At 39.5% G+C, this 219,209-nt stretch overlaps 4 protein-coding genes, 1 long non-coding RNA gene and 1 other non-coding gene across 11 annotated transcripts; 2 read left to right on the top strand and 4 right to left on the bottom strand.

Moving 5' to 3' along the window:
• Nucleotides 1–1,021: 1,021 nt before the first annotated feature.
• On the top strand, nt 1,022–43,174 carry COPS4 (COP9 signalosome subunit 4). Of its 2 annotated transcripts, XM_019465712.2 has the most exons (10): nt 1,028–1,306; nt 16,182–16,261; nt 18,099–18,250; nt 19,208–19,311; nt 23,689–23,842; nt 24,008–24,158; nt 27,815–27,985; nt 34,347–34,462; nt 36,566–36,650; nt 42,654–43,174. In XM_019465712.2, exons 1-10 carry the CDS (start codon nt 1,233–1,235, stop codon nt 42,785–42,787), a joined length of 1,221 nt encoding a protein of 406 aa, XP_019321257.1. In that variant the 5' UTR covers nt 1,028–1,232; the 3' UTR covers nt 42,788–43,174. The 2 variants fall into 2 exon arrangements, with proteins under 2 accessions (XP_019321265.1, XP_019321257.1); XM_019465720.2 differs by lacking the exon at nt 36,566–36,650 and having other exon boundaries at nt 1,022–1,306.
• Nucleotides 43,175–48,140: 4,966 nt separating this feature from the next.
• On the bottom strand, nt 48,141–73,543 carry LOC109276617 (placenta-specific gene 8 protein). The gene is made up of 5 exons (XM_053901425.1): nt 73,411–73,543; nt 62,025–62,166; nt 59,559–59,683; nt 52,983–53,104; nt 48,141–48,421 (listed from the first exon to the last, which is right to left on the bottom strand). The coding sequence occupies exons 2-4, from the start codon at nt 62,134–62,136 to the stop codon at nt 53,000–53,002; spliced, it is 342 nt and encodes a 113-aa protein (XP_053757400.1). The 5' UTR covers nt 62,137–62,166; nt 73,411–73,543; the 3' UTR covers nt 48,141–48,421; nt 52,983–52,999.
• LOC109276615 (uncharacterized) lies at nt 68,687–129,953 on the top strand. The gene is made up of 6 exons (XR_008421742.1): nt 68,687–68,895; nt 69,597–69,637; nt 70,616–70,661; nt 126,020–126,084; nt 129,334–129,365; nt 129,691–129,953. It is a non-coding gene; the product is annotated as an uncharacterized LOC109276615 (long non-coding RNA).
• LOC109276599 (placenta-specific gene 8 protein-like) lies at nt 113,043–137,645 on the bottom strand. 3 transcript variants are annotated; one of them, XM_019465667.2, is made up of 5 exons: nt 137,477–137,645; nt 121,566–121,694; nt 119,649–119,773; nt 114,941–115,062; nt 113,043–113,251 (listed from the first exon to the last, which is right to left on the bottom strand). In XM_019465667.2, exons 1-4 carry the CDS (start codon nt 137,628–137,630, stop codon nt 114,958–114,960), a joined length of 513 nt encoding a protein of 170 aa, XP_019321212.1. In that variant the 5' UTR covers nt 137,631–137,645; the 3' UTR covers nt 113,043–113,251; nt 114,941–114,957. The 3 variants fall into 3 exon arrangements, with proteins under 3 accessions (XP_019321212.1, XP_053757399.1, XP_019321219.1); XM_053901424.1 differs by lacking the exon at nt 137,477–137,645 and adding an exon at nt 136,352–136,459 and having other exon boundaries at nt 121,566–121,690; XM_019465674.2 differs by lacking the exon at nt 137,477–137,645 and adding an exon at nt 136,352–136,431.
• On the bottom strand, nt 126,958–127,090 carry LOC128776830 (small nucleolar RNA SNORA18). Its single transcript, XR_008421990.1, has one exon. It is a non-coding gene; the product is annotated as a small nucleolar RNA SNORA18 (small nucleolar RNA).
• Nucleotides 137,646–189,450: 51,805 nt separating the features above from the next.
• Nucleotides 189,451–210,729, bottom strand: COQ2 (coenzyme Q2, polyprenyltransferase). 3 transcript variants are annotated; one of them, XM_019465655.2, is made up of 7 exons: nt 210,447–210,729; nt 205,522–205,688; nt 198,149–198,270; nt 196,796–196,881; nt 195,014–195,147; nt 192,866–193,054; nt 189,451–189,840 (listed from the first exon to the last, which is right to left on the bottom strand). In XM_019465655.2, the coding sequence occupies exons 1-7, from the start codon at nt 210,691–210,693 to the stop codon at nt 189,808–189,810; spliced, it is 978 nt and encodes a 325-aa protein (XP_019321200.2). In that variant the 5' UTR covers nt 210,694–210,729; the 3' UTR covers nt 189,451–189,807. The 3 variants fall into 3 exon arrangements, with proteins under 3 accessions (XP_019321200.2, XP_019321191.2, XP_019321194.2); XM_019465646.2 differs by lacking the exon at nt 189,451–189,840 and adding an exon at nt 190,055–190,728; XM_019465649.2 differs by lacking the exon at nt 189,451–189,840 and adding an exon at nt 190,055–190,728 and having other exon boundaries at nt 198,149–198,192.
• Nucleotides 210,730–219,209: the final 8,480 nt, after the last annotated feature.

Raw genomic sequence — 219,209 nt, 5'->3', positions numbered from 1 at the left:
CCAACTAGAAATCAGATTTCCAGCCTCACTGTTGCCAAGCATGGTTATATGACTAAATTCTTGCCAACGGCCTGAGATCTGAATTGAGGTGGGCAATATCCACTTTCCTTAAATTTTTGCCAACAGCCTGAGATCTGAATTGAGGTGGGCAATATCTACTTTACTTTCTTAAAGGATTTCCATGTTCTGGTCTTCTTTTCTTTCCCATACTGAATAGAGGGAACATGCTATTTATCACATACCATGATGGCAAAAATTCAAAAGTTTGACATCCTTTGTAGGCAAGGCTGTAGAAAATTGCATTCCCACACATTGTTGGTAGGAAGTTACCGCAGCACTGGCTGATTGATTAAAAACAACTTAAGTGTCTAGCAATAAAAATTAAACTATGACATCCCCTCATTATATGTAATACTCTCCGGTTCAAAAAAATAATGAGGAAGCTCTCTGGACATACATGGTAACATCTCCAAAAAAAGTGAAATAAATTAAGAGGAATAATGATATGGTGTGTTATCTTTAGGGAAAGCAGGAAAGGATAAACACATATTTATTTGCAGAAAGAAATTCTATAAGGATACATGAGTAATTAATACAATTACATATGAAGATAGGTGACCATATGATTTGACATCCAAATGGAACAGTTTCTACAGTGAAAGGGCGTGTTATTAATAATCACTCCAGGACAAGAGATGAAAAATGGCACCATCCTGGACAAACGGGGATGCATGATCAACCTATATAAAGGGTACAAAATAGGACAAGAAATATATACGTTTTTATTGTATTTTACAACAGTACCACTCCGTGGTGAATTAGAAATAATTCGGTTTTTAGCACAAGTTTAGGACTGTCGTGAAGAACGAAGAACAACAGTAAACCACAAATGAGACGCGGAACTCGATGACAACGCGGTAATTTTGGCTACCCGGCACTTACTGGAGTTGCACAGGCAACACACGCCTTTGAACTTCATCCGCCAATCCTAAGTGGGAGCGTGCGAGCCTGAGCCCGTGGGAGAATCCTGGGCGGGCCTCAGTCTTGAGTGGATCCTCGCGTCATTCAACTCTGGGGACGGACCTCGAGCCGGCTCTCCTAGCGGACGCTCTGGCCCACACAGTCGCTACTCTGTGGCACCTCAGGTTCCCTCTAGCAGCACTCCGGAGGACTACGCTCGTTTTCTTTTTGGGGGTGAGAGGCCCGGTAGCCTCTGCTGAGCTGGAAGAAAGATGGCGGCAGCCGTGCGGCAGGATTTGGCCCAGCTCATGAATTCGAGCGGCTCTCATAAAGATCTGGCGGGCAAGTGAGTATTTCCCAGGGGCCTGGGAGGTGGAGAGGGAACCCACAGACCTATTCTCCTTGGGTTGATGGCGGCTTAGGGATGTGAGGCCAGGAGCCGGCCTGACGACCAAGGGGGCGGGCCTGAGGTCGTCTGCGGACGCAGATATTAGGAGCAGCAGAAAGCTGGTGCAGGGAACCCTTGGGGCAACAGAACTGGGGTGACTGTCAACATATTCTATCTTTGATAGCTTCCTTACCGGTTTCTTAAGAAGCACGGTATGAGAGACGACTGCTCTCACGGCCTTCTTAGCCTTCCCTGGTGCCTCTTTCCATTGCTGCTGGCCTATCACACCAAATTCTGGTCTCTCTTTGGATCCCCACCCCCTTTTTTTTTCTTTTTTGATTGAGAGAAAATTATATTCTGGGATTTTGATGAAGAGTTTTCTAGGAGATAGCTTCTTGAGGCTGACGGGAGCTGAGGAGGTATGGCCGCTATCATGATCAGAACCACTTGGACCATCTTCTGTGAGTCCTTGTGTTTTGGGTTCTCTGCACCACCAACTCTGAACAGGGGCACATAGGAAAGCCCTCACTACGTCGGTCAGGATGTCTAGATTCGTGATGTTTGCAGAAATCTGAATTATTTAGGAATTTCTTGGACTTTATGTTGAAGGTTTAGGTCCACTCCACGTTAAAATTTGTGACATGTGCCTGTCATGAAGCAGTTATTCAGTAGTGTTAATCTTAGGTAGATAGGTAGATATTGCCCTTTTTCTCTTTAGATAGATAGATAGATAGATAGATAGATAGATAGATAGATAGATATTGCCCCTTTTCTCTTTGTAGATTATGTAGCACCGTTCTTTTGTAATGAACTTGCATTCTGTTTAAAGTTTGAGTCTCAAGTTAATGGTAATATTTACATTCTGACAGCTGAGATCACATTGATCTGTATTAACGGGATACACCTGCTCTAACCTGGCCGTTGAAACCTTGACTGTGCTTTATGTAGGCTCTGCTGTCTTTTCTCTGGTGGTATATGTAATCCAGTTTTATCAATGGAAAATTTAGCTATGGATCTTGGGTTTAACTACTATGTACTGCAGTTTCCTCCTTATGAAAATAAGGATAATATGACTTATTCTTGTCTGAGGACAGAATGAGTATGTATATGTATATACACTTATATCACACATACACTTAGAGCAGTATCTGATGCCTAGTGCCACAAGATTGTCATTGGTACTATTATAAAGCAGTTAGTCAATACATACATTGACTTATTCCATGAGTTGTAAATAAGTTGAATGTGTCTTCCTGGCTTAATCCTTTTTCACTTGCAGTTTTCACATATTTGAGTGAAAGTCAAATAAGCATATATTTTTCACCATGCTCAGCTTATATTTCCCCCCATGCTTGCTTTCTTTTTTGTTATGTTGAAGAACACGAAGTACATTATTTATCGGAAGACATACCGTTTTTCAAGTATTCGCAGGATTCTGAAACTTAACCTAAGAATCTACTTCCTCAGCTCTGAATTGGGGATAAACAGTAGTACCTATCTTATAGGGTACTTTAGTTGTTTATTACTATGTAACGAACCAAAAACTTAGTGGTGTGAAACAGTTCTTATTTTTCAGGATTCTTTGGGTTGACTGGATTGTTTTGCTGGTCCAGATCTAGGCTTACTCATGCAGGTGCAGAGTCAGCTGGCAGCTCAGTTGGGGCTGGTGGAATTAAAATGGACTCATATATATCAGGCTGTTGGCTGACTGTGTTTCTCCGTGTGGTCTCTCATTCAGTGGTTCCTTACAGAGCCAAGGGAGTGTTCCAGAAGGATGAGAGTGGTAGTTGCTAGACTTCTTAAGGCGAGCCTTGGAAATCTCATAATGTCAGTTCTCTAAAACAGGTCAAAGTAAGTCACATGACCCTCCCAGATTCAAGGGAAGGAGAGATGGAGTCTACCTCTTTATGGGAGGAGTAGCCAAGTTAACATTGCAAAGGGGCATGGGCAGATGGGAGTATGATTCATTAGAGGCCATTACTCTAACCATCTACCAGATGAGGTTATTGTGAAGATAAATAATGTGCTTGATAACTCATAGCCAGTGCTTTCTGAGGAAAGTCTTGGCCTTGCCTGCAGGTATATCTGGTCCTTTATGGACAAGAACATGTCAGGATAATTATTTTCATAACAAAACAGTTCTGCCAGCTACATGTCTATGAGGAAAACACTCTTGAAATCTGTCAGTAGTTTTAGGATTTATGTTAGGAATTGAATGACAAAGGAATCCGTGTTAAGGAATGACAGAGTACATTTGCTTCTAAAATACTGATACTGTGTATTTCCAGCAATTAGCAGAGTATCTGTAACAGAGTAGTCCTTTAACAAGTATTGGGTTGAATCATTGAATAGCTAGAAAGGTGTAGAGCTTATATTTAAACCCAGGTTTGTCTACTCTAAAAAGCTTATTTTTAACCTACTTGCCTATACGTCTTTTCTTGTCCAATCTTCAGTAAGAAATGCCTTCTCAAGGGACGCCTGGGTGGCTCAGTCGGTTGAGCGTCCAGCTTCGGCTCAGGTCATGATCTCAGGGGTTCTGTGTCTCCCTCTGTCTCTGCCCCTCCTCTACTCATGCCTGTCTGTCTGTCTGTCTCTCGGTCTCTCAAAAGTAAATAAACAACAACAAAAAAAATGCTTTCTCATAACCATGAATTAACAGAACATTCTAAAGTCGATGCAAGAAATTGGCCGTACGAGATTCATTTTTGCAGATTTTATAAACTGCTTCTCTATGTATTATACATTGTGTTCATTATCCTCATACAAAGCTTTAGAAGAGGAGAACTTTGAAGAGGGAGCATTTGAATAGGTAGCTGTTGTGATAGCCTGTCTTATTTACTTGGCTAAAACCTACTAATTCTTTTTTTTTTTTTTTTTAATTTTTTTTTTTTCTTTTTTTCAACGTTTTTTTTTTATTTATTTTTGGGACAGAGAGAGACAGAGCATGAACGGGGGAGGGGCAGAGAGAGAGGGAGACACAGAATCGGAAACAGGCTCCAGGCTCCGAGTCATCAGCCCAGAGCCTGACGCGGGGCTCGAACTCACGGACCGCGAGATCGTGACCTGGCTGAAGTCGGACGCTTAACCGACTGCGCCACCCAGGCGCCCCTAAAACCTACTAATTCTTTGAAACTCAGTTGCAATGTTATTTCTTCCAAAAAGCCTTCTCTAAACAGCCACCATCACACATTCATAACTACCCTCAAGTACCTGGTTAGTTGCTGTTAACCCAGTGGCAGGCAATTACTTCTACCATAGCACTTAATTGTTTGTTTACTTGTCTGCTTTTTCAGTTGGAATGTGATCTCTTTGAGGACAAGTATGATCTTATAGATTATAGGTCTTTGTTCTGTTAATTCTGTAGAATAGGGCCTTTTTTTTCCTTCTCAGTTCTCTATAAGGAAGGTACCCAGAAGAGGATAGCAAGCCTTTGGAGTCTAAACATTTCATTTTACAAGAAGCTGTTAGCCTAGAGAAAAGAGAGTAACGGGAGACCTTTTAGCTTTCTTTGACTATTAGAAAGGCTATTTTGCAGAAAAGAAAATAGACTCCTCTATCTTACAGAGGTAGACTTTGGATTAGAACTTTCTAATAATAGAGTGGAATAGAAATGTCAAAAAATGGGGCACCTGGGTGGCTCAGTCAGTTAAGCGTCTTAACTTCGGCTCAGGTCATGATCTCGCCTTTCATGAGTTCCAGCCAGCATCGGGCTCTCTGCTGACAGTGCAGAGCCCGCGTCAGATCCTGTCTGTCCCCCTCTCTGCCCCTGTCCCTTTCGTCCTCTCACTCTCTCTCAAAAAATAAATAGACATTAAAAAAAAATGTGAAAAAATGGAGGATACACACACATATTAGAGGATAGACTGTATAATCTCCAGGGCCCCTTGTAACTCAGATTCTCTGGTTCTTTGTTATTCCCACATACAAGTTTTAGTGGTTCCCATCTCAAGAGTGAAGTTCCTTATCATATAGTGTTATGTTTGTTTACATCTTTGCTTACATATTTTAATCCTTAACAAGTAATATTTACATTACATATGAGAAAACTGAAGTACAGAGGTGAAATATGCTCGAGGCCACATAGCTAGTGGCAAGGCCATGATATATCCTATCTGTTTGGTTCATAGCCCTAAACTCTAAACACATGTACCTTTTGGACTTATATTATTTTCCCCAAACTGGACTACATTTTAGGTAGTGATTTTTTTGGGGGGGGGGGGCTAGAATACCTGTCTACCTCTACTCTTTCCCACTTGACACTATGTTGAAATATTTAGAATGCTTAAAGATCAACCTCATTTAGGAAATTATTCCTTCTAAGTATATTAGCACTTACCTGTTTTTGAGATTTTGTGTTTAATTTTCTGAAACATCTTTATGATATATCTGTGTGGATTTGTTTTATTTTATTTTTTATTTATTTAAGAAAAATTTTAATGTTTATTTTTGAGAGAGAGAGAGACAGAGAGACAGAGCACGAGCAGGGGAGGGGCAGAGAGAGAGGGAGACATAGAATCTGAAGCAGGCTCCAGGCTCTGAACTGTCAGCACAGAGCCTGATGTGGGGTTCGAACTCACGAGCTGTGAGATCATGCATGACCTGAGCTGGAGTTGGCCACTCAACCGACTGAGCCACCCAGGCACCCCATGTGTGGATTTGTTTTAATATTTATCTGTCATTTGGCTTTTGCTGTGAAATAAACCACTCTAAAACTTAGTGGATTAAAACAACAGTCATTTGGGGCGCCTGGGTGGCGCAGTCGGTTAAGCGTCTGACTTCAGCCAGGTCACGATCTCGCGGTCCGTGAGTTCGAGCCCCGCGTTGGGCTCTGGGCTGATGGCTCGGAGCCTGGAGCCTGTTTCCGATTCTGTGTCTCCCTCTCTCTCTGCCCCTCCCCCGTTCATGCTCTGTCTCTCTCTGTCCCAAAAATAAATAAAAAACATTGAAAAAAAAAAATTAAAAAAAAAACAACAGTCATTTACTTTCCTTATAATTAATTTGGTTGGCAGTTTGGGCTGGGCCCAGCTGGATGGTTCTCTGTTCCACATGGTCTGGGTTCCACATGAGCTCCTACATGTGTCTGTAGTCAGCTGCAGGGCAGGTAGGCAGTGCTGCTTCGGTCTGTTGGCTGGGGCAGTGGAGGTGACTGGGCTACATATTTCATTATCCAGTAAGTTAGCCTGAGCTTGTTCATGTGGCCACAGCAGTGTTCCAAGAGAAAAGGATACATACAAGACCTCTTGAGGTCTGTCTAGGTTCAGAACAAGCATTTCACTTCTATCAAATTCTATTAATCAAAACAAGCCAAGATCAAAGGGTGGGGAAAAAAACTCTACCTCTTGATGTGAAGAGCTACAAACTCACATTCCAAGAGGGCATAGATACGAGAGGTGAAAGGATTGTGTTTTGGGCTCCTGGGTGGCTCAGTTGGTTAAGCATCCTACCAGCTCAGGTCATGATCTTGCCGTTCGTGAGTTCGAGCCCTGTGTCAGGTTCTGTGCTGACAGCTCAGCCCTCGAAGCCTGCTTCAGATTCTGTGTCTCCCTGTCTCTCTGCCCCTCCCCCGCTCACACTTTCTCTTGCTCTCTCTCAAAAATAAATAAAAATTAAAAAAATTTTTTTAAAGAATTGTGGTGTTTTGTTTTGTTTTTGTTTGTAAATATTGCATTATCCTGGCTGTGCTTCATTGCAGTTGTTGAATTGGATAGATTAGATTCTTTCATGGTCCTGAGATGTTTCAGCTATATATCTTCAAATGTTGCCTGTGTCCCATTCTGTTTACTTCTCTAGGACTTCAGTGAAATCCCCATTAGTTAGGCCCTCTTACTAGGACCTTTATGTCTGTTACTCTGTCTTCTGTACTTACCATTTCAGTGCTTTATTCTGGGTAGAATTTTTATTTTTTTATTTTCTTTTATTTTTTAAATTTTTTTAAATGTTTTTTTTTTCCAATATATGAAATTTATTGTCAAATTGGTTTCCATACAACACCCAGTGCTCATCCCAAAAGGTGCCCTCCTCAATACCCATCACCCCTCCCTCCCACTCCCCATCAATCCTCAGTTTAAATGTTTATTTTTTGAAGGAGAGAGAGACAGAACATGTGGGTGGGGCAGAGACAGAGGGAGACACAGAATCTGAAGCAGGCTCCAGGCTCTGAGCTGTCAGCACAGAGCCCGACGTGGGACTTGAACCCACAGACTGTGAGATCATGACCTGAGCCAAAGTTGGATGCTTAACCGACTGAGCCACCCAGGTGCCCCTAATTCTGGGTAGATTTTTCTGACCTGCTCCTAGTTTATCATTTCTTCAAAAGTGTCATCTGCTCTTCAGAACGTCATTGAATATTGAAGCTTGGTTATAGTATTTTTTAATTCTATAGTTTTTGGTGGTTCCTTTTTCTTTTAAATATATTTTTAAAATTTTTAATGTTTATTTATTTTTGAGAGAGAGAAAGAAAGAGTGCAAGTGGAGGGGCAGACAGAGAGAGGGAAATAGGATCTGAAGCCAGCCCTGCACTCACAGCAGAGAACCCAGTGCAGGGCTCGAACTCACAAACCGCAAGATTGTGACCTGAGCCAAAGTCGGACACTTAACCGACTGAGCCACCCAGGCGCCCAGTTTTTAAAAGTTTTTGTTCTAAGTAGGCCCCACGCCCAACACAGGGCTTGAATTTACCACCCTGAGATTGAGAGTCTGAGCCAGCCAGGCATCCCAGTGGTTCTGTTTTCAAATGACACTTTTTATGGTTTTCAGTTTCTTGCTGAAACTTTTTTTTTTTTAATAGTTTATTGTCAAGTTAGCTAACATACAGTGTATACAATGTGTTCTTGGCTCAGGAATAGATTCCTGTGATTCATAACTTACAACACCCGGCGCTCATCCCAACAAGTGCCCTTCTTAATGCCCATCACCCATTTTCCCCACCGCACCCACTCCCCATCAACCCTTAGTTTGTTCTATGTATTTAAGAGTCTCTTATGGTTTGCCTCCCTCTCTGTAATTATTTTTTTTCTTTCCCTTCCTCTATGGTCTTCTGTTGAGTTTCTCAACTTCCACACTTGCTGAAACTTTAAAGCTTGAGTCTACCTTTGTAAACATATAATTGTACTATAGTCTTTCTGATAGCTCCAGTACCTGGAGTCCCTGCTTGTTGCTATTGTCTATTGCTTTTGTTGATTCTAGTTCATATTGTCATGTGCCTTGTAATCTTTGTTGGGCAAGTTATTTAAAAATATACTTTTAGAAACATTTGGAGGCTTAGAATGTAATCTTTCAGAGAGGATTTTCATTTCCTTATGCCAGTCGCCTGTGGGTTACCTAGCTGTCTATGACAAAGGCTTCAGAATTTTTTGGTTTCCTTAGATGATCCTTAGTAATCTTATTTCCAAAGTGCTAGTGTTTCCTCTTTTGACAAGCATGGGATTCTCTCCCTCTTCCTCTGCCCCTCTGCAACACACATACTCTCTTTCTCTCAAAATAAATAAAACTTAAAAAATATAAAAATAGGGGCGCCTGGGTGGCTCAGTCGGTTAAGCGTCTGACTTCGGCTCAGGTCATGATCTCACGGTTCGTGGGTTCGAGCTCCACATTGGGCTCTGTGCTTATGGAGCCTGCTTCGGATTCTGTGTCTCCCCCTGTCTCTGCCCCTCCCCTGCTCACGCTTTGTCTCTCTCTCTCTCTCTCTCAAAAATAAATAAACATTAAAATTTTTTTAAAATAAATAAAAAAATATATATATGCGTGTATACAGATACCTATATATTTTAAAGTACATTGCATTAAGTACATTACTCTTAACAGTAGAGACCAATATGTTTTCTCACATACATACATATATAACAACTTAATCCAGAACAAGCTGGGGAATATTTGCAGCATGCCCAGTGGTTCCCTCATGTCCCTTCCCAGTCACTACCCAGTCACTAGGAATAGATGAGATTAGTTCTTCTATATCCCTACCAACACTCAGGTTTGTTAGTGTTGTTAATATTACTCATTCTAGTGGAAGTGTAACGGTATTTCCTGTGCTTATAATATGCATTAACCTAATGAGTATTGAGGTTGAGTACCTTTTAGTATGCTTATTGGGCATTTGCATATTATCTCTAGTGAAGTGCCTATTTAAACGTTTGGTCTGTTTTTTAATTGGGTTGTTTTTTACTGATTTACAGGCATTTTAAATAAATTCTGGATAGGAGGGTTTTAGTTTTTTTGTTTTTTTGCCAAATAACACGGATTACAAATCCATGGATTACAAATATCTTTACTGGCTTTCATGTTTTACTTTTTTTTTTTTTTTTTTTAAGAGTTCAGCTTTTTATTGAACAGATTACAGAAGAGGCATAGTGAAAGAGACCAAAGCCCATGTCATCAGACTCCTCTGATTCTCCTTTCTTGGCTTCCACTTCCTTCACAGCGAGGGACTGCAGTAGTGGAAAAAGCGGGAACTCCTGTGGTGTAGCACTAGCTGCTGGGGCGGGTCCTCTAGCCCCTACCTTGCTGATGAGGCTCCTGATGCTGACATTGGCCAGGGCCTTTGCAAGCAAGCCGTGCCAGAAAGGTTCAACATTCACACTTGCTGCTTAACGAGGGCATTGATCTTTATCCATCACCATCACCTCATTGTTCTGCAGGATGAGGGCGGAGTTGCTCCTGGCCAGCTCCCAAGACGGAGGCCATGGAGCGGGCAAGTGCTAAGCAAGTTCTGAGCAAAAGAGTCATGAGCCAGTGCTGAGCGCTGAGCACTGACCACTGAGCACTGAGCGAGCTGGTGCTGGGGCTCCCGGTGTGCTAGTGCTAGTCTCAGGATGAGATGAGGGCCTCACCCCAGCGCGGCATTAGATTCCTCAGAAGGACTGAGCATCTTAGCAGGAACGGAGGAAACAATGCGTCACTTTTCTAATGGAATTTAATGGCTATTGATAGATATTCTTAATTTCAAAGAAACATCTGTTTTTTATTCTTACAAAATTTCATTTCTTGTGGTAAGAACTTTTAAGAATTACTCTTTTAGCACCTTTCAAATATGCAATACACGGTATTATTATCACCAGGATGTACATTATATCCCCATGACTTATTTATATTGTAATTGGAAGTTTGTACATTTTGACCTCTTTCACCCATTTTGCCCATTCCCCTTTCCATGCCTCTGGCAACTACCAATCTGATCCCTGTATCTGTGAGCTTGGTTTTGTTTTGTTTTAGATTCCACTGTAAGAGAGATCATTTGGTATTTGTCTTTCTCTGACTTATTTCCCTTAGCATAATGCCGTCAAGATCCATCCATCTTGTTGCAAACAGCAAGATTTCCTTTTTTATGGCTGAATAATATTCCATTGTGTTTACATACCACATTTTCTTTATCCATGCATTGATTGATGGACACTTAAGTTGTTTCCATATCTAGGCTATTATAAATAATGCTGCAGTGAACATAGTAATTTACACATCTTTTCAAACTAATATTTTCATTTTCTTTGGATAAATACCCAGAAGTAGAATTGCTGGATCACAGGGTGGACTTTTTATTTTTTATTTTTTTATTTTTTAAGAGAGAGAGAGAGAGAGAGAGAGAACAAGTGGGAGAGGGGCAGAGGGAGAGAGAGAATCTCAAGCAGGCCTCACACTCAGAGAGGAGCCCGTCATGGGGCTTGATCCCGTGATCCTGGGATCATGACCTGAGCTGAAATCAAGGAGTCATACACTTAACCAACTAAGGTACCCAGGGACACCTATTTTTTTTTTTTTTTTTTTTTTTTTTAAGGAAACTTCATATTGTGGGTTTGTTTGTTTTTTTGAGGAACCTTCATACTGTTTTCTATAGTGGCTGTACTAATTTACATTCCCACCAACAGTGCATGAAAGTTCCCTTTTCTGCACCTCTTCACCAACACTTGTTAGTTCTTCTCTTTTTAATAAAAGCCATTCTAACAGGTATGAGGTGATATGTTATTGTGGATTCGATTTGCACTTCTCTGATTATTAGTGATGTTGAACATTTTTTTTCATGTGCCTTTTGGCCTGTATATCTTCTTTGGAAAAATGTCTATTCAGTCTCTCAGTCCCTCTGCCCATTTTTTAATCACATTTTTTTTTTTTTTGCTATTGATTTGTATGAGTTTTTAAAATATATTTTGAATATAAACCCCTTCTCAGATACATGATTTACAAGTATTTTTATCCTATTCTGTAGGTTGCCTTTTTATTTTGTAGGTGGTTTCCTCCACTTGAAGCTTTTTAGCTTGATGTAACTCCATTTATTTATTTTTGCTTTTGTTGTCACTGCTTTTGGAGTCAGGTTGGAAAAGATATTAATAAAACCAGTGTCAGGAGCTTACCACCTGTGTTTTATTGTAGGAGTTTTATGGTTTCAGGTCTGACATTGAAGTCTTTAATCCATTTTGAGTTTATTTTTGTGTGTGGGGTAATATAGTGGTCCTGGTTCATTTTTTTGCATGTGGTTGTCAAATTTTCCCAGCACCATTTATTGAAGATACTGTCCTTTCCCCATTGTATATTCTTGCCTCTTTTGTTGTAAATTAATTGACCATATGTGTGTGGGTTTATTTCTGGACTCTCTATTCTGTTCCGTTGATCTATATGTCTGTTTTTATGCTGATACCATACCATTTGATTAGTGTAGCTTTGTAATAACTTGAAATCAGGACTGTGATGCCTCCAACTTTGCTTTTTTTCCCTCAGGATTGCTTGGTTATTTGGGGTCTTTTATGGTTCCATACAGATCTTAGGATTATGTATTCTATTTCTGTGAAAAATGCCTTTGGAATTTTTTTTAATGTTTGTTTATTTTTGAGAGAGAGAACGCGTGAGTGCTCACGAGTGCACATGTGAGCTGGAGAGGGGCAGACAGAGAGGAAGACAGACAATACTGAGCCGGCTGTCTCTGCTGTCAGGCTGACACAGGCTCAGATCTCACAAACCATGAGATCATGACCTAAGCTGAAACAAGAGTTGGGTACTTAACCAACTGAGCCACTTAGGCGCCCAGGAACTTTGATAGGGATTTCATTAAATCTGTAGATTGCTTTGGGTAATATGGGCATTTTAACAATAGTAATACTTTCAATCCGTGACTATGGAATATTTTTCCTTTTATTTATATCTTCAGTTTCTTTAATCAGGGTCTTATAGTTTTCAGTGTACAAATCCTTCATCTTGATTAAATTTATTCCTGGTTATTTTATTCTTTTTGATGCACTTGTAAAGAGGATGTTTTTTCTTTCTGATAATTTGTTATTAGCATATAGAAACACAGCAGATTTTTGAGTATGATTTTGTACCCTGCAACTTTACTGAATTCATTTAACAGTTATATTTCTTATATTGTTTAGTTTTATTGCAACGTTTGTTTTGTTTTATTATAATTTAATGTGTGATAATATTATTTGAATTGTAAATTTTTATTGCCTAACTGTATTATAATATCTTCAAAGACTAAGTTTACTTAAAATTCCTTTAGTGTCATACACAGAATCTTATATAGCATTTTAAAAACCCTAGGTGCTCAATTTTGGATGATTTTATATGGCAATATTAAATAATTATTTAAATCCTTGATTTAAATTAGGTTTGTTAGTCATTCCATATTATTGTGAAAAAGTAATTTCTTATTCTTAGATACTAGAATTTAAAAAAGTTATTTTTAATGTTTATTTATTTTTGAGAGAGACAGAGTGCGAGCAGGGGAGGGGCAGAGAGAGAGGGAGACACAGAATCCAAAGCAGGCTCCAGGCTCCAAGCTGTCAGCCCAGAGCCTGATGCAGGGCTTGAACTCATGAACTACGTGATCATGACCTGAGCCAAAGTTGGATGCTCAACTGACTGAGCCACCCAGACGCCCCTTAGATACTAGAATTTATATATTAGAGAAGGAGCAAGTTAACATCTAGCCTTAACTCTGCACCTCACTTTCTTAGTCCATAGAAGTTGAGAGTTTGAGTAGGCAGTTTGTAATTCTCTGGCAAGTTGTATGATGTGGTTAATATAAAACTTTTGTCACTTTTTAGGGTTTTTTTGGGGGGGGGATGGTGTTTTTCTATATAGATTAGTTGATAATTATGAAGTAATGATTTAAAACTTAGGTTAATCAGAAAACTTCTGTGAGGGGCGCCTGGGTGGCTCAGTCGGTTGTGTGTCTGACTTCAGCTCAGGTCACGATCTCACCATCCGTGAGTTCGAGCCCTGCGTCAGGCTCTGGGCTGATGGCTCAGAGCCTGGAGCCTGCTTCCAATTCTGTGTCTCCCTCTCTCTCTGCCCCTCCCCCGTTCATGCTCTCTCTCTGTCTCAAAAATAAATAAACGTTAAAAAAAAATTTTTTTAAAAAGAAAATATCTGTGAGACATTGTCATCTTTGAATGTAATGTTAGTATAAAATAATTTATGGGGATCTAAAATTAAGAGGGCTTAGCCATGAATGTGAAGAATATGAATATGAAGAATAATCAAAAAAGAATAAACCATTGAATATATTAAATAAAAGCATACCCAGAGCAATAAAGTAGATATATAAATATAGATATGGGAAATAATATATGTGCACATCTGTGTATGTTTATGTATAGAGAAAATGAGATATTCCGTAATGAATTTTCAGATGGCTGAATATTCTTCCTCAAATTTTAAAAACAATTTAAAAAATAATTTTTATTTTAAATCTTAATAATATTTCCTTGCTTTATTAGAGTAGTTTCTCTCTTCTTTTGGAGTTCACTGTCTTTTCTTTCTGTATACCTTTCTTACAAAGTCAGTTTGATTCATTGTGTTTTTGAGAAATCATATAACCAAGGTTGTGAGAATATTGTATGGGTTGAGAATCAGTAAATGTTGAATGGTAGCTTGAAGGTGTGCTTTAAAAATACAAATCATAAATTTGAATGAGTTTGGGCTCTATTCGTGTACATATTTTTTCCTATTTGTATATTTTTTTCTTGAGTATATTCTGGATGATTTTCTGAATAGTTGCAGTGCTATTAGGTTGGTAAAATGCATTAGCCAATGCTTTTTTAATTTTTTTTTAACGTTTATTTATTATTATTGAGAGACAGAGAGAGAGCATGAGCATGGGAGGGGCAGAGAGAGGAGGAGACACAGAATCCGAAGCAGGCTCCAGGCTCTGAGCTGTCAGCACAGAGCCCAAGGCGGGGTTCAAACTCACAAACCAAGAGATCATGACCTGAGCCAAAGTCAGACGCTTAACTGACTGAGCCACCCAGGTGTCCCAGCCAATGCTTTTTAAAAAATTTTTAATGTTTATTTTTGAGAGAGAAGGAGAGCATGTGCGAGTGCATGTGCAAGTGCACAAACGTGAGTGCATGTGTGAGCGGGGGGAGGGGCATAGAGAGAGGGAGACAGAATCCTAAACAGGCTCCGTGCTGTCGGCGCAAAGTCCAGCATGGGGCTAGAACCCATGAGCCGTGACATCATGACCTGGCCTGAAGTCAGATGATCAACCAACTGAACCACTCAGGTGCCCCTGACTAATACTTTTAATAAATGTTACTATAAAGACAAAAGGGATAAAATATAGTGTAATACTTGTGTACCCACCACTCAGTTTAAGAAATAAAATACTGTTTTTTTAAATTTACTAAAATGTTGAATATTTGAGTGCTTGTGATATGCTGCTCTAGGCATTGTGTATATAGCAGTCAACAAAACAAACAAAAATCCTTGTCCTCGTTGAGTTTACATTTTAGGAAGGAATTTGCCATTGCCTGATAATTGTCATTGTTCCTATTTTTAGCATTTCCCCCATCCTTTTTAGAGTGCTGATTTGACTCTTATGTGCTAATGAATATTAGAATAGTTATTAGAAATGATTGCAAATAAAGAATATATAGGCACCATCTGACAACATAAAGGGTGTTCTATCAGTACATTTGGCTTGGTGAAGTTTATTTGGTACATACGAAGACATTTAATCTCTAATATTTGGTTTCACTGCCTAGTCAACACTATCCTATTGTTGGTGACACTAGTTTCATTAGGTCCACAAGAGGAAAGCATTCTGGGTCACCTCATATAACATTCTTGTGTGTCTGTGTAATACACAGTTGAAGGAAGTATAGTTTATCTTTTAAGGCATTTGAAAGAAAGTTGACTTTTTAGTTTAAATTCCAAACTAAAACTTTTTCCAAAGAAAATGGCACCTTAGATCCGGTAACTGAGAGTTACAGATTCACTCTTTCTTGTGATGGGCTTGAAAACTTTTTTTTTTTTTTTTAAAGTAAGCTGTATCCCCAATGTGGGGCTTGAACTCACAATCCCTGAGGTCAGGAGTTGCATGCCTAACCAACTGAGCTAGCCAGGTACCCCGGGGTTTGAAAACTTTTAAAAAATTGTGGTATACTGTAGAGGAAATTAGAAGTGGCACCTTAGAATTTATAGACTGGGAACCTACAACAACAACAACAAAAATCTGTGGTGTACTATAAATAAAAGCACAAACTAGGGCATTATGAAAGAAACCAGCAGAAATAGAAATGAATAAACATCAGAGTTAGCATTAGAATATATAGTGTCCTCAGGGTGCCTGGGTGGCTCAGTCGGTTGAGCGTCCAACTTCGGCGACTTCGGCTCAGGTCATGATCTCGCGGTCCGTGAGTTTGAGCCCCGCGTCAGGCTCTGTGCTGACTGCTCAGAGCCTGGAGCCTGTTTCGGATTCTGTGTCTCCCTCTCTCTCTGACCCTCCCCCGTTCATGCTCAGTCTCTCTCTGTCTCAAAAATAAATAAACGTTAAAAAAAAAAAAATTAAAAAAAAGAATATATAGTGTCCTCTAAAGATTCTTTTTATTTGGTATTTTTTCAGGTATCGTCAGATCCTGGAAAAAGCCGTTCAGTTATCTGGGGCAGAACAACTAGAAGCTTTGAAAGCTTTTGTGGAAGCAAGTAAGTAGAACGAAAATTCCACATCTGCCTTGTATTATTGAGTTAGGACTTCAAAGCTTGCTCAAGCTTGTTTTATATCAAATTATCAATATAATTTTCATTGAGATTAAATTAAATATGCATTGAAATTGATTGATTTTAGAATTTAAACTATTTACAACTTGATTATTTTTCAGTAAGTTGTCTTCAGAGTTACATTACCAATTAAGGTTTTGTATAGTTATTCATACAGTAACTGATGGAAGGCAATATAGCATAACGATAAAGAGAATAGTCTAAATTCAACCTGGTCTGCTGCTTTATCGAGTAAGTTAGTTCCTTTGTGCCTCCTTTTCCTTGTCTCTAAAATGAGGGATTTGATAGCAACCCTGTAGAAGTGTTGGGAGTTTAAATGAGTTAATATACATAGTAAAGTGCTTAGAATAGTACCTGGCATTTAATAAGTGCCATGTAATTGTTAACTGTTATTAACGTTAAGAACATTCCTTTTGAATGGGAACTAGAAATTTCCATTCTTCAAGACACTCTCTCCCACTTCCTGACTTTAAACATATCCAGTTATCTTGAAAATGACTCAAAATTCAGGCTTGAATTTATGCTCAGTTAACAGTATTAATGATACTTGAGAGTACTTTCATGCACATTATCATGAGAAGTGCTAGTGTGTGTGGTAATTTCTTTCTAACAGCTGAAAGTGCCTAATGGCACTTATAATGAAACTGTTTGCTCAGCTGCATTCAGTATTATCCAATAATGAACTCTAATTAATACATCATAAACTGATGAGCTTTGTTACAGGTTACTGTAAGTTACTGCCTCAAAAATTGTGGCCTGCAATGTGTGATGAACTGACAGTGCTGTTAGGAATGGTTTTATTGAGAACATTGCAATATGATAGCGAAAGAATAATGATTTTTATAAACTTTGATCTTTATATAAACTTTGAATCCACTGAACCACCAAGAAAAGCAGTCTACTGTTAAAATCCTTTGTATCGACTGAACAGTTTTTTCCCCAGTAACTGCTGATTTGAGACTTAATTTATCTGAGTAGTGGTCACAAGCATGATGTATTTTTTAAACTATAATAATAATGATCATAATAGTGAACATTTGTTGAGTGCTTTGTGCCACATGTTGTTCATAGTGCTCTCTATATATTGCATTTGAGCTTCACAGCATCCTTATCCACATTTTACAGATGAGGAAACAGAAGCACAGAGAGGTTAAGTTTCTTGTGTGAGGGCATCTAATCATGCGTGGCCTCAGAGCTTTCTTCCTTAATCACATACAGTAATAAAATGTTTATAAATAGTGTCATTAAGTATGTCTGTACATCTGGTGCTGACCTCAGTTATTATTTGTTGTTTTTATTAGGAAAGTACAAGTGTCAGTAACTGTCACTACTTGCTTTATTTAAATTTCATGAAAATTATTTCACTGTGTCTTCTTTAACTCCTTTTTATAACGAGGTGTAGGATAAAAGTATAGGTGTTTCTGTACCTTCCCTTTGTAGAAGAATAAAGGAAGAGAAAGGAAGATATAAAATTCTTAAATGTAAAACAAAACTTTTCCCAGCCACTTGTTTCTTAGAAAACTTAAGGGACTTTTACTGCTGTAGTATTTAATGGTGTAGTCATTATATAATCAAATAATTCTGCATAAGGAAAACCGATTCTGTTATATAAGATGATACGGGTTTGGAAATCCCCGAATAATGCATTGAGGGTTGTACTAATATATATTGTTTTTAATAATAGTTTTAGGTAAAAATTGATGCTTATTGAAAATTTGTAAGTTATTCATATTTTTTTATCTCTTTCTTTTTTTTTGACAAGTGGTGAATGAGAATGTCAGTCTCGTGATCTCTCGACAGTTGCTGACTGATTTCTGTACGCATCTCCCTAACCTGCCTGATAGCACAGCCAAAGAAATCTATCATTTCACCTTGGAAAAGATCCAGCCTAGAGTCATTTCATTTGAGGAGCAGGTAAAAATCTATAACAGTGAGTTTTGAACATTAGATAGCAGTAATTATTTTGAGAGATATTATTACATTTTTAAAGGAGGTGATCATCCAATTTTATTTTTGACAAAACAGTGTGCCAAACAGCATGTTACAGTGTAAAAACTCCAGGATGTTGTAACTCCAGCTGACATTTGCTCAGATATTACAATTTGATTTATGAATCAAATATTATTCTTTAGACAATTTTTAAAAATCAGTAAAATTGCAGCCACTGAGTGGCAGAGCCAGGATTCAGTTCTAGATCTTTGGTCTTTGGAACTTTAGGCTTAGTCACTAACTGCCTTCCAAGTTTAGAAATGAGCATATTAATTTCCACAGTGAGGAGACTAGCTTGCACAGCATGCAGGTTCTTTGTTTTTAAAGAGGAGGGATAGGGTGGTGAGTAGTCTGTAGTGGCCAGGCCAAGTCTGAACAGCTTAACTATATTCTTCGGTGAATAGGGTCTCAGGGGTCAATGGCCTTAAACAGATTAAAAACCCTGGGACCACAGTTCAGAGAAGAGTAAGTTATTCTATCCTCATTTCTGTTGGGAATAAAAACAGATTGTAAAAGTAAAAACTAATACAAGTTAAAAAAAGAAAAAGAGTCAGTAAAATTGTTAATAAGGCTGAAAACTTAGGAAAACACCAGTGTTATATATGCAGTTAGCATAAACATAAAACTTAGTATTTAAATTAAATTGTTGCCATAATCCACATTGCAGAAATGTGTTAATTTCAGTTCAGTATTTTGATATTCCATGAATTCAGAATTCATTAAAAAAAATTTTGGGTGGTCTAAATAAATTTGCGCTGTTTACTTGCTATCTTAGAATGTTGAATGAAAACATTATCACAATAGATAAACTTACCATCCATTTATTTTAATTAGTTACTAATGTCAGTTGAAATAATTTAAAATGTCTACCTACTATTTCAGGTTGCTTCCATAAGACAGCATCTTGCATCCATATATGAAAAAGAAGAAGATTGGAGAAATGCAGCCCAAGTGTTGGTGGGAATTCCTTTGGAAACAGGACAAAAGTATAGTAAATAGTGGATATTGGATGGAGATGTATATAGGATATGTATCGTTGTTCATTTGTGGGTTTTTGGGTTTTTTTTTTACATTCTAGTGCAAGAAACATCATAAACAAGTTAATAAGTAAATAAATTCTGTAGTATGTTAGGTGTTAAGTGCCAGGGAGAAAAGTAAAGGGAAAGTAGGGAGCAGGTTGTATCATTAAACAGGATGACTGGAGTAGTAGAGTGGTCCAGATATACCTTCTCAGACACTTGAAGGAAGTAGTCATGAGTTTAGGGAAGATTATAAGTAGATCCTCTTAGAGAGAAAGGCTAGTGTAAAGGCCCTAAGATGGGAGCATACCTGGAGTGTTTTCAGAAGATCAAGGAGACCAGTATGGGTGGAATGGAGTAAACCAAGAGAAGGTGGGGGGCTGAGATCAGAGAGTACTGGGGACCAGATTATATAGGTTCTTGTAAGTCATTGTAAGGCCTTTGTCTTTTCTGTAAGTGAAATGAAGGGAAACCATTGGAGGATTTTGTGTGGAAGAGTGACACGATCTGACTTCTATTTTTAAAAATCATTCTGGGGGCACCTGGGTGGTTCAGTTGGTTAAGCGTCTGACTCTTGATCTCAGCTCAGTCTTAATCTCAGGGCTCAAGCCCCGCATTGGGCTCTGTGCTGGGCATGAAGCCTACTTTAAAAAAAATCATTCTGAGTACTTGGTTGAGAATAGCTGTAGGCAAGTAATGATAGAAGTAAGGACATGAGTGAAGAGGCTTATGTACTACTGCAGATAAGATGGAGATTGTGAGAAATGTTGGATCCTGGATATGTTTTTAAGGTAGAGCTAAGGATTTTCTGGTAGCTTACATATGGAGTATGAGAAAAGGAGCCATGATAAATCCTGGTTTTGGTCTGAACAACTAGAAAGATGGAGTTGTCGTCTCCTGCATAGTAAAGAATAGGTTTTGAGGGAGGAGCAGGAATTCCATTTTGGACATGTGATAACTAAGTGGAAATATCTAGTAGGGAGTTGAATACACTAAAAGAGAGATATGGGCTAGAGATACACATTTGGAAGTCACTGATATATATAGAGAGATGGAATTTAAAGGCATTAGATTGGATGAGATCCCCAAGGGAGGGAATATAGATAGAGGAGAGGACTGAGTACTGAGGCCTGGAACACTCCAACACTAAGAGGTGAGGGGCAGGAAGAAGATAAATCAAATGAGGATTGAGAAGAAAACCAGAAGAATGTGGAATGTGGCAGCCTAGAGGCCAAATGAGGAGAATGTATCAAGAAGGAGCAAGTGATCTGCTATGGTGTTGATAGGTCAATTAAGCTGAGGAATGAGGGTTAACCATTGGAGTTAGTAAAGTGGAGGTCACTGGGGCCCTTGACAAAAGCTGTTTTGGTGAAATGGTAAGAATGAAGAAGCCTGACTGGAATGGTTTAAGAGAGAATGGGAAGAGAAGAGTTGGAAATGGTATGTATGGGCAGCTCTTTGCAGAAGTTTTCACAAAAAGAAAGAAATCTGGTAGAAGCAGCAGAGGTTAGGTTAAGAGATTATTTTTACTTTAATGATTTTTCCTTTAATTTTTTGGAAAGCAAAAATATAATATGGGAGGGTAGAGAAGAGGATTCTTGCAGGAGTGGACAGGAGGGGAAGGAATCTAGTGGAGAGATAGTTTTTAGATAGGGGCATAGATAGTTGATCTATGGCTGAGTTTCTCAGCCCAGGCACTGTTGGCATTTAGATGGAATAATTCTTTGTCATGGGTTGCAAGATGCTCAACAGCATCCCAGACCTCTGCTCACTAGATGCCAGTAGCATCACCGCCCCTAGTTGTGGTAGTCAAAATGTCTGTAGACATTGAGACATGTTCCCTGATGGGCAGAACAGTGCCCAGTGATCTACAGTAACAGCTAGGAATACAGAGTATGTGGTATTGATATTAGCAATGTGGTGGTGGCATTTGTGCAGGTATTCTTTGATTGCTCTGGTATTCTTAATGAAGTCAGAATCAGTCATCAGGGGGAAGTGTAGACCGGGTTGGGAGTGTCGAAGTTGAGGGAAGGCAGGAATATGAGAAAAAATTTTCTGGGAGAGTGAGACAGAGAATGGAGTAGGAATATATAATATACTTGGTAGCATAAAGGGCTCATCTGAAGGTTGTAGTGATTGAAATGAGGTCATTCAGATTGGTTAGGTGTTTTTCTCCATCAGAGTTCAGCTATATGGGTGCAGGAAAGGAGTAGGCAAACTTAGGTTTAACCAGAGTTAGGATTTTGGCCAAGTGTGACAGCAAAAGTGGAACAAGGGAGATGAATGCACATTCAAATCAATAATTACAATGATTGACCATAGGGCTTAAGCTAGTTAGGAGTTAAGTGAGGCCATCAAGGGGAAAAAGAGGTAACAATGTAATAAGATCAGTGGTTTGGAGGTCACAGTGAGTTCAGTGGGTTGTTGGGTTTGAGATGCTAGAAGAAGTGAGATGGAGAAACAATTAGAAAAAATTAAGATGATAGGTTATAACTTTTATTCAGTTAATCTTAACTTTTTGTTAAGTATTTTTAAAAACATCTATAGTGCTTTATGAAACATTCCTCCCAAGTATATTGTACAAGGAAGAAGACAGATGTGAGATTCTTGGTTACACTTTTTAAACACACTTCCCCTCTCAGTACCAACTGTGAATGACTTAAAAATGTTTCATCTGCTTCTCTACTTTTTTTACCAGGGAAATGAGGGATTCTTTTTTGGTCTTCATTAATATTTATGAAGGATGATAAGGCAGACACTACTTAAGGCATCTTGGCTTTTCTGCATTACTTACGAAATTATTAGGCAGTGATGCTCCTTGAAAAAGCAACCAGTTTATGAAAATGGTTTTGCTATGTAGATACTGAATTTTGCTTTCCAAAGCCTCTTGTTAATTTGGGTTTTTTTCTTTGATAGTTTGAAAAGGCTGGGCTTATTGGCTTTGGTCTTACTCTGTCTGGAGCATTTTCTTCCTAGTACAGGGCAATTGATTTATTTTCACTGGTAGTTGAAATAAATATAAAATTAGATACTGTTCTTTGCAGTGATGGGATTTATCATTTTGGTAGTCCTATAGCATTATCTTTGTGAGGATATCAGAGAACTGAAAATTTAGCCCTTGTTTTTTTTTAATTTAGAAGTTTCCTAAACAAATTAACCTAAAAGTGATTAAAAGTAAAATCTGGATAAATGGTTGAGAACTCGTTTCTTTAAACTATGATTCATTCTGATAATTAAAGTAATACATTTAATAGATACACTTGGTGTAAAATTGGAAAACTGAGAAAAGTATAGTGCTATGTATAGCAGTTCGTGTAAATTCGAGTTGTGAAAGGAAACACTGTAGTGCCAAATGTCGGTAATATATGACTTGTGGAGAAAATTCGAATTTGTATAAAAAAATTTAAAAAGTAAAGAATTAATTTCAGAGTTGGGCCATGTAAATTGTAAACTCAGTTCTTGCCACATGGTGGCATCACTTTGCTGGCAATAAAAAAGATTCATTTTTCTCTAAGGCTTAATCATGAATTATGTGAGTTTTGAATTAGGTGAGGTGTTCAGTTGTGCATTTCTTGCATAAAACGTGGCTACTGGGATAAAGAAGAAAATGAAAACCACCTGGAATCTCAGTGCCTAGAAATAATTGCTATTACCATCTTCATACACATGTATAGAAATACTTTCTAATGGTGTCTTCCATGCTGTCTTATCCTATTTTTTGACTTAGCAAAAACACATGATGACTATTTTCACGTAGTAATGATTATAATAACTATATATTATTATACCATCTTTATGTACCACAATTTAATTGATTATTAAAAATATCATAATAGGTGATTTCTAATTTTTTTCTTACATGTATTTATGAGTAGCTTTACAAATGAATATTCCTTGTACATATGTGTGCACATCCCTTATTATTTTCTTGCGATTTGTTTTCTAGAGATAAAATATAGTAGCTAAGGAATATATGCATTTTAAAAGATTCGAAGAATGATTGGAGAATATATTGCCAAATTGTTTTCCAGAATGGTTGTACTAATAGCCCCAGCACCAGTATACAGTATACCCCTAAACTGGGCATTTTTTCTTTTAAGTTCTTTGACTGTGAGATTATTTGAGGACTAAAGGAAACTAAAATACAATGGAGCAATCATGATGATAAAATAAAAATTCAATAACATTTATTTTGGAAGTATTTTTTTAGATTTTTCTCTAATGCCGTAAAAATTTGATATGCTTATATTAACAGCATGTATGGAGGAAAAATACATTTTTTACCACCTCTAAAAATTTTCTTGATAAAATATTTAGTCATTATATTTTTGTGTTATATCCTAGGCAGTACAATGTAGATTATAAGTTGGAGACTTACCTGAAGATTGCTAGGCTATATCTGGAGGATGATGACCCAGTCCAGGCAGAGGCTTACATAAATCGAGCATCATTGCTTCAGAATGAATCAACCAATGAACAGTTACAGATACATTATAAGGTAACAGATGAGTTGATTTGGAATTAATTTTGTATTGGAGAGTCCTACTATACTGAGATATTCCAGATATCTGATAAATGGTGTTATGTATTAGAAATTCTCTCTTTTATTTTTTGCTTTGATTTTTAATTTTTCCCCCTAATTGAAACATTTTCCCCTCTGTAGGTATGCTATGCACGTGTTCTTGATTATAGAAGAAAATTCATTGAAGCTGCACAAAGGTACAATGAGCTCTCCTACAAGACAATAGTGCACGAAAGTGAAAGACTAGAGGCCTTAAAACACGCTTTGCACTGTACCATCTTAGCATCGGCAGGTAAACATGTAATTTGTGCTTTCATAAACAGTTATCTTTGCTTAATAATTTCAGGTTTGTTATTATTGGAGGATTTAGTAAGGAATTATTTATTCTTCAAGGGGAGGTCTTATTACTACCATTATGGTAAATTTAGTTGAAACACTTTAAACAGTTAAAAACAGCAATAAAATAGATTGTTAACTTCAAAATTTTTTAAATATGCATGTATCAGTCTATCACCTACATGTGTTAGGAGTAATTACGAGAGAGAATATGGAGTTTAGTTCGCCTAATAGATAACTTAAAAATGAATAACAAAATTATGTGAGAATTACATAAAGAGAAGTTAAAATTAAAATCTAGAGATTGGTGATAATACACTGCTTTTGAGATCTTTTTTAACCTTCAAGCTTTAGTTTCAGATCTCACATTTATCCTTTTCTTTGGTAAATGTGAAAAATATTCTTTGTTCTCTTTTACTAAATTACAGCATGTACATCACTCAACTTATAAAGCAGAAAGAGCATTGAGGAGAAATGCTGGTAATTCTAAACTGGCTTTTCTAAATCATTTTTAGAATGTCTATTCTTGATCTGTGTTTGGTTGAGAGCCTAATGACGTGTTCATAGTACGCATTTCATTCTTTATGAAGCAGTGATCTTATTTATTACATTTTTGTTACTGAAAAGGCAATACATAACGTGGTACTGCTTCCGGTTCTAATGAGCTTTTATCAATTACTTGTATTTCCTTCAATGTAAAAGTGTCTGTGTCCCCCCCACCTTTTTTTTATATAAATGGTAGCATGATATACACACTTTGGCCACCTGTTTTTTTCCTGTACCTATATATCAGTGATCTTTAAATGTCAATACATATCGCTCATTCTTTTTGATTTTCTGTTGCTTGGCTTTATCATAATTTATTTAGTCAGTTACAAACAGTGCTATAGTGATTATGCACATATATGAATACATGTATAGGTTAAATTCTTGAGTCCCAGGGTATATACCTTTAAACTTTGTATAGAAATTATATACCGCCCTTTAGTGTTACCTTCCAGGCAACAGTGTCCATGCAGACCTGATTTCTCACACCTGTATTACCAAACGTTTTCATCTTTGCTAATGGATGAAAAGGTAGTATTTCACTCCAGTTTTAATTTGCATTTCATTTACTAGGAATGCTCTTGAGCATCTTTTCATATGTTAAGAAAAATCATTATTGAAAAACCTGTATTTTTTTGAATGAATTATCTGTTTATGTTTATTAGCCAGGCTTTGAGTTTTTATCTTGGTGATTTATGAAAGCGCCTCATGTATATAAGAAATTTAACAATTTTTTTCCCAATTTGTTGTCTCATTTTTGGTTTTGTCTATGAAATTTTTGCCATGCAGAAACTCTTTATTTTTATACGGTTAAATATATTAATCTCTTTTTTTTATGGACTTTGGGTTTTGTTTACTTGCTTAGAAAGGTCTTTCCTATTCTGAAATTAGGTATTTTAAATTCCCACGTGTTTTCTTTCAGTACCCTAGTTTCCCACATCCTCAGATTCTGGTCTCAGAACCCCTTTACACTGAAAAATTGAGAACCCTTTCCTTTGCTTATGTAGGTTATATCTATTGATACTATATTAGCAATTGAGATAATAAATTTAAAAAATAATTCATTTAAAAGTAGCAATCATAAGTCCATTACATATAAATAAAAAGTGATATTTTTATCAAATAACTATATTTTCTAAAGTAAAAAAAGTTAAGAGAATGAAGTTGTTTTTACATCTTTTCAAATCCTATCAGTGTCTATCTTAACAGACAAAAACTGAATTTTTTTTTAAGCTGAATTCTTAAAAGTACTTCTGTATTCAGTCTGCTTTGATATGTTGTTTCAAAGGAAGTTTATGAAGAAAATCCAGCTCACAGTGTGTAATTGGAAAAAGGAGGCATATTGATGACTTTTTCAGATAATTGTGATATTCTTTCATGCTCCACTTAACTTGACCAGTGGTATGGTTTCTTATAGGTTAGTCGCAGTGTGGCATCTGAAACCGTATCAATGAACTTTTTGCACCTTGTTAATGTTAAAGTCTTGGTCTGTCTTGTGCTTGAATGGATCCTTTACTCCATTTTGTATCATTATGTTTGGTTGTTTGGATACTATTGGTTCACTGAGTTATGCAATCCAAATATTGACATACTTTATTATGCAACATATAAAAATTACATTTGAATATATTACACCTGATCTTATCAAAAGAACCTTTAACTATTGGAAAGCTGTCAAGCTCATGGTGGCAGATAGAAGTTCTCTAAAATTCTGATTGTTTCTTAAAAATTCTAATTTTATCAGCGACAACAAATACTGTTGGTTGGACTTGATAGGCTTGCTTTGTTCATTTTTTAAAAAATATCTACCAAATACCCAAGTCTGAAAACCCACCATTTTGTCTGTTAGTCATTGTCTTACGTAAATGGTGTTCAGCTTGCAGGGTTTCCTTGGGACAACCATTGTTCTTCGGTTTGCAGCAGAAGTGCTTTACGTGCATTTCCCATTTTGTTGCACAGAATATTAAAAAGATGTGTTCTCATGTCGGTACTTAATAAAAATAACTCCTTTCTGCTGCAAGCTGTCTTTTGTTTTGACTGTTGAGTGTGTGGCACAATACAGTTCGTTGCCAGTGCCACAGCCTTGATTTGTGCGGTGGTGCCAGCTGTTTTAGCCACCATTGCTTTTGCACCAGCAGTGTAAGTGCCAACACAGTGAAAAACGTAAAGGATGTTTTTATACTATTATAAAATAGCATTGGCTCACCGACTGATCCCTTGAAGGGTCTTGGAGACCCCCTTTGAGAATTGCCGCTTTAGGCTTTCATATTTTACTTTGATGCTTCCTTCTAGACACTATCTCCAACTGCCACCCCCCCAACCCCTGCCCCAGATTAATCACTAATTTAGATTAATGTTGCCTATTTCTCACTTCAATTTACCTGCAAGTCTTAATCCGTTTGGATTTATTTTGGTGTAGGGAATGAGATAGGGAATTACCCTTTTTTTTTTTGTCTAAATGGCTATTTGACCTAGTATCTTTTATTAAGTAATCTTTTTTCCCCTATTGATTTAGCACATTACAGATTTCTAAATCTAGTATTCTGTTCCATTAATTAGCCTATTTATGGATATACTAGTACTATGCTACTGGCATTATCATAGTATTATTGATTTTATTTTATTGATTATTGTTTTATTATCTGGCAGGGCTACTCCCCCTTCATTACTTTTTTTTCCTAAATTTTCTTAGCTGTTTGTTATATTTGCTTTCTTTCGTTGTAGGCCATCATGACACTCCCTCCTTATGTATCATCATGAACAATGATGAATTGACAATATATATTAAATATAACCGACAATATATATTAAAGTACCTTTAACAGAGTAACATAAAGCAAGGTTACATATTGATCAGTTGACAAAAACACTGTGTCCAGAGGCTCATAGGAGCCTAATCCTGTATTTCCCCTAGAAGTAGGAATTGGCAACAACTTTGTAGAACATAACTGCCACAAATCCCGAGAATTGGCTGTATATTTTAGTAGGCAAGAATGAAGTCATAACATAGTTTTTTATTGGGGAAATAGATTGTGAGAATATTTGATGCTCATTTGTTTCCCTTAGGACAGCAGCGTTCTCGGATGCTAGCTACCCTTTTTAAGGATGAAAGATGCCAGCAACTTGCTGCTTATGGGATCCTAGAGAAAATGTACCTAGATAGGATCATCAGAGGAAATCAGCTTCAAGAATTTGCTGCCATGCTGATGCCTCACCAAAAAGCAACTACAGCTGATGGTAATGATCATGTCTTATAAATATGTGGGAGCAAATATTTAGGTACACTCTAGTGAAAAGTGTGTTAAATTTGAAGCATCTTGATATCTTTCTATAATATTTTTATCCAACATTTGATGACCAAAAAAGAAATATTACATTGACTGAAGATGAGTGTAATACACAAATATGGCTTTGAATTATAAAAGTAGTCCTATTGGAAAACATATTGTAGAATAATGCATTTTTGGAAACTGTAAGGGCAGAATTACAGACCTGGTGTTTTAAAAACTCAAACCCTTCAATAAGTACCTTAATTAATCTTAAGCATCAGTTTGTAACAGAGTATAATTATCCAGTCCTATTTTAGATAGAGCAAAATTTGGCACAGTAACTTGCCTAAGGTTAATCAGGGTGAACGTTTTGCCTGTAAGAATAGAACTTGGTGTCGTGTTTCCTAGTTCAAGGATGTATTTGCTTAAGTCAGGCTACCTTTTCCAGAAAAGAAGTTTTTAATAAGTTGTCTGCTTATAACATCAGTTACTTTGTGTACATTTGTCTACAGAGGTTTTAAAGAAGCTTATAACAGTAACATACATAATAATAAAAGTAACACATAGACCATCAGAAACATGAAAAAGGTCAAGATAAACAAACATACAGATCTGTTAGACTCTCTTCCTTGGATTCAGTGTCATCCTATACCAAAGAGAATTTATCTATAAAGAGTCATTTATGCAGGGGTTTGCTGAAAGGTATTCACTTCACTCAGTCTTACTGGCTGGAGTTAAACCAGACCGCTGAAGGGATTATAGTGACTTCCTGTGGAATTTCTTTCATTTAATTTGTACTTTAAGAAGCAAACTAATTGAGGGGGTCCTGGGTGGCTCAGTTGGTTAAGCATCTGACTCATAGTTTTAGCTCAGGTCATGATCACACAGTTTGTGAGGTCAAGCCCCACATCAGGCTCTGTGCGACAGTGTGGAGCCTGCCTGGGATCCTCTGTCTCCCTCTCTCTGCCCCTTCCCCACTCACTCTCTGTCCTTCTCTCTCTCAAAAGTAAATAAACATGAAAAAAATAAAAAATCAAGAAGCAAACTAGTTGATCCTTATCTTTCTTTCTAAAGGAGGTGTTTTTTTTTTTTTTCTATAGGATATTTGTTATGCAGATCCTCAGGAAAAATTCCTTCACAATCTTAGAGTTAGTTGTGATTCTCCTGAACAGTTAATTTTTATCTTATTAAACAAACTATAAACTTTTTTTTTGATCTTGGCTGCTAGGAAACTTATTAAATTTGTAACCCAACTGTAAATAGTGTGTGTGTATGTGTGTTGATTGTTGCTACTTTTAAATTCTCTTATCTTCTGTATATTCTTCTGAGCAGCTTTAAATTCTTTTTGCAAGAAGGTGTCTGACAAACTAGATAAAAGATAGATAAAAAGAAAAAGTTTCCAGAATTGATATAGTCAAGCCTCAGATTTGACTTTGAGTTTCTGTCATGAAAAAAAAAATGTGAAAAGAATGTAATCACATAATTCTTTCCTAAAAAGAGAGAGACTCACTAGGACCTCTGAGGATGCAATGATTCTCAGATTTCTCATGTGGGACTATATAGAGAGGACAGGTGTTTTGTCATCTTCTTCCATTTTAGACCTTATTGCTTTCCTTATTTTAGACCTTATTGCTTTCCTTATTTTAGACCTTATTGCTTTCCTTATTTATTTCTTTTGGGCATTTTTGTTTAATATTTTTGTTTAATGTTTATTTTTGAGAGAGAGAGAGACAGTGTATGAGTGGGGGAGGGGCAGAGAGAGAGAGAGAGGGAGACACAGAATATGAAGCAGGCTCCAGGCTCCAGGCTGTCAGCACAGAGCCCGATGTGGGGCTTGAACTCCCAAACTGTGAAATCATGACCTGAGCTGAAGTCGGACACTTAATTGACTGAGCCACCCAAGCACCCATGGACATTTTTGTCTACTGGCATTACAACCATACATTAGCAATCTTGAGACGTATTTTTTTTTTTCATTACAATTAATTGTTTTTTGGTATATTCCTGGAGTTGTATAACATTACTACTAATCTCCTTTCTGCCCAATAGATTTGCCTGTGTTGGGCATTTTATGTAAATGGAATCACACAATATGTAGCCTTTTGTGATTGACTTTTCACTTGGCAAAATGTTTATCCATGTTGTAGCATTTATCAGTACTTTATTCCTTTTTATTGCCAAATAGTATTCTGTTATATGGATATACCACATTTTATTTCTTCATTACTTGCTGGAAATTTAGGTTATTTTTACTTTGGGGCTATTAATAATGGTGCTATGAACATTCATGTACAAGTTTTTGTCTGGACACAGGTTTTTAATTCTTCTGGTTATACACCTAGGAGTGGAATGACTGGGTCGTATGATAACTCTGTGTTTAGTCTTTTGAAAAGTTGCCAGACTGCTTTCTTTTTTTTTTTTTAATTTTTTTTTTTTTAACGTTTATTTATTTTTGAGACAGAGAGAGACAGAGCAGAATGGGGGAGGGTCAGAGAGAGGGAGACACAGAATCTGAAACAGGCTCCAGGCTCTGAGCTGTCAGCACAGAACCCGATGCAGGGCTCGAACTCACGGACCGCGAGATCATGACCTGAGCCGAAGTCGACCGCTTAACCGACTGAGCCACCCAGGCGCCCCAGACTGCTTTCAAAATAGCTGTTCCTTTTTATATTCCTGCCAGCTGTGTGTGAGGGTTCTTATTTCTCCTTATTTTGGCCCACATTTATTATCTGTCTTTTTGATTTAGGCATCCTAGTGTGTATGAAGTGGTATCTTGTCATTTTGATTTGCATTTCCCTTAGGTTTAATGATGTTGAAGAGTTCTTTTGTGTACTTATTGGCTATTTTTATATCTTTAGAGAAAAGTCTACTCAGATCCTTTTCAGTTTTTAAATTGAGTTATTTGTCCTTTTATTACTGAATTGTAGGAATTCTTTATATATTCTAGACCTGATCATTATCAGATGATTTGCCAATATTTTCTTCCATTCTGTGTGTTGTTTCTTCACTTTTTTGGTGGTGTCCTTTGAAACATTAAAGTTTTTAATTTTGATGAAGTTCAGTTTATCTGGGTTTTTTTTGTTTGTTTTTGCTGTGCTTTCAGTATCCTATCTAGGAAACCATTGCCTAATCCAAGGTCGTGAAGATTTGCCGTGTTTTTTTCTGTAAGTTTTATAGTTGTAGCTCTTACATTCATTTGAGTTCATTTTTACATATGGTGTTAGATAGGGGTCCAATTTTTACTCTTTCCATGTAGGTATCCAGTTGTCCCAGCACCATTTGTTGAAAAGACTAGAAGTTTCCCATTGAATTATTTTGGCATCCTTGTTGGCAATCAGTTGACCATAAATGTGAGAGTTTATTTTTGGAATTTCAGTTCTTTTCCTTTATTCTATATGCCTATCTTTATGCCAGTACCACACTATCTTGGTTGCTCTTTTTTTTTTTTTTTTTAATTCATTTATTTTGAGAGAGGAGGAAAGAGCAGGAGTGGGGGAAAGGCAAAGAAAGGGAGAGAGAGAATCCCAAGCTGGCTCTGTACCATCAGCATAGAGCCTGACACAGGGCTCAAAGCCACGAACCATCAGATCATGCATGACCTGAGCCAGAATCAAGAGTCAGATGCTCAATCAACTGAGCCACCCATGTGCCCTTTGGTTGCTCTGTAGTAAGTTTTGAAATCAGGATGTGCAAGTTTTTTTGTTTTTTTTTTTTTTGTTTTTTGGTTTCTTTTTTTCCGATGTTGTTTTGGCTTCTCTTTGAATTCTAAAATCAGTTTAGAATTCTCTTTGAATTCTAAAATCAGTTGTCAGGACACCTGGGTGGCTCAGTTGGTTAAGTGCCTGACTCTTGATCTCAGCTCAGGTCTTGATTTCAAGGTCTTGAGTTCAAGCCCCATGTTGGGCTCCATGCTGAGCATGGAGCCTACTTAACAAAATTTGTTGGGGGGGTGCGCCTGGTTGGCTTAGGTGGTTCAGCGTCTAACTCTTGATTTTGGTTCAGGTCATAAGCTCACAAACTGTGATGATCTCACAAACTGATCTCACAAGCCCCACATCAGCACAGAGCCTGCTTGGGATTGTCTTTCTCCGTCTCTCTCTGTCCCTCCCCGATTTTCAAAATAAATAAATAAACTTAAAAAAAAGTTTTTTTAAATTAAAATCAGTTTGTCAGTTTCTGCAAAGAAGCCAGCTGGAATTTTGATAGGGATTGCACTGACTCCATAGACAAACCTGGGGACTGTTGCCATCTTAACAGTATTAGGTCTTTCTATTTTCCCATTTATTTAGGTCTTTATATTTGAAAGTTGCTAAGAGAGTAGATCTTAAAAGTTCTCACCACAAGAAAAAAATTGTTTGAGGTGATGGATGCTATATGAACTTATGGTGATAATCATTTCACAGTGTGTATATATATCAAGTCATTATGTTGTATACCTTAAACTAATACAAGTCACATCTGATAAAGGGTTAGTATCCAAAATATATAAAGAACTTAACAAAATTCAATACCCAAAAAACAAATAATTCAGTAAAAAAATGGGCAGGAGACATGAAGAGACATTTTTCCAAAGAAGACATACAGAAAACTAATAGGCACATGAAAAGATGCTCAACATTATTCATCATCAGGGGAATACAAATTAAAACCACAATGAGATATCACCTCATATCTGTCAGAATGACTAAAATTAACAACACAAGAACAACAGATGTTGATGAGAATGCAGAGAAAGGGGAACCCTCTTGCACTGCTGGTAAGAATGCAAACTGGTGCAGCTGCTCTGGAAAACAGTATGGAAGTTCCTCAGAAAGTTAAAAATAGCACTACCCTACAACCCAGCAATTGCACTACTCGGTATTTACCCAAAGAATATAAAACTACTGGGGCACCTGGGTGGCTCAGTCGGTTAAGCATCTGACTTCGGCTCAGGTCATTATCTCGCGGTCTGTGAGTTCGAGCCCCACGTCGGGCTCTCTGCTGACAGCTCAGAGCCTGGAGCCTGTTTCGGATTCTGTGTCTCCCTCTCTCTCTGACCCTCCCCCGTTCATGCTGTCTCTCTCTGTCTCAAAAATAAGTAAACGTTAAAAAAAAATTAAAAAAAAAAAAAGAATATAAAACTACTGATTCAAAAGGAATATGTGTCCACTGATGTTTATGGCAACACTGTCAACAATAGCCAAAGTATGGAAAGAGCCCAAATGTTCATCGACTGACGAATGGATAAAGATGTTGTGTGTGTGTGTGTGTGTATTACTCATACACCGGAGTGAAATCTTGCCATTTGCCATGACGTGGATGGAGTTAGAGAATATTATCCTAAGTAAAATAAGTCAGAGAAAGACAAATGCCATATGACTTCATTCATCTGGAATTTGAGAAACAAAACAGATGAACATGGGGTGAGGATGGGGGGAGAGAGGCAAACTAGAAAAACAGACTCTTAACTATAGAGAACAAACTGAGGGTTACTGCAGGGGAAGTGGGCGGGGTGGGGGATTGGTTAAATGGTGGTGGGGATTAAGGAGTGCACTTGTTGTGATGCACACAGGGTGGTGTATGGAAATGAGGAATCACTGGATTGTACACCTGAAACTAATGTTACGCTGTATGTTAACTAACTGGAATTTTTAAAAAATTTGAAAAAAATCCTTGTAATTAAAAAAACAACAATATTCTATGTCAATTATATCTCCATAAAACTGGAAAGGAAAAAAAAGAATTGGGTGAGCCTAGCAAGTCAGGCACCTTCAGAATGGGGCCTTGTGTCCAGTACTTCATCAGGCCTTATATTACTTCACTTAAGGGAGGATGCTATGGCTGATCTCTCATGGTTAGCTGGCCCTACCTTCCAGACATTTCTCATCTTTGCATCATGGTAAGGTACTTACGGAGTGCCCAAAAGAAAACAGGTATTTCTACTGAGCTGTACATGCACTGACTTTATCAAGCTTGTGGAACATGTTGCATGGGGGTTTTGCCACTTCTTGCTAACAAAAGTTTGTGCTCCTACCAAGAAAAGTAAAGTTAATCAATCTGACAGCTACCATAAGGAAGTAAAACTTCAAACCTTAAGGCTTAAATCCATTCAGCCGGTTAGTAACTATTTGCTAGTCACTCATTTTCTAAATATGTTATTTGTATTTAATTGTATACTATTCAAACTCTACTAAATAAGGCATTTTCCTTACTTTTAAAATTTCGTAAGAGGAATAAAGACAATGATTATGGGTTGTTATGTGCCTAGAAGTTTTTAGAAAAAAAGAATGAGTATTTTAAAAGTGTAAGACAAGTCTCACTTAAAACTGTCTAATTTATATTTATTTAAGGTTCTAGCATCTTGGACAGAGCTGTTATTGAACACAATTTGTTGTCTGCAAGCAAATTATATAATAATATTACCTTTGAAGAACTTGGAGCTCTTTTAGAGATTCCTGCAGCTAAGGTATTTTCTTGTTTCTAATATATAAAAAAAGAAGTTAAGAGACTAAACTATTGATGTAGTAAGAAAATATGTAATTGATAAATACTGGCAACTGCAATAAAAATACACATAAAAACTTCAGGAAAATGGAAATAAATTATTTGAATGTTACAATAGTACTGTAATGGAATTGTCTTTGTTTTTTGCTTCTTTTAAACTGTATTTTATGATAAAAGGAACCAGAATGAAAATCTTAAAGGGGTTTTGGGTTGTGATACCCATTTCGAGTGGTGTCTGTTTAAATCCAGTTCATTGTAGTTTCTGATTTCTGACAAACTTAAGATTTTGATACATGCCTTACTTTTTTCTGCACTGGATTGACTTACAGGTTAAATATTTCATCTCTTTGAAAGAATGACTGTGGTAATTCTCCAGGCTATTCTCTTGTAACTTTTCTGCTTGATTTATCTTAATTTGACTGAGTTACTAGGAAATTAATTTCATTTTTAGTCACGATAAGAGTTTGATTGGCTGTGTACAAATACCAACAAAGTACCAATAGTATGTAGAGGGTATTTCAGGTATCATTTACAAAACATTCTCTTAATTTTAAATAAGAGTAAAAACAAGCAATCAACCTTACATTTACCTAGCTTGCATACCTTACAGTCATGTAGTAATGATTACATCCCCTTTTATCTGTTGAGAAATTTTAATTTAGAATTCCTAACATGGTTCCTTTACTTGTGCATATTTAATACACAGTACAAGAAGTGAAACAATTTGGGAACCAAAGCTTAAGTTACCATTAAAAGATACTTTTTCTTAGGGGCGCCTGGGTGGCTCAGTCTGTTGAGCGGCCGACTTCAGCCCAGGTCGTGATCTCGCGGTCCGTGAGTTTGAGCCCCACGTCGGGCTCTATGCTGACAGTTCAGAGCCTGGAGCCTGTTTCAGATTCTATGTCTCCCTCTCTCTGACCCTCCCCCGTTCGTGCTTTGTTTCTCTCTGTCTCAAAAATAAATAAATGCTAAAAAAAATAAAAAAATAAAAAAAAATAAAAGATACTTTTTCTTAGGCTGACATTTAGGGAAGTGAATATATATTTAACAATAAATGCTAGTCACAGTCGGTTTAGGATTAATCATGAAGATGGTCAGAATTACTAAAATGACTAAATCATAAGCCAGTTTTCTTACATATAATAAACATGAAACGTGTCTTTAGGAACTAGGTAGAAGACCTTTTGGTTCCCTTTAATTGTCTTTTAAATCCTCTTTTAATTCCTATTTATTTATAATTTTTTAATGAATGATTGCTTTTATTTTTTTAAGTAATTGCTCTACACCCAATGTGGGGCTTGAACTCTTAACTACAAGATCAAGAGTCACATGCTCTACCTACTGAGCCAGCCGGGCGCCCCTTAATCTCAAATCTCAGATTTGAAGATCATTCCTCCTTATAATTTTTTCTTCAAAAATACTACTTTCTTAAAGAATTTATTATTATTATTATTTTTTAAATGTTTGTTTATTTTTGAGAGAGAGACAGAGTGTGAGTGGGGGAGTGGCAGAGACAGAGGGAGACCCAGAATCCGAAGCAAGCTCCAGACTCTGAGGTGTCAGCACAGAGCCCGATGCGGGGCTTGAACTCACAAACTGAGATCATGACCTGAGCCGAAGTTGGACACTTAACCGACTGAGTCACCCAGGCACCCCACTTTGTTAAAGAATTTTTTAGGTGATAAACACTGTGAAAATTTAGATGAAGTAAAAGGAAAAACTACTTTGGGTGTTCCTGTGTATGCATGTCAGTAAGAAGAAAAATTGTTAGTTTGATTTTAAGCAGAGGAAAAAGTTGTTAAGATCACTAGATTCTCGTCCAAAATCTGACAACAAGAAAAACATCCCAGTTAACTTAAAATAACCGATTATACCCAGGGAGAATTGGGGAATAAAATAGGCAGCTTTACTAGATTCACTGTTGTAGTGGACAGCAGATGAACGCATACGAAAAGCGTGTGGGTAGCTAAACCAAGAGATTTCACTTCTTTTATACGTGAGTAACTAACTGTTGGATATGATAATTAAAGTTTGTGAGAATTTTTTTTTTTATTTTCTTTTACAGGCAGAAAAGATAGCATCACAAATGATAACAGAAGGACGTATGAATGGATTTATTGATCAGATTGATGGAATAGTTCATTTTGAAAGTAAGTTTTGCTTATTTCTGTCATAATGAAATGGCAGTAAACTGTTGTATATTTGTGATTAAGACACGTTGAACAATTTCCTTTAACCCAGCATATTACTACTAGAATGAGCTCATTTTCCAAAGAAATCATTTAGAATAATTTTTATGAGCTTATATTTAAGAATCTATTTAATATAGCATTTTTTTATGCTGAAGAAAAATTGGAAGATGGAATCGTCTTACCAGTTTTTTCATTTACCCATCAAACATAGATTAACCACATACCATGTATCAGGCATGTGAAAATGCCAGTTGATTTCCTCTTCAGCAGCTCATTAAACTAGTAGAGGCAGACAGATAAGTTGATCTCTTGACTCTCTTATTGTGTATTACCTCCTCAGCCCCTATTCCTACCTCTTTACACCCTGGACCTTCCTATACCTGGAACTGTTCTACCTGTAAAGTTTCAATTTGAAATGCCCCATTCTCACAACGTTTTTCCTGTCTTTCTAGCAGTCTGTGTCAGTTACTTCCACTTTAGCTCTTCCTTGACTACCTTCGAGCCTCCAGTCCATTAACTTTTACTTTTTTCCAGTCAGCTCAGCCCTTTTTTGTCTTTACTACTCTTTCCCATCCATGGATTCCATGATTCATTATTCCAATTACTGTTTCACAAATGCCCTAGATCACTTGCCTGTTAACTTTTTGTTCTGGCTGTCCAGCAAAACTTCAGCTGTGATGAACCCATTCTCCATCTTTTTCATTCCAGTACGTGAGTAGCTAACTAACATTGCTGGAGATTGATACCACTGCAAAGTCAAGGTCTTGGGTTCTCAGCAGTACCTGGGATTCTTGATACATTTCTTTAGGCTACTCTTCTTTTCTACTCTGCAAGGGGTTATTTCAGATTTCATTTTTCTTAAATCTCTGACTTTTCTCCTTCATTCTCAGCAGCAAACCTTGTTTCATATTTCACAGAAAAAAAAATCTGTCAGGGTGAAATTAAATTAACTTCTTTATCTGATTTATAAAACTTCCGAATTTTACAGGAACCTGGGTGGGTCAGTCGGTCAAGTGTCTGACTTCAGGTCAGGTCACAATCTTCGGGTGTGTGAGTTTGAGCCCTGCGACAAGCTCCATGCTTACAGCTCAGAGCCTGGAGCCTGCTTCGGATTCTGTGTGTCCCTCTCTCTCTCTGCCCCTCCCCTGTTTACACTCTGTCTCTCTCTCTCAAAAATTAGTAGACATCAAAAAAAAAAAACAAAAACAAAAAAACCCTTCTGAATTTTAAATATCATCTAGTTCTACCTTTTCCTCCTTTGTGTTTTGCTGGAAATGTTTTCTGTCTTCCTTTCCAGTTCTTCTCCTTGTGCTTTGGCTCCCTTCTTTGACTGTTGCCCCTATCCCTCAAAAACAGGTTTTTAGGAACCTAAAATTAGCCATTGTTTTGTCAGTTTTCACCCTTGCTTGCTCTGTTGGCTTCTTTCCATCAGTATTTAAACATACTTGGCTGTGCACCTGGTAGCTCAGTCAGTTCTAAGTATCTGACTCTGATCGAACCTCAGGTCATGATCTTGCAGTTCATTAGTTCAAGCCCCACGTTGGGCTCTGCGCTGGTGATGCAGAAGCTGCTTGGGATTCTGTCTCTCCTCTCTGCCCCGCCCCTGTGTGTGTCTCTCTCTCTCTCTCTCAAAACCTAAATAACTTAAAAAAATTTTTTTTAATATTTAAACTTACTTGGGTCTCTCCCATTTTAACAAAAAGACTTTTATCTTTCAGACCTCATTTTAATTTTTTAGCATTATCGAATAGCATTGATCCTTTACTCCTTTTTGAACTGTCCCCACCACCCTGTGCCATCATGGCTTTTGTCGTCTCCTTCACCCCCTTCTCCTGCTTTCCCTCCTCCTCCAGGTATTCTTCCAGTCCTCTTCGTAGATTCTGTAGTGCCTTTAAATATTGGAGTTGCTTAGGGCTTATTCCCAAGGCCTTTTCCTCCTCACTCTATTAAATTTCCTTGGTAATCTCATCTGTTCCCATTGATTCAGTTGCTATCTTTGTGCAGACAATGCTCAGATTTGCCTTTCTAGTGTAAATTTCTCTTCTGAGTCCTAGACCTAGTGGTGCTAATTGCGTGCTAGGTATTTTCCACCTGACTGATTGTTGGACATCTCAGAATGGACATATCCAAAACTGAATTCACCATGTCTCCTTCCTGCCTCCATCCCACAACCTGCCAGCCAACCAACCAGCCAGCCAAAAGCTACATTATTTACTTTCTCCAGCATTTCTTATCCTTGACCCCTCTTCTTCACTGCCCAGAATCCTTTCAGTTTTACCTCCTGCATGTATCTGGAATCCACATACTTGTCTTCATTTCTTACTGTCACTAGCCTATTGTGAACCCTCTCCCACCTTCTGGGCTTTTTCCCTCACATCTACAATTGCTCCTTTCTAGTCCAGTTGCTGTAGTATAGCCAGAATGATTGTGATCTTTATTTTTTTTAAATGTAAACAAACAAAACAAATATAAAAAACAAATTGTTAGGTCATGTTACTCTCTTCTTTGACACTGTAATGAATGGCTTCCCCATGGCTTATAGAACAAAGTTCTATGAAGTCAACAGGTGCTGCCTGATCTTTATAACTTTCTCTTTCTAATCCAACCACATAGGTCTTTTTGTTTCTTTCTAGCACTGTAAATTCCTTCGCACATCAGACATTCTGAAATACCCACTTCTCTCCACCAGCATCCTCTCTCTCAGCTATTTTTGTTCCCGTGTCTTAGTTTGAGCAACGTAAATTGGTAATGATTTTCCTGACTCTCCAGGTTAGGTATGGCTTATAGTTCTATATTCTTTGGTCACTCTGAATTTCTTCCTAGCATTAATCAGTTATTTTCATTTCTGTAACCATTTGTCTAAATGTCTGTTTTTGCTTCCCAGCTAAGGTTCCTGCTGGTAGATATTAAGTCTCTTTTGTTCTCATCGTATATGGAGCATGTGTTCCAGTGCCCCACACATTCTTAGTGGGAAGTAAATAAGTATTGGAAAAACAAATAGTACATAATGAATAGTATAGCAGACATGTCACCAAGTGAAAGGACAGCTTGATAGAGTAATATTCTTTCCAGTTTTCTTAGATTTAAAGAATTGCCATGAAAAATATGCTCATAATAACAAGTATTGCGACTATAAATAAAGATAAGAGTTCATCATATCTTTCCTCCCCCTCGCATAACTAGTACTAATCTAAAGCTTCTATATGCTTATATAGATATGTGAAAAACATAGTTTTTTTAACTTAAAAATAATTTTAAGCACACAGTGTTCTACAGACTTTTTGAAATAATCATGCACATATTTTCAAGTCAGTAGACATAAATCTAATTTATTTGTTTTAAAAGCTATGTAGAATTTCATGGGGTTCAACTGTTCACCTATTGATGAACATTCAAGTGGTTTCCTTGTGCATATCTTTATATATGGTACACTTACTTCTATAGAACAAGGTCTCAAAAGTGATAACATTCCATCAAAGGACATATGTATTTCGATCCTTAATGGATACTGCCAGTTTGCTTTCCAGAAAGGTGTAGCCATTTGCACTTTCACCAATATGAGGAAATGAATGTTCAACAGCTATATATTGTTCCTCTTTTTATCTTTTGCTAATTGTGGGGGGAAATACTACATTATTGTTTTAATGTGCATTTCCTTGGTACTGGGGAAGTTTAATATCTTTCCATGTATTACTGGCCATTAGCATTTCCTCTTCCGTGGAGTTGATATTAGTTCTGGTCTGTTTCTTTCCTGGCCCCACACCTCTCCTTCAGATCTCTCAGCATCAATTTGCTATAGCTTTTGGTTTAATGATAATTTAAACTCTTTTTTGTTAATGTGTACAAATATTTTTTACCATTCTGTCAGTTGTGTTTTTGAAGTAAGGCAATGCATACCATAAACACAGTTTAAAATTCTTATGCAGCCAGGGGCGCCTGGGTGGCTCAGTCGGTTAGGCGTCCGACTTCAGCTCAGGTCATGATCTCACAGCCCGTGGGTTCAAGCCCCGCGTCAGGCTCTGTGCTGACAGCTCAGAGCCTGGAGTCTGCTTCGGATTCTGTGTCTCCCTCTCTCTCTTCCCCTCCCCTGCTCATGCTCTGTCTCTCTCTGTCTCAAAAATAAATAAAAATATTAAAAAAAATTTTTTAATAAAAAAATAAAATTCTTATGCAGCCAAAAATGTCACTTTTTAATTTTATGGCTTTTTAGTTTCCTGTATTAATTTAAAAGGTCTCACTTACCTTGGGGTAAAACTAATATTTTTCTAAAATTTCTTCTAATATTTTTATTTACTGTTTTATATTTAGAAATTTAATCTGTCTATAGTTCATTTTTGTATATAATTTTAAGGTATGGGCTAGTTTGTCTTTTTTTAAAGATGTACTGTTAATTTGCAAGTGCTATTTATTAGGTAAAACTTACTTTCTGATATTTGACATATATTAGCTTCCACATGTATGTTTGGGTCTCTTTCTGTTATCAGTTTCTTTCCACTGATCTGTAACAATATGGTAATAAACAAATTTAGACTAAATCTTACTGTTGGAAAAGCATCTCCTACCCCCTCTACTAATGTATTTTTGTTGAATTGAAGTTCACATAACATTAACCATTTTAAAGTGAACAATTCAGTAGCACTTAGTATGTTCACAGTGTTTTGCAACCACCCACTCTACCTAGTTCCAAAACATTTTCATCTTCCCAAAAGGAAATCTTGTGCCCAGTAAGCAGTTACTCCTCATTTCTCCTCCCAGCCCCTGGCAGCCACAAGTCTGAATTTTATCTCTATGGATTTACCTATTCTGGATACTTCGTGTAAATGCAGTCATACACTAAGTGAGCTTTTGACTTCTCTCACTTAACATATTGCTTTTTTCCTTTTTAAGGCTGAATAACATTCCACTGTAGAGATATCCTACAGTGTTGCCACTGTTTTTAATTTGCAAAATTCTCTTGACTGTTCTCAAACATCATTTCTTCTGTAGTTAATAACTTTATCCTATGTAGAAAGCAAAACAGAGATCAGGGTGATTATCTTTGTAAGTTTTTAAAATGTATATATTGATAGGGAAGGACTGTTATTTTTATGATACTGCATCTTTCCATCTGGGACCATGGTTTGTGTCTAAAGTTATTTTATGTCCTTTATTAAAATTTTTTTATTTTAGTTTTTTTCATTAATTCTGTGCTTATTTTGGAAAATTTGGGTGCTATTTTGAATTGATGTTCCCCAAGTTTATCATTTCTTTCTTTCTTTCTTTATTTATTTTTTGAGAGAGAGACAGAGTACGAGCAGGGAAGGGGCACAGAGAGAGGGACAGAATCTGAAGCAGGCTCCCGGTTCTGTCAGCGCAGAGCCTCACGCGGGGCTGGAACTCACGAACTGTGAGATCGTGACCTGAGCTGAAGTCGGATGCTTAACCAACTGAGCTACCCAGGCACCCCTGAGTTCATCATTTCTAACTGTATATTGCTGGTATAGAGGAAAACCTTGTGTTTTCATGATGAATTTTTCTGGTTTTTGTTTAATCATTAAAATATGTGTCCTTCACAAGAGTCAAGTAGAGACAGTTTTGACTATAGAAATAGATTTGCTTTCTCCAGTAGGTGGCAGTGTCTTGTGAATCAAGAAAAACTGGTGATGAGATGGCTCAGTGAGGCTTTTATTGTGGTGGTTTTTGTGACTGAGGTGCTTTGATTGGTTGGTTTTATTTTGTTTTCCTGAATAATAATAATATGTATCTACGTGCATGTGTTTTGGTTTTGTTTTATACCATGTGCCAGTAATTTGGGTATTTTCCTTAATTATTGCTTAATTAGCTTTAACTTTATTAGCCAAGATTTTCAGAAGAAACTTTTAAAATTAATACTACTATAAATTATCTTTTAACTCACATTCCATATGAATATATGGAGTAATGTATGGAGTAAACTCTGTACGTTGTTCTTTTTTTGTTTAGCACGAGAAGCCCTGCCAACGTGGGACAAACAGATCCAGTCACTTTGTTTCCAAGTGAATAACCTTTTGGAGAAAATTAGCCAGACAGCACCAGAATGGACAGCACAAGCCATGGAAGCCCAGATGGCTCAGTGAATCCTTACAAAACTTCTGTGCACACTACATCTTTTTCAATGTTGTACAGATTAATTTCACTGTCTCTCCAAAGCATTTGCATCATGACCTTACGTATTTCAATCCCTTTTATGCTGGATTCCATTTAAAGAAGACATTAGAACAGAAAGTGCAAGCATTTAAAAATATGTAGTTACCATATATTCAGGGTCTCTATGTATCAAGCTAACTCAAATGTTTTGAAAGCTTTTTCTTTAAACAGAGTAAGTGAAATATCTGTGGCTAAAAAGTTTGGGATTTGTGATAACTTTGTAGTCATGTAAAACTTAAGTGCTTTGTGCCTCTCCAAATGTGGTAATTCTAATAAATGGAGAAGTGAGCCAAATAAAAGTAGTACTTTGTTTCTAATTAGTGAATGGTGTTTTGTTCATTTTTCCTTTCAATTCAACAGACATCGATTTATACCATATGCTAGAAATGCAAAGACAGACCGTAATGCCTGTTCTCCAGGCATTCAGAGTCACAGAGCCGATAGATGGTATGTGTAATACTTGCAGTTGCACCAAGTACTAGATCACATGGGGAGGAGCTTTTTGGGTAGCAGAGAGATCAGGGAAGGCCTCTCAGGATTATTGCAGGCTAGCTTTATAGGGAAAATGGGGAAAGGACTTCTTAAAAAAATTTGTGGGCAGGTTACAGTTTCAGCTCCAACATGTGAAGAGCTTGGAGGGCCTGACTCCATTTTCACAGTAAGAAAAAGGCTGAACCGGCTGAAAATCAATGGCTTCTCTTATTTCCACCGGAGAAAAGACAGGCAGGTAGAATCGCAGTTGAGAGAACTTATTGGGAGCAGAAGCTTCTGGAGCAGTAACTGATATGAACCGTGAAACGGTAACTGACAAGTTACTGGAGGCTGAGTGTAAACTAGCTGGAATGTTAAAGCCCCCTGCAGGCCCACTCTTAGGAGAACCCCTACACTTTCTAGGATTCATCCCCAGGAACCCCATCAGAGTCTCAGGAGTATGATTGGGATCCCCTTGTTTTTCAGGCAGGGCAGGGGAGGGGAAAGTAACTATTTTGAAATACACCTGGATGATTTTCCATGACAAAGACCTGCCCTAAGGAAAAATACCATTACCAGAGCCTTGTCTGACATGGGGCAAGTGCAGTTATACAGTTCTAGCCGTCTTGAGTCTTGTGTCATGTAAGAGAAGGTGGCGGGAGGTTTCTGAAGGTCACAGCCCAGGGACTCAGATAAGTAAAAAACAGAGATCGAATCAAACATTATAGATTGCTTCCCAAATCTGTTCCATCAAACGGGGCTCCAGTGTAATAATAGTGGAATTCATGAGCTGCAGGACACACTCCTTAAGAAAGAAGTCTTAGGTAAACAATACAACAGGGAAGAATACAAACGAAAATAGAGGAAACAGAAGTCTCTGACACAGGTATAGCAAACATTAAATGCAACCCAGCTCCTACTCAGATTAATATAAAACCTTATACTAAAAGGCTAATTGCCTCAGTTCCTATTACCTGATACATTATGTCTGCCTTTCAACCAAAAAACTGCAAGGGGCATAATGAAAAAGCAAACAAACAAAAACAAAAACACAATTTGAAGACACAAGTCCAGCATCAGAATCAGACAGGTGTGGCAGGGATGTTTGAATTAATTAGACCAAGAATTTAAAATAGCTATGATTAATTTGCTAAGGATTTTTAATGGGAAAAGTAGGCAACAGGCAATGTAAGTAGAGAGATGGGTGATGTAAGTAGAGAGGTGAAAACTGTAAGAATTAAAAGGAAATGTTAGAAATAAAAAACAGAAATGGAGATGCCTTTGATGGATTAATCATCAGACTGAACACACCCTGGAGAAAGACCAGTGAGCTTAAAGATATGTAGGTAAAAACTTCCCAAACTGAAATGCAAATAGGAAAAAAAAAAAAAAAAAAAAAAAAAAAGGAAACAATATCCAACAACTATGGGACAATTATATAAATGGTAACATAGGTATAATGGGGATACCAGGGAGAAAGGAACAGAAGAAATATTTGAAACAATACTGGCTAACAATTTTCCAAAATTAATGATGGGGACACCAAACCACGGACCCAGGAAGCTTAGAGAACAGCAAGCATGATAAATACCAAAAAAATCTACACCTAAGCATATCATATTTAAACTGCAAAAAAACAAAGACAAGAAAATCTTGAAAGATGCTGGGGGGAGAAAACCTTTTTTGTAAAGGAACATGAATAAGAATTATACTGGATTTCTTGTCAGAAACCATGCAAGCAAGAAAACTGTAGATATTTAAGATGGTGAAAGAAAAAACTTACCAATGTAGGATATTAATCCAGCATAATTATCCTTTAAAAGTGAAAGAAAAATAAAGACTCTCTGAGGAAAAACTAAAGAAATTTGTTGCCAGGACACCTGCGTTTAGAAACGCTAAAAGTTCTTCAGAGCAAAGGAAATGATACTTGGACAAAGGAAGAGCATCAGGGGACAAATAGATGAAGGTAAAATAAAATCTTTAAAAAAAAATTTTTACTTGGTCTAATAGATAACTTTGTTCAAACTAACAATGGTAACCATTTTGGATGTTTATACTGTATGGTAAGTAAAATAATTGACAACAATGATGGGAGGCAGGAATTGGGAATATTCTAAGATTCCTGCACTACCCATGAAACAGTACAGCGTTATTTAAACATGAACTTAGATTACTTGAAATGTATATTGCAAACTGGAAGGCAACTACTGTCAAGTGTTTATATATATATATATATATATATATATATATATATATATTTGATATTCTAAGAGAATCTACAAGCTAAAGAAAAATCATATGATTGTATCAACAGGCACAAAAAAAAAAACAAGCATCTGACAAAATCCAACACCTATTCATGATAAAAACTCTCAGGCAACTAGGGATAGAGAACTTCCTCAACTTGATAACATTTACAGAAAAACCTATTACTGACATCATATTAATGATGAGAAACTGGGCACCTGGGTGGCTCAGTAGGTTAAGCATCTGACTCTTAGTTTTGGCTCAGGTGCTCAGGTCATGATCTCACAGTTCATGAGTTTGAGCCCCAGGTCGGGCTCTGAGCTGTCAGCTCAGAGCCTAGAGCCTGCTTTGAATTCTGTATCTCCCTCTCTCTGCCCCTCTCCCACTCATGCTCTGTGTCTCTCTGTCTCTCTGTCTCTCTCTCAAAAATAAACATTTTTTAGTATATGTGCTGCCGAAGCGAGAACAAATAAACATTTTTTAAAATGGTGAGAAAATAGATTGCTAGATTATTTATTCCTAAGATTGAGAATCTACAAAAAATCCTGTGGCTAACATCATATTTAATAGAAAATAGATTACCAGCATCTTTCCCCCTAAGATCAGGAATAAGGCAAGGATGTCTACTTTCATTCCTACTCAACATCATACTGAAAGTCCTAAGAATGCAGTAAGACCAAAAAAAGAAATTAAACTTATACAGATTGGGAAGGAGGAAAAAACGGTCTTTGTTCACAGTTGACATGATTGTTTACACAGAAAATCCCAAGGAATCAGAAAAAAAAAAAAAAAAATCCTGGAACTAAAAAACAATTATAGTAAAGTTGTAGAATACAAAGTTAATATACAAAAGTCCATGGCTTTCCTATATATGTCAATGAACAGTGGAATTTGAAATTTGGAAATGTATGTGTGTTGAACGTAGCGAAAATAGGGAATTATATGAGTGAAGAAGTGGCAGGAGGATAGGCTAAAGAGGTAAACTGAGGCTATATTATGAAGGACCAGGGAAAATCTGGGGTCTTTTTTCAGAATGTTCATAGTTTAACTTGTGGCAGGCAGTTTATATGATGGAGTGGAAAGATGGTAATGGGAGCAGCAGTTACTAGAGGCAGGTAGACTAGTTCAGGAGCTATGTGCCTGATTTTCCAAAGAGATAATTAGGGTTTGAACTACATTCGTGGCAGTGAAGATAAAGAGAAGAGGTCAGATTGATTCATTCAATAAATGATTTGAGTGGGTATCTAGCAGGTGTCAGGCATTGTTCTAGGCACTAGGGATATTGCAACAAACAAAATAGGTCATCCATTGGGGGTGTCAAGTGGAATTTAAGGGACAGAAGCCAGTGTCTGATTAGATGTGAGGATAAGGGAGAAGGGTGTGATCAGACAACTCAGGAATCATCGATGTTTGGATTTCTCATCTTGAACATTTGAGTAAGTGGTGGTATCGTTTGACATGCTGGGTAGAGAGAAGGCCTAGGGGACATCCAGATGGACTTGGTTAGTAGGCAGCTGAAGAGTCATTTAGAACACCAATAGTAAGGTGGGGAGATTGGACATACAGTCCTCCTTGACTTATAGGAGGCAGCTGAAGCCTTAGGAGTAGATGACACTAGGAAGAACGTGAGCTATAAAAGGAGCGGATCCCTGATACAACCTTGCAAAGCACCACAATCTATGAGGTGAATAAAAGAAGGGGCAGAGCACTCCAGTTTGCTGAGCTTAAGGTCCAGGTGCCTTTACATTTTTTTAATTTTTAAAAAATATTTATTTATTTTTGAGAGAGAGAGAGAACATGAGCAGGGCTGGGGCAGAAAGAGAGAAGGGGGCAGAGGATCTGAAGCAGGCTCTGTGCTGACAGCCCAATGCAGGGCTCGAACTCACAAACCATGAGATCATGACCTGAGCCAAGGTGGACGCTTAACCGACTGAGCCACACAGGTGCGCTGTAGGTGCCTTTACATTTTATCTCTCTGAAATTTCACAATAAACCTGTACGGTAGTTTTGCCTCCCCTTCCCCTACCCCAACAAATGAAATGGATTCAAGGGTAGGAGGAAAACCAAAGGAACTGGGAAAGTGAGATTTTCGTCAGGGCAAAATGTTGCATGTGGAACATAGAGAGTAATAAATGTGAAAAAAATTCTTGCTTCACACATTTATCATCAATATTTAATCAAAATAGTCATACTGAATTTGATCACTGAATTTTTGTTACTTGTCCTGATACTTCATTTTCAAAAGAGAAAGAAAATCAACACAACGAACCCATCAGGTGTATGCAGCTGGGAAGCAGGACATAGAGTGTTGTTACTTTGTCAGCATTAATAATACTTATTGGGTAACATGATAAGGAGAAAAAGTATTAGTTAAATGTATTGTAAGTGTCTTATAATAGCTATCCATAGTCTTTCATTCTATCTCAAAGTTCTTAGATGAAAGAGAACCGAGTTACTGTGGACCAAACTCTCCTGTGAAGAAACCAAACTACCAGAACAAAAGATGATGTGGACCCTTAAAATGAACTAATGACCTAAAGACATTGACAGCAAGGAAGCATATAGTATCTTGTTAGTAAAATCTTTTATTTTGTTTATATAAGAAATGTAACACAAAATTCATAAGCCAGAAAATTTAATAATATGAAAGCAAGGAGAAACTAAGCCAAACCATTTAGCAAAACTAAGCAAAAACATTCATTTAAAATAAATCAAAATTCCATTCTTTTATCCCATTGATTGTGATTAAGCATATCTGTCATATTTCATTTGCAAAAGCAGAGAAGGATTCAAACTGAAGAGGTGTATGCCTGCTGGTTTTAGTTGCTTCAGTGAGAGCTTTTCACCTATAAGGGATACACAAAGAATAGGTTTGAGCTTCCTCAATCTACTTTTTAATTTTCAATAAACTTTAAATTTTAGAATTAAATTTTTTTTAACGTTTATTTACTTGAGAGACAGAGCACGAACAGGGGAGGGTCAGAGAGAGAGGGAGACACAGAATCGGAAGCAGGCTCCAGGCTCTGAGCCATCAGCCCAGAGCCGGTCGCGGGACTCGAACTCACGGACCGCGAGATCGTGACCTGAGCCGAAGTCGGCCGCCCAACCGACTGAGCCACTCAGGCGCCCTAGAATTATTTTAGATTTACAGAAAAGTTGCAAAGATAGTACAGGGGGCTCTTACATCCCCTGCCCCTGTTTCCCTACCAGTTAACATCTTACTATGGTAGATTTGTTACAACTAATGAACCAATGTTGATACATAATATTATTAATAAAAGCATATACCTTAGCTAGATTTCTCAATTTCTACCTAATGTCTTTTTTCTGTTCCAGGATCCCATCTAGGACAGCACGTTACATTCAGTTGTCACGTTTCCACAGGCTTCTCCAAACTGTGATTGTTTCTTGACTTTCTTTGTTTGCGATGGCCTTGACAATTTAGACGAGATCTGGTCAGGTATTTTGCAGAATACCTATGCATCAGTTTGGATTTGGCCCATGTGTTTCTGCTGGTTAGACTGGAGTTACGGGGTTTTGAGAGAAGACCGAGAAGGTAGAGTGCCATTCTCATCACATCATTTCAAGGGGACATGCTACCAACATGACTTATCACTGATGAGGTTCACTTTGGTCACTTGGCTGAAGTAGTTCTGTCAGGTTTCTCCACTATAAGGCTACTCTTTTTTCCTCCTTTTCATATATACTCTTTGAAAGGAAGTTACTCTGCAAACCCATTCTTACGAGGTAGGAGTTACACTCCATTGCCTTGAGGGAGGAACACATACATACATTGTTTGGAATTCTTCCGTACTTCTGGAAAATTCGTCTGTTCTCCCCCATTTATTTGTTTGTGTAATCATGTATTTATAGAAGTATGACTCATAGATATTTTATTTTGGCTATAATCTTTCCATTTATAATCTAATGCTACTTTACTTTGTTGCCTCAATTGTTCCAGTGTTCACAATTGGGAGCTTTTTCAGTTGTTTTTATGTCCCCTTGGTTTACCTACTTTTTTAAGTGTTTCTTTATTTATTTTGAGGGTGGAGGGGCAGAGAGAGAATCCCAAGCAGGCTCTGCGTTGTCAGTGCAGAGCCCCACCTGGGGCTCGATCTCATGAATCGTGAGATCATGACCTGAGCCAAAATCAAGAGTCAGCAGGACGCTTAATCAACTGAGCCACCCATGTACCCCTTTTCAACCTATTCTTAACATAAATCATGTTCTTCTTTGATCTTTGTCTCTTGATTCTCCCATTTCAGGTGTTTGTATATCTAAAGTTTCACTGTTGATGAATAATGTAGGGTCAAAGGTGATACACCAGAGTCAAGACCACCAAGGTATTTTACCTCAAACCCACTGATTCAGTAAGATAATTTCTCTGGGGTTAAAAGAAATAGGTCAGATGTTAGGATTCATTATGTATGTGTGGGTATATATTTCATCCAACCTGTCTCATGTGCTTATTTAAATAAACAGTGTTAAACTGGTCTAATTCCACATGTTTGCTTCTGACCTCATCCTGTCCAGTTTGTGCTATATACCATTATCAGATTAATTCTTCTAAAGTATAGCTCTATTGATGTTACCCCCTTACATAAAGCCTACAGTAACTCCCCACTGCTTACCAAATCAAAGGCCAAATCATCAGCCCAGTTTTCAGTACATTAAATGCCATGGCCCAACTCACTTATAAGTCTTTCATTTCTCATTGTTTTCCTACTTATATGTTCCTACCAAGTTGAGTGGACCTACACTCACAAAGATGTTTTCCCTTTTTTGCTTCTACAGTTTCACGAATGCTGCTGCTGATTAGAAGCAACATCCAGGGGTACCTGGGTGGCTCAGTGGGTTAAGCATCTGACTCTTGATTTCAGCTCAGGTCATGATCTCACAGTTCATGAGTTTGAGCCCCATGTGGGGCTCTGTGCTGTCAGCTTGGAGCCTGCTTGGGATTCTCTCTCTCTGACCGCCCCCCCACCCCTTTCTCAAAATAAATAAATTAAAAAAAAAATGCAACTGAGTGAAAATGCTGAAGAAAAAACAGAAAGAAGCCACATCCATTTTTATTAATTAAAGCCACATCTTGTGTCAGAAATCTTAATGTTTGTCCCATCTGATCCATTTTCATCCTTGTCTTCCCTGCTCTATGTTCTGGGAGGCTGACCTGTATATTACAGCACCAGTTTCCTGCCCTCTGCCTTCCTGTGGGTTCAGCCAGTGGGAAGCCTAGAGAGGACATCAGAAAGTGAGATCAGGGTATTTTTTCTCTTGACTACTTCCTTCCTATGAGGGTGCCCCAGGCTACTCCTGTCTTTCTAGTGAGAGGTTACTGTTCCTCTCAGGGCCGCCTTCTCCTTCTCATAGCTCACTCCTTTGGGTTTCAAGTAACTTCTCCTTCCTTGCCTCTCTGAGGCCTAGGGGTGGTATAGTTTAAAATTCTTTAATGTTTTTATTTATTTTTGAGAGAGAGAGACAGAGCACAAGCTGGGGAAGGGCAGAGAGAGAAGAAGACATAGAATCCAAAGCAGGCTCTAAGCTGTCAGCAAAGAGCCTGAGGCGGGCCTCAAACCGGGGAACCACATGACCTGAGCTGAAGTTGGATGCTTAACCAACTGAGCCATCCAGGTGCCCCTAAGGGGTGATATAGTTTAACTGCCTCTAGCCTAGATTCCAGCACCATCCCTGGTCATTTCCCTCTACCTCCCACCCACACCTTTATTGTAAGTAGTTTTCATTAAATCCTTGTACTATTACAATTTCAGTGCCATCTCTTTCCTATTGTGACCTTGATATTCACATTCACTTTAGAATAAAAAACCACTTCTTTCAAGAAACTCGCTCGCTCTTTCTTTTCTTTCTTTCTTTCTTTCTTTCGAGAGAGAGGGAGAGAGAATCCCATACAGGCCCCGTTCTGTCAGCATGGAGCCCAACGCAGGGGCTCGAACTGATGAACATGACATCATCACCTGAGCTGAAACCAAGAGTCAACTGCTCAACCAACTGAGACATTCAGATGCCCCCAAGAAACTTTCATTTACACATGTCAGTAGAATATGATCTTTCCCTCCTCTGAACTTAAAATAGCACTTGGTCTAAAGTCATTAGTCAAACCTGTCATTTTATTTAAAGGCTATCTAATCCTTTCTTTTAGAGTATAAAGTCTTTAAAGACAAGGAGACCAGCTTATTTATTTTTGTTCTCCACAGGACCTAGCAGTGTCCTGCATAGTACTAGGTACTTGATACATTATCTGCTAAATAAATGATATTTTAAAATATATTCTCCATGAGTTATATTTGTTAACCTATACAGAGTTCGCATTCCCTTGAAAAAGAAAGTGATGTATTACTAAGAGTGGGAAAATTAATGTTTTTTTCCCCATACTCAAGATAAATTCTATAGAGGACTGACAAAATCATGTTTATTTCTACTTTACTACATCTTCAATAGCTAATTCTGAGCATCCTGGAAAAATTAGTTGGAAATGAGTTGATTGACTGTCAAAAGTTCAGATTCTATATAGCATTTTCAAATATTCTATATTCAATAACCACCACTTTCAGGATTCACTTTTTCCAATAGGATTTTCCAGCTTAAACTCACCTCATTATTGATAGATGCTTTATGCTGCAATCAATTCAAATATTACAAAGCATGTAATTTTTATTTGTTCTACTACTTTGTAGTTATTTACCAAGTTCTTTTGTCAGTTTGTCTAAGTAGGGGGCTTATTTTCTACTTTTTTTGTATCTCACCACACTCTGTTATTTTACAAGTGGTAAGTTCTTCATTAATGGATCAAGAGAATTCTGAGAAGTCTAGAAAAGTCACCATCCCTTTACTTACTAAAATATGATTTCAAAACATAAAGCTATTGCTATAGACTGAATGTTTGTGCCCCCAGCAAAACTCATTTGTTGAAACCCTAACCCCCAGTGTGATAGTATTAAGAGGCAGACCCTCCGGGAGATAATTAGATTTAAATAAGGTCGTGAAGGTGAAGCCCCCACAATGGGATTACTGTCTTCATAAGAAAAGGGACCAGAGCTTGATCTCTTTCCACCATTTGAAGATACAGTGAGAATGTGGCCACCTGTAAGCTAGGAAGAGAGCCCCCACAGGAACTCAATTGGCCCACACCTTGATCTTGGACTTCCCAGCCTTCAGAACTGTGAGAAATAAATTCTTGTGTAAACGACCCACCCTGTGCTATATTGTTATGGTGGCCCAAGTAACCTAATACAGCTATTTTCTTCATAAGAGGAAACCAAGATCAATCTTTATATGAAGACAACATTTGAAAGATGTAAAGAATTGTTATTATTGAATCATTACTCAAAATAATGCTAATTTACAAATCCCTTAATTATATATATTTTTAAAAAACACAGTTTCTGGAACCTACCATTAGGTTTTTTTTAGAAAGTACGCATGGCTCTCCTTCTATTGATGTCTCTCTTGATTTGGCAAAGAGAACATTGAGGACAGCAATGGGTCACCACATAGTCATCACAAATGGATCCCTGGTTGAAAAGATAAAAGAAATAGAAATTAAAATCCACCTATTAGGAAGTTGGAACTTGTGGATTTTCAAGACACTTTGAAGAGAAGCAGAAGGAACCGATCCTTGGAATTCAGAGTTTGGATGGATACATTTAGGAAAATGTTAATTGATTTTTCCGTATAACTCCTCTTTTTATGACATCGAATGTTTTCCTATATTTTGTAATATTGAAAATAGAAGATATCAATCAACCAAACTGTCAGTAAGAGGAAAAAACAAAGAGTTTCAGAAAGTAAAATCTCAAAATTCTTGCTTCCCACACCTCATCCCTGTCTCAGGAAGCTATGTGAGGATACCTCCATCACAATGAGGGAGGAGACCTGGAAAGAGGAAGACGTGGGATATAAGAAACAGGAGCCTAACCCAGGAAAGAAGCTAATGAAATCTCCAGGCTCATGGTGAAGGAGAACCCAGGGTGAGATCTAAGCCTCAGAAATGAAGAGCAACTAGTTCAAAGGGTAGTTTAAGTCAGGGAGTGATTTCATCAAGAAGATAAAAATGATAGAATGTCCAATGTGTTGAATGTGTTGAAAAGAAATTTAGAAAACTGGGAAAGAGTAGTTTTGGAGGTAAAGTCAGTGGAAAACTACTCGTGGCTAAGTGGAGAGTTACTAATGAAAATGCCAAGAATTGTTAAGACCAGGAAAAACAAAGTTTAATAGGAAAGGCAATCATAGTTCACTACATGATGCAACTCTGAAGAGCTAACAGAAGTCTCATAATGTAAGTACCAAACATGGATTTAACCCAAATTACATATAACAATATTGGAAGGACTGGGGTAGGGAGAGGGTGGAGAAGGAGAAGAAAGGGAAATAAATTCTCATCTTTCAGAGTGGGAGGTCTATAGACAATGCCCCAAACTTAAAACTCAAAAAGTAGCAATACAGTCTATGATTTGGAGATACGGAGGGAAACACTCACAGAGTTCTGGGACTGAGGCAGTAGGGGAGAGAAGTTTGTGGACTACTGTTTTTCTTAACAAAAAGTAGATAATCTGGGGCAGCTGCTTGGCTCAATCGTTAAACATCCGATCTTGATTTCAGCTCACGTCATGATCCTGTTCGTGAAATTGAGCCCTGAGTTGGGCTCTGCACTGAGGGCATGGAGCCTGTTTGGGATTCTCTCTCTCCCTCTCTCTCTACCCCTCCCCCTCAAAATAAATAAATAAACTTAAAAAAAAATAGATAATCTAGAAAACTATGTGCTTGCAGAGCTTTGGTAAATAAATTAAAGCTGTACTAGAAAACAGGAGTGGGGTTATTTAGTGGGCCAGAAATTTTGAGTACTTTTTTGGAAATAGGAAGCAGATAGGATTACACTGATGGAGAAAGTAAAACAGAGGTAGGGAACCTGAAACCTAACAGGGTCACGGGCAGAGCATTTGATAAATAGCGAACTCAAAAACCTGGAAACTCAGGAGAAAGAACAGGCTGGGGAGCAGAAGACTCGAAGTTAACTGAAGCCTGCCTGCACATTGGGGCCAGTCCAGAGCCACCTGTTGTGGCTTTGCCCCAGGAGACAGCATGCAGATAACCTTAACAGAGGACTCTGATGTGGGCTTTGGGCCCTAGGAGAGGAGAGGGGGAAGTACTGGGGCAGTTCTTCACTTATCTTCCAAGAGATCAGATTCCCTAAGACACACTTAAAGGGTAAACAAAAGGCAAAGATATGTTAGCACAGCAGAAAAATCTAAATTTCTCTCACTCATGGGATAGCCAATTATTTTATGTTTGGTATTCACTGAATTTTTTTTTCTTTTTTTTAGTTCTTTTCTTCCTTTTGCTGCAGAGGTCTTTCCTGATTCCTTTTGTTCCCTTTAGATGTCCCACTAATTTTTATCTGATTAGTGATTTCCTTTCATTTTTTACCCACAACTTAAAATTATATTTATCTTGAGATTCATCCAGGTTTTTGTGTGTATCAACAATTCCTCTTTATTGCTGAGTAGTATTCCATTATATGGATATATCACACTTTGTTTATCCATTCACCTGCAGGGGGATATTTGGATTGTTTTTAGTTTGGGGCTGTTACAAGCAAAACTGCTCTGAACATTTGATAGAAGTCTTGGTATGGATATAAATTTCCTTGAGTAAATATCCAGGAGTAAAATGGCTGGCTCAAATGGTAGGTGTGTTTAACTTTTTAAGAAAATGCCTTTACATTCCTACCAGCAGTGCATGTGAGTTTCAGTTCCTCCATATTTGGCAATGCTGTGGTTTGGTCTGATTAATTTTGGTGATTCCCTTAGTTGTGTAGTGGTATCTCATTGTGGTTTTCATTTATGTTTCTCTAATGACTAATGATATTGAGCATCTTTTTATTTGCTTATTTCCCATCCAAGTATTTTCTTTTTCCACTAATTTTATTTTCATTGTGTTAAGAACACTTACCATGAGATCTATCCTCTTAACAAATTTTAAGAGTACATAACACAACTTGGATGGATCTCAATCATACTGAGTAAAAGAAGCTAGATAAAAGAGTATAGACTGTATAGTTCTATTATATAAAGCTGCAGAAAATGCAAACTATAGTGACAGAAAACATTGGCAGTTAGTTGGGGAAGAGGAGAGGGGAAAGAGGAAAGAATTACAAATGGGTATGAGTAAACTTTTGGAGGTGATGAATATGTTCACTGCCTTGATTGTGAGGATGGTTTCATGGGTCTGTATCATGGGTATATAAACTTATCAAATCATACACTTTACATATACGCAGCTTATTATAAGTCAATTATACATCGATAAAGTTGTTTTTTTAAAAATGGAAAATAATTATGCATAGCTATCAATGTCATACAAAATAAAGTCTTTAGAATGCCTTATTCTTCCTCTTTCTTCCAATCTTCCAAATTTTTGTTAAAACGAAATACGTTTTACTTTCAGACTGTTATTTTTTTTAATGTTTATTTGTTTTTGAGAGAGAGAGGGACAGACAGAGTGTGAGCAGGCAAAGGGTAGAGAGAGGGAGACACAGCATCTGAAGCAGGCTCCAAGCTCTGAGCTGTTAGCACAGAGCCCGACATGGGGCTCAAATCCACGAACAGTGAGATCATGACCTGAGCTCAAGTTGGACGCTTAACTGACTGAGCTACCCAGGCACCCCACTTTCAGACTGTTATTAATTTTTCAGACTCCTAAAGAGCATTAAGAAAATTTGATTATGCAAACTTAATACCCAAAAAACAAATAAATTAATGAAGAAATGGGCAAAAGACATGGATAGACGTTTTTCCAAAGAAGACATCCAGATGGCTAACAGACACATGAAAAAATGCTCAACATCACTCATCATCAAATCAAATATTTATGTATTTATCTAGAGAAATACAAATCAAAACCACAATGAGATACCACCTCACACCAGTCAGAATGACTAAAATTAACAACTCAGGCAATGACAGATGTTGGAGAGGATGCGGAAAAAGAGGAACCCTTTTGCACTGAGAGTGGGAATGCAAACTGGTGCAGCCACTCTGGAAAACAGTATGGAGCTTCCTCAAAAAATTAAAACTAGAACTACTCTATGACCCAGCAATTGCACTACTAGGTATTTATCCAAGGGATACAGGTGTGCTGTTTCAAAGGGGCACGTGCACCCCAATGTTTATAGCAGCACTATCAATAATAGCCGAAGTATAGGAAGAGCTCAAATGTCCATCGACAGATGAATGGATAAAGAATATGTGGTATATATATAATGGAGTATCACTCAGCAATCAAAAAGCGTGAACTCCTGCCATTTACAACAATGTGGATAGAATTAGAGTGTATTATGCTCAGCGAAATTAGAGAAAGACAAATATCACATGACTTCACTCATATGTGGAATTTAAGATATAAAACAGATGAATATAGGGGAAGGGAAGCAAAAATAATATTAAAAAAAGGAGGGGGAGGGGCGCCTGGGTGGCTCGGTCGGTTGAGCATCCGACTTCGGCTCAGGTCATGTTCTTGCGGTTTGTGAGTTTGAGCCCCGCGTCGGGCTCTGTGCTGTCAGCTGGAGCCTGGAGCCTGCTTCGGATCCTGTGTCTCCTTCTCTCTCTACCCCTCCCCTGCTCTCACTCTGTCTCTCTCTCTCTCAAAAATAAATAAACATTAAAAAATTAAAAACAAAAAGGAGGGGGACAAAACATAAGAGACTCTTGAATATGGAGAACAAACGGAGGGTTGGTGAAAGGGGTGTGGGTGGGGGGATGGCTAAAAGGGCAAGGGGCATTGAGGAAGACACTTGTTGGAATGAGCACTGGGTGTTATATGTAGGGGATGAATCATTAGATTCTACTCCTGAAATCATTCTTGCACTATATGCTAACTAACTTGGATGTAAACTAAAAAAAAAAGGGAAAAAAAAGAAAGTTTGATTATGGACTAAACCTTTAAATTTTTTTAATGTTTGTTTATTTTTGATAGAGACAGAATGCGAGCAGGAGAGGGGCAGAGAGAGAGAGGGAGATGCAGAATCCGAAGCAAGTTCCAGGCTTTGAGCTGTCAGCACAGAGCCGGACGTGGGGCTCGAACTCACAGAACACGAGATCATGACCTGAGTCAAGTCAGACACTGAGCCATCCAGAAACTGCTGATTATGGACTAAGCCTTTAAAAAACTAGATAAACTTCATGTTAAACAATATAGCATAATTAAATAAAGCAATGTACAAAGGATATGTACACATAATTTATAGAAGAAATGCAAAAAGACGAAGAAGTTTAAAAAATTTGCTTGATCTTAACTAATAAAACTTAAACAACAATGAAATATCATTTTGCCTCTCTGATGGGAAAAAGGAAAAAAAAATCCAATATTGGCCACACATAGAATGTTAATGGATTATAAATTGATATAATATTTTTGGAGGGGTATTTGACAGTTTCACATTTTGAATGTACAGATACTGAGGTCTATCAATCTAATCTCAGACACTATTCCACAAAAATACCAGTGCCTATACAGAAGCATATGTGTTAACAACTATTTAATCTGTAATATTACTTAACTCTTCATCAGTAGGGAAGTGATTAAATAAATTATCTATATGGTGGAATACTATTCACACATTAAAAAGGCTCTGTATTACAGACATAAAGGGGGTCTACCAAATATTAAGTGGGAAAAAAACCAAGCTACAGTATGATATGACACCATTTTAAAAGATAAAAACAAATTATAATAAAAGAGTCCCTCACCCCCCAAACTCCATATGTCCACATCATACTAGAGCTATATCTAATCTATATTTGTATGCCTTGCAGGCATAGGAAAAAAACCTAAAAGAGAGTGCACACCAAATTATTAATAGAGTTTATCACTGAGTGGTGGAATTGTGTGTAAAGGGGTTAGATTTTCACGTTTTACTTCACACAGTTCAGTGTTTGAATTTGTCATAAAATTATGTATATAGCATATATTATTTTTGTGATAAAAAACTAACAAATATTTTTAAATGAACAAATAAAATAATTTCAATGGAATAAAATAAGTTACTAAAGTATTCTAGTCATTTGTTCCCTGTGATGTTAATTTAATGTAGCAACTTGGCTAGGTCATGGTGCCCATATATTCTAGATGTTTCTGTGAAGATTTTTTAGACAAGAGTCACATTTAAATCAGTAGATTTTGAGTAAAGCACATTATCCTCTGTAATGTGGATAGGCATCATCCAATCAGTTGAAGGCCTTAATAGAAAAAGATTGACCGCCCCAGAGCAAGAAGAAATTCTGCCAGCAAGTTGCCTTCAGACTTGAACTGCAACTCTTCCCAGCCTGCCAGCTTCCTCTGCTTTTTGGACTTGCCAACCCTCAAAATTCTATGAATCAATTCCTTAAAATCTCTCTCTTTATTTTCATCTAGATTTCTCTATGTCTATATCATCTATATCTCCTTTTGGTTGTGTTTCTCTGGAAAGCCCTGACCAACACATTCTCCTATTACATAAAGTATAGCTTGTGGTAGAGTGGAATGTGTATGCATGGCAAGTTACAGTTGAATATTGACTACTTCTGCTGCTGGTGCGTATCTTTGGGCAAGTTACTCCACCTCTTAAAACTTGAAAGCCCTCATCTATAAAATGTGGACCTACTCACTTTACAGGGGTGGTGTAAGCATTCAGTGAGGTAACTATATGTAACGTACCTGGGGCTTGGTAAACTCTGAATAATCCCCTTCCATTGTATGATATGCATACAAATGAGAGCTGCCTATGTTCTAGGGTCTTTAACAGAAACCTAGAAGGAGGTCACATACCCAAAGGATCTGTTGCCACAGCAATTGAATACAAGGTTGCACATGATGTGAAGCACCTACCAATCAAATTCAGGTGATGGACACCATCAAATGGCTTCCAGGTTTAGAGCGATTATTTTGAGGGTGGGAGCATATGTGAATGACACAGTGTTGTAAGAGACTCACAGAGATGCCGTATCGGGTCCGGTAGAGAGTCCTCATTGCGACACTTGTTCCACACAGACAGCATTCATTCATGTCAGCTGCAACTTGACAAGCAAGGCACATGAAACAAAATGTGCCACAGAGACCTGGACACATGGAACCAGAGGCACAAGTTACTCCACTCTGTTCCCACCGCGTTTGAAATTAGTTTGCTTTGACGAATGGCAGCCCTAATCGTGGCTGGTGTTCATTCAGTATGGCTGGATGGGATGGGGATAAAGCTGGAGGACGAGGCAGGTCGGGGACTGGATGATGAAATGTGAGTGCTCGGAGTTGGTTATGAAAGTCATGAGGGACCACTGAAATATTTTAAGAAGGAAGAATGATTTGGTCAGGGTTGTAATTAAGAAATCCTGCCATGAAGCAATTAGGCTTATATTTAGAACTTGTAATTCATTTATTTGAGTCACAATACTAGGGGCTGGAAGATTTAAATATTCATCTCTAGAGTGTTTTAGGAATGTAGTCTTACTATTACTATGATTTGCAGATGTTGAACTAAAGTCTCAAGATGTGTAAGTCATCACCCCAGGTCATTCAGTAAGACAATGAGAGACAATGAACAAGACCACTGTTCCATTTTCTAGGTAAGTTTTTCTCTCTGTGTTTTTTTTTTTTTTTAAGGTTTATTCATTTTTCAGAGACAGAGCATGAGTGGGGGAGGGGCAGAGAGAGAGGGAGACATAGAATCTGAAACAGGCTCCAGGCTCTGAGCTGTCAGCACAGAGCCCAACGTGGGTCCCAAACTCACAGAGGGCGAGATCGTGACCTGAGCTGAAGTTGGACGCCTAACCAACTGAGCCACCCAGGTGCCCCTCTCTCTGCGCTTTTTAATGTACAGTTGACCCTTGGACAATGCAGGGGTTTGGGGCCCCAACCCCCTGCACAATCAAAAATCTGCATGTAACTTAAAAACATTTTTTTAACGTTTATTTATTTTTGAGAGGGAGAGAGAGACAGACAGAGCATGAGAACGGGAGGGAGGGGCAGAGAAGGAGGGAGACACAGAATCCAAAACAGGCTGCAGGCTCTGAGCTGTCAGCCCAGAGCCTGACGTGGGGCTTGAACTCAGGAACGGTGAGATCAGGACCTGAGCCAAAGTCAGACACTTAACCAACTGAGCTACCCAAGCACCCCTGTGTGTAGCTTTTGAATTCCCCCAAACTTAATTACTAATAGCCTACTATTGCCTTACTTATAACATAAACAGTTGATTAATACATAATTTATATGTTATATGTATTATATACTATATTCTTACAATAAAATAAGCTAGAGAAAAGAAAATGTTAAGAAAAGCATAGGAAGAGAAAACACTGTTATAGTACTATCCGGTAAAAAAAAACTGCATATACGTGAACCACACAGTTCAAACCTAGGTTGTTCAGGGGTCAACTTGATTCCAAATTTCAATTTCACTGGTAAGTTAAAGGTTAATGTATTTTCTTTCCTTGTCTCAGAACACTATGTAGACTTGAGGCAGGCAAATAAACCCCAGAGAAAATTTTTTTTGTAGGCAGGTTTGTTTGTTTCTTTGTTGGTGTTGAGAACTAAGTTCTTTGACATCTAACATCCCCCACCCCCGCCAAACCTACTTTCCCCCAACTTTACTTAGATCTCACAAAAAGAAAACAAAGCAGAGTCAGAGATTCTTTCTAAAGGCAGAAGCTGGCTGCCTTTAGAATTCTGTATTCTCAGGTATATAAAAAACCTAAATATAGAAATTAAAATAATTCTTTTCTGAGCTCATGTTGAAATTATGGATGAGTAGTACCCCTTGTGTACTGGGTACAATGTAGCTATAAAGTAATGAGTTTATATATAACCAAAACAGTCCCTTTTCTTTTCTTTTCTTTTTTAAATCAAGTTAAACTGGAAATGTGTCTTTTAAATTAATGTCTGGTCCACTTATAATCATTAGACCATATCCACTCATTGTGAGAATCATCAGCTTTGTTACTGTTATCTTAACCCCAGAACTTATTTTAGAAGTAAGACTGGGGCGCCTGGGTGGCTCAGTAGTTTGGGCGTCTGACTTCAGCTCAGGTCATGATCTCACGGTTTGTGAGTTCGAGCCCTGAGTCGGGCTCTGTGCTGACAGCTCAGAGCCTGGAGCCTGCTTCGGATTCTGTGTCTCCCTCTCGCTCTGCCTCTCCCCCCACTTGTGCTCTGTCTCTCTTTCTCTCAAAAATAAATAAAATGTAAAAAACAAATAAGAAGTAAGACTATTGTTTCATGTGCTGGAGAAAAATTAACTTATAATCAGCACAAGCCTTTTTTCTTAACTTACCATTCATTGCCTGACATGCCAGGTGCTCTGTAATAAGCCAGGAACCTTTACTACACAGTAAGGGAGGGATGAGGGAAGGCTTTGGCCTTTGATCATTCACCCCCATGGCAATTACAGGGGAGTTTCTTAGCACTTACAGACTCCACAGTCGCTGAAGCAATCACACAGGCCTGTCTGCCAATTGGGGTTCTGGGGTACAGGACCATATCCAGGCTGAGTCACAATGACCATTGGTGACTGAGCTTGCATTTTTGATGCAGGGTCTGAAATAGCAGTGGTCTGAAAAGGAAAAAGTTGGTGTAAGTGGTCAAGTTCGCTCATGGAAATCTGTTTTGGTGCATTCTACTTCAAAGGTGGGCGTGACAATTTAGATTAAGTTGCTTGCTGACATTTTTGATTGATTGAGAGGTTTTTTTTTTAATGTTTTATTTTTACTTGAGAGAAAGAGAGAGAGAGAGAGAGAGGGAGACAGGATCTGAAGGCGGCTCTGTGCTGACAGCAGAGAGCCTGATGTGAGGCTTGAACTCATGAACTGTGAGACCATGCCCTGAGCTGAAGTCGGACGCTTAACCAACTCAGCCACCCAGGCACATAATAAAGTTTTTATTTAAATTCTCTTTAGTGAACATACAGGGTAATATTGGTTTCCGGTATAGAATTTAATGATTTATTGCTTACATATAACACCCAGTGCTCATCACAACAAACCCATCACCCATCACCCACTTAATGCATCCCCTGCCCACCTCCCTCCATCCTGGCTGATCTTTGAAGAAGATGATTTCTATCTCTGCCCCCCAGAGGATGGAGGCCCCTGGGGGAAGGAATTCCCTGAACTGGACAAAGGAACAATTGCTTCTCTTGGAGTAAGGGAGCAAAACAGGGTTATTGGTACTGTTTTTAGACAGGTACCTGGTATCTACCCAAGACGGGAACAAATGACCAACTTATAATCATTGTCAGAAGTAGTGAATTGCAGAACACAGTAGGCTTCTCTAAAATTGTACCACCAGCCTAAGCTTTTGTGTACACACACATCCTTCCCCTCTTGTTTCTTTTATATGTTCCCTTTTGTTTTGAATTTATTTCTGATTAGCAGCTGTAAAGGAAAACCTCCCCTGTTTTCTGTCTACCCACAGAATAGTCCACTTCTACTCACCAAACGTGTGGTATTTTTTCCCACACCAAGCAATTCTGCAATACCAGCTCAAATGTCCTACAGTTCAACTCAATTCTGACATCGTTTACAGGAGATAGCCTCAGATCCCACAAGGTAAGGGCTCATTTAACAAGTCACTTACCAAAAAAAAAAAAAAAAAAAAAAAAAAAAAGAATGAAGATAATCTCTATAAATTCATAGAGAATGATTTCCGGGATATACTGTTAAATGAAAAAAGCAATGTACAAAAGAGTATCTGTCGTTTGACATCCTTTATGTAAGAAATAAAGGAATATACTGGGGCGCCTGGGTGGCTCAGTCAGTTAAGCATCCGACTTAGGCTCAGGTCATGATCTTGCAGTTTGTGGGTTCGAGCCCCGCGTCAGGCTCTGTGCTGACAGCTGGGAGCCTGGAGCCTGCTTCAGATTCTGTGTCTCCCTCTCTCTTTGCCCCTCCCATGCTCATGCTCTCTCTCTCTCTGGTTTTCAATAATAAATAAACATTAAAATTTAAAAAAATTGAAATAAAGGAATATATAGAAAACATACATATACAATAAGAATTACAGAAGGAATAAACCAGAAATGAATAAATGTGTTATGCTCAGAGTAAATGGGGTGAAAAGAATGGGAGAATGGAAATGGAATGGTAGGGATGGGGTGACATCAATCATCATGAGGAACTTACCAACTAACTAAGTTGAGCCTACTGGAAGACAAAGGGGAGTCAAAACAGGAGAGGTACGGCTAGAGTCCACCACCATGGGAAGAGTCCATTCTGGTTTTTTTTTTTTTTTTATGTTTATTTATTTATTTTTGAGAGAGAGAGAGAGGGAGAGGAAGACAGAATGCCAAGCAAGCCTCCGTGCTGTCAGCACAGAGCTTGACACGGGGATTGAACTCAAGAATCATGAGACTGTGACCTGAGCCCAAGCCAGATGCTTAATCGACTGAGCCACCCAGATGCCCCTGTATTATAATTAATGTTAGAACCACACTGAAAGGAGTGGGGAAGAAAAAGGTAACCATAACATCTTCAGAAATCAGTGTTTTGACTATGTAATGTAAGACTAAATGTAAAAAGAACAAATATTTATACCCTAGTTAGTAAAGTTGTTTTTCATAAGAGTATGGGTTAGCGATTCTGAAATTTCTTTATATATATATATATATATATCCATGATGGGCTTGAATAAATAAATATATTTGTGGATAATGAGGTTGAGGTTTTTTACTATCAGAGAAAGAAATTATAAATAAGGAAAGGAGGAGGGCTACTATGAATCCTGTGTGGTTGGATAGGAACCAGGGGTACAAACTCATGATTATTTACACACACACACACACACACACACACACACACACACACACACACAGATAGATATAGATACCTAATATCACTTATTATATCTCTCACACCCAAATCTTCGTTTCAAAATGCCATTTTCCAACAAAAAGGAGCGAGAGTTCATTGGAGAAATGGCTGATTCCAGGGCTAGGGCAGGGAAAGTACAACAGAAAACTGGAACATCTTGTTGCAGGACCAAAAGGCAAAAAAGGGTTCAAGAATGTATTAGAGACAGGACCTCAGAGCCCATCTGATGGCTCTTGCAGTGGCCAAATCTGGGACAATTTGAGCGATGTTAATAAACCAAAATAACTATCCCATAATTCCACTCTGATATAAATAAAAGGATACATTTTAAAATGAGGGGGAATGTGTAGTGCTTTTTTTATGGTAGAATTCCCATTAATGAATGTAGAAGGAATAATGGAGATACAAGATCACCATCTGGCAAACACCACAGTGGTAAGTTGTTGAAGGCAAGACTCATAGATGGATGCTAACACTAGTACGCATTGAAAGTATGATGAGAAATAAGATATTTACATGGTCTCAAAGTATATCCCCAAAAGCTACTTACTAATTATAAAGAAGAAAATAGCATCCTTATTGTGGAGAAATTTGGCAGACACTTAGCCAAGTAATCAAAATTAATATTATCAGTAATGGGACATATTGACATCATGTATTTGTTTATTATCATGCACTGAAGGACACAGCATCATTTCTGTGTTATTTTACCAAAAATACATACTCAGAATCCACTCATGATGAAGTATCAAGACAAACACAAAGGGAGGGATATTCTACCATATATCTGGCCAGTCCTCTTTAAAAGTGTCAAGATCATGAAAAACAGGTGGAAGGGGACTAAGGAGACATGGTGACCAGATGCATTTTGGGACCCCGAAATGAATCCTGGAACAGAAAAGGACTGCCGATGCTCTCCAACCGGAGATCATGAAGAACACAACTCTAGCTGGACAAGTTGAGTTTATTCCTTATAGCAGGGGAGAATGCACCCCACGGGGACTGTAGGGTGTCTGAGTAACAGGGCATTAGAAAACACTTCAGTTGGGTAGTTTTGGAAAAGGATCAAGGAAATGGAGGTGATCCAGAAAGTGTAATACAATTCTATGAGTGGGCATATTAATAAATCTTATCTACAGGCAGCACTGACTAGTGCAAGGCTACCCCCTGCAATTGGTAAAGCAGCAGCAATCATTCTTATTAGCCAGGAAAGGAAGACATTTGGTATGCTGAGGCTTGGATAATGTTTAAAGTTCAAATATGTGTTCAAATATGATTATGGAATGCTAGTGTTTTTATCTTGATCTGTTACGATTACAGACTAGCCTTACCTGACATGAATACTCTGTGAAATTGTTGACATGTGAGAGGAAAACATGAAGACCTAGTGTGAGTGACAGCAGGGATGGACCTTGAGGGTATTATGCTAAGTGAGATAAGTCAGACAGAGAAACACAAATATTGTATGATCTCCCTTATATGTGGAATCTAAAATCAACCAACCAGGCGCACCTGGGTGGCTCAGCATGGAGCCTGCTTGTGATTCTCTCTTTCTGCCCCTCCTGCCATCTCTCTTTCTATTTCTCTTTCTCTCTCCCTCTCTCTCAAAAATAAATAAACATTTAAAACCAACCAACCAAACCAACTTCACAGATGCACAGAACAGATTGGTGGTTGCAGAGGGGAGGAATGGGGAGTGGAAGAAATGGGGGAAGGTGGTAAAAATGTACAAACTTCAGTTGTAAAGTAAGTCCTGGGGATGTATTGTATAGCATGGGGATTACAGTTAATAATACCACATTGTATATTTGGAAGTTGTTAAGAGAATAAATCTTTAAAGTTCTCATTAAAACAGGGGGCACCTGGATAGCTCAGTTGGTTAAGCGTCCGATTTTGGCTCAGGTCATGATCTCATGGTTCATGAGTTTGAGCCCTGCGTGGGGCTCTGTGCTGACAGCTTGGAGCCTGGAGCCTGCTTTGGATTCTGTGTGTCCCTTTCTCTCTGCCCCTCTCCCATTCACGCTCTCTCTCTCTCTCTCTCTCTCTCTCTCTCTTTCTCTCTCTCTCAAAAACAAACATGAAAACAAATTTTTAAAGTTCTCATTAAAAAAGATTTGTAACTACGTGTGGTCATATGTTAACTAGACCTATTGTGGTGAACATTTCACAATATATACAAATATTGAATCATCATGTTGTAGACCTGAAACTAATATAGTGTGAAGGCCAGGTCAGCTTGCAGCAATACCAAACCCTGGCTGACAGCACCAGGCACCTGGGGCCACCTGGGTGACAAGGATTGCTTTTCTCTCCCCTGGGACATTAGTAGGATGACTAGTAAAATCAGGATAAGATCTGTAGATTAATTAGTTAATAGCAGTTTATCAACATCAATTTTCTAGTTTCAATATTTATGCTAGGCTATGAGGAACCAGGAAAACTGGGTAAAGGGTATACAGGGGTTAAATGTGTGTTTTAAAAAAAAAAAAAGCTTCATTGAGATATATTTTATGTACCATAAAATTCACTCATTTAAAATGTATAGTTCAGCAATTTTGATATATCCATAGTTTCACAGCCATTACTATAATCTAATTTTAGAATATTTTTATCACACACCTCTTAAAATCTACCCATATCCATTAGCAGTCACCCCCCACTTCCCTTCACTTCACTCAGCTCCAAACAATCTCTAACCTGTCTCTATTGGTTTGCTTATTCTAGACGTTTCATGTAAATGGAACCATAGACTATAGTAGTCCTCCTTATCTGTGATTTTAGGAACCCATGGTCAACCAAAGTCTGGCAGCAGAGCATCCTCCTTCTGAACTATGGTCAAGTCAATGACAGTCAAATGCCTAAGTCATTCACCTCACTTTATCTCATCACGTAAGTTTTTTTTTTTTATCATCTGAAGAAGAGTGAGTACAGTATAAGAACATTTTGAGAGACGATGTTCACATAACTTTTATTATTGTATATTGTCATAATTATTCTATTTCCTTATTATTGTTTTTAATGTCTTACTGTCCCTAATTTATAAGTTAAACTTTATCATAGGTATGTATGCATAAGAAAAAAACATAGCATATATAAGGTTTGGTACTATCTGCAATTTCAGGCATCCACTGGGGGTCTTAAAACATATCCCTGGAGATACAGAAGACTGTGTATGTCTTTTGTGACTAACTTCCTTTGATTAGCATAATGTTTTCAAGGTTCGTCTCGGTTCTAGTATGTATCAGTACTTCTTTATTGCTTAATAATATTCTATTATGTAGATATACCATTTTGTGTTTATCCATTCATTAGTTGATGGGCATTTAGGATGTTTCTACTCTTTGATTATCAATGAATAATGCTGTTAGATTACTATTTGTGTATGGGTTTTTGTGTGGACATTTGTTTTTCATTTCTATTGGGTATATACTTAGAATTTGAACTTCTGGATCAAAATGGTAACTCCATGTTTAGCATTTTGGAAGGCAGCTATGTTCACCACTGTGCTGCTGACCTAGGTATAGCATTTTGAAGACTTGCTTCAAACTGTTTTCCCAAATGGCTGTATTTTGTGCAAGGGTTACAATTATTGCACATCCTGGTCAAAGTTTGTTATTGTCTGTCTTTCTGTGGGCTATTTTTGCAACATTTCTCATAAATCTAAAATTATCAAAAAATAGCAAAACAAAACATAAAAAAGAATCTGGGAAGAGGGGAGCCCCATAGGATTTACAGTGAAAATATAAAAACAATCTGTTACAAATGCTGTAAAAATATATTCCTAAATTCAAGTAATGCATAATGTAAATACAGCCATTATAAAATTGTTGAATTTCCCTCCCTTATTCTTAGGAACTATTCTAAACAATTTCCCTTTTTTGTATCAAATACCATAAACTGCATCCAGAATAGTTGAAACTTGTTTTAAATTTCCCTTAATAAAGATACATTAAAGATACATTAAAGTGGTTTTTGGTTTTGATTTTTGCTTTATTAAAAAAAAATACCATAATGGCCTTTTACTGCTGTTTGGCAATAAAGGAGAGGCTAACGATTGTGGATGTCAAAGAAAACAACGTGAAGGAATGTTGTAGTAAGTAAACACAAACCCCTGGGGGCTGATCATGGGGGGGGGTGTTATTTGCGGGTGTCCACGTGGGGAGGAGCCGTCTATCTTGAAGTGATGGAATTTAGTGAACCATCTGGCTGTGGTCGCCTCCCTTCAAGGGAGGAGGTCAAGGAGGCGGAGAGCAGGTCGGTGTCAGGCTGAACCAAGCTGTCAAACCCTCCCTGCCCGTCAGCAGTCCCGGTTTTTTCTTTAGAGCAAACAGCCCATCTGGCCCCAGTTGCGATCCACGGGCGAGGTGGCCTCCCCGGATGCGGGGGCAGGTTGGCTTCAGCTCTGCCGTGCGGAGTGTGGGGTGGGCTTCTCATCTGGTCTGCCCCCCACCCCCCCAACCCCGCCACCAAGGATGGTGAGTGCGAGCTGCAGTGTTCCTGCCAGAGAGGAAGGTGTTTTCCAACCCACATTCAGCCTTCTGCTATCTTTGGTTAGGTACCGGGCTCTCTCCCCTGCCTGTGCCTCCAAATTCTCCAGGGCAACCCGCCACCGTCCCACGGGGCAGGGTTGGCCGCCGTGAGGGGCCGACCGCTCCAGGCATCTGCCCCTCGGGGCCGTGGGGAGGGTCCGTGAGGCTGGGACCCGCTGGTTTCTCCAGCTGGACGCGGCGAGACGCACTGGACAGAGGGAGCGCGGCGGTCAGGACGCTCCTGGAGGAGACAGCGGCTGGGCATTCGCGGAGCCGCAGAACCAGCGGTCCAGCACAAGGGCGGGAGGGGGGGGGGCGCTGGGACAGGTGCTCCAGCGGCCCCCTTTACCGGCAGCCAGCCGGCCGCCCCGCGTGCCCCAATCACCCAGTCTCACTAGGCATTTACATAAATTTAGGAACGTTTTCATTAGCTGGTGTGGGTTGATCAGCTTCCTTCTGATCAGGAAGGAAGACAGAAAGAAAGTAACACGCCTCGCTGATTTTAACGCCTATTAGGTGGGCCCCAGATTCTACTACCGGTGCACTTGCCCAGTTTTTGCCTTAATGGGCAGCAACCGCAGCTCTCTGAACAATTTCCTTCTGGCAATCTCATGAAAAAGCAAGTAATTTCAATTCTTTCCTTTCAGGAGCTCACCCTTTCACAATAATTAGCTTGACTTTGGGAAAGGTAAGCCTCCAGTGTGGAATGGAAGCTATACAAGGGCAGGGAATTCTGTGGTCTGTTTTCGCTGATGTACTTCAAAAGTTTAGTATGGGGCCTGGCACACAGTAGGTGCCGTCTAACATTCCCGCTACTATGTTCTCTTAATCCCCATCTTGCTGAGGCAATGCGTGATGCCAGTTGGAGATGGTGGGCATCAGACACTGGCTAATGCCCGCTGAAGCAATGGCCCTTCTTCGCAGGACCCTTTAGATTGCCAGAGTATGAGGACTCAGTTTTTCCCTATATCCCAAACTCCAGTACTAAAATGATAGAAGCCAAATTTGGGCATGATAGCTTCCTACATTTGGGGAAGAAGAGGCATTGCAGGGAATATTTTAAAAAATGCATATGTGTATATAGATGATATAGATATAGATATAGATATATGGTATTTCAGTAATCAAATATCAGAAAAATATAAGAGGCTATACCACGAAGTATGTGTTGTTATCTCTGGGTACTTGACTGATAGATTTTTTTTTTTTTTACTTTTATCTTTATAAATTCGTGTATTGCCTAAATAATTACAATGAACACTTATTTCTATTTATTTCTATTCATTCATTCATTCATTAAAAGAGAAGTCCTGGGGAACTTTTTAAAGAAATGTTTATTTATTTATTTATTTATTTAGAGAGAGATTGAGATAGAGCGTGAGCAGGTGGCAGGGGACACAGAGAGAGAAGAAGACAAGAGAATCCCAAGCAGGCTGCAGAGCCTGATGTGGGGCTCAAACCCACAAACCATGAAATCATGACCGAGTTGAAATCAAGATTTGGAAGCTTAACTGACCGAGCCACCCAGGTGCCCCCATTTACTTCTTTTATAACTAACACAGGAAATACCCAGTTTGGAAACAAAAAACAAACACTGTGATTTTAAAAAATTGTAAAGGTGTCATGCCGATTATCCTAGAGCCGTTTGTATGTTTTTTTTCCTTAGCCCCCAGCCAATGCCTGGCACACAACTGGCATTCAATAAATACCAGGTGAGTGAGTGAATATTTCCACAATCTCTCTCAAAGGAAAAACATGTTCATGTAACCCGCTTATCTTTTAAGAAGTCTGCATTGTGATTTTAACATAGTAACAGTAATCTGAAAATTGCAGAGTAAAAATTTGTCTGCAATTATAGAATTGTCCTTCCCTTCACCTGTCTTCACTCAGTGTATACTATACGTGTTTATGAATTCCAATTGGCTGCTATTAGCCCTTTTAGCAGCATAAGATCTGAACATTCTCGGAGTACCTTTGAAGTCCAACCAGTGTATTCATTATGTAGCAAACAGCTTCATCCAAAATATCCCTATGCTGACTGCCTCTTAATTTGTACAAAAATTTACTTTCTCAGTTTAGTGGTGGAAACAGTCTTCAGCACACCCAAGTTTTAGGTTTGTTGCTTTCACTACTTTTGACTTCCTCTTTTAAATATGGGAAATTGTGGGGAGACAGGTGCTTCCGTGGACTTTAGCGCCCATAACTGAGCCTCAAGAGATTTCTCCTGTTATTCAAAGAAGTTCGTTTCTGCTGAAGGTTACCTACAGGAGTGAGGAAGGCTGCTCTATCCAGCCCAGCCCAGAAGAGTAGTGCTAGAAGGAACCGGTGTCCCAGACATTCATCTGATCTATTTAGCTAACTTTCAAAAAGGTTTTGTAAACTCTCATATGACATTTCTTACTCAAGGAAATACCCTCCTTGATAGTTATAAAACTGAGAGGAGAAAGCAAACACACTCTTACACAGCTCTGTGGTTCAAAGATCATTTCAAAAGTCTAGAGAACTTTAAGTTGCAATAAAATGTAAAACGGTAACAAATGCAAAGCCTCCCCAGGGGCTACAAATCTCTTTGCTTCAGCCTTAAGTATCTAATAGTTTTTAACCCTAGCCATTCAAGATCAGAAATCAACAGTATTTGGGGTGGGGGAGGTGGTGGTGATAACAAAAGACAACTTTCTTGAAATCTCTCTAGTGCCAGTAACCTTGCTAAGAATTTCTGGAACCTTATCTACAACAAGCCTGTCTCCCCAGTTCAGTGGTCCTCAATGCTTACTGGGCGTAAAAACCACTTGGAGAGCTTGATTACCAGGTAGAATGCTGGGCATTAGCCTCAAAAATTGTTATTCGGGTAGGATGGGCTGGGATGGAGGAATCGTACTGAGCACCCTCAGGGTTGCTGCCCCTGTGCCAAAAGGTGGCCCTTTTGGGTAGACACAGCTAGGTGAGAATTAGGAAAATACTACCCATTTCTCCAGGCAGATACAGCCTATGCCAGGGCCTCCAGCTTGCCCGAGGCTCCCTCGTAGCCCCACTCCCTCCTCTGCTGTCTGCCTGTGCAGAACCCTGGCATCATGGGAGATTACAGTGCTAGTGGCTTTGCAGAGCACACTTTGCAAGGCGTGGCCCTGGGCTTTTTCATTTCTCTTCTGTTACAAATCCAGTCTAATTCGGCAAGCATTTATCGGGCACCCAATGTATGTAAAGCGTTGTGTTAGGTTTGGTGGGGACCGAGGAGATGTCTGTAGTTCTTCTCCACGGCCAGCGGCTCTGCCCGTCACTGAGTAACCACAGAGCTGTTTTGTTTTGTGCCATCTTTGATCCCACAGGATCAGAGAGGGAAGGAAAATGCCACTCAGGAAAAAGAAAAAACGGGGGCAGGAGGAATTGAAAAGGGAATCTTGGTGCACAAGTTTTGAAGAGACTACAAGTCCTTTCTTTAGAATGACCTCAATGCCAGGAAACCTTGCAGAGTTTGGCTCACGTTTTAAACATCCTAATTTCACCAATTAGTCTTAGTTACAACTAACCATATACCTGTCTCCTCCGCCTTGGAACACCTCGCTTTTGAGAAGACAGCCTATCACCTTATTAATATTAGCCAATAGCGTTAATATATTACATTAATCCCATTAATATTAGTCAATCCAGGGACTAAGTACGTTGCCTAGATTTTCCTCTTCTTCCTAGTGTTTACTGGTGTTAAATTTTGATTTTTTCACCTTTTTTTAAGCTTTTATTTTTAAGTAATCTCTACCCCTAACGTCGGGCTTACACTCACAACCCTGAGATCAAGAGTTGCATACTCCACTGACTGAGCCAGCCAGGCACCCCGATTTTTTTCACTTCAACTGAAACATTTTCATTTCATAATCTCTCACCTCATTAGCTGTCAAATGTAAGATGAGAAAGGTAACATTTCTAAACATATAAATGAAGCACCAGAATTTAATTTTGAAGCATTCTAGTCTGTTTTCTTACTTTCATGCTAAAAATTCAAGGATTCTCATGATTCGTTAGCTAAATTCAAAAAATTCCGTTTCCGATTTCTAGTATTTTAAATGGACAGATCAAGTAAAATATTTGCAAAGCACAAAGAGATTAGACCAGCACAAGTAAACATGCATATGTATTAACACAAAGAATGAAATGAACGATCAGGTTAGTAAGCACAATATCCAGGATGTGTTTAATGTTGATGAAGATACAAGGCTAACTTAACACTACTCTGAAAAGCATGGCATGTAACACATGCTTGGCACATACTTGTTGAATTTGACTAAGTTTTAACCAAGTAGATAAGAAAACATTGGTCTTTCAGCTGAATCTCAAATTACAACATGCTAGAAATAAAATACTTTTAAATCGAATACTTTTAAAAAACCTGCCCTACTCCCCCCCCTCCCCCCGCCCCCGAGTGCTAAGATAAACGTTTAAAGAATTGCTTAATTTTAGAGTACTTACAGTTAAGAAATAGGTTCTGAGCAGGAAGTGTCTTGTGGCTTGGGAGCGAATCTCACTAGAAGAGAAAGATCTGTGGAGACAGAGAAGTAAGTGTGTTTCTATTGCAGCACATAGTACAAAGAACTGATTCAGAGGTTTTTATTGGCCAGTGTAATTCTGGCAGCAAGGTGTATTCCTATTCACTTGAAAGTGAAAATACTTCTTGCCCCAAAAGGTGTGTTCCTTCTCCTGGGTTGTGTTAAGTACAATCACGTATCTTTTTAGGGGGGAAAAGGATTTGATTCATTGTATAATTTGATTGGTTTTACATGCCTGGAAGAGCTTACCAATTTTTAAAATTTACTTTCTTCCTTTAACACAACAAGTAATATGCTATGTGGTCTAGCGTATATCTATTGCCATATTTATATTGGGAAGCTTATTGACACCATTTGGGAGAAAACAGGCTATCTGGAATTCCATACCTAATCAGACACTTCTTTCTCTCTTTTTTCTCTGCGTTCTTTTTTTTTGTTTTCTGGACTTCTTTTTTTTTGTTTTCTCTAATGTTGATGAAATGCTTACTATGTGTTAGGCACTGTTCTAAATGCTTTGCATGTTTTAATTTATTGAATTCTGCTCACCATTCTGTAAGGTAGGAATGGCTACCTCCATTTAACTGACAGGGCAACTGAGTCACAGCGATGTTAAATGGCTAGTAGATGGCAGCTAGGATTTGGCTGAAATGGACTTTAATCTGTGTACTCTGGTGTTTTCACAACAAACTCTCTCACATTCTCACCATATAGTCTGACATTAGCCCTGTTCTTGTGGGAAATATTTGCCATTTCAAACACCTCACAGTGGGTGAGAAGGAGGCTGATCTCTCTCAGTTCTGAAAGGCTTCAGTTACGAATCAGAAACCAAAGACTATGAACAAGTATTTCTGAAGGAAGAAGCACATGTGTACAAAAATGACATAAAGAACTTGAACTTGATGTAGTAAGAAGAGCCATAGTTTATAGCTGAGCTGACATGGGATAAAATCCTAGTCATGCCATTTGTTAGCTATGTGGCCTCTGGAAGTCACCTCACAAACATGAGCTTCGGTTTCCTTAGCTCTAAAATTAGAGAAGTCAGGCTTACCTACCAGTCATTAAAGAGTCATTGATAATGTGTGGCCTATTTTAGTGTTCAATACATGTAAGCTGATACCACTGAAAGATGCTTGAGGTACCAACTACAATCGGACACAGTGCTTTTTTTCCTCACAGTGATGACATGTAGTCTTGACAAAGTTCTGCAAAATGGATAGACTTGGTTGATTTTGGTGGCATTATAAATTGGTACTCTCCTTTTTGGAAAACAGTCTTGGCTATACAGTATATATACTATATAGTATTAATATATATTATATATCAGAATTAGAAGATATCCTTTAGCCCTGCAATTTCACTAAGAATGAGTGTCTTCTTTTGTTTTTTTACATTTATTTTTATTTATTTTTGAGACAGACAGTGCGAGTGGGGGAGGAGGGCAGAGAGAGAGAAGGCTCAGGGCCTGACGTGGGGCTCAATCTCATGACCGTGAGACCATGACCTGAGCTGAAATCAAGAGCTGGATGCTTAGCTGACTGAGGCATCCAGGTGCCCCAAGAGTGTCTTAAATTTTGCACCCATGTGCCCTTTGTTTGCCTCAATCTGATCCCAGCCCTGAATATTTATTTATGAATAAATATTCATACATGAAGGAAAGGGTCAAGTCATGTCAAGCCTGTGTTGAGAATTAAGAGTGGGGATTAAGAGTTTAACCACCCAGCCCAGCTCTTTGAAGTATGCTGGTGGTAACTGGAGAAGAATGTGATATGACATATTTGCAGACAGAAAAAATGTGGGCAGAATACTATGTAATAGGGATTAACTATTGGTGAGGTTCACTGTGGGTTGGGAAAGTAAATTAATTCTATGGAAAGTAAATCTTGAAGGATAGGACTTGAATTGGTGCCGATGCACAGGCCGATGCAGAGGTGGAATAGAGCCAAGAAAAAGAGAAAGGAACTATGAAGAAAGCTGAGTGACTACTTTTCTGACCCAAAAGCTTTGACTTAAATGGGGACAATGGGATGCATTTGAAATAGGGTTGCTGCCAGAAAAACTGTTCACTCTACATGTCTCTTGAATGTCTGATAGGCATCTCAAGCTTAACATGACTTGCCTGAAACTTCGGATTCCCATCATCAAAAGATGCTTCTATCAGGGGCACCTGCATGGCTCAGTTGGTTAAGCGACCCACTCTTAATTTCAGCTCAGGTTATGATCTCATAGTTCATGAGTTCAAGCCCTGCATTAGGCTCTGCCCTGGCAGCGTGGAGCCTGCTTGGGATTCTCTCTCTTCCTCTCTCTCTGCCCCTCCCTCGTGCTCTCTCTCTCTCTCTCTTTCTCTCTCTCTCCTCTCTCAAAATAAATAAATAAACGTTTTAAAAAAAGATGCTTCTATCACTCAGGACATTACCATAGTTTTAGAAGCTCTGTACCAGGAGCTGGGGACAAAGACAAAATATGCATATATATGTTATTATGTCACAGTGCCCCAGCCTGGGAAGACTGTGGACATTGGATGGCCACCCTACTGAACTCTGTCTGTGGTTCATAGACTGTGATGGAGGGAAAGTTTCACATGGTTCTGCTTGGCTTTTGCAAATTGTTAAAATCATTGTATTTATTTAAACCAAAATAAGTTGAGATTATTGTATGGACCCATCATCCATCTTCAATAATAATCCACTCATGACCAATATTGTTTTATTTATATCCATATCCAATTACAACTTCTTTCTTCCTCTGGATAATTTTGAAGCAAATTCCAGACATCATATCATTTCCTCAGTAAGAATTTTAGTATGTATCTCTAAAAGAAAAAGATCAGTAAATATTCTAGTATTATCTCTAAAAGAAACTCTTAAAAAAATTATAAACTGAAAAAGTTACACCTCACCCCCAATTTCTTAATATCATCAAATATTCAATCCATGTTCAAGTTTTCTGATTATCTCATAAATTTGCTTTTCCTAAAGTTAGTTTGTATCAAGATCCAAATAAGGTATACACAGTGCCATTGGTTGATACATCTTTTAAGTTGTTTTAAATCTGTAGATGTCCTTTCTTCTCTCTATTCCCTAGTCTCCTTGCCCTCCTCCCCACATATGCTTTTGTAGGAAATAAACCTGGTTGTTTGTCTGGAGTGTTTCCTATAATCAATATTTGGTAGGTTATATCCCCATGATCTCATTTAACATATTTCTCTGTCCCCTATATTTCCTGTAAAGTGGTTGTAGATCTAGAAGCTTGATCAGATTCACGTCAAACTTTTTTGGTAAAATTTTTTTGCCGGATACTTTCTTAACAAGGCTCATAATGTTTAGCCGTCTTTCTTTGTCTGGTGTTGGTTGATGATCATTGCCTAGGTCTATTCTTCCATTAGAGGGTGCAAAATGATGACATTCTAACTTTATGGTTTTGTGGCAGTCTCGGGAATATGCCTAGGAGACTTTCTGTGTCTACACGGAGCATCTTTAACTGGCGTCCAACTGCTGCACTTTGAAATCTAGTGCTGTCTTGGCACTGAGGCCCTGCCTCCACAAGCAGCTTCTCCAGTGACTGAGTGCAGTGACTAAGGCAGACATGGACTCCTTTGCAGTTGACTCTGGCCAACCTTCCTTAGACTGCATGGCCATTGAGAATGCTTTCAACCAGCTTTCTCTCCCTCTCCTTGCCGCCCAGGGGGATTTGCATCACAGTCCAGATGCAGCCGATTTCCCAGCCCTTTCCTGCTCCTTCTCTACTTCCTTTCACACAATCATTTCACCCAAGAAACCCCTTGCTCTTCTCAAGGGGTGTCTGCTTTACAGGGGGCTCACACACATCCCTTCCTTATTTATTACCTGTAATGCTTCTAAATAGAGAAAATTCTCCTCATCAACTATTTGTTTACCTTCCGGTATAATTCCTATAAAATGGCCAATAAATTATTTGCTCCCTTTATTTACCAGTTTTCACTGTTTTAAGTTTATTTATTTATTTTGAGAGAGAGAGCAACTGGGGGAGGGGCAGAGAGAGAGGAAGAGAGAGAGAATCCCAAGCAGGCTCCACACTGTGAGCATGGAGCTCTATGTGGGGCTTGATCCCACAAACCATGAGGTCATGACCTGAGCCGAAATCAAGAGTTGGATGCTTAACTGACTGAGCTACCCAGGTGCCCCTATTTACCGGTTTTCAAAATGATGAGTTGTTCCCTAGAATTTTTACAAGTATCCAATGAGTTAAAAAATGTTGAATCATTGTGAACTCATGCATTTAAACATATTTGGTGTGTTTCAATCCATTGCAAATATTTTATTTTTTTTAAAAAGATTTTACTTTTAAGTAATCTCTACACCCAACGTGGGGCTCAAACTCACAACCCCGAGATCAAGAGTTGCATGATCCACTCACTGAGCCAACTAAGTGCCCCTGTTGCAGATATTATTCTTATTGTTGCTAAAATTGGTTTTTGATAGATTCCTTGCTTTCTTTATGGCAAAAAGTTCCCAGATTATTTTACGTATTTTGTCAGAGATACGTATCTCAGGCCTGAAACTAATTATTTCTCCAAGGAGTCCTGACCTGTGAAGGTTTATTGGCGGGATAACATCTGTGACAAGAAAAGAGGAAGAAGAATTGGGCAGAGGAACCATCAAGCCACCATGAGACAAAATCTATGTATCAGCTAACCACATTCTTCACAGCTGGGCAGCCAGTACTTTCTTGAAGGGAACCTAGGTGGGACATCGCAATGCCAGCAACTGCAAGTGACCCAGATTTGGCCAAAGAACTCTATACTTTGGAAACGATTGGACAAAAGATTGAGTACATGACATAAATAGAACCAATTAAGATTCTCTCTGAAGATTGCTATAAGGAAGCTAGAAAGAAAAAGCTCTGCCTTTTCTGCTGGAATTGTTCAACTGGAATGAGAGCCTGGCATTGCCAGTGGCCATCTTCCTTGGCTACCCGAAGGAAGTCTGGCAGGAAAGAATGATTCTAGTGTGCAGGCTCGGATGACAGAGGATGGGAGAGAGTTGGGGGAGCACTGAGGTTCCATTCCTCACTGTAGGCCCTGACTTCTGGTAGCACTCCCTTAGATTAATTCCATCCCAATTAATTCTGCCCCAATACACCTCCCAACTAGTGAGCCAACAAATACCCACCTTTCCCCTTTTTAATTTGCTTAAAGAAGCTTAAGTTGAATTTAATTTCTGTCACTTTACAGCTAAAAAAACTCTTGAGTAATAATTTATTTAAAATTATACTGTCTTAGCGGTGGACAATTAATTTTTGAGAAATCAACAAAGAATGGTTCTTGTCTAGTTTGCACTCCCATGTAAACAACAAAACCGTCTTTGAGGAAAGATTGTTTTTGGCATTCTACTTTGAAGGTTTTAGAAGGTTAGAAGCCAGTGGTTACTAGCTACCAACTAAGTATGTTGGAGAAATAAGAATTTTTGTTCCTCTAGGGGCATCTGGGTGGCTCAGTCGGCTGGGTGTCCAACTTCGGCTCAGGTCATGATCTCACAGTTTGTGAGTTCGAGCCCCACATTGGGCTCTGGGCTGACAGTCTGGAGCCTGCTTTGGTTTCTGTGTCTTCCTCTCTCTCTGCCCCTCCCTCGCTAGCACTGGCTCTTTCTCTCTTTCATAAAAAAAATAAACAAACATTAAAAAAAATTTTTTAAATAATAATAATAAAAAAGAGAATTTTTGTTCCTCTAAATCCCTAATTATTTTTTAAGTTTTGAAATACTTTCTTAAAATTCCAATCCTAGTATAGTTAACATACAGTATTATATTAGTTCAGGTGTACAATATCATGATTCAGCAGTTCTGTACATTACTCAGTGCCCATCAGGGTAAGTGTACTCTTTAATCCCATTTACTATTTCCCCCATACCCCCATTCAACTCCCCTTTGGCAACCACTAGTTTGTTCTCTATAGTTAAGAGACTGTTTCTTCGTTTGTCTCTTCCTTTTTAATATACTCATTGTTTTGTTTCTTAAATTCCGTATATATGTGAAATCATATGGTATTTGTTTTTCTGTCTTATTTCATTTAGCATTATACTCTCTAGATCTATGCATATTGTTGCAAATGGCAAGATTTCATTCTTTTTATGGCAGAGTAATATTCCATTGAATATATATACCACAGTTTCTTTATCCATTCTTCTATTGATGGACATTTGGGCTGCTTCCATAATTTGGCTATTGTAAATAATGCTTCAATAAACATAGGGGTGCATATATATTTTCAAATTAGTATTTTTGTGTTTTTTTTGTGTGTAAATATCCTAAAGTGAAATTACTGGATCATATGGTAGTTCTGTTTTTAATTTTTTGAGAAATTTCCATTCAGTTTTTCACAATGGCTGCACCAGTTTGCATTCCCACCAACAGTGCAAGGGGGTTCTTTTTTTCTCCACATCCTTGCTGACACTTGTTGTTTCTTAGAGTTTTTATTTTAGCCATTTTAACAAGTGTGAGGTGATATCTCATTGTTATTTTGATTTGCATTTCCCTGATGGTGAGTGATGTTGAGCATTTCTTCATGTGTCTGTTGGCTATCTGGATGTCTTTGTGGAAATGTATGTTCATGTCCTCTGTCCATTTTTTTAAATGTTTATTTTTGAGAGAGAGAGAGACAGTGTGTTGGGGGAGGGGGAGAGAGGGAGAGAGAGAGAGAGAGGGAGACAGAATCCAAAGCAAGCTCCAGGCTCTGAGATATCAGCACAGAGCCTGACATGGGGCTCAAACTCATGAACCGTGAGATCATGACCTGAGCTGAAGTCAGCGCTTAACCGACTGAGCCACCCAGGTGCCCCTCTTCTGTCCCTTCATTAATTGGGTTATTTTGGGGGGTTTTGGTGTTGAGTTATAGACGTTCTTTATATATTTTGGACACTAATCTTATATCGTCATTTGCAAATATCTTCTCCCATTTAGTATTGTTGATTGTTTCCTTTGCTGTACAGATTTTTATTTTGATGTAGTCCCAATAGTTTCTTATTTTTGGTTCTCTTTCCCTTGCCTCAGGCAACATATTTAGGAAAACATTGCTATGACCAATGTCAGAGAAATTACTGCCTGTGTGTTTTTCAAGGATTTTTTATAGTTTCAAGTCTCATATTTAGGTCTTTAATCCATTTTGAGTTTATCTTTGTGTATGGTGTAAGAAAGTGGCCCAGATTCATTCTTTTGCATGTAGTTGTATAGTTTTCCCAACACCATTTGTTGAAGAGACTTTTTCCCATTGTATATTCTTTCCTCCTTTGACATAGATTAAGTGATCATATAAGTGTGGGTTCATTTCTGGGTTTCCTATTCTGTTCCATTGATCTTTATATCTATTTTTATGCCAGTACCATATTGTTTTGATTACTACATCTTTGTTATATACCTTGAAGTCTGGAGTTGTGATACCTCCAGTTTTGTTTTTCTTTTTCAAGGTTGCTTTGGCTACTTGGGGTCTTTTACGGTTCCACACAAATTTTAAGGTTGTTCTCATTCTGTGAAAAATGCTGTTGGTATTTTGATAGGGATTGCATTAAGTCTGTGGATTGCTTTAGGTAGTATGGATATTTTAACAGTTTTTGTTTTTTCAATCCATGAGTATGGAATATCTTTCCATTTCTTTGTGTCATCTTCAATTTCTTTCATCAATGTTTTATAGTTTTCAGAGTGCAGGTCTTTCAGCTCCTTGGTTAAGCTTAATTCCTAGGTATTTTATTATTTTTGGTGCAATTGTAAATGGGACTGTTTTCTTAATTTCTCTTTCACACTTCATTATTAGTGCACAGAAACAGATTTCTCTGTATGTAACCTGTGGCCTTACTGAATTCATCTATCAGTTTGAGTCATTTTTTGGGGGGAGTGTTTAGGGTTCTCTCTCTATAGTATTGTATTATCTGCAAATAGTGAAAGTTTGACTCCTGCCTTACCAATTTGAATGCCTTTTATTTCTTTTTCTTGTGTAATTGCTGTGGCTAGAACTTCTAGTACTATGTTGAAATATGTTAAAAGTGGTGAGAGTAGACATCCTTATCATGTTCTGGATCTTAGGGGAAAGCTCTTAGGTTTTCACCATTGAGTAAGATGTTAGCTGTAGGCTTTTCACATAGGGCCTTTATTATGTTGAAGTATATTTCCTCTAAACCTACTTTGATGAGTTGTTTTTTTAAATCATGAATGGATGCTGTTCTTTGTCAAATGCTTTTTCTGCATCTATTGAAATGGTCATATGGTTTTTTTCCTTTCTTTTGTGGATATGATGTATCATGTTGATTGATTTCTGAATATTGAGCCACCTTGCAATTCAGGAATAAATCCCACTTGACTATGGTGAGTTATTTTTTAAGATGTTTTGTATTCAGTTTGCTAATATTTTGTTGAGGTTTTGGCTCAACAGAGTGGTTCCCTCTCACTCTCTTTTTTGTAGTGTCTTTATTTGGTTTTGGTATCAGAGTAATATTGACCTCATAAAATAAATTTGGAAGTTTTCCTTCCTGTTCTATTTTTTGGAATTGTTTGAGAAGAATAGGTATTAACTCTTTCTTAAATATCTGGTAGAATTCACCTGTGAAGCCATCTGGTCCTGAAATTTTGTTTTTTGGGAATTTTTTGATTACTGATTCAATTTCATTATTGGTAATTGGTCTGTTCAAATTTTCTATTTTTTCTTGATTTTGTTTTTGAAGGTTATATGTTTCTAGGAATTTATCCATTTCCTCTAGGTTGTCCAATATTTTGCCATATGATTTTTCATAATATTCTCTTATAGTTCTGTGTATTTCTGTGGTGTCAGTTGTTATTTCTCCTCTTTCATTTCTGATTTTGTTTGAGTCCTCTCTCCTTTTTAAAAAATTTTTATGAGTCTGTATAAAGGTTTATCATTTTTTTTACATTTATTTATTTTTGAGAGACAGAGTGAGACAGAGCACAAGCAGGGAAGGGGCAGAGAGAGGAGACACAGAATCTGAAGCAGCCTTCAGGCTCTGAGCAAGAGTTCAGCACAGAGCCTGATGCAGGGCTTGAACCCATGAACTGTAAGATCATGACCTGAGCCAAAGTCGGATGCCCAACTGACTGAGCCACCCAGGCGCCCCTTGGTTTATCGCTTTTGTTGATCTTTGTAAAGAACCAGCTTCTGAGCTTCCGGCTTTTGGCTGGTTTCTTTGATCTGTCCTTCTTCTTCTTTTTATTATTTATTTATTATTATTTTTTTTTCTATTTCGTTATTTTTTCTCTAATCTTTATTATTTACTTGCTTCTACTGGTTTTGGGTTTTGTTTGTTCTTTATAGCTCCTTCAGGTACAAAGTTTATTTGAGATTTTTCTTGCTTTTTGAGGTAAGTCTGTATTGCTGTAAATTAAATTTGAAATAATTTTTTACTTCACAGAAGAGTTTCAAAAATAAGGTAGGATTCTCATATGCCCTTCACTTAGCTTTCCCTGAAATTAACATCTTATATAACCATAGTAAGATGATCAAAAACAGCATAATCTTCTCTGGTCCCCTAATCCCTCTCCCCACTGCACCCCCCATAGTCTTTTCCTGCCCATCCCTATAGGTAGCCTACTCTGGGTGTGATGCCAGAGTATGGTGGTTAGATGCCTTCTATATTTCTATGTTCTTTTCTATTGTACTGTTTTCTATTTTATTTTATGTATTTATTTTTTAAATGACAGGGACAAACTCTTCTTTTTTTTAAAGTTTATTTATTTATTTTGAGAAAGAGAGAGCATGAACCGAAGTGGGACAGAGAGAGAGAGAGAGGAGATTGAGTCCCAAACAGGCTCCACACTGTCAGCATGGAGCCCAATGTGGGGCTCGATCTCACAGAGCTCATGACCTAAGCTGAAATCGAGAGTCCAACACTTAGCCAGCTGAGCCACCCAGGCACCCCACTATTTTCTATTGTATTTTAATTTTTTGTCTTTCTTCCTCCAATGTGTATCTTCATATGTGCCCCTACATCTAGCATGCCCTTATGATGATAAAAGGGGTTTAATAAATTATTGTTAAATGTTGAATGAATAAGTGAGTAAACACTATGCATGGATGCTGTGTTTTTCAGTTTTTTAGCAATGTATTTAATCTCTTGGTTTATAATTAATCCCACTACACACACACACACAAATATGTAATGCTTAATTTGGTAGTTTATGTAGATCAGGAAAAAATTCAAAACAAAAAAGCTTTTAATTGAAACAGAAAGTAGATTAGTGGCTGGCAGAGGCTGAGGAGAGGGAAGATGAAAAGTGACTGCTAATGAGTACAGATTTCTAAAAAAGAAAGCATTCTGGAATTAGATAGTGGTGATGGTTGCATAACTTTGTGAATATACCAAAAACCACTGAACTGTACTTTAAAGGGGGGAATTTTATGGTATGTGAATTTTATGTCAACTTTTAAAAATCTGTGACTTGGAAATCGTTTTCTTTCCATATTTAAATTTATTTATTTATATTTATTTTTAAATGTAATTTAATTAATTTATTATTGTTATTTAGTTTTATTTTTTAATTTACATCCAAATTAGTTAACATATATTGCAGTAGTAATTTCAGGAGTAGAATTCAGTGATTCATCCCCTACATGTAACACCCAGTGCTCATCACAAGTGTCTTCCTCAATGTCCCTTGCCCATTTAGCCCATCCTCCCACCCACACCTCCTCCACCAGCCCTCAGTTTGTTCTCTATATTCAAGAGTCTCTTGTGTTTTGTCTCCCTCCCTGTATTTATATTATTTTTGCTTCCCTTCATCTATGTTCATCTGTTTTGTATCATACATTCCACATATGAGTGATGTCATATGATATCTGTCTTTCTCTGACTGGCTAATTTCGCTTAGCATAATACACTGTAGTTCCATCCACATTGTTGCAAATGGCAAGATTTCATTCTTTTTGATTGCCGAGTAATACACCATTGTATATATATACCACATCTGTATCCAGTCATCTGTCAATGGACATTTGGGCTTTTTCCGTACTTTGGGTATTGTTGATAACACTGGTATAAACATTGGAGTGCATGTGCCCCTTTGAAACAGCACACCTGTATCCTTTGGATAAATACCTGATAGTGCAATTCCTGGTCGTAGTATAGTTCTACTTTTAATATTTTGAGGAACCTCTATATTGTTTTCCAAAGTGGCTGCACCAGTTTGTATTCCCACCAGCAGTGCAAAAGGGTTCCTCTTTCTCCACATCCTTGCCAACATCTGTCATTGCCTGAGTTGCTAATTTTAGCCATTCTGACTGGTTGTGAGGTGGTATCTCATTGTGGTTTTGAGATATGATTATGAGTGATGTTGGGCATTTTTTCATGTATTGGTTGGCCATTTGGATGTCTTCTTTGGAAAAGTGTCTATTCATGTCTTTTGCCCATTTCTTCACTGGATTATTTATTTTTTTGGTGTTGAGTTTGATAAGTTCTCTATAGGTTTTGGATACTAGCCCTTTATTTGATATGTTATTTGCAAATAACTTTTCCCATCCTGTTAGTTGCCTTTTAGTTTTGCTGATAATATCCTTTGCTGTGTGGAAGATTTTTATCTAGATGAGATCCCAATAGTTCATTTTTGCTTTTGTTTCCCTTGCCTCTGGAGATGTGTTGAGTAAGAAGTTGTTGCAGAGGAGGTCAAAGAGGTTTTTGCCTGCTTTCTCCTCTAGGATTTTGATGGCTTCTTGTCTTATGTTTAGGTCTTTTATACATTTTGAGTTTATTTTTGTGTGTGGTGTAAGAAAGTGGTCAAGGTTCATTTTTCTGCATGTCGCTGTCCAGTTTTACTAGAACCATTTGCTGAAGAGACTGTCTTTACTCCATTGGATATTCTTTCCTGCTCTGTCAAAGATTAGTTGGCCATACGTTTGTGGGTCCATTTCTGGGTTCTCTATTCTGTTCCATTGATCTGAGTTTCTGTTTTTGTGCCAGTACCATACTGTCTTGATGATTACAGCTTTGTAATACACCTTAAAGTCCAGGATTGTGATGCCTCCAGCTTTGGTTTTCGTTTTTGGTATGGCTTTGGCTAATCAGGGTATTTTCTAATTCTATACAAGTTATAATATTGTTTATTCTAGCTCTGTGAAGAATGCTGTTGTTATGTTGCTAGGGATTGCATTGAATATGTAGATTGCTTTGGGTAGTATCGACATTTTAGTAATATTTGTCCTTCCAATCCATGAGCATGGGCTATTTTTCCTTTTTTTTTTTTTTGGTGACTTCCTCAATTTCTTTCATAAGCTTTCTATAGTTTTCAGTGTATAGATTTTTCACCTCTTTGGTTAGTGTATTCCTAAGTATTTTATGGTTCTTGGTGCAATTGTAAATGGAATCTATTCCTTTATTTCTCTTTCTGTAGCTTCATTATTGGTGTATAAAAATGCAACTTATTTCTGTTCATTGATTTTCTATTCTGTGACTTTGCTGAATTCCTGGATCAGTTCTAGCAGTTTTTTTGGTGAATCTTTTTGGTTTACCATATAGAGTATCATTGTCAGTCTGTGGAAGAGTGAAAGTTTGACTTCCTCGCTGATTTGGATGCCGTTTATTCCTTTGTGTTGTCTGATTGCTGAGGCTAGGACTTCCAATACTATGCTGAATAACAGTGGCGAGAGTGGACATCCTTGTTGTGTTCCTGACCTTAGGGGGAAAGCTCTCAGTTTTTCCCCTTTAAGGATGACATTAGTGGTGGGTCTCTCATATATTGCTTTTATGATCTTGAGATCTGATCCTTCTATCCTTACTTTCTTGAGGGTTTTTATCAAGAAAGGATGTTATATTTTGTCAAATGCTCTCTCTACATCTATTGAGAGGATCATGTCATTCTTGTCTTTTTTTTCAATTATTAATGTGATGTATCACATTGATTGATTTGCGGATATTGAACCAGCCTTGTATCCCAAGTATAAATACCACTTGATCATGGTGAATAATTCTTTTAATGTGTTGTTGGATCCAATTGGCTAGTATCTTGTTGAGAATTTTTGGATCCATGTTCATGAGGGAAATTGGTCTGTAGTTCTCCTTTTTAGTGGGGTCTTTGTCTGGTTTTGGAATCAAGGTAATGCTGGCCTTATTGGGGGAAATGCTTCCCCAATGAGTTTGGAAGTTTTCCTTCAATTTCTATTTTTTGGAACAGCTTCAAAAGAATAGGTGTTAACTCTTATTTAAATGTTTGGTAAGATTCCCCTCGAAAGCCATCTAGCCCTGGACTCTTCTGTTTGGGGAGATTTTTGATTACTAATTAGATTTCTTTACTGATTATGGGTCTGCTCAAATTTTCTATTTCTTCCTGTTTCAGTTTTGGTAGTTTATATGTTTCTGGGAATTTGTCCGTTTCTTCCAGATTGCCCAACTTATTGGCATATAATTGCTCATAATATTCTCTTATTATTGTTTATATTTGTGCAGTGTTGGCTGGGCTCTCTCCTCTTTCATTCTTGATTTTATTTATTTGGGTCCGTTCCTTTTTCTTCTTGGTCAAACTGGCTAGGGGTTTATCAATTTTGTTCATTATTTCAAAGAACCAGCTCCTGGTTTCATTGATCTGTTCTACTGTTTTTGTTTGTTTGTTTGTTTGTTTGTTTGTTTCTGATTTTGATAGCATTGGTTTCTGCTTTAACCTTTATTATTTTCCATCTTCTGTTCGTTTTGGGTTTTATTTGCTGTTCTTTTTCTAGCTCTTTAAGGTGTAAGGTTAGGTTGTGATCTGAGACATTTCTTCCTTCTTGAGAAAGGCTTGGATTGCCATTTACTTCCCTCTTATGACCACCTTTGCTACATCCCAGAGGTTTTGGGCTGTGGTGTTATCATTTTCATTGACTTCCATGTACTTTTTAATTTCCTCTTTAACTTCTTGGTTAACTCATTCTTTCTTTAGTAAGATGTTCTTTAGTCTTCAAGTGTTTGTTGTCTTTCCAAATTTTTTCTTGTAGTTGATTTCGAATTTCATAGCATTGTGGTCTGAAAATATGCACGCTATGATTTCGATCTTTTTGTACTTGTTGAGGGATGATTTGTGTTCCAGTATGTGATTTATTCTGGAGAATGTTCCATGTGCCCTCGAGAGGAATATGTATTCCACTCCTTTAGGATGAAATGTTCTGAATATATCTGTTAAGTCCATCTGCTCCAGGTGGTCATTTAATGACACTGTTTCCATGTTGATTTTATGCTTAGATGATCTGTCCATTGCTGTAAGGGGAGTGTTGAAGTCCCCTACTATTATAGTATTATTGTCAATGAGTTTCTTTATGTTTGTGATTAATTGATTAATATATTTGGGTTCTTTCATGTTGGGGGCATAAATGTTTATAATTGTTAGATCTTCTTGGTGGATAGATCCCTTAATTATGATATAATGCCCTTCTTCATCTCTTGTTACAGTCTTTATTTTAAAATCTAGGTTGTCTGATATAAGTATGAATACTCTAGTCTTCTTTGGCATTCATTACCATGATAGATGGTCCTCCATCCCCTTACTTTCAATCTGAAGGTGTCTTTAGGTCTAAAATGGGTCTCTTGTTTTTAATTTTTAAAAAAAATTTTGAGGAACGTCCACACTGCTTTCCAGAGCAGCTGCACCAGTTTGTATTCCCACTAACAGTGCAAGAGGGTCCCCGTTTCTCCACATCCTCACCAGCATCTATAGTTTCCTGACTTAGCCACTCTGACCGATGTGAGGTGAATAGCACTGCTAGGAATTTACCTAAGGGATACAGGAGTGCTGATGCATAGGGGCACATGTATAAACCCCAATGTTTATAGCAGCACTTTCAACAATAGCTAAATTATGGAAAGAGCCTAAATTTGCATCAACTGGTGAATGGATAAAGAAGATGTGGGTTATATATACAATGGAATACTACTTGGCAATGAGAAAGAATGAAATCTGGCCATTTGCAGCAATGGGGATGGAACTGGAGGATATTATGCTGAGTGAAATAAGCCAGTCAGAGAAGGACAGATGTCATATGTTTTCACTCATATATGGATCTTGAGAAACTTAACAGAAGTCCATGTGGGGAGAGAAGGGGAAAAATAGTTACAGAGAGGGAGGGAGGCAAACCACAAGAGACTCTTAAATACAGAGAACAAACTGAGGGTGGATGGGGGCGTGGGGGAGAGGGGGAAATGGGTGATGGGCATGAGGAGGGCACTTGTTGGGATGAGCACTGGGTGTTATATGTAAGTTAACTTAACAATAAATTGTATTAAAAAAAATAAAATAAGATGGGTTTCTTGTAAACATCACGTAGTTGGATCTTGTTTTCTTACCCATTTGTTACCTTATGTCTTTTGATTGGAACATTTAGTCCATTGACATTTAGAGTGAGCACTGAAAGATATGAATTTAATGCCATTGTGTTGTTTGTAGGGTTGGAGTTTCTGGTGGTGTTCTCTGGTCCTTTCTAGTCTTTGTTGCTTTTGGTCTTTTTTGTTTTGTTTTGTCTTTTCTCCCCTCAGAGGATCCCCCTTAAAATTTCTTGCAGGGCTGATTTAGTGGTTACAAACTCCTTTAGTTTTTGTTTGTCTGGGAAACTCTTTATCTCTCCTTCTATTTGAATGATAACCTTGCTGGATAAAGAATTCTTGGCTGCCTATTTTTCCAATTCAGTATATTGAATATATCCTACCACTCCTTTCTGGCCTGCCAAGTTTCTGTGGATAGGTCTGCTGTGAACCTTCCCATATAGTTAAGGATGTTTTTTCCCCTTGCTGCTTTCATAATTCTTTCTTTGTCTGTGTATTTTGTGAATTTGACTATGATATGCCTTGCTGATGGTTGGGTTTTGTTGAATCTAATGTGAGTTCTCTGTGCTTCCTGGATTTTGATGTCTGTGTCTTTCCCCAGGTTAGGAAAGTTCTCCACTATGATGTGCTCACATAAACCTTCTACCCCCTTTTCTCTCTCTTCATCTTCTGGGACCCCTATGATTCTGATGTTATTCCTTTTTTTTTTTTTTTTTTTTGGAGTTTTTTGTTTGTTTGTTTTATTTTTTATTTATTTATTTATTTTTCAATATATGAAGTTTATTGTCAAATTGGTTTCCATACAACACCCAGTGCTCATCCCAAAAGGTGCCCTCCTCAATACCCATCACCCACCCTACCCTCCCTCCCACCCCCATCAACCCACAGTTTGTTCTCAGTTTTTAACAGTCTCTTATGCTTTGGCTCTCTCCCACTCTAACCCTTTTTTTTTTTTTTCCTTCCCCTCCCCCATGGGTTTCTATTAAGTTTCTCAGGATCCACATAAGAGTGAAAACATACGGTATCTGTCTTTCTCTGTATGGCTTATTTCACTTAGCATCACACTCTCCAGTTCCATCCCTGTTGCTACAAAGGGCCATATTTCATTCTTTCTCATTGCCATGTAGTACTCCATTGTGTATATAAACCACAATTTCTTTATCCATTCATCAGTTGATGGACATTTAGGCTCTTTCCATAATTTGGCTATTGTTGAGAGTGCTGCTATAAACATTGGGGTACAAGTGCCCCTATGCATCAGTACTCCTGTATCCCTTGGGTAAATTCCTAGCAGTGCTATTGCTGGGTCATAGGGTAGGTCTATTTTTAATTTTCTGAGGAACCTCCACACTGCTTTCCAGAGCGGCTGCACCAGTTTGCATTCCCACCAACAGTGCAAGAGGGTTCCTGTTTCTCCACATCCTCTCCAGCATCTATAGTCTCCTGATTTGTTCATTTTGGCCACTCTGACTGGCGTGAGGTGATATCTGAGTGTGGTTTTGATTTGTATTTCCCTGATAAGGAGCGACGTTGAACATCTTTTCGTGTGCCTGTTGGCCATCCAGATGTCTTCTTTAGAGAAGTGTCTATTCATGTTTTCTGCCCATTTCTTCACTGGGTTATTTGTTTTTCGGGTGTGGAGTTTGGTGAGCTCTTTATAGATTTTGGATACTAGCCCTTTGTCTGATATGTCATTTGCAAATATCTTTTCGCATTCCGTTGGTTGCCTTTTAGTTTTGTTGGTTGTTTCCTTTGCTGCGCAGAAGCTTTTAATCTTCATAAGGTCCCAGTACTTCATTTTTGCTTTTAATTCCCTTGCCTTTGGGGATGTGTCGAGTAAGAGATTGCTACGGCTGAGGTCAGAGAGGTCTTTTCCTGCTTTCTCCTCTAGGGTTTTGATGGTTTCCTGTCTCACATTCAGGTCCTTTATCCATTTTGAGTTTATTTTTGTGAATGGTGTGAGAAAGTGGTCTAGTTTCAACCTTCTGCATGTTGCTGTCCAGTTCTCCCAGCACCATTTGTTAAAGAGACTCTTTTTTCCATTGGATGTTCTTTCCTGCTTTGTCAAAGATTAGTTGGCCATACGTTTGTGGGTCTAGTTCTGGGGTTTCTATTCTATTCCATTGGTCTATGTATCTGTTTTTGTGCCATGATGTCATTCCTTTTTAATGAGTCACTGAGTTCCCTAATTCTTATATTGTGCTCTTTTACCTTTGTTTCCCTCTTTTTTTCTCCTTCATTATTCTCCATACAGTTGTCTTCTATATCACTGATTCACTGCTCTACTTCATCCATCCTTGCCACCATGGCATGCATTCAAGATTGCATCCCAGTTATTGCATTTTTAATTTCATCCCTGACTAGATTTTACTTCTTTCAAGTCTGCAGAAGGGGATTTTATGCTTTTTTCAACCCCTCTAGTATTCTTATTATCGTGACGCTAAATTCTGGTTCAGACATCTTGCTTATATCTGTGTTGATTAAATCTCTCACTATCATTTCTTCCTGTCCTTTCTTTTGGGGTGAATTCCTTTGTTTTGTCATTTTGGAGAAAGAAAAAATTAATAAAAAATTTAAATAAAAAAATTTAAAACAACATAAAAAAATCAAATAAAGGAAACTATATTCTAGGTATGTTTTGATCTGGTTTCTGAAAGAAGCTTGATAGACTAGAGAAGAAAGGGAAAGAAAATAAAATTTAAAAAAAAGAAAAAAGGTAAGAAAATGTTTAAAATTTTAAAAAATGTGTACAATAAAATAGTAAAATGAAATGATGAAAGTAAAATAGACTGAAAAAAAATTACAAAAAACAAAATAATAATAAATATAGTGGAAAAAAATAAAAATATTTTTTTATAAAAACGGAAAATAAAAATAAATTCTTTCTCTTTCTCTATCCAAGAAAAGAAAAAAAAAAACCCGAATGAATGGACCATTAAACAGAATGAAATCTGAACGAAATTACATCCAGTTTCCCCTAGAAGTCAAACTATGAAGCATTTTATAGACCATACACTAAGCTGGTGGAGAACATTGTGGCTTTCTCTAGGGCTTGGATGGCACAGTTGGATGGGGCTTGGTGTAACAGCTCCATTCTCCACGAGGAGGCATTGCTTAGCTTACTGGGGTGGGTTGGTGTGGCACATGTATGTGTGCATGAACATGCGTGGGAGAGGTGAAAATGGCGACACCCAGATTCCCAGTCTCTATTATCAGAACTCTGTACTCTTGCCAACCAGCAATCAAGCACCCCTCCTTGCCTCCAGTCTCTGTCCAATCCCTGCTTCTCCACTGTCCACAACCAAGCTGTCAGCCTGCCAAGTAGCCCCTCCCTCCTGAATTTTATCTCAGATGGGGCTGTGTTTCCAAACCCCTCACTTCTGAGGGTCCTGCAGCTTGAACCAGCTCCAACCCTCTGGGGGAGGGTCTCACCAGGCTATGGGAGGATGCTGGCTCATTCCTGGGAGTCGTCATGAGACTGTGCTGCTGCAGAGGCCCAGATACTTTGGCTGGTGTCATCCTGCCCAGAAAATTTTCACATGATCATGTAGCATCAGCCATTCAGGGACTATAGTAAATCACAACACACATCTGGCCCCAGGCTTCACCACTCCCTAGCGTTTTTGTTCCAATACCAGCAAAAATTACTGTAATCTGGAGTCCTCTGGGATCTTTTCCTGTCAGTAGACTGCATGGCCTCTAACAAATGTCCTCCCAGCAGGAAAACCGCCTCTCCCCATGTGACCGAGGACCCCTCAGACCTCGCTGTCTGCTTTTGGGGATTCGTCCTTCCCGCCAGAGCACCACCAGGTATCGAACTGTGGAGTTTCTAACTCCGCAGTTTATAGAGCCTGTTTATAGAGCCCTAATGGTACTGAAACCTTCCCCCTTCTCCTTTTTTTTTTCTCCCCTTCTTATTCAGTTCCTTGTGGGTGTTTTCATCCTTTCTCTCCAGCTGCATTTGGGAGGGAGTGCTTTTCTTATACTCTCCCCTCTGTCTCCATCTTCTCTCCTCAAACAAAAACAACTCCCCACCTTCTGCGATTTCTATCTCCCCCAGTTCACCTCTCCACACCATCTACCAGCTGAGTTCTGAGGCTCAAGTTATGCAGTATGTTAGTCCTCAGATCAATTTTCTAGGTGTGAAAAATTGTTTGGTGCTGATGTAACTGCATTTCAGGGATGAAAGTAGCAGGGAATTTCCATGCTGCTCCTCCATCTTGGCCTTTATTGTAATTTTTTAAGTAATCTCTACACCCAACATGGGGCTTGAACTTACAACTCCAAGATCAAGAGTCACATGCTCTATCAATTGAGCCAGCCAGGTGCCCCTCATCTTTTACTTCCATATTGAAAAAGATAATTAACAGATGGAGCTAAACTCTGCATTCAATTCATACCTTTTTCTAATCAGCATCTGGAATAACTAGAGTTAAATCATTCATATCAAACAAAGAACTAGTTGTTTGTGAAATCACAAAGATTCTTGTGAAATCATTAATATTCTTCTAGCCAGAAAGTTGTCCATTACATAATATTTTTATAGAAAGCCTAAACATCTCCAGATGTGAATGAGAGCAGAACATTTATATTCCTTGACAGGCTTTTATAAAGTCATGTGCAAATGAATCTTAATTTCCTTTGCTTGTACACGGGGCCCATTGCTATAAACATTGTTGGAAATCATGGCATTTATCCAGATGAAGTAATATCCTAAAAGAACTGATGGCAAAGATCATTTTGGTGTATATTCCCTTGTTTTTTAGTTAAATCATGCAAACTAAATACACATAATAAAGCTTACTGGGAATGGAAGACTGCAGAGTCTATATCCTCTAAATGCTGAGGAACCAGCTTTTTTTTTTTTTTTAAGTTTTTTTAACGTTTATTTATTTTTGAGACAGAGAGAGACAGAGCATGAACGGGGGAGGGTCAGAGAGAGGGAGACACAGAATCTGAAACAGGCTCCAGGCTCTGAGCTGTCAGCACAGAGCCCGACTCCGGGCTCGAACTCACGGACTGCGAGATCATGACCTGAGCCGAAGTCGGACGCTTAACCGACTGAGCCACCCAGGCGCCCCGGAACCAGCTTTAACAAGAAGCATGGTGCAGAGAAGTAGTCCAGTTCACATAATTCTTTCCCTAACCAAACATTCCCTCAGTGGGAAGGAACATGAAATGAACAAAGACCTAATGATTTACAACTCAATTGGTAAAGGAAAAGATAAGTATTATAAAACTAGTTTCTGTGGAAATCTATTTCTGTGGTGAGTTCCTCATCCACTTCTAGCCCATGCCAGCAACTGGTCGATCTTTGGTGGAAATACAGTCCCAGAAGGTTATACCCAGGGATATGGTTTTATGGTAATGAGTAGGTTATATGGAAAAGGTTGTGAGATTGTTTTCCTCTGGGCAAACTATATCTTTATTGCAGAGCTCCTCATTGCAGACTAAAATCCTGTTGTGTATCTTGATGAAACACTTTCCATTTCTTGGGGGAACAGGCTCCATGCTCAATAGCTATAGACCTGTAAGTAGGCTGGGTTTTCTGCATGAAATTTCATAACTCTCATTTGGCAGGGACCACGTCTAGGCTACAGGTAATAGAACCCACTTACCTGCCCTCTTCCCCAAACCAAAACAAAACAAAACAAAAGAAACAAAAAAAGAAACAAGAGCCTGAGAGTAGGGATATAAATAATCTTTAGAAATAACCAACCCCCCCCCCCAAAAAAAAAGAAATAACCAAAACCAAGTATTTCATTTTTGTTCTTTTTTACTGCAGACTGGCATTCTCAGAAATAGTAAGTGGTCACATGGTTCTAGGTAGACAAAAATCATATAAAAAGATGAGATTCCTCTCTATAGGTGAGAGCAGCAAAGGTTCAACCTATGATGGCTCAGGCTTGCCTGGAACCTGGGAGAAGTGTGGGGAAGAAGGCACAGTGGCCCCAGTGTGTCTCTTGGTCCCTGTGTAATGGCTTAGTCGGAACCTGGGATCTTAGCTGTGTTTTTCCGGGTTTGTGGGCATTATACCACTGTTGTATTCTAAGACTATTGGACTCGGTTCTGTTACTGAGTCTGTGGACCCTCAAGAGATCTTAAACTTCATCCCGAATTTCAAGGAGTCTTCCTGATTCCTCTTAGCTTCCTCCCGCTGCCAATCAGGAAAGAAAACTAAGGTGTATATGAGAAATTGTGACTATTGTGGAAACTTCTGAAGGCATTAGAAAACTAATGATTCTGCAAAACTGCCAATTTTGGGGGAAAAAAGAATATATAATTAAAATAGTGAGAGACCAAAGCTTGTGGGCTCTCTAGGAAGGCAAGTACTTTGTACCCCTTCAATCTTAAACATTTTTGTTCAACATTCCAGCCTAAAATTCATGTATAGTTGACATATAATATTTATATTTTTTATTTTTTAAACAGCTTTATTGAGATATAATTACTATATTGAGATATAATTCATTTAAAGTGTGCAATTCCGTGTTTTTTGTTATATTCACTGATATGCACAAACATTACCACAGTCAATTTTAGAACATTTTCATTACCTCAAAAAGAAACCTCATGCCCTTTAGCTATCAGCCCCCTATTGCCTAATCTCCCACTCCCAGGCCTAAGCAACCACTAATCTGCTTTATATCTTTGTAGATTTCCCTGTTCTGAACATTTCATACAAATGGAATCGTATAATGTGTGGTCTTTGTGACTGACTTTTTTCATTTAGCATAATGTTTTGAAAGTTCATACATGTTGCAACATGTATGAGTATTTAATTTCTTTTTTAATTCATTTTTATTTATTTATTTTTTTAATTTTATTTTTAAAATTTTAAAATTTTATTTTATTATCAATTTATTTTAAAAATTTTTTTAATTTAACTTTTTATTTTTTAAAATTTACATCCAAATTAGTTAGCATATAGTGCAATAATGATTTCAGGAGTAGATTCCTTAATGCCCCTTACCCATTTAGCCCATCCCCCTCCCACACCCCTTCCAGTAACCCTCTGTTTGTTCTCCATATTTATGAGTCTCTTATGCTTTGTCCCCCTCCCTGTTTTTGTATTATTTTTGTTTCCCTTCCCTTATGTTCATCTGTTTTGTCTCTTAAAGTCTTCATATGAGTGAAGTCATATGATTTTTGTCTTTCTCTGACTGACTAATTTCACTTAGCATAACACCCTCCAGTTCCATCCACATAGTTGCAAATGGTAAGATTTCATTCTTTTTGATGCCGAGTAATACTCCATTGTATGTATGTGTATATATATATATATATATATATATATATATATATATACCACATCTTGTTTATCCATACATCCATCAATGGACATTGAGGCTCTTTCCATACTTTGGCTATTGTTGATAGTGCTGCTATAAACATGGGGGTGCATGTGTCCCTTCAAAACAGCACAACTGCATCCCTTGGATAAATGCCTAGTAGTGCAATTGCTGGGTCACAGGGTAGTTCTATTTTTAGTTTTTTGAGGAAGCTCCATACTGTTTTCCAGAGTGGCTTCACCAGCTTACATTCCCAGACATATAATATTATATTAGTTTCAGGTGTACAACATAGTGACTTGACAATTATATGCATTACAAAACACTCACCACAGTTAAGTATAGTTACCATCTGTCACCATACAAAGTTATTACAGTATTATTGACTATATTCCCTATGCTGTGTTTTCCATCTCCTTAACTACCTTATTTTATAAGAGAAATTTAATCCTGGAGAAGTAAAAAAAAAATTTAAAATGCCAATGATGGCTAATTATAGTAATCACTTAAGAACTTCACAATTGTAACATTGTCTCAAGAAAAACTATAAATGTGTATTTTTTTAAGTTTTCATTTTTCTTCAAAGTAGTATAAGCAAGTAACTAGAAGTTTTCAAATAATATAGAAGGTTTTATAATGAAAAGCAACAGCTTCCTGCTCTACCCTTCTATTGTTGAAGTCCTGCTCCACAGAGAGAAGTAATTTTAACTCAATTATTTTTGTTTCTGTTTTTAGGTTTCCTGGGGTTTATCTCTGTATCTCTGAATAATATATTATAACTGTTGTGTCTTGATGAATAATTTTAGGCATTATCTATGACTTGGCATGATGGAGGAGGATTAAGAGTTTATAGCACTCCCCTTCCTCCTCTTTCTCAATGTAGCACCAGCTCTATTTTTAGTTCCCACTTCAATTCCTTTATAATTTTAAATGCTATATATAAACCTCTATTTTTGGTTCTGTCTACTTTAAAAAGTATCCCTTGATTTCTTTTTTATTTTTTTTCAAGTTTATTTATTTTGAGAAAGAGAGAGACAGCAAATGTGGGAGGGGCAGAGAGAGAGGGAGAGAGAACCCCAAGCAGGCTCTCATTGACAGTGCAGAGCCTGACAGGGGGCTTGATCTCACAAACCATGAGATCATGACCTGAGCCGAAATCAAGAGTTGGACACTTAACCAACTGAGCCACCCGGGTGCCCCTTGTTATCCCATTTATAACATGAGAAGAGCAGTGTCAATACCATGCCCTTTGCTCACCTCCTCATTGCTACCTCTCAACTTCTGTAAATCTCTACTTTTACTTGTATATTTTCAAAGTTGATAAAACTTACATCCTGTTCTGTACCCATAATTAAATAATTTGTTAATGGTTAACAATTTTAATGGTTGAAATCTCAATAGTTAAAAAGTCAATGTTAACATTATCGTGATTATGTGAATATTGTTAAGGGCATAGCCAAGCTTCAATTTCTTTTATCCATTTATTAACCTCTTATTAACTGCTAGGCACTTTTCTAATTGCTCAACAATTGTTAACTAATTTAGTCCTGTAATAATCCTATGATGAAGCACTTTTTTTTTAATTTTAGGGAGAGAAAAAAAAATAGTGTGCATGTGTGAACAGGGGAGAGGGCCAAAGGGAGAGAGAGAGACAGGTGCGGGGCTCTGTCCCAGGATCCTGGGATCATGACCTGAGCTGAAATCAAGAGACGGACACTTAGCTGACTGAGCCACCCAGGCACCCCAGGAAGCATATGTTTAACTTTATTTTATTAGTGGTGAAACTGCCAGGCAGAGAGGTTAAGCAAATTGCCAAAGGTCACTGAATTAGTTAGCTGGTGAGTCAGGCATTTTTTTTCTTTGAAGCTTCTACTTGTTTTTCTTTATAACAGTTTTTTTCCCCTTGTGATGAGAACTTTTAAGATTTACTTTCTTATTGACTCTTAAATACTGAGAACAAACTGAGGGTTGATGGGGGTGGGGGAGAGGCGAAAGTGGGTAATGGGCATTGAGGAGGGCATCTGTTGGGATGAGCACTGGGTGTTGTATGGAAACCAACTTGACAATAAATTATATTTAATAAAAAAAAGAAAAAAAGATTTACTTTCTTATCAACATTCAAATTTGTGATAGAATATTATAGACTATTGTTCCCATGCTGTACATCACCATGACCTATTTATTACTGGAAGTTTGTACCTCTTGAATCCCTTCATACATTTCATTCACCCCCTAATTCTTCATCCCTGTGGCAACCACCAATCTCTGTATCTATGAGTTTTGTTTTCTTTGTTCATTTGTTTTGATTTTTAGATTCCAGAAATAAGTGAAATTGCATCGTCTTTCTCTGTCTGACTTGTTTCACTTAGCATAATGTACTCAAGATCCATCCATGTTGCGAATGGTAAGATTTCATTCTCTTTTTTATAGCAGAATAGTATTCCATTGTATATATATACCACATCTCTTCTGCTTTTTTCTTTTTTTAAAAGATTTTATTTTTAAGTAATCTCTATACCCAACATGGGGCTTGAACTTACAAGAGATCAACAGTCACATGCCCCACCAACCAAACCAGCCTGGTGCCCCTATACCACATCTTCTTTATTTATTCATTCACTGATGGAAACTTGAATTGTTTTCATGCCCTGTCTATTGCAAATAATGCTGCAATAAACATAGAGGTGGTTATATATTTCTAAACTAATGTTTTTATTTTCTATGAATAGATACCCAGAAGTGGATCATATGGTGGATTTTTTTTTTTTTTTTTTTTTTTTTTTGAGAAACTTCCATACTGTTTTTGTTGTTGGTCTTTTTTTTTTTTTTTTTTTTTTTTAAAGGGCCAACTTCATACTGTTTTCCATAGTGGCTGCATCAATTTACATTCCCACTAACAGTGCACAGAGTTCCCTTTTCTCCACACCCTCACCAGATTTTTTTTTTTTTTTTTTGTCTTTTTGATAAGAGCCATTCTTCCAGGTGTGAGGTGATATTTCACTGTGGTTTTGATTTGCACATCCCTGATGATTAGTGATGTTGAGCATCTTTGCATATGTCTGTTGGCCATCTGTATGTCTTCTTTGGAAAATGTCTATTCAGTTCCTCTGCCCATTTTTTAAATTTGATTGTTTTTTTTGTTTTTGTTTTTGAATTGTATGCATTCTTTATATATTTTGGATATTAACTCCTTATTGGATATATGATTTTCATTATACTTAAATTTTTTAAGTATTTATTTTTTGAGAGAGAGAGAGAGAGCGCACGCTAGTGGGGGAGGGGCAGAGAAAGAGGGAGACACAGAATCTGAAGCAGTCTCCAGGCTTTGAGCTGTCAGCACAGAGCCCAAGGTGGGGCTTGAACTCAAGAAATGCAAGATCATGACCTGAGCCGAAGTCGGACATTTAACTGACTGAACCACCCAGGGACCCCTGATTTTCAAATATCTACTCCCATTCAGTAGATTGTCTTTTAATTTTGTGGGTGGTTTACTTCACTGTGGAGAAACTTTCTAGTTTGATGTAGTCTTATGTATGTATGTATGTATGCATATATTTTTATTTTTATTTTTATTTTTATTTTTATTTTTATTTTTATTTTTGAGAGACAGAGACAGAGCAGGAGTGAGGCAGGGTCAGGGAGAGAAGGAGACACAGAATCTGAAGCAGGCTCCAGGCTCTGAGCTGTAAGCACAGAGCCCAGTATGGGGCTCGAACTCATGAACTGAGATCGTGACCTGAGCCGAAGTCGGACACTTAACTGATAGAGCCACCCAGACACCCCAATGTAGTCCCACTTATTTATTTTTGCTTTTGATGCCATTGTTTCTGGAGTCAGATCCAAAAAGATATTGTTAAGACCAATATGAAGGAACTTATCACTGATATTTTCCTCTAGGAAATTTATGGTTTCTAGTCTTAAATTCAAGTCTTTAATTCATTTTGAGTAATTTTTGTGTATAGTTTAAGATAGTCGTCCAGGTTCACTTTTTTGCCTATGGCTGTACAGTTTTTCTTTTTTTTTTTTAATTTTTTTTTTAACGTTTATTTATTTTTGAGACAGAGAGAGACAGAGCATGAATGGAGGAGGGGCAGAGAGAGAGAGAGGGAGACACAGAATCGGAAACAGGCTCCAGGCTCTGAGCCATTAGCCCAGAGCCCGACGCGGGGCTTGAACCCACGGACCGCGAGATCGTGACCTGAGCTGAAGTCGGAGGCTTAACCGACTGAGCCACCCAGGCGCCTGGCTGTACAGTTTTTCTAGCACCATTTGTCAAAGAGATTGTCTTTTCCCCAGTGTATACTCTAACCTCCTTTTTTGGTAAATTAATTGACCATATATCCATGGATTTATTTCTGGGCTCTCTATTTTGTTCCATTCATCTATGTATCTGTTTTTGTGCCAATACCATAGTATTTTGATTACCATAGTTTTGTAGTAGTTTGAAATCAGAGGGCAAAATGCCTTTAGCTTTGTTCTTTTTCAGAATTGCTTTGGCTTTTCAAGATCTTTTATAATTCCATACAAATTTTAGAATTGTTTGTTTTATTTCTGTGAAAAGTGCTATTGGAATTTTGACAGGATTGCACTGAGTTCATAGATTGCTTTGAGTAATATGGACATTTTCACAATACTAATTCTAAACCATGAGCACAGAATATTTTCCCATTTATGTGTGTCTTTTTCAGTTTCTTTCATTAATGTCTTATAGTTTTCAGTGTATAGTTCTTTCACCTCCCTGGTTAAATATATTCTTAGGGATTTTATTCTTTTTGATGAAATTGTAAAGGAAATTGTTTTCTCAATTTTTCTTTTCTGATAGTTTATCATTGGTGTATAAAAACACAACAGATTTTTGTGTATTGATTTTTGTATCCTGCAACTTTACTGAATTTGCTTATTAGTTCCAATCGTCCTAAGTTTTTTGATGATGTCTTTAGGGTTTTCTATATATAAAATCATGTCATTCTCCATAAATGATAGCTGTACTTCTTCCTTTCCTATTTGGATGCCTTTTATTATTATTTTTTTTTCTGCCTAATGGCTTCATCTAGGACTTCCAATACTATGTTGAATAAAATTGGCGAGAGTGGGTATAGTTAGTTGTCTTGTACCTGATCTTAAGGGAAAAGCTTTAGCTTTTCACCATTGCGTATGATGTTAGTTGTGAGCATGTCTTATATGGTCTTCATTAGGTTGAGGTATGTTCCATCTATATCCACTTTGTTGAGAGTTTTTATCATTAATGGACATTAAAGTTTGTTGAATGCTTTTTCTGCTTCTATTGAGATGATCGCATGATTTTTAGCCCTCATTTTGTTAAAGTGGTGTATCATTTTGATTGAATTGTGGATGTTGAACCATTTTTGTATCCCTGGAATAAATCCCATTTGATCATAGTGTATGATCCTTTTAAAAAATTGTTGAATCAATTTGTTAATATTTTGTTAAGGATGTTTGCATCTGTGTTCATCAGGAATATTGGCCTATAATTTTTTCTTTTCTTTTCTTTTTTTTTTTTTTTTTTTATGGTGTCCTTTTCTGGTTTTGATATGAGGGTAATGCTTACCTCATAAAATAAGTTTCAATAAAATTTTTTTTAAGTTTATTTATTTTGAGAGAGAGAGACAGAGCATAAGCAGGGGTGCAGCAGAGAGAGAGAGAGAGAGAGAGAGAGAGAGAGAGAGATTCCCAAGCAGGCTCCACACTGTCAGTGAGACCGTGACTTGAGTTGAAACCAAAAGTCAGATGCTTAATTGACTGAGCCACCCAGGCGCCCCTCATAAGTTTTGAAACATTCTCTCCCCTTTAGTTTTTGGAAGAATTTGAGGAGGATCAGTATTAAAGCTTTGAATGTTTGGTGGAATTTACCAGTGAAGCTGTTTGGTCCTGAACTTTTGTTTGTTGGTAGATTTTTGATTCCTGATTCAATTTCCTGATTAGTAATTGGTCTATTTAGATTTTCTATTTTTTCATGATTCAGCCTTGGAGGAGAATATATTTCTAAGAATGTATCTATTTTTTCTTCGTTGTCAAATTTGTTGACATATAATTGTTTATAGTAGTCTCATAACCTTTTGCATTTCTTTGATATCTGTTGTAACGTCTCTTTCTTGTCTGATTTTATTTATTTGAACCCTCTCTTTTTTCCTTAGGGAGTCTAGTTAAAGATTTGTCAATTTTGTTAATTGTTTCAAAGAACCAGCTCTTAGTTTAACTGATTTTTCTACTGTCTTTTTAGTCTTTATTTCAATTATTTCTGCTCTATTCTTTATTATTCCCTCTATGATAATAATTTCAGGATTTATTTGTTTTTCTTTTTCTAGTCTCTTTAGGTGTAAAATTAGATTGTCTGTGATTTCTTTTCTTGAGGTAGACCTGTATTGCTATGAACTTGCCTCTAACAACTGTTGTTGCTGCATCCCACTATTTTGATATATTTTACTTACATTTTCATTTGTCTCAAACTATTTTTTAATTTATTTTTTATTTCTTCATTGACCCAATGATTGTTCAATAGCATTGTTGTTTGATTTCTACATATTTGTGATTTTTTCAATTTTCTTCTTATAATTGATTTCTAGTTTCATACCATTGTGGTTGGAAAAGATGCTTGATATGATTTCAATCTTCTTAAATTTATCGAGACTTGTTTTGTGGTCTAACATGTGATCTATCCTGGAGAATGCTCCATGTACACTTGAGATGAATGTGTATCCATCTGCTTTTAGATGGAATGCTCTGTATACATCTATTAAGTCCATCTGGTCTAATGTGTTGTTTAAGGTTGATGTTTCCTTATTAATTTTCAGTCTGGATTACCTATCCATTGACATTACCTGGATATTAAAGTCCTTTACTACTATTGTAATGCTGTCAATTTCTCCCTTTAGATCTGTTAGTATTTGCTTTATATATTTAGGTGCTCCTATGTTGGTTGCATACATATGTACAAATGTTGTATCTTCTTGCTGGATTGATCTTTATCATTATGTAATGCCCATCTTTGTCTTTTATTAAAGTATTTGTTTTAAAATCCATTTTGTCTGATATCAGTATAGCTACCCTGAGCTTTCTTTTAATTTCCATTTGTATGAGGTATCTTTTTCTATTTCTTCACTTTCAGTCTGTGTGCGTCCTTACATCCGAAATGAGTATCCTGTAGGCAGCATATAGATGAGTCTTTTTTTTTTTTAATCCATTCAGACATTTTCCGTCTTGATGGAGAACTTAGTCCACTTACATTTAATTGTTTCTTACATTTAATTATTTTTTTTTTAATTTTTTTTTAACGTTTTTATTTATTTTTGAGACAGAGAGAGACAGAGCATGAAGGGGGGAGGGGCAGAGAGAGAAGGAGACACAGAATCAGAAGCAGGCTCCAGGCTCTGAGCCATCAGCCCAGAGCCCGACGCGGGGCTCAAACTCACGGACCGCGAGATTGTGACCTGAGCTGAAGTTGGACGCTTAACTGACTGCGCCACCCAGGCGCCCCTACATTTAATTATTGATAGGTATGTACTTATTACCATTTTGTTAATTGTTTTTTTGACTGTTTTGTAGTAACTTTCTCTTCATTTTTTCTTTCTTTGGTTACTTCCTTTATGGTTTGATGACTTTCTATAATGTTATGTTTAGATTCCTTTCTCTTTATCTCTTGTGAATCTACTATGGGTTTTTGCTTTGTGGTTACTATTAGGCTCATATATAACAATCGTTTTTAAGTTGATAGCAAGTTAAGTTTGAAAACATTCTAAAATTCTACATTTTTATTTATCCCCTTTACATATTCTATGTATTTGATGGCATATTTTCCACCTTTTTATTTTGTGTATCTCTTAACTAATTATTATAATTATTTTTACTACTTTTTTTCTTTTAACCTTTATATAGCTTTATAAGTGATTAATCTGCTACCTTTACTACATATTTACCTTTACTAGTAAGATTTTTACTTCTGTAATTTTTCTGATTAGTAATCACTACCCTTTCTTTTCAGGTTGAAGAAGTCCATTTAACATTTCCTGTAAGGCTAGTTTAGTGTTGAGGAACTCCTTTAGCTTTTGTTTGTCTTGAAAGCTCTTTATCTCTCCTTCAATTTTGAAGGATAACCTTGTTTGGTAGACTATTCTTGGTTGGACATTTTTTTCATTTCAGCACTTTGAATATATCATCTACTTCCTTCTGGCCTTCAAAGTTTCTGTTGAGAAATATGCTGAAAACCTTAGGGGCTTCTCTTGGATGTAACAAGTTTCTTTTCCCTTGTTGCTTTAAAGATTCTCTATTTAGGGGTATCTGGTGGCTCAGTTGGTTGAGCATCTGACTCTTGATTTTCACTTAGGTTATAATCTCACAGTTTGTGGGATCGAGCCTGCGTCGGGCTCTGTCCTGACAGCATGGCCCCTGCTTGGGATTCTCTTTCTCCCTTTCCCTCTCTCTCTGCCCCTCCCTTGCTTGTGCTCTCTCTCTCTCAAAAGAAATAAACCTTAAAAAAAAAGCTTCTCTCCTTATCCTTCACTTTCAACATTTTGTAACATTATAATGTGCTTTGGCATGGGTACCTTTGGGTTCATCTTCTTTGGAACTTTCTGAACTCCCTGGATCCAGACGTATGTTTCCTTTCTTAGGTTGGGAAAGTTTTTAGCCATTCTTTCTTTTTTTTTTTTAATTAAAAATTTTTTTTAACATTTATTTTTTGAGAGAGAGAGAGAGAGAGAGAGCATGAGTGGGGGAGGGGCAGAGAGAGAGAGGGAGTCACAGAATCTGAAGCAGGCTCCAGGCTCTGAGCTGTCAGCATGGAGTCTCATGCGGGGCTCGAACACATGAACCATGAGTTCATGACCTGAGCTGAAGTTGGACGCTTAACCAACTGAGCCACCCAGGCACCCCTAGCCATTATTTCTTCAAATACATTTTCTGTCTCTTTCTTTCTCTCTTCTTCTGAAACCCTTATAATGAAAATGTGATTCTGCTTGATGCTGTTCTATAGGTCCCTCAAACTATCTTCACTTTTAAAAATCTTTTTTGTTGCTGTTACTCTCTAATGGGTGAGTTCCACTGCCCTATCTTCTAGCTCACTGATTCTATCTTCTGCTTCACTTAGTCTGTTGTTGAACCTCTGTACTTTACTCTTCAGTTTGATTATTGTATTCTTCAGTTCTGTGACTTCTCTTTGGTACTTTCTTATATTTTCTTTTTGTTGAAGTTCTGATTGTGTTCATCCATTCTTCTCGAGTTTGGTGAGCATAATTATGACCATTACTTTGAATGCTTTATTAGGTAAATTACTTATTTCTGTTTCATTAGGGTTTCCCCCTTCTCTGGAAATTTATCCTGTTCTTTCATTTGGGACATATTTCTTTATTTCCTCATTTTGCTTTGACTCCTGTGTTTGTTTTTATGTATTAGGAAAAATGGCTATCTCTCCTAGTCTTGCAAGAGTGGCCTTAGGAGATAAAACTGTTTTACCTTGCCCTAGCTCTTTGATGACTTTCAAACTTTTGTGATTGTCTAAGCAGTCTGATTTATTCTTTATAAGTTCCAATTGATGAAGATGTGCTTAGACCTGTGAGTGTTTTGGAAGGACGGATCTTAGTCAGCACCCAATTTCAGGCTGGTTGGAAGCTAGACCCTCAAGCAGCAGTTGTTAAGGTATGCAAATATATATAGTCCTGTGAGACTATAATTATAGTCTGTGCTAATCTCTAGACAAAATGACCTGGAAGTGTCAAGTTAGTGACAACTGCAAAATTTGGGGTTCTAGACTAGTGAACTCCTTTCTGGGAGATGAGCTATAGTGAAGCCAAATGAGAGCTCAGAAATTGCGTTCCCCTGACCTATATTCCCTCAGAGCACTTCTGTAGTCTCTCAATGTGTGGTAAACCTGATGCCTGTCTCTTGGCTAAAGCTCCAGGTCAAGTGGATAGGCCTTTTTCACAGGAAGTCTGGGGGGTGTATGTTAGTCGTGTCAGTTCTTCACAAATGTATTGTTGTTGTTTTGTCTGAAAAGTATAAAAGCTGCCTGCTTTTGGTCACTTCTTTGAGTCTCACATTTTCAAGAGCTCATGTATATATGAAATTAAATTTGTTTTTCTTCTCTTAATCTATGTCAATTTAATTATTAGGCCATTCAAGAAGGGAAAAGTCCACCCCCCCACCCTCCACCACCAATAAAATCCATCACTGTATAGTTTTTCTCATTGGGTCTCTCAGAGTTTGGACCTACATATTCTTAAAGGCTAGAAACATTTAAAAAATGGCCATCTTTGGGGCTTCTGGTTGGCTCAGTCAGGTTTCTTAGTTTCATCTCAGGTCATGATCTCATGGTTGGTGAGTTTGAGCCCTGCATTGGTCTCTGCACTGACAGTACAGAGCCTGCTTGGGATTCTCTCTCTCCCTCTCTCTGCATCTCTCCCATTCATGCCCTCTCTCACTTTCTCTCTCTCTCTCTCTGTCTTTCAAAATAAATAAATAAACTTAAAAAAATGCCTATCCTTTAACTGCCAGAAATTATATCTTTTGCATTCAGTGAAAATTGTAAATTTGTAGGGAAGATACTTCTTTCGTTCTGGGAGAAACAATTTCATTTTAAGTTTTAGGAAGAAAAGGTAGTTTCTTTATTTGAGCTAATCATCAGATGTTTTAAAAGCATATCTTTAACATGCAGATCTAGAGTGCTCAGAAGCACCTAATGAGTATGGTTTCAAATATAAGTACCTTAGTAGTCATAACTGAACCTGAACACACAAAACAGGAAGTTCTTCCCCTCACCAGCCATTCCTGGGTTGGTATAGGCCAGACTGAAAAGACTTGGTATGCATTGTGTTCTGAAAGTGGGCGGACTGGGATAGTGCTGGAATAGGGACTAAAGGAACATAAAGGGATAGTAATTTAAGGGAAAACATATTGGTTTCTCCTCTCAGATTTAAAACTAGAGATACATCCGCCTCAGAGACTCAGATAAACATTTCTCTATTTTGTTTCAATCAATAAAAACAAAATGATGAACAGTGAGATGAACATTTTGGGGCATAGTTATATAAGACCAGTTTTCCTGACAATGTCCCCCTTTGCTATCCCCCCTACTGTCTTTGGGAACATTTGGACTTTGATGAAGTTGTCCAAAGGCAAACAGATCAGATTAGGATGTTAAATATGCTGCTTAACAATCTAGAAGTTGGTTCCCTGGTAGTAGTTTGGGAGACATGGTGGGCAGGGGAGAGAGTACACCAGGGGGATGTTTTTCATAAGACACCATGAAGAAAAGGGAGAGAAGAAGACAAATTTTGGTGGTCTCTGAGTTGGGGGAGAAGAACAAATGGGGAAAAAGGCTTTAAGAGAAGGATAGGATTGCTCAGTGCCTGCTTTCATTTTTCCCATTAAACAGTTCTGTATTGAGGTTTATTTCTGAAAACAATACGTTAGCATTGAATGAATTTTTTTAATGTTTATTTATTTATTTTGGAGAAAGAGTATGAGTGGGGGAGGGGCAGAGAGAGAGGGAGACAGAGAATCCAACGTAAGCTCCATGCCCTCAGTGCAGAGCCTGAAGTGGGGCCTGAACTCATGAACTGTGAGATCATAACCTGAGCCAAAGTTGGAAGCTTAATCAACTGAGCCACCAGGGGCCCCTTGAATTATTCTTAAGTTTCCTTGCTTATCCTTAAGTTTATACTATGTGCTGTGTGGCTTTCAGAGAAGGTGCTTGCTGTTTCTGCTGAAATCACATGGTCATCCATCTGCCCATGGCCCCAGTTCAAGGGTGTATGATTCTGCCAGACCCTCTCTGAGGGTTGTGGTTTTGTGATGAAAGGAGCAGTCTGGATCCACCTCCAGGTGCAGACATTCAGTTCTCTGACATCTTTCATAATTGAATTCTCTTCCCTACCACCAGCCAAAAATTCTTGAAACCAATAAAGGAACCCATCCAAGGGATTATTTTGCAGACAAAGCCCACCAGGCTGTCAGGCTTCACTGCTCCTGAGTATATCCCTTGTTACTTATTTTTATTCCAAATGATAAACGGATCTCTGGCTACATACATGGCTATATTATTATTGCCTTCTCTCCCCTCTTGGCAAATGAGGGGTTTTTGTGGTGTTATAAGAACTGAATTTATGGAGCATGGTTCCTTTTCCCATTCACAGTGTTTGTGACTAAACTCAGGTGAGCCTTGGAGCGCAGAGTAGTAAGCACCAGGAATCTGTCTTCCCACCCAGACAAGAATTACATGAACAAAAAAAGGCAACCTACAGAATAGGAGAACATATTTACAAATCATATCTAACAAGAGACTAATGTCCAGAATATATAAGGAACAACTAAAACTCAACATTAAAAAAATAAACAACACAATTCAAAAATGGTCAAAGAACTTGAAGATATTTCTCCCAAGAAGATATATAAATGGCAAATAAGCCTAGGGAGAGATGCTCAACACCATTGACCATTAGGGAAAGACACACATCAAAACTACAATGGGATAGTACTTCACACCCAATAGGATGGCTACTATCAAAGAAAAGAGAAAATAGGAAGTGTTAGTGAGCATATAAAGAAATTAAAACTCTTGTGCCCTGTTGGTGGGAGTGTGAAATGCTATAGCCACTATGGAAAATAAGGGCAGTTTATCAAGGAATTAAACATAGAATTACTGGGGCGCCTGGGTGGCTCAGTCAGTTAAGCGTCCGACTTCAGCTCAGGTCACGATCTCACAGTCCGTGAGTTCGAGCCCCGCGTCGGGCTCTGGGCTGATGGCTCAGAGCCTGGAGCCTGCTTCCGATTCTGTCTCTCTCTCTCTCTGCCCCTCCCCCGTTCATGCTCTGTCTCTCTCTGTCTCAAAAATAAATAAACGTTAAAAAAAAATTTTTTTTTAAATAAATAAATAAAATAAAAAAAAAATAAACATAGAATTACCATGTGATCCAGCAAAACCTTATCTGGGTATATATCCAAAAGAATTGAAAGCAGGGTCTTGAAGACATATTTGGACACCCCTGTTTATATAAGTGATATTCAAAATAGCTAAAATGTGTAAGCAAATCAAGTGTCCATTGACCTAAGAAAGGATAAGGAAAATGTGGTCTATGCATACAATGGAATATTATTCAGCCTTAAAAAGGAGTAAAATTCTGGAATATGTACAACATGGATGAATCTTGAGGATCGAATCTTGAGGTGACTGCCATGGACTGAGGGACATTGGGTTGGGGAGTTAGTTCTTAATGGGTATGGAGTTTACAGAGTTTCAGCTTTACAAGGGGGACGGTGAAGATGGATGATGTGATGGCTGTACAACGATATGGATGTAGTTAAAACCCCTGAGCTGTACAATTGGAAGTGGTAAATTTTATGTTATGTGTATTTTACCACAACAAAACACTTTGGAAAAAAGACTAGGAGCAGATTCAGAACCCGCTGCTCTATGGAAATTTGTGGCAGAATGGGATTTATCTATTACTTCTGGAGTGGATATTACACAAAAGCCAGAATCAGAACTGAGTAAAGGCAAAGCTTAGGGGACAATTGCATCAGGCTTTAAGATGACCTCAACAATGACTCCCAGTCAGAAGTGTCTGAGGGGCATTGTCCAGTCAGAGGACGCCACAACAACACCTCCCCCGGGAGAAGATCCCAAAACTCTGAAAGCAGCTACTGTAGAATAATTGGCCTCTGAAACCTGGATATTCTATGGGGGGTGGAGAAAACCAGGCTGATTAACAGGAGGCTGAGATGGGAAATGCAAAGAATGACTCGTTCCATTGTGCTTTGTCCTACTCCCAAAATAGAACAGAGGCTGTATCCCTAAGGGAACCAGGTTGCTGGGATGCAGAGGTCAGAGCAGAAATGGAAATTAAAATAAAGTGGAGAGGAAGCGGAAGGGAAGGGGCAGAAAAAGCAATGTCTCCCAGCTCATAACTTCAACTCCTGGCCCTGTAAGCATGTTTCATACCTGAGTTACTGCACTAGAACTCCTCATTATGACCCACAGGGAAAAGTACTGATCTCATGGCAGAGAGATGACCTGCATCAGAAATACTTGTTTTGAAAAATTGGACGCCTGCATCCCAGCACAGGTGTGAATCAGAATCTCTAGATGAATAGGCTCTTGTTACAAGCTTCAACCACGTTTATGCCCTGGAAACCTTTTCATGTCGCCAGAAAGACTTAGCTGGTGTTACAGAATTTATGCCACTGTAACTGGCAGCCTGAACTGGGCAGCTGGCCGTCCCTCTCCTGCCACCCTGGAAGAGGGGCTTTACTGAGAATAGGTGGATTACAGGTCCGATACCAAGAAACACAACACAGAGCCCCTCACAACATCTGTGGCAGATTGTACTTTCCGGAAAGGGCTGCAACAATATCTCCTGTCCCTTTTACTCTTCAAGGACCTTGCCACAATACATTGAGAGTTAGGTTCTATGTCCCCTCTCCTTCGGACCTGGGTGGACCTTTGCAACTGCCTCAACCAAAAGAGTTCGGCAGAGGTGATGCTGTCTGACCTCTGAAGCTAGGTCATAGAAATGTGCACTTCCATAACGTTCTTTTGTGATTCTTACCCTGGACACCCAACAAACATACTGTGAGGCGATCCAAGCAGCCTCTTGGGTAATATGGAGAGCAACCCAGGCCCCTAGGCTCAAGCCCTGGCTGAACCACTAGCCAAGAGGCAGAGTGAGTACATCATCTAAAAGGGATCGTCCAGCCCCAGGCCAGCCACCCCAGGTCATACAGCATGAGCAGAGATGGGGGATTCTGCCCCAAATTGTAGACCGTTGAGTAGAAGAAATGAGTCTAGTTGTTCAAGCCACTAAGCAGGCGCAGCTAACTCTGATGCCACATCCATGGGAGGGGGGAACGTACAGATAATCATTTGGTACCCTGGAAGTTGAGATAAATTGTCTTCTGCTATTCTTTGCTTTGTCAATTTGTAAATCATCTACATGTCTCCAAACCCCATCTTCTTCAAAGGAGTTGCTGCTCCTTGGTATTAGCAATTTCTAGCCTCTTGTAGCATTTAAGGAGGGTTTGGTTTAAAGGAAGGAGCTTGATGCAAGGCAGCCTTAGGCATTTGGAGTGCCCAGAAGAAACATGATGTCAAGGAGTGGGAGAATGAATCTAAATAATAACACTTCTCAGTTCTAGCAAAGATTTCAAGAAAACTCCTATTTATCATGACTTTTATATACAACACATATGAAGTATGTTGTAATTTTCCAATAAGCGATCTGGAAAACATTTTTTGTTTAAGAATTCCACCCTCATCCTGCACCTTTGGGGCTGTGGTTCCTAGACTAGAAAGCCAAGATAGAACTAAATTGCTTTGCGTAAGAAAGGTAAGTGGACTGGGGTGCCTGGGTGGCTCAGTTGTTTAAGCATCTGGCTCTTGATTTTGGCTCAGGTCATGATCTCACCTGTAGTTCAAGCCCCACATCAGGTTCTGCGCTAACAGCATGAAGCCTGCTTGGGATTCTCTCTCTCTCTCAAAATAAAGAAATAAACTTAAAAAAAAAAAAAGGTATGTGGACTGACCCGACATTCACTGCAGCATTATTTACAGTGGCCAAGACATGGAAACACCTAAGTGTTCACTGAAGGATCAATGGATAAAGATGTGAGATATATATATATTTCCCAGTCATAAAAAAGAAGGCAATTCTATTTATGACAGCAGTGGATGGACCTTGAGGGCATTAAGCTAAGTGTTAAGTCAGACAGTAAAAGATAAACACTGGATGGTGTTGCCTATGTGTGAAATCTAAAACAAATGACCTGAACTCATAGATAGAACAGATAGGTGGTTGCCAGAAGTAGGCATGGTGGGATAGGGAGTCAAAGGTACAAACTTCCGGTTATAAAAGAAATATGTCACGGGGATGTAATGTATAGTGTGGTGTTGCATATTGTAAAGTATTGCTATTGGAAAGTTGCTAAGAGAGTAATCTTAAGAGTTCTCAATACAAGAAAAAAATTGTGACTATGTTCAGTGATGGATGTTAATAAGCTAGACTTACTGTAGTGATCATTTTGCAATATGTACGTGTATGCAGTGCATACATGTATCAAACCAGAATATTGTACATCTAACACTAATACAATATCATATATCAATTATATCTCAGGTTTTTAAAATGCCATGTTAACCTGTGGAGAAAAAAGAAAGAAAAAAATGTACATGAAGCTCCTGTGGCTGGCTTGCTGCATAAGACCTTAGGGAGGATAGAAATGTCTGATGGCAATTTCAATTAGAAGATCTGCTATGTGGCTTATGACACAAATCCTCTCTTTGGTTCGTATAACCTACAGTAAACTCTACATTGCTCAGCAAATACTCCTGGAGTGTATTTACTTTAAGTAAAGTATGGAAGTGCCAGATGCCATCTTAGCAACCAAAGGAAGCCTAAGGTGAATCAAAATACCACAATTTTGGGGGGTGAGAGATTGCACAGGGTGACACCTTGTCTGCCAGTGGTGGGTAAGTCTACAATTAGGAAAGCTTTTCACTTGACAGCATTTAAAACACTTTTTATTCTGGACATTTTCAAGCATATATATATATGTATATGTATATGTATATGTATATATATGTATGAAAGAAGAGTAGGATAAATATTTGATGTGTTGGGTGGGTGCCTGGGTAGCTCAATAGGTTAAGCATCTGACTCTTGTTATTGGCTCAGGTCACGATCTTGCAGTTGTGGGATGGAGACTCACATCAGGCTCTGCACTGGGCATGGTGCCTACTTGGGATTCTCTCTCTCTTCTTTCTCTGCCCCTCCCCCACTCACTCCTCCCCCCAAAATAAATAAAAATAAACATTTAAAAAAAGAATCTTTATGTGTCAACTATACTTAAAAAAAAAAGCCTTTCAAAATTAAAAAAAGAAAGAAAAAAAAAAAAAAGACTCTCCATGTACCCGTCATTCAACTTTAACATTTTAACAAACTTGGGTTCATTTTTTTTAAAAAATCATATTGAATTTTTCATGAAGCTGTATTTAAAGACACAAGAAATGTGGAGGATGTTCATTTTTTAATAGCAGTCATTTTAGAGAACAGCATGGGAAATATACTTCTTTTGCAATAAACTGGAAATTAAAAAGGTCTTGAAGCCATTGGAAGCCATATGATTAGTTGAATTAGTTTCTCAGATTTGGGGTGAGATAGCACAGCAGATGCAGTGTGTCATTCCAGCATTTCTTTCACCACATTGTGAATATGACCTGTAGAAATCAGGAAAAAAAAAAAGGAAAGAAAAGAAAAGAGAGAATGAATGAACAAATCAGGACTTATCAGTTTCTTTCTTTATATTATCTTGTTCCAAAAATCGAAACTTCTGTTCCACCTCAACCCTACTGCCAAATTGTTACATATTTAAAATTTACATCAAATCATGGTCCCTGCTTCAGTACAATCTATTAGAAAGAATCACAATCACCAGTTAAGATTCACATGAATCTCCTAGGTGAGGGCCTCATTATGCTTCCTTGCTTGAAAGTTGCATTGAGTTATTCTTCCACAATATTTATTAAGTGCCTACTGAGTGTCAGGCACTGTCGCTAGGTGGTTGAGGGAACCAATAGAATAATCTGTAGATTGCCAGAGTTAATTTCTGTTATCAAATGTCAATGAATCATCAACCATGCCAAGGTAAGAGTCTCCAAAGGGCAGAGAACACTAACCAATCTTTTTCATTGACCGGATGACTATACCAGTAAACTGTCACATCTTCCTTCCCTTAGGGCTACTTTGGCATCAGGTTCTGAGTCAAGTTATTAACACAGGCCTTTTAACAAACGTCAGTGCTTGGAAAGAGAGATAATAGTCAATTCTCAGCAGGTAGAGTAAAGGAGGAAGAGGGATGATAAGAAAACTCCCCATCTTGACTCTGCATCTCAGTCATTGAGGGTTGAAAGCAATTGGGAGACAAATGCTCAGATACTAAAATGGTATGAAAATGCAACATGAAATGAACTAAAAATGCTCATGGAGAGGACATTATTTTGTGGAGCATGTGGCAAAATAACTAAAAAAGGACAGATTGGGCCAGTGACAACTTATTATGCACATGAATGTACCATCCTAATCAAACATTCTCAAAGGCCTCTTGGGAGATAGGATTTTATAGATAATAGCCATTTCCACGTGAAAACTAAACATTAATTGCAAATTCCACGGGGACTGGCAATAAGAGATTGAAAGACAGGACAAGTAAACTATTACCTGCTTGCCTGAGAGAAACAGGAACTCAGAAGATTAAAAATGTGAGTAGGGGAGCTTAGGAAACCAGGTAAATGAGCAGCTACCCAATTTTGATAACATAGTCACGAAAAAGTCAATAACTCTTCTTCATAGTGGGGGCTTTGGGAATTTGGCATAACTGGGTGAATTGTCCACACTTATAGAGACTAAAAACTAGCTTCCCATCACTTTGGAGGAAGGATTGTTATATTAACATTCTGATGTCATCAAGAACACAGAACTAGGCACATTACGCAGTCACGTTTAGTATAATACCTCAACTGGTTACTGTTGGTAACAGTAGAACTAGGAACCATACTTAGGGAAATGAAGGTCTGGTCGCATACATATCTCGACTACCTTAAGTCATGGTCTAGTTAAGATATACGTGGTTGATATGTGGCGTGCTCACTTGGCGCATCACACAGCCACCCCTCCTGTGGCAGACAACCTAAAAAATCCCAGAATTCGTTGTTATCCTATCAGATTTAGCCCTGTCAAACCATGGAAGCTGACTACCGACTGTTGGTGTGGCCTGGCAATTAAAAATCATTTGTCCCCCATTTTGTAAGGGATGTTTCATGTGTTTGTGAGAGAAGACCAAGGAAATAAAAGATGTTATTGAGAATTTGTTTTGTTACTCCTAAATCAAAGAATTCCCAACAACTTACCAAGTTGTAAGCCGTTTTTAGAAAGCATTCATTGCTTTTCTTTTCTCAATATCTCGCTTGAGTTGGCAAAGGGTGCAATGAGGGAAACATCCCAGCCATAGGAAATCACTGCAAATAGATCCCTGTGGAAAAACAAGCAGTGGGTCAACATATATCCCATAAATACATTCACACAATTCCTTGCATTTGTATAGTTTTTCAAAACTCTTTAAAAGGTACATTGGGGGCATCTGGGTGGCTCAGTCGGTTAAGTGTCTGACTCTTAATTTCAGCTCAGGTCATGATCTCATGGTTCTTGGGTTTGAGTCCCGTGTTGGGCTCTGAGCTGAGCATGAAGACTGCTTGGGATTCTCTCTCTCTCTCTCTCTCTCTCTCTCTCTCTCTCTCTCTCTTTCTGACCCTCCCCTGCTTTTGCTCTCTCTCTCAAAATCAATAAAACAAACATTTAAAAAAGGTACATTGTATGTTACTGCTTTATCATGAGAATTCTGTGACATTATCCTTATTTTTCTGATGACCAAGTGAAGCTAAATGACTTGTTCAGATCACATAACAAATTGGTGGCAGCTCTTGGTCTTTCTTTTTTCAAGCCAGTGCCCTTGTGACACTATGTCAAATGATCTGCAGTTTACAACTATAGCCCGAGTCCTCTGTCATCTCTTCTAAAATGCTTCCCTTTAAAGCCGATTGTGAAATGCACAAATTTTCTGTAGCTTGCAAGTAGTGCCAGACCAGGCCCCACACTGCATCCCTCTGGCCAATTTCGTTGACCTCTCTCAAGTTCTGCAAAGGGGGGGTGTTAGGAGAAAAGGAGATACGCAAATTATCGGGAAAAGAAGAAAGTAATGAATATTGTTTGGCAAACCATGGTATGGAGTATTTTGCAAGGATTTGGGGGCCTTCTCAATGGAAGGGTCCAGTTGGGTCCTCAATGACCTTCTGGGAGACATGCCCTTGAAAGGACGCCTATTCTGGTGCAGGAGACACTGGGTGAACAATTCCAACATTCACATGTTCTATGACCTTAAGCCTTTCTCATTTTCTCATATATATGGTTTCCATATCTATAAAGGGAGGTAACAATTCCTGTACCACAGGAGTTTGCAAGTAGTAAATGAGTAAATATACATCAGAATAATATCCCAGCAAGTAGTAGTACAATCAGTAGTTGTTTCTTTCTTTTCTTCCTCCTTCTCTCTTATGCCCTGGCCAAAGGGATGCTTTCTTGACTGTGTCCATGAAGTAGGGTGGGGGGTGGGGGGGGCAGATCAGAGAGGCTGCATTGTACCAGCCCCATAAAAGTTTGCATGGATATGAAAGAGAAACAAAGCAGAGAGCCTGAATGATACAAATCAGTCCAGGGAATTATTTTTAGGTCTGTTCTAAGGAGGAAATAGAGATACACTGTCTATAAATATATTGCTTCATTGTACATCGAGGAACCATACCTTATCCTAGAATCCTAGAACTAGGAATCATCTTGCACAACTTCCTCATGACAGATGAGAAAACTGACACCACCAAATGACTTAGCAGAGAGTCAAACAGTTTGCTATATGTTGAGTGTTTCCTAACCCCTTATCTCCAGGATCCAGCTAAGTTCCCCTTCCTATATTCCATGTTGAGGTTTTGGGTTGCTTTGAGAATCTTACCCTCACACCATATGCATAAGTACATATGAATGACACTTTGCATGCAATTCAGGAAGTTCAAGGTCAGGGCACAAAATTAAGAACCTCTGTGTGTTATGCTGCCTTAAGAATAGCATGAATGAGAGCAGCCTCACTTGCAGCTGCTGAGCAAGTCAGGCAGCTGAGCAAGCACGCAGGAGAAATGAGTCAGGCTCTGAACACACCTCTGCCCTGTGAAACAACTGAGTGATTCTCGAAGAAAAGAACAGAAGTAAAAGTAGTTGCTTACCAAGCACTTATTTAAAAAAAAAAATTTAATGTTTATTATTACTTAAAAAAAAATTTTTTTTTAACGTTTACTTATTTTTGAGACAGAGAGAGACAGAGCATGAATGGGGGAGGGTCAGACAGAGAGGGAGACACAGAATCTGAAACAGGCTCCAGGCTCTGAGCTGTCAGCACAGAGCCTGACGCGGGGCTCGAACTCACAGACCGTGAGATTGTGACCCAAGCCGAAGTCAGACGCTTAACCGACTGAGCCACTCAGGCGCCCCAATGTTTATTATTTTTGAGAGAGAGAGAGAGACACAGAGCAAGCAGGGCAGAGGCAGAGAGAGGGAGACACAGAATCCGAAGCAGGCTCCAGGCTCTGAGCTCTCAGCACAGAGCCAAACGCGGGGCTCAAACTCACAGACCGCGAGATCATCTGTAGCCGGCCGCCCAAACTACTGAGCCACCCAGGCGCCCTACTGAGCACTTATTAATTGCCAGATCCTGTGCTATGGATAGTATATACATTGTCCATACATTATTTCACATGACTCTTACTACACCACCAAGGGGAGATATCATCATGACCATTCAATCAGTGAGGGGGCTGAGGTGTAGGGGGATTAAGAACTTGCTCCCGTTTCTATGGGAGCAGTGATTGGGGCAGAGGCTAAGTTTTCAGGAAAAAAATCCATCACGTCACTTCTTTGTTTAAAACATTTCAATGGCTTCTCTGCTCACTCAGAGTAACAGCTAAAGTTCTTATAATGGTCTTCAAGGCCCTAGAAGTTCTAACTCTTGCTCTGATGTCATCTTTTTCTATGACATCCTACCCTCACCCCCTCACTCTCTCTATACCTACCTCCCTAGCCCCTTGCAGTTTCTGGAACATTCCAGATAAACTCTACTTTAAAAGTCTTTGGTGGTGCCCTTCCCTCTGCCTGGCTGAAGACCCCCAGGTGGGTCAACTTCTCATCCTTTTAGGTCTTTACTTTTGTACCAAGGCCTTCCCTGATAACCATACTTAAAATTAGAACTCCCTTTCTAAAAATGTGGATAAGTATTGAATTGTGTTGAATGCTTTTTTCGGCATCAGTTGAGATGATCATATGGCTTTTCTTTTTGAATCTATAAATAGAGTATTCTGATACTGAACCATCTTTGCATTCCTGGGATAAACCTTGTTTAGATGAAAATACATTTCATGATGCTGAAAATAAAATAAAATTAGAATGCTTCAACACTCTTTATTCCTCATCTTGGCTTTATTTTTTCTGTACCACTCATCAGCACCCTATAAAGTGTTTACTTAGTTACACTGTGGCCATCTTCTTCTATTAGAATGTAAGCTCTGCCATTGACAGCCATCATAGTAACAATTGATCCAGGTGAGAATCGTCAATGGCTATTATTCCTTGTGGGTGAAGGTTTGATGAGGAATAAAATATTTATATCTCTCACCAAGGTGCTTACACATTATAGAGGGGAAAAAGGCAACATTACCGTCGAGAATCCTAGCAGACGCTATATCTTAACTAAGTAATCAAATTAAACCACCATAATGGGATACACCGATGTCATGTGCCTCTTGACATGAAGCACAGCACATATTGGGTCAGTTCTGTGGAGGTTCTGCCAAAGTGTAAAACCTGTCTAACCATGAAGACAAATTTGACACACCAAATTGAGGGGTAGTCTACAAAATAACTGATCTGTACTTGGGAGGAAAAAAAGACAGGGAAAGAGTGAGAAACTATTCCCTATTGTAGGAATAACTAGGGTTGAATGACAGTTGAACAAATGTGTGATTCCAGATTGATTTTCTTCTCATCCAAAGAATGTTAATTGGGTTAATTGGTAAAGTTTAAATAAGATCCACATATTAGCTGATAGTGTTGTATCAATGTTAAATTCCTGATTTTGATCATTATGTTATGGTTATATAAATGAACGTCCTTGCTATTAAGAAATGCATGCTGTAACAGAGGTAATAGGACATCAAGTTTGTAATTTCTTCTCAATGTTTTGGAAAAAATAAAACAGAATGGACAGAGAGGTAGAGGAAAGAGTAAATAAAGCAAAGGTGGCAAGATTTTAGTATTTGGGGAATGTGGGTGAAGGGCATTCAGGAATTCTTTGTATTATTTCTTTTTTGTTGTTGTATTATTTCTGCAACTTTTAAGTCTGAAACTATGTGCAAATAAAGCTCTCAAAAACATAAGAAGAAAAAGGATGTAAGCTACACGCAGACAGGGCTTTTGATTTGCTTTGTTCACTGAGGTGTCTCTAGCTTCTGGAATCGGCATGTCCCATGTACGGGATAAATCCCTGTTGAATGAATGAATACGATAGGACTTAGCCAGGGTCCAGATGCTCAATAATCACTTTTGAATGAATGAACACTGGCTTAGAAGGCAGGCGTGCCAGCTGTGAAGGGATCCACTACACCCCCATTTCATCCCACGGCTTTCTAACTGTGGCTCAGCCTGCAGATTTGTAGGGTCCTATGTCTGACTCTGAGTAAAGCCAGGAGAGGCTAAGGGCCCTCCGTTCCTCACCTACTCACCTCCAGCAACTGTTTCAGGGACATACCTACTGGAACAATTTAAGATTGTGGTACTAATTTGTTCCATGGTGTCCGTGGCAGCACAGCCCCTGGTAATCACATGACACATTTAGGACAGGAGTGGAGAAAAGATCAGGGCCAAGCCATGAAGGCAAGGTGGGCAATCACACAGTTGTGGTCAGACTGAAGGGAACCCTCTGGTATCTGGGCTCACGCCTCACCGTGCACGCGGGTGACTTACCGGGATGCCATATCGCGTCCGATACAAGGTCCTCATGGCGACACTCGCTCCACACAGACAGCATTCGTTCATGTCAGAGGCGATCTGACAGGAAAGGCATAGGGGAAAGAAGGTCCCACAGAGGCCTGGGTGCGGGGAGGAAGAGGGGGAAGCCACATAGAAGAGTTAGTGAAAGTCACCATGCTTTCAATGAAATCACACCTCTTTCAAAAAGATGTTGGCTCAGGAAATGGCTTTAATGGGGACTCAGAGAAAACAATGTTGTCACCTGGCTCTCAGTGTCTTGCTTCTAGAGCCGGCTATCCAGGAACTGGGGATAATTTGTGAGTCATTATTACTGGGTCAGATTTAATTGCAAAAGCTCCTGCCTTGCCAGTCTGAGATTGTTCCCATTATCTTTCTTCCCTGCCCTTGTTACATTCGGGTCACGCTTGCAGAGGAAGTTTGTGGCGTCAGGATGTCTGAGAAGCCGTGGAAAAACCATGGGAGGGTGTTTAGGGGCAGAAAACACTGAGTAAAGAAATCATTACAAAGAGCAGAAATAGTTTCTAGGTGGTCATTCAGGCAAAAGGAGGGCACTGTCCTCATCATGTGGATGGAAGCAAGCAGGAATTAAGGGATATGTGTATTGGTAGTTTAAAAAGTTGAGCGCAGTTTCACTGTAAAGAGTCTCTGTAAGGCAGAGAAAGGGCTTAAGAAAATAGAAACAGGGGGACCTGGGTGGCTCAGTCGGTTAAGCGGCCGACTTCAGCTCAGGTCATGATCTCGCTCGTGAATTGGAGCCCCGCGTCGGGCTCTGTGCTGACTGCTCAGAGCCTGGAGCCTGTTTCAGATTCTGTGTCTCCCTCTCTCTCTGACCCTCCCCCGTTCATGCTCTGTCTCTCTCTGTCTCAAAAATAAATAAATGTTTAAAAAAATTAAAAAAAAAAAAAAGAAAATAGAAACAAACAGGAAACTGTTCTCAAATATGCTTTGAGTAAAAATGTGTTTTGAAAAGTTCTGGGATGGAGTTCTGGTATGATAAGAGAGTCTGTGGTTTCTTGATTGATTGTTTTTAAGCAAAAGGCTATCTCCAAAGAACCTGGTGGAACTTCCATCACATACAAAAAAGGAGGCTATTTTTCACACACAATGGAAAGATGAGCCCCACAGAGGATGTCTGCAACCCATATGACATGAGACTCTGAAATAAGAAAAGGTTTCTCACATAAACAGTGTGTTTTGTTGTAGAAAAGAATTAGATTTCAGTAAAGCTAAAAACCCGCAAGGCTTCCTGAAATGGAACAATGACAAGAGTCGCAAGAACATCACTGAAAGCTGGGAAACACAGGACGGCATTGTAGGTAAAAGGAGAAGTAAATAGAAGACAAACCAGACCGATATGTCAAGAACATGGTGATACTAAGAGGTGGAAAATTGCAAAAGGTGATCGATCTAAGCAAGGATCACAAACTCAAGGTCGCACAGCTAAAATGAGTGAAATAGATTGAGACAAAAAACACAGAATAGACAATGGTGGACATAAATACATATGGCAAACTAGAATGAGAATCTCCTTCAGTGGGATTAGCTCATGCTAAGCAGCAGCAGACCCCCACCATGTGTGCTGAAGGCTCATCTCTCCATATTTTCCGATTTCCAAGAGAAGCTGGAAATCTACATTGGGAGGCCAGATTTTTATGTGAAATCTGATTTTATATGTTTCCTAGTATTTTTAAAGTAATGCATGAAGAGAGGTCATTGTGTACAGGACAAACAAAACATATCTGGTGGCTAAATCCACCCACGGGCTTGCAGCTTGTGACTTCTGAGTTGACCATAAAGCAGGAGCTCAATGGCAGGATGAGTAGATGAGTTTTATTAGGTCAGGAACCTGTATTATGGGAGCCGAGGAGGAACAATAACACATGTACTTACAAATCCCCAGGTCATCACAGCAGTCAAATACGCCAGATTGCCAGTCACTATGCATCACACCCCCGGTCCCATATCCTGGCTGTGAAACAACGGGATTCATTTTTAAGGCTAAGTTCTGAAGGGCACTGCCTGTGAAAACAAACCCAAAAAAGTATTAAACGCCTGCCTGTATTGGTTGGATATCACGCAGATTCCAGTTGAGAAGACATTTCATCACATTTCTCCTAATTAGGGGTGGCCACACTCAACTGACTTAACAAGACATTTCCAGATATTGTCGATACTAGGCAATTAGAAACATCAAGGAGATGGGGTGAGGGCTCCTTTCACAGGTTTTCTGGGGAGGTTTATAGCCCCTTTCTCTGATTTTTTTCTCTTTTTATTGGCAAGAGGATTTTTTTCTTCTTTTTTCAAGACAACCATCCTGAACAATATCTATTTTGCGTATGAGGTGTTTTATTTAATAGTAATTCTAATAACTTTTACAAAGCTATTGCACAGAGGGGCGCCTGGGTGGTTCAGTCGGTTAAGCGTCCGACTTCGGCTCAGGTCATGATCTCGCAGTTTGTGGGTTTAAGCCCCGTTTCGGGCTCTATGCTGACAGCTCAGAACCTGGAGCCTGCTTCGGATTCTATGTCTCCCTCTCTGTGCGCCCCACACCCCATACTCTGTCTCTGTCTCTGTCTCTCTCTCTCTCTCAAAAATAAATAAAAAAACATAAAAAGAATCCAAAGCTATTGCACAGACATTATCTCAGTTTCTCCTTAAGAGAACTTTGTGAGATAGAGTTCTTTACTTCTCCAAAAAATTGCCATCACACAGATGCTTCTAGCTAATGTCAGCCTTCATTGCATAATTACTAGTGGTGTCCTGATAGCTAACAGATGTCTTGGGTTACTTAAAAAAAAAAACGATTAATTTTTTTAAATGTTTATTTATTCTTGAGAGAGAGAGAGAGAGAGAGAATGAATGCGGGAGGGGCAGAGAGAGAGAGAGGGAGACACAGTATCTGAAGCAGGCTCCAGGCTCTGAGCTGTCAGCACACAGCCTGACGTGGGGCTCAAACCCATGAACTGTGAGATCATGACCTGAGCCAAAGTCGGTCGCTATCTCAACTGAGCTACCCAGGCACCCCAAAAAATGATTATTTTTTTGTGTGTGAAATCGTCGTCCAGAATCTGAAAAAAAAAGGGTGAGGGGGGTGGTGCTTCAAGCTTCCACAGAAAAATGCAATAGTTGAAAAACCACTAAGGAATAGTGTCCCTTGAACAAAGTGGTACCTATACTTTTCAGATTTCATCAAGTGATCAAGTGAAGTCTCCTGAGCTTTAACCAGTCAGAACTCCCAAGGGAGAGAATGTGTTTGGTTTCACAACGACTAATGTTAAAGCTTTCTTCTTTACTACTTCATATCTAACCATATGCAGTGCTCTGTAGCCTTGGCCCCTGTTCACCTGCAACGTTTCCCTTAACTAGGTGCAAGGCCCCGTTATCTGTCCACCTGTTCCTCCATGTTGTCAGGGAAGGCCCCGGTCAAAGATGCTCCCACTTGCAGGGCACCTGGGTCGCTCAGTTGGTTAAGCCTCCGACTTCGGCTTGGGTCATGATCTCACAGCTTGTGAGTTCGAGCCCCACATCAGGCTTTGTGCTGACAGCTCAGAGCCTGGAGCCTGCTTCAGATTCTGTGTCTCCCTCTCTCTCTCTCAAAAATAAACATTAAAAAAAAAGATGCTCCCACCATGCATCTCAGTCCTGGCTGTGCACTAGGTTCATCCTTAGTGCTTGGCTGCGAAACACATGTGCTTGATTCTGATTCACTAGCTGGGGTGGACCCTGGGTGAGTAACATTTTAAGAGGCAATTGTGAAGCAGACAGCAATGGAGATCTGATTTACAGGTCTCTCTCAGCCTTTGCCAGTCTTCTCAGCTCTTCCTCTGCCCTGCTCTTTTTCCTGATTGATTTTGTATATGCTGAAATCCATGGCTGTGATCAGTTGATTCCCCCAACAGGTGAGTCCTTATAAAAGGGGTGGAGGTTTTGACTCGGTGATCAGTCGGTTAAGCGTCCAACCTCGGCTCAGGTCATGATCTCTCAGTCAGTGTGTTCAAGCCCCGTGTCGGGCTCTGTGCTGACAGCTCAGAGCCTGGAACCCACTTTGGGTTCTGTGCCTCCCTCTCTCTCTGCTCCTCCCCTGCTCGCTCTGTGTGTGTCTCTCTCTCAAACGTGAACATCAAAAAAAATTAAACAAAAGGTGGGGGTGGAGGTTTTATGGAATAATAAAAGCCAAGGCACTTTGGACTGCCTTGGAAAGGTGCCTCTAATATTTATTATTGAGAACCTGCTTTATGACACAAAGGGAAAACCACCAGGTTGAGAAGGCTCTATATTTACTGTCAAATCACATTAGGAACTATGTTGAAACTGCAGGGCTAGATAGATATTTCATTGGGGTCCAAAGGTCTTTCTCCTCTCCGATTATGTAGGAGGATTATGATACCTTTCCTACCACCGTCTAATTAGAGCGGGCACACAGTGTGAGCTCAATCTATTATCCAAGAAATAGTTACAGAATGTGAATAAATTGTGCAGGTAGTGGGCTGCTCAGTATGGAATGCTATAGATATACTTCTGGCCTCAAGGATGAATTATCCATTACCTTCAAAATATATACTGGAAAAATCATTACAGACAAAATGTACGCATAGCTGTGGCTGCTGCGTGTGTATCATTAAAGAAAGAAGTATACCAATAAGTCTATATTCTTTTTTTTTTTGAAAAAATTTTAATGTTTATTTTTGAGAGAGAGAAAGAGAGAGCGTGTGAGCTTGTGAGCAGGGGGAGGGGCAGAGAGAGAGGGAGACACAAAATCCGAAGCAGGCTCCAGGCTCTGAGCTGTCAGCACAGAGCCCAGCACGGGGTTTGAACCTACGAACCACGAGATCGTGACCTCTGAGCCGGAGTCAGATGCTTAACAGACTGAGCGACCCAGGTGCCCTAACATCTTTAAAATGGGTATAATACCACTTTTCTCATGGTTTGTTGTATTGCAGTCATCTCTAAGACTATGTCAATAGACTATGTCTATTAAGCACTGTGCTTCCTGTATGCCAGTGACCTGACATATGCTCCCCTGTGTCTATTTTAGACTAAACGTTGCTAAGTAGCAAGGATAGTGCGTGGGGTCACAGCTCCAGAAGGCTAATGACAGTGTGGTGCTAAAGTAAACAATGGGGTAGGAATCTCAAGGCTTGGATTTTATTTTATTTATTTATTTTTTTAAGTTTATTTATTTATTTGGAGAGAGAGAGAGAGAGAGAGAGAGAGAGCTGGGGGTTGGGCAGAGAGAGAGGGAGAGAGAGAGAGAATCCCAAACAGGCTCCACACTGTCAGCGCAGAGCCTGACATGGGGCTGAAACCCATGAACCTCGAGATCAAGATCTGAGCTGAAATCAAGACTTGGACATTCAACTGACTGAGCCACCCAGGCACCCCTAAAGGCTTGGATTTTAGTCATTGCTGGTATTTGGCAGGCTCAAGTAAGATCAAGTTTGAAAACTGCAAACTACCATATACATGAGGGAGAATCTAAAGAGAGTCTCAGTGGCAAGAAAGCAGATGGAAAAAAACCTGAATGTGATATGTTGCCAATATAACAATGGCTGATGTTCGCAAGGAGCATTCTACTTTCCAAAGTGTGTTCATGTTTGATCTCTAGTTAACCCTGATCTCTGTTTAATATTCCCAGCACACTGAAGCACTCAGGGAATAAAGGCTGGTAAGACGCTTTCTACTGCAGACATGAAAATGGAGGCAGAGAGGTTACATGCCAGAGCCAAGGAAAGTCAGGATCACTAGTCCAACCTCTTTAATTTATAGATGAGGAAATGAGGTTTGTCTCGAAGATGGAGTGTTGCCCTGCACCCTCTTCCCCGTCTTTCAGGGAAAAGACATGGGGACACCTCACAAGAAACATTATGGAAACCCAAAGATGGGAAGGTGGACCAGACAGCAGGATCCAGTGGTTTCCATCATGGACACTGGCCAGACTCCAGCTCCACAGTCAGTAGCTAATGACCTTGGGGGAGTTACTTCCCTTCCATGTGCCTCATTGTCCTGAATCTGTGAAATGGGGATATACACACTACATAGTAACAAAGCTGTCAGGTGCATTAAATAATATCTGAAAAGCTCTTAGAGTGGTGGCTGGCATGGGATAAATTCTTCCCGAGTAGTAGTTACACTAAAGAGAGTACTTGGTCCTGGAGGGAAACAAGTAGAATCCCCACCCCTCCTTTACACTCTCCTATATATTGTAAGACAAGGGCATTTCTTCTACGAGGCCACAGATGAAAGGGAAAGAAACAGAAAGTCACGTGTCTGCAGTAACAGAGTGGCAGGGCTGGGATTTAAATTCAGTTCTTGGGACTCTAAAGCTTTTATTATTATTTCCACAGACTCTACCAGTCTGGGATTATAATCTTGCCAGCCAAAGCAAACAAGACCTGCTCAGGAAGAAAAGGTAACTTCTACTGCCCATCACTAAAGGTGCTCCAAAGTCAGAATCATTATCTTCAAAATAGCCCTTTCATTTATTTTTTATTATTTTTTAGGTTTATTTGTTTATTTTGAGAGAGACAGAGACAGTGCGAGTGGGGAAGGGGCAGAGAGAGAATCCCAAGCAGGATCCACACTACCAGCGCAGAGCCCGATGCGGAGCTTGAACTCACGAAACCGTGAGTGAGATCATGACCTGAGCTAAAACCAAGAGTCGGACACTTAACCGACTGAGCCACCCAGGTGCCCCCAAAATTGTCTTTTAAAAATAACTTTTGGTCAGGGCACCTGGGTGGCTCATTTGGTTGGCCATCCGACTTTTGATTTCGGCATGGGTCATGATCTCATAGTTCATGGGTTTGAGCCTCGCATTAAGCTCTGTACTGACAGCTCAGAGCCTGCTTGGGATTCTCTCTCTCTCTCTCTCTCTCTCTCTCTCTCTCCCTCTCGGCCCCTCCCCTGCTCTCTCTCTCTCAAAATAAATAAACAAACATTAAGAAACAAAAAAAAGAACTTTTGTTCAATCCACAGTTGTCACTGTCAGTCCAGAGTTCTTTTGGTTGGGCTTCTTTGACCTTTACGTGAATATGGACATGCTTCACAAATTCTCCACCTGTAATCTTTGGGATCCAGTTTCTTTACTTTAGGGACACGTTTAGGGTCAGAGTAGAGGGATCTGCCTGGTTCTCAATTTCAGACACTCTCTAAACATGAATGAGTTCGAGTCATATTCACCCCTACACTATCACACCCCAGAATTGTACAGACTGCTGGGATACGCCAATACCTAAGATTTAAACAAGTTGACTATTAGGTCTTTCACATAATTTTAGCAGAGAGATGTCTTGTAGTTCTTTCCCACAGATCTAACACATAGTTCCGTGAATAAGGAAACCACACATGTACTCCACGAGGTGTTTCCAACAATGTAGGTCTGCAGAGAAAAAAGCCCCATCAGGACAGACCTCAACTCTTTCAGTAAACATCTAATTGAAGTGCAATATACATGTAGTCAAGTACAGAGCTCATAAGCATGATTGATGAATTTAACAGTGAACAGTCCTTGTAACCACAGCCTGGTTCAAGAAGCAGGACATTACCAGCACCACAGAAGCCCTCCTGAACTCTCTTAGGAACTCATACCCCTCTGCCCAACTTCTACTTTGTCTTTAAACACCAGAGCCTCGTTTTGCCTGCTTTTGAGACTTACATATATTTAATTATATGCACTATTTATTCTTCTGTGTCTGGCTTCTTTTGCTCAAATTTAAGATTGTGAGATTCAACCATGTCGTGTATAGCAATAATTCACTTATTCTCATTGTCATATAATAAATCATCCTATAGATATACACGACTTATTTATCCACGCTACCATTGTATTGTTTCTAGTTTGGACTATTAGAAATGGGATAGCAGTGCTATGAACATTCTTGTACCCATCTTTAGGTGGACCAGGTATGTATTTCAGTTGTGTCTACATCTAGGAGTAGAATTGCTGGGCCCTAGGGTTGGTAGAAAGTATCAAACAGTATTGTGAAGTAGTGGAATTTACACTCCCATCAGTAAAGGATGAGAGTTCTATTTGCCCCACGTCCTTGGAATACCTGTTGGTACCACCATCTTTCATTTTACCCATAGGTTGCTACAGAAGCTGGGAAGCAGAAGCCTAGGCCTAAGACTCAGAAAAGCAGAAATTAGGGTTAAACGATGGAACAGGGCTGCCGCATTTAGGAAAATTAATAAAGGAGATTCTGTTAAATTTGAATAAGACTCAAGCAGTATTTGAGACATACTTACACTAAAAAGTTTTTCATCCATTAGTTGAAATTCAAATTTAACTGGGCATTTTGCATTTATTTGGACAGTTGAGAGAATAATTTTGGAATTAGATAATTCCACAGTGGGGGTCAGTTCCTGCCTCCCAGTTTACAGGATTGGGATTGGTGTAAGGGAGGCCAGAACAAAGAGGCTTCCCTAAGGTTGTGCAGGAAGCTGTCTCCCACCCCCCACAGAGTGGGGGAGGCCAAAGGACACTAACGGTGGTCATGATTTATTACTTCTATCTAAATTCTTACAAGAGCATTTCCTCTGGGAATGCAGTTGTTTATTCATGGATAAGGGAAGGAAACGGAAATTTCTTGAGCAGTTTCTACTGCCAGATTTCATGTTAAGCAATGTTAGGTATGTGAGGGAATTCTAGTTTCATAATAATCTTTTCTCCTAATTTGAAACCAAATACTTGGAGCAGTGCAGCCAGGTTCCCAGGTGGGTGAGCTAAAGCTGAAGTCCATGCTCTTCCATTCGACCAAGTCCTATCTTTAGGAAGGAGTCCAATTGATTGGCCCAGGGCCTGCATGGGCTCCATTTCTCTCCACCAGTCTCAGCTATGCTCTTGGGATCCGCCAAACTGCTGAATGTCACTTGACTTGAGTTTCCCTAGTCCCCTCATTCCCTCTGTTTCCATCCTGCCTTTCTCCTCTACCTCCTTCCAGCTCTCAGCTTTCTGCCAGATCATTCCATGGGTTGTATGCAACCCATTTCTGGAAAAGCAAAGTAAATAACCTCAATTGGGAAAGCCCCTGCTTTGAGTCACTTGGAGCTTCTCCAGCACCCAAACAGCCCCCAGCAGGCCTGTTTTTTAGTGCTGGGTCTCATCTGCATCTGGAACTAGTTGTCCCACTCCCCTGCGTCTCAAGCAGAATTATGCAGTCTCTGCATCACATGGGGACTCTGACTTTGCACCTGTTGTGTGTAGACCAGAAAATGCCATTCCAAAATATGCCTCTCTGGCATAAGAGTTATTTTTAGTTGATTATTTTGAGAGACAGCACACATAGGAGAAGCTCTGAAAACAAGGAAGTTACCCAGTAAGGGAAATTTATATTTATAAGGGGAAATCTCCATTTGTAAGTGTCCCCTTCTCATATCAGGAAGAGAGGGATGATTCTGTACCACAAGAAACTCTTATCAATGGAAAAAGTATGGACTCAAATCTTCATTACAAACCTTAACCTTGTTTACCTGCTCCCCTCCCCAAAATTGGCTTTCCCTACACTTTCTCTCCAGTGCCTTTAGCTGAAAGCTGGTGTGTAAGCCCAAATTCTAAGCCACCTCTGAGAGTTATTCATTTTCCTGCATATCTCCCGTGTACATGAGATATATGCATAATAAACTTCTGTTTTTTCTCTTCTTAATCCGTATTTTGTTTCAGGGGCCCCAGTTGAGAACTTGGAAGCATAGAGGGTAAATTATTTTTCATCTCCTACAAAATCATTTCTGAAATTTTAGCCAAACTATGGAAACTCTCAGTTATAAGGAAATTTAAAAATGATTATGCATCATTGAAAGTATGACATTTCTGAATTTAAACTAAATAATATCTGGAAACAAAAAGCCTTTGGTCACTGTCTGGGGTGGTGGGGTGATGTGGGGAGGGCATTCTACACAACTTAGCGAAGCCTCCATGGTAGGCCATAGGTGAGGATATATCCCTTCTGCATATTATAGACTCGGAGTGGGGAAAGGAGGTTTACCAGTATCTGACTTCTCGGTTTCCCTCCCTCCCCAGACACATTCAGATCCTGCTCCTCCAGGGAATCTTCCTCCCTGAGCTTCTCCAGCACCCAGAAACCACAACAGGCCTGCCGTTAGTCCTGGGTCTGAGTCTGCATCTGGAGTCAGTTATCTGGATCGCCTACAGAACCCTGCATTGTCTGTATCACAGTACGATCCTTGGATGATGTACCACCAATCGCATCATTTCTGAAATGTTAGCCCGAACAACGAAAACTCTGTTATATGTAAAAGTAAAAATGATTGTGTATAATTGAAGGTATGGCATTTCCTAATTTTAGCTAAATAATGTCTATTTTTAACATTTATTTATTTTGAGAGCGAGAGCGTGAGCAGGGGAGGGGCAGAGAGAGACGGAGAGAAAGAATCCCAAGCAGGCTCTGAACTATCAGTGCAGATCCCAACGTGGGGTTCCATCCCTTTGACCGTGAACTCATGACCTGAGCCAAAAACAAGAGTCAGACACCTAACTGAGCCACCCAGGTGCCCCTAAACTAAATAATTTTTATAACCAAAAAGCCACTCCAAAACACTTTCCCTTTTGTTAAAAATGGTGCTTATGCTTGGTAATCCTTTAAAAATGTTCTTTTTAATGTTTATTTTTGAGAGAGAGAGAGAGAGAGCACATGAGTGAGCACGAGTGGGGCAGGGGCAAAGACAGAGGGAGACACAGAATCTGAAGCAGGCTGTAGGCTCTGAGCTGTCAGCACAGAGTCCAACATGGGGCTTGAACGAATGAACCGTGAGATCATGACCTGAGCCAAAGTCAGATGCTTAACTTACTGAGCCACCCAGGTGCCTCTCATGCTTGCTTGGTAATCCATAAATGAGGAGCCTCTCAGGAATATTTATTTATTTGATAGTGCTTGGGAATTTTCCTGACACCAGGAGAGTCCGTTATCCTCCTTTCATCAAGGAAGTAAAGGTTCTTACTAAAACCTTGAACTGGGGCAAAGGTCAGGGATAAAGAACAGTGATATATTGGAACCTCCCAGGTCTCTGTTGTCATTCTCCCACACTCCTTCTTCGGTGACCTAATTCATTCAGCTTCTTCTCTACTTTTATCTTAAAATTTGTTAATGTGCTCTCAGGCGTAAGTGGTTCTAGGGGAAGAATGCCTTTTCATTCCCAAACTGGTCACCTTCAGGAAATGATCCACCCTATTTTTCCAGTCCTTTGATTACCACTTCCTTCCCTTCTCAGGCCACTTTGCACACCACTCTTCAGGAATTCCCTCCACCCTGTTCCTGCTGTGAGACCCTGCCCCTTGTTTCCCTACTTACCCGTTAAGCTCTCATGTCAAATGCCACCTCCTCCATGAAGCCGTTCCTAATCCTCCAAGTTGGATTTGCCTGTCTTCCTACTCACCCTTGCTCAACTCTCTCATGATGTGGCACAGAGCCCACTGAACATAGGGGTCAGCACACTGGGCATGAGCCACACTATTGATACTTGGCTGCCTCTAAAAGCCAATAACAGTGTCTTGACTTCCTTCTCCCCAGGGTCATCGGGGAAGCTCTCAGAAGCTATATCAGCTTCAGATATGAGACTCAGATATGTGCAAACTGAACACTTACATTTTTTATTTTGTTTTGTTTTGTTTTTTCATTTGCAGGTTTTCTGAGGGTGAAAGTGGATTCCAGTTATCTGCATCCCCCAAAGACAGTGACTTGCACATAGCCTAGAAAATACTAAGTGTTGGGGTTCAGGATACACCACACTAAAATATGGCAAGTTGGCATGTTCACCGTATTAAGCCGAAGGAGTTGGAGAAAATGGCAGACGCTGGAAGGTCATTTGACCTCTTGTTCTTGCCCTTCTTCCCTAAAAGTAGGAGATAAATCTATCATGGGCAAGGTACCTCCCCAGTACCAGGAACTGCTATTGACGTCTAGTGGAGAGAGGCCAAGGGTACCACTCCCCATTCTTTCTTCCTAATCCTCCATTTAATCCCCCTTTCCTGCCAACAATAAATTATTTGGCCCAATAGTGTCAAGGCTGAGAAACTCTTGATTAATACTCTCATCCTGTTCTTACAAAGATTTGAGCGTCTTACAAACTTACAAATATAACAAGATGTAACATGGAAAATGAAGAAACTGGGCACAGGGAAAGTAAAGTCTGAAGCAAATTTAGCACATGCTTTAAAATTTCTGTATATTGCTGGACATGGGCTACAAATAAAATTCTGAGTTTCCCATCAGGCAAAGCAAAGAGGGAACACAAACATTTAGGGAAGTGACCATGTCTATAAAATAAGAACAGATTGAGACCTAGAGAAATTTCTCATCAAGGTCCTCAAAAAGGAGATGATGTATGACATGTGGTGGTCAAAGCCTTTAACAGAATCTCTACAATAAATAGAACAGTGACTTTCATGAACTTATTTCCTAGTATAGGGTTAAAGCACAATTCTGGAGTAGAATCACTGAAAGCAATCTATGAGAAACTAAAATGATCCCAGCAAACTACTTATCCCCCTGATCATCTGGATGATTCAGGATTAAAAATCAAATTTTGTAGATTGTTCAGAGAAACACTGGATGTATATTCTCGGACAACCCTCCATGAGTATTTTAACCAGCTACGATATGGTAAGAATTGGGCAGCAATGGGGCTGAATTAAAAGTGTTTGGTGAGAACCAGAGTTCCGATTCCCCATGAAGGTTGCTTATCATGCATAGAACAGGGATGCAGAAGGGAAGGCATTTAAGGCAAATGTATTGTCATCAAAATTAAATGAGGCAGTCAAGACACACACCTGAATAGAAGGCCACCCTAGTGTAGCACAGACTGAGTTAACAGCCATCCTAACTCAAAGTGCAGATAAGTTAAAAGCATATTTATGAGAAGCCTGTGTTTTCCTCAGACACCAGTTCTAGGCCTTCCCTGGGGGGGAAGCTGAGAAGCGAAAAATGGCCAACAAAGTCTACATACAACTGACATTTGAATGACCCATTTAAAAGAAGCATATAGTGTTTTGTTAAGAGGTACATCTTTTGCATGTGCTGATGAATTACATGTGACCATAGGAGTGATCAAAGTCCCAAAGTTGTGTACCATAGAACCGAGAAAATGCTTATGTCAGGTGTTAATGAAACCCACCCACTGTGACAATAAAAGAAGGCAGTAAAACACTCTTGGAGTACAATTTTAGGGAACCAATTTCCTGGTCAGTACTATGGAGATAAAAGAATTGCAACATGGAATCTTAGATAATGTAATGAGTTGACCTTTTAAAAATACCAACCACTTGGCTGCACTCTGATTCTGCGGACCCACTGCCTGGGCAAAGGGGTTAGTGGCCTTGGAACCGATATTTTTAATGTGTCCCAGGTGGCTCCAAGATGTGGTGAGGGTTGCAAATCGCTGTGTTAAAGAAAGTCCATCCGAAATGATGATTTGAGTATTGAAGTAGTGGCACTTAAGTCTTTTACACAAAAATAAAACACATATTTCCCCCCAATTTCAAATTTCTCCTACCACTTACATTTTTACTGCAAATACATATAATTATAAAAATGTAGCCAAAATAATATGCTCAGTGAAGATACTCTAACAATCACAAAAAGATCAAAAGAAAAAAATCTCTGGTAAATCTACCATACAAAGTTAACCTTACTGAAATTTGTGATGTAATGTCCGTGTATTGAGCCCAGCAAAAACCAATGCATGTACAGGACCATGTTTTAATGAAGATTCTTTTAAATTAAGCGATAAATCCATTTCTCCTACAGTATAGAGAAGGTTACTCCCCTTGCTGTTCATTAACACTTGGGGAGCAGGTGTTCACCTCTTGTAGAAATGGTACCCAATCATTGTGCTCCAGCTCAGGATTGTTATTCTCTGATTAGCTAAGACCCTTACTATGACTCTTGGATGGGTGTAAAAGAGCAGAGAGGGTTTTTCTTTCTAAGAAACAATTTAGTTGGAGTTTTTCCAGCTCATCCCACAATTTATTTCAATCTGCATAATTAAAGGTTGAAATACTATTAATTGAGGGGTGCCTGGGTGGCTCAGTCCGTTAAGTATCTGACTTCGGCTCAGGCCATGGTCTCATGGTTCATGAGTTCAAGCCCCACATGGAGCTCTGTACTGACAGTAATGCTTGGGATTCTCTCTCTCTCCCTCTCTTTCTGCTCCTCCATGACTGGCGCTTTCTCTCTCTCTCTCAAAATAAATAAATAAACTTGAAAAAAAAATAAAGAAATACAATTAACTGACTGAATCAATTTTTGAGTTAACTTTAAAGTCCTAATTCATATGCAAAGACCCTGACATCCCTCAACTTAAAACCAGATTTCTCACTTAGGTAATGGTCTGTTTCCTCAGACTGGTGCCTTGCCTTTATTCTGTTTCTCTCTTCAAGTCTCTCTGGAACTCTGTCTCCACGAGGAGCTCAGCAAAGAGGAATCCCAAAAGGAGAAGAGGGTATCACCAGCTCCTGGATTTGCAGAGGGCTTGGCTCCCCCATATCTGGTATAGCATATCTGGTGTCTGGTCACATCCACAGTATAGCAGCCTTGTAGATGTCTTAGACTTAATAGTTCGGCTAAAAGAACTAGAAGACTTATGAAGCATGCACTCGATTTTAAATCTTGCTGTGACTCATATTTGAATTGGAATTACCTGTCCTTTTTAATTATGTGGGCCTAAGGTCCCTTACCTGGTAAGTCAATACAGCTAGCTAACAGCTGCATCCACGTCAGTACAGAACATCTTGAACAGACTTTATTTTTAAAAAAATGTGTTTGGTAAACAGTCAAGTTTGTTAAATGATTTTAAATTGTATTTTATGGTGGGTGGGTGGAAGAATTTCTCCCTCCACACCCCTATCCCCTATCCCCAATGCTAACTACTCATACTGGTGATGGAAATAAGGCTCAGATAGTGCTGGTCCTTAGCCACAAAATCAATAATCAAAACTTCCAGATTGTTGAATTTGGATGGTGTCAGTAACCTAAAACTTGAGCAGGACCCATCCAGTACTTTATAAGAAAACAACAAAACCATTGCAAATGCTTTCATTGGTATAAATAGGTCTCAAAATTTCAATGAGAATACAGTTACTTGTGGCCATGGAACATTTAAATGATGACAAATTTAGTTCAGGGAAGAGGCAGCAGACTATACAAACACTTGATTATAATGTTTTTTTTTTTTTTTTTCAAAAGCCTCCAGATGTACTCTTCCAAAACATTGTCTATGTGCTAAAAGGGTCATCCATTAAATCCACATCTGTCTCCATTTTCACTACCCCCAAGTTAAACCCAAGAGACCATCAATGCAATGTTAAGTGCAGATTTCTCAGTAAAATTGATGGCCACCCATGGAATGCCTGCTCAGTCCTCTGGGCTTCCTGTACATTTTGCTAACACATCAAGTGCTCCCAAGGTTGGTTACCTACCAGGAGGTAAATGAAGCACATCCTTAGGGCACCAATAAAGCTGGGCCAATAAAGTAAAATAAATGAGAGAAAATTTTAGAAAAATATTTAGCCTCCTTGCTCAAATAAATGTAATCCTTGAGGGAAATAATCATAATGATATTGGACTTCACCCTTATTTACGTATGAGAGGGTGTGGACAGGTAGTACATCATATATATTTCAGTGCATTTAAGACATTTAAAGATGTCTGTCTGGTCCTGGATATTTTTAAGGTAAGCTGTTCTCAGGTCCTTCTCCTCTTCTGGAGTCAGAGACATAACTCCACTCAACTTTTTATCCCACCACAGGGCCTGGAGCAGAGCAGACGCTCAACGGGTATTTTTTCTTTTTTAAAACATCTGAATGAAAAATGTATGAATATAGAAATTGTAAGTTTCATACACATAATTTTAAAGTCTTTAGTCTAGACATCTAGACGTCAGAAATACCATTTATAACAAATGTGCTTTTCTTAGGGGCTGGATATAAGAGGAAGGGAAAAAAGTTTCTTTTTTCCTTTTCCTCTAAATCATGCCAGTGAGAAAAGCTAATCATTCCCTCGACAGGGAAAATACTGAGAGCTGCCTTGGTGTTACTGCTGATAACAATGCTACAAATCAGGAAAGGTAACAAGTGGCCAGATCCCAACAATTTCAAAAAAATTGTTTTTTTTCCCCCTAACAAAACAGAGACATTTAGAGTTAATTCTGACAGTAATGATAAACCTCAAAATGATGGAAAGCAGAATCGTGCCTCCTTACTAGCAAAACTAATTCCAACAGCAAATCCTGAAACCAATCATAAAACAAGAAACTTTCTAGAAGCAATTTAAAGTATTATGTTTAAACACACGAGTCTTAATGGTAATATGATGATTTCTTCTTTAAGGATAAAGAATATTTTTTTCCTCATACAAATGTATCTTCTAGTAGCACATTTTAAAGAAACAGTCATGATATACCTAAGCTCTTAAGAGTCACTACAGCCAAATTTAATTTAAAAGACAATTGCATATTGCAGACATATGCTTTTTAAAAAAAATTCGGTGAGACACATGATGAATACCTACCATTCAATTCTGCCCTGGCTTGTGTTAATTACATGGTAAGAATTTACTAGCTTTATAGTTTCTTACTTTTTTTAATAATTTTTTTTCTTTTTAAAGAAGATGGTAAAGAGAAAAGTTACACAACTAAAACGTATTACTTTGTATCGCAATAATACTTACCACACTCTGATTAACTACAGAGGACAGCAGCCCGGGTCAAACTGGAGAAGCCTCAGGAACACGACTGCTTTGTTGGCTTCAGCCTTAGGGCTGGAGTCAGGGAGGGAGGGGTTAGGGGTGGGGAAAATTAGGAGGTGGGGACTGCAATCTTGTGGGAATTGTCTCTTTGCCTTGGGGGTCAATGTTCTTCTATTTAAGAAAATACACACTGCATTTAATTTCATTATATTATTTTCTGTGACATTTGCCTGACACCATGGTGAGATTTATTTATGATTAGACAACATGTTTTATGAAGATCCAAGGCTTGTTTATTTATTTAGGGTTTCTCTAATTTATTGACTCCCCAAGGCATTTAAGGGGCATGAAATGCATTTGAAGGTAAGCATTGGGCAGCTGGTCTGAGGTCTCAGAAATGCTGAAGAGATATGTAACCTTCCTTCTGGCTGGATTGTTGGGACTTACATTCTTAGCTAAGGAGCTGGATGAGAATATCTCTTGAAGGGTAGGGGGCAGAGCAGGGATGTGGTCAGTGGCAAGCTGATGCCACCTGTCTGGTGCCAGCGTGGAGCCTGGTTTCTCAAAAGCGAGACCAACGTCCATCTCACAACTTTATAGTGAATGAAGGATGCAGAGGGCCTGAGCAGGGAGGAGAGCAAGAGGAGGGATTTAACTAAAAATCCTAATAGGAAACAGCAGCTCTTTGGAATTGGGCGGGGGAAGGGAAGAGGGAATGATTCACTTAAGGAATCATTAGAGAGGCACATAAATACACAATACTGTATATAAAACCTCAATTGCTTCCAGGTTGCTGACTAAAAATGTGTTAGCTTAGCCAAGGTTAAAATGTCCTTAATTCCTATTGGTGTGACCCTAATGAGCTGTACTTTCTGTCATGGTGTTTGAACATAAAGCTTGAATGACTCACATCACTTACACTGTTTTCTGCTCCCCCAGGTTAGAGGTATGTACAGAGGGAGTTGTTCCTGGAGGCACAAGATAAGTGGGAAAGGGTTCATGAGTGCTCACTTATCTCCGAGGGACATTTGCCTAGACTATTAACATTTCACATGTACCGCTGGGTACACTATCGGTATAAAATGCTATCTTATTTCAGAACCTTACCGTGCGAGCAATAGTCACTGCACACATAGGCCACTTGATAAAAAAGATAGGCGATGTCATGCCTGTCCTGGAAGAGCTCACAGCCGGGGAAGGTAGACACACTGCACAGACCGTATAGAAAATATCCTTGGCATTTTACAAAGCAAGAGGCCATCAAGTTCTAGGCCACTGACTGGCTCTTGGGCAGATCTCTTTAAAGAAAAAAAAAAAAGGTGGTGGTTTATTGAGGACCTGCTATGTGCCAAGCACAGAACTGTTTCATTTTGAGGAATGTATCAGTTATATTAGTTGTTTTTATCCTCCTAATAAAGACAAAGAAACAGAGTGCCTTGGCCAAGGGCCCTGGAGCAGATAATCTGGGATTGTGAAACTTGAGCCCAGGCCCACGTTTTGTCACTATTCTTAACTATAAATGGTGGTAAAAGTATTAAGTGTGTTGACCGTGGTGAGCATTAAACGAGATAATAGGAGGGAGGGATGTGGCCACCGGAAAGGTGTGCATTAGAGAGCTGTGTTTCACTCCTCCCTTGTCATCCCTGCCCTTCCTCACGACTCCACTCCAGTCCCCTAAGTACCCTCTCCTCCACCTGCCTTGGACGTTGCACCTGCCTAGCCCCTCAGCTGGATGCTGAGCCCTTTGGAGAAGGTAGGGCTTTGTCATCAGCATGACTTTACAGTTGGGGCCACACCAGGCAAAGGCATGTAATTCAGGATCTCGCAGAATAACATTAAAGTGTTTTTAGAGTTATAGTCTAAGCCAGCCTCTCATGAACAGGAAAAGGAATCTATCTATCAAGTGGAGAAGGATCCAGGTCTGGGGGATTTTGCCCATTTATGCCAATCAAGCAATTAAAAGAAGCTCACCAGGTCATCTGTGATTGGGGGGAAATCAACTTCCCAGGACCTATGTTCTAGTCTCTAATCCTTTTTACCATTCAGTCAACAAATCCTTATTGAGAATTTATTATACACATCAGGCCTATGTGAAACACTAGGGGACCCAGCAGGAACAGTCAGGTGCCCTGCTGTTGAGATGCCTGTTGGGTTTTATTCTAATAAGGGAGAAAGACAAAAGAAAAACACACGCAAACACAAATAAAACGTAAGGAAACATATAAATGGACAAAAGAGTCACACATTGTTCTAAGGGTCTTAAAGAAAACTGTCAAGGGGCTGAGATTCTCAATAAGGGGGGGGGATAGGAAGAAGGGGGGCTTACCTTGGACAGGGGGCAGGAAGGGCCTCCCTGAAGCAGAGCCAAAGGAAGAGCAGGAGCCGGTCGTGAGAGGGGTGGGAGGAGCATCTCGGTACAGACAAAAGTCCCAGCCTGAGCTCAGCAGATTTTAAGGAACTGAGAGGGGGACAAGCAAAAAACATTCTAATGGACCATGTGAAAACCCCAGGAATGGAGGTAGACGTAGTTTTATAGGACTCTTCAGGAAAGACTCCATGGAATGCTGTATCTTAAAGATGGATTGGCAGACTGGATCGTTGGTACACATGCATGTGTGTACATGTGTGTGAATTCATGCTGAGAAAATCACCAGGCCATTTGTTTGTCTTTTCATGATTGATGGAAGGAAGTGCAACGGCCAAAATCTAGCTTCTGCTGCTCCTCTCTTTGCAAACAGGCTCAGCAAGCTTTGGGGCTGAGAATGGGTAGATTTAGTGGTTGATGACCAATTCCCTGAGAAAAATAGGACAGGTGTGTGTGACTTCTGACATGAGCAAACTGCTTTAGGGTCATTGCCATTTTCAAAAAGGACTAAGTAGCCACTGGCCCGTATGATGTGGGGTACACCCGGAGTGAATTCTATAGATATGGCTCCTGTGGTTAGCCATTCAGCAAATGTTTATCAAGACAGGAAGGCAGAGTGGTTGCTAAGTGTGGCCTCTGGAGTTGGAATCACCAATGGCTCAGCGTGTGGCCTGGGACTGGCTTCAGATTCCTCACAGGGCTGTTGTCAGGATTAGAAAACGAACATGGCCTAGAAGTCTATCAGCATATAATGGGTGCTTGCAAATATCAATGATCTTTTTTCAACCCAGAGTTAGGGAAGCAGAAACAAGGAATCATAGTGAGAAGAAATTGAGGAAGTAGAATGTGCGGACTTGCCACATAGGAGGTGGACAGTGAGGAGAGGGAAAAACCAAAATTGTTCCCAACTTTCTAGCCTGGTACACTGCTCGATAGCTGAATCATTTAAGGCTTTTTGAATCAAGTCACAGAATATTTTTTAAAGTTATTTATTTATTTATTTATTTATTCCAGAGAATCAGAGAGAACACAAATGGGGAAGGGGCAGAGAGAGAAGGAGAGAGAATTCCAAGCAGGCTCTGCACTGCCTAGTGCAGGGCCCGACGTGGGACTTGAACTCGCGAAACGGTGAGATCATGACCTAAGCCGAAACCAGGAGTCAGATGCTTATCCAACTGAGCCACCCACAGACCCCTCAAGTCATAGAATATTAAACAAAAAAGGGATTTATTGCCTCATGTCTGAAAAATCCTGGGTACACCCAGCTTTAGGACCAACTTGTTCCAGGGCTCAACCCTGTGATCAGGGCTTGAGTCTGTCCTCCCCTTGGCTTTCCTCGTCTTCATGCTGACTTCACTCCTACTCACACTTCACATCCCCTGTGGTGGCACAGGGGCTGCCTACAGCTCCAGGCTTGTTCTCCCAGATCCTGGGGCAAGAGAAAATAACAAGAGTTAACACCCACATTTGCATGCTACATCATAGGCACTGTTCTTTTTTTTTTAAAGTAGGCTCTATGCCCAATGTGAGGCTTGAACTCATGACCCTGAGATCAAGAGTCACATACTCTACAGACGGAGCCAGCCAAACACCTGCTGTTCTAATTATTTTTACAGATAGTGATACTTATAATTTTCACAAGAATGAGGTAGGCAGGAAAACTGAGGCAGATTAAGTAACTAGTCCAAAGTTACCAATTGGAGATAGAGCCAGGATTTGAGCTCAGGGGTCTGGTTTCAAAGTCTGTGCTCTAAAGTGCTTCATCTGAAAAACAGCCATCATCTTTTGGGACCCGTTTGTACTATATTAATTTGTTTGGGTCCCTAAGGCTAGGGGAAGTGATGTCTACTTGGCCAGTGGCAGTCGCACGCCCATCCTGGGGGTGGGCGCAAGGAAACGCCATGCAGGGCTCCTGGGCTGGGCAAGGGGAGGGACAGCCTGGCAGGACAGCATCTGGATACTCTTTTCAGAACAGACAGCAAAACAAGAGCTTTCCATCCTGACTGAGATGGAAAAGAAAGAAGAGGAAAGGGCTTTAGGGAGAAAATGATGAGCTCATTTGAAGTGTTAGAAAAACGGTCATGCAAAGATACGGCTCTTTGGACATATCGATTCATACTTGAAATAAGATGATAAAAAGGTGAAAGTAAAATGACAGGCAAAGAGACACTGGGCAAATGTAGACAAATGAAAACAGGAGTGGTAATGTTAATGTCAGACAAGGCAGAACCTCAGGCTAAAAACACTTAGAGTGTAAGGAACATCCGTATGTAGTGATAAAAGGCACAAATAATCAAGACGATATAACAGTCAAGGTAGGCATCAAGGAACATAGCAGCCAAATACATAACGGCAGCAAGGAGAACTTTATACAATTATAATGAGAGATTTCAAAATACCTTTCTCACAATCAGCCAGAATTAATAGTCAAAAAAAAAAAAAAAAACATTCAGCTCTACAAGTAATATGATGTTATACTAGCCAAAACTTTATTCAGATGAACCGAATCATATAATCAAATAACTTGAGATAGTACATCTAAGGACTTCTTACATCCCACAAATAAAGAAAAATTTTTCATAAAAATGAAAAATGATAGATACATGATGAAGATGACTGAAAAACCTTAAATGGTCAGAAATGAAGGCACAAACTCCTAGGTAAGTCTTGGATGAAAGAGGAAATAAAAGGGAATTCATTCATTCTTTAGAAACCAATGAAAAGCAAACCACTCTCTATTGAGACCTGCTGGACCCTGAAAGTAATACTAAGAGGAACATTTAGAGCTCTAAAATGCCTTAGTGATTTAAAAGTTAAACCAAAAAATAATGGAACTAAATACCCTTCTTTTTAATGTTTTATTTTCATTTTTGTGAGAGAGAGCGCGACCAGGGGAGAGGCAGAGAGAAAGAGGGGGACAGAGGATCTGAAGCAGGCTCTAGGCTCTGCACTGACAGCACAGAGCCCCATGTGGGACTCGAACTCACCAACTGTGAAATCATGACCTGAGCCCAGACGGGGCACTCAGCCTACTGAGCCACCCAGGTGTCCCTAAATACTCATCTTAAAAATTTAGAAAAATAAATCAGGAAATTGGGATTAATAAAGGTAAAAGCTAAGATTAATGATAATACATAGAAACAACAATAGGATAAAAACAGTAAGAAGGACAATTAAGTCAAAATCTGCTGAAAATGACTCCAAAATTTGATTGAATAGACTCCTCCTTCAAATCTGTGCCTAGTGGCCTTCCCTGTCTCCCCAAGACCCGGGGCCCCTGTTGCAAGCTGTCACTGCAGGCCCATTCTCGCTGGGTGACTTGCACGCCCGTCTCTCCAGCATTGGGGGCACCCTGTTGAAAACCACAATTCAACCGAGTGAATTTGAAGATCTAATTGTCTTTATTAAGCAATTCATGAATCAGGCACCTCACCTAGTAAGTAGAGAGATACTCTCAGGAGTTGTAAAAAAATGAAGGTTTTAATAACTTCCTGGGGCAAGGAAGTTGTGAGAAAAAGAAAAGGCAGAATTGTTTCAGGCATGGCCCCTTTCACCTAGTCTGTAAGTGTTATTTCTTAAGGGGGCAAGAACAGGGGTTTTATCATGTGGATTACCTTATCCTCATCTTCCTCTCTGGGATCTAGAGGGCCAGATTGCCTCATTGGGGCAAAAAATTCCCCACTAACCTGTTAGAATTACATTTCTGGGGGAATTTGAAACCGCAGCGATGTTGAATGTTTAGCCTCAGTTTGGTGACCTGGCCTGGCATAAGTGACTCTGTCTCAGGCCTGTGGTTTTCTTTTTAACAACCCCAATGAAGCAGACGGTACATCTGTTCTGGTCCCTCCTGGGAGCCCGGTGCTTGGCACACGGCAGTCCCTCCAGAAATATTGAGTGAACACAAGAGAAAAGCAAGGGCAATAAGACGGCAGGAAGACTCAAAGAAGGCAGAAGAAAAAGAGAAAAAAACCACACCTGGAGACGGTGTAGTAGAAACTTTTCACAAAGGAGGCGAGGGCAATGATGCTGAATGCTTTAAGAAGCAAAAGCGAGTGAGGAATTTCTCATTTGGTTTTCCACCATCAAGTTCTTTCATAGCACCAACACTAGTATGTTGACCACGTAAACTGATTGTGGCTGATGTGCTTTGAGTGTCTCTGGAGTACTCTGAAGGCCGTCATCACATTTGCTTCTTAGAAATGCCCCAGAGGAGTATATAGCATTATTATCATTCTTATTTTGCAGATGCAGATGAAGAAATAAAGGCTCAAAAAGGCTAGGTAACTTTTCCAGAGTCACAAAGCTAGAAAAGGTGGAGTCAAGGATGGGACTGATTATTCTGATTAAACATGGTGCCCTATTACATTTCCCTATGCATTAATCACATCTAGGAGGTTGTCAGGCAGTTGGTGGTCAAGACACGTATTTATTGAGCACTTACTGAGCCACGCATCCAGTATGATGTAGTAAATGTGACCCAAGAGAGCCGGTCCCTTCCTGAGCTGACTATAGTGTGGGAAGACAGAAAAGTATAAACCACCTCCAGTGCTAAGCATTGCAAAGGGGTGCTTTGGGAGAATAAAGCTCAGGAACCCCGCCGAGGCTGGGGTGGGGGTGGGGGAGTGAAAGGCATCACAGACTTTGTTTTCCTCTGAAAATGAAGTTTCAGGACCCTGCCCTTAATTGCTGTTGGCAGCAGCCAGACATATTGAAGCTTGTTTTGTTCTGTGGGAAGGTTCAGTTGCCGTACAGGTGGGTTCAATAGATTTGTGAGTAGCAAGTCCAGTCTCCACCCAGACCAGCTGAAACCGGTTTCAGTGTTTTCACAGCCTGGGAAATACACACTCTGTGAAGTGTGTCTTTAAATACACTCAGTGCGAAGCAAGAATTAGAGTTAGCCCCTGGGTGGAGAAGTGATACCAGACCTCTCACCTATTCTGTTAGTGTTACTTGAAGCAAAGGAAGGCCATCTCTCACATCGCTGTGAGGAAAAAAAGTGCTGCTTGACTTGATGCAAATCTTGAAAAACTGACTCCTGTCTACATTCCTCTCTTTCCCCAAATTGACACATAGAAAAAAGTTGACAGGTGGGGCGCCTGGGTGGCGCAGTCGGTTAAGCGTGCGACTTCAGCCAGGTCACGATCTCGCGGTCCGTGAGTTCGAGCCCCACGTCAGGCTCTGGGCTGATGGCTCGGAGCCTGGAGCCTGTTTCCGATTCTGTGTCTCCCTCTCTCTCTGCCCCTCCCCCGTTCATGCTCTGTCTCTCTCTGTCCCAAAAATAAATAAAAAACGTTGAAAAAAAAAAAAAAAGAAAAAGTTGACAGGAAAGTACTAACAAGACACAGTTGCAAAAGTTAACACTAACACCGGGAGGAATTCATCCCTGTGAAAGCAAAAAATCAGAGAACAAGTTTCTTTGTTATTTGTCCCTTGGTTCGGAGTGTTTGTGTCTTGCACGTGCTTAATAGATGAATTGGATGTCTGACAATACAGAAATCATAGTCCCCGCCATGTGACAGACATTTAGTAAGGCCAGAGAGGTTAGAGTGTCAGTGGAGAATCGCCATTCATTCATTTGCTGATTTATTGAATGTTGAATAAACAGTTATTGAGGGCCTACTCTGTGCCACATTTTATTGTAGGTGGTAGGGATGCTGAAGAGAAGGAAACAGGCAAAACTCCTGCCCTTGTGATGGCCCAGAAAAATAGAGTATAGTAGTAGGGAAATGGGAAGTATAGGAGGGGGCTGTTAGCAGTTTTCGACAGAGTAGTCAGGGCAGCGCCATTTGAGCAGACATCTGAGGGAGTTTTATACTAAGCCATTCAGAAACCCAGGAAGAACCTTCTGGGCAGAGAGACGGCATGTCAAGGCATGAGGTGGGAATGCGCTTGGCACTTTCAAGGAAGAGCAAAGAGGTCAGGGTGGCTTGCGTAATGAGCGAAGCAGGAGATAACTGGGTTCAGCTCATGTAAGGGTTTCATAGGCCATTGTAAAGACTTCAGTTTTTACTGTGGCTCTGAGGGGAAGGTGTAGGAGAATTTTGATCAGAGGATATTAATGCTGGTAATAGTTAACCTTCACACAGCATTTACTAGATGCTGGACACTGTTCTAAGTACTTTATGTATATTGACTCACTTATTTCCTATTTCAACCCTGTAGGTATCATTCTCATTTACACAGATGATGGAACTATGGCTGAAAAATTAAGTAACTTGTCCAAAGTCACACAGCTGGTAAGTAATGGAACCGTAATTCAAACCTAGGCAGTTTGGCTGCTGCCCATGTCCCCCTTTCCAGGAGACACAGTGAGACTCTACTTCCCAACCTCCCCGGCAGTTAGGTTGTGGCCACGTGACTGAGTTGTGGCCAATGGGATGTGAGCAGAAGTGAAGGGAGCTACCTCCAGCTTGCATCTGCAGCCCTTCCTCGCCTTACCTCATCTTCCTGCTGAATATAGAGAACTTCAAGCTTTTACTGGAAGGTAGACCCGCAAGATGAAAGGAGTCTGGGTTTTTTTTTTTAATTTTTTAAATGTTTATTTATTTTTGAGAGAAGGGGGAGGTGCAGAGAGAGAGGGAGACACAGAATTCGAAGCAGGCTTCAGGCTCTGAGCTGTTAGCACAGAGCCCAGGGCAGGGCTTGAACTCACCAACTGTGAGGTCATGACCTGAGCTGAGGTCAGATGCTTAACTGACTGAACCACCCAGGAGCCTGGAGCCTGGGTTTTTAAATTACCACATGAAAGCCCTCCTGCAGATTAGTAATTGTCCTTTAAAATTCACAATAAACTTCTATTGTGTAAGCCACCAAGAAATTAGGCATTGTTTTATTTTTTTTTAATTTTTTTTTTTAACATTTTTATTTATTTTTGAGACAGGGAGAGACAGAGCATGAAACAGGGGAGGGTCAGAGAGAGGGAGACACAGAATCCGAAACAGGCTCCAGGCTCTGAGCCGTCAGCACAGAGCCCGACGAGGGGCTCGAACTCACAGACCGTGAGATCATGACCTGAGCCGAAGTTGGCTGCTTAACCGACTGAGCCACCCAGGCGCCCCTAGGCATTGTTTTAAAAATCTTGAATTTAGCAACACCTAAATCTGACTCTGTCTGTCTGTCTCTCTCTCTCTCTCTACCCCTTCCCCTGCTCACGCTTTCCCTCTCAAAAATGAATAAAGACAGGGGCGCCTGGGTGGCTCAGTCAGCTCAGGTCATGATCTCGTGGTTTGTGGTTTCGAGCCCCACGTTGGGCTCTGTGCTGACAGCTCAGAGCCTTGAGCCTGCTTCAGATTCTGTCTGTCTCTCTGTCTCTCTCTGCCCCTCCCTGCTCACATTCGTCTCTCTCTGTCTCAAAAATAAATAAAACATTTAAAAAAAATTTTTTTTAATGAATAAGCATTAAAAAAATAATTCAAAAAAAAGTTTTGAGTTTAGGGTTGAAGGTGGCATGGCCCTCGCAGCATATTAAGGGAGACAGGCTTGTGAATGATGGCAATACAGTTCTCTAGTACTGGCAGTAAGAGAAGTCCGCTGCTCACAGAGAGGAGTTCTAAACACTATCTAGGAAAGTGGAGGATACCTCTACCTGGTGACATCTAAATAGGGTGATGAAGGGTGCATAGGACTTTGGGGTGAGGAAGTGTGGGGAATAGTGGTGGGGCCAGCTCAGTGACATCCTGTGCAAAGGCATGAGAGGGAGGAGGAGTCTGGGACGGATGAGGTGCTCTGTCACCCAGTTTATCTCATTTTGTGCTAACTCCTGCTTTCCATCCTCCTACCTGTGATTCTTCATGTCTTCAGCCTTCTGACCTGAGGAGGCAGCACACCCCAGTGGTTAGTTAAGTTAAAAATTTTGTTATTCTGATACTCGTCAAAATTGTAAGAACTGTTTATTCAGGACTGTTGTGATGGGTGTCAAGAAAAGAGAAAAGAGGGGAAAGGGAGGGGGCTTGCCTCCAAATACAGCAAAGGTGGCTGGGGATTGACGGCCAGTGAGCAGACTGAAGAGGTCAGTGCATGGAAAAGTGCTAAGACATTAAGGGATTCCTGCTGAAGATAGGCCAGGCTGATGAGATATCGAGGGTGGGGTGTGAGGAATTTGATCAGATATCAAGGGGGATTAGATATCAAGGGGGCGGATTCTCTAAACTGACTTAGCAAGGTTCTTGTTACAACTAGACACAGCAAGGATAGGGTGAGGGCAAGGTCGAAGCCTAGTGGAGGACAGAGTTCAGAGGAGTTTGAAGTTTAGTTAAGGAGAGTGTCTTTATCAGGTACTTGGGCTCTTGAACAGGAATGCTTGGATCTGGATTCTCATACTGCCTCATCTGGAGCTAGTTACTCGATCTCTCTGCGCCAGTTAAATGGGGATGATAATACCCATTTCATAGAGATACTGTGAGAGATAAGTGGGTCAAATATACAAAGTGCTTAGAACAGGGCCTGGCACATAGCAAATGCTCAGTAAATGTTAGCTGCTGAGGCTGGTGTTGCTTCTTATAATTGTTATTCATTTCTTGGACTATAGAATAAGCATTCAGAAAGCAGAGAAAGTGAAGTTTCATCCTTATTTGAAGTCCTTATTTAAGTCTCAACTGGGCCATGAACTTAGGTTATCCAAGGGAACTTGCTTGACCTATATTGAGTCTTTGGTTTTATCATTAAAAAAAAAAAAGTGTTTATTTATTTATTTTGAGAGAGAGAGAGAGAGAGAGAGAGAGAGAGAGAATCCCAAGTAGGCTGTGCACTGTCAGCACAGAGCCCGACCCATCTCATGAACTGTCAGATGATGACCGGAGCCAAAGTCGAGAGTCAGACGCCCAACCAACTGAGCCACCCAGGTGCCCCTGGTTTTATCATTTTTAAGTGAGGTCATTGACTATAAAAACTCATGCCCCCTCCTCACAAGGTTCCTGTGAGAGTCACTTTTATAAAGTGGTAAAGCTCTATTTAAATGGAAAGGGTTATAAAAGGTACCATATCTACCCTTGCTTTACTTCCCAGCCCAGCCTTCATCCCACAGGCCTGTTAGCAACCTCTCAACAGCATCCTCCTTCCCTCAACCTCTGGACTGGGCTGGAATCTACCTTGATACTCTCTGTACTAGGCCTCACTCCAGGGCCCTACCTGCGTGTAGCTGCTGCCCACATACCTGTCACTCACAACCCAATCTAGCCCTGATCCCCATTCTCTTATGTTAAAATTCGGAGCAACTCAGACTGAAGGTGTAGGCAGAAAGAGTGAAAGGTCCCCAGAAAAAGAAAGACAACACATAGCTTTCTTGACATAAGAAAAAATCATTTAGGCCTCCAGCCATCTTGTGAAAGAATATAAGAATAGGAGATAATCTAATCGTATCAGGGACAAAAAAATCGGTGATAAAATTCTGTGTTGGTTCAAAGATCGGCCTGACACACATTCTTAAGCCCTCTTTGTAGGATCTAAACCCATTTGAAAACTTATATACTAGACCAACTAAAAGCAGAGAATTGATGATGCTCACCCTTCCGAGCGCTCGTGACTTCAGCCTGGACTCCATCTCCTTAACACCACTTTTGCCCCAATTCCGTGCTGAATTCCCCACTGCTCAAGCCCCTTCATGAACATGTATGCGCCCTTAGCTTAAAACTTCCCTAATTTTGTTGTTCAGGGAGACACTGCTTTGGGAAATATTCCCAGTATCTCCTTTACTTGTTACAAATAAAACCCTTCCTTTTCCTATTCTTTGACTTGGTTCTGTCTTTCAGCTCAGCAGCCACCAAGAGGTGGAGCCGTTGTGGGTAACAAAGGTGCCCCCAGGTAGCATTGCCAGATGAGATACACGAAGCCTTGTTAAATGTGAATTTCAGATAAATAATGAACACATTTTTAGCACAAGTATGTCCAAAATATTGCATGAGACATACTTAGAGTAAAAAATATTTTATTATTTACCTGAAACCTAAATTGGACTGGATGTCCTCTGTTTTTATTTGCTAAATCTGGCAAATTTATACCCAAAAGGGGGACAGATAAAAATACACAGGAGGAGGAACGCTGGGTGGCTTAGTCGGTTAGGGGTCTGACTCGGTTTCAGCTCAGGTCGTGATCTCACAGTTTGTGAGATTTAGACCTGCACTGGGCTCTGAGCTGACAGCAAGAAGCCTGCTTGGGATTCTCTCACTCCTTCTCTCTCTCTGCCCCTCCCTTGCTCTCTCAAAAATAAATAATAACTTAAAAAAATACATGGGATGAAATGGAATTGGGAAGATGAGTAGAACGAGGGAGTGAGAAAGTTGTGTGAAAATTTCCTAACCCATTACTCTCCTCATTTAAAAAAATCCAAAGCCTGTGGCCCACTGTAGTGCACATTTCTCTGAGCTATTCTGAAGAAAGAATAGGGAAGACATAAACTCTTTCCACTACATTGTCCAGAGTGATCTTTTGAGAGTGAAAATGTGATTACTTCCCTGTTTTAATCACTTTTGATTTTTCGGGGGTCTGCAATCTATGGCCTCCAGGCAAAATCCATCTGCCTTCTTGTTTTTGTAAATTAAGTTTTCTCAGAGCACAGCCATGCTTATTCATTTACTTTTGTCTGTGTCTGCTTTTGTGCTACAGTGGCAGAGTTGAGTGGCTACAACAGAGATTGTCTAGCCTGCAGAGCCTGAGATATTTCCTATCTGGCATTTATGTTTTTAAACCACCCAAATGTCCTTCTTCCTTCTCTTTTTTTTTCCTAGTGAAATCCTGCCCTAAATGTGCAATTTCTCTCTACTTGTAACCTAGAATCCCTGCTTCTCTGTGCTCCCGTAGTATTTACAACTCTTTAACACTTAAGAAAAAAGCATTTGTAATTACAGGTCTGGTATCTGTCCTCTCTATTAGCAGTGGTTTCCTTGGATTCCAGGACCATATTTTGTTTTCCTTTGTAGCTCCCTGAGCTACATAGCGCAAGTACCTAGTGGGTATTTGTTGAATGAATGGGAAGGTAGCTACAATGGGAAGAGTCTGGGTGTTAGATCCAGAAGGACTTATTTCAAGGTCCAATTTCTTCCTCTTTTTTAAAATGCATTTGTTTTATTTTTTGAGAGACAGAGAGAGGCAGAGAAGAGGGAGAGAGAGAGAACCCAAGCAGCTCTGCACTAATAGGGGCTCAAACTCACAAACCATGAGATCATGACTTGAACCAAAATCAAGAGTTGGATGCTCAACTGACTGAGCCACCCAGGCACCCCCAATCTCTTCCTCTTATTAACTGTCTATTTATTTAACATTGATTGAGCAAGTTACTTAACTGATCCTTCGTTCTCTCAACTGTAACATGGGGATAGTAATACTTAGTGAGGCTTCAATGAGACAATACATATAAATCACGTGGTATATTATTTCCTCTTTCTCCACCCCCCCCCCGCCCCCCGCCCTGCCTTTGAATGAGGGAAGAGAGTAGAGGGAAGAAAAGGGAGCAGTGGTTTCCAAAGAAGGGGTAGGTAGAGGAAGTAATAAGGAGACCAAATGGACTGTCTCTCTGCCTGGGGCTAGTTCTCTCTGAGCTTGGGGACAAGATTAGGTACAGATACATCTGTGCTATGCTCTGGGGATAGTCACTGCACCACAAACCAAAGTTCTGTCTGCACAGAACCACAAATAGACACAAGCCTCAAGTGGAGATGGTGATCAAGATGCTCAAGCACCATGGTCTCCACAGCTGGTTCTGATGACCCTTCTCCAAACTGGGCATCTCACAGGCTGGGTCTTCCAAGTCCATGCTGTGCATAAGGAGAGCTCTGCCCTACTTTGCCCCTGGCCTTCAAATCGTTGAGATAGAAACATCTCCCCACCTCCTCAAATTAGGAAGTTAGCTCTTGAACCAGTGAGTCAGAGAATAAATCACAAGGGAAATTAGAAAATATTTTGAGAGAAATGAAAACAAAAGCACAACGTACCAAGACTTGTGGGTTGTAGCAAAACACAGCTAAGAGATAAGTTGTACAGTGAAAAATGCCTGTATTAAAAAAAAAAGATCTCAAAACAATAACCTAACTTTATTTACACTTCAAGAAACTAGAGAAAGAATAAACTAAGTCAAAGTTACCAAAAGGAAGGAATAATAAAGATTAGAGCAGAAATAGACAAAATAGAGAGTAGAAAAACAATAGAAAAAAATAAACAAAATTAAGAGGTTTTTTTAAAGATCAATAAAATTGACAAACCCTTAACTAAACTAAGAAAAAAAAGAAAGAAGACTCAAATAACAAAAATCAGAAACAAAAGAGGAGGCATTATAACTGATACCACAGAAATAAAAAGGATCATAAGAGACTGAGACTCCTATCAACAATTATATGCTAACAAATTTGATAACCTAAAAGAAATGGATGATTTCCTGCCAACATACAACCTACCAAGACTGAGTCAAGAAGAGTTTAAAAATCTGAATAAATCTATAATTACTAAGGGTTTTGAATCAGTAATCAAAAACCTCCTGGGGGTGCCTGGGTGGCTCAGTCGGTAAACATCCGACTTCAGCTTACGTCATGATCTCATGGTTTGTGAGTTCGAGCCCCACATCAGGCTCTGTGCTGACAGCTCAGAGCCTGGAGCCTGCTTCAGATTCTGTGTCTCCCTCTCTCTCTGCTCCTCTCCCACTCACACTCTCTCTCTCAAAAATAAATAAACATTTTAAAAAATCTTAAAAAAAACCCAAAAAACCTCCCAACAAAGAAAAACCCAGGACTAACTGGCTGCATTGGAGAATTCTACCAAATATTTAAAGAAGAATTAACACCAATCTTTCTCAAATTATTCTCAAAAATTAAAGAAAAGGGAACATGTCCAAATTCATTTTATGAGTCCAGCATTACCTTGAGATTAAAATCAGACGAAATACTAAAAGAAACTCAGGCCAATATCCCTGATGACTACTGATGTAAAAACCTTCAACAAAATACACTAAAAACTTGGATTGTGAATAACTTGCGCTGCGAGTGTTCCATAAGATAAGCAAATGTTTCTTTTTTATAAAAAATTTTAAGCTTATTTACTTATTTTTGAGAGCAAGAGAGAAAGGGAGCAAGAGAGAGAGTGTGAGCATGAGCAGGGTAGGGGCAGAGAGAGAGGGGGACAGAGGATCTGAAGTGGGCTCTGTGCTGACAGCAGAGAGCCTGATATGGGGCTCAAACCCAAGAACCACAAGATCATGACCTGAGACAAAGACAGATGTTTAACAACTGAGCCATCCAGGGGCCCTGAGCAAACATTTCTAATAAATTTCAACTTGATAAATGAGCAATGTCTTGCAATACAAATAGCATGTGATGCTGAATGTCACATGATCACAACTGAGCCAATGGTTCTTGAACTTTGCTTTGATATACGAGTACTTTGGATTACAAGGATGTTTCCAGAATGAATTATGCTCTCAAACCAAGGTTTTACTGTACTAGCAAACTGAATTCAATAACACATTAAAAGGATTTTCTACTATGACCAAGGGGGATTTATCTCTGGAATGCAAGGATGGTTTAACACACAAATCCATCAAGGTAATATACCATATTAGCAGAACGAGGGAAAAACCCCCACATGTTCACTTCAATTGATGCAGAAAAATATTTGACAAAATTCAATACTCTTTCATTTACTCAAAAAATTAATATTAGAAGGAAATAACCTGAACATAATGAAGGCTATATGTGAAAATTCCATAGCTAACATTATACTCAATGGTGAAAAACTGAACAAGGCAGAGTTGTTCAGTTTTTACTGACTGAAACAACTCTTTTTACTCAACAGAGTAAAAAGGCAATATATAGAATTAGGAGAAAATATTTACAAATTATATATCTGTTAAAAGGGTAGTATCCAGGATATATTCCTACAGCTCGACAACAAAAGCCAAACAACCCAATTAAAAAATGGATGAAGGACCTAAATAGCCATTTCTTCAAAGAAGGGCAACAAATATATCAAAAGATGCTCAACATCATTAATCATCAGGGAAATGCAAATATAAACCACAATGAAATATCGCTTCACATCTAACAGGATGTCCCATATCAAAAAAAAAAAAAAAAAGAAAAAAAAAAAGAAAAGAAAAGAAAGAAAGAAAATAGCAAGGATGTGGAGAAATTGGAACCCTTGCACATTATTGGTGGGAATGTAAATTGGTGCAACCATTTTCGAAAACAGCATGGAATTTCCTTAAACACTTAAAAATAGAATTACAATATGATCCAACAATCCCACTTCTGGGTATGTATATATTAAAAAAACCCTGAAAACAGTATCTCAAAGAGATATTTGCACATCCATATTCCTCGTAGACTATTCACAATAGCCAAGAAGTGAAAGCAACCTAGATGTCCTTTGATGGAAGAAAGCATTAAAAAAATATGGCATATATATAAAACGAAATATTTTTTAGTCTTAAAAAATAAGGAAATCCTGTCATATGATACAATGTGGATGAACCTTGAAGACATTATGCTAAATGAATCTAGTCACAAAAAGACAAATGCTGGGTGATGGCACTTATATGAGGTGTCTAATGTGGTTATATGTGGTTAAGTTCATAATGATGGAAAGAATGAAAGTTGCCAATGGCTGGGGGAGAAAAGAATGCGGAGTTATTGTTTGATGGGTGCAGAGTTTCAATTTGGAAAGATGGAAAAAGTCTTAGAGATCTGTAGAGTGAAGCCGGCTGCACAACAATGTGAACTTAATGCCACTGAAGTGTACAATTGAAAATGATGAAGATGGTGAACTTTATGTTATGTATATTTTACCACACACACAGATAGTCCTGAATGTCATCTCCAGAGATCCTGAGACTGTAAACCCTGGGGCCCAGGAATCTGCATTTTGAGCAAGCAACTGAGGTGATGTGGATAGGGGCAAACAAGGGGTTAGACATACAAGGAGATAAATTACCATCTGGGAACGCTGCCTGGAGGACATTTGGCAAACTGCCCTATGGAGCTCTGGGTGACTGAGAGACACTCAGTTTTTATTGTGTTGATAACTCACGGTTGAACACCACCTGTGCACAAGGTGTCTCGTTAGGATATGGGCGGGGAACACAGAATCCAGTTTTAAACTCAGGGGAGATGGTCAAACCAAGTATAGAACCAAGAAGCGCAAAGGCACCCTTTGTGACTTCTAGCACTTTGACACTCCCTTTCTTTTCCGAGCATGGGGCAATGACATCCAGTTCACAGGTCGGTTTTGCACACAAAATGAGATAAAACATGGGAAAGTGTTTGTTTTTTTTTTTTAATTTTTGCAATCAATTATTCAGTGTTTACTTTCAGGGTGAGTGCTGGAGTCTTGGCTCCATAAAGTGCCAGGGCAGAAGTTCTTAGTCCTGAGTACATATTTAACACTACCTGGGGAGTAAAAAAAAAAAAAAAAAGTCCCTGTTAGTCTCCTCCCCTCGCAGATGCTCATTCAGTTGTTTGAGGAGAGGCCTGAGTATGGACATTCTTTTTAAAAAACTCTTAGCGTTTTCAACTGGCAGTCAGGGTTGGGAATCATTGTGCACTGTAACACACAGGAGAGAATGGTGCATTCAAACTGCTTGGATGAGAAACACTCACAGAGAAGGTTATGTTCGTGCTAGACTTTTAAGGGATATGTAAAATTTGAGGAATAATGTTTTGGGCTGGGCAACGTGTACACATGATATAAAATTCAAAAGTCTGAAAGTATCTATCGTGAAAAGTGTATCTACCTCTAACTCTCCGGGCCCCCTCCTCTATTCTCTCTGGAGCAAAAAGTCTTACGGTTCTTGTTTATATTACTAGAGACACTCTCTCAGTTGCTATTAGGAAACTTGTCAGTTGGCAACGGGAAAGGAGAAAAAAGGAACAGGTATTATTTTCTGTTATACCATCTTCCAGTAGGCACAGAATGGCATCTAGATAAGTATAGCTTGATGGGGAAGTTCATCTTAATAAAAAAACCAAAAAGTGGATTCTCAGAATGAGTTTGTTTTTGGGTTTTTTGTTGTTTGTTTCTTTTTTTGGAGTAGTGGGGTTGTTCTTTCTTTCTTCCTGTCATAGTACATTCTGAGTAGCTTGATTTTTAAAATTGCACTTTTTATTTTGAACGAATTGTAGATTCACATGCAGTTGTAACAAACAATACAGGGATAGCCCACATACCCTTTGCCTAAGGGGCTTAACTTTAATCCTGGTGCTAATCAAGATATTTCAATCCAATTCTCTGGCACACTACGTTTTTAATGTTTATTTATTTTTGAGAGAGAGAGCGCGCGAGCAAGCAAGCAGGAGTGGGGGAGGGGCAGAGAGAGAGAGAGAGGGAGACACAGAATCCGAAGCAGGCTCCAGGCTCAGCTGTCAGCACAGAGCCTGACATGGGGCTCGAACCCACAAAACCCAAAATCATGACCTGAGTGGAAGTCAGACCCTTAGCCAAGTGAGCCACCTAGGAGCCCCATGGTACACTGGGTTTTTAAAAACTGAGAAACTTAACAGAAACCCATGGGGGAGGGGAAGGGAAAAAAAAAAGAGGTTAGAGTGGGAGAGAGCCAAAGCATAAGAGACTCTTAAAAACTGAGAACAAACAGGGTCGATGGGGGATGGGAGGGAGGGGAGGGTGGGTGGTGGGTTTTGAGGAGGGCACCTTTTGGGATGAGCACTGGGTGTTGTATGGAAACCAATTTGACAATAAATTTCATATATTGAAAAAAAATAAAAACTGTGCGTGGGAACCGAGAGTGAGTAGCAGGGAGGGGTAGGGAGTGAGGGAAACAAAGTGTTTCGGTTTCCCTTGTTTCTGAGAAATCAAAACTAACATACTAATGTGCTTATTTCTCCGTGGGACAGGTGCTGCCCCTCTTTGTTAACATACTTGTCCGGGGTGTGTGTGTGTGTGTGTGCGTGTGTGTGTGTGTGTGTGTGTGTGTGTGTGTGTGTGTTCGCGCACGCTGTAAATCATGGCCGCACCAGGTGAGGGACACCAAATGGAGCATGACGCTTTCTCTCATGAGGTTGGTTGAATCAGCAATTTCTACTAGCTGTGCCCAGGCTGCAGGTTAAGAGCTGAGCCCTGCTGTTGCAAATCCCATCTTTCTGATTTCCAGACTCTCAGGAACAAACAAATGTAGGCAGCAAGCCATTCTTGACTCTTGGGTTCCCACATCGTTTCTGATTTGTTACTGGATTCCTAAGTAACGCATCCCCTCTGTTAAAAGAATCACAAAACGGTAACGGGGTAGACCCAGTCCCTTCCTGCCTCTTCCTTTTTCAACTGCATTGGCAAGAAGGGACACCTAGTTGGAAAGACTGAAAGGGGGTTGATCTTCCCCCAAATCACCTTCCACTATTTATTGGTTGTCTTGCATCGCAGGTGTTTTATTGATTGAAAATGCAAATTGCCGGGGTTGAGATTCTGTCAGTTCTTTGTGACTTCTTGAGTTATGTATACCCTCCCTGTGGATGAACTTGGCCCAGCATTTGGTTCTTATGCTGTCATTGTTTGTGATGATACTTCTGGTTACAATAATACTATTTATATGGTACTTTTTGTGAGGAAGCAGGCACAGACAAATTGGGCTTCATGACATACATTCCTTTAGATATTTAAGGTATACAACAGGGGAGAAGAGTGGAACCCAACCATTAATAAACATGATCCCTGGGCTTTGTAATTATGTGAAATAGAAAACTAGGCAGATATGTGAAATTCAGGCACATTCTTTTCTATATTGATAAAAGCTACTATTTATTGGATGTTTGATATAATCTGGCAGAATGTTTAAAATAAATCTTTTTTTAATGTTTATTTATTTTTGAGAGAGAGCGAGAGAGAGAGACACAGAGACAGAGCATGAGCAGGGAAGGGGCAGAGAGAGAGAGAGGGAGACACAGAATCCAAAGCAGATCTGAGCTGTCAGCACAGAGTCCTACCGATGGCTCGAACCTATGAATTGTGAAATCATGACCCGAGCTGAAGTCGAAGTTTTAACCAACTGCACCACCCAGGCATCCCTCAGTCTCATTTAATCCCTGCAATAGGTCTGGGACACATGCTGTTACTGTCTCCATTTTATTGTTGGAGCTACCAGTGTTCAGGAAGGCCAAGTGATTGCTCAGGGTCCACATGGCTGGTGGGTGAAGCAATGTTTGAATCCAGATCTATCTGGTGCAAAAGCAGGGACTCCTAACCTATTGGTGCTACCTACAGCTAGAGAAGCCTTTGGACCCCTTCTTAGAAAAAAATGTTTTTAAACTCCAAAAATAAAATACAAAGATTTACAAAGAAAAGCAGTTCTATTGGAGCATAGTTCTCAATTGTGATATGCAGCCTTGGGGGTGACCCTCAGTGATCCTGCTTTTGGTACTCGTGCCCTGGAATAGTTCCTTCCTCCTGGGTTTGAGCTGGACCTAGGATAATGACTCACTTCTAATGACAAAATATGGCAGAAATTATGGGATATCACTTCTGAGATTAGGTTGTAAAAAGACTGTGGCTTCTTGGCTGTTTCTCCTTGCTCTCCCACGGATTACTTGTACTGCAGGAAGCCAGCTTCCCTGTCCTGTGGCAGCTCTGTGGAGAGGTCATGTGGCAAGGAACTGAGGCTTGCTGGCAATCACATGCGTGAGCTTTGAGGCAGATTCTTTCCTGTCCAGCCTCAAGAAGACTGAGACCCTGGCTGACACTTCGATTATAGCTTTGTGAGAGAACCTGATCCAGAACCACCTAGCTAACCTGTACCTGAAGTCCTGACCACAGATACCGTGACAAGTATTTGTCGTTTTCAAGCACTGGTTTTGGGGTAACTTGATATACAGCAATATCTAGCTAACACATCAACACGTTAAAATAAAGCAAATTCGGGATATACGTGTGGTATTTGGTGATGAGAAAGTATGTTTCAAATATATGCAAATTAAAGTTAAGATTGCATAGTTTATAAGACACAACAATATAAAGGCTGTTGTTCTTTAGCCTGAATAAGAACATTAAAAAGTGGGCCAAACTTTGACATGGATAGTAGCCACATTTCTGTATTTGATGCTATGACCTCTCCCAGGGCTAGCCACTTCCCAGAGACGGTAAGTGACGGTAAGTGACGTACCTCTCATATGCAAATCGGTCGATCCAGAGCCCATACCCTCTCATACTCCAGGCTGTGTCCACTGGCCCTTATCACCCAGACCAGGTACCGGACAACTAGGGACAGCACTTACACCCCAGAAATCACTGAAGTTACTGAAACTAACCAATCCTAAACCTGCTTACCCTGCCTCACCTGTTCCTTCCCGGGGAAACTACAAAAGGCTCTTGTTCATGTTTTCTCCTTACGAGCTCTGCCTCCTGACAGACTCCAGGGCTTTCCTTGCGACCCTCCCTACCTCCCAACCCCATGGTATGATGTACCTTTTCTCTTGGGACCCATAAGTATAACTGTTATGGACCGAATGTGTGTCTCCCCAAACTCTTGTGTTGAAGTCTTAATCCCCAGTGTGTCTGCATTTGGAGATGGGGCCTCTAAAGAAATAACATTTAATGAGGTTATAAGGGTGGGGCCCTGATCTGAAGGGATTAGTATCTGATAGTCCTTATAAGAAGACACAGAATATCCTCTCTCTCTGTCTGTCTCTCCTTTTCTTTTTTCTTCTGGTGTACTTGCACTGAGGAGAGGCCCTGTGAGCACACAGGGAGAAGGTGACTGATTGTCTACAATGCAAGGGGAGAGCTTTCACGAGATACTAACTCTGCTGGCACCTTAATTGTGGACTTTTACCCTCCAGAACTGTAAGAAATAAAATTTCTGTTGCTTAAGCCACCCAGACGGTTTTGTTTTGTTATAGCAGCCTGAGCAGATCAATAATCAACTATCTTGTCAATGGCAATCGTCTCCTGATATCCTGGCCTTGCCATGCTCTGAATAATTATTTTAAATATTAATTTAAATTATTAATAAAAATAATAATTCTAAAACCCTATTTTAAAAGAATAAGGCGATGTGCATGTCATAATAGACATTCAGTGCATTTTCATTTTTGGTTTTGATATTACGAGGGTTAAGAATGCTGTTCCACAAAACTGTATTATTGCAAAGGAAGTGAAAGCTTCCATTTTTCAAACCAAATGTAGGAAGCTTCTTGCAAGGAGTGCCAGAATCATCCAAGACTTAAGTACAACTCTATTTGAAATAACATTTTATCAAAGATCAATAGAGTAACATCAACAGTTCCTCAATAGATGAACTTCTATTAAAAAGAAAATGATTCTAAATTCATGGTCAGCTTCGATGCCATGACAATAGAAATAGGTCTTGAGAGTTTTACTAAGTGTTTCTACATGTTCTCAGCTCAGTTCAGATGCTCTCTCTTTTTAAAGAAATAGGGAATTTTGTAGGTATGAAATGACCAAGAAGCAATGTACACCTCTGGACAGCCAATGTAGAATATAGGACATCTGGGCTCGTAGCTCAATAGCAACGATACACAAGAACTGCTCCACGGATGATCTATTAGGGATCTGAACACCTCAGTAGATTTGAAGTAGTGATGAGTGAAGTTATACTTCAAGATATTTCTAACAAGTGAGTTGGATATGAAAATATCTGTGATTTCTACTGGTGAAAATGTCATGGGTTCTGTGAAAACTCCTGGAGTTTGTTGCCTGCATTCATTATTGAAAGAAATGCTCAATTTCTTTTTCAGGCTAGTGACCATAAAGATGTATTTTCCCCTCATTCATGTTCTTGGGACCCAGTTTAGGACTCTGTCGTAGAGCTGTGCCACTCATACTTCCTTTTCCATGGTTAGGCACTAAGGTGACAGTGAATGACCCATGAGCTTAGTTGTCACAGTTATAAGTACCTAACCATGGTGATGTCAAGAGTAATAGATCACAAGTATATTTCTAACATAGGATTACAGAGAAGGGAAATGTAGGTATGCTCCCAAACGTGTGACTTTTCTTTTTTTTTTTTTTAATGTTTATTTATTTTTGAGAGAGAGAGAGAGAGAGGCAGAGCGTGAGTGGGGGAAGGCCAGAGAGAGAGGGAGACAGAATCTGAAGCAGGCTCCAGGCTGTCAGCACAGAGCCTGATGTGGGGCTCGAACTCACAGACTGTGAGATCATGACCTGAACTGAAGTCAGACACTCAACCAACTGAGCCACCCAGGTGCCCCGAAGTGTGACTTTTCTAATAGTTCCAGAGTATGCAGGAGAGTGATCATACAGGGTTAACCTGAGCTGGGCCAGCAAGGGAAGGATGCTCGGGACATTATAGGGGCATTCATGGCCAGAGTCCTATTAAGACCAGCAGAGACCTTGAGACTGAAAAAATGATTTCTCCCTTCTTCCCCTTCTATGTAATTAAAATTTAAAACTATAGCAAATCATAAAATAATTATTAGGCAGCCAAGGTTTTGATTTTTCCTGTGGTGACAAATTTGATACTTTGGGGAAAATAGCTAATTATATTACCAAAAACATTGTTTGGATACCTCTGCTTTAAGTAGCCTATTGGGTAATTCAGCTCTGGTTAGGGTATTGCAAATGAGAGAAATCCAGTTTCATTTTGGAGCTCAATCAAGCTCACTGCCCAAAGGAGCAGAGTTCCAGTGATGGTACCTGGCTGTGATGGTTTCTCTTCCTGGATCAGGCGTCTGCTGGGTGGCCTGGACAGGGAGGGCTAATCCAGAAAGAGCACACTTTGGTGTGAGGTGTTGTTCCTGTCATAACCAAGGCACCAGGACCTGTGTTCTCCAAAGGTGATGGAAGAGCATAAGCTTTACAGAAATCAACAGATAAATGGCACTTAAGTTAAACATTGAATAATCACATTGAAAAAGCCCAAGAAAATCTGCAAGTAGTGGTAAGAACTACGAACCAAGGAGGCCCATCCCAGTGTATTTGACATAAACCTTGGGTAGCTTGACAAACACCTTATCAAAACTGAGAGAGGGCGGTCAGCAGGATCGGAGTAGTTCACCTGGAAACAAGGGTGATTCCTTTAGACCCCCAGGAGACTAGAAGAAAAGTTCCCACCAGTTCCTAATAGGAAAATACAGATATGTACTCTAAAGCCAGCACTTCTCAGGCGCCTTAGGTGGGTCAGTTGGTTAAGCATCTGACTTTGGCTCAGGTCATGATCTTGTGGTTCCTGGGTTTGAGCCCTGCTTCCGGTGAGCATGAACCCCGCCTCTCTCTCTCTCTGTCTCTCTGAGCCTCCTGGGATTCTCTCTCTTTCTCTCTTCCCACCCCCTGCCGTGGCTCACTTGTTCCATAGATCTGTCCACTGAAAGAGTCTAGAAATAATGATGCTCCAGTAGCAAGAAGTATGACTAGTATCCAGGTCTTGGTCTTTAAGAAAGATTCCTCTCAGTAAAAAGAAGCCAGACTTACTTGGAGAAATGGCTGATTCCATGTCTGGGGCAAGGAAGGTACAATGTGAACCTAGGACATTTTCTTGTGCCAGAAAGTAAGGAAGGGTTAAAAACAAAATGATGAAAACTTCAAAGGACACAAAATCCAACTTGAAGGGGTCTTATTGACCAAATTTGGAACAATTTAAGCATTTAAAAAAAAATGAATGAATTATAACTCATTGAACCAGTAACAACCCATGAATCTATAACGTTACTTAAAAAAGGAAGTGGGAGAGGTGCGTGGGTGGCTCAGGCAGTTAAGCATCTGACTTCTGCTCGGGTCATGATCTCGTGGTTCATGAGCCTGAACCCCACATCAGGCTCTGTGCTGACAGCTCGGAGCCTGGAGCGGCTTCAGATTCTGTGTCTCCTTCTCTCTCTGCCCCTCCTCTGCTTGTGCTCTGTTGTTCTCTCTCTCAAAAATAAATAAATATTTTAAAAAAAAGGGAAGTGGGGGGAGAAAAGAGGGATAATAAGAAAAGAGAAAAATAAAAGGGACAAGAAGAGGGAGAAGAACACCAATTAATAATATAGAAAGAATAATAGAATTTAACAAATCATTTTGTGCTCCAAAATAGATTTAGGCAGTGACCATCAGTGGATTAGGTTTTCTTAGGGAATGGAATATCCCCATGGTGCCAATGGATCACCCCACAGATTGTTTACTAATTGCAAAGGGGAAAAGTACTGTTACCATAGACAGACCTGGCACTCATCATCTTAGACAAGTGACTGAACTTAGTATCATTAACAATGGGGCATTTTGATCTTATGCTTCCCGATGAAGTGCGGCATGAAGCTCAGGGTATCAGTGATGGAGAGCAGGCTTCCCCCTCTGTCTGAAAGTAGACTGTTCCTTATGAAACCTTTTGTAAACCCAGATGGCTTAAAGTGGGAAGTATCTCCCACTTTCTGAAAGTTTGCCTTATGCCTCTTCGCCTTTTTAAAAGACCGTGCCATTAGTACAGTAATAATTCTTTACATAAAAGAAAAATTCCTCTTCGAATTTCTTTTGGTTAGCTAAACAGGTACTACGCTAGGTCTTTCGTGAAGTGGCATAACGTGAACTTTCAGAAAGTAGGGAATATTGTATTCCCCCCCCCCCCAAATTAATTTAAATCAAGTTAAATTAAGCCTTCTGACCTCACTTCTAGTTTGAAGTTTACAGTCTTGTGATTCCATTTTAAAGAATCAAAGGCTGGGGCACCTGGGTTAAGCATCTGACTGCAGCTTGGGTCATGATCTCCGGTGTCTGAGCCCCATGTCAGGCTCTGTGCGGACAGCTCAGAGCCTGGAACCTGCTTCAGATTCTGTGTCTCCTTCTCTCTCTGCCCCTCCACCACTCACGTCTCTGCCTCTCTCTCTCTCAAAAGAAAATAAACATTAAAAAAAATTTTTTTAAATGTCAAAGAGAGTAATTATTTACACTTTTGGTTTTTAGTCGGATTCTTATTAAATCTCTTAATTTAAAAATCACTGTATTTATAAGTTTGATTTATTAGATTTGTATTCATTATTTAGATTCCCAGGAAAGCTTTAATATTAATCAAATTGTTATATACTTATGAGGAAAATAAAATATCAGATTTATAAATGTACCTTAAAAGGTGTTAGGGAGTTTATGTAATAACATTTATAAATGGCACCAAATAATATTTAAAGACCTTCAAAGTCATTTTTAAAATTTGTTATATTTATAAAAGAACAATAAGAATTCTAAGTTGAACTTAAAACCTTAAAGTAAGCTAAGTTTTTAAATTGCAACACCAATACATTAAATATTAATTTTTAAAACTGAAGTAACTTCTGGGGCACCTGGATGGCTCAGTCGGTTGAGCGTCCAACTCTTGATTTCAGCTCAGGTCATGATCTCACAGTTTGTGAGATGGAGCCCTAGTCAGACTCTGTGCTGACAGTGTGGAGCTTGCTTGGGACTCTATCTCTTTCCCTCTCTCTCTCTCTGCCCATCCCCCCCATAAATATAAATAAATAAATAAATAAATAAATAAATAAATAAAGTGTCTCTAAACTGTAGCCACCACAAACTCCGGACTTAAAAACAAACAAACATATAAAAACAAAAACTAAAGTAACCCCTGAATAATCTTTTTCTTTTTAAAAAAAAATTTATTTTATTTTATTTTATTTTAATATGAAATTTATTGTCAAATTGGTTTCCATACAATACCCAGTGCTCATCCCAAAAGGTGCCCTCCCCTCCCTCCCACCCCCCATCAAGCCTCAGTTTGTTCTCAGTTTTTAAGAGTCTCTTATGTTTTGGCTCCCTCCCTCTCTAACCTTTTTTTTTTTCCCTTCCTCTCCCCCATGGTCTTCTGTTAAGTTTCTCAGGATCCACATAAGAGTGAATAATCTTTTTCTATGCACAAAAGCTAACCTCAAGGGCATCATAAGACTCACACTGACAATTTATGCTTGAGGTCTGTGGCTTCTGGATAATGTGCACAGCATTGCATGCTGGAACAGGAGGGGCCGGGTATAACGGGTTAAACTGCGCTCAAAGGTAGAAAAACGCAGCCTTCCTTTTTGTAATTATTCTCTTGTTCTGAAAGTCCCATTTCCTCTCTGATGGGGAAGTGGGATGGTGGAATTAGGGCAGATCACCGAACATAAACTTTCCAATTCGTGATAACCAAAGACAACTTTTGAGTTACCCAATATTTTCTGGGTTAGGTGCTCGGTCTTTCAGGTATTTTCCTCTCTCCCCTATCCCTTAGCCAAGATGGCGTCTGGGAGGGGAAACGTTTGGGCATCCACATGGCATTTGGCGAAGTGATGACTGGTCCAAATCAGGATTTTGTTTTTCCCAGTGGACCCTTACTAGGCTCTGGTTGCACTGCTGTATCCCATTTAGACCAGGATATTGGTCCCTGCTCTTGCTGAATCTTCTTGGCATCCAGTGGCAATCTGGCATTGACTTGGGTCTCTGCAGGTTCACTAGGCCTTTCTACTTTTGATGGCACACAGGAGGCACCCTACAACAGGACACCTCCCATTGTCTTAGGGAGCCCTTCCAGACTCTGCTTCTGAGCTACTCTCTTTGTTCTGCTTATCTCCTACTCCAGACATTTCCCTCGGGATTAAGTTCTCCTGTCCTTGAACCATGTCCTGTGTATCAGACTGAGAGGTGCCTTATTGGTCAGTAGGTCTTAAGTCTTCCTTTGCTCCTGCCCCAGAGTCCGGGGCCAACCCTTCTTATTCCAAGCAGAGTCCCTGGCCTGGCTCTGCAGAAATAAAATATATCAAATCTATGAATGTCCTGCATTGCTTAAGAATTCACAAAACAGCATTTGACAAAGATGTAATAAAAATTGTTAGGATCTATGAAAGTTATAGGATATTAATTCTTTTAAAATAAAAATGCTAACTTTATTCCTGATAAAATTAAAACAAAAACAAACACTTAAATGTGAAATAATTTGGAAGAGATGTTTACCTATAGATCAGAGCCACTATTAGCCAAATCATGCCTCTATGAAAATTAGAGAGGAGCTGTTGCCTCTGAGGAGGATTGCAGCCTTAAGCAGGGCTCCCACGTTGGCAAAGGAGGTGGAGTCCACTCTAAATTCAGTTCCCACTCAGCCTTCAGCTGGTTGCCCCTAGGCAAAACATCCAGCCCAACAGTACACAGTGGCCTGATGAAAATGATGTCTCAGAGCAGAGTTTTATTAACTGTCTGCCTTTGGGCAAACACCTCAGCCCTTAAGACTTTTCTATGTTTCATATAACAAAGTGGAACACTCATTACTGACCTCAAAGGCCCTTTTTATCTAAAAAATATCATGTTCTAAGCATCAGCAATTTTTTTTAAGTGGAAATCGTCTCAGAAAGCAGAGGAAGTAAGTACCAAACGCTAGCCACAAGAAGGAACTGATTGGAGAAGTAGAAGTGATATGAACTCACAGGAAAAAAGTGATCCGGTTCTTCTAGGGTTCATGGTAGTCAGCAAGAATTGGGCGTGATCAGATACATGTCCTAGACTTCGGTGAGACAGATTTGAAATTTTTTGATAAATGTGAGGAGTCCCTGAACAGAGACCCGGAAAAGGAAGATGACAAGTGTCCGGAAGAAGTGCTTCAAAATTAAATTCTAAATCTTGTAAACAAGGATGATGTTGGGTAGGAAGAAAAGGAAGAGTTATCTAAAGAGGCATGCTTGGCAGCCTAGCTCTCTAGAAAACTCAGATATCAAGGAACATTTGCAAAAGATGGAAGAGGATTAATTTCAACTGGCCCTGAACTGAAAGGCAATTGTCAGGCAACTCGATCCTTAGAATGATGTGATACTTGTGAAAAATTTCAAAGGCAATAAAAAGGACTTACAAATCAAACTTATTGAGATATAATTTATATACAATAAAACACATACATTTAAGCGGGCAGTCTGATGAGCTTTGACAAGTGTATACAGCCGTCAAAATACAGAACATGTGCAATGACCTGAAAGTTCCCTGTGCCCTATTGCACTCAGTCCTCCCCCAGGCTTCCTGGGAGACCACTGATCTGGTTTCTATCACTATAGATTAGTTTTGCTTATTCCAGAATTTCCTGTACATAGAATTATATTGTCTGCATGCCCCCCTTTGTTTTCTTAGCATAATTGTGGAAAGAACTAAGAACAAAGAAAGGTTTTACCCTTGGGGCTGAGGATTTGGAGTTTCATCAAAAATGAAGAAATGTGGAATTCCTTTATATTGGGTTAGGATGCTCTGAGATGAAGGAGGACTTTTGAGGCCATGTGTGTAAAGCCCATGGACCTTAAAATTGAAGCCTCATAAAACTTCATCAGCCTCTGGCTGCTGCCCAACAAACTTCCACCATTTCCCCATTGATAAGAGGGAGGGAGGAGTTGGTAAGAGATTATTTAAAAACAGTGTGGTACCACCAAGGCCGGCTGTTGATAGCTGGTTTCAGAGTTTTGACCATAGATATAATATAAGGAAGAGACATCCTCTAATCTAGTAGATTTTCAAGAGGAGCTGACTTGGTTTTTTTGTTTGTTTGTTTGTTTTTTTTTTTTTTTTTAACGTTTATTTTTGAGACAGAGAGAGACAGAGCATGAACAGGGGAGGGGCAGAGAGAGAGGGAGACACAGAATCAGAAGCAGGCTCCAGGCTCTGAGCCATCAGCCCAGAGCCCGATGTGGGGCTCGAACTCACAGACCGCGAGATCGTGACCTGAGCTGAAGTCGGACGCTTAACCGACTGAGCCACTCAGGCGCCCCTGTTTGTTATTTTTAAAGTAGGCTCCATGCCCAGCATGGAAGTCTGGCCTTGAAGTCACGGCCCTCAGCTCAAGACCTGAGCTGAGATAGAGAGTCAGACGCTTAATCAAGTGAGCTACCCAGGCACCCCATCAAGAGGAGGTGAATGTTCATGCTATTTGACCAAACCAATTGCAATTGAATGCAGATACATTTTGCTGTGAGTGTCCCCTAAGAAATTGGAAAGAAGCTTCCCATCTTGTCCCCTGCCCTGAGTACAAAGACACTTAGAGTTAAGAAATCCAAAGTATCTCAACTGGGAATGATGGCTCAGGTAACAAAGGTTCTAGGACCTCACTTAATGGATTTCAAGGCAAGAACCAAAGCTAATGTCTTGTATGGTGGAGCAGTGTTCCCATGGGACACCTGGCTCTGATCCCAGGACTGCAAGCCTCACATAGGATTTGCCACTGAGAAAGCCAAAGAAATATCCTAGGACAAGGTCCAAGAAATTCTGAATATTCTAAGGCATTAGAATTTCACGAGCGGATTTTCCTCAGAAGAGAAAAATGAACAGTTAACAAATAGGAAGTCACCAAAGTGTCATTCCTATTTTCTTAACTTTTCAAGTTTGTTTTGAGATCAGGAGACTTGGAGTCCTTATCTCACTGTGTCCCCTAATTTGAAGAGTGTGATTAATTAAGGTGTCAATCAGGACATGGTGAACCATCTTGAGATACCTGAATATTTTGCCATCATGGAAACCCACAGCTACCTCTGGACTAATTATTGGGAGGGAATTGTGAGAGAGGATAATGGGAAAAAAGAATCTCTAAGGCATCATCTTTGGGTAGAAAGAATTTCTTCAATAAGAACTTACATGTGTATATATGTTTGGCATGGAAAATACTTTTTTTTTTTTCCTGTAACCCCATTTTTAGTATTAGTTTCTTGTAAAGAGTTTCCTAGAAACAAGGTGGGGATTTTACTAGATTATGATTTGAGGACTATCTTATTTTGTGATGCTTTGAAAGATTGTCCCCTACTTGGTCAGTTTTGCCATTAAGACCTCTATGTCTTATTTCCTATCCTTGTTCCCACAATAAAGATGGGATTTCTGTATCATTAACTATCTTCCCAGCACACAAATATCTAAAAAATAAAGCTTTCTCGGGAAACAACAACAACAACAACAACAAAAGAAAAGCTAGACTAGGAAATAGGAGCTTTGAGTATCAGTAGGTGCAATGACAGAGAAAATATAAACATGGCTGCTGCTCCCAAGGAGTTTATAATTAGAATTGTAATGCATATTGAGAGTTATCAAGCTTAAGAGTGTACTAATTAGCAGAAACAGAATATTATTCACTTTCTTTCAAAATTATAAGTCCTATTAATGTTAACCAATTGCCAGATTTTAGTTACCACTTCTAAGAGAGCATTGTCAATACCACAATTAATTTATTCTAATAGCAATGTTAAGTGTTGGATTGTCACAGACTATGAGTCTAGAGTTCTCTCTTGTCCAGCAAGAGAGCAGATGCAGAACTGGATACAAGAGAGGCTAACGTCCGGGAGGAGACAAGAACCTGGAGCAGGGATTTTTTTCTCCGTATTTGTTGAGTTCACAAGCTATTACCCATGTGGTGAACGTGAAGAAAACAAGATCTTACACACATGAACATGGAGAAAAAGTCAGACAGTAATCATTAAGTTGTGTGTAAGAAGCGAAGGGTCTGGGGGGGGGGGGCAAGTGGAGTTTGTGATCAAAGTACAGTAGTATATTGGTGTCAGATGGAAAGTACTCACGGTCCCACTACAATATCTTGCGAGCTAACCTTGGGTGTTTTTGCCTCGTGGTGGAGGCTTTCTGCCCTAAGCTTTTCCTTAACCCATTTATGTAAGTAGCACCTATTTCTGCACATTGGATAAGTTTACTTGGTAATGAGAAGACATTGAGATGCAAACATTTAAGTTGGCATCGACACCATTGGAAATGATATGAATGTAAAGATTCAACAAGATGAAGGGACTATTTTTTAGATTTATGTACACCTGACACAAACTGAGATTAACATATGTAACCTGTCTGCCAACCTTACCCTCCCTCCAAACCCATCTTGGAAAGGGGCGATCATCTAAAATTCAGCTATTTGCAGACACATTTTCTTGGGAATGTAACAGTAACTGAGGTCATTCTTTTACTATAAGGTTTAGAAGAACCAAATCTAAGGTATGTGATAAATCCCATGCAAACTATTAAATCTTAGAAAATGTAGGCTTTTGTTTTAGGTAGCTTGAAATAGCAGAAACAAACTATCTTATTTTTATAGTCTATTTTTGATATGTATACTTAAATGTTTAAATTTATAAGAACTGTTTCCAAAGAGATAAATTCATAGAAACTTTATTTATTTATTTATTTATTGAGAGAGTGGGTATGTATGAGTGTGGGTGAGGGACAGAGAGAGAGAGAGAGAGAGAGAGAGAGAGAATCTTAAGCAGGTTTCACACCCAGCATGGAGCCAGTCACAGGGCTTGATCTCCTAACTGTGAGATCATGACCTGAGCTGAAATCAAGAGTTGGACACTTAACCGACTGAGCTACCCAGGCGCCCCACAGAAACTTTATTATTGACTTAGTTTTCAATATGATCTTTAGTAATTTTTTAGATTTTAATATATGTTTTTATTTTCTCAAGTATTAATGTTTATTTTTGAGAGAGAGAGTGACAGAGCATGAGTGGGGGAGGGGCAGAGAGAGAGAGAGAGGGAGACACAGAATCCTGTGTCCAGGATGTCCACCAATGTCACCAAGACACCCAGCAGACAGACTCTAGGAAGGTATTTAAAACCAGCTTTCAGAACCTGGGCTCAGAGGCAGATACCCAAGTGGGGGGTGCTTGTTGCAAATGACAACTGTTGTCTCATGATAAAATGAATATTGGATTTCTCCTCACATTGGACTCCTTTCTTTAGATGTTTCTCACAACATGGAAGCCAGGTAAGCGACCGTGATGAGCTTTGTACGTCATTTGTGGAGCTGGTAAACAGGGATGACAAAAGTCAGCTCTGCAGTTTCAAAAGCCTCCGAATATCCTCTCTGCTTTGAGTTTATCATCATCATTAAGGTTAATTATCTCTAGACCAAGTTATTTATACAGGCCAGTCTGCAGTGGAACAGGTGGGAGATGGTTTAAATTCACTACGTTCTCTAGAGAAGAATGGCAAATTTGGTTGTTGTTGTTGTTGCTGCTGTACCAAATGTGGTTTTATTGATTCAACAAATTTGTTTAAAAGAAATACATTGAGGGGCACCTGGGTGGCTCAGTCAGTTTAGCCTCCGACTTTGGCTCAGGTCATGGTCTTGGGGTTCGGTTTGTGAGTTCAAGCTCCACATTGGGCTCCCTGCTGTCAGCGCAGAACCCACTTTGGATCCTCTGTCCCCTTCTTTCTGCCCCTCCCCTGCTCGCACCAGCTAGGGTGAAGAATCAGACTTCAAGCACCAGAAGATGGTTGTACAATTATTATACATCAGTGAGAGGTTACGTTGTTCCTAAGAGGAAAAAGATGGGAAAAAGGGGAAGAGACAGAGGATGTAAAGTAGAGAGGCAAGAAAATGCTGCAATACAGGACAGTCGGGTCTCTATCTGTGGGTTAGGGTAGGGGTGTGACGGGCCCTGACTGGCCCTGGAGAGATGGCTGTGCACTTCCATAAGTGACATCATGTAGAAAGCTCAAAATAACCCAAGCTTGAAGTATTTATACCACAGAAATCAGTAAATGCTACAAATCAAGGCTCACCAACTTCACCCATCCTCCAAGTGTTTGTTAGAACAATTCTGGGTCTGGGGTAGGAGTATAAATAGAAGCCAACATAACATATGTCTAAGTATTTAAGAGTTGTAAGTCAGGGGCGCCTGGGTGGCTTGGTCGGTTAAACGTCCGACTTTGGCTCAGGTCATGATCTCACGGTCCGTGAGTTCGGGCCCCGCGTCGGGCTCTGTGCTGACAGCTCAGAGCCTGGAGCCTATTTCGGATTCTGTGTCTCCCTCTCTCTCTGCCCCTCCCCTGTTCATGCTCTGTCTCTCTCTGTCTCAAAAATAAATAAACGTTAAAAAAATTAAAAAAAAGTTATAAGTCAGGGTTTATTTAACAAAACTGTTAAATGAAATATATGTTACCCTCCTACTTTGACAAGTATACTTTTAGAATGATCTGGAAGTGTAGGTTCCAATTTAGCATCCTCAGACTACTTGGGCTCCATAACAGAATACACAGACCCACCTGGCTCCCTGTATGAGCCTCCCTAAGTTGTAGGCAGTGCCTCTTCTATTTCTACCCATGGCCCCATCCCACACTGTGAAGGGCCTTGTGTGCACATATAGGGACAGCCTGAGCTGCATATCTAAGCTCTATCTACACCCCCTTCATAAAACATGTGTCTTTGGCACCATTGGGGTCTATGAGTGTGTACTGTCTCTGGGCGGCCTGCCCTTGTGAGGACTGAACCAAGAAAGAGGCTGTACAAGTCCCGAGGTAGGCTCAGAACTGTTTGGGCAGATAATCCTGGGTTCTCGGGCACCCGGAACATGATATAGAAGGGAGTGGTGCAGGACCCACGTGGGCATGTCTCCTCAGCTTCACAGACTCCTTGGGCTGTAGGGAGGGTATAGTCAGAAGAGGGCCAGAGTAAGTCTCTCTAAAGCACAGGGTATATAGTGTAGGCTCTCTTCCTGCTACGTCTGAGGAGGTATTGTGCTGGGCATTGCTCAATGGACTCCTCTCTATGGATCCTCCAAATTCTAAGCAAACTGCACACAAATTATGAAATGCCTGGGTTGCTAGGTCACCCCCCCCCCCACACACACACACACTAGAAACTGGAGAACAAGTGAGTTCTGGGTCCTTGGTTGAGACAGAATGAAATAGAGGCCATATATATAGACACATAGAGCATCAGGAGCTAGAAGTTCCAGCTAACCTGAATTGAAAAAATTTATTTTTTTCCACCTGTTCTTGCTTTTTCGGGGACCTCAGTCCACCAACCATCTTCTTCCCTATATCTTCCACCCTAATTCTTCAATGGTCCCTTCCCGTCAGTATTTACATATGTTTAAACTTTTCTCATTTGAACTCAACAACAACAAAACTTCCTTAGACTAGTTCTCTACTGTCAAGTCTTGTCCTATTTCTTTCTGAATACTGAGAGCCAAAATTCTTGAAAAGTTGCCTCTATTTCTTTCTTTAACTCTTACCTTAAGTCTGGCTCTTACTGTCATTATGCCATCAAAATTCAGAAGACGTTTTCCAGCCCTTCCTTTGTTTGACTTCTCTCTGGAATCTGGAACGATTAACTGTTCTCTCATTTCCTGATATGCCCCCTCTTAAGCTTCCAGGAACTCATTTTTCTGATTACTTTCTAATACCCTACCACCTCTCCATCTCCATGGCAGCCTCTCTTCCTCCCCCGTGCCTTAAATGCCTGCTGTCTTCAGGGCTCTGCCCCAGCCCCTCTGCTCTTTTCACTCCATTCTGTCTCTAGGGTAATCTCTATATGTGGATGAGTCCCCAGCTTTTATCTTTAGACCAGATCTCTTTCTTTTGATTTCTAAGCCTGAATATTCCACTCTGGGTCCACCTGGAAATCTTGCAGTCACCTGAAACTCAACATATCCAAAACTGAACTCATCTTCTTTCCCCTTCACTTAGCAAATGCCATCCTGTCTCCCAGTTGCTCAAGCCAGAAACCTGTTCCTGGTGTCCCCCTCTCTCTCACTGAGCTCAGACTGGGCATGTTGCAAACTGACCTAAATCTAATTGGCTTTTAACAACTGTTAGATTCTCAGTGGCAGATGTTGAAGGTCTTTAATAGTTAAGAGGCTGGTGAGGATTGCATGTTGTTGTGCCTGAAATTTACTTAAAAGTTGGCATGTTACTCTAGTGTCAAGCCTCAGACTAAATTCCGCTCCACCTGTCATTTTAGCAAGCAGGCACCCTGTTTCCATAAGCTCAGCTCAATCCATTAGGTATTGTACTAGTTGAGATAGGGCGAAGCTGATGTAACAGAGACCCAACAATATTATAGTAGTTTAAAGCAACAGTTTAAGGTGAACATTTCAAGTTGGCAGGTGGCTCTACACCATGCAGTCACTCAGGGACTCAGGTTCCTTCTAAAATGATGCCCCACCATCTTGAGAGACTTTTGTTCTCCGCAGGGCCAAGGTCCTAGCCATTCAAATGGGAAGAAGGGAAGTCTTAGGTCTTAGGGTTTAGGCCCAGAAATCTAGGCACACATTATTTTACTCACATTCCATCAGACAACATGTAGCCATGTGACCACACCTATTAGGCAGGCTGTAATGATTGTGTAGCCACACACCTAGGAAGAAGGGCAGAATGGATTTTTTGATGGGCAACCGGCTGTTTCCACCACTGGCACACTGCCAAATTATCTTGTATGAAAAGGTTAATCAAAGCAGATGCAATAACATTGTACAGGCAAGTTCAGCTCAGTTACGAGTCAGAATAGGTAGCAGAATCTTCCTTCAGGTCTAGATCAGAAGCAGAGCCAAGAATACCATTATAAATGAATTGGTCTTCTGGGCTTATAAATTCATATCTTCCTGTACATAAAAGGGCAGAGGTACCTTCACAGTATTGCTAGTTGATATACATATCTTAAGTATCACTTGTTTTGCCAATTAAACATTATCCTATCATTTCTTAAGCTTACTAACAATTAGTCTATTGAAATGGAAAGTGTTGAAACACTTCTAATAGGTCCTCTGGAATATGAAGACCTGATAAAGGCATTTCAAGTATAGCCTGGAGAGTAAATTCCTGATTAAGGGAGTTTAAATGCTGAATTACTTTCTCTAGATTAAAACTAACACACACACACACACACACACACACACACATATGATAACATTGTCCATGCTCTTAATGTATATCGAAAACATTTACACACACACACACACACACACACATACACACACACACGGGAAATATAGAAGATAAGGTAGGGTCTATTCTGTCCAGTTATCAACATAAAAATATTTCTAGAGAGATTGTATAATTCAGGGTCTTATGAAGACAAAGATCTATATGGAAATATGTTGTGTTTCTATACACTAATAATAAAGTAGCAGAAGTAGAAATTTAAAAACAATCCCATTTACAACTGCACCAAAAAATAATAAAATATGTAGGAATAAGCGTAACTAAAAAAGGCAAAAAAACAGGGCACCTGGGTGGTTCAGTCGGTTAAGCGGCTGACTTTGGCTCGGGTCATGATCTCACGGTCCGTGAGTTTGAGCCCCGCGTCGGGCTCTGTGCTGACTGCTCAGAGCTTGGAGCCTGTTTCAGATTCTGTGTCTCCCTCTCTCTCTGACCCTCCCCCGTTCATGCTCTGTCTCTCTCTGTCTCAAAAATAAATAAATGTTAAAAAAAAAATTTTTAAAAAGGCAAAAAACCTATACTCTAAAAACTATAAAACATTGATGAAAGAAACTGAAGGTGATACAAAAAAATGAAAAGATATTCCATGCTCCTGGATAGGAAGAACAAATATTGTTGAAATGTCCATACTACCCAAACCTATCTACAGATGTAATACAATCCCTATCAAAATGCCAACAGCATTTTCCACAGAATGGAACAAATAATAATAAAATTTGTATGGAACCACAAAAGACCCCTAATAGCCAAAGCAATCTCGAGAAGGAACAAAGCTGGAGGCATCACAATCCCAGATTTCAAGATATGCTATAAAGCTGTAATCAAAACAGTATGGTACTGGCATAAAAGTAGACACATAGATCAAGAGAACAGAGAGCCCAGAAATAAACCTATGCTTATATGGTTAATTAATTTATGACAAAGAAGGAAAGAATATCCAAAGGGAAAAGACTTATCTTCAACAAATGATTCTGAGAAAACTGGAGAGCTACATGCAAAAGAATGAAACTGGACCTTTCTTACACCACACACACAAATAAACTCAAAATGGATTAAAGACCTGAAAGTGAGACCTGAAACCATAAAACTTCTAGAAGAAAACATAGGCAGTAATTTCTTTGGCATTGGCCGTAGAAACATTTTTCTGGATCCATCTTCTCAGGCAAGGGAAACAAAAGCAAAATTAAACTATTGGGACTACACCAAAGTAAAAAGGTTTTGCATAACAAAAGAAACCACTGATGAAAAAACCCAAGGCAACCTACTGAACTGGAGAAGATATTTGCAAATGATATATCCAATAAAAGGTTAATGTCAAAGTATATAAAGAATTTATAGGGGCACCTGGGTGGCTCAGTCTTTTAAGCATCTGACTTTGGCTCACTCAGGTCATGATTTCACAGTTCATGAGTTCAATCTCCGTATAGGGCTGTTAGCACAGAGCCCACTTCAGATCCTCTGTCCCCTTCTCTCTTTGCCCCTCCTCTGCTCATGTTCTCTCTCTCAAAAATAAATAAACATTAAAAAAATTTTTTTAAATGGACCTGAATAGTCACTTTTCCAAAAAGGACATACAAACGGCCAACAGACACATGAAAATGCTCAACATCACTTATCATCAGGGAAATGCAAATCAAAACCACTATGCAATTATCACCTTACATCAGTCAGAATGGCTAGAGTCAAAAAGATAAGAGATAACAAGTGTTGGCAAGGATGTGGAGAAAAAGGAACCCTCATACACTATTGATTAAAATACAAATTGGTACAGCTACCGTGGAAAACAGTATGGAGGCTCCTCAAAAAATTAAAAATAGAATTACCATATGATCCAATAATTCCACTATGGGGTATTTATCTAAAGAAAATGAAAACACTAACTTGAAAAAATATATGCACCCTTCTGTTTATTGCAGCATTATTTACAATAGCCAAAATATGGAAGCAACCCAAGTGTCTATCAATAGATGAATGGACAAAAAAGATGTGGTATATAAATACAATGGAATATTACTCAACCATAAAAAAGAATGAGATCTTGCCACTTGCAACAACAGGGATGGACCTAGAGGGTATAATGCTAGGTGAAATAAGTCAGTTAGAGAAAGACAAATACTGTATGATTCCACTCATATGTAGAATTCAAAGAACAAAACAAATGAACAAAGAGAAAGAGATAAACCAAAAAACCAAGACTCCAAAGAACAGAGAACCAACTAGTGGTTACCAGAGGGGAAGGGGGTGGGGATGGGTGAAATAGGTGAAGGGGATCAAGAGTACACTTGTCATGATAAGCACTGAGAAATGTAGAGAGTTGTTGAATCATTATATTGTCCACTTGAAATGAATATAACACTCTTAATTATACTTCAATTAAAAAAAACTGGAAGAAGAAGATGAAGAAGGAGGAGGAGGAGGAGGGAGGGGTGGGGAGGAGGAGGAGGAGGAGGAGGAGAATGAATCCACTCCTCACTTTACACAATTCTAAAGGTCTTTTTGTCAATTTCCAGTTCCTCTCCTCTAAGGAACTGGCCATAACTGTTAACCTCTGTGGCCAGAGGAATATTTCCGGGATGGCCTGGATCCTCTTTTCATTGTTTTACACAGTTCTCATTGCAGTTTGGGGATGTCCACTTCCTATTTCTGGATCTTTATTATAAGTAAAAAGTGGTTCTTGCTTTTTTCCTTCAACCCTTGCTCAAAATACTCTGCAGCCGCTGAGTCCTTCTTGATTCCTTTGTGTGTAATTGTATTATTGCCTCTGAAGGGGCAATCTGACTGATGGTCAAAGCAAGGACTCTGGACCCTGATCACCGGTGGCAAAATCCCAGTGTTGTCATTTACTCCTTGCATGACCTGGTGCCATTACTCAACTCCCTCTTCCTCTGTTTCCTACCTGTGAAATCAATTAATAAGTGCATAGTGGTTAGCACTATAAGGGTGTTGGCTACTTACTTTCTCCTGATAGGCCTACAGGTTGTGAGACCTTAAATCTTCTCCACATTTTACTTTTATTTTAAGAACTAAACCAGTAACAAATACTTTATACTTTATCAGTCTTAATATGTCACATGACCTACCTCTCCATTAAGTAGCTGCAGGGTGTAGGTGATGGCTGCTGGGGTTTTTTGAAGTTTAACAGGCTTGAACATGTAATTCTAGCATGAAAGAAAATTGCTTTTTTATTGCCCTTTATCTGTTGTTTGTCTTCTAAATATTTACCTGATTATTAGTCTTTCTATACGAAGAAATAAAGCGGTAAAAAAAAAAAGAACTGAAATAATTTTTTAAAGAAAAAAGCCTCAATGGGCAGTTGTTGAAAGAAAGTCTGAAAGTTTCCACGTTGCCTGTGCATTAAGTTTTCCTATATACTATTTGTTCCCCTTAATAGTCGTAGACTTTTACTGGTGTTAAGATATGCTGAAAATTCTGAGGACATTATTTTGAAGTCAAGTTTGTATATGATGGACTTTATGTAATTTGGGCCATGAGGCTGCTTCACATTAACTATTCATCCATTGAGTTTATGGTAAATATTTTACTATCTGATTGGAACCAGTACTAATGGCTAAAAGATATATAAAATTTACAGTGTACTTTATCAAAGAATTACACATAGATTAACATACGTAATTCAATTCTGAATTAGAGCCCAAATCAGGTAAGATCTCTGCAACTCATTTTTCTGTTTTCTTGTATTCCTAGGCAATGCCGCTGTTGGAATCATGGCAGGACAATGGATTAGAAGGATTCTGGTTTGCCTGGGATTTCCCTAGTGGTACCACAGAAAGTCTCCTATTGCAGGAAATCCCTCAGTCCCAGGCAAATCAGGACCTTTGGTCGCCTAGCTAAAGGGTAAGGAGGCCTTGCATGCCAGCCTCAAAAGGTCCGAGTTTACTGGTACAGCAGCACTGTGAACAAATAGGCATCAGGTACTGTCCTCCAAACACAGGTTCCTAGAAGCCTCTTCTCCCGAAGGAGAAAAGAGGAGAAGTAGCCATATTTATTTCCTTCCAAATTGCAAATTTGCCCCCAAGGATCTTGAATGCCGTGTACCTTCCTCAACACTCACATCATGGCAACCTTCAGCTGGACTTACATGTCTTTCAGACCAGGGCTGAGGTTTTTATCACCTTGTGCCCCACATGGAGACAAAAGATAATAAAGGTTAAGAGTAGGGGAACTCAAGCCCCTGCTCTGCCCCTTACTAGCTCAGAATTCCTCTTCCTATGAGGCTCTGGTTAGATCCACCCTGCATTTGAGGACCTCTGAGTCTGCAAATTCACTTGGCTCAAGAAACTGAGTAAAAAAAAGGCAGTGACTTGCCACTGAAATAACTCAAGCCCGGTTTTGGCTTCCACACTTAGAGTACTCCCTGTGGTGTAGCTCAAGCCATATGGCAGCTGTCCATCTATTTTGATCACTTAGCTGCTGCCAAGATGTTTACGAGCCAAAGCATTCTGATTACTGATATGTCCCTGCACCCTTTGTGATAAATATGGCCACACACCTTGCCTTTGGCTATCAAATGCTGCCAGTTGGCCTCTGATACTCTGGGATCCCATCATCCCCGGTGAAATCGGCCGACGCTTCCTCATGATGACACCTCCTACAGTCACGGCTCGCCTATAGAAAGAGAGCAACGGCACAGCTTTTCAGGGATGCAGGTGCCTCAGTGAAGGGAGTTGTCTTCCAGGCATTTTCCCAGAACACAGATGGGAGGTGGATGTGCAGGTTGTACACCATAAATCCAGTCCAACATTCCTAACTCTCGAGGGGTTTGCCTGGCCTCCTCTACATCATGCCAGGAAACTCTTAGTAAGTGCACTCCTACCAGTGAATTTGGCCTGACTCGGCATTATATTCCACACTTCTTGTTCTCATATTTTTAACATGAACTCCCACATACGTTCCTCGGGTTTCTGAAGCTATATATTAGAAAAATATGGCCGTTCTTTGGGCATGTAAACTATTTCTTCCTGGGTCAGAGTGTGTACCGGGCCTGTTGAATATGCTGAGATTTAACTCTAGTTATGCATCCAGTCATAATAGGAGGTGGTTGGGCTGGGCCTTGAGGAGAATGGAGTTGAAGATCGCTTTCAAGAAGTCTGCCCCAGATGAGGTTTTCACAGGTATTTAAGCAAAGGAAGGTTAGTTTGCTTGGACTTAGTTTGCAAGCTGCTTCCATAGGACAGAGGCTCAGAAACTGTAAATTCAACCATTGTCTTAATTCAGCAACCCACGCAATTAAATTTTATGTTAGTTTTCAGCAATATCAGCCCTCTGAGTAAAAAGAAAAGATTATTTTAGGGCCATCAGGGAAGTTTTCTGGTTCTCCAACTGTGACTTGAGCTGAGAGCTCAAAGAGTCGAGTTTGTCATTTTCTGAGTATTCAAGTGCACTCCCAAAACTCGATCTCACACCACACTCCTTAGAGCCGTCAATCGCTACAACAGTCAAATGCGATGACCGCTTGGGATCCTAAGACACGCTTCAGTTTGCATTTCATCACAATTAAACACAGGTGATAGTAGGCCTGTGAGGTCCCAGCATGCCAGGGATCACTAGCTTCCCATCTCCCATTGGCAACAAGCTCAGCGCTGTGCTATAACCAAAAGGCATGACGAAGCCAACCCCCACATCCCACCTTTACAGGTCTACCTCCTGGGGCTGTGCCCAGTGCCAATTCTGTGTCAGTCAGACTGTACCGGGAGAGTCCAAGCAATATTCGACTAGGGAAAAGTTTACTATAAAGAATTATTCATTATAACAGGGTGATAACTATCAGGAATAAGGAGAATGCGAAAGAATGCCCTAGGGAGGAAAGTACCCAAAGAAGACACCAACTTGGAAGGAGTCCCTCTCCTGGAGCTGGGACTCAAATCTGGTTGGGGAGTGGTTTCAGCCCACTAGATGGTGGCCAAGTTGCTGGGTGGCCCTTGGCCGAAGCTGGTCTATAGATACTGGACAAGCAGGGAAAACCCTTCTGGAGGGTAGGAGAGCTGGACTGGCAAGAAGGAAACATCCTCTGGGGTACATGTGGATAAGGCTGACAAACCACTCCAGAGTGCAGAAAAATGGAGGCTGGTGGACGGGACCGTGCAGGATTTAGGCCATCACGAGCCCATTTTCCAGCTGAGAGTCTTGAAGCCTAATGTCAGGATGGTTGCAGCTAGGTGGTCGCTGCGATGGGGCTGACAGCTTGCTTTAATGTGCACTCTGGTTCAAGGCTGATGCTCTTGCTGTTCTTTCTTCCTGGAACCTTGTTGCTCCGGCTTTCCCCGTCACATCATTCAAGCCTCTGTCCAGCTGCCGCTCAGAATTTGTTCCCTGGCACTCTATCAAACAGCCTGTGTTCCCTGTAACTCTTTCCCTTTATCAAGCCTTGTATTTTTCTTCATGAAAACTTACCACTATGCCAAAATATATTATTTTAAATAGCATATTTATTTATTTATTTATTTACCTATGCACATTTATTTAATGGTTCACTCATTCACCAGCTCTAGGAAGGAAGGGACACATCTTGTTTGTTGAGGCATCTTCAAAACCTAGAACAGTTCATGGTATGGAATAGGTATCCGATAGACATTGATTATGTGAATGACTGTAGGTGTCAGAAAAGGGGTAGTTCTTCTGCAATATAAGGCCATATGCAGACAGACCTATAGCAATAGAATTTTAGCCCTTAACTGAATTAGCACAGCAACGAAGTGTTTGCACTTCGGTTATTCTCACCCCAACTTGATGAAAATGAGTTCCATTTGCTTTGTGTGTGGTATAATTAATATACAGTAAAATTTACTTTTGTGTGTGTGTGTGTGTGTGTGTGTGTACAGCTCTCTGAGTTTTGACAAATATATACAATTTTGTAAAATCTCTGCAATCAGGGTATAAAACAGGGGTGCCCAGGTGGCTCAGTTCGTTGAGCATCCGACTCTTGATTTTGGCTCAGGTCATGATCCCAGGGTCATGGGATCAACTTCCAAGTCAGGTTCCATGCTGGGTGTGGAGTCTGCTAAAGATTCTCTCTCCCTCTGCCTCTGCCCCACTCACCCACTCTCTCTCAAATAAAATAAATAAATAAATAAATAAAAATTTTAAAAAAGATATAAAACAGCTTCATCATTTCCCAAATTTCCTTGTGCTCTTTTGTGTTTAACCTTTCCCTGAACTCCAGTTACTGGCAACCACTGCTCTGTCTTCTGTCCCCACAGTTTTGCCTTTTCCAGAATGTTCTAAAACTGGAATTCTAAAGTGCATTGCTTTTGGAGCCTGGCTTCTTTCACTTAGCATTTGAAATCCACGCATGTGACTGCATGTATCATCAGTTTGTTCCGTATTATTGCTGATACACACACATACACACAGCACAGCACAGTTTGCTAACCTTTCACTAATTGAAGGACATTTGATTTTTTCCAACTTGAGTGATTATGGATCAAGTTACTATTAACACTCATGTACTGGTTTTTGTGTGAACCTAAGTTTTATTTCCTCTTGGGTAAATACGTGGGTGTGGGATTGCAGGGTCATATGGTCAATGCATAGTTAACTATAAGAAACTCTTTTTTTTTATTTATTTATTTTTTTAATTTACATCCAAGTTAGCATATAGTGCAACAATGATTTTGGGAGTAGATTCCTTAGTGCCCCTTACCCATTTAGCTCATCCCTCCCCACCAACAACCCCTCCAGCAACCCTCTGTTTGTTCTCCATATTTAAGAGTCTCTTTTGTTTTGTCCCCGTCCCTGTTTTTATTGGACTGTTTTCCAAAGTGACCACATAACTTTGCCTTTCTACCCGCATTTTCACTACCACTTTTTATAATGTAGCATGGCTATGGAAATAAGATCAGAAATGTGACCTTTTTGTTCTGCTTGATTTGTCCCTATTTCAAGGCTTTACACTTGTGGTTCCTTCTTTCTAGGACACATTTACATGTGTTTTTGTAACTTTCATTGACTTTTGACTCTAGACAAGGGCCTGTCTACACACATAATAAAGACCAGCCAGAAACAAAATGAAGAAAACCAGAAACATGAATGGGGAAAAATTATAAAGCCAGATCTTTTTCCTAGATTCTTCTGCATATCCTGAGACCACAACAATTTTCAATGAATAATTAGTTTGTGCTAAAAACTTTCTCATTGGTAACATGTTTTAAAGTGAATTTAAAATATTTATAGAGTATTTAGTTTTAGTACTAAAATACTGATCGCAGGTAGAAACTCACTCTTGATTCTAAAGTGTTAATGTTGTCCTTATCTATCTTGGAGGAAGTAACATAAACCAAAAGCAATCTGTGTTTATGAGGCATTCCCGAAACACGGCCTGACCTTGGATACCAGTAATTCTCTCCCAGATACAGTTTCGTATTTTTGTGGCCTAAGTATAAAGGAAGTAAGAGTCATGATAACTTACTTTCGTTACATTGCTCAATGATGCCTAAGGAAAAAGTTAAATAATAACCTTAATTTTTAAAAGAAGATTCTTAGAGTTTCAAACCAAGGAAAACAAATCCAATTAGCATTTGCATTGTTACTTTTGATTTCTTTACACTGAATTTACACTTTATTAGTGAGTTAGACTATCCCCTTGAAAATTCATCCATCATCTTAACAAGTTCTTCATTTTGTGTTCCACATTCCCCATTGCCAATAAACCAAAACCATTTAAGAAGCTCAGGCTTAGGAACTGAATGTAAAACTGTTCTCCTAAAATAGCACCTTGAAATCAGCTGTCTCTTAAGTAGTTCTTCCTACATGTGTTTTAAAAAGAGAGAGAGTTTGGACAGGAAAGCAAACCTGAAAATGCCTGCAAATGGAGACAATATTTAATGAACACATCCTGCGCTATTAAAAGCTTCACATATATGATTCACTCAACAAATATTTAGTGAACACTTACTCTGTGCTAGGCACTACTCCAGACTTTGGAGATAAAGTATTGATCAAGACAGAAAACATCTGTGCCCTCACGGAAATTAGATTCTAGATGATGAGGTCAGACAAGAAAGAAGTAAAAACAAATTATATTGTATGTCCCGCTATGGAGAAAAGTAAAGCAGAAAAAGAGAAAAGGACATCTGTCTATGGAAAGTGTGAGGTTTTAGAGAGGGGAGACAAGGTTTCACTGAGATGATGCTATGTGGGCAAAGACTGCAGGAGGGGGAGGGCAGCCTGGATGGAAACGGGGAGAAGCCCCTTCGTGGGAAGGACAGTGATGCGAGGGAAGGCTGGAGCCGCTCTACAAGGCAGAGAGGGATGGGGTGGCAGAGTCAGGAGGTAACAGGTGGCTGGGGCAGACGGGTCCTGAGGGCCATGCATAGGACTTTGGCCTTACACTGACAGAACTTGGGAGCCACTGAGAGGTTCTGAGTGGAGGCATGGCAGGTGCTGGCTTATGTTTTAACAGGATCCCCCTGGCTCTTGTGGTGAGAACAGAATGCAAGGGGCAACAGAAGACCAGTTAGGAAGTGCTAATCCGGGGACAGAGGGTGGTACAGTTGGTAAAGGGGAGGTGCTAAGAAAGGTGGGGTTCTGCATACCTTCTGAAGACGGAGCCAAGAGGCTCTTCTAACATCTTGGATATGGAATGTGAGAGAAAGGGAGGAGTCGTGGACTAACCCAAGGTTCTGGCCAGATCAATGGGAAGCATGGATGCCACTACTGAGATGGAGTGAAGGGTGGGAGGAGGTGTGAGGGGGAAGGTCGGGAGTTCAAACAGGTTAGGCTAGAGGTGCCTCTTTGGCATTCAAAGAGAAATATCAAGCAGGCAGTTCAGTATCCAGTTCTCCCCAGTTCAAGTTCAAGGGGGGAGTATAAGCCAGATTTAGTTGGGATTAATAAACATACAGACTGCATTTAGTCCCGAGACTGGAGTTTATTTTCTTGTGCAACCCTCACACTGCCACCGTGAGGTAGATATTATTTTAATCCTCATTTTAGATATTAAAGAAATTGAAGCCAGAAAAGTTTAAATATTTTGTTTCAAGTCATACAGTTAGTGACCATATGAACTTAAATGGTCATTCTTGGAGTGCCCAGGTGGCTCAGTCAGGTAAGCCATAGAGTATTGATTTTGGTTCAGGTCGTGATCTCAGGGTTCCCGGGATTGAGCCCCTGAGGGGCTCTCTATGCTGGGCATGGAGCTGCTTGTGATTCTCTCTCTCTCTCTCTCTCTCTCTCTCTCTCTGCCTCCCCTGCTTGCTCACTCACTCTCTCTCTCTCACAAAATAAATAACCTTAAAAAAAAAAAGCTCATTCTTACCTCAATTCTCATCTGACAATAACTTGTGATTCTAAGTAAATTATTTCTCCAGGCCTTAGCTTCCTCACAAACAGAATTAGGGGATAAACAGTTTTCAGATGGGACTGTGTGAGAATTAATTTCAAGGCTCCCGAGAAGCCCAGCGGGGGCTTTTTTCAACAAGAAAGTGGTGCTCAGAAGGGAGGATTCGGGTATCTCCATCCTCTGCTTTCATCTGGGTTCATACATTGGGGCCACATGTAAGATTTTACTTGAAAAATGCATTTCTGCTGCCTGTTTCACAGCAGTTAGAGAAACCCACTGGTCTAGGTGGTCTCTATGACCTCCACCCGCTGCAATAGTTCCATTTCTTCACCCGAGAAGCAGTCAGTGCCTGCTCATGCTGTTCTAGTCACTGTGCTCTCTGCTCTTACGATTCTAGCTCAACGTTGAGAGTGAAGGAAAGCTGGGGAGCGTTTCCTATTTTCTGATTAAAGTGTCAATAGATGAGGAGGAATAACTGAATATCTTTATATCTAAGTGGCACAATGCACTATCTTGCCTTGTAATTGCCAGGGATTCAAAAATTGTGTCTTAGTGTTGGCCAGACTCTGAGGAAAGAGGCCCCCATGTACCACAGATAAAAATATAGACCCTTTCTTAAAAATGTGCACACCACCATGTCTCACCCTCTACCCCCACCCTACACTCCCTGGAAATACGCACACAGAGATATTCTGCTTCTAGGAAGTTATCCTATGGAAGTAACCAGAGATGTGCCCAAAGATATGACTCTATTCGCAGCACTAGTGTTTGTGAGGGAGGAAAAAAAGTAAAAATCCTATGTAATCAATAATACGATTAATTAAATAATAATAGTACATACATATGATAACCTATGCAACCAATAAACGCTCATATTTTGAAAGGTTTAGTGACATGGGAAAATATTAAGTAAAAATAGATTTTGAAAAAGAAGTGCAATGTGACTCCAATTTTATTAAAAATATGTCTATATGCCTATTAAAAATCTAGAAGAGTATCAGTCTGGTAATAGTGCATACCTTTGGATGATGAGGTTAAGCCACCAATTTTGTGTGTGTGTGTGTGTGCTTTTCTGTATTGCTAGACTTCCCACAATGTACATGTTACGTTTGCATTAGGAAAAAAGTGCAGTAAATATTATTTTAAAAAGAAGGAAAGAAAGCTATGGGCAACATTTTATCTCATGCCTTTTATCAATTTTTCCCGAGGACAAGAAGATGGTGTTGCTATTTCCTGTCATATGTTTCTGATAATAAGGAAGGTGTGGCCATTCATTGCCCAACATTACAAGAAGACTTTGCACATCATTGGTTAAGAAACTATGTTGGCTTCACAGGGAGATGAGGAAGTGACTGTTCTACAGTGTGACTTACTGGTAGCCTTTAAAAGCGTGTCTCAACTTTGGTACTCTGTTGGGGGTTTATTTTCTTTGTTAGAATTATAACTCTGCTGCAGATGTGGGCAAGGATTATCACTTAAAGGAAGACATGGAAGTCTGAAACTGCAGTTCCAGACCTTCCGTTAGTACGCAATCTCATGTTTTATTTTGGAAAGAAGTTACTAAAATAATGATAATCTTCTTTCCTTTGTTTTTATAGGGGTTACAAATAGGTTGTATTGAAGTCTATTTTTTAAAAGTAAATATTAAAAAATGAAAATAATACTGGAAGAACTGTTACATTCATAGATTAACTTGAAACATGAAATTTAGGGGGCGCCTGGGTGGCTCAGTCAGTTAAGCGTCCGACTTCGGCTCAGGTCATGATCTCACGGTCGGTGAGTTCGAGCCCCGCGTTGGGCTCTGGGCTGATGGCTCAGAGCCTGGACCCTGCTTCCGATTCTGTGTCTCCCTCTCTCTCTGACCCTCCCCTGTTCATGCTGTCTCTCCCTGTCTCAAAAATAAATAAACGTTAAAAAAAAAATTTAAAAAGAAACATGAAATTTAGGACAAATGCCCCCCTAATTATATTATAAAGCATAACTTATTAACCCATGACATAGCTTTCTATCTGCTTCTTAGGCCTTCATTAGATAGATATTTCTACATAGTTCTAATCATGTGTACATGAAAATGTGTATTTTTATTATGGTGTCTCACATGGTGATTTTTTCATATGTTGTTGAATGGCATTAATAATTTAAGTTTATTTTCAGAGAGAGAAAGAGTGCAGGTCCACAAGCAGGACAGGAGCAGAGAGAGAAGAGAGAGAAGCCTAAGCAGGCTCTGTGTTGTCAGTGCAGAGCCTGACATGGGGCTCAATCTCACGAACCAGGAGATCGTGATGTGAACCCAAATCAAGAGTCAGTTGCTTAACTGAGTCACCCAGCCTCCCTGGCATTAATAATTTCTAATGGTTGTACCTAACACTAGGTCTTGGAAGTACTCAAATATTAGCACAGTAGCACTGCGTAATGTATAGAATTGTTGAATCAACTGTGTTATACACCTAAAACTAATACAATGTTGTATGTCAACTCTATTTCAATAATAAAAATTAAAAAAAGTTAGTAGACTAATGTATGATAAATTACAAATACTTATTGAGTGCTTACAGTATGGTGTGTTGGGGCTACTTTAGTGACTAAGACGAAGTCCCAGTTGCCATGGAGTCTATATTCTAGTAGATGGAGACTGATGATTTCCATGAGAAGGGTAGCCCCGTTTGAGGAACTGAACCCACAGAGAGATCACTAACTGACTCAAGTTCACCCAACTGGCAGGCAGAGATTCTAACCCATACAAGCTATTTCCTGGACTTGCATTCTTAGCAATTGTCCCACTGGTACCAACCAAGTGCTCTGGCAGGTCAGAAGACAGGTCAGTCAGAGCTGGAATAGTTGTTACATTAGTTTACTTTTGCCTCTATAACAAATTACCACAAACTTAGTGACTTAAAACAACACAAATTTACAATCTTACAATTCCAGGGGTCAGAAGTTCAAACTCTGTTTCACTGGATAGAAGTCAAGGTGTCAGTTGGGTTGGTTCCCTAGAGTCTCTGAGGGGAGACTCTGCATCCTTGTCTCTTTCAGCTTCTAAGAGCCACCTGCATTCCTTGGCTCATGACTCACCCTTACTTCACTCTAACTTCCTACTTCCGTCGTTTGACCTTCTTGCCTTGCGATTACGGTGCGCCCACCTAGATAACCAGGATAACCGCCCTCTCTCAAGATTCTTCTTAATCACATCTGCAAAGCCCCTTTAGTATATAGTACATATATATACATATAAGTACACATACTATACATATACATATATACATATACTATATATGTACTATATACATATATAGTATATATACTATACAGTTAGTATAGAAGGTAACATATAGACTGGTTCTGGAGATTAGGACATGGACACTGGAGGATTTTATTCAGCCTACCACTGTTGGGATTGCTCTAAGGGCTAAAACATGTGCTTTAGGACAAGAAGGTAGGATTGGGTGGAAAAGGAAGAGCTTTCAGGTGAACTGCATTTGAAGAGTTGTCTTTTCCATGCTAGGCTTAGTACCAGGGCTTTGTATTGTTTGCTAGGGCTGCCATAACAAAATACCACGGATTGAATGGCTTAAAAAACAAGTTTATTTTTTCAGTTCTGGACGCCAGAAATCTGAGATCGAGGTGTGGGCAAGGTTGGTTTTTTTCTGAGGGCTCTCTCCTTGACTTGTTAAGTGGCCATCTTCTCTCTGTGCCTTCACAGTCATCTCTGTGTGCGAGTGTCAATGTTTTCAGACTTCCTCTTATAAGGACACCAGTCACAATGGATTAGGGCCTACTCTAATGCCTCATTTTAACCTAATAACCTCTTTATTGACCTCATCACCAAACACGGTTACATTCCAAGTTATTGGGGGATAGGACTTCGATATATGAATCTGGGACAATACAATTCAGTCCGTAATAGGCTTTAACATATATGCCAACTGTTTCACGCTCTACAACTACCCAGTTTGGGCAGGTGAGAACGTAGCGGCGGAGGGCAGGTCATCACTTGCCTGAGGTCTCCAGCTGGCAAATACTACAGGGAGGACTCATGCACGGCCTGCCTGCTCCAAAGGCCAAGCCCTCGTCATGGACCAGCTTCCAGGACAGTGGCAATGGCAGAGCTGGGCAGATGAGCGTGGCCTGTGGATAGCGAAGAGTGGGTGAGAGTGTGTCGATTTGGGGGAAATAGTAGGGTGTGACCTGTGGAAGGCTTTACAATCTGGAAGAGGCATAGAGCGATCTCACGAAGTCCAGGAAGAGGAGAGCTAGCACTTGTGACGTGTTATTTCTTGATTCTGTATTTTCTATAGAATAGAAATTTTCTATAGCTCGTATCCCACGTCTACCCTCACCATAAACTCATACTAGGTAACTGTTCAGTTTACAAAGTCCTTTCACATGTCTTTCTGTTTACAACCTCACAACGATTTTGCAACAGAAAATTAGGGCAAGCACCTTCTCCACTGAATGAATCTCCCAAAATAAGACTGGTAATTTCACTATCTGAAGTTACAGTACCTGCCATGGCCAAGCGGGAGACAGACACCCTGGCACTAGATCACTAGATGGAGGACAGCTGCACTTCCTTCCAATGCTGAATTGCTTGAAGTCCATGATTTTAGAGGCTAATAATCTACTTCCTCTCCCCCCTCCCCCACCCCAATCTGCTCCTTACTTATTAATACTACTTTTTCAGCTTTATACCTGGGAGAAGAAAGAAGAAATGAAATGAAAAGGAACCAAAATAACTCTGTTAAGTTTAAGCAGCTTTTTGAGAGCAAGGCAATCTATGAATTTTAACCTATATTCTCCTGTTCCTATTTATCACAAATGACTGCAGCTTTGCCGATTCTAGGATTTGTCCCATGTTCACTTTCATCAACCAACTTAGGAAAATAAAATCAAAACACGTTGTACTTACCCTCCGTTAATTGGATCAGCGCTAATGGGTTAAGATTCTAAGCATTTTAAAATATAGGTTGATCTGCAAATTATGTAGCTAGTCCAGAACAGATTACATAGACTTTGGCAAATTATACAGCCAGTTCTCAACAGAACTATTGCCCCTTTTAGACACTGGAGCTTTTTCCTACATGCAAAAGGCATTCTGCTTTAAGGTTTCCTTTAGGGTACAATGTAGGGGATGCCACACCAGGCCTCTTTGTGCTAAGCACCGATCCCCATTGGCCAGGCTCCTCCACCATTTATCCTGGCCAACATTCTTCTAGAGCCCACGCATGGGAAAAGGCATTCAGAAATCAACATTTTTTGCTATGAGAACTGGTATATTTTTAAGAGGCATAACCCTTTTCTAAGCTCAATTTTTTCCATTTCTCATTTCTTTCAATATTGAAGACATCCCTCCATCTGTATATACTCCGTATTTCTATTATTGCATTTTTTAGAAAAATTGTGTAAAAACGAACAAAACCCAGAAATCAACAGATTTAAAGTTTATCTATTCAGATGCAAATCATAGGAGCTAATCATATTTCCCTAAAAGTAGGGGACATTTCTATTCTCCCCTTCAACTCACTGTTGCTATAGCAGAGTAGAATCATGGATGCTACTTCTATTAAGTCTAAACACTCCTGTGGTTCAGTATTTGCTGAATAAACAGTTCACTACATTTTCCTGTGCTTATTTATCAGGGCCTGCCTGGTGTGTCAGCTACATTTACCAACACGACCATTATCACCAATATGCAATTTAGTGTTCACTGCTGCCCACAATCCACACACACAAATAGCCGCCTGCCTTACATCCCACGGTCCACGAGAGCCACTTAAATCCAGTAAAATATATTTTAGGTGAATACTGCTAGGTTCTGAAGAGAAAAAAACAATAAAGAACACGGAAATACAAAGTGTAGGTAGCATTTGTTATGAAATTTTACAAGCAGTGGCTGAGAAAAGCCCGAGAAGGTAACATTTAGGAAAAGACCTGCTGTGAAGGACTGACATAATTCAAGGACAGCATTCCAGGCAAAGAGAAGTATACATGCAAAGGCCCTGGGGCAGAAGTCCACCAGCCTGATGAGGAACAGTGAGGAAGCCAGTGGAGCTAGAGAGGAGTGTGGGAAAGTAGTCTCAGATGAGGCCAAATCATGAAGGGCCTAACAGGTGACAGGAGTTTTGGTTTGTCCTGAGGGACCTCAAAGGATCCTGGAAGGTTCTGAGCAGAGGAATGACAGAACTTCGTATAGGTTTTAAGAAAATCACTCTGGCTGCCGTGCTGAGAATATGCCGTGCTGAGAAGACAGCAAGGGAAGAAACTGTTAGGACATTTAACCAATATGCCATTATCCTATAAATCATAATCAAGTAAGATAAAAAAGAAATCAACAGGAATTAAAACAGTCCCTGGTGACTGCCTGCCTGCCTATTTTGGTTACCATGGCTGTACCCAGAGACCGGATGTGTGAAATAAATGTCAGGACTGGTAACAACAGAAGTCCGTATGGATATTGTAGATAAAAGCTTTTATTTACTTAAATTCTCCTAAAATATAAAAAACAGAATGGTTTCCTAACTTACAGCTTTTGGCAGTGAGTAAAGGTCATAACAAAGCACAATAAACCCCAACTTGCCAGCTTTTAGTTTTCCCTAAAAGTAAAGTCCATTTTCCTACATTCATTCATTTAGATGAGATACAAATCAGGTGTCTTTTAAAGTGCCCAAACTCCTACCATTACCATAACTGCAGATGGGAATTATGAGCAGTTAGAATGCATCCACTTAAGTACTCAAGGTCACTCAAATCCTAAAGAGTTCCTGGTTTCTGAGACAGGGGAAGGATATTCCTAGAAAATACTTGAACTAAATCCAGGCAAATATGGTGTACGTCTTCATCTCGTGGTTCTTAATTCTTTAACATATTGCAAGACTGTTTATTCAAATCTAATTATGTGGTAATAAGACCTGAGAGTGTTTTGTAAAATTTGTTTTAAACATTCCTAGATCCACTTCATTTGCTAATTTTCTATTCTACTATCCATACTTTCCTTTGCTTCATCTGTCTTCTTTTCTTTCCACAAATTCCCGAGGACAATCCCTAACAAAACTATTAGTCCTAGTGTTCGGTTGGAGGTAAATTTATCCCAACAATCCTCAGGTCTGTGGATATCTAGAGTGTAAATCTGTAAGAGAAGATCACAATGCTGCATTAGTATTTAATATAAATTTTCTGGCATCACAAATAAACACATCAGTACAGAGAAGAAAATTGCACTCTCTTACAGGATTTTAAGCAACGGGAAGCCTTTAATGTACCCCAAACTGTTTCCAGTGTAGAAAAATCTACCGTTATCTCTCACTGGCTAGGTATTATCTAAGCTGTGTCCTAAAAACTTCCACTTGAGGGGTGCATGAATGCTTTGAAAGGCAACCCACATTATTTTTAGTTCTAACTAATTAGAAAGCTCTAAATATTTACACTGATCTAAAATCTGCCTCCTACAATTCCTACCCTCCAGTTCTAGCGTTATTCTTTGGAGCAATGGTTCCCAGCAGGTGAACAAATCCCATTTGGGAAGGACAAGTCTATTGTGCAGGGCTGTCTAGAGCACTGAAAGGTATTTAACATACCTGGCCCTCACTCACTAAATGACTGTGGATACCCCGCCGAGTTTATTTATGATAACTGAAAATACCCCCATGCATATGGAAATCTCCTTCCCATCCCCACATAGAGAAGGGGATCTGGCAATCTAGACCTGCTGTTAGTGACCTAGAACAAATACATGCCTTTTTCTCCACGGCAGTCCTGCAAATATATCAAAAAAGTGTCACGTCCCTGTCTTATTCATTCCTAGGCTTAACCGTTAGCATCCCTCATTTCCCCAAATATTCTTTATTATGTGGCCTCCAGACTTCAAATCATCATGATTTCTTTTTTTCCAAATACTAGAAGTCTATGTCCATCTTAAAATATTGTGGCAAGGACTGGATAGAAGACCACAAATGCAATTTAGAATTTCAAGATGGGTTTAAATATTGCTTACAGTATTTGTAATTGCCCTCGTAATTTTTGCCTTTGTCCACTAATATCCAGGTGCTTAAATATGGCTAAACATCCATTATCCTGGCCAGACAATCAGTTGATGGTGACAACCCCCACAGTGCTGTGTTATGAGCAAAAGGGGATGTTAAGAAATTCTGAGGAGGAAAATGGTGAAATCTAGAGAATTCTGGAGAATCACCAATTCCTACCGTTTAAAATTTCATTGTGAGGAAAACCATGAAGGTGATACAGCATGAGGTTTACTTTGTGGACATTAGGTTTTGGTTTCCTTCTTACTATGTTATGCAAGTCTTGTTTACACTGATAAGTAATTTGCAACGATGTGTATAAAACAGATCATCTACAGAGAGGCTAACACCCTTTTGAATCCATTCAAAGAAAGTAACAGTAACACTGATACAAAAATAGAGTCCATTTAGAGGCGCCTGGGTGGCTCAACTGGTTAAGCGTCTGACTCTTAATTTTGGCTAAGGTCATGATCTCACAGGTCGTGAGTTCGAGCCCCACATCAGGCTCTGAGCTGACAGTGCAGAGCCTGCTTGGGATTCTCTCTCTCCCCCCTCTCTCTGCCCCTACCCTGCTTTCTCCCTCTCTCTCTCAAAATAAATAAATAAACTTGAAAGTTTTAAGGAAAAAAAAAAAAAAGAGTCCATTTACAAGCAACCTACTTCATTAAAATTAGATTTGGTTCATTCATTTTACAAAAGTAAATAATGTAGATCCCAATATAAGCTTGTGGGTGGTGGCTGAACACGCTGAAATGACAGTTTCCCACTATGTAGGCAGAATTCTGTCTGACATGTGAGCACTTCGTGTCCTATCTGGCCTTGACTGCTAATGCCAGTGGAACCCATCCCTATGAATGATTAGTTTGCTAACCATCACAGCAGCCCACATATTGAAAGTACAGTTATGTTGATCAGTTTGGTTTCAGAGCAATTCAGCTCAACCCACAACCTTCAGACATAGCTGAAATTTTCCCAGACATCAATCAGAAGTAATTCCAGAAAAATCAGAGGGGAAAAAAAAATCTAGGTTTAGTTTTAGATTATTTCTCTAAACTAATACAGTGAGCTTTTTTAGATGATATGTTGAGGCAGGGGAAGGGGTGGTTCAAGATAGTATAAGCCAAGTAGTTGTTTGTTTTAAAGAAGTACGTTGCTTGGTAAACAAAGAGGTTGTTTCTGTTTAAATAGTTTTTACAATTTATAATCCAAGGAAAAATGAGGGAAAGTGTAAGAAAACGGTCAAACCTGGTGTGCCAGATGGGCTCCTACAGCAGCCAGAGCAGTGTAGTAGGGCACGGTCTGAGCACTGTTCACTCCCACCAGGCTCAGCGCCCCCAGCATCGCCACACCGAAGCCACTAAGCCACCGCTTGGTGTTTTCACGGAACCGCAGCGCCGTGGACTTAAGACCAATCAGAGCATCATCTCTTTTGTCCTAACATCAGAAAGTAATAATAAACTCTGTGGTTTTTATTGACATACCACAAAATTCACCATTCTGGTTGTATAACTATCACCATTATCTAATTCCAGAAGAAAGGGTCTTTATCTTCCTCCCCCTATCCCCCCAGAAGAAACGGTCTTTCAAAGGACATACGCTGTGAAAGCTGACAGTAACTTAGAAACACAGGCTGATCAGTAATGAATGTGCAGGCCAAATCCAGGTTAAATGTCACTGCTAAAACTATCTTCCAGCTCTATACATTGCTACATGTCACTGTATTGCTTACCACCCTATGAATGACTTTTAACTCTACACGGACCACATTAGAGTAAAACTCAAGTCTAACTGTTCACACAGCTCCTTCTTCCCTCTGAGTTCTCAAGTCTCAACAACTTCTTGTACATTTTAGTTTCAATCTTGAAGCCGCAGATGCAGAAAAACGCTTCACTGGTACCTGACCACATCTATTCACATTTCACTACTAGTGTGGTTTATTCCTCACCTCTCCCATCAAATCCTCTAAGTAAAGGTCGATTCTGGTGATACACTCCCATCTACCTGCCCGATCTCTTCCAGCAATTTTATTTCTAAGAACTTTCACATACTGTTGTGATTACAGCCACATGATGTCAGAGGCTGTAATGCCCAACTCTGCACCCAGATAGCTATCTGACAGGCTATCTTTTGGGCTTCCAAATCCAAGTAACAACAAATGCAGGATTAATGTATGTTTTTCCCTTCATACTGTAAGCACCTTCAGGTGCAAACTGTCTTTCATTACACGCAGTACCAAAGTGTGAATGAGTATGTGGTGTTTTACTGAAGAAGTGAATCTAATTGGAGTACAGATATCCTCATCATTGGTTCCAGACATTACTGTGAAAAGTATAGGCATCTCTTCTGAACTGTCAGTCAAGTTTCACTTCAGAAAATCAGGCTGATTAGAGACCTAGCAATCTTCTTCATGACAATACAAACTCAGTGGGGGAGAGGGGTAAATGAAAGAAAGCAGGATGAATTCCAGACTGGAATATCAGAAAACATTCCATCGAACCAACACATATTCTTCAAGTAAATAATTGAGAAGACAGTTACATTTCAGAAAAATACTGAGAAGAAACTGTTTCAAAGTTCGTAATGTAAAAGGAAAATTAAGAACATAAATCAAGAAAAGCAAAAGTGGGGTTTTTTTATTAGCCGTATGAAAAAGGCAGTATCAAAAGCTATAAAAATGTTTATATTCCTTAACTAAGTAATACACTCCTAAAAATTTATCCCCAAACACATAAAGATATTAGTGATTAGAACAACATTATTTATAATTGCAAAAACTCTCAGAACTTAAATGGCTCAAATGGACAAATTATTAAAAAGATTTATGGCAAAAAAAAAAAAAAGATTTATGGCATATTAAATCAATGGATTATTATTCTGCAGTCTTAGAGTGGTAATGACAAAAAATATGGGAAAGTGCTTACTACCCACACGACTAGGAAAAAGATCTGCCTGGTAGAGGCCTCCACAGAAGGGAGGAGAACGTGGCAGTTAAAAGTGCAGACTGTAGAGACTGTCTGGGTCTGAATCTCAGCTCTGCCATCCACTAACTGTGTGACACAGATATGGTTCTTCTCCACATGTTTCCTCATCTATAAAATGAGGATAATAAAAGCACCTTCCCTCCTAGGTTGTTATGAGGATTAAATTAGTATTTGTAAGGTTTTTTTAAAACTGTGCCTGGCAATACAGTATATACAATTTAAATGCTTGTAAATTAAAGAGTTGATCTCTTTGGTAAACATACATATACAGGAAACAAAAATATCTTGTTGGTGCCAAAGAAGTGTGAATGATTTTCTTTTCAGAAAACATACTTTCCCTTTAATGTGGTTCATAAAGTTCCTAAATGGCGATAATAACTAAACCAGAGTTAAGAAAAAAGGTATTTTTTACCTGGTGAGCGTAGATAGTATCATAAATTAGCGTCCACATAATTCCAGAAAAATAAAGAGGCAGACAAACAGATGGGTCGCAGGAGCCCTTGATAGCAGACCATCCAAGTAATGCTCCCCAATTAAAAGTCAACCCTACAATTGGTGAGACAGAGGGAGAGGGCAAAGACACTTTAGACTCCCAAAGAGGGGAGGGGGCATTGGCATGTACCAAGTGCTTCTACGCATCAGGCTCTGTGCACTGTTTGCTACTAGGTCGATTCCTGAAATTCTCTCAGCTCTCTGTGGTGGTGACAAGCTACTCTGCACAAAAAAGGAAACGGGTTCAGAGAGGTTAATTGACAATTCAAATAACACGGGTAATAGAAAAAATACTATCACCCTAATAGGAGGTTTCACGAGAACATTCCCCCTACCTAGCACGGTGCCTGGCAGTCAACGAATGGTAGAAGCTGGGGTTTCAACTTAGACCTAGCTGAGCCAAAACCTTGTGGTCTGTCCTTTAATCACTCTCCTTCCCCCATAAGTGACAGAAACAAGAGTACAGACGGGAACACTTATTCGTTCTGTAAGCCCATCCTCTCTGAGGACTGTAAACGAACATCGACATGCGGACAACTCCCAAATCTCTATGTGCACTCTGATCGACTCTACACTTCAGACTGGACCTGGAACTGTCTGCTCGACATCTCTACCTGCAAGTCCCTCAGGTACCTCATACTCAGTGGGTCCCACAGGTCTTTTCTCAGAAAACCCCCTTTCTTCTTTTATTCACTGAAAAAAATGGTTCAAGCATCTAGAATACCTTTAGGAATATTCTAGCTTATTCTAGTAGAAGGTATTTTTGCAATAGATTTTGATTTACCTACCCGTCTTTTGTTTGCTCTACCAACAAATATTTATTGAATACCTGTGACGTCCCAGGTGCTATGGTAGGTGGTGGGCCATCCACATGCAAAGAAAGCTTTATCTGTTAGGCATTTATTATTTATAACGGGGGAGACAGAGGAAGCCCCCAGCATCTTCTTGTTTAGTTACTGCTGGTGAAATGAGGAAGTGCCACTCCGGAGTGTTGTGGGAGCCAGAGGCGAGACTGGCTAACTTTCTCTGGGAGGGCTAAGGAAGACTTCACAGACAGGGGCTGTCTAAGCTGTCACATACTAACCCTTCCTGCCTGAGTGTGCTTTTCACCCCAACCCTCCAAGTGCTCAGGGCATCCAGGTCAGTCACCTAAAGAGAAGGGTATGGTCAAATCTGTTAATTTTCTTCTTCATGACATACCAGATTTTAAAAAAAGCATTTCAGGAAATAATAATGATGATAATCTTTATTATTATTATTATTATTATTTTTTAACGTTTATTTATTTTTGAGACAGAGACAGAGCATGAACGGGGGAGGGTCAGAGAGAGAGGGAGACACAGAATCTGAAACAGGCTCCAGGCTCTGAGCAGTCAGCACGGAGCCCGACGCGGGGCTCCAACTCACATACCGCGAGATCGTGACCTGAGCAGAAGTTGGACGCTTAACCGACTGAGCCACCCAGGCACCCCTGGATAATGATGATAATCTTAATAAATATATAAGGTTTCTTAGCCAATAAAAATGGCTAATTACCCTCCCTTAAAATATCAAATTCTATTCTTGGTTTAGAAAACTTTATGACTGACTGGACATTTTATCACTGCCACATTACACACACACACACACACATACACACACACACACACACACAGAAGTTTGAGGGTATCCAAGGAAATACTTGTAGTTATTTCAGGCTCACCCAAGGCTAATTGAGGCCAGTATGTAATTCTTTTCATTAGCGGGTAGATGATGACAAGAAGTAGGGATGCTGCTCCCAGAGCTATACTGAAATCAAGAAAAAACATTAAAGATTAATGTCACCATCTCTTAGAAATTGCTAAATAAGACAACAGTAATAATACTAATTGGAAAATGATTGATCTTAAATTATATATTTTGTTACGTAAAATTATTTTCCTGGAGCTTGATTAGGATAAAAGATGATTAAAAGGTATTTTAAGTATTATAAAACAACCAAACAAAATAATAATGCATATAGTGCTTTCATACATTAGGTGCTGTTCTAACTGCTTTGCATATGCTAACTCATTATAATCTTCACGACAAACCTAAGAGGCAGACAGTTTTACTCTACTTGCTTTTGCAGATGAGGAAACTAAAGCACAAAGAGATTAAGGACTTTCTCGACTGTCACAGAGCCAGTCAGTAGCAGGGCCAGGATTCAAACCTAAGGCAGGATGGCTCCAAAGTCCAACTTAACACCCACTCTATGCTAGTGCCTCTCTAAATGTTGTTTTAGATTACTGGAGATGTCCAAACAGAATCAGAGTCAACACACTCCTCCCTATGTGCACGATGGGTGCTACTCCTCAGAAGAGGACAAGGTCACAAAGCACCTATAAAAGGATGACAGCATAAGATGTTCTTAGGCACCAGCTCATCTAACACCGCCCTCCCAGGACAGACCTTCCAAAAGCATTTTCATGTGATGCTATCAGGGCAAAGTATGCAGTTAAGTCTAGTTTCTATAAAGTGACACTTATTTTTTGTCCTTTTTTTTTTTCTCATGTAAGTACTTTCTAAGCAGCCATGTGACGCACAAAAGTTTAATTCTGTCTCTATTTAAGAGACATAGGAATGAATTCTTCCATTTTTTTTCCTTTGTCATTGATAATGAACATGACTCTCGGAAAGACCCAGTTAATCTTTTTGCAAAATGAGTATAATTACTTCTATCTACTTTAGAGATACTGTCAGGATAAAAAAAATTTCACATAAGGGTATATACGCACATCCATGTACGTATCCAGTAAAGCTATGAAGGTGCCGTGTGTTCCCCAGGGAACATGCGATGAAAGTATAATGGTGGCTCAGGATAAATTAAATGCTGGTCTTCCAATTCCTTTGGCTGAAAACATTCCTGATTTTACAACATGTGGCGACTTATTTATACTTGCTAACTTACAGATGCTCAATAGGTAACCAATAAACAATTCTGTGACAAAGATATTTCTATTTTATTTATTTCTACTTTCTCCACTTCCAAAAGAGAGATTTTTATACACGATTCTGAAAGAGACATTCACTATACCTGTAGTCATTCAGACACAGAAGAACACCCAGTGCCAAGGTCAGCTGTCCCCCGAGGAAAACAAAGGATTGAAAAATTGAGATGTCTCCAGCAGCTATTGGACGATTTGCTGTTCTTACAACCTTAATACATAAAACCAGATACCTTAGCCTCATGTAATGGTTCCATCATGGATTTAAACATGCAATCAAGAGAATGGCCATGGCAAGCACTAAAGCAAAAATATGAATAAAAAGTGAAATCAACATTGGAAACACTGCCAAAAATGAAAACTTCATATTTAAAACAGCTTTGAAAAGTACCAAAAATTCCCACCACTCATTCCACTTCCTTTCCTTCTCCCATCTCCATCTCCAAACAGACAAAACAAAGCAACTTCCTTATCTGGCTATTTAGCTACCCAGCTTATTAGCAAGTATATGCCTAATTTTCAGAGAGCAAGGAGAGACAATAATAATGATAATTCTCAGGAAAAAGGAAATTGCAATGAATGTTTTGATTACAGGAAGCACTGCAATTAGAAATCAAATGTAAATACAGAAAGAAGACAGATTATCTGGGTTTGAAACTGGGAGTGCTTTTGCCAGGCTATTTAAGAATGCGCCTATAATCTAATATTAATTGTACCCAAATGTAAAGAGCAGACTCAATGTAAGAATATGAACAGACAGAGCTATTATTTGGACAAATAATATACATTATTTTTTTCCTGCGTAGAGATCATGAAATGTGATTATTATACACTGAACCATTAAAAAAAAGAAAAAGAACATAACCAAAATTGTCATCATTGTTAGAAGAACTCAGGATCTGGGATCCAAGAGCCCAGTGTTCCATCACCTACTGGCTGTATGAATTTTGGCAAATTACTTAACCTCTCTTGGGCTTAGGTTACTTTCCTGCTAAAAGAAAAACAGAAAGAGAGGAGAAGAGGAGAAAGGGGTACTAAGAACGCCTACCTCATATAGTAAATGCAGTGTCTAAAGCATGTAAGTATGTAATAAATGTTACCTACTATTAATATAACATATTTTTGTTTTGATTCTGATTTATATCAAGGGTTAGCAAACTATGGCCTGTGGGCCAAATCCAGCCTACTGCCTATTTTTGTTTGGCTCATGAGTAAAAAGAATGGATTTTACTTTTTTAGACAGTTGAAAGTAAGTTAAAAAAAAAAAAAAAGAGTAATGTATTATGATATGTGAAAATAATACGAAATTCAAATTTCAGCATCCATAAATAAAATTCTATTGAAACGAACATATTGTTATATGGCTGCTTTTGTGCTCCAACAGAATCAAGCAGTTGCAACAAAGAAGGTATGGCCCACAAAGCCTAAAATATTTACTATCTGGTCTTTCACAGAAAAAATTTGCTGACCCAATTTATAAGCATGCCTCACTGTGCAGTACAACAGTTTGTCAAAAGCTACAATGACTCACCTTGGTTTGAGTGCCAGAATCGGATCTTTTATCTCTGATTTTGTCCCTAGAGTCTTAGTTGGAAATATATCTATGTCTTATATTTGTTGTAGGATGTTACAATTATTCCGGCTAGTACATGAGTGCTCACAATGTGACACTATTCTGACAACTATGTATTCATCACACCACTGGATCCTTACAACAACCCTGACTTCTAGCCACTCACAAGTTCCTGCCATTTGTTTTAGAAAACTGAGGCAGAAGAAGCTCGGTAACTTTCCAAGGTCACAGATGGTTAGTAGAACAGTCTGTCTAGTCCCACTGACCACACTACTAACCACAGATTATACTGTTGCTTCAGTGGTGATAATTAATTAACCTAGCTAAATTCGAAATAATTAACCTAGCTAAATTTGAAAGCTGAAAATAAACAAGCACTCCATCAAAAGACTAAAAATGATGTAATATGATGATCAAAACATATTCCATGTGGTTTTTATGAAACCAGATTGCTCACAGCTTATAAAATTAAATCATTAATACCTGTGCCTTGAGATTATTTTAATGTTTATGGACCTAACGTTCATTGCATGGTTGGCAGATTATATATGTCAAAAAAACACATTAACCCATATATCCGAATAGTAATTCAACTTATCATTTAATATATGAGCAATTTACTTATTATCTAATGTACTAAACAAAACCCAAGCCACAAACATATCTTTATTGATATAGAGTTTTTAAGAAACTATGAGATAAGCATGACAACATGGCCAAGCTTTTTAACTCATCCTTTAACGTGCAAAAATCTGTGGGAATGCAAGCTGGTGCAGCCACTCTGATAAACAGTATGGAGGTTCCTCAAAAAGTAAAAATAGAACTACCCTATGACCCAGCAATTGCACTACTAGGTATTTACCCAAGGGATACAGGTGTTCTGTTTCGAAGGGACACATGTATCTCAATGTTTATAGCAGCACTATCAACAACAGCCTAAGTATGGAAAGAGCCCAAATGGCCATCGATGGATGAATGGATAAAGAAGATGTGGTATATATACAGTGGAGTATTACTCGGCAATCAAAAAGAATGAAATCTTGTCACTTGCAACTACGTGGATGGAACTGGAGGGAAATTAGTCAGAGAAAGACAAATATCATATGACTTGACTCATATGAGGACTTTAAGAGACAAAACGGATGAACTAAGGGAAGGGAAACAAAAATAATATAAAAACAGGGAGGGGGACAAAGCATAAGAGACTCCTAAATATGGAGAACAAACAGAAGGTTACGGGAGGGGTTGGGGGAGGAGGGATGGGCTAAATGGGTAAGGGGCATTAAGGAATCTACTCCTGAAATCATTGTTGCACTGTATGCTAACTAATTTGGATGTAAATTTAAAAAAAAAAAATGCAAAAATCTGTTGTGTTCCTTTAGGCTAATAATGAACTATCTGAAAGAGAAATTAAGAAAACAATCTCATTTACAATTGCAGTGAAGAATAAAATACCTAGAGACAGATTTAACCAAGGGGGTGCAAGACCTGTATATTGAAAACTACTAAACATTAATGAGAAAAATTAAAGAAAACACAAATAAATGGAAAGATGTCCCATTCTCATGCACTGGAGGAATTCATATTGTTAAAATGCCCATACTACCCAAAACAATCTACAGATTCAATGCAATCCCTATCAAAATTCTAATGGCATTTTCCACAGAAATAGAACAATTCTAAAATTTGTAAGGAACCATGAAAGACCCCAAATAGCCAAAGAGAAAGAAGAACAAAAGAAAGAAGAACAAAAGAAAGAAGAACAAAGCTGGAGGCATCACACTTTCTGATTTCAAACTAGACTACAAAGCTACAATAATTAAAACAGTATGATTTTGGCATAAAAACAGATCAATGAAATACAACAGAGAGCCCAGAAATAAATCCACACATATATGGTCAATTGATTTATGATAAAGTAGCCAAGACTGTAGTATATTCCCTATACAATGGGGGAAGAACAGTCTCTTCAATAAATGGTGCTGGGGAAACTGGACAGCTACATGCAAAAAGAATAAATCTGGACTCCTATCCTATAGCATACACAAAATTAACTCAAAATGGTTTAAAGACTTGCACGTAAGACCTGAAACCATAAAACTCCTAGAAGAAAACACAGCAATAAGCCCCCTGACATAGGTCTTGGCAATGATTTTGTGGATCTGAGACCAAAAGCAAAAGCGACAAAAGCAAAAATAAACAAGTGGGACTACATCAAATGAAAAAGCTTCTTCACAGCAAAGGAAACCACAACAAAATGAAAATCAACCTACTGAATGGGGGAAAATGTTCGCAAATCAAGTACCTGATAAGGGGTTAATATCAAAATATATAGAGAACTCATATATAACTCAATAGTAAAAAAAAAAAAAACCTAAAAAAATCCAAATAAAAAATGGGCAGAAGATCTGAATAGACATTTTTCCAAAGAAGACATATAGATGGCCAACAGGCACATGAAAAGATGCTGAACATCATTAATCATCAGAGAAATGCAAATAAAACCACAATGAGCTATCACCTCACACCTGTTAGAGTGGCTAAGAGACAAAAAGACAAGAAATAACAGAAATAACACCTATCGACGAGGATGTGGAGAAAAAAGAACTCCTGTGCACTGTTGGCAGGAGTGTCAATTGACACACCCCCTGTGGAAAACAATATGGAGGCTCCTCAAAAGATTAAAAATAGAACTACCCTCTAATCCAGGAATCCACCTCTGGGTATTTATCTAGGGAAAACAAATACATTAATTCAAAAAGATATATACACTCCCATGTTCACTGAAGCATTATTTACAATGGTCAAAATAGGGAAACAACCTAAGTGTCTGTTAATGGATGAATGGATAAAAAGAAATGTGGTACACACACACATATACACAAAATGGAATACAATTCAGCCATTAAAAAAATCTTGCCATTTTGCATCTCAAGGTCTTTATGCTCAGTGAAATAAGTCCTACAGAAAGACAAATACCGTATGATCTCCCTTACATGTGGAATCTAAAACAAACAAAACAAAAACTCAAGCTCATAGAAAAAGAGAACAGGTTGGTGGTTGCCAGAGGCTGAAGGGCTAGTGGAATGGGAGAAATGGGTGAACTGATTTTTTTTCCTCCAGTTTAAATAAATTGAACAACAATTGTTTAGAAAAGAATTTCGATTACAAAAGAGAGATGCAGATAGTATTTTAATGTCTTTTTTTTAAATTTATTTTTGAAGGAGAGAGAGAGAGCATGAGCGGGGGAGGAGCAGAGAGAGAGGGAGACACAGAATCCGAAGCAGGCTCCAGGCTCTAAGCTGTCAGCACACAGCCCGATACGGGGCTCGAACCCACAAACTCTGAGATCATGACCTGAGCCAACTGAGCCACCCAGGCACCCCCCAATAACATTTTAAGTCATGTTAGCAAAATCTCTTTAATAGTTATAAAATACTCATTTAAGAGCTTTGTTATATGTCTATATAGAATCTGGACTCAGGGCGCCTAGGTGGCTCAGTTGGTTAATATCCAATTTCGGTTCAGGTCCTGATGTCACGGTTCCTGAGTTCAAGCCCCGGGCCAGGCTCTGTGCCGACAGCAGGGAGCCTGGAGCCTGTTTCGGATTCTATGTCTCCCTCTCTCTCTGCCTCTCCCCTGCTCACACTCTGTCTCTGTCTCTCTCTCTCAAAAATAAACATTAAAATTTTTTTTAAATTAAATAGAAACTGGAATCTTCTAATCAGAGAAAAATGTCATGGGGGAGATATACCTAATCAATAACCTTTTACCTAAGGAGAAAAAAAATCACTTAAAGGGAAACTAAAATCGTTCTATTTTGTTAATTAAAAGCTGGTTGGTTTGAATATTTTTTTAATTAACCTTTTTCGAGATAACTGTAGATTTATATTCAGTTTTTAAAAACATCTCTGCATTTTGGGGTGCCTAGGTGACTCAGTTGGTTAAGCATCTGACTCGATTTCTATTTTGGTACTGACTGAATTTTTCAGATTAAACAAACAAGTACTATTTTTCTAAGGAGAAAAAATAATAACAAAATTGTGCATTTTTTAAAAGAAATAATCACAGCAAATGCTAACAGGGGCTTCCTTGGCTTGTTTAAATTAAGATTTGATCCTGCCACTTGCAGCGACATGGATAGAACTGGAGGGTATTATGCTAAGTGAAATACGTCAGTCAGAGAAAGACAAAAATCACATGACTTCACTCATATGTGGAACTTGAGAAATTTAACAGAAGACCACGGGGGAAGGGAAGGGGAAAACATAGTTTCAAACAGAGAGGGAGGCAAACCATAAGGGCTCTTAAATACAGAGAACAAACTGAGAGTTGATGGGGTGGGGGTGAAGAAGAGGACAAAATGGGTGATGGGCATTGAGGAGGGCACTCGTTGGGATGAGCACTGGGTGTTGTAGGTAAGCAATAAATCACAGGAATCTATTCACAAAACCAAGAGCACACTGTACACACTGTATGTTAGCTAACTTGACAATAAATTATATTAAAATTTTTTTAAGTAAATAAATATTTGATTTATAGAAGAATAGTTACAACTCTAATATATATCCTAAAAAATATTTTTAAATGTTTATTTATTTTTGAGAGAGAGACAGAGAGAGAGAGCGTGAGCAGGGGAAGGGGCAGAGAGAGGGAGACACAGACTCTGAAGCAGGCTCCAGGCTCGGAGCTGTCAGCACAGAGCCAAATATGAGGCTCAAACTCAGGTGGTAAGATCATGACCTGAGCCGAAGTCGGTGGCTTAACCAACGGAGTGACTCAGGCACCTGTGTAGTTGATTACCACTGCCTCTTGTATCCCACATATTTCTTCTGTGGTTTACTTTTAATTTTGCCATTCTTGAATAATAATTTTTTTTAAGTTTATTTATTTTGAGTGAGAGAGAGAAAATGCAGGGGAGGGGCAGAGAGAGAGGGAGAGAGAAAATCCCAAGCAGGCTCCACGCTGTCAGTACACAGCCTAAGTGGGGCTTGATCTCACTATCGTGAGATCATGACCTGAGCCGAAATCAAAGAGTCCAACACTTAACCGACTGAGCCACCCAGGTGCCCTGAGTAACTTTGTTTTTTAATGTTTATTTATTTTTAGAGAGAGAGAGAGAGAGAGAGAGAGAATGAGTGAAGGAGGGGCAGAGAGAGAGAGAGGGAGAGAGAGAATCACAAGCAGGCTCCAGGCTCTGAGCTGTCAGTGCAGAGCCCGAAGTGGGGCTCGAACTCACGAACTGTGAGCTCACGACCTGAGCCGAAGTTGGAAGCTTAACCTACTGAGCTACCCAAGTGCCCATGACTCTAATATATATCTTACAGGAAAGAATGATGGTTGTTTTGGATCCCCGAAGGTTCAGGATGAACTTTTCCTTCACTCCTCACATCCATACCTTGGCCCTCTAAATTCTAACTCATTTTGTAAAAATGAAGTACACACCCTGCCTGCATGGCTGCTCCTGTCGAGAAAGGAAGTACATTGCACTTTGCGACACCCGCCATTCAACTGAAAAATGGCACTTATTATGCTGGTACACTAAAGTACACTAAAAAAACCTTTGCTTTTTGTGGAAAGTGATGCCACCATGTTACTCTGCAGAATTGAGAGGAGCCTCCCTATTCCTTTCCAGGAAGAAACTACCTTTTTTTTTTTTTTAATTTTTTTTTTTTTTTAACGTTTATTTATTTTTGAGACAGAGAGAGACAGAGCATGAACGGGGGAGGGTCAGAGAGAGGGAGACACAGAATCTGAAACAGGCTCCAGGCTCCGAGCTGTCAGCACAGAGCCCCACGCGGGGCTCGAACTCACGGACCGCGAGATCATGACCTGAGCCAAAGTCGGCTGCTCAACCGACTGAGCCACCCAGGCGCCCCAAGAAACTACCTTTTTATCATAGTCCCGGTCCCACATGTCATTAATAGTACAGCCTGCTCCACGCATCAGAACAGCTCCAGTGCCAAAGAGGGACAACATGTACCAATCTGGAAAACAACCTGGTTCAGCTGCTAAACCAATGCTCCAAGTACATGGCAGGTACAACAGCCAGGTTCCTAAGCAAAGATAAAAGACAAAAAAGATGCATATTCAAGTTAGTTATCTGTCTTTAGTTTAAACACTACATCCCAGAGAAGTAAAGAACACAAAGTCAAAAACACATGACAAAACCGTGAAAATAAATTTACAACTCATATCACAAAGGAATCTTCGGCCCAAGATGTAGGGTTCCTAGAAACTGGAAGAAGATCACTAGTCCAATGGAAAAACAGACAAAAAAGATAAAGTTCACAGACAAAGAACTACAAATGATTCTTCTTTATATGAAAGATCACCTTTGAGAAATACACATCAAAATTACATTGAGATAACATTTTTCACGTGTCAGATGGGCAAAACCCAAAGTCTGACCACACACCCCTAAGTGTCTGATACGCATTTCTCATGAGGTCACCAAGTGGTCCAACCCATCTGGAGGACAACCAAAAAATTTTTACCCTGTGTGCGCTCACCCCCACTCACCAAATACATGTATTTGAATGTCAGTATGTTCATAGACCGTGTCAGGGAGGATACATTAGAAACTGATAATAATATTGGTCTCTGGGGAGGGGAACTGGGTGGCTGGGAAACAGGGGAGGAAGACTTAGTTTTCATTCTACGTCTTTGCACTTTCTGAATTTTGTGTCATATGCATGCATTACCTCTAAAAAAAGTTAGTAAAACTTTCTTTACTGTTGTTAGCACAATAAAATAAAATAGGCTTGAGGGAGGGAGATCATTAGCCTACTGTTTTTTAAATATTTTGCAGCTACATGCACAAATGGGATTCGTTCTTGGCACACAGCCCAAAAGCTAGACGAAATTAAGCTAAAACCAAATAGACCCTACAGATGGGAGACTTCACATGTGAACTCTGATATTCTACTTTCAAAAGAAAATATTTCAACAAATGTTTGGCTATGGTGCCTATTAAGATAAATTCTGAGCTTTCCTTCCCAATTCAGCCACGTAAGAGAAAAAGGGATGTGGCTAAATAAAGGTGAGATCCTATACAAAAATGGCCGAATGACAAAGTGCCTATAATCATATTTATGCTTCATAAGTTTAACCTTTATTCATTTACAGGAATTTATAAAGCACATATGGGAACTAAGAATACAACAGTGACTAAAAGAGAGAGCCTTTCTGCCTTCACACAGCTTATAAATGAAAAGGAAGAAATACAACTAAACAAATAACAACAACAAAATAGATCAATTCAAAAACAGGACAAATACAGGGTCCTATAAAGGCATAAAACAGTGCCACCCAAGTCACTGGGGGAGGGATCAGGGAGGACACAGAAGAAAAGATAAGGAGAGGCTGAAAACAAGATATTTGAGTCCAGACTCAAATTCGGGTTCAGGGTGTCTGGGACTGACTCGTATTGGGTGTGTCCCTTATAAAACAACAGCAACAACCGCTCACATTTACTGCAGGTTCAGGAAATGTTAGCCACTGTTTTAAATGCTTTATTCATGCAAACTCATTTAATCCTCAACCACACCCTTACAGAGTAAACTCTATTACTGTTTCTATTTTACAGATGAGGAAACAAATGCACAGAGAGGTTACATGAAACAAGTGAAACAACGGGTTTAACTACTTCCTTTTTCCTGGACCTACCAGGACAGCTCAGAGGGGCAGGGTTACTCTGAAACAAAAGAATACCACTTGAAAGGCATTATTTTCCTGGTGCAATTAGAATGAGTCTATTTAAAAAAGAATTCTGGAGAGAAAAGATGTGTAATCACCTATAGCATTTTGTGTCAGGAACAAGACTTCCTTTGCCATCAGTCTATATTATAGGTACTATAGGCATTTACCTATAGGAACCGGTAGGGCATCCCTATGGATGAGGGGGGTTTCTATAATCAAGGGGAAGGTCAGACATTCGGTTTGATGTCTGCCACTAATAAGTGGAGTGATGCTGGACACTAAAGTATACTAAACTTTAAGGTTCAGTCTTCCTTGAGTACAAATGAGGGGAAAGAATATCTACCTCTTAGAGTTCTTAGGAGAAAACAATACTAGTGATGATGAATATAAAAATAGTAATAGCAAATATACAGCTGTTACTATGTGCTGTCATGGAACACTTGATTCTCACGACAAACCTATGAGATAGGCACTATTTTCAATATACCCACTTAACAAATACAAAAGCTGAAGCACAGAAAAAGTAATTTGCCCGAGGTCACAAGGGCAAAAAGTGGCAGAGTTGACATGTAAAGTTAGGTTTGTAGACTTTGGTCTGGTTCTAGTCTATCCAAGGTCAATGCTGAGTGATAACTCAGTATACCTAAATCTCTACAAACACTTAAGTTCCTATTGCTCCTTTGTGCTCCTGATTCTCAGCAACAGCTCTTTCCTTTCTTCCCTATTACACTGTCCTTATTCTCTCTTCCATGAAGAAGGATGCAGAGGTGACGAGGACGCAAACAGAAAGAAAGGCCTATTGTAGGAAAAGGAAAAATTCTCTGGGAGATGAAACAAAATGAGCAAGTTCTGAGAGGTGTGGGCAGAATGGGCAGACCAAAAAGCCTGTGTAAACTGACTCCAAGAACTTTACTAAATTACATATTATCTTCAAGACAACGTAATTACCCATAAAGGCAGTGAAACAAAAATTACACCATCAATTTAGTGTAAAGAGTGCCACCTGCTGAAACTTTCTGGAATACTATAGTTTGTGACACATCTGAAAGAAGCTGCAATCCATTCTGAAAAACAATGAAACCCACTTTGGTTTATAAAAACAAATCAACTATAGCAAAGTAAAACAATGAACATAAAACTTACCCCACAAAAGAAAAATTTAAATAAAGAAATACCAAACTTATAAACTCTGTCAATTTATTGTTCCTGGCATACAGTAGGGCTCAAAAAGTGTTGAATGAATTGCAACACAGTACTATTAGTAAACAGTCTTAAAAAACCCTACAATTATCACTTTATTTAGAACTAGAGCGTGCAAGCTGGTATCTTCTTAACATACATAACTATTACCCCAGTCTTCTCCAATTCCCTCTTCTCAAGTATTAATGCCAAACATTTTCTTGAGCACTTAGTATGCCAGTCATTGTTCTAAGGACTCAACACACATTTATATAAAATAATTTTCATGACAACCTTATAAAGTCCATATTATCAGTATCTTCATTTTATAGATGAGAAAAGAAGAGGTCTGATTCCAGAGCTTTACTTGGAACAACTATGTAGCTAGCCTCTTATGTGGTGGGATGGTCAGCCACTAATGCAAAAAGCCAGAGGTTTATGGATATGGGAATAATGGCAGCTGTTGATCTGTCCTGGATGTCTGTAAGCCTACACTGCAGCTCCGTCAGACACCAAAACAGAATTATAGTTATGCTTTAGATTAGACCTAGGCTTGGAAATTTATGCCTATCAACTTGTATCTGGACCCAAAATGCAAGGGGTCATGATGGCAGGACTGTCCCTATTATTTAATTTGCTTTTATACTTTAATAGCTAATCGTTGTAACTCTTAGTGCTCTGATCCCAAATAAGTAGTGCATAAACCTAGAATACCACAAGCAAGACCTACATTTGGGTCTTGGCTAGGCCAAGGTGGAGTGAATGCATCCAGGCATCTGAATGTATTTCCCTGCATTGCAATGGCAAATGCTATCATCTTAGATGACCTGGAGTTTAAGCTCTGCCCCTCCCTCACCACTGTCCATCCTTCTTTGGTTCAGCTCTTATCCAGCCTAGCCTCCCAGTATTTTCTACACCCACCTGCCATTCTAGATCAACTCATACTCTTGATGTTCCAACTCTCCACCCTTGAGTCTTTGCAAAAACATTTCCCCCAACCACGAAGATATCTCCTCTGCAAAATCTACCTGTCTCTGAGACACAATTTGCTCTTGACACTTTCTAACAATGGAGATCCACACTAATTACTCCTTTTCCTACAGCACTTGGCCATCTGTACCACTAACGTTTGATCTCCTTCTTTCCCAGCTCACCCAATAATTTGTCTTTTTCCACCAAGACTAGGAGTTCCTTGAAAGCGGTGTGTATAGCTCTTTCCGTCCCTGAGGCTAGGTGATATGGTCAGAATTGGTTTGATACTATTGCCAAGCTATGTAGGAGGCACTAGACAGAAATGTCCCATTTTCGTGGCGCTTAGACTGTATTGGAGACTCGATCAACCAATAAATGCATCAGGTTAGTGAGTGGTGAGTATTGTGAAGGAAAATGGAGGGTACAGGTGTAAAGAATGAGGTGGCAGATGTTATTTTAGATAGGAAGGTCACGGAAATCTTCGGAGGCGATAGTTAGCTGATAGGCGGTCCATAAGTGCTGTACCTGCTGCGTTCACCTGAATTAAATCTTTTGTGTTACGGGTGGTGGAGGGCAAAGCTAGAACTCAGCATCAAAACTAGGTTCACCTGGTCTGGCTCTGCTTCCCTCAGTTGTAATGACAGTTCCAGGTTTTTGCCTTGGGAGCCTTAAAGAATTACAGGAAGGATCAAACATAATGAATGTGGACGTGTTTCGATATTGTAAATCTGTGCACAAAAAGGGACACAAGAACGGAACTTCCGCTCGATTCACTGTTTACACAAGGGCCAACTTTTTGCCCGTCCCGAGCACTCAGGATTCAGAGGGATGTGAAGGCCCGCGAGCCACTTCAGGGACCTCCCCTCCCGGCGTTCCGAGACTATCGGCCGCCTGGCAGCTTCTCCGCTACTCCCGCTTCTCCGCTACTCCCGCATCCCCGCGGTGCGTCCGCTCGCACTCACCAATAGGCTTGTCCAAACGCATGAGGCGCAAGTAGGGCTGCAGGGGGCGGGGCGCCGAGTTCACTACCGCGGCGGCCGACAGGCTGAGCCGACGCCTGCGCGGTCCCTGCCCGGCAGAAGGCTGCCAGTGCCTGGCGCGGGGCGTGCCGGCCGCGCGCGCGAGGGCCAGCGCGCCGGAATCCTGCAGCCACGCCTGCGTCATTACCCGCAGGCTCCGCGCGAGCCCCGCGCCGCGAACACCCAGCATGGCGATCGGGAGGGCGTGGCTCCATACAGGCCTGAGGTCGTTCTCTGGCGTCAGGTCGCGGCAGGCTTGCGCAGTGACGTCAGTGGATGACGGTCCACGCCTGCCGGACTGGGTGGGGTTGCGGTCTGAGCCTTTCTAGTTACGGTGAGGTAGGGATTGTCGTGGTCGCTTTAACCCGGGGCGGTTTCTTAGTTAAGGGGAATTCCCATTATCCGCTTTCTCAATAAATGAACAAGGATGGTGTTCATTTATTGGGAACAGTTATACCAGGAAAAAAAGAAAGCCTCGGAAAACCTACCAAAACATTGATTGCGGGCAGGTGTTTTCTTTTTAAAGCTAAAAGGGCGCCAAACGCCAAATGTAAGAATGTAAATTAAAACCGCACTCAGAGTTAAGGGACATTCATTACACAAGTGAAAATCCTAACTGTGACAGTCAATTCAGAGGACTTTTCTGTAATCAAGAGGCAGTGAGCCTTGTGGGATGGTAAGAGGCTGCAGCTAGAACATCTGGTGGTGCTCTTAATTACAGCCAATTCGTGGATAGCGCTGTCTGCCAGGCACTGTTACGGGCACTATGCACGTATTATCCCATTTAACCACTTAGTGACCATGGGTAAGTCACTCATCTGCATTGTAGTATTGTAGAGAATTGCGTTAGCCTTTTTTTTTTTTTTTTAATGTTTATTTGTTTTTGAGAGAGAGAGAGAGCACAACCAGGGGAGGGGCAGAGAGAGGGAGACACAGAATCCGAAGCAGGCTCCTGGCTCAGCTGTCAGTACGGAGCCCGATCCCGAGCTCTAACTCACAGACCGTGAAATCATGACCAGAGCTGAAGTCGGAGGCTCAACCGACTGAGCCACCCAGGCACCCTCAATTGCTTTAGTCTTTAAACCCCTTTCCTTAAAACCAGAACAGTGATTCTGTGATATCGTGAGGATCCAGTGGTGGTGGGGAGGGGACAGTCCTTGATAATTCTACAAAACTAGCTCACAACTTGTTCACTGATTGCCGCCAGAGGGATCAAGGCATCAGGAAGTTTTACTATATAATTGTAAAGGAAAAAACACACTTCCTCCTGTATGTGTTACCTCTACTCTCAGTACTCCGCTACAACACTACATCACTTCTGAAACCAGATGTGTGGGCTTTCCGCATATCAAGTACTTCCGTGACAAAATGTGGAATCCTATCATTTAACTCAATTCTGGCACCTGCTATCTAAAGATACCATCAGATCCCCCAGGTTAAGGGCTTGGCCCCACAGGACAGTTCCTTGCCCCACTTCAGATGCTAAATGCAAGTCCAGGTTATGACCTGTGCTTCTGACCTATTGGCTGTAGATTGGAGGTTCTGAAGACCCCTTCTTCTCTTTGATTAATTTGCTAGAATGGTTGACAGAACATAGGAAAATATATTACTTACTGTATTACTGGTTTATTATAAAAGTGTGTAACTCAGGAACAACCAGATAGAAGAGATGCTTAGGGCAACATATGTGGGAAAGGGCCCAGAGCTTCCATTTCCTACTCTCCCTAAACTCTCTTCATGTGTTTGCCAACCCTAAAGCTCTCTGAACCTTGTGGTTTTGGGTTTTACTGTGGACACTTCATTACATAGACATGATTGATGAAATCCTTGGCCATTGATGACTGAACTCAATCTCTAGTCCCTTTTCCTTCCCTGGATGTTGGATGTTGGGCTAAAAGTCCCAATCCTTTAATAACATGCGGGTTGGTTCCTCTGGCAACCAGCTCCCAGCCTTCAGGACTTTCCAAAAGTCCCCTTGTTAACAAAACCTCAGGTGTGCTCAAAAAGGGCTCCTTATGAATGACAAAAGACACTCCTATCACTGAGGAAGTTCTAAGAGTTTAGGAACTTCGTGCCAGGAACTAAAGAGAAAGACCAAGTATATTTATTATACCATAGTTATATATATATATATATATATATATATATATATATATATATATATATAATATTCAATATAATCTATAAATATTTATTTAGAGAGAGCACAGTGGCATTTTGAAGCCTAACTTGTACCTGCTCACTTTGCAGCTTGCTCTCAGAAGTTAGAAACAGATAAGCTCACTTTTAAGAACAGGTAACTGGAGCATATTGATGCACAGTAACCCAGAGACTGCCAGTCTTTTGAAGCCAAAATAAATACATTAAGCACTTCAATTAGGTAAAACAGATAAAGCACTTCAATTAATAACTTGTAAACCTGCCTCTGGGGATGAGGAAAGCTCTAAAGTGACAGCCCTTGCTGATCCAGCCATGTGGCATTGACTTTTCCTACCTATTCTCACCCAGTTATAAAAGTTACAATATTTTGCTGGATCAGATTTGTGACAGAAGGACAGAAGGTCTTGGAGGTTATTGGAGGACAGTGAAAAACGTCTGAGGCTGCATTAGTCCTGGGATAAGGGTGCTTTTGGGGGATCTGCATCTTTGTGGGATGTCTTGGGTAGTTGGAAGACAGGGCCAGCATTACTGGAGGGGAACTCCTGGCCATTCAGCCATTCTTATACATGTCTTGCTAAATTAATTAAGCAAGGAAGCCATTAAATGGATGTAGCTCCAATGCTGTGACAGCCAAAATGTAAGCCTATAAAATGCCATAGGATTATGAAATCAAAATACTAAGAACAACCAATCACAGATAGCCAATTAGGCTTTAAGCTATAGCCAATCAAATAATTTCTTTGCTTCTACACTTTTCCCATGTAAGACTTTGCCCTGGCTCCTGTCCAGGGAGCTTTCCTAACCACTTGCATTTGGAGCTGCCCGATTCAAACCAGTAAAGTCTCAAATAAACTCTTAAATATTTTAATGTGTCTCAGTTTCTCCTTTAACAGTTTCAGTGCATTTTACATCTGAATTCTTAAACTCAAGCCCAACAAAGACATTGTTTTGGCCTTTGGAAAGATGGGTTTCTGTAGGCATATCGAGGACTTAGATTGTCCCTGAAGCGGAATATACCAATATAATGTGATCCTTAGTTATACGTCTTAGAAGCCTCTCAGTATATATTTAGATTTGGGGGAGAAAATCCCACCTTTTCCTTTCCTTTTCATCATTTTTAGGAGATTTAAATTTGGAGTGAAAATGATACACATTATCCTGTCTTTGATGAAAAGAACCCAGGGGAGATACAAAGAAAACTGAAGCCTCCAGACAGTCTTTTTCTTGCAGCTCAATGCAAAAAAGTGCTCACTACAGATGTGGTCCCACAATCGTCATCATCAGTGAGTGCCCTCATCTGGAGCTAGGCTTCCAGCTTGCTTGGTGGGCTCATTGCTCTAGAGCAATCATTAGACTTGTGAGCAGAGCAGGTTTTATGTTTGTTGGAGAAACAGCCCTAGAACTGGATTGGGGTCCGGGGGAAGAGATGAAGGGGAAAGTTGAGTTTCTGAGTTTTCTATTTTGTTTGACCACACTCTCTACCACTGAAACTCATGTGAGAGAGCAGTGACTTTCCATTACTATCACTCTGGCTTTCAGAGTTATAGACCTAGTCCTTCAGTTATATGCAATTGTTCCCTCCTTAAACACCGGGAGAACTTTGCTTATTCTGTTTTACAGAATTTAAGTAATTTTCCTTTGTATTATACTAATTTTATGTTCTCATTTTGATTGTAAACCCCTTAAAGTTAGGTATTTAACAAAATTTAACAAGGTGTTTATTGAATTCTTTTTTTATGAAAGCACTGTGCGTAGCACAGGGTATGTCAAGGGGGAAAGCGCTATTGTCAAGGAGAACAGACTAGAGGGGACAACAGACAGCATTTGATACTAGGTGGCAGTGCTGTGTTATATAGGCCCAGGGCACTGTAGGCGCGCTCGGGAGGAATATCCTGTTGAGCTTGGAGTGGTGAGGTCAAGAAAGTCTTCCAGAAGTGATGTGTGGTCTGAGATCTGAGGTTCAGGTCCAAATTAACTAAGCCAAGATGGATAGGAGGAGGAGAGGAGATGGAGGCGGGACGTGCTAGTCTAAGAGCACATACAGGGGCGCCTGGGGGGCTCCGTCGGTTAAGTGTCCAACTTCGGCTCAGGTCGTGATCTCACAGTTCATGGGTTCGAGCCGCACATTGGGCTCTGTGCTGACAGCTCAGAGCCTGGAGCCTGCGTCAGATTCTGTCTCCCTCTCTTTCTTCCCCTCCCTCGCTTGCACTCTGTCTCTGTCTCTCTCTCTCTCTTGAAAATAAATAAACAATTTTTAAAAATAAATAAAATAAGAACACATACAAAGTTCTGAGAAGTAGGGAAATAGATCCTCCTGAATTTCTCAGGGCTCCTATGAAAAGAACTGGCCTTCTGGGCTACAGAGATGTGTATAGTATAATGATAGAGAATGTTCACCTTCATCCCTCCTAGAAATATTTTACTTTTTATGTACCATGAAGATCCAATCTATAACCCTTTGTCTAGTGAATTGCTCTGATCCAGAAAGATAATAAAATTTCTTATCTCCCTGAAATGGACACATGGTTAAGCCCAAACTAGGCTCCTAGGTTAAGCTCTGTGTTGTTTCCCCAATAATTCCCAATTCTATTCTCTGAAACCAACTGTGTGTCCTAAATTCAACTCATTTCTGTAATTCACTAGACAGAGTTAGTGCAGACCCCATTATTTAAGTCAGTCCCCCAAGACTACCCCTACTTCAGATGCCAGCAACAAAGGTCTTCAGGATAACTCTGCTTCTGCCTTATGGATTACATATTTAGGCATTCCTGTGATCCTCCCTCAGGTTTGAAATCCAGAACTCAAGGAAGCATCACATTTATGATTATATTTTATTGTAAAAGATATAAATGGACAGCCAGATAAAGAGGCCTACATAGGGCAAAGTTCATAAGGGTTCAAAACACAGAAATGTCCCTATGGAGTCAGATTGAACCACTCCCCCACCATATCAACATGTCCAACAACCAGGAAGCACTCTGAATCTTGCTGTTCCAGAGTTTTTTAAATCAATTCTTCACTATAAAGGCACTATTGATTAAATCATTGATCATCAGTGATTGGTCTTAGTCTCCAGCCTCCCCCCTCTCTCCTGTCTCCTGGGGCTCTTTCCTGGGTCTCTAGCTTGCTGCCCTACTCTGCAAATGTGGGACTTGCCAGCCTCCATACTCATGTGAGCCAATTTCTTAAAATAAACCCTATATATATGTATATCATGTATATCCACATATATAATCTGGTTTTATTTTTCTAGATACTTAAAACAGGAGCATAATACCTAGTAGATAGTGAATAATTCATTCACTCCACAAATATTTGTTTAAATGATGAGTTAACCAGAACACTTCATTTTATGGTAATCTGCTCCCCCTCCAACCCCTCTGTTCTCCATGCTTTCACTTTCCAGTGGTTTCACTTACCTGAGGTCAAATGTCATCCAGAAGCAGATGATTTTCCTCCTGACAAATCATCAGAAGGTCAGCCTCTGATGTAGCCTCAGGCTACATCACAGTGCCTACATAATTTACTCCATTTCATCTCATCATGCAGGCATTTTATCATCTCCCAAGAGAAGGGTGCCCTACAAGAAGAAGAGTGACTGCAGTACGGTAAGATATTTTGGGAGAGAGAGGGAGACTACATTCACATAATTTTTATTATAGTATATTGTTATAACTTCTATTTTATTATTCGTTTTTAATATTAACTCTACAAATTTTAAATTAAACTTTATCATAGGCATATGTGCATAGAAAAAAAAAAACAGTGTATTTAGGGTTTGGTACTACCCATGGTTTTAGGCATTCGCTGGGGGTCTTAGAAAACTATCCCCTGTGTATAAGAGAAGACTACTATATATGTATCCTTTATTTTTACAGATTTACCTATTTTAAGTACTTCTATGTTCATCATAATATTTGATCCTTAGACCAATTTTTACTTCTCTACTACATTTCATCTGATTTTGGGGTGAGTCCTAGAGATGTTTTAGATTTTTTAAAATATATCATTTGACTCCCCAAATGGGACAGGAAAGTTGTGAAAGTGACTTTTGAGCTTAAATAAGTAGAATCATTATCTGTAATTGCTTCAGGCCTTAAAACAATATTACTTGAAGTCGATATTCCTTACAGAAATTGTAACTGGCAATTAAGGGACTATAAAATGATAGCTGCTGAGGAATATGAGAACAATAAAAGAAAAACCCTGGGATGCACCCCGTGTGCTTCTCACCAGTACTGGCAGACCTGTGCTCTCATTGCATAATGTAGTAAACTCAGCAACAAACCCTAATTTCCATCTTTCCCCCTCCACTCTCCCTGATCTCTCACCCCTGCTTCCTGAAATCTCCTCCTTAAAATTACCTACCCTAAGTCCTCATCTCAGGCTTTCTTTGGACAATCCCAGCACCTGACACCTAAGCATGAGAAAGGGCTGAACCCAATATACTAGTGGTTCTATATCCTATTTCTAGACTCTCTAAAAAGCTGATTGTTGCCTTACTCGGAGCAGTGGACCTGAATTGGTAATTCTGTTAATTCTGGCCGGCGGAGTAAGTTTATAACTTTGCGATAGAGAAATGATATTTTTATCCAAGATGTAGTTATATAGATTTTACTCTCATTTGGTTTTCTTTTTTAATATATGAAATTTATTGTCAAATTGGTTTCCATACTACACCCAGTGCTCATCCCAAAAGATGCCCTCTTCAATACCCATCACCCACCCCCCATCAACCCTCAGTTTGTTCTCAATTTTTAAGAGTCTCTTATCATTTGGTTTTTAAAGATGTTTACATGTTTAGGGAGCTTAAACAAAATAAATGCTTAGGACACTTAAATCTACTAACTTTGTGTGTGATTTATTAGATGTGTAAGAATTTTAAAAATGTGTTTGAAATAATATGTTAAATATGTGAGTTTGCCTTACTAAGTTTGGAGTGCTGTAGAATGGGATAAATTAGCCTTGTTATTGTCCTTTGAAAGGTCTATGGGAATTGAAATAGATAGGTAAGTTGGATTTAACAAAGTAACCTATCCCCGAAAAAAAAAAGTAACCTAAAACCAATTAAAAAAAACCAAAAAAACCTAGCTGGCTATCATCAAATGTATGAAAATAAAGAACAAATCTGATTTAAATCAAGAGTGTCATAAAAACCTATGCATTTAATATTATGATAATAATGACAATAATAGAAAAGGTTTTTTAAATAATGCTAAATTTTTAAGTATCTAAATTTCTCCAGGGTTTTCCAAGCCATAAGTCTGTAAAATTGAGAATGTTATAAAATTGGAAAAGGACAAGACCAGAGTATTTTATTCTTGAAAGAAACCTAAGTCTCTAACCCAAACATGGAGTGTGAGTTGGTCTGCACCTCATCAGTAACATTTTCTGAAAGATCACTAAAGATATCTGCAATTTAAAGGAGTTATTCATGCTGCTATTTAATTTTAAACACTCCTGCTTTGATTTTGTATTGCACTGTCAGATTAGACAAGTGGGTGTTTGTGTTAGTTTTGCTGGTGATCAAATTAAGGCCAGAAGGACAATTAAAAGATTGACCAACCATGAGGTGATTCAACAGATTGATGACATACATCAGAGTTTTTAAAAGAGAAAAGGAAAATGAGTAAGTACCATTACTGAATGGACAAGCGCTGAGCACGCAAGTTTCACAACAGGACTTAGAACGTACCAATATCAGGGAGATGAAGTGATAAAGGACAAAAATATGTTTGAACCAATATAAGAAGATGTAGGAAATAAACGTATTTGATTAATTAAATACCAGTGAAAGGGCGTGGGCTTAAAATGTCTCACTGACACTATAAGCAAGAGTTTCCTCTAAGGAAGCTTAAGAAAACCTTAATGTTAATACATTTAATATTCATCAATATTTAAGAGCATTCCTTTCCTCACATAACCATGTCCCCATAACCATCTGCCATTAGTAAGAGCTCACCAGTAATCATTTTTAAAAGACTCTCTTTTTTTCAGATTTTTAAAAAACATTTATTTATCTTTTGAAAGACAGAGTGTGAGCGGGGGAGGGGCAGAGAGAGAGGGAGTCACAGATTCCGAGGGAGGCTACAGGCTCTGAGCTGTCAGCACAGAGCCCAACATGGAACTCAAACTCATGACCATGAGATCATGACCTGAACTGAAGTCAGATGCTTAACCACCTGAGCCACCCAGGTGCTCCTTTAAAAGACTCTTGAATGTTAGTAGACAATACCTTCTCAGATCAAAGTATCATTAACTTTTTTTGCATATTAAAAATTAAAATGCCTAGGCTAGTTTCAAATTTGTTCTTTTCTGTCATTAAGGAAACATCTGAGTGCCTACTGTGTGCCAGATAATATGATAATTACAGGAATGCAAATATGATTTAGATATTGTACCTCTTTCTTATAAGCTTAGAGTCAAGTTGGAAAGATATATGGATCCAATAAAATGCATCATAAGTGACATAGTAAATGTTCAACTGCCAAAGGAACAGAGAAATGGGACTAAAGCTTCTTAAAGGACAGGGGAGTTATGGAAACT

This window comes from Panthera pardus, unplaced genomic scaffold, assembly GCF_024362965.1.
Source record: "Panthera pardus isolate Hobbes unplaced genomic scaffold, ASM2436296v1 HiC_scaffold_13, whole genome shotgun sequence".
NCBI classification, from domain to species: Eukaryota; Metazoa; Chordata; class Mammalia; order Carnivora; family Felidae; genus Panthera; species Panthera pardus.
This window is presented reverse-complemented; position numbering and strand designations above follow the sequence as displayed.

Bases quoted from the DNA above. Each gene is read 5' to 3' on its own strand.
- COPS4 (XM_019465712.2), top strand. From the start codon at position 1,233: ATGGCGGCAGCCGTGCGGCAGGATTTGGCCCAGCTCATGAATTCGAGC. The intron at 16,262-18,098 runs GTAAGTAGAACG...TTTTTTGACAAG, and splicing joins GAAAGCTTTTGTGGAAGCAA to TGGTGAATGAGAATGTCAGT. The intron at 19,312-23,688 runs GTATAGTAAATA...GTTATATCCTAG, and splicing joins CCTTTGGAAACAGGACAAAA to GCAGTACAATGTAGATTATA.
- LOC109276599 (XM_019465667.2), bottom strand. From the start codon at position 137,630: ATGGCCTCTTGCTTTGTAAAATGCCAAGGATATTTTCTATACGGTCTG. The intron at 119,774-121,565 runs GTAAGTACATGT...CCCCGCACCCAG, and splicing joins CTGTGATGACCTGGGGATTT to GCCTCTGTGGGACCTTCTTT. The intron at 115,063-119,648 runs GTAAGTCACCCG...GTTTTTCCACAG, and splicing joins GGACGCGATATGGCATCCCG to GGATCTATTTGCAGTGATTT.
- COQ2 (XM_019465646.2), bottom strand. From the start codon at position 210,693: ATGCTGGGTGTTCGCGGCGCGGGGCTCGCGCGGAGCCTGCGGGTAATG. The intron at 205,689-210,446 runs GTGAGTGCGAGC...ATCTTTGCTTAG, and splicing joins GCGTTTGGACAAGCCTATTG to GAACCTGGCTGTTGTACCTG. The intron at 195,148-196,795 runs GTGAGCCTGAAA...CACCAATTGTAG, and splicing joins CTGGCCTCAATTAGCCTTGG to GGTTGACTTTTAATTGGGGA.
- LOC109276617 (XM_053901425.1), bottom strand. From the start codon at position 62,136: ATGCAAGCTCAGTCACCAATGGTCATTGTGACTCAGCCTGGATATGGT. The intron at 59,684-62,024 runs GTAAGTGCTAAG...CCATGTGTCCAG, and splicing joins CTTCAGCGACTGTGGAGTCT to GTCTCTGTGGCACATTTTGT. The intron at 53,105-59,558 runs GTGAGTCTCTTA...CTTTTCAACCAG, and splicing joins GGACCCGATACGGCATCTCT to GGATCCATTTGTGATGACTA.